This window comes from Archocentrus centrarchus, chromosome 11, assembly GCF_007364275.1.
Source record: "Archocentrus centrarchus isolate MPI-CPG fArcCen1 chromosome 11, fArcCen1, whole genome shotgun sequence".
NCBI lineage: Eukaryota > Metazoa > Chordata > Actinopteri > Cichliformes > Cichlidae > Archocentrus > Archocentrus centrarchus.
The window spans coordinates 33,398,446-33,648,790 of NC_044356.1; the positions used below are offsets into that span (position 1 = coordinate 33,398,446).

At 41.7% G+C, this 250,345-nt stretch overlaps 9 protein-coding genes, 1 long non-coding RNA gene, 1 pseudogene and 1 gene segment (V, D, J or C); 5 read left to right on the forward strand and 7 right to left on the reverse strand.

Annotated features, from left to right (window-relative positions):
* The first annotated feature begins 9,272 nt into the window (after positions 1-9,272).
* On the forward strand, positions 9,273-23,043 carry LOC115788825 (immunoglobulin kappa light chain-like; annotated as a pseudogene).
* Positions 11,317-20,406, reverse strand: LOC115788791 (Ig kappa chain V-III region MOPC 63-like). The segment is given in 4 exon segments: positions 11,317-11,890; positions 12,949-12,986; positions 19,938-20,247; positions 20,355-20,406. Coding segments are annotated over 4 exon segments (729 nt in total).
* Positions 23,044-27,999: 4,956 nt separating the features above from the next.
* jtb (jumping translocation breakpoint) lies at positions 28,000-33,987 on the reverse strand. Of its 2 annotated transcripts, none has more exons than XM_030741990.1 (6): positions 33,770-33,987; positions 32,821-33,076; positions 32,689-32,741; positions 30,177-30,262; positions 29,346-29,425; positions 28,000-28,765 (listed from the first exon to the last, which is right to left on the reverse strand). In XM_030741990.1, the coding sequence occupies exons 2-6, from the start codon at positions 32,907-32,909 to the stop codon at positions 28,609-28,611; spliced, it is 465 nt and encodes a 154-aa protein (XP_030597850.1). In that variant the 5' UTR covers positions 32,910-33,076; positions 33,770-33,987; the 3' UTR covers positions 28,000-28,608. The 2 variants fall into 2 exon arrangements, with proteins under 2 accessions (XP_030597850.1, XP_030597849.1); XM_030741989.1 differs by lacking the exon at positions 33,770-33,987 and adding an exon at positions 33,422-33,628.
* Positions 33,988-42,625: 8,638 nt separating this feature from the next.
* LOC115788786 (gastrula zinc finger protein XlCGF7.1-like) lies at positions 42,626-47,001 on the reverse strand. Of its 2 annotated transcripts, XM_030741974.1 has the most exons (3): positions 46,838-47,000; positions 45,355-45,428; positions 42,626-43,930 (listed from the first exon to the last, which is right to left on the reverse strand). In XM_030741974.1, the coding sequence occupies exons 2-3, from the start codon at positions 45,383-45,385 to the stop codon at positions 42,963-42,965; spliced, it is 999 nt and encodes a 332-aa protein (XP_030597834.1). In that variant the 5' UTR covers positions 45,386-45,428; positions 46,838-47,000; the 3' UTR covers positions 42,626-42,962. The 2 variants fall into 2 exon arrangements, with proteins under 2 accessions (XP_030597834.1, XP_030597835.1); XM_030741975.1 differs by lacking the exon at positions 45,355-45,428 and having other exon boundaries at positions 46,838-47,001.
* An 8,050-nt stretch (positions 47,002-55,051) lies between these two features.
* On the forward strand, positions 55,052-121,851 carry LOC115788754 (regulating synaptic membrane exocytosis protein 2-like). Its single transcript, XM_030741916.1, has 42 exons — positions 55,052-55,232; positions 55,523-55,686; positions 60,861-60,893; positions 61,035-61,136; positions 61,392-61,602; positions 77,227-77,396; positions 79,424-79,604; positions 79,926-80,160; positions 80,239-80,508; positions 89,248-89,312; positions 89,467-89,586; positions 89,723-89,822; positions 90,856-90,979; positions 91,082-91,128; positions 91,242-91,330; positions 91,415-91,450; positions 92,497-92,627; positions 92,783-92,954; positions 93,928-94,087; positions 97,625-97,648; positions 99,538-99,606; positions 99,871-100,006; positions 102,649-102,756; positions 103,338-103,388; positions 103,491-103,556; positions 103,653-103,712; positions 107,406-107,555; positions 108,440-108,549; positions 111,254-111,283; positions 112,753-113,442; positions 113,638-113,679; positions 115,142-115,180; positions 115,401-115,427; positions 115,633-115,655; positions 115,742-115,839; positions 117,041-117,190; positions 117,413-117,594; positions 118,248-118,383; positions 119,150-119,262; positions 119,514-119,615; positions 120,474-120,613; positions 121,066-121,851. The coding sequence occupies exons 2-42, from the start codon at positions 55,538-55,540 to the stop codon at positions 121,252-121,254; spliced, it is 5,130 nt and encodes a 1,709-aa protein (XP_030597776.1). The 5' UTR covers positions 55,052-55,232; positions 55,523-55,537; the 3' UTR covers positions 121,255-121,851.
* An 11,558-nt stretch (positions 121,852-133,409) lies between these two features.
* Positions 133,410-144,455, reverse strand: lrp12 (low density lipoprotein receptor-related protein 12). 5 transcript variants are annotated; one of them, XM_030741926.1, is made up of 14 exons: positions 144,281-144,455; positions 143,877-144,164; positions 143,038-143,311; positions 141,128-141,274; positions 140,709-140,765; positions 140,431-140,566; positions 140,089-140,291; positions 138,583-138,830; positions 137,730-137,879; positions 137,430-137,651; positions 137,067-137,333; positions 136,236-136,438; positions 136,020-136,152; positions 133,410-135,503 (listed from the first exon to the last, which is right to left on the reverse strand). In XM_030741926.1, the coding sequence occupies exons 3-14, from the start codon at positions 143,150-143,152 to the stop codon at positions 134,568-134,570; spliced, it is 2,817 nt and encodes a 938-aa protein (XP_030597786.1). In that variant the 5' UTR covers positions 143,153-143,311; positions 143,877-144,164; positions 144,281-144,455; the 3' UTR covers positions 133,410-134,567. The 5 variants fall into 5 exon arrangements, with proteins under 5 accessions (XP_030597786.1, XP_030597787.1, XP_030597785.1 ...); XM_030741927.1 differs by having other exon boundaries at positions 141,200-141,274; positions 143,877-144,455; XM_030741925.1 differs by having other exon boundaries at positions 143,877-144,455.
* Positions 144,456-148,569: 4,114 nt separating this feature from the next.
* On the forward strand, positions 148,570-159,568 carry bop1 (BOP1 ribosomal biogenesis factor). Its single transcript, XM_030741934.1, has 16 exons — positions 148,570-148,710; positions 149,736-149,930; positions 150,035-150,118; positions 151,678-151,832; positions 151,913-152,030; positions 152,196-152,297; positions 152,375-152,587; positions 152,695-152,856; positions 152,947-153,027; positions 153,176-153,245; positions 153,656-153,788; positions 154,472-154,655; positions 154,734-155,025; positions 156,638-156,722; positions 158,102-158,209; positions 158,322-159,568. Exons 1-16 carry the CDS (start codon positions 148,603-148,605, stop codon positions 158,473-158,475), a joined length of 2,244 nt encoding a protein of 747 aa, XP_030597794.1. The 5' UTR covers positions 148,570-148,602; the 3' UTR covers positions 158,476-159,568.
* A 2,559-nt stretch (positions 159,569-162,127) lies between these two features.
* Positions 162,128-165,745, forward strand: ntaq1 (N-terminal glutamine amidase 1). Its single transcript, XM_030741986.1, has 7 exons — positions 162,128-162,235; positions 163,976-164,075; positions 164,258-164,308; positions 164,398-164,543; positions 164,634-164,758; positions 164,847-164,988; positions 165,586-165,745. Exons 1-7 carry the CDS (start codon positions 162,174-162,176, stop codon positions 165,599-165,601), a joined length of 642 nt encoding a protein of 213 aa, XP_030597846.1. The 5' UTR covers positions 162,128-162,173; the 3' UTR covers positions 165,602-165,745.
* Positions 165,746-168,335: 2,590 nt separating this feature from the next.
* hsf1 (heat shock transcription factor 1) lies at positions 168,336-178,171 on the forward strand. Of its 2 annotated transcripts, XM_030741949.1 has the most exons (15): positions 168,336-168,726; positions 171,155-171,263; positions 171,924-172,060; positions 172,332-172,456; positions 172,530-172,605; positions 172,837-172,898; positions 173,205-173,277; positions 173,498-173,616; positions 173,701-173,885; positions 173,963-174,116; positions 175,235-175,306; positions 175,855-175,960; positions 176,043-176,096; positions 176,219-176,264; positions 176,348-176,529. In XM_030741949.1, the coding sequence occupies exons 1-15, from the start codon at positions 168,607-168,609 to the stop codon at positions 176,527-176,529; spliced, it is 1,620 nt and encodes a 539-aa protein (XP_030597809.1). In that variant the 5' UTR covers positions 168,336-168,606. The 2 variants fall into 2 exon arrangements, with proteins under 2 accessions (XP_030597809.1, XP_030597810.1); XM_030741950.1 differs by lacking the exon at positions 175,235-175,306 and having other exon boundaries at positions 176,348-178,171.
* Positions 178,172-181,497: 3,326 nt separating this feature from the next.
* Positions 181,498-199,962, reverse strand: LOC115788777 (mucin-19). 4 transcript variants are annotated; one of them, XM_030741959.1, is made up of 27 exons: positions 199,902-199,962; positions 199,011-199,075; positions 198,871-198,936; positions 197,351-197,386; positions 196,981-197,046; positions 196,136-196,165; positions 195,440-195,499; positions 190,818-190,964; positions 190,214-190,255; positions 190,027-190,056; positions 189,846-189,902; positions 189,713-189,760; positions 189,529-189,573; positions 188,781-188,816; positions 188,643-188,705; positions 187,794-187,907; positions 187,637-187,687; positions 187,392-187,430; positions 186,262-186,309; positions 185,731-185,772; positions 185,613-185,645; positions 185,467-185,526; positions 185,161-185,226; positions 185,045-185,080; positions 183,835-183,870; positions 183,439-183,483; positions 181,498-181,845 (listed from the first exon to the last, which is right to left on the reverse strand). In XM_030741959.1, exons 1-27 carry the CDS (start codon positions 199,910-199,912, stop codon positions 181,811-181,813), a joined length of 1,407 nt encoding a protein of 468 aa, XP_030597819.1. In that variant the 5' UTR covers positions 199,913-199,962; the 3' UTR covers positions 181,498-181,810. The 4 variants fall into 4 exon arrangements, with proteins under 4 accessions (XP_030597819.1, XP_030597818.1, XP_030597820.1 ...); XM_030741958.1 differs by having other exon boundaries at positions 186,262-186,312; XM_030741960.1 differs by lacking the exon at positions 188,643-188,705 and having other exon boundaries at positions 186,262-186,312.
* Positions 199,963-206,376: 6,414 nt separating this feature from the next.
* On the reverse strand, positions 206,377-208,918 carry LOC115788826 (uncharacterized). Its single transcript, XR_004020625.1, has 4 exons — positions 208,733-208,918; positions 208,352-208,408; positions 208,149-208,198; positions 206,377-206,736 (listed from the first exon to the last, which is right to left on the reverse strand). It is a non-coding gene; the product is annotated as an uncharacterized LOC115788826 (long non-coding RNA).
* A 245-nt stretch (positions 208,919-209,163) lies between these two features.
* Positions 209,164-218,142, reverse strand: stm (starmaker). Its single transcript, XM_030740500.1, has 12 exons — positions 218,061-218,142; positions 217,198-217,256; positions 216,902-216,916; positions 216,631-216,666; positions 216,406-216,435; positions 216,231-216,281; positions 213,048-213,077; positions 212,737-212,922; positions 212,208-212,228; positions 212,040-212,069; positions 209,293-209,710; positions 209,164-209,167 (listed from the first exon to the last, which is right to left on the reverse strand). Exons 1-12 carry the CDS (start codon positions 218,069-218,071, stop codon positions 209,164-209,166), a joined length of 891 nt encoding a protein of 296 aa, XP_030596360.1. The 5' UTR covers positions 218,072-218,142.
* Positions 218,143-250,345: the final 32,203 nt, after the last annotated feature.

Consider the following 250,345-nt stretch of genomic DNA (forward strand, 5'->3'; position numbering starts at 1 on the left):
TTAGGGCATGGCTCCAAGAGGATTTTTTGTGCGCCTGGACATGATATACATGTGTATGAAGTTTCATTCATGTACGTGAAACACAGCGGTGGGGCTCCAGTTTAGGGGGCGCTAGCGAGCCATTTGGGCGCGCCCTTGCCCGAGCCCATTAAAATACTTAAATTTTCACCAGGTGTGACGCATGTGCAAAGTTTCATGAGTTTTTGAATATGATAAAGCCCCCAAAAAGCCAATTCATTTGCCTGAATAATAATAAAAAAAAAAAAAAAAAAATAATAATAATAAACGGAGCAATTACAATAGGGCCTTCGCACAGTTCGTGCTCGGGCCCTAATAATAAACGAAGCAATTACAATAGGGCCTTCGCACAGTTCGTGCTCGGGCCCTAATAATAAGTTTCATTGTGGTTCACGTACTTTTTAGATTAACTGACTTTAAATATCAGATCCAGTCTAAATGTAAACAAATAATTCCAGTAAAATAAAGTTATAAATGTATTTATTGTGGATAAAATGTCAATTTGTTCCAGTTTGGTGGAAATGATGGAAAACATTTTAATCTAAAAGTAAACTTTGAGACGTGATGATGTATATGCTGTATAACACTTAAAGCTCTGCTCAGTTTTTCATGTAAGTTTCATTTAGAATTCATGATTTAATTAAATCATTTATTAAACTGCAGCTGTAATGAGAACATCTGAACTCATCAACTACATTTCTTTTGTTGTAACTAAACAGAACAAAGTGCTTGATTTGAAAAAGAAACTTTTATTGTCTTAAAGCATGAACAATATCAGCAACAGTGGAGCTGAATAATGAGACAGAGAAACACAGAGTACAGAGTAAACCAGGATCAGAGGCCCAGTGGGTCAGGTCAGGACTGGGAACACTGGTCTCTCCTCAGTGATGCTGAGACTGGAGTCTGGGAGCCCTGGGTGGCCTCACAGGTCACAGAGCCCACCTTCTCCCACTGCTCTGCAGGGAGCCTCAGGGTGCTGCTCCAGCTGTAGTGGCCATCATTCTGCAGCACCCCGGGGCTCCTGCTCTCCTCCCCTCTGATGCTGCTGCTTCCATCCACCTTCCAGGACAGACTCCAGCCTGAGGGGTAGCCCTTGTTGGCCAGACACATGACCGTAGCCTTCCCCTGCTGCAGCTCCTCCTCACTGGAGGTGGCCAGCACCGGCAGGGGGGGGGGGACTCGACCCACTGCAGAGAGAAAGAATTTAGAGAAACTGGGAGTTTGAATGAATCTGCTCTCCAGATGTTTCACTTCCCTCTCTGAGCTCTGTAACCATGACAACAGACAGGCATCACTGCTCAACCGCAGCAACAGACGAGTTTCAGGACTAAAGATAAAAATGTTAAAGAGACATTTTGTTCTTTTCATGCATTCATTTAATCTGCAAACGACTGATTCTTAGTTTAAGAGAGAAAAACATGTTTTTAATGATGAAACTTTTTCTGTTTATCAGGTCGTCTTTCTGACGCGTCTGTTTGTTTCATTCATTCTTAATTTTAAATCTGGAAACATTAAAAATGATGAAAATTGTAGATTCATGTCAGTTTTCAGTCAATTAAACATTTACAACTCAGTTACATATTCAGACATTCATGTTTGAAACACAAAATCTAAATGAAAATTAATTTGAACAGAAGTTAAAAATATTTTCAGACACAAAAACTTTACTTTAAATGAAATTTGAGACTCAGAAAAGTTAAAGTTTGTTTTTCAGAGACGAAATGCTGCCAAAGACTTCAGTCTCTCTGACACACAACATAACCTACTGAGGAATCACTGCACCTGTATTAAATAAGGAATTTCACATAAAAATATAATGTCTAATGTTAAACAATATTAGAAAATAAAAAGAGAATTCTGACATCTAAATGAGTCAAATGTACTTACAGTTAACATCCAGTCTGGTTCCTCCACCAAACGTCCACCACAGTGATACAAACTCATTGAGCCGCCGTACAAAAACCTCTGACTGCACAGAGACACGGCTCTCTGACTCTGAGACAAACAAACTGCTCAAAATCATTCACTGTTTGTTCACTTTGTTAACAGCTGATGTAAAAAACAAGTTTAAAGAACAAATTTAAAGAATTTATGTATTTAATTTTTGTTCTTGGAGTTATTTTATATCTTTATTTCCATATGAACACAGATACACATAAAGCTAGAACTGTATATTTATAGGACAGATATATTCCCGTGTAATCTTCTGAGAAAGTATGATGCAGACAAACTATCAAAAAGTTTTATTTTGTAAGATGATATCAGAATGTCTGACCAACACAGTGGCATCAATGAGTTAAAATATTACTTTTTACATGTAATTTCAAAATAATTTGTTATTTCATGAACAATATATTTATTTTTTCAGACTTCATGTGGTAAATGGACTAGTTTTTATAGCGCTTTTCTACACTAACTGAGCACTCAAAGCGCTTATACAACATGTTTGCATTCACCCATTGATACAAGCACTTCCGTCTATATCTAAGTTAAGTGCTTACTGTCTAACACTCACATCCAACGCTTACGTCGGAGAGCAACTTCGGGTTGAGTATCTTGCCCAAGGACACTTTAGCACGCAGCCTGGAGCAGCCAGGAATCGAACCGCCAACCTTCAGATTAGTATGTGATCTGATCTACCTCCTGAGCTACACACACGATAGCTGGTGTTGGGGTTTATTTTTTACGCAATTATTAAAATGACAAATGTCTAAAAGTACACTCCAGTAAATAAACAGTGACTGAAGCAAATAATAGACAATTAAATAATACATCAGAGAGCGACAGATAGATAGTGCCAGACTAACTTCAGGCCTTTTGGGAGATATATTTATCTTATTTATGACCTTCTCGGTCTCAGAGAAGAATATCATTAAAGATTTTGCCAAAACATGTACATGTCATGGAACGGCTGTGTGGCAGGCAGGAAAAGGACCCCAACACAGGATACGCCAGACAGGAGTAAAATTTAAACTCAGCTTTATTTACGGGAGCTGAACAGAAAGCCAGACTAGGCAGAGCTAGTGGAAAAACACAGAGCAAAATATACTAGACTTGATTCTGAGGCAGAACAGTACACACACAGCAGGAGAACAGACGACAACAACAGGCTCTGAAAACACAGGACTTAAATACACAGGAGCATAACGAGGGAAGTGGGAACAGCTGGGAACAGCTGGGAACACAGGTGACTCTGATTACCTTGATGAGACCAGGGGACGTAAAACTGAACACAACAGACAGGGACCAGATGACTATCAAAATAAAACAGGAAGACAGAAGGGGGAACCCCACAATCAAAACCCAAAACAGAACAGACAAAATCAAGCAAGCAAAAACACGGGGTCCAGTGGACCCCGGACCATGACACTATATCTGTATCTATAAATAAAACTGCAAAGTCATGATTAGGAATATGTAGTGGAAGCAGAGTCTGGAGACGAGGGGGAAGACTCACCCATCACTGGGGGTGAGGTCACTGAGGTAGTTAAGCAACTCCTAGGTGGCAGAGTCCCTGGGGTGCTCACACTCAGCTGGGAACCGTTCCAGTGTGAGCTGGAGGCCACCACCTGATGAAGCCAACAGAAACACATCATCAGCCAACGTCAGAGATGAGATTCTGAGGCCCCCAAGGCAGAAGGCTTCCAGCACTTGGCTATACCTACAAATTCTATCCATAAAATTTATGAACAGAATCAGTGACAAAGAGCAGCCCTGGTGGAGTCCAACACCCACAACAGACCAGACACCCCATACTCCCGCAGAACCTCCCATGGGATACACCGAGGGAAGTGACTGAATGCTTTCTCCAAGTCAACAAAACACATATAGACTGGATGCACAAACTCCCACACACACTCAAATATCCTCTAGAGCAGGGATACTCAACTTGATCTAGCCAAGGGCCACATTTGGAAAATGAGACGTGGCCGAGGGCCAGCCATTAAACTACATTCATATAAAATGAGCAAACTTTAAAAAAGACTGATAGCTTGTGCTCATATTTTGATGCATTTTATTAGCTCCACTGCAATTCAGCAAGATATATTTTGAACCATCTTGAACAGCATAGCTGGAACGTTTCCTATTATGCAGGCAAATATTGGACAAATTCAAAAATGAAAATGATTATTAACAGTTCTTAGGCATAGAATGAACATATTTCAGCTCTTTTGGTGTGAAAGCTGTTTATAAAATATATTAAACACATAACTGCACAGTGCAAGCCACCAAATGTTGGAATAGTTCAGAAATACAATTTAAAAAAAAAAAAACTGCTTTACTATATTTCAGTTATTTTAAAGTTTGGAACAGACAGCACAGGTATGTAATCAGATGTTTATGTTTTAACCTCTTCATGCATCACATACTATTAGTTACTGACTACATGCTTAATGTGAGGTAACACATCTCATTTCCTTTGAGAGCTTACTGAAGTTTGGTTTCTGAGAGGTCAAGGCAATATGCAAGCACTGGTTGAGATGTGAGTCGGTGAGTCTATTGCGCTTTTTGTCCTTAATTAGATTCATCACTGAAAACCCCGACTCGCATATGTAAGTGGATCCGAACATTGTCAAAATGTATATAGCGAGTCTTTTAGAGTTCGGATACTGATGAACAGAGTGTGCCCAAAATTCACACAGTCTCTCCTCTCTGAACTTGGCTTTTAGGACATCATTAGCCTGCATCTGGACCAGTTCCAGCTGGAAAGCGCCCTCACTGATAGCAGGCACAGCGTTTTTTGCCTCTGCTGGGCAGCTCCCGGTGACAGCAACGGCGAACGGGTTGCGCACAAACAGTAGCAGTTGCTGTGGGATTTTGAAGTTGTGAAACCGCGATCTGAAGTTCTCTGACAGATTTTTTAACAGTGCTACCATTCGTGACAGCACAATCCCATTTGTAGGAACATCACGCAGGGTAGGGAAGTGAAGTTTTTTCCCCTCTATGTCCGTCACGAATACGCCCAAGGTTGTCTGAAAAGCGCTCACTTTTTCAAAGAGCTCTCCCACATCCGAATCCCCACCTTGGAGCTGCAGGTTAAGATGGTTCAAGTGATTAGTGATATCACACAGAAATGCAACCAGAGCCACAGATTCCTGATCTTGCATAAACTGAGAGAACTCATCTGCTTTCTTTGTTTTTTGACCGGAAAGAAATTCTGTGATTTCTTTGCGCAGTGCAAAGAAGCGCTGTAGGACTCGCCCCCTGCTCCGCCATCTGACATCATTGTGCTGTAGTAGGTCTGAATATTGAGTTTCTTGCTCCTGTAGTAGCATTTTGAAAAGCCGGTGCTGTAAACTTGAAGTTGAGCGAATGTGATTTACAATTTTGATCACTGTGTCCATCACTCCTTTCATTTCACCAGACAGTTTGGCACACAACACCGTCTGGTGAATGATGCAGTGTAGTGAACTAACTGTGGGGTGGTCCGCTATGAGACGTGATGCTAAGCCCCTCTCTCGTCCTATCATAGATGGCCCACTGTCAGTTACAAGGAGGTTGATTTTATCCAGCTCCAGAGAATTCTTATCAAAGAAACTTTTCATAGAATTGTACATGGCCTCACCTGTTGCATTGCTCTTGATGGGCAAAAGGCACAGCAGCTCCTCTTTGAAAAGCTCCCCGTTAAAATATCTCACAAACACGGACAGCTGTGCAGTGTCTGTTGCATCTGTAGACTCGTCCATAGCTATTGACATGTAATCCACACACTTCAGTTCAGCAAGTAAAGTAGAAAAACTGTCCTCATACAAAGTTTCTAGTCTCCGTGCCGCCGTTGAATCCGAAAGCTGAACCTGCTTCACGCGGTTAACGATGTCATCTTTGTGTTTGTCACCGGCAAACAACTCCTCCACGATTCCCAAAGTGCACACTTTCACAAGCTCAGCGTCCACAAATGGCTTGCCCTTTTTAGCCAGCTCCCAGGTTACACGCAGTGAAGCAGCGGTGGCTTTTTCAGCAGCAGTAGTGGAAGTCGGCAAGATTGTTGATGTGGTAGCATAAGACAACTTTAAGGCCTCAGTCTTGTCTTTTCGTGCAATGCTACCAACCGGGAAAGCTGCACTGAAGCTAGCATGTTTTGACTCGTAATGCCGCTTAATGTTAGCAACTTTGCATACAGCAACTGTCTTTTGGCAAATTAAACACAACGGTTTTGCGTTGGCATGAGGTGGCAAAATGAATGCAAAATCATCTGTCCATTTGTTATTAAACTGTCTGTTTTCGACGTCAACTTTTCTCCGCTTACTAACCTCACTCATTTTTTGCCAAGATATTCATTTAAGGACACGTCTTTTCCTCGCAGATCAGCAGTGATTCTTGACCTGCGCAAACTGTTCACTACCTTAAAGGCCCAAATCATTAGGACCTAAAGGGCCGTGTACAAACTAATGATTCTGTCTTACAGACAGTTCACTTTGTGAACACAAGGGGGAATTATTCAGCATTTGTTACACAATAAAAGGGAAAATTATTTTAATTTTGAGCAATTACAAGAAATGGCCGCGGGCCGGTCACCAGCCAATCACGGGCCGGATTTGGCCCGCGGGCCGTGAGATGAGTATGACTGCTCTAGAGGATAAAGAGCTGGCCTGGTGTTCTTCTACCAGGATGAAAACCACAGTGTTCCTCTTGGATCTGAGGTTCGACTAATGGACACATGTTAAACTTCATGACTACAATTAGAAAAAGACTGAACAAGTATGGCTTGTTTGGTTCATAGGAGAAAGCCTCTTCTCTCTAAAAGAACATGACAGCACAGCTTAGGTTTGCAAAACTGCACCTGAAAAAAAAGGGAGACTTCTGGAACAATGTCCTTTGGACAAATGAGACTAAAGAGGATCACAGCAGTGCTCTTGAAGAAAATCAAACTCAGCATATCAGCACAAACACCTCATACCAGCTGTCAGCACGATGGTGGAAGGAAATAATCTGGATTTGTTTCACAGCTACAGGAGCTGCACACTTGCAGTCACTGCTACAAGAAGAGTGGCCAAAATTTCTCCACAGCAATGTGAGTAACGGATAAAGTTATACTGAAAACAATTACTTCACATTGTTGCTGCTAAATGTGGTTCTGTGAGTTGCTGAATCATGAAGTATATTTAATCTTTAATATGCTTTTGAATAATGACAGTGTAATGTTGTGTGTTTGATCATCTGAGGTTGGATTTGCCTCATTTTAAAGACATGCAAAGGACTAGATGTTTTTTTTATTATTATTATATCCTGATACACAAAATGTTAAAACTGAAAGAGGGTGTTCTTTCTTTTTACCTTACTGTAAATAAATAAATATTGGAAAATGAATACAGACATATTTCTAAGAAATTGTGTTGAGCCACCACTGAACATAAGAGCTTCAGTGCTCGTTGGCACTGATTCTCCAATTCTGTGAGCTCTGCTGGAGGGAAGAAGAAATATGTCCCATCATTTGGTGTTCATGATGGTGACCAGAGGTGGCAAACATACAGACATTCTGTGCTTAAGTAGAAGTACAAATAATTGTGTTAAAAATACTCTAGTAAAAGTTGAAATACTGATTCAACTTCTTTACTCAAGTAAAAGTAAAGTACAGGCTCTAAAATCTACTCACAGTAAGAAAGTAAAAGTAGCTCTTTGGAGGATGTTTCTACCAGCTATTTTTGTGCAGAGCTAAATGAACCTTCTGCTATATTAATGTCATAATAAAAAAACATTATTTCATGAGAATACAAACTTAATTTCAATTCTAATTCTAATGAATGCACTCAGCTTGAATACTTTTATGTAGAACATGAGCAGAGAAAAAGAAAGAGAAAAAAATATATATTTGTTGTTACCTGCATTGTAGAGGGTGACTCTGCCTCATCATCTAAACAGAAAAATGAGTCAGGTTGAAGTGGGATTCAGCAGGTGGGGGAACACTAAGCTCTGTTGTAGTGGCTCAGCGTGGGGAAAAGAGTCCCAGCTCACAGTAATTTCTATTGTGAGCTCCAGCAGATTTTCTTTGTGTGCAGGCTGTGATCGGCTGCTGCTCTGAGGTTTACTGCTCTGTGTGGATTTACATGACAGTTCAACAAGATATTTCATGACCCATCTTCCATCCCCTACACTGAGAGTATGGAGTTGGTATAAAAGGCTGAATTCAGTGAATGAATCTAAGCTTCATCAGCTTAAATTCAGACTCATCTCTGCTGTGCACCACTCCAACACAGAGCTTTACTGTAAATTCACTACAGTACAGTAATCTAACCTGTTTATCCTAAACTAAACTGCAGTATTTTGAATAACACAAAGTTAGAACACCTCAGTTTCTTTGCAAGACATCTCACAGTATGAAAAACCACAACTTTACATCATATACAGATTCATTTGAAATGACCTGCAAAACATTACTCCATTTATTTTGCTCTTCTTCTGTAGCACTAGCTAGATGCTGAAGTACTGCGACCACAACTTATGGACATCTGTACTCATTCTGGCCCACTGTCAGCCCTGAGTACAGCAGTATAAATGATGCATAAATTATATGGTTTTGCCTCTTTCATGTCTATTTATGCGATAAGCTCTGGGGACGGATACACCGATACAATTGTCCCTTATCTTATTCCCCCATTTAGGCTCAGATCAGTTTGATGTTTGAAGGTGCGTAGTGACCGGAAATGAAAACTTCTCTCAGATGTTAAACCTAAAGTAACGAATCTGTTTTGAAAATGTAAGAAGTAGAAAGTACAGATACTTGTGTAAAACTGTAGGGAGAAAAAGTAAAAAGTTGTCAGAAAAATAAATACTCAAGTAAAGTACAGATACCTGAAAAATCTACTTAAGTACAGAAACAAAGTATTTCTACTTCATTCCTTCTCACCTCTGATGGTGACAGAGAGCTCTAAACACATCTGTGCAGAATCACCTAAATGTTCTTGATGGCCTTGAAGGACACAGCATGTGATTAATGTATGAAGTATTCAGTGATCAGACATTTTTATCATAGAAGACACCACTGCATCAGGATAGAAATGGATGAAGGAGATTACATTTTGAAATATTTTGGATTAAACATTCTGAGAAAATGACTGATTCATTTATAAATATCATCAACTGTTTGACGCAGGACACTATCAGAGTCAGAGCATTTCCATAGAGAGCCACTTTGCATCAGCAGCACCATGCTCCAGTGCTCTGGGAGACTTTATAGTCCTGAGAGTTGAACACTGGATGACTGACTGCTGTCCTTCATCACAACAGAAGCCACAGAAATCGTCCTCATCAAAAACATGACTTTGATCTGCATCCTCATCTGGACTCTCCTCTGCTGCTGCTTCACAGGTAAAGTCCAGAGAATCAAACTCCTCTCCTCTATCAACATCTGTCCCTCTGAAATGAAGCTGACAAAACCATCAAGCTGCTTTATGTTTGTGTCTCTGTATCCTCAGAGTCCAGAGGACAGATCACAGTGACTCAGCCTGGAGCAGTGAGCTCTGCTGTGGGAGGATCTGTGACCATCAACTGTAGGACCAGTCAGGATGTTTATAACTCCAACTTTTTAGCCTGGTACCAACAGAAAGATGGAGGCATCCCCAAACTTCTCATTTATGCTGCTAGCAACCGATATTCAGGGATTCCAGCTCGTTTTACAGGCAGTGGATCAAATTCTGACTTCACTCTGACCATCAGTGGAGTCCAGGCTGAAGATGCAGCAGTTTATTACTGTCAGAGTTATCACTATCCTAACAGTCAGTATGTGTTCACACAGTGAAAAACAGTCGTACAAAAACCTCCCTCAGTCAGACTGAACAGAAAGTGAACTGACTGCTGATAGGTTCAGATCATTTTAAAAACTCAGAGAACAAACACACAACACTTTTGAACTTGCACAAGGAGGAGAGATCCGTTCCTTGAACTCAGCTCGCGGCTGAGCGGAAGTTATCTGTCCCGGGGAACTGCTTTCTGCGCAGCGCTTTTATTCGGATTTTCACAATAAGATCACGTGGGTTACATCAAACACAGTTTACAGCATGTAATAAACAACATTCTTGGCTTTTTCCTTACCATATATGGTCGTAAGCATACTGTGACATGTGCGCATGTAACATGGCGTATACGAAACACGTATCCTATATGTGTTCTCTGCAGGCCGAGAGCAGCCTGCAGGTAACTACAACTTCCTTTGTAAGAAATACCACCACGTGTTCCCATTTCAAACATAAAAACAACAGTATCATATGTACATAGAACAACTTATAGAAAATATACAAACAGAAGATATGATAAGTTATAATAAACAGAATGGAATTTATACCATAACTCCAACAACTGCTGCAGCTGGAAGATACTGCAGAGACTGATACAGTTCACTGAGGACACACACACACACACACACACACACGAATGAACATTTATCAAGATGAGCTTATTACGTGAAAAAAATGACTGACTGTCAGAGATCATGATCCTGTTCATTTTTGCTTTTTATTGCTTTGCCAAAAAAATTAAGACAAGTTTCATGACATTTGTATTAGAAAATGCTTAGTCATGACCTTTGACCTCAGGTTCACAGTGGATAATCTTGTAAGTTTGAATTATTGTTAAACTCTTTATACTCTGTATATTTAACATTTCAGTCCATCTTTGCAACATTACACGTCAGCATTGATAAATCTCTGAAAGCATCACTTCCACTGTCAGGATCAATTCTGTCATCATTACTTGAGTCCAATCATCTTCTTGCCCTCCTTCTGAGAGCCAATCAGCTTCTGTTCTGTGTGCTTTAAATCTCAGCGCTCTTCTTTCATTCTGCCTTTCAAACTCTCATTGGTGCGACCCGCCTCCTCCCCATCTCCACCTCATCCTGGACAATCAGAGATCCTCATTCAAGTCTCCACCTGCTTCATCTCTGCCAACACCAGTGTTTAAACTCCAGCCTGCTGTGAGGCTCCATCAGAGTTTAATCATTTATTGCCAATAATTGATTAATCAGACTTTGATCAATCATCTTAACTTGTTTTAAATGATCTCTCCTTAAAGATAGGGATGACTCTCTGCTCTTTAATCTTTATTATAGATTGTTTCACATGGTCAGAATAAAATGCAGGTCAAAGAACTGCTTCAAGACTAGAAATTATGAAGAGATTAGAGTTAATCTGCCACTGACATGGCCTCAGCATCTATCAAATATATTAAATGTGGATATAAGAATGAATTCAACCATTTTACACAACATTACACTCAATGTGTTCTGCTGCCATTTTTCTTTTGGTCGGCTTAATAAATCTTACAAAATGTTTGATATTTGTTAAACTCAGGGAGTCAAAGAACATGTTTACTCAGTACATTTTTATTCTTTTGAAAAGTTCAAATATCAGTTTTACAGCAGACAATCACAAAAGGATCAAACTAGAGGAGATTGTTTTTAGCATTTTTTTATCCTTATGAGATGGAAAATATTATGATTTGATTTTTTTCTTTTAATGTGAGAAGAAAAAGAAAGAAAGAGACAGAGAGAGTTGGAGCACACAGAGAGCAGTAGCTGAAGAAAAGCAGGATCAGAGTCCCAGTGAGTCACATCAGGACTGGGAACACTGGTCTCTCCTCAGTGTCTCTGAGACCAGAGCCTGGGAGCCCTGGGTGGCCTCACAGCTCACAGAGCCCACCTTCCCCCACTGGTCTGCAGTGAGTGTCAGGGTGCTGCTCCAGCTGTAGCGGCCGTCATTGTGCAGCACTGCGGGAGTCCTGCTCTCCTCCCCTCTGATGCTGCCACTGCTGCCGTCCATCTTCCAGGACAGCCTCCAGTCTGAGGGGAAGCCCTTGTTGGCCAGACACATGAGCGTGGCCTTCCCCTGCTGCAGCTCCTCACTGGAGGGACCCAGCACCTTCAGGGCGGGGAGCACATCACCTAGGAGACACCAATCAGCTTAGAGCACAGGAACCACAACTTGATGTTCTCCTTGAAGAAGTTTCTGCCAGATGTTTTTCTGCTCCATCACTCACTCACTCACACATTGTTTCACTTCCTTTAAGAAAGCTCTCATGCACATCAGCACAGAGAGAATCATCACAGTTTGACCAATATTTAAACAACCAGAGAGCTTCACAGGCAGCAAAAATAACACACATTAAAAAACAAAACACATTTATCTGCAATTAAAGGCCTGAGAGTAGAAATGAGTCTTGAGCAAAGACTTAAAGGTAGAAACTGTTCGGGCAGCTCTAATATGAAATGGTAAGGCGTTCCAGAGACTCGGGGCAACGACTGGAAAAGCTCGGTCAGCTCTATGTTTAAGTCTAAATCTTGGAATATTGAGGATGATCTGATTAGCAGACCTCAGCGCTCTGACAGGAGTGAGAACATGAAAAAGGTGCCAGCACATTTCAGAGCTTAAAAACCATCAATAAAATCTTCAAATGAATCCTAATATTGACAGCAAGCCAGTGAAGAGAAGCTAAAACTGGAGTAATATGCTCACTGACTGAAGGAATTAGTGGAAACAAGAACAACTACTCATCAGCATCAAATGTTCTTCATAGAGGTTTCAAATGTTACTGAACAGTTCACATAATTCCAAACTAACTTTGAAACATCTGACACGATAAAAACATCAGAGTTTAAACTTGAAACTTCACAGTTTCAGTGAAACAAAGCAAACATGACGAGTCTGACAACAAATGATTATTATAGAAAGAAAGAAAGAAAGAAAGAAAGAAAGAAAGAAAGAAAGAAAGAAAGAAAGAAAGAAAGAAAGAAAGAAAGAAAGAAAGAAAGAAAGAAAGAAAGAAAGAAAGAAAGAAAGAAAGTTTTGAATCTACATTTCCAAAGCTGACTTAGTTTCTCAGAGCAAAAATGTTTCTAAAATAATGAATCATGAACATGAAAAGTTTCCTACATGCTGAATATTAAAGGAAATGAAAGGAATGAAAAGAAGAAGAAATCAAAGAGTTCTAAGACTGACTTACTTCCAACATCCAGTCTGGTTCCTCCACCAAACGTCCACCACAGTGATACAAACTCACTGAGCCGCCGTACAAAAACCTCTGACTGCACAGAGACACGGCTCTCTGACTCTGAGACAAACAAACTCAACAAAATCATTCACTGTTTGTACAGTTTTGTCAGCTGATGTGAAAGCTGAAAATATTTCAGTGAAGAATATATAGATTTGGAATGTGTGACTTTGGACTTTTGTTGTTTTGGGGCTTTCTTCTGATATCAAACACTCACAATAACACAGTGGCACCAATTCATAGAATGTTCACTGGATTTAAAAGGTATCCATGTAAATTAAGACCTGCTTGATTCCCCAACAGTGATGGTATAGTTACCTTGAAAAAGTAGTCTGACTACTGATTACTGATTACACCTTTAAAAAGTAACTTAGTTACTTTACTGATTACTTAATTTTAGAAGTAACTAAGTTAGATTACAAGTTACTTTATTAGTTACTTTCAACAGTTGTTGTGCCAAAAAGTGATCGTCTGTCATAAAGTGATTCAGATGTTTCTGTGTGTTTTTATGTGTAATGTCTTTGCTTATATTGGTAAACAGTGCAGTCAACATGATTTATGAAGGGCTTATATGTAAAATGCAGAAATAACTTGTTGTTCAACAATCTTTAGGAGTCTGTGTTATTATACCTACATTATAATTAATCCTGTGCTTTTTGGCCACTTCAAATATCTTTATAGATCTTTGATGTTATATTTATTGTGATTTCTGCAGCCTTCTTTGCCAGATTTCTGTTTAAAAAAACATTTTTAATGTCAGACAGTTTTTACCTTGAAAAAAAAACGAATATATAAAAGTCACTTTGCCAAAAACTGAGTGCAGCTTCTACCTTGTGATAGAAATGCTGTTTCTCATTCAAAAGGACCTGATATCATTCATGAGAGATATGTTTGATATATGCTTCACAGATATAGTTCAACAAGTCATTTACAGACATTTAAATAAAGGGAATGATTTTTTTGGCAACTACCGAAAATTGCTGTTTGGCAGACGATCACTTTTTGGCACAATACCAGCCTCTACTACATACTATCGTAGAGGGCTTTTCAACTTTTTCAGCTCTCTCCCCACTTATTGGCTTGTACCAGAAGTCCAGCTTCTGTTGTTTGGGTCCTGGGGGCCTCCTGCATGAGCTCTGCTTCGCTCCACCTGTTGCGACTCGCTCTGTAAGTTTGACTGCGGCAGATGTTTCCTCATATTTGACGTGGTGTTTTTGGAGCTAGATAGCACTTTGTTGGCAGCACAGAGTGCACAACTAACTTTGATGTTGTCATCTTTAGCTGACACAAACTCACAATACTGCCTGTATTTCAGCTAGAAAACGCGCATCTCTCTCCTCCCTCCATTGGTTACAGTTGTTTCGCTGTGCTGTTGTTGTCCTCATGTTGAAAAACGGGACTTAACTGTCGCATCTGCCAGACGTCACTCCCCGAGACGCAAGAAGAAAACAAAAATGTATCTTTGTACTGAGGAAAATGACAAAAAATAGTAACGCACAGTGACTTTGATAAGGAACTTTAATCTGATTACTGGACTGCAAATATTAACCTGTTAGAGAAAAAAGTAGTCAGATTAGAGTGACATCACTGTTCCCCAAGATCATTTTTTGTATAAAATATCTACATTTTTATTTTCAGAGACCACAGGTTAATTGTAATATATCTGTAAAAATTGAAAAATAAGACACGTTTCCATTTGATCCTCTGATAAACTGGCTGATCCCCTCCATAGAAAGATGCATATGTATTGACAAAGGACACAAAAACATGTAAATACTTCAGTGCTGAGCCGCCACTGAGACTCCAAGACTCTGAACTCTGCTGGAGGGATGAAGGCCATCCTCCCAAAACATGCAGATGGAGAGCTCTGTCCAACACATCGCTCCAAAATCTCCCAGAGTTCAACTGTGTCGAGCTTTCATAATAATACAAAAGAAAAACAACACTTTGGGCTCTTTATTAAACTTTTTGAACACATTCACCACAATGATGTTCTGCTCTGATGGAGAAACAGTGAAACCAGCAGCATTGACCTTCTTCCATCTGTTCTCCATGTTAAAGAAATGATCCTCTTCTGTTTGGATGTTGATCATCTTTCTCCAAGCTGGATTGGTCTCAATAACTCTTCTCCTCTTTCTCATGTTTCCAGGTTCATCAGGAGAAATCATCCTGACTCAGACTCCTGAAGCTCAGTCTGTTGTTCCAGGACAGAGTGTCTCTATCAGGTGTAAATCCAGCACACTGATAGGTGATGACATAAACTGGTACCTGGTGCTTCTGACTTCTTCTTGAGTTTTGATTGTTGATATTTGCACACCTGGCGACCTGTGCAGGGTGTACCCTCAGAATCAGAATCAGAAGACTTTATTGTCATTATATGTCAAACATACAACAAAATTACATTCCAGAACACCCATCAAAGAAAAGACCAACAAATCAAGCAAACAGGGGGGGGGGGGTCTGCGGCCTTGCAGCCATCAAAGGCGCTGCTGTTTTAAAAAAAGATGGAAACATAGCGAACACAATGGGGTAAGTGAGAAGAAAATAGCATCTCATACTTTGCCCCATACCAGGGCAATATATGAGGTTAGAAAAACCTCTGCATAGCGTAATGTGAGCACATATACTGTATGGGAGTGCTAGGGTGGGGAGGAGTGGGGAAGGAAGGGAGCCAGTGGAGGCGAGTGGGTTCGGGTTACTGTGGAGCTGACCCAGCTCCCCCCTCCAGCAGAACCAGGCTCAGGGGGGGGCAGTCATCTGCCGCGACCGGTTGGGCTGAGGGAAAAGACATGCTGTGGAAGGGAGCCAGAGATTAATATCAATTAATGATTAAATGCAGAGTGGAGTATAAACAAAGTAAATAAGGTGAATGAGAAACAGTGCATTATGTGAACCCCCAGCAGACTAGGCCTATAGCAGCATAACTAAGGGGTGGTTCAGGGTCACCTGATCCAGCCCTAACTATAAGCTTGATCATAAAGGAAAGTTTTAAGCCTAATCTTAAAAATAGAGAGGGTGTCTGTCTCCTGAATCCAAGCTGGAAGCTGGTTCCACAGAAGAGGCACCTGAAAGATGAAGGCTCTGCCTCCCATTCTACTCTTAAGTATCCTAGGAACCACAAGTAAGCCAGCAGTCTGAGAGCGAAGTGCTCTGTTGGGGTGATATGGTACTATGAGGTCTTTGAGATAAGATGGTGCCTGATTATTCAAGACCTTGTATGTGAGGAGAAGGATTTTAAATTCTATTCTAGATTTAACAGGGAGCCAATGAAGAGAAGCCAATATGGGAGAAATCTGCTCTCTCTTTCTAGTCCCTGTCAGTACTCTAGCTGCAGCATTTTGGATCAGCTGAAGGCTTTTCAGGGAGCTTTTAGGACAGCCTGATAATAATGAATTACAATAGTCCACCCTAGAAGTAATAAATGCATGAATGAGCTTTTCAGCATCACTCTGAGAAAGGATGTTTCTAATTTTAGAAATATTGCGCAAATGCAAAAAAGCGGTCCTACATATTTGTTTAATATGTGCATTGAAGGACATATCCTGGTCAAAAATGACTCCAAGATTTCTCACAGTGTTACTGGAGGCCAAAGTAATGCCATCCAGAGTAAGTATCTGGTTAGACACCATGTTTCTAAGATTTGTGGGGCCGAGAACAAGAATTTCAGTTTGATCTGAATTTAGAAGCAGGAAATTAGAGGTCATCCAGGCCTTAATATCTTTAAGACATTCCTGCAGTTTAACTAATTGATGTGTGTCATCTGGCTTCATTGATAGGTAAAGCTGAGTATCATCTGCATAACAATGAAAATTGATGCAGTGCTTTCTAATAATACTGCCTAAGGGAAGCATGTATAATGTAAATAAAATTGGTCCTAGCACAGAACCCTGTGGAACTCCATAATTAACCTTAGTGTGTGAAGAAGACTCCCCATTTACATGAACAAATTGGAGTCTATGAGATAAATATGATTCAAACCACTGCAGTGCAGTACCTTTAATACCTATAGCAAGCTCTAATCTCTGTAATAAAATGTTATGGTCAACAGTATCAAAGCTGCACTGAGGTCCAACAGGACAAGAACAGAGATGAGTCCACTGTCAGAGGCTGTGAGAAGATCATTTGTAACCTTCACTAATGCTGTTTCTGTACTGTGATGAATTCTGAAACCTGACTGAAACTCTTCAAATAAACCGTTCCTCTGCAGATGATCAGTTAGCTGTTTTACAACTACTCTTTCAAGAGTCTGTGAGAGAAAAGGAAGGTTGGAGATTGGCCTATAATTAGCTAAGACAGCTGGGTCAAGTGATGGCTTTTTAAGTAGAGGTTTAATTACAGCCACCTTGAAGGTCTGTGGTACATAGCCAACTAATAAAGACTGACTATCATTTTTAAGATAGAAGCATCAATAATTGGAAAGACTTCTTTGAACAGTCTAGTAGGAATGGGATCTAACAAACATGTTGCTGGTTTGGAGGAAGTAACTATTGAAGTTAACTCTGAAAGATCAACTGGAGCAAAAGAGTCTAAACAAATACCAGCAGTGCTGAAAGCAGCCGAACATGAAGAATAATCTTTGAGATGGTTATGAATAATTTTTTCTCTAATGTCTAAAATTTTATATGTAAAGAAATCCATGAAGTCACTACTAGTTAAAGTGAAAGGAATACTCGGCTCTACAGAGCTCTGACTCTTTGTCAGCCTGGCTACAGTGCTGAAAAGAAACCTGGGGTTGTTCTTATTTCCTTCAATTAATGATGAATAGTAAGATGTCCTAGCTTTACGGAGGGCTTTTTTATAGAGCAACAAACTCTTTTTCCAGGCTAAATGAGCATCTTCTAATTTAGTGAGACGCCATTCCCTCTCCAGCTTTCGGGTTATCTGCTTTAAGCTGTGTGTTTGTGAAGTATACCACGGAGTCAGGCACTTCTGATTTGAAGCTTTCCTTTTCAGAGGAGCCACAGTATCCAAAGTTATACGCAGTGAGGATGTAAAACTATTGACGAGATAATCGACCTCACTGGGAGCAGAGTTTAGGTAGCTGCTCTGGACTGTGTTGGCACTGAAGAGCATAACAATGAAGGAATTAGATCCTTAAACTTAGTTACAGCACTTTCAGAAAGACTTCTACTGTAATAAAACTATCACTAAGCTTTTGCTGATTTTTGTTTTGTTTTTGGTGGTCTTGGACCAAACCACCTCTATGGGGATGGGGTTTTGGGGGATGACAGGAAGAAGAGAAGCTGCAGAGGGGCATGTAAGACTGCAACTCAGCTTCCTGGTCTCAACGCTGGGTAGTCAATGTCTCAGCTTTCATAGAATTTAAATATTTCAGTACACTTTTGGGAGGATGAGTCATTTTAATTAAAGAATGCAGATTGTGTCCGGAAAATGAATCCATTATGAACAGATCTGGACTGGATGAGCTGGGAAATGACTGTAGCCGGTGTGAATCCGTGATCCTGGTCCGTTTGGATCCTCCTGCTGTGCAAGCGGACATGGTTTCTGATCCATTATAGAGCCTATGATCACCGATTTAGGTTATTTTTTTTTTGTCATGAACACCTGCGTGGGATGTTGAGAATGGACCCACAATGCAATACTCAGAAGTCGAGATGAACTGAAGATCATCTTTATTGCTAAGATCTGAAAAAACAGACTAAATTAAAGCAGTTACAGAAGGTCAAACCATGAATACACATGTCCACACACGAGGCAACACAGCCATGAGGGAGCACATAACCAAGAATGGAGGGAAAACTGAAGAATAAATACACACAAGACAATGAGGAAACAAGCAACAGGTGCAAAAGCCAACTGAAACTAATTACAGGAACTGAGGCAAGAGGAAGCAAAACTGGGCAAAACACACACGGAACATCAATCATTGATCAGTGTGTTCTGTGTCTAAAGCTTCATACAGATCAGTGTGATGTAACAGTGATGCTGCAGTAACTACAGTAAATGTTTCAGAGGGACTGACAGTCTGACAGCTGCAACTGGGCTCATTATAAATCTGTGACATCATCGCCGTCTCCGTCCTTACAGCCTGTTGACGAGTAAACGACTGTAAAAGCTTCATGTTACGTACAAAAATAACAAACTAACGTCTAACTGGGATTTCAGTGCTTGTAGAAACACAAACATCTGCAGATGAATTCGCTCCTCTGATGATCTGACAGCTACTTTATGAAGGAGGAAATGAATGGGAGTGTCAGACAGGTGGCTCAAGTGCAGCAGGAGGGGCGGAGTCAGAGAGACACTCAGAGTTTGTTTGACCAGGTTAGGTTCACAGTCTGTTACCATGATAACAGAGGTCAAAGTTCATGACAACGTTTTCTCAATAACTGTTCCACTTTGGCTCCTCTTTACATATTTATTTTAAAATAAAAAAAAAATTTATATTTGTGTCTTTTTTTTTAAATGAGACACTAAAAAAGTCTCATATAAACATCAATTAGGTTAGCATAACTTTACACTTTAAATTTTTCAAATCCTGTAACTGTGAGGAAAGTTCTATCCATCCATTTTATTCTGCTTATCCAAAGTTCAGTGATGGCAGAAGCAGGAAGCAGGTGAAACAGCTTCCTGCTTTTCCTGTTTTATTCTGTATAAATTGATGAATTGTAACAAAGTCATCACACATTCTGTGATTTTCTCTTTGTTTGTGTCTTCAATTGTGTCTCTGTTCTATGTGTTTGAGTTTAACTTTTAACACGTGTGTGTGTGTGTGTGTGTGTGTGTGTGTGTGTGTGTGTGTGTGTGTGTGTGTGTGTGTGTGTGTGTGTGTGTGTGTGTGTGTGTGTGTGTGTGTGTGTGTGTGTGTGTCCTCAGTGAACTGTATCAGTCTCTGCAGTAGCTTCCAGCTGCAGCAGTCAGTTCACTTTCTGTTCAGTCTGACTGAGGGAGGTTTTTGTACGACTGTTTTTCACTGTGTGAACACATGCTGACTGTTGATATAGTGCAAACTCTGACAGTAATAAACTGCTGCATCTTCAGCCTGGACTCCACTGATGGTCAGAGTGAAGTCAGAGTTTGATCCACTGCCTGTAAAACGAGCTGGAATCCCTGATTCTCTGCTGCTAGCATAATAAATGAGCAGTTTGGGTGGTTTTCCATCTTTCTGTTGGTACCAGGCTAAACGGTCAGAGCCATAAACATTCTGACTGGTTCTGCAGTTGATGTTCACAGATCGTCCCACAGCAGAGCTCACTGCTCCAGGCTGAGTCACTGTGTATTGTCCTCTGGACTCTGAGGATACAGAGACACAAACATAAAGCAGCTTGATGGTTTTGTCAGCTTCATTTCAGAGGGACAGATGTTGATAGAGGAGAGGAGTTTGATTCTCTGGACTTTACCTGTGAAGCAGCAGCAGAGGAGAGTCCAGATGAGGACGCAGATCAAAGTCATGTTTTTGATGAGGACGATTTCTGTGGCTTCTGTTGTGATGAAGGACAGCTGTCAGTCATCCAGTGTTCAACTCTCAGGACTATAAACTCTCCCAGAGCACTGGAGCATGGTGCTGCTGATGCAAAGTGGCTCTCTATGGAAATGCTCTCACTGACTCACACAGGGATCAATATGATGATGCTGTTTATAAATGAATCATTCATTTTTAACCCTCCACTCTTTAACAGCCTCACTCTGTAGCTTCATCATAATGTGTTCACTTACTTTCATCAAGCTGATGTGTTCAAGATTTTCAAATGATGATGTCAGTCTGGGTGGTTACCTGAACACAGGTGCAGAGCACAGTAATCAGGTTAAGAACAGGAAGTTTCTTTAACAGGTTAGACAGCAGTTTGTTCTTTTCTTTCAGGTGTGTGATCAGCAGGGTGGAGACCTCAGACACACTCCACCCCTGGAACACAAAAACACACTCACACAAAAACACACTCACACAAAAACACACTCACACAAAAACACACTCACATCAACAGGAGAGAGAGAGAGAGGGCAAGTCAGCCCAAGAGAGTCACTGACCATGACAAAAAAAAAAAATATCTTTCATATATTTATTGACATTTATTGTATTTTAATTCACATTAAGAACATTACATTAGTTAAATAAGTACTGAAAAAGGAATATTTTAGTCTGTAATCACAGGTCATTTTAATGTTCATGGTTATTGTGTATGAATGTGTAACTTTTGATTTGATGCAAAAATGCAAACTGCAGATAAAAGTTACTGCTGATGACTTTGTGAAAATTAAAAAAGCTTTATATTTGGATTTCAACTAAATTTTTCTGTATTAAATGACTAAATAAATGAATGAATACAATTTCATTTTGTAGAGACAGTATTTCATAGTAATGCACGACAAAACTCAGGAAGGAAGTTAACATTGAAATGACCTTGGAAATATCCGTCCATTTATTCTCTTCCGCTTATCCTGGAGCCTATCCCAGCTGTCATAGGGCGAGAGGCAGGGTGCTGTAAGGCTGTCAGCAAATTAATCAGTTAGGACAGCCTGTACCAAAACAATTGTAGTATCTGAAATTTGGCTCCGTGACCGGCCTTGAATTCACGGTATTTGGAAATGTAGATTCAAAACTTTCTTTCTTTCTTTCTTTCTTTTTTTCTTTCTTTCTTTCTTTCTTTCTTTCTTTCTTTCTTTCTTTCTTTCTTTCTTTCTTTCTTTCTTTCTTTCTTTCTTTCTTTCTTTCTTTCTTTCTTTCTTTCTTTCTATAATAATCATTTGTTGTCAGACTCGTCATGTTTGCTTTGTTTCACTGAAACTGTGAACTTTGAAGTTTAAACTCTGATGTTTTTATCGTGTCAGATGTTTCAAAGTTAGTTTGGAATTATGTGAACTGTTCAGTAACATTTGAAACCTCTATGAAGAACATTTGATGCTGATGAGTAGTTGTTCTTGTTTCCACTCATTCCTTCAGTCAGTGAGCATATTACTCCAGTTTTAGCTTCTCTTCACTGGCTTGCTGTCAATATTAGGATTCATTTGAAGATTTTATTGATGGTTTTTAAGCTCTGAAATGTGCTGGCACCTTTTTCATGTTCTCACTCCTGTCAGAGCGCTGAGGTCTGCTAATCAGATCATCCTCAATATTCCAAGATTTAGACTTAAACATAGAGCTGACCGAGCTTTTCCAGTCGTTGCCCCGAGTCTCTGGAATGCCTTACCATTTCATATTAGAGCTGCCCGAACAGTTTCTTCCTTTAAGTCTTTGCTCAAGACTCATTTCTACTCTCAGGCCTTTAATTGCAGATAAAAGTGTTTTGTTTTTAAATGTGTGTTATTTGTGCTGCCTGTGAAGCTCTCTGGTTGTTTAAATGTTGGTCAAACTGTGATGATTCTCTCTGTGCTGATGTGCATGAGAGCTTTCTTAAAGGAAGTGAAACAATGTGTGAGTGAGTGAGTGATGGAGCAGAAAAACATCTGGCAGAAACTTCTTCAAGGAGAACATCAAGTTGTGGTTCCTGTGCTCTAAGCTGATTGGTGTCTCCTAGGTGATGTGCTCCCCGCCCTGAAGGTGCTGGATCCCTCCAGTGAGGAGCTGCAGCAGGGGAAGGCCACACTCATGTGTCTGGCCAACAAGGGCTTCCCCTCAGACTGGAGGCTGTCCTGGAAGATGGACGGCAGCAGTGGCAGCATCAGAGGGGAGGAGAGCAGGACTCCCGCAGTGCTGCACAATGACGGCCGCTACAGCTGGAGCAGCACCCTGACACTCACTGCAGACCAGTGGGGAAGGTGGGCTCTGTGACCTGTGAGGCCACCCAGGGCTCCCAGGCTCTGGTCTCAGAGACACTGAGGAGAGACCAGTGTTCCCAGTCCTGATGTGACTCACTGGGACTCTGATCCTGCTTTTCTTCAGCTACTGCTCTCTGTGTGCTCCAACTCTCTCTGTCTCTTTCTTTCTTTTTCTTCTCACATTAAAAGAAAAAAATCAAATCATAATATTTTCCATCTCATAAGGATAAAAATGCTAAAAACAATCTCCTCTAGTTTGATCCTTTTGTGATTGTTGTAAAACTGATATTTGAACTTTTCAAAAGAATAAAAATGTACTGAGTAAACATGTTCTTTGACTCCCTGAGTTTAACAAATATCAAACATTTTGTAAGATTTATTAAGACGACCAAAAGAAAAATGGCAGCAGAACACATTGAGTGTAATGTTGTGTAAAATGGTTGAATTCATTCTTATATCCACATTTAATCATGGAGTTACACAAGGTTCTGTGCTAGGACCAATTTTATTATTATTATCATTTTATTATTATTATTATACATGCTCCCCTTAGGCGGTATTATTAGAAAGCATTGCATCAATTTTCCTTGTTATGCAGATGATACTCAGCTTTCCAACTGAATCAGCAGGAACAATAACTTATAATAATCAGCCTGGAATTTTATTAGGCTGGTAACCTTTAGCTTCAATATGTAAAATCATGCTGCTGTGAAATGATCAACTAAAGCTATAGAAGAGTTGAGAGTCATTTAATTAAATCTGCTTTTAACAACCTTCTACTTTGCACTACTCTGTCTCTCCTCTTCTGATTTGACTTCCTCTTGTGCAAGGTCAGGCTTTTATCATGCTGCTCAGTGCATAATTCAGTAGGTTGTTGTTTTAAGAGCTTTTCACTAAAATCATTCCTGTGCTTAAAGCTTTGTCCCACTCTGAAGAACAACATTAGCTTCTCATAGTGTCAGCACATCATCATGATAAACTAGAAGTGTCTCAGCACATGTTAATGTGTAACCCAATGCTGCCATCTAGTCATGTTAAACAGAGACAGCAGAAACACAGGTGATGGGTAAAATCACAAGTTCTTTGGATCATTGTTCACTCATTTTGTACTGCTTGTACAAAAACCAGAAAGCACACTGATGTGCTTTTTCTATGGTTTTTCACTCACTTAGCTTGAGCAACATGATAATGGTCTTTACAGTCTGAACAGCAGTGAGTATGAACAAATGAGAGCACAACCACAACAAACATTCAGTCCAACAGGAACAGTAATCTCATCAAATGTACAAATAATGCAGCATTAAATATATTTCAATAAGCATCAGTACAGGTCTGGTGCTCATCTTTTGGGCCAAGGAGTTAAGTAAGTACATTTTATTTAGCCGTACATTTTCTTCTACTTTTCCAGTTCAGGGGGCTGGAGCCTATCAGAGCTGCCATAGAGTGAGCTGCGGGGTACACCCTGGGCAGGTCACCAGTCTGTCATAGGGCTAATCCATCCATCCATCCATTTTATTTATATAACATATTTAAAACCAAAGGGATTTACATGAAATAAAAGGAAGGTGATGTTTGTTTGTCCTGTACTCTTGTCCTCCTTCAGCTGTGCATATTTGGTAAAATCGGTCCGGTTCAACTTGTCTGATGACTACTGCTGGTTTCCAGTGGTTCATGCTCTTGGAGACAAATGCTGTTGATGTTGGTGGTAACCTCTCCTAGTGTGAACATCTCTGTGACTGGCAACTTTTGGCTCAAGTTGCTGGTGAGTGTTTAGTATGACTGAGTGCAAACTGATGAACAGCTGAGCTGGTGATCTAAAGCTGGCAACAGGAGACTCGGGCAGGGTTCCCTCTGATTGGCTCTGGCCTTTTCTATCAGTGATTTGGCACTCTGCACAGATTTCTCTCTCTGGGGATGATGTGAAGTGGTGGTTATGTGAGTAAAAGCTGCATTTCAGCTGTGACACTGGCATGGGTAAATGGTCTAGTTCTTATGTAGCGGTTTTCTACTTTTCTTGAGCACTCAAAGGACTTTATACAACGAGTGCAGTACACTTTGGAAAACAGGCTGGAATCAAACCACCAACCGAGTTTTCTTTTGGTTCATCTCATTTCCTCTCTGTACCCAGCTATATTTTGATTTTGTCTGCTTTCTTTAATTCCCTCATTTCTGTCTTTCAATATTCTCTTGTCCTTAATTTTTAACAGTGTCTCTTTCAATGACTGACCCCTGACCTTTAACAGTAACTCAGTGAAACATCTCTGCTGCGGCCATCATTTATCAGTGAAGCTGATCTTAGATCAGATGAGAAACAGTTAAACTGGGAACAGGCTGTACATGCAGAGCCACACAACACTGAATGATTTTCAGAGAAAATAAATTAGTTCTCATTCTCTCATCAAAAGATCTAATTGTTGCTTTGTTTTCCTTTTTTCTTTTCTTTTTAACTTTTTAGTATGGAAAGAAATTGTACCAAACTTTAGGTCAAATTATCTCAGGATATTAAGATCTCAAGGGGTTAAGAAAAGATATCACAATACAAACCACCACACAGTGTGAAGGTAACTGACTCTCAGTCCAGTCTCAAACATGAACTGTTTCAATTGGCCAAAAGCTTAAATGTCCTTTACTGGGGCCAGATGCAGAGGTGGTTGTTGTAGAAGCCGCTGTTTACCAGCTCAAAGGTTAAATTTAGGCTATCTTCACACCTGCTGAACAGACGGTGACATTTTCTTAATGAAACTCACTGATCCTCCAAAAACTCAGCAACCTTAGGAAACACTTCAAGAGTAGTGAAACACAGGAAAGAAAACTACCACCACTACATTCTCACTCCTACAGCTTTATCTCCTGTATGTATGTACAGGTGATAAAGCTGTAGGAACCAGACCCATCTCAACAAAGTCTGGTAGCTCTGATCTTTGCTCAGCTTTACTTTAATTTTGCTGTATTTTTAAAGATTTTTTTTGACAAATACTGATGGATACTTCTGTGGGGAGAAGAGTTTACTCATGAGAGGAGTTTTTTCATTGAAATGGTGCAAACCTGGAAGGTATCACCCTATTCCAGCTTAGATAAAGAGGTGGTTGCCGTGCTGGTTCAAAGGTGAAGGCTTGCAAGTGCCAGCAGTCATCATGAGAAATGTCAACTCTGCCCATCAAAAGTGATGAGCTGGAGATATTGGTGAAGACTCAGGAAGTATACTGTGAATGCAGTCTCATGTGTTTTGCTGAAACATGGTTGAATCAAAACATCTTAGACTCTAATGTGGATCTACCTGGTTTCACCCTCATACAGTCAGGCAGAGATGCCTGACCAATATTTCTTGCATCAACTTGCAACTAAAATGGGACGCCTACCTGAGGAGCAACATGAACAGGGGATAAACTGAGCTGGTGTTTCACTATCTCAATAGCTGCCTGTTACCATGCTGCCCACACATACTTTAACTTGGGTAAGTATGTCAAAGGTGCTATTACTGAAGAAAGGTTTGGGACAGAAGCATCTATAATAACCAGCTGGACCAAGAAACCTCGTAAGCTCTGCTTCAGTAGCCTGAGCTGGATAAGCCTGAACGGTGGGAACCTTGGTTTCAACCAGCTGCATCTGTCCTTGCCCCACCACTTTACTCAAGCATGTGACAGTGGCTCTATCAAACTCACATCCTCCAATAAAGGAATGTTTCATCATAAAAAGACAAGCTCAAGTCTTTTTTGCCAACCAGATGAAAATTGTGCTCTGAAGTAGTTTCAGTCTGTTGATTGCTTTTAAATGCATTTCACTGAAAAGACGCACCACTTTAAAACCCAGTAAATATGAATTCATTTGTCATTTAAAAAAGTCATAATCCTACTCTTTGATTTTGACACACACCCGATGGCGACGTTGAGCATAGTCAGATGGTGCGTGGGAATTGAGGGGACCCAAATTTTCAGTGATAATCTTCCAGACACTGTCCCAGCTCATTTGCGATCAGTTGTACAGTCAACCGTCGCTCCCCACGCTCAGTATTGGACTCGGTCCTGCTTGTTGAAGGCCTTCCCCCCTTGGGGTTGTCTTTCACATCCTCGCGTGCCTCTTTGAACCTCTTGTACCTATCAACAACATGTAAGCGTGACAGTCTCATCTCCATACACTTGCTGCTGTATTCCTAATGTACTCTGCAGTATTCTGACAGATTTTCTGAACCAAACCAGAAATTTCAGGTTGGTTTGTTACTGTGAGGTTGGTTCGTTGCTATAATGATGTTGATCCACTGACGCCTCATCAGGAATGGTCTCAGAGGAAGGGTGGCAGTCAAGAAGATGTTCTTAAGGTAGGGAAACAAAGAGAAAGGACTGAGTTCTGCCAGATTACACAAGAACTGGACTGAAAATCAGTGGCAGCAAGTCTTCTGGTGTGATGAATCCAAATTAGAAATTTTTAGTTCACATCATTGTCAATATGTACAGAGCAGGTAGGAGAGAGGTAAAACTGAGTTTCTACAGCCATCTGTAAGGCACAGTGGAGTCTCTCTCATGGTTTGGGGCTGCACTTCAGCCAGTGGTTTCAGGTATCTTGTGGAAACTGATGGAATTATGAACATAGAAAAGTACAGTTAGATTTTAATCCACCATGCAATACCATCTGGAAAGCATCTGATTGGCAGCTGCTTCATTTAGACACCGCCAATGCAGGAAAAACACACCTGGACAGAAACACTGTAAGGATTGGCCTCATCAGAGCCCGGACCTCAGTGTTGGTGAACTGTGGGATCATCTTGACAGAGAAAAGAACAAAATACAGCAACATCCAAAGAAGCGCTTTGAATGTCCTTTAAGAAGCCTGGAGAACTGTTCCTGAAGACTACTTACAGAAAGCAGAGAACGCTGCCTCGGAGAGTTCAGGCTGTGATGGAGAATGAAGGTGGTCACACCAAATATTGGTGTTCAAGCTCGCTAGAATTCTGCAAACTGTTGTTGCCTTATATACTTATATATGTGTGTTTGCACTTATTTCCCATCTTCATAGTAAAATATAAAGAAATAAGGAGTGGTTCAAGACTTTTGCACAGTACTGTATATACATTTATGAATTTCAGATTATAAAAATTATTTTAAAAGGGTCAGACAAATCCCTTCCTGCCTGGACCACAGCCATGTGGTCCTGGCACCCTAAAAAATAAATATTTTTAAAATGACAAAGCTATCAGCTGTTTGGGTTGATGATGAGGCAATGACCCTCCTCACATTAACGAGCTTCAGAGAAACAAAGAGCAAAAACTCTAAAAGGACTAATCAAAAGAAAAATTTGTTTGTTTAGAGCAGGAAACCTCATTTTATTATTTATTATACCTCATCTTATATATCTTTGTAACATCTGTCGCTCAATAATCAATACTCCTCATTCATGTTAAAGGCCCACAGTGCTGCACAGGAGCAGGAGGTTCACAGAAGGAACCAGAACTCTGCTGCAATAAATCTGATAAATATTGAACAACTTTATTGATCCACAAGTTTTAACACTGAACAAAATAAAGGTTGGAGCAGCTGGTTACCGTGGCAATGGAAATAGGAAGCAAAAACATCATCCACCATTTTTACTGGTGAGATATTTAACCCTAATGATGTCACTGACATGACTCCAACCCCAGGCGCTGACGATGACTCTTGTTTTCCATGTCAGCCATCTTTATTTCTGCACTGAGCTTTCCCGTTTCCACTCAGAGGAAGGAGCAGCGTCGGTGTGTGATGTCACAGAATGTCCAAACACTTCCTGGTTTCACTTCCTGTCTTTAAAATGTCTGTTTGACTCAAACAGGAGACGAAGAGAATGAACCGTCCCCTTGTCATGTTTTAAATGAAGTTCAGTTTGGAAACAGTTTCTGCAGTCCTAGTTAAACACCAATACAGTCCAGGTCTCCTAGATGGACTCGATCTGGCGGCGGACCTTCTCGGAGGCAAGGCGGTCAAGCCGCCGCTGACGGACCACAACGAGGATGGCGAAGAAGGCCATCAGAGCCAACATGGCCGCCTCGAACTTCCAGAACAGATGCTCCTCCATGAGAGTGGAGCGGCAACTGAGGAGGAAGAGGAGAATAATATAACTTCATCTGAATGTCACTTCCTGTATGCTGACTGAGTGGATTATTGACTATTAATCAGTGACTGAAGTGCACGCTCATCAGCCACCCACAAAGGGTTAAAAATGTTCTGATCTGAGGTGAAAGTCGCTCATGAACCACAGTTTTATGAATCCATGCCCACCCTGTTATAATACTGCTGTGTGAGACGATGATGTCATTAATATACTCTAAAAAGCTGGCCGGCGTTTCTACTACTGTGTGTACTGTGTGTACATACTATAGTTTAACATTTTAATAATATCAACACTTAGCAATAAATCAGGGGGAAAAAATAGATATATGTCAATTAAATATTTTGCAGTATTTTATGTTTTCGGCCCCGGGTGTGAAGCGTCCTCACTTGTTTACCCTTGAGGAGGTTGTATAACTTTGCCAAAGGAGACTTGTTTTGCCTGTGTTAGTGGCTGTTTCTGGAACCCTGACCCTTTGAAGTGGAGCTCGAATAAACTGCAGGTGCCACATGTCTGTTCATTGATCAGCTGAACCAGGACCTGGTCTCAGAGGCTGAACTCACCTCTTGTACTCCTCTTTGCTGGACCGGCTGCAGTTCACTCGCTCCACATATCCCGTCTGTCTGCAAGCTAACTGCGACTTCTGAAACACACACACACACACACACACACACACACACACACACACACACACACACACACACACACAGTTTCAGAGAACAGAGAAATTTGAGCTGTGTTTATGGTAAATGGCGCTTTATACAACATGCCTCAGTCACCCATTCATACAAGCACTTTTTTCTATGCCTCAGTGCTTTATTCTGCTTTTTCTGTATATAAGATATAGTTATTTATATATTTTTTCTTCCGTTATTAATTTCTTGTTATCTCTTATTTTTTTTTATTGTTAGATTTTCATTTATTTTTTACTATTCCTATTTATAGTGCCATTCCTATATAGTCTTTAGCATCATCTCTATTTCTGTAAATTGCTTAAAATACCCTGCTGCTCGGCAAGTTAATTTCCCCCTAGTAGGATCAATAAGGCTGGCTGACGGTTTGTCTTTCTATCGAACCACCAAGCTTCTGATTAGTAGATGGCCTGCTCTACCTCCTTACCTTCAGCCATTTATGTATTGAAAGTTGTATTTTTAAAGTGATGAAACACTCGGATGGAGGTTAGTTGACATCACCTGAAGTGATGTCAACTAAAGTAATTTCACTTGATTTTATTCTCCTCTGACATTTACTTTTATCCTCTGTGTTTTAATTCACCTCAATGTAACCCTTAAATAAATCATGTGACCATATCTGAGATGCCTTCACTGTTTGATGGCCAGATCAGCTGATCTCTGAGTCATGGTGCTCTGAGCGTGGACGCTGAAGTTACTCACGGCATTGAAGTCGTTGCAGCGCACACACTCCTCCGTCACCACAAACTCCTCCAGCAGCCAGCAGGGGACGACCTCGGGCTTCACTTCTGCCACAACAACAAAAACATGTTACTGACTGTTTGTACTTCCTGTGTGTAGCTGGAGGTGACCAATCCAAACAGGAAACCTGATTTGTTCTGTGTGAAGTGAACTTTCTGCAGTTGGATTAAAATGGATGAACAGCTCTGACCTGTCCTCTGACATCACTTCCTGTTTCCACACTTGTCTGATCCCATCTTACAAGTTGGCTTCTGCTGCTGGTGCTGTAACTTACTCTCCTCTCTGTATTTTTGTTCTTTTTTTTAAAGGAAACCTTACAGTGAGGACACACCTCATGCTGTTAATAGGGACAAATCTTTGAACAGAGCTAAACTGATGAGCCTGTCAGCGCCACTGCAAATATATTTACAGCAGCACTAAACCAACAGTTACACGTTACTATAAATTAGAAAAATATAACTAGTAAAAATTTAAGATTCTATTTTATTCCTGGAATCTGCCGTGAATTTTTTTTTCTGTGAGGTGGCGTGCTGGTTAGCACTGTTGCCTCACAGCTAGAAGGTCTGGGTTCGAATCCACCTTGGCCCGGGCCTGTCTGTGTGGGCTTTGCACGTTCTCCCCATGTTTGCTTGGTTATTCTCAGAGCTAAACTCCCACATATGCAGTTAACTGGTGATTCTAAATTGCCCACAGACATGAGTGTGAATGCTTGTCTGTCTCTCTGTGTTAGCCCTGCAATAGGCTGGCAACCTGTGCAGGGTGTACCCTGCCTCTCGCCCTATGACAGCTGGGATAGGCCCCCGCGACTCTGAACAGGATAAGAGGATGGATCGATGTTACATTTAGTTTTCATCCAGGGCTTTTACTGTGAAAGGGGCAGGAAAAAAACCACAGTGTTTCAGGATAATAATACAGGAAAATGCTGGAAAGAATATATAAAAAATAAAAATGAAAATCAGGCAGTCAGAAGTGAGAAGAGTTTTACTCCATATATTTTTACACAAATATCTGTTCTTTCTACCCTTCACATTTTCAAAGCAGGCTCGTTACTTTAGGTTTAACACGTCTGAAGGAAGTTTTCATTTCCGGTCACTGAACCTTCAAACATCAAACTGATCTGAGCCAAAATGGAGGAACAATAACATATTAAAGGACAACTGTACTGGTGTATCCATCACCAGGGCTTACTGCATAAGAACAGATGAAAAAGGCAAAACCATACAATTTTTGTCAATTTATAGCGCTGTACCCAAGGGTTAAAGTGGGCTGGAACAATCCAGAACATCAGCATCTAGCTAGCGCTACAAATGAATGGACAGGAGAGGTAGAAGAGAGGCGAGATATAAAGGTATGACTGCTCAGTGACATCTGATAACCTGGACATTTAAAGTTCACATTTTAAAATCTGATATTGGATCTGTATACGATGTGAAGTTGTGTCTTGCAAAACAAACTGAGGTAGGCAAACTTTGTGTTATTCAAAGGTTCCATGAAAATACTGCATTTCAGTGCAGGATAAACAGGTCAGCTTGCTGTACTGTGGTAAGCTTACAGTAAAGCTTTGTGGTGGACTGGTGCACAGCAGCTGTGCTGTTCATACTCATAGTTGGGTTAAATTGATTGTAGCAGAGATGAGTCTGAATTTGAGTTGATGATACTTCGATTCATTCACTGAATTTCACCTTTATACTAACAGCATGCTGTCAGTTTAAAGACAGAATAAACAGCATACTGTCAGTGTAGGGGATGGAAATCAGCTAAGATAGCTCTGAAAGACTGGGTTGCATCTTGATGAATTCATTTGTGTAAATCCACAGAGAGCAGTAAACCTCAGAGGAGCAGCAGCTGATCACAGCCGGCACACAAAGAAAATCTAATGGAGCTCACAATAGAAATTATTGTGAGTTGTGATTCTTTTCTCCACACTGAGCCACTACAACTGATCTTAAGGTTCCCCCACCTGCTGAATCCCGCTTTAACCCCGGACTGTACTCATGTTTCTGTTTAGGTGATGAAGCTGAGTCATCCTCTACAATGTAGGTAACAGCAAATGGAGCTTTTAAAAATCTTTTTCTATGCTCATGTTCTACATAACAGTGTCCAAGTTGAGTACATTCATTAAATTACAATTTAGATTTAAATAAAGTTTGCATTCTCATGTACTAATATTGTTTTATTATTGCATTAATATAGTACAAGGTTTGGTTAGCTTTGCACAAGAACAGCTGGCAGAAACGTCCTCAAAAGACCTACTTTTACTTTCTTACTTTGAGTACATTTCAGAGCCTGTACTTTTTCACTTTTACTTGAGTAAAGAAGTAGAATCAGTAATTCAGTTTTTACCACAGTATTTTTTAACACAAGTATCTATAATACTACTATTACTACTGCTGCTGCTACTACTTAAGTACAGTGCATGTGAGGTATTAGAGGCTTGTTTACCTCCTGTGGGTAACAGGTGTTTGACACGTACCTGTATCTGTTCCTGTAGATTTCTCCTCGCTTAGCAGCGCCGCGCCAAACACCCTGAAACACAAAAACACGGTTAAAGGTCATGAGATTTTACCGCAGTGCTGCCTGCACGTTTGAATGCCCTGTGACTGACCTAAGCGACACAAGGCCCCAGAACAGAGCATGCAGCATGAGGACGCGAGGGCGGCAGCAGGCGACGGGGATCCGACAGTCGCCCTCCATCAGTGTGCTGCCCCAGGACCGCAACGCCGACGCCACACTGACCGCCTCCTGACCGGTTATAGATCAGTTATTGATTCGTGGCCGTGTGCAGTGAGTCTGAGCTGCTGTCAGTCTTTCACCATGATGCTCGCACTGATCAAAGGTTTAAGGCTCCACGCTCCTGAGAGCTGAAAAATAAATGATCAGTCACTTATTAATCGATAATCACAGCCCAAACAAAGTGCAGATGATTAATGTTCGTTTTGTTTCTTATAAAAATCGCACAGGCAGATTTATTATTAATAATTAAACAACAAACGTGAATAATACAGTAGTGATCGGCAGATTCATCAACACAGAAACTGACCAACAATTTCTGGTTCTGTTTCACTGATCGATCAGCTGATTATCATCGATAATCCTGTAACTATAAACAAAGCGCTGGTTGTGTGTTATTATTATTGATCAGCTGACTGAGCTCTGCTAATGCTAATACGTGCTAACATGTTAACATTAGCATTAGCTCCACTAACCGTGATCCCCTGAAACAGCCGCCATGTTGGACTCAAGAAGAGCGGAACCTGAACAAAACGATCAGAACCACTAAGAATACGACCCCGCCGGTACCGAAAGCGAAGAAAGCGGAGAATGACCGCGAAGCAGCTGAAATCCACCGACTGTTGTTAGCGAACCTGCGCGCGGACTATACCGACAGGTTAACCATGAAACACCCAGGTAGCACTTCCGCCACGGCGTCTTCACAATATATGCGCCACCCATTAAGGGTCTCGGGAAAAGCGGCTGTTTATATTTATACATTGTTTATATACCTACACATCGAGTAAAACTGCTATTAAAAACACATATGTAATTACACTTACCTGGCCTCCTGATGAGTATGGCTGTAGATTTCGAATTATTAGATTTAAAAATGCAGAAACACATTTTCAAAGTTGAGCGCTCGGTTTTTAATATAGTTTATGGATTATTAAAATTATAATCAAACGTCATTTTAACTGATCATAAAGTCTGTCTAGGTTTCCTTGAACGTTTATTTTGAAGGCCACAGCGCAGGCGGAGTCTCATCCTGTTGTGCTGGAAACGTAAACGTTGGCTGGACTGGACGTCATCACTCCAGACATAGCCATTTACGTACATAGCATTGAGTGGGTCGGCCCGTTGCTGTGATATTATCAGCGTGTCTGCCATATTGGATGTGGCTATGGAAGCTTGTTTCCGCTGCTAAAATTAAAAAAAATCGTCAAAAAATTTTCTCGAAATTTCGAGTTAATAACTCGAAATAACTCGAAATTTTGAGTTACGGGTGGCGATTTTTTTTTTTTTTTTAGTGGCGGAAACGAGCTTCCATATTAGGGTGCAGGCATTAAACCAGGCGTGTGTATTTTTACAGCTACCGATGATCGTAACGCGGTTCCTGTGATGATAAATGTCTACAATAACCAGATCCTGACATGTAGATATAACATCTGAATTTAAAAAAATAATAATATTCAGCGTTTTTTTTTTATTAAACTGAGTCAGAGACAGGAAAGCGACATGACGCCTAACTTTCGTCTCTTGCTACGGATCTTCTGATCCTAAACTGTACACACAGAAACACTTAAAGTATGAATCCACAGAAAAAATTCTCCCTTAACACCAAACATTTAAATAAACACATTTTAAATATTTTCTACAGGAAAGGATTCACGTGATTCCACACAGACAGCAGCTGACGTCTGGAGTCATAGACATTATGTCCATATATATATATATATATATATATATATACATACATACATACATACTTACATACAATGAATTCCATGGTGAAACAGCCACCAGCCAATGACAAAGTCAAGCTTACTTAACTAAATTACCTCAAACTAATTACTCTGATTGTTGTGCTTGGCTAGTTTTTTTGATACTATGTAGGTTTCCCAAAGATAAAGGGCTGTGAAAGCAGTGGAAAGCAGCTCTCAGAAGGAAAGCAGTTCCTCTAGCCATCGTCCATGCTCTGCAGTGAGCATTTCAGACCTGAGGACTTTAACAGAGGAGGTCAGTCAGGATCACAGATGGAGCTGTTCCTTCAGGCCTCTGTTTCCCAGCTCATCTTCAAAGGGCAGGTTTATCACAAGGCTGCAAACATAAGTCAGTGCCACACTCTGCTGAAAATATTATTTACTTTCTGAATGTGAAGGAATCAATTTTATATTACATTGTCAGATAATGTCAATATTTTACCCAAAAATTTAGGCCGTGGCTAACAGGACATCTATAGTATGCTGTGATTTGTTGCCAGCAGAGGAGACAGTGGGCCACCTTTTATGAAAGGAGAAAAGAGAACTCCATCCCATAACTCATAGCAACACACCATCAGAATGTCACACTGCTGGAATGACATCTGATTCCTGTCAAATTGCTGCCGTGCATGAAGAACAGGTTTATAAACTCCAGATTATGAGCTATATAAACTGATCAAAGTATGTTTACAGGTTCACTGTAGTTCACTTTGCATCAGTAATGTCTGTTGTATAGCAACCTTTAGGATTATCATATATGAATTTTTGCTTTGGGTCAGTTGGAATAAGAGATGAATGGAGGGGATTTTACTTTGTTTTACTATTTTTTCTCATTTATCTGACCACCTTAAAACACAGTAAGAACACAGTGTGTGGAGTAATTTGTAATTTCCCCATTGTGGGATCAATAAAGTATCATCAATCAAGACGTAAGCCATCTTCTGGATGCTGCAGTTTCAGCAGCGCAGGAGTTTCACTGTGACCACCACACGTCTCGTTTTCTTCTTTATAAATTCTCCTTCACACTCTTCTCATATTTTCCACCAAGGCCAAGGGAAAGTGGTCAGGAAACGAGGCATTTTTATAAAAAAAATATTCAAAGTACCTTCAAATTTAACCTTGACTGACTGTTAAAGATGCTTCAGTCTGCACTGCACTGAGCGTGTGTAGATCAGTCTGTGTGTGAATTTGTTTTCTGGGTCTCAGCTTTAGTTTTCAGATTTTCATCTCTCTGTCATTCTGTTTCTGACTGACTAATAAAGTTTAAAAGAAGTTGCCACTAACAACTGAAATAGACCACAGCTTTGTGTTAAAAAATTGAAAACATCTGAACAAAAAAAAAAGAAACAGAAACATCAAAAAACTTTTTTACAGAAAACTTTCTCATATTTATTAAAAGCTTTGTCACTTAGAGGCTGTGGACGAAGAAATGTGAACACCTGGAACCCCGCGGGCACTGGCACACCTGACCTGAATGACTTGTCTGACTCCGCCCCCAACAGAACTTCTCCAGGTTACACTGAAAATAAATCAGAGCACACTTAGGTGTGGTGCTTTTATTTTGAAAGGACACAATGGGCTCTTTCCTTAGGTATCAGATTGTTTTTACCAGGATGGTGATTCTGCGTCTCCTCAGACGCCGACAAAGTCCAGGAAGTCGTCTGGAGATGTTTTTCTTCTCTGGTGAGGTGATGTTTGAAGCTTCTACCTGAAAGATGGCAAACAGCTCAAAGGTGACTTATTCTGCTCTATGTTTCTAGCTTTTATTCTGAGCCACTGCCAGAGTAGTTTGACAAAAATAACCTTAGTGCAGCCCTTGTTTTAGCCCCTCCCCCGCCAATCCAATCCAACTTTATTTATAAAGCACATTTAAAAACAACAGAGGTGACCAAAGTGCTGTACATAAAATAGGAGAGTTCACAATGAGAATATAATAAAAAATAAAATAAAAATCCACTTTATACACACACACACACACACACACACACACACACACACACACACACACACACACACACACAAGTGTAAATTAGCAGAAAAGCAAAAAACAGCCAAATTATACATACAGTTCTCACTCTGGGTTAAAAGCAAGAGTAAAAGTAAAGACAACTTTCTCCTGATTGGAGAACTTCAGAAAGCCTGCAGAGGGGCTGCCAATTGGTGTATGATTTTATGAGATGACCATATAAGGAAATGCGCTTATGTCAACATGCATTTAAAGATTACAAATATCTGGATTAAAATGATAATTTTACTCCCTACATTATTATACAAATATCTGTACTTTCTAGTCTATTCTACTATTTTGAAGACAGTCTCCTTACTTTAGGTTTAACACATATGAGGGACGTTCATATCTCCCGTCACTGAACCTTTATATGTTAAAGCACTCTGAGCCTAAATGGAGGAACAATAAGACATCAAAGGCAATCCTGTTGGAGTATGCATCACCGGGGCTTAATCCATACAGAGAGATAAAAGAGGCAAAAAACATAATTTATGTATGATATCTAGCTCTGTACTCAGAGGTTAAAATGAGCTGGAATGTCAGCATGTAACTAAAACTACAGTTTGTCACACAGTGTGTCTGCGAGCTGAAGGTCCAGCTGCTGTAGTTCCCAGAATGAGAGAGAAGTTCACTCAGAGATGGAGAAAGATGGAAGAAAGAGGAGAGGAAGCAGAGAGGTTAGATTCAAAGGTAAGGACTGCTCAGGGACGTCTGATAAACTGGAAATTTAAAGCATTTTTAAATCAGATACTGGATCTGTGTATGATGTGAAGCTATGCTTTTTATATTGTGAATAACTGTGTTATTCAGTGGTTGCATTAAAATACTGCAATTCAGTGCAGGATAAACAGGTTAGCTTGCTGTACTGTGGTGAATTTACAGTACATTTACTGTATACTGTGTAGTATAAACACAGTATAAACAGTATACTGTAAATGTAGGGGATGGAAATCAGCCAAGATAGCTTGTGAAACATTGGTTTATATTGTTGAATTCAGTTGTGTAAATCCACAAACAGCAGCAGCAGCAGGTCAGCTGATCACAGCCTGCACACAAAGAAAATCTTACTGGAGTGCACAGCAGAAACTGTTGTAAGCTGTGATTCTTTTTCCTATGCTGAGCCACTACAGCCAGTCTTAGAGTTCTGAACATGTTACACATGTGTTTAAAGTTAACATCTCAGCTGATTTATGAATGAACACTGATGTTTGAGGGTTGCAGCTGATCAGCTCGGGGTCAGGGTTATTGGTGTGTGCATTGTTTGTCCTACCTGCAGAAAGGGAGTTGCGGGGCTGAAGTTGGGCAGATGGCTGTCAACACTCTGCAGAGAGATGTGGACCAGCAGCAGAAACACTGAGTACTCACTTAGCTTCATCTGCTAATCAATCAGGTGATCAATACATCTGTCGCCCGCTCACAGATGTTTTTCTTCGGCGAAAACAAACAGCTGAAGCAGACGATGACTGAGGAGAGACTCAGTAATCCTCTTAGCCTGCTTTAGGAATCACATGACCAGAGGATGACCTCACACTGAGGCCTCCAGTCACTGATTAACACATCACTGTAACTTTGTCACATTCACTGATGACCTCTGACCCACTTATTGATCAGTAAGCTACAGAACATTTGTTTGAAAAAGCTTTATTTAAGGAACAGGCTTCATATGAGATTACACAAAGTTCCTTTTTTTCCAAAATGAAATACAGGTGTGTTTCTACACAGAATCACACACCTGTGTGCACCTGAGTGTACACGTGGGTGCCTGAGTGGTCTTTTAAAACTATTTTTCCTTATTTGTTTTCTAAATTGTTTTAAATGTATTCAGTTTAACTAACCTGCTTTTTAATTGCTTGCTTTGCAGTACTTTGGTCCAGGTCTGCATCAAATAAAATGTGTAAATTTTTTTTAAACTAAAAAAATGTAGCTAGATTTAGACGTTTTCAATAGAGTAAAACATTTGATTTTTCTTGAGCAGGAGCTGGTAGCCACCGTAACAGCGAGCTCGTTGTAGCAGTCCTGAAGGAGTCTTTATAAGATATTATAAGATTTGGGCCGCCGCTGTGTCAGGGAGTGAATAGTGAGTGTTGGTCATCAGCAGCCATGACTCCACCCACCTGGAGCCAGTTTGGACTCGGACTACCACACGGGTAATAGCCTGCCTGAGAATTTTCTCTCACTGACTGGACTTCTGTTCTGCTCTTAAAACACTGGATGTTTCAGGACTCAAAGCAGCTCTGAAAATAGTGACTACAGACTACACTTAATGTTTAGTCATTTCAGGTGACATAATAATAATAATAATACAACCTCATCACTCTTGAGGCTTGAGAAAGTGGGGGTGTTTGTAGATAGTGAGGATGGTCTCAGCTCCTTTTATGACAGTCATGTGCAGCTCTGATCTACTGGCTGCTCCTACATGGAGAAACTCCTCCTGTCCTGTCTCTGGTCAAATGATGGTGAGATCCACACGCCTTAAAGGTGTCATATCAATGAGAAAAGACAACCCCAACTCCAAAAATGTTGGGAAGCTTAATAAAATATAATTAAAAACAGAATTATTTACAAATTTCATAAACCCATATTTCCACAGTAGAGTACAGACATTATTCTTTGTACACTGCTCAAAAAAATTAAAGAAACACTTTGAAAATGCATCATGTCTCAGTGGGAAACAATCATGCTGGATATCTATACTTATATGGACTGGTTAATGTGTTAGGAACAAAAGGATGCCACATCGTTTGATGGAAAGGAAAATTTTCAACCTACAGAGGGCTGAATTCAAAGATAGAAAAATGATGCAGAAGGTTAGATAGTAGCCAAAAACCCACCAAAGGCAGACTGCAGGTGTACAACAGGAGGAGTGACACACCCTGGAAGTGTCAGGCCTGTTATGGGCCCCTCTGTCTTGTGGTGGACAGGAAATGTTTGTGGGGTGGCACACATAAGCTGTGTGGTATCTTACTGTGACACCTGATTGTTCTGTAAATAAACCTGAGGCATAGCCTGCATTTTAATGTAAATAGTTGTATATAACTTTGTTGTTTGTGAAGTACATACATTTTTGAAATATAAAATTTGTATTTTAAGTTATTAAAATTGGGCAGCACAGTGGTGTGGTGGTTAGTACTGCTGCCTCACAGTTTGAATACCATCTGGGTTCGATTCCACCTTGGCCCAGGCCTCTCTCTCTGTGTGGAGCTTGCATGTTCTCCCCGTGCTGTGTGGGTTTCCTCCCACAGTCCAAAGACATGCACTTACTGGAGTTAGGTTAATTGGCTACTCTAAATTGCCCATAGGTATGAATGTGAGTGTGATTGGTTGTCTGTCTCTCTGTGTTGGCCCTGCAATAGGCTGGCAACCTGTACAGGGTGTACCCTGCCTCTCGCCCTATGTCAGCTGGGATAGGCTCCAGTGCCCCCCCGTGACCCTGCACAGGATAAGCAGAAGAGAATGGATGGATGGATGGAAGTTATTAAAATTGCTTGTTTAACATGATTGTGGTTGTCACAGTAAAAAATCTAACTTTCTTCTACTCAGATTTTATATTTTTTTGTGTGTGATTTTAGGTCCAATGCATTAATATAGTAGGTCAAAATGAAAAAAACTGCACAATCACATGTGAGCTTGTGCTAAAAAAAAAAATGATACCAAACAAGACAAGGTAAAGTTTTCAAGTCAAATCTAAAAGGTAAAAAAATCAAAAGTAGTCAAAAACAGCCAATCATACCCTAGACTCTACAGAGTTAACATTTTATTTATATTTTATATTAATCTAACTCTGCAAAATAAAGTTTCTAAAGCCTTGAAATAAATATGGTGTAGTACACCCCCGCTTAGAGTCATTCCTGTGTCATAGGGGTGTAGAATTATGTAGGGACAGTAGGGACGTGGCCCTACTGATATCCAATGATGGCTGTCACTACCAATATTTCTGACTGACATATCAGACTCTGTGCTCCGCAGCTGTAATTAGCACTGCACCGACAGCCTTCAGCAAGCTGCCATTGTATCAAACCAAGTTAACAGTTCTGCATATTTTATAGCTTTTGTAGCTTTACTGTTGAGTTTCACTGTGTAAAACAAACAGCGGTGGATAGGAGCAGCTACAATGTTCACTTTTCTTCACATTGGCACCTGCTGAACACGTGGATTGATGGATTCCCACCAGCTGTTTCCAAGTAAAGTTTGTGATGGTGATTACAGTGACAAGAGCTACTATTTTAGACACTAGAAAAACATTTTCTTTCACTCCACCTGAGCTCTCCGTCTTTGTAATGGCTCCACCTCTTCATATGTCACCATGAGTGCATAGAAAGACTCTGGTGCCATGTGCTACAGCATCATCTTCACTGCTACTGCTATCAGTCTTTTTGTTGGGGCCTACACGAGCTTAATGTTGTAAAACTTTTTATGCACACGTACGTTTCTATTGCAGGTCTAGTTTTAGACACAAATGTGGATGAAACGCTTGCACTTGCATGCTGACAACTAAGCACTACAGATTTGATTTAACTGAAGCAAAACAAATTGTGCTGAGGATTTTTTTATAATTAAGTTATTCGAGTTACTCATTGAATCGCTGCAGCCCTACCTGTTTGCCAGAATCACTTTAATCCACTGGGGTCTGGGGTAAATTTGCCATTTTTGACTACTTTTGATTTTACCTTTATAGCTCACTTTAAAAACTGTTTACCTTGCCTCGTTTGGCATTATTTTCAGCACAATCTCATGTGTGACTATGCAGTTATTCTTTCATTTTGACATACTGTATTAACATATTGGACCTAAAATCACACAAAAACATAAAAACCAAGTAGAAAAAAACTACTATAAACTATTTTTACAACTTAAAAAACAAATATGTTTTAAATGCTTAAATCTTGTGTACAAATATAGCAAACAAAGTTATATAGAACTATTTACATTAAAATGGAGGCAATGCCTCAGCCGTTTGTGTACAGCTACTTACAGAATAATCAGGTGTCACAATAAGATGCCACATAAATTATTTGTGCCACTCCAAAAAACACTTCCTGTCCACCGCAAGACTGAGGGGCCCATCACAGGCAAAAACTTTCCATCGATATTGTCTTTCACCACCTTTTCACCCACTCCTCAGCAACCAAATTTCACATGTTGCCATATAATTTTCTGATGATGTAAATTTTGTTTTTTTTTTATCGCAAGCGCTACCTGCTACCGAAGATCTGTTTCTTCCTGCATGAAACATGCATCGAACGTGAGGACAATATACAGGAAAAAGCATGGCATAAATTAATTCAATTTTATTTGTATAGCGCCAAATCACAAGTTGCCTCAAGGCACTTTATATTGTAAAGACCCTACAATAATAGGATTTTTACCTATTATTGTATAACTTTACCAGTTATGATCAGGGTTGATCATAACTCTGCTTTTACTTGACCTATCAACACAATTTAAAAACTGGTATGTACTTTGAAGTCTGCACTTTTGGCTCATGTTGAAAGAAGACTCAGCAAGTCAGCATCCTGCTGCTATGCCATTTTAAGTTGCTGATGTCATTTGGATGCGCCGGCACATCCGTCAACCCCAGAGGGTTAAGGCTGACCAAAAGTTTTGTTCCATGGCCTCACAACTCCAACACCCAACACTGCTTCACAGCTGACAACACAGCCACACACCAATTGGCTCACCAATACCTGTTAGGATAACAGCTCCCTTCACCTCTGGTAACCACCATTAGGTACTGGGGGCTGCTGTCATGACAGGGCCGAGGCACCTTACTGCTGCAGCTACATACTACTGCTTCAGCAGTCTACTAAGCTTTTCCCACCAAATCAAAAAAAAAAAAAAAAGCAGTTCATGTTTCTGCTCAAATTGTACAAAAGAAAATGCTCTAATAAAATTGACAAGAGTGGTGTTGCAGTTATTCTTTATTCATCAAATACATTCAATCAGAGACCAGTTTGTTCTGATAGCTTGAATATGTCACTGTTCATTGTCCACAATTGTGATGAGAAACATAAAATTTTTAAATTATCATGTGAAGCCAGAATAAACACAACTCCAGCAAAACTAATAAATATAGATTTAAAGTTTCACCACATCAGCTCAAACTACAGAATCCAAAATCTAAAACTTCCAAGATCAAATTTGGTGGATTTCTCTTAAAATCCACCAGAAGCCACAGTGTGACCTTTTAAAAATGGAAGTCTGGCTGGGGCACCTGGGTGGCTTAGTGGTGAAGCCGGAGACCACATACACACGCCGCGTTGTCCATCACTCAGAGCTACTTTTAGGAAGAGAAGTTGGGTACACAAGCACTACCAATCCGGTGCTAAGAGGGCGAGGCATCAGAATTTGGTTTCTGGATGGTCTACGGTTTGCAGCACGACAGACACGCTGATGGTCTTGCATGTGATGTTTTCGAGTAAATGTTTTGTGACAGAAGTTGCAGCTGAAACTTTTCTCACCGGTGTGGATCTTCATGTGAGTCTTCAGGTTCGTCTTACGGCTAAAAGTTTTAGTGCACTCAGGGCAGCTGTAGGGTTTCTCTCCCGTGTGAATACTCAGGTGCTGTTTCAGACTCCCGCTGTGTGTGAATGTTTTACCACAAAATGGACAGCCGAATGGTTTCTCTCCTGTGTGAGTCCTCAGGTGGTTCATTAGAGTTGTCTTGTCTTTAAAGCCTCTGCCACACTCAGAGCAGCTGAACGGTTTCTTTTCTGTGTGAATCCCCACATGTCTGTGCAGGTTTCCACTGTCAACAAATCTTTTCCCACACTGAGAGCAGCTAAAGGGTTTCTCTCCAGTGTGGGTTCTCAGGTGTCGGTTCAGATTTCTGCGATGACCAAATTTTCTCCCACACACAAAGCAGTTGAACGGTTTCTCAACGTCGTCATATGACGTCTGAGGCTGTGCAGGTTCACTGCTCTGCTCACAGTCAGCATCACTGACATCTGTGCCTGAAGAGTCTAAAGTCTTTTCATCAGGCTGCATGTCTGGATCAGGTTCTGACAATCCAACGGAATCCCCAATCTCTTCGGTCTGGCTGTGATGAAGCTGTGAAAATCCAGATTTCTCTTCATCTCCTTCACTCTTCACAGAGACAGGACTAAAGGTGAACTGGTTGATATCAACTTCCTCCTGTTCCTCTTTAATGCCTGGGTCCTCCCGGTCCATACTGAACCTCCATTCTTGCGCTTCTTCTTCACCAACTATCACTTTTCGGACACCTGGAGGTAAACCTGAAACACAGAGATTGATATTGGGCACATTTTGTCTTGAAACCAGAAATTTTTTCATATATTGAAAATATTTATTGCGGGTTATTGGAATTGGACTCTGTGGAGTTGTAATAAAGAGCTGATGAACATTTCTTTATACTCTCCTCCAAAAGTACTGGAATAGTGAGGCTAATCTCTTTATTTTTTGCTGTAGACTAAAAACATTTGGGTTTGACATTAAAAGATGAATAAGAGACAAAAGATCAACATCTCAGCTTTTATTTCCAAGTATTTTCTTCTGGATCTGATACACAGCTCAGAAGGTAGCACCTTTTGTCTGAAGCCACCCATTTTTCTTGTGAGCAAAAGTATTGGAACAGGCACGTTTTGTTGCCCAGTTGTGTTCTGTTACATTGATTATTCAAACAATAAAGAGTGCTGAATGTCTACACTCAGTTTCAGATTTGGGTTTTGCCTGTACAGACTGTGCACGGGTAAATAAAGAGTAGAGCCTCCATTTTAATCCAATGGATGGAGGATCGCAGGTGTCAGTGTGGAGCATGACGAGTCACTTTAATAAGCCTGATCCACTCTGTCATCATCAAAGACAGAATAAAAGTTTGTTATTAAATATATAATTTCTTTTATAATTTTTACTGTCATCATTTCCATAATTTGAATCTTCATCAGATGAAGCTGAATCCTAATTTCACATTTGATTTATAAAATCTAATAATTCAGCCTGACGGACAAACTGCAGGAGACAGAAATTGAAAATAAAAATGTGGAGAAACAGCTCAGACTGAGTTTACTGACCAACCTGTGTGTTAGTGACTGAGACAGCAGCAGACCCTGGGGCAGAGCTGTCATTAGGTCAGTTTTTATTTAATAAAAACTGTTTTGCTGCAGTTTATGACAATTTGTTTAAATAATTATTCAGTTAAAAATGGAATCTATTGGTGGAATAGCAGCCTCACTTAATTAATTTTTTTAAATTGAGAATTTCGTTATTTCTGCCATTACTGCTTAAAAATTATTTACAGAAAATCTGCTGTAATGTTTCTGTTTTAAGCATTTCTAATCCAATCTAAGATCAGCTTCACTTATAAATGACAGCCACAGCAGAGATGTTTCACTGAGTTACTGGGGTGGCTGTAGCTCAGTAGGTAGAGCAGGTCACCTACTGATCGGAAGGTCAGGGGTTCGATTCCTGGCTACTCCAGGCTACATGCCAATGTATCCTTGGGCAAGGTACTTAACCCAAGTTGCTCTCCGACGCAACCGTCGGACTATGAATGTGTGTGAATGTTAGATAATTAAAGCACTTAGCTTAGTTAATATGGAAGTGCTTGTGTGCGTGGGTAAATGTAAAAAAACGTGTTGTATAAGCGCTTTGAGTGCTCTGACTGAGTAGAAAAGCGCTATATAAGAACTAGTCCATTTACCATTTACTCTCACAGGTCCGAGTTCAGTCATAGTTTCATATTAAGCTGGAAACATTCAGGGCAGCTTTCCAAGTCTGTAATGAATGTAAAGGCAAAAAATCAATAAAGGCAAAAAAGATTATAATGAATGTCTCAGCTTTATAGGTTTTTAATATTCCAGTACAGTTTTGGGAGGATGAGCCTTTTTAATTATAGAGTGCAGATCATGTCGGGAAAATGAATCCATTATGTACAGGCAGGATGAGATGGAAAATGGCTGGAGCCTAAATTGGATCTGGATCTGGTCAGAACCCGTGATCCTGATTCGTTTGGATCCTCCTGCTGTGCAGGTGCAGGTGGACTCTGACACGGTTTGCGGATCTGTTATAGAGCCTATGATCACCGATTTAGGTGATTTTCAGTGGAAAATATGTCAGGATTCATGCTCTGAATTTCAGACACCAGAACTTTCAAAATGCTGACATTTAAGTCACTTTAAATCCATTTAGTTCAATTTTCAAGTCTTAGAATCACTTCAGTTCATCTCTAACATTCACATCTTCTCCAAGTTCCAGATATTTTTTCCATCAGTGAGCTTTTACAACACAATCAATGATCAATCATTGATTAGTGTGTTACCCCGGTAACTGACTCAGTGTTGGAGTTAGCTCTCTTTCTGGAACTGAAAAACTGAGTTTCCCTCATTTTAGGGTTAACAAACCCAGAGTTGTTAGCTAAACCTGCTTCCTGGAATAGGCCTCAGATATGATCAGCTATGAGGATTACCTCAGCATCATCCTGAGTCAGAAAAAACACCAGCTTATTACAAACGTTAGTACTAATCCAGAATGAATTTTCAGGACACAGACTGTCTGCAGTTGCTTTTAAAAAGTCACTTTTTTCAGTTTTTAAAGTTTCAGCCTCATCATGACACATTCACATCATCTCCAAGATCCAACTGCTATCAACAGTTTTCCATCAGTGTGACTGATGATTGATTATTGATCAGTGTGTTCAGTGTCAAAAGGTTTATATCAGTTTGATCAAACAGTGATCGTACACTTTCTGTACAATCTGACAGCTGCTTTACTGTCCACAGAGTTACAAAGATGGAGACTAGAGATTTGATTCTAAGCTGCTAATAAATCATGTCTCTGTCCTTAGACTAACAGCTGACTGATTATAACAGCACTCACGATAAATACAAAAAATAGTGAACTGATGTCTATGTGGGATTTCAGTGTCGTAAATCTTCTGAGGATGAACTGACAGCAACTTTATGAATGAGGAAATGAATCTGAACATCAGTCAGCTGGTTCAGGTGCAGAAGCAGCAGGGGTGGAGTCAGACAGTAAGCAGGTTCAGACCACAGAGTCTGTTATCATGATAACTCACGTCGGAGGTGACGTACAATGAAGGAAAACAGAAGCTGCAGTTAGCAAGATGCTAACGTTAGCTTAGCATCAGCAGTGAGCCTGTTTCCAGCAGCAGGAAGTAAACTAACCTTCTCTTCTCGGCTCCATTTCCGCTGCTAAATCCGCATCCGTCGGATCGCAGTGTCGATTCGCCTCTGCTTCGTCCACAGAACCGGACTGTGGAGCACTTTCTAGATCCTGCTGCAGTTCAAACTGCTAACCCAGCTCAGCGTCAAGTTCGCTGAAGTGACTGCTACTTCCGAGACACGTTCCAAAAATAAAACTACAGCAGCGCAAAAGAACAAAACTTAATTTCCGGTGTAATCAAAATAAAAGGTTTTAGTTTAGAGGTTTTTTCCTACAACCAAAGTACTTTTACTAGGGCGAGATGATAAGATAATAAAGGTAATTATTTCTCATTCGGAAAAAAAAAATCCCTGTGGATTAATTGTGTATTTCTGATTCTGCCACTGAACTAACTTTTCCTTGATAGAAATATGACACATGGTCCATATTAAGTTGGTAGGAGTCATTCCATCCATGCTTTGACAGACAACACAAAAGGTCAGTCATACAGACAACTGCACCACACTGAACCGATCGAGTCAGTGGACTAGAATTAAGCTGTGTCCAAATTCATGGGCTGCATCCTTCAAAGGCTGCATTTGTAGACCCATTACATCCCAGTGAGGCGACAAAAGCTGTCCAAGTTCAGACTCCTCAAAATGCGGCCAACAAATGTGTCCTTTTGACCAGATTGTTTAACACAATCTTAGAGAGTGAGAGGATGCCTGAGGAATGGAGAAGTGTACTGGGACTGATCTTGAAGAACAAGGGTGATGTGCAGAGCTGTAGTAACAACAGAGGACTAAAGCTGATAAGCCACACCATGAAGATATGGGAAAGAGTTCCTGAAACTAGGCTGAGAAGACGAGTGATGATCAGTGAGCAGCAGTATGGCTTCATGCTGAGAAAGAGCACTACAGATGTCACATTTACTTTGAGTGTTGAAGGAAAAGTATAGATGGTCAGAGGGAACTTCACTGTGTCTTTGTGGATCTAGAGAAAGTATATGATAGGGTGCCAAGAGAGGAAGTTTGGTACCACATGAGGAAGTCAGGAGTGGCAGAGAAATATCTGAGGGTGGTGCAGGACATGTACAACATGACAGTGGTGATTGGTTCAAGGTAGGGGTCCCCCATCGGTGTCGAAGCAAGGTCCGGGGGGGGATGGGGGGGGGGTGCTCTTGCCAAAGCAAGGTCCAGGCGATGCCAAAGTGTGTGAAGGGACACAGTATGATGGCTGTATGTACACAAAACAGTGACAGGGGAGAATTTCAGGTTTCCAGCCTTTCTCCAAAACTCTCCAAAAGTCACAGACGTCGCCGGAAAAAGTTGCTAAATTTGTCACTAGTCCCTTTTTGGAAAAAAAAGTTACTAGGGGGTTCTGAAGCTGGTCCTTAAATACTCCAGAACCAGATGTGCAGGCTAAAGAGTGGAAACAATGAACCCAAACCCCTAGATGGAGTCTAAGAGACCAAGTCTCTTGTTCTTAAAAGAGAATGTGCAGTTAAGACACAGACAACTATAGATGGCTCATAAACAGAAAAGTTAAAATTGCCATTTAGATTTTCTGCAAAAAAAAACAAAAAAAAAAAACCTTAATGTAACCAGGCCCAGGAGGAGACTCAACTGAATATTCAGTCTTATTTTCAGTAGCACAATACTCAACCATTTTATGAACACAAAATCACTGGAAGACCAGTGTTGACACACACAGTCTGAAAATCAGTCTCAGGCTTTGGGTGTGGTGCGCTGACAGTGGGAGTATGGGGTGCAGCAATGGTTGGCTCCTTATCCTTGGCCAACATTGAAGCTGGCGAGGAGCAGACTAGAGTGCCGGGCAGCTGGACTTCGGATGTCCTGGGCTGGAAGCAGCTCTGGCGGGGGGGTAAACCCAACAAAATGGAAACCTGTTGTGCAACACGATAAAATCTTTGGGCTGAGTTTCCTCTGCTGAGAGTCATACTTCCCTACCTTAAAGGTTGGGAGGCAGGTGAGAAGCCTGCAGACTGCGGAAATGAAGAGTGGGTAGCCAATGAAAAATGCAGTCAGCCCGCCCGATCAGACGAAGGAGCGCCAGCTGCAGAACAGAGAGATGAGGGTTGGTCGCTGAGCTGCAGCTGTTGGGGCAGTGAGGAGCTGGCTGAAGGTGGAGCTACTGCATTGATGTGGAGGAGCTGGTGAGTGACAGAGCCAACTCTTGGGCCGATCTGCTCTCTCATAGTGGCTAAGGAGCTGTGTAAACTGGAAATGTTGGGTAACTGGAGGAGTAATGGTAAATGGACTAGTTCTTATATAGCGCTTTTCTTCTCTAGCTGAGCAAGTGCTTTATACAGCACATGTGCATTTACCCATTCATACAAGCACTTCCTTCTGCAGCTAAGTGCTTACTATCTAACATTCACACACATTTATACTCTGACGGTTACATCGCTGGGGCAGTCAGGAATTGAACCACCAACCTTCCAATTAGTAGATAACCTGCTGATTATGCTGTCTGTGGCAATTAATCCAACTGATATGGTCTTTATATCAGTGGATTTATGGATGCAAGCGGAAATCTTGGCTAGTCTGTTCAATTCTTCATGGTAGTCCAACATTATTGAATCCACTGGGTCCATACTTTGTTGAGTCGTTATGTCATAAACCAGATGAGTGACAGGCAGATTGTGGGCCCAAATGCAGGACTAGGAGGGCAAGGTGAAAACTCAAATATGCAGCTTTAATGCTGACTGCTCACCAGGGTACATGGTCCAACGCAATAGCAGAGGAGGAAGATCTAAACAGCAAAAAAAACTCAGAGTATACAGGAACACACAGAGCAAGGGAGCACACAGCTAAGTGGGATGACTCAACAAAGGACAAAGGGAGACTGAGACAATTTATACACACACAAGATAATGTGGGAATGGCAGCAGGTCTGAACACAGCTGGGGATGGTTAACATAGTGACTCTGGGGGAAGTTAAACTAACCACAAGAGACAGAGAACATCACCCACCAAATCAAACCAGGAAGAAAGACAACAAAACTGGGAAACATGACCAACTTGACAAAAAAAAAAAAAGACATAGAGACAAAGACTAAGTCAGACACGGAAACACAAGGGAGGCAAGAATAAACAGGGACTCGAGGAATAAAACACAAACCAAACTGAAACCAAGAGCAGAACTAAATGTTAAACGAAAACCTGAAAATGTAAAAAACAAACCAGGAAAAGCTGCTACAAGAAAATACAAAACTCAAAGCAAAGGACCCAGGGACCATGGTAAAAACCTTTTTTGGCTCTTGAAGATGTTTAGATTTAAGTTCTTTATGTTTTAGGTGGATATAGTGCCTCCAGTGGTGCAGTGGTCAATATATTTGCTTGGCAAGGAAAAAAGTTGCTATAGTTTGATTATAGCCAGAGACACAAATCTCCTTTGGGGTTGTGTCAGGAAGGGCATTCAGCATAAAAATTCTGCCAAATCAAACATGTGGCGCTACTTGCTGTGGCAAACCCTTGCAGCAAGTGAGCAAGTAGCTTTTATTTATTTATTTTTTTGGCTGGATGTGATCAGTGGTGACACCGAGGACATGTTCTCTTCCTCCTAAAGTCAGGGGCTGGAGGATTTTATGGTGGCATCCATGCTGTATCTGATAGATTGATGGGTGGGAGAAGAGGGATAATGAACAGACAAAGGCCAAAGGAGTTTTAGTACATTTATACATTAACAGAGGTAATGCTCTGCCAGGAGCTGAATGTGAGCTGCTGGTTTGGTGTTTAGCCAGCATTTGAGTTTTTGGACTTCTGGTTTATTTACTTATTGTGATCCTTAGTTTAATGTTTATATGTACAGTTGTGTTCAAAATAATAGCAGTACACTCAAAAACATGATTAAAGCTCAGAATCCTTATAATAGTGTTTATTTCCAGGCACTGGGAACACTGCACATTATATTATAAATCAAAACATTGAAGAAAAATGTATAAATTTTCCAATTATTTTACAGGAAATGAAGAAAAATGAATGTTGGGCTGTTCAAAAAAATAGCTGGTCTGCATTTTTCTTTATAAGGTCAAATATTCACTTTATGAACTGAAAAATCTTTACCAATTAGCATTCCTGTAACTCGCTAAACTAATATTTCGTTGGATAACCACTGTTTCTGAGAACTGCTTCACATCTGTGTTGCATGGAGTCAACCAACTTCTAACACCTGTGAACAGGTGTTCCAGGATGATTTGACAGTTTTCCACAATTCCTCTGCATTTCTTGGTTTTGCCTCAGAAACAGCATTTTTAATGTCACTCCACAAGTTTTCCTTTGGATTAAGGTCCGAGGGGGTGGTCTGACCACTCCATAAATTTAATTTTGTTGGTCTGGAACCAAGATGCTGCTCTCTTACTGGTGTGGTTGGGGTTGTTGTCTTGTTGAAACACCCATTTCAAGGGCATTTCCTCTTCAGCATAAGGCAACATGACCTCTTCAAGGATTTTGATATATGCAAACTGATCCATAATGCCTGGTATGCAATAAATAGGCCCGACACCATAGTAAGAGAAACATCCCCATATCATGATGCTGGCACCACCAAGCTTCACTGTGTACTGTGGCTTGAATTCAGTGCTTGGAGGTCATCTGACAAACTGTCTGTGGTTCTTGGACCCAAAAAGAACAATCTTACTTTCATCAGTCCATAAAATGTTTCTACATTTCTCTGCAGGTCAGTCAATGTGTTCTTTGGCAAATTGCCACCTCTTCAGCACATGCCTTTTTCTTTTCCCACAGTGGGACTTTATGGGGGCTTCTTGCTGACAGATTAGCTTCACACAGGTGTCTTCTAATTGTCACAGTACTCACAGGTAACGTCAGACTGTCTCTGATCACCCTGGAGCTGATTATTGGCTGAGTCTTTGCCATCCTGGCTATTCTTCGATCCATTTCAATGGTAGTCTTCCGTTTTCGTCCACGTCTCTCTGCTTTCCATTTTAGAGCACTGGAGATCATTTTAGCTGAGCAGCCTGTCGTTTTCTGCACTTCTTTATACGTTTTCTCCTTTTCAATCAACATTTTAATCAAAGAATGCTGTTCTTTTGAACAATGTCTGGAACGGCCCATTTTTCTCAGGTTTTCAGTGAGAAATGCATGTACAACATGTTTTGACTGACTTGATTGACTCTACACTGCTATTATTTTGAACACGATCCTTTCAATTAATTATTCAATTACACAGACTCAGGAGCATGCATATCATGAATGTTGAATCTGTTGGTTTTCTATGACTCTACTACACCTACTGGTAAATTGTTTGCCATGTAGTAATATGATTTCTACCAAAAAGATTGATTGATCTGGTTGGACTGCTGTTATTTTGAACACAGCTGTACTTCAGGTATTCAGGTAATTACCTGTGTGTAGATATAAACTATGTCCAAATTCAGGGCTGTGTTATTTGGAGGCTGTGAAGACCATGAAGCCCAGAAGAGAGTGGCTGTGAAATGGAACGGTCAAGCCTTCATATCTGCATCATATCTTCATATCTCCCTTACCTCAGCGTGGTTTCTGTCACTGACTGTCACAGAAAAAAAGCACAGCTGGGGAAAAGAAACTGTTAAAATGGAGCCCAAACCTTTGCTTGTTTTTTTTTGTTTGTTTGTTTGTTTTTTAATCCTTGAGAAATTGAAGTGGTTGCATCGTAGTACAGTACAGTACAGTACAGTACATCAAGGAATAAAGATGAGTAAATGATTAATTTCAAAATATACTGACAGCTCTCTAGAAAGACATTAAAGTTAAATAAAACAATCACGTTATGAAGCTTAACTCGAATCTCAGCCAAACCCACTTGCTCAGGAACAAATGCAACATAATAGAATGAACATCTCCAAAAACATCAGAGCATGTTTACAATTAAACAATATCTTAATAAATTGAGCGGATATTTGACGTTTATGCACCTGCATTCTCACCTAAAAACATAAAAGTTTATTTTGTGTCACAGAAACAGTAATATTTAAAAATTTATTGGCCACTTTCCTTTTGTTTGAAAAATGCCTGCATCTGCTTCAGTCCCATGAATCTTGGGATGGGGTAGAATACTAGGGATACACCTGATGTGTCTTTCAAATCCAGGCCAAAGGAAGACACATTTTTCGGCCATATTTGGAGGAGCCTGGACAGTCTTTGTCGCCTCCACTGTGACATAATCGGCAATCCTACACTCCACTCAGTCAGTATCCTCCACTGACCTTGATAACTATATAAATGTGTGTTAAAATAATCCAATTCTATTTTATATAGCACCAAATATAGCACCAAATTTACTTCAAGGTGCTTTATATTCTAAGGTAAAGACACTACAATAATACAGAGAAAACCCCGATAATCAGACAATTCCCTTTAACGAACCCTTTTTAACTGTGGGAAGGAAAAACTCCCTTTTAACAGGAAGAAACCTCCAGGAGAACAAGGCTCAGGAAGCATCAGCCATCTGCTGTGATCAGTTAGGGGTGAGGGGAGGGAGAAAGGCACAAAAGGTACACTGTGGAAGAGAGCCAGAGTTTAAAAATAACTAATGATTTAAAAAAGAAAAAAAAAGCAGTTGTGGAGAGTTGTGAGCGGCTGTGTCTGTGTGTGTTATGTGTGCCATCTGATGAGCTATCTTTTTATACATTTGATGTATGACTTTATTTATTACAAGTGATTTTATTTATTTGAGTGATTTTATTTATTGTGCGTTTCTACTGCACATATATGGACAGCTCTGCAATTTTGTTGCACTATTATACATGTATGACAGTGCAGTGACAATAAAGATTGATCTTATCTTAAATGCAGACTGCTGTATAAACACACAGCAAGTGAACAAGTTATGTGAAGAAGAAATGCTCAGAGCATCATAGAAAGCTTCTACCAGTCTGAGCCTATAGCAGCATAGCTAAGAGAGGGTTCAGGGTCACCTGATCCAGCTCTAACTATCAGCTTGATCATAAAGGAAAGTTTTAAGCCTAAACTTAAAAATAAAGAGGGTGTGTGTCTCCCCAATCCAAACTGGGGGCTGATTCCAAAGAAGAGGGGCCTGAAAGCTGAAGGCTCTGCCTCCCATTCTAACTTTACATGGTCTGCCACTTTGTGGCTGAGCTGCTGTGGTTCCTAAATGAGTCCACCCTGCAGCAACAATGTTTACAGCTGACATGGAATATCTAGGAGGGAAGAAATTTCACAAATTGACTGGTGTCTATAATGGCGTCCTACTACAGTACCACACTCAAACTCAGTGAGCTCTCCAGTGATCATTCTTTCCCAAATGTTCGTAAAGGCTGACTGCATGGCCAGATGCTTGATTTTATTCACCTTTGCCAAAGGGACTGAAAACATCTGAATTTAAAGGTATGGCCCAGTACTTTGTCTATAGCGTACTCTGAAGCCCGACAGATGATATTTCTCTCAGTGTAGGTGTTAAAATAATTGCGAATTACAGAATAATTAGGAATATTATGAACTTAAACAGCAGAGTTTATCTTTTTACACAGCTGCACCATCAATTCACCATGAAAGAACCAGCAGCAACTCACCTCTTTTGGGAATTCTCATGTCAGTGATCAGGCAAGTGGTTGACACACAGCATTGAGTATTTGAACTGTTCGTCTTTTATTTAGTTAACATAGTTTTCAGTCTTAAAAAGCTTTTAAGCGTAATGAAAAGCTCGAACGGAAGGGATCCTGATCTCTCCCAGCGCTGAAAGTGAAAGTCAGGCAGTGATTTGACTCCTGTTTGAGCTGCAGACTGTTTCGGATGCAGTGTTACAAATGTGGAGGCTAAATAATGTGTTGCACTATATTCGTCATCATTTGCGTAATATTATACCATAATATTTTTATTATATTACGTTGTGTTATAATTTATAATTTGTTCACTTAAAACGTAATGACTTTTTTAATTCATTGTGTTTTATTTTGAAATGAAAAGTCTTTAATTTTGAAGGGGTGTGCTTTTAATCTCTTTTTAATGCTTTAAAAGGTGCTCATATTTAATTTATTTGGTGGAATAATGTCTGTAACACCAGCTTTTTACCGATCCCTGAGCTCACTGACTGACTGATTGATTGATGACGCGTCTGTTCGTATATTTATCTGCAGCTCTATCTTTAGCTCCCCCCACCCCCTCGAGACCAGCTGATCTTTGTTGTAGCCTACGTCACGCAGTGCCCCCGCCCACTTCCCCATGAAGATTTATTTATTTTATCCTCCGTCTCCTCCGTCGTCGCGGCTCCATCTGTCATCGCCGAGAAGCACCGAAGAACCACAGCGGGACTCGGCGACCACAGTAGGCCGAGGAGGACGGCCGCAGCGCCGGGGGCAGAGGGCGGAGCCGCCGTTGAACCCGGAGGAGACGACATGACTGCGGAGTAGCGAACAGGAGGACGCCGCTTCGCCTGTTGGTGAGCCGGAGGAGGAGGAGGAGGAGGATGATGATGATGGTGAACGGTGGATGGTCTGATGGAGGTGAAACTGCAGGTGGAGCGGCTCTGCGCTCCTCTGTCCGCTCCTCGAGCCTTCGCCGCGGCCATAAAGCTGCGCGCCGAGCCGCTGAACGCACCTGGAGCAGAGCAAAATAATGTGAACACCCTGCAGCTCCGTGGCCTTCGTCATCATCATCATCATTTATGATTATTGATGACGGGCTCCGGTCGTGTGGCTTTGGCCTGACCGACGCGTCCTTCTCTTCCAGCGGCCCACAGGCAGCATGTCCGGGCCGGCCGGACCGGCACCGGTCGCGGGGCCTGGGCCGGAGCTGCCGGACCTGAGCCACCTGACGGAGGAGGAGCGGAGCATCATCCTGTCGGTGATGGAGAGGCAAAAGAAGGAGGAGGAGAAGGAACAGAGCATGCTCAAGTAAGATTATTGATTATGGAATCAGCTGGTGATCAGAGAAAATAAAAGCATGTAATCCAGTAACAGTGAGAATTTCAAAATAAAAGCATTCGCGCCAGCAGCAGGAAGGTTTAACGTGATAGAGACAGGAAGGTGACCTCTGACCTCCAGATCTTCATCAGTGAAAGGAGCAGACAGCAGGTCTGAAAGATGAATGTTTACATGCTGAACGTGCACATCTGCTCAGAAGTTTGGGGTTTGCTTAACTGACCAGAAACACTGAAATGAGAATTACTGCCTAACCCTTAAACACCTGAGCCTCAAAATGTCTGGCTGGACTTTTTTTTTTTTTGCTAAAGTGACCTATAAGAGGGCCTGAAAATGTCCTGTGAGTAAGTGCTTTTGCCCATTTTTCCAGAACAGATAATTTACTGCATGTTAATGGAATAATGAATTATTTAATCCACAGTTGTACAAAGGCCTGCCATGCATCAGGTTAGGTTGATTGATCGTTAGAAAAAAATACAACTGGCAACTGTTTCATTGATAAAAGATCAATCTATCTGATGTGTAGTACCAATGGTATTAATTATACATGTTATATAATAATAATATAACACGTATAATATAATATGTCACTACGCTTTCTATGGAGGAGCAGTAAACGGTCACCAGCAGCTTCTGACCCAGGTTGTTTTATCTGAGCACTCTGAGGAAGTGAAGTCACTCTCGGGCCTTTCTGGTGACCGCTGAGGTGTTTCAGAATGACATTAAACTTCTTTACACTATAATAAATGGGAACAGTGTGAAGGTGTTTTTAAACTGGCCTCTTGATTAAATGTATTTTGCAGCATTTCTAATTATTCTATTAGATCTATTAGAAGAAAACAATAAGAGCATTTCTTTCAAAAATAAGAGCATTTCTAATGAACCCAGAGTGTGTCTCCTGATTCAGGATTATAACATTTTTCTCTGAGAGCTGATGTATATACAATAAATGTTTCTACATTTGTTCCAAAGGGTCACCAGATAAATGTGAGGAGCCATCTGATAATAGATGGAAGAAGAGAAAATTTATTTTTATTCAGATTTTTGTGTCATGCTAAAATGTTCAGAAACCATTGATGGAATCCTTCATGGCATGTTTTTAATGTGAAATCTTAAAAATGAACTGCAGCTCTCTGAATGTGGCTCATCCTGTCTGAGGAGGTCTTGATGAGACAGTACGGTACAGGTCCTCATGAGGTCCAGAGAGAACCCGGTCCCTGTGAGGACAGAACGAGGATCTTTCTCAGCTATGTTCAGAAGATGCTTTTGAATGACGCTCAGTTTGAATGTGCAGGGTGCAGATGGAACTGTTTTTCAGTGCTTCCTGTGTAGCACTTGTGCGCCAGTAGGATAAGTAAAATCTGGCAGGATGTTACCCAGAATGCCTCCTGGTTGTCCTGGTTGATGTTGGTGATTTTACAGACTGGCTGGTTCCTTTATGAGTTTTACTGGAACTGCAGACTAAATCCAGTTATCCCATTAGTGGGGGTGTTGCTGGGTGGATGAGGGGGGTCGTGGTTTAATGGGGATCAGAGCGTCTGGTGATTTCGGGCTGTTTGAGGACTGCAGCTACTGTCTGTGTCTGAGCTGCTGTTACCACCTGTGGTCTCCAGATGTCACTGCAGAGTCTTTGAGGTCAGAGGGTGTCAAGCAGCCTCTGAAACCCTTATATTTAAAATGTATGGAACACGTGACCCCTTTCATCAGTGACATAAAACTGAGTCTTTCTATTCTCACTGTGTTGTTTGTTTGTTTTCTGTTTTAGAGGCCCTCCACTGCCTGAGCCCGCACTGTTTCACTGCAGTTTCTTCTTGCAACATGTGTTTTGAAACAGCGCTAATGGCTTTGAGAACAGTTTTCGGTGGTATGGCGTGTGTATTGTCACACGTGTGAGCCGATCAGCAGCGACTTCTATATAAACATTGCCATGTTAAAGTGACAGCACACACTGTGGACCAGCTGCCAATGGTGCAAGCCTTCAGCAGCGTGACGGGCGTCAGACGTGGAAACGTTTTCACGTTTTTATCACTGATGTGTGAACAGACCGTAAATCGCAAACCTGAGACCTCCCCAACTTTCAGCCTGTCAACTCAATGGAAGTAACGTTTATGGAACAAAAACACCTGGTGTGGCATCACTGTGGGGGTGTGGCCAGGCATGCATCGCGACTGTTGACCACGTGACATGTGTGTGCTTTTAGTTTGAATTGTTTCCTGCCTGTCTTGTTTTTTTTTTTTGTTGTGCCTTTTTGCCATTTATATTTGATTTTCAAATAAGAGCTGCTGAAGTCACAGGAAGATGAATGAAATCAGTTAAAAGAATCAATTGTTTGTTTACTCAGTTTATTTACCTTTGTGGTCAAACAAACAAACGGGGCCCTGCGAGTTCCTCATACCCAGAGTATCTTTCTGTTAGGTAGAATTTCTGACCCTAACACTGGCAATCAGGATAAACGGTCACACGGAGCTGGTTCTCAGCTCATTAAGTTAACCCGGGGTTTCCCCTGCATGCCCACACGACAAGGGCGGTGTTGGCAGCATCTGATCAGTCTAAAAGGGGTGTTTCACCGGTCATATGACTTTTCCTCCACAAGCTTACTGTCCCAGAGCGTGAAAAAGGAGACATGGAAATCGCTTCAATTTGTCACAGATCACAGTGAAAATGATGTGATTGATTGAACAGGTGTATTTAGTGTGTGCCGTGTTTACAACACTGTCAAAGAGACTCAGCAACAAGAACATTTTTACATTTTCTGCATCACCAAATGAATCCAAACAAATTAATACATCCCTGTGACAATGCAATGCACAGATTGTGCTTCATTCAGGGATTTTAGTAAATTAATACAGCTGCACATACAGGTGCTGGTCATAAAATTAGAATATCATGAAAAAGTTGATTTATTTGTAATTCCATTCAAAAAGGGAAACTTGTATATTATATTCATTCATTACACACAGACTGATATATTTCAAATGTCTGTTTCTTTTAATTTTGATGATCATAACTGACAACTAATGAAAACCCCAAATTCAGTATCTCAGAAAATTAGAATATTGTGAAAAGGTTCAATATTGAAGACACCTGGTGCCACACTCTAATCAGCTAATTAACTCCAAACACCTGCAAAGGCCTTTAAATGCTCTCTCAGTCTAGTTCTGTAGGCTACACAATCTTGGGGAAGACTGCTGACTTGACAGTTGTCCAAAAGGTGACCTTTAACACTTTGCCTAAGGAGGGCAACACACAAAAGGTCATTGCTAAAGAGGCTGGCTGTTCACAGAGCTCTGTGTCCAAGCACATTAACAGAGAGGCGAAGGGAAGGAAAAGATGTGGCAGAAAAAAGTGTACAAGCAATAGTGATAACCACACCTTGGAGAGGACTGTGAAACAAAACCCATTCAAAAATGTGGGGGAGATTCCCAAAGAGTGGACTGCAGCTGGAGTCAGTGCTTCAAGAACCACCAGCACAGACGTATGCAGACATGGTTTCAGCTGTCACAGTCCTCGTGTCGAGCCGCTCTTGGACAAGAGACGGCGTCAGAAGCGTCTCGCCTGGGCTAAAAGGACTGGACTGCTGCTGAGTGCTCCAAAGTTATGTTCTCTGATCAAAGTCAATGTTGCATTTCCTTTGGAAATCAAGGTCCCAGAGTCTGGAGGAAGAGAGGAGAGGCACAGAGTCCACGCTGGCTGAGGTCCAGTGTGAAGTTTCCACAGTCAGTGATGGTTTGGGGTGCCATGTCATCTGCTGGTGTTGGTCCACTGTGTTTTCTGAGGTCCAAGGTCAACGCAGCCATCAAGTTTTAGAGCACTTCATGCTTCCTGCTGCTGACCAACTTTATGGAGATGCAGGTTTCATTTTTAAACAGGACTTGGCACCTGCACACAGTGCCAAAGCTACCAGTACCTGCTTTAAGGACCATGGTATCCCTGTTCTTAATTGGCAAACTCGCCTGACCTTTAACCCCATAGAAAATCTATGAGGTATTGTGAAGAGGAAGATGTGATACGCCAGACCCAACAATTCAGAAGAGCTGAAGGCCACTATCAGAGCAACCTGGGCTCTCATAACACCTGAGCATGTTTCATGGTCATACTTTTCACTTGGCCAACATTTCTAACAATCCTTTTTTGTATTGGTCTAAAGTAATATTCTAATTTTCTGAGATACTGAATTTGGGGTTTTCATTAGCTGTCAGTTATAATCATCAAAATTAAAAGGAACAAACATTTGAAATATATCAGTCTGTGTGTAATGAATGAATATAATATACAAGTTTCACTTTTTGAATGGAATTACTGAAATAAATCAACTTTTTCATGATATTCTAATTTTATGACCAGCACCTGTATAAAACGTAGTCCCTCAACAGAGACTCTTCATCGTGCTTAAAACATGATGTGAATAAAAGAATCAGTGAAAATGTGGCACTTCCAGCTGAATTTAAATGAAAACTCTGATATAACCTGCTCCCCACAGTTTTAGTTTTTAGTCTCTCAGCTGCAGACTTGGGGCTTCTTTAAGGGTTTGAGAGCAAAGATTAAGAATAAAAACTGAATTCAAACATAGACTTAGTCTACATACAAATTTGATATGAGTTCAGCAAGTACAGTGTAGATGTCCTTTTTTAGGATCACATATTAGGACACTACAGCAAACTTCAGACCCTCGTACTCTCCCTTCAGAGGTCCACGGGATCTTCCAGGAATGGATGATCTCTCATCTAACCAGCTCTGGCACACATTAGGATCACAGGTAACTCACAGCATGAGTTACCATGGCGATTTGCCCCATTGAGAAGTGAATCATTTTTGTGGTACTGAAACCCAGTTAACCCTGAAGGTACCTGGATGCACCAAAATCCTGCTTCAGTATAGGCCTCAGCTACAGCTGTGTGTTCGCCTTCATCGGCGTGCTGCGGATCAGTGGTGGCGTTCGGACCCTCTCGGTGGTGACAGAGGAGAAATGAATTAAACGTGCTTCAGCAGCTCAATGTCTCTTTGTGTTTCTGATAATTCAAAGCTTTAGTTTCAGTTTGTTTCTGTTCTGACTTTGTTTTTATTTTATTTCATCGACATCTTCATCATCACCATCTTCATCGCCATCATCATCATCATCATTCTCATCGCCATGTTTGTGTCGGCAGGGAGCAGGAGGAACTGAAACCTCCCTCGTCCTTGTAAGTACCTCATCCCCCAGAGTGCACCTCCCTTGGCCATGCCTCTTTTTTCTCAATAAGCTACTTCTTGTTTCCCACACTGCCCCACCCCCCCCCACTGATGTGCTTCCTGTCAGCTGACTGTCTGTGTTACCTGGACAGGTGGAATCCGTTCTCAGGGTTCAGTCAGTTGGTCAATAACGTTGCCACCAACGTGTCCGAAGTTCTGCAGGTTAAAAGTCCGACAGACAACGAGCTGCAGACGTGAGTAAACCCATAGGCTTACCTGAGCACAGGTGTGTGTCTTACCTGAGCTTCAATTCAGGTAGACACCTGATGCAGTGTTTTTTCATCGTGTCGCAGTCTGACACTGAAGGTCAGATTCCAGTCGTACACATCTGTCTCCGCCTCTTTAATGAACCGAAGAAGAACTGGCTCACTGGTCGTTCAGACTTCAGTACAGGTGGACAAATGTCATCCTCTGATGTCTCCTTTCTCTGCCCTCCCTCCTCCTCACAGGAAGTTGCATCAGCAGTTTGAGATGTATAAAGACCAGGTGAAGAAGCTGGGTGAGGAGCCTCTGGCGGCTCAGACAGCGAGGGCAGAGTCTCCAACCTGCGGTATCTGTCGCAAAACCAAGTTCGCCGACGGCTGTGGCCGAGCATGCTGCTACTGTCAGAGCCTCTTCTGCGCCCGCTGCGGGGGGCGTGTCCCCTTGAGAGCCAATAAGGTCGGTCTGTGAGTGCGTGGATTTCTACATTTTTATTTTGGACATTTTCTTCACACTGCTTAATGTCCAAGATCAATTTCAGTTTAATGGTTTGGTTAGTGACACAGTTTAATAACTCTGAAATGAAACAATTAAAGGTCAGACTTTGAGCTTTCATTTGACTGTTGATATATAACTGTAGATAAAATGTCTGTAATTCATAAATGGTTAATGAAATGTTTTTGTTCAGTTAAACCTGAAAGTCTGAACTGTTTCATTTCCAATCTGTTGCTATGTTATACGTGGACAAAATGAAGAAAGCTGAACAGTGGCCAAACATTTCTGGACATTGGAGTTTTCTTCTTAGATTTAATAAACATGATGTCAGGTTTGCAAAAATGAGACACTGACAGTGGGAAGTTCTACAAGTGGTATACTTTACAAGGCACAAACTACACAGACGCAGCAAATTAATTTCAGTAACACAATCTACAAACAGCTGCACAAATGAGCCGGTCAAAAAAAAAAGTGTGAAAACCACCAACAAAAATAATAGAGTGTAAATACAGGTTTTAAATGCATGCTTCTCTCCAAAAACAGTCATTCTTGTCGATGGCAGATGGAGAATTACTATGTTCTGAGTTATGAGGGTGTACTTTTCTGTTAGCAACTGATGGAGGCTGTGAGGGGTCCTGTAAACCTGAAATCTGTAGAACAGCTGAGTGGTAGGATGTGCAGATCATCTGTGTGTTAATGGAGGTATTTACTAAAGTCAACTCTGAGTCAGTTACTGTTATCAGACTGGCGGGTGTTCTCCCTGACTCCTCCCTTCCTGCTGCACCTGAACCAGCTGACTGGCACGCTGTGTCATTCCCTCATTCATAAAGTTGCTGTCAAAGATCAGAGTGGAGCAGAACTTCAGAAATGCAGCTCAGTTCAGGTGCATGAAGAACAGAGAATTATTTAGATTCTCTAAATCCAGATTAAGAGCTATGTTAATACTAGCTTTGATATTAGACTTCTCAGTGCGCTGCTAGAATGAAGACATTGTTCTCACAATTCTGAATATAATCTTTGAATACTGGCTTTGAGCTTAGAATTCTCAATGTGTTGGTAGAATTCTTCCTTTGTTGTGACAATTCTTAGAAGCTTAGAATTCTCAATGTGTTGGTAGAATTCTTCCTTTTTTCTGACAATTCTTAGAATTCTTAGAAGCTTAGAATTCTCAATGTGTTGGTAGAATTCTTCCTTTGTTGTAACAATTCTTAGAAGCTTAGAATTCTCAATGTGTTGGTAGAATTCTTCCTTTGTTCTGAGAATTCTTAGAAGCTTAGAATTCTCAATGTGTTGGTAGAATTCTTCCTTTGTTGTGACAATTCTTAATTTGATCTTTCTTTAATACTAGCTTTGATATTAGAATTCTCAGTGCGCTGCTAGAATTAAGACATTGTTCTCACAATTCTGAATATAATCTTTGAATACTGGCTTTGAGCTTAGAATTCTCAATGTGTTGGTAGAATTCTTCCTTTGTTGTGACAATTCTTAGAATTCTTAGAAGCTTAGAATTCTCAATGTGTTGGTAGAATTCTTCCTTTGTTGTGACAATTCTTAGAATTCTTAGACGCTTAGAATTCTCAATGTGTTGGTAGAATTCTTCCTTTTTTCTGACAATTCTTAGAATTCTTAGAAGCTTAGAATTCTCAATGTGTTGGTAGAATTCTTCCTTTGTTGTGAATTCTTAGAATTCTTAGACGCTTAGAATTCTCAATGTGTTGGTAGAATTCTTAATTTGATCTTTCTTTAATACTAGCTTTGATATTAGAATTCTCAGTGCGCTGCTAGAATTAAGACATTGTTCTCATAATTCTGAATATGATCTTTGAATACTGGCTTTGAGCTTAGAATTCTCAATGTGTTGGTAGAATTCTTCCTTTGTTGTGACAATTCTTAGAATTCTTAGAAGCTTATAATTCTTAATGTGTTGGTAGAATTCTTCCTTTGTTGTGACAATTCTTAGAATTCTTAGAATTCTTAGAAGCTTAGAATTCTTAATGTGTTGGTAGAATTCTTCCTTTGTTGTGACAATTCTTAGAATTCTTAGAAGCTTAGAATTCTCAATGTGTTGGTAGAATTCTTCCTCTGTTGTGACAATTCTTAGAATTCTTAGAAGCTTAGAATTCTCAATGTGTTGGTAGAATTCTTCCTTTGTTGTGACAATTCTTAGAATTCTTAGAAGCTTAGAATTCTTCATGTGTTGGTAGAATTCTTCCTTTGTTGTGACAATTATTAGAATTCTTAGAATTCTTAGAAGCTTAGAATTCTTAATGTGTTGGTAGAATTCTTCCTTTGTTGTGACAATTCTTAGAATTCTTAGAAGCTTAGAATTCTCAATGTGTTGGTAGAATTCTTCCTTTGTTGTGACAATTCTTAGAATTCTTAGAAGCTTAGAATTCTCAATGTGTTGGTAGAATTCTTACTTTGTTGTGACAATTCTTAGAATTCTTAGAATTCTTAGAAGCTTAGAATTCTCAATGTGTTGGTAGAATTCTTCCTTTGTTGTGAATTCTTAGAATTCTTAGACGCTTAGAATTCTCAATGTGTTGGTAGAATTCTTAATTTGATCTTTCTTTAATACTAGCTTTGATATTAGAATTCTCAGTGCGCTGCTAGAATTAAGACATTGTTCTCATAATTCTGAATATGATCTTTGAATACTGGCTTTGAGCTTAGAATTCTCAATGTGTTGGTAGAATTCTTCCTTTGTTGTGACAATTCTTAGAATTCTTAGAAGCTTATAATTCTTAATGTGTTGGTAGAATTCTTCCTTTGTTGTGACAATTCTTAGAATTCTTAGAATTCTTAGAAGCTTAGAATTCTTAATGTGTTGGTAGAATTCTTCCTTTGTTGTGACAATTCTTATAATTCTTAGAAGCTTAGAATTCTCAATGTGTTGGTAGAATTCTTCCTCTGTTGTGACAATTCTTAGAATTCTTAGAAGCTTAGAATTCTCAATGTGTTGGTAGAATTCTTCCTTTGTTGTGACAATTCTTAGAATTCTTAGAAGCTTAGAATTCTTCATGTGTTGGTAGAATTCTTCCTTTGTTGTGACAATTCTTAGAATTCTTAGAATTCTTAGAAGCTTAGAATTCTTAATGTGTTGGTAGAATTATTCCTTTGTTGTGACAATTCTTAGAATTCTTAGAAGCTTAGAATTCTCAATGTGTTGGTAGAATTCTTCCTTTGTTGTGACAATTCTTAGAATTCTTAGAAGCTTAGAATTCTCAATGTGTTGGTAGAATTCTTACTTTGTTGTGACAATTCTTAGAATTCTTAGAATTCTTAGAAGCTTAGAATTCTTAATGTGTTGGTAGAATTCTTCCTTTGTTCTGACAATTCTTAATTTGATCTTTCTTTAATACTAGCTTTGATATTAGAATTCTCAGTGCGCTGCTAGAATTAAGACATTGTTCTCACAATTCTGAATATAGTCTTTGAATACTGGCTTTGAGCTTAGAATTCTCAGTGTGTTGGTAGAATTCTTCCTTTGTTGTGACAATTCTTAGAATTCTTAGAAGCTTAGAATTCTCAATGTGTTGGTAGAATTCTTCCTTTGTTGTGACAATTCTTAGAATTCTTAGAAGCTTAGAATTCTCAATGTGTTGGTAGAATTCTTCCTTTGTTGTGACAATTCTTAGAATTCTTAGAAGCTTAGAATTCTTAATGTGTTGGTAGAATTCTTCCTTTGTTGTGACAATTCTTAGAATTCTTAGAAGCTTAGAATTCTTAATGTGTTGGTAGAATTCTTCCTTTGTTGTGACAATTCTTAGAATTCTTAGAAGCTTAGAATTCTCAATGTGTTGGTAGAATTCTTCCTTTGTTGTGACAATTCTTAGAATTCTTAGAAGCTTAGAATTCTTAATGTGTTGGTAGAATTCTTCCTTTGTTGTGACAATTCTTAGAATTCTTAGAAGCTTAGAATTCTTAATGTGTTGGTAGAATTCTTCCTTTGTTGTGACAATTCTTAGAATTCTTAGAAGCTTAGAATTCTCAATGTGTTGGTAGAATTCTTCCTTTGTTGTGACAATTCTTAATTTGATCTTTCTTTAATACTAGCTTTGATATTAGAATTCTCAGTGCGCTGCTAGAATTAAGACATTGTTCTCACAATTCTGAATATAATCTTTGAATACTGGCTTTGAGCTTAGAATTCTCAATGTGTTGGTAGAATTCTTCCTTTGTTGTGACAATTCTTAGAATTCTTAGAAGCTTAGAATTCTCAATGTGTTGGTAGAATTCTTCCTTTGTTGTGACAATTCTTAGAATTCTTAGACGCTTAGAATTCTCAATGTGTTGGTAGAATTCTTCCTTTTTTCTGACAATTCTTAGAATTCTTAGAAGCTTAGAATTCTCAATGTGTTGGTAGAATTCTTCCTTTGTTCTGACAATTCTTAGAATTCTTAGAAGCTTAGAATTCTCAATGTGTTGGTAGAATTCTTAATTTGATCTTTCTTTAATACTAGCTTTGATATTAGAATTCTCAGTGCGCTGCTAGAATTAAGACATTGTTCTCATAATTCTGAATATGATCTTTGAATACTGGCTTTGAGCTTAGAATTCTCAATGTGTTGGTAGAATTCTTCCTTTGTTGTGACAATTCTTAGAATTCTTAGAAGCTTAGAATTCTCAATGTGTTGGTAGAATTCTTCCTTTGTTGTGACAATTCTTAGAATTCTTAGAAGCTTAGAATTCTTAATGTGTTGGTAGAATTCTTCCTTTGTTGTGACAATTCTTAGAATTCTTAGAAGCTTAGAATTCTAAATGTGTTGGTAGAATTCTTCCTTTGTTGTGACAATTCTTAGAATTCTTAGAATCTTAGAATTCTCAATGTGTTGGTAGAATTATTCCTTTGTTGTGACAATTCTTAGAATTCTTAGAAGCTTAGAATTCTCAATGTGTTGGTAGAATTATTCCTCTGTTGTGACAATTCTTAGAATTCTTAGAAGCTTAGAATTCTTAATGTGTTGGTAGAATTCTTCCTTTGTTGTGACAATTCTTAGAATTCTTAGAATTCTTAGAAGCTTAGAATTCTTAATGTGTTGGTAGAATTCTTCCTTTGTTGTGACAATTCTTAGAATTCTTAGAAGCTTAGAATTCTCAATGTGTTGGTAGAATTCTTCCTTTGTTGTGACAATTCTTAGAATTCTTAGAATTCTTAGAAGCTTAGAATTCTTAATGTGTTGGTAGAATTCTTCCTTTGTTGTGACAATTCTTAGAATTCTTAGAATTCTTAGAAGCTTAGAATTCTTAATGTGTTGGTAGAATTCTTCCTTTGTTGTGACAATTCTTAGAATTCTTAGAATTCTTAGAAGCTTAGAATTCTTAATGTGTTGGTAGAATTCTTCCTTTGTTGTGACAATTCTTAGAATTCTTAGAAGCTTAGAATTCTCAATGTGTTGGTAGAATTCTTCCTTTGTTGTGACAATTCTTAGAATTCTTAGAAGCTTAGAATTCTTCATGTGTTGGTAGAATTCTTCCTTTGTTGTGACAATTCTTAGAATTCTTAGAATTCTTAGAAGCTTAGAATTCTCAATGTGTTGGTAGAATTCTTCCTTTGTTGTGACAATTCTTAGAATTCTTAGAAGCTTAGAATTCTCAATGTGTTGGTAGAATTCTTCCTTTGTTGTGACAATTATTAGAATTCTTAGAAGCTTAGAATTCTCAATGTGTTGGTAGAATTCTTACTTTGTTGTGACAATTCTTAGAATTCTTAGAATTCTTAGAAGCTTAGAATTCTTAATGTGTTGGTAGAATTCTTCCTTTGTTCTGACAATTCTTAATTTGATCTTTCTTTAATACTAGCTTTGATATTAGAATTCTCAGTGCGCTGCTAGAATTAAGACATTGTTCTCACAATTCTGAATATGATCTTTGAATACTGGCTTTGAGCTTAGAATTCTCAGTGTGTTGGTAGAATTCTTCCTTTGTTGTGACAATTCTTAGAATTCTTAGAAGCTTATAATTCTCAATGTGTTGGTAGAATTCTTCATGTGTTTTGACAATTATTAGAATTCTTAGAAGCTTAGAATTCTTAATGTGTTGGTAGAATTCTTCCTTTGTTGTGACAATTCTTAGAATTCTTAGAAGCTTAGAATTCTTAATGTGTTGGTAGAATTCTTCCTTTGTTGTGACAATTCTTAGAATTCTTAGAAGCTTAGAATTCTTAATGTGTTGGTAGAATTCTTCCTTTGTTGTGACAATTCTTAGAATTCTTAGAAGCTTAGAATTCTCAATGTGTTGGTAGAATTCTTCCTTTGTTGTGACAATTCTTAGAATTCTTAGAAGCTTAGAATTCTTAATGTGTTGGTAGAATTCTTCCTTTGTTGTGACAATTCTTAGAATTCTTAGAAGCTTAGAATTCTTAATGTGTTGGTAGAATTCTTCCTTTGTTGTGACAATTCTTAGAATTCTTAGAATTCTTAGAAGCTTAGAATTCTCAATGTGTTGGTAGAATTCTTCCTTTGTTGTGACAATTCTTAATTTGATCTTTCTTTAATACTAGCTTTGATATTAGAATTCTCAGTGCGCTGCTAGAATTAAGACATTGTTCTCACAATTCTGAATATAATCTTTGAATACTGGCTTTGAGCTTAGAATTCTCAATGTGTTGGTAGAATTCTTCCTTTGTTGTGACAATTCTTAGAATTCTTAGAAGCTTAGAATTCTTAATGTGTTGGTAGAATTCTTCCTTTGTTGTGACAATTCTTAGAATTCTTAGACGCTTAGAATTCTCAATGTGTTGGTAGAATTCTTCCTTTTTTCTGACAATTCTTAGAATTCTTAGAAGCTTAGAATTCTCAATGTGTTGGTAGAATTCTTCCTTTGTTGTGACAATTCTTAGAATTCTTAGAAGCTTAGAATTCTCAATGTGTTGGTAGAATTCTTCCTTTTTTCTGACAATTCTTAGAATTCTTAGAAGCTTAGAATTCTCAATGTGTTGGTAGAATTCTTCCTTTGTTGTGACAATTCTTAGAATTCTTAGACGCTTAGAATTCTCAATGTGTTGGTAGAATTCTTAATTTGATCTTTCTTTAATACTAGCTTTGATATTAGAATTCTCAGTGCGCTGCTAGAATTAAGACATTGTTCTCATAATTCTGAATATGATCTTTGAATACTGGCTTTGAGCTTAGAATTCTCAATGTGTTGGTAGAATTCTTCCTTTGTTGTGACAATTCTTAGAATTCTTAGAAGCTTAGAATTCTCAATGTGTTGGTAGAATTCTTCCTTTGTTGTGACAATTCTTAGAATTCTTAGAAGCTTAGAATTCTTAATGTGTTGGTAGAATTCTTCCTTTGTTGTGACAATTCTTAGAATTCTTAGAAGCTTAGAATTCTTAATGTGTTTGTAGAATTCTTCCTCTGTTGTGACAATTCTTAGAATTCTTAGAAGCTTAGAATTCTCAATGTGTTGGTAGAATTATTCCTCTGTTGTGACAATTCTTAGAATTCTTAGAAGCTTAGAATTCTCAATGTGTTGGTAGAATTATTCCTCTGTTGTGACAATTCTTAGAATTCTTAGAAGCTTATAATTCTTAATGTGTTGGTAGAATTCTTCCTTTGTTGTGACAATTCTTAGAATTCTTAGAATTCTTAGAAGCTTAGAATTCTTAATGTGTTGGTAGAATTCTTCCTTTGTTGTGACAATTCTTAGAATTCTTAGAAGCTTAGAATTCTCAATGTGTTGGTAGAATTCTTCCTTTGTTGTGACAATTCTTAGAATTCTTAGAATTCTTAGAAGCTTAGAATTCTTAATGTGTTGGTAGAATTCTTCCTTTGTTGTGACAATTCTTAGAATTCTTAGAATTCTTAGAAGCTTAGAATTCTTAATGTGTTGGTAGAATTCTTCCTTTGTTGTGACAATTCTTAGAATTCTTAGAATTCTTAGAAGCTTAGAATTCTTAATGTGTTGGTAGAATTCTTCCTTTGTTGTGACAATTCTTAGAATTCTTAGAAGCTTAGAATTCTCAATGTGTTGGTAGAATTATTCCTTTGTTGTGACAATTCTTAGAATTCTTAGAAGCTTAGAATTCTTCATGTGTTGGTAGAATTCTTCCTTTGTTGTGACAATTCTTAGAATTCTTAGAATTCTTAGAAGCTTAGAATTCTCAATGTGTTGGTAGAATTCTTCCTTTGTTGTGACAATTCTTAGAATTCTTAGAAGCTTAGAATTCTCAATGTGTTGGTAGAATTCTTCCTTTGTTGTGACAATTCTTAGAATTCTTAGAAGCTTAGAATTCTCAATGTGTTGGTAGAATTCTTACTTTGTTGTGACAATTCTTAGAATTCTTAGAATTCTTAGAATCTTAGAATTCTTAATGTGTTGGTAGAATTCTTCCTTTGTTCTGACAATTCTTAATTTGATCTTTCTTTAATACTAGCTTTGATATTAGAATTCTCAGTGCGCTGCTAGAATTAAGACATTGTTCTCACAATTCTGAATATAGTCTTTGAATACTGGCTTTGAGCTTAGAATTCTCAGTGTGTTGGTAGAATTCTTCCTTTGTTGTGACAATTCTTAGAATTCTTAGAAGCTTAGAATTCTCAATGTGTTGGTAGAATTCTTCCTTTGTTGTGACAATTCTTAGAATTCTTAGAAGCTTAGAATTCTTAATGTGTTGGTAGAATTCTTCCTTTGTTGTGACAATTCTTAGAATTCTTAGAAGATTAGAATTCTTAATGTGTTGGTAGAATTCTTCCTTTGTTGTGACAATTCTTAGAATTCTTAGAAGCTTAGAATTCTTAATGTGTTGGTAGAATTCTTCCTTTGTTGTGACAATTCTTAGAATTCTTAGAAGCTTAGAATTCTCAATGTGTTGGTAGAATTCTTCCTTTGTTGTGACAATTCTTAGAATTCTTAGAAGCTTAGAATTCTTAATGTGTTGGTAGAATTCTTCCTTTGTTGTGACAATTCTTAGAATTCTTAGAAGCTTAGAATTCTTAATGTGTTGGTAGAATTCTTCCTTTGTTGTGACAATTCTTAGAATTCTTAGAATTCTTAGAAGCTTAGAATTCTCAATGTGTTGGTAGAATTCTTCCTTTGTTGTGACAATTCTTAATTTGATCTTTCTTTAATACTAGCTTTGATATTAGAATTCTCAGTGCGCTGCTAGAATTAAGACATTGTTCTCACAATTCTGAATATAATCTTTGAATACTGGCTTTGAGCTTAGAATTCTCAATGTGTTGGTAGAATTCTTCCTTTGTTGTGACAATTCTTAGAATTCTTAGAAGCTTAGAATTCTCAATGTGTTGGTAGAATTCTTCCTTTGTTGTGACAATTCTTAGAATTCTTAGACGCTTAGAATTCTCAATGTGTTGGTAGAATTCTTAATTTGATCTTTCTTTAATACTAGCTTTGATATTAGAATTCTCAGTGCGCTGCTAGAATTAAGACATTGTTCTCATAATTCTGAATATGATCTTTGAATACTGGCTTTGAGCTTAGAATTCTCAATGTGTTGGTAGAATTCTTCCTTTGTTGTGACAATTCTTAGAATTCTTAGAAGCTTAGAATTCTCAATGTGTTGGTAGAATTCTTCCTTTGTTGTGACAATTCTTAGAATTCTTAGAAGCTTAGATTTCTTAATGTGTTGGTAGAATTCTTCCTTTGTTGTGACAATTCTTAGAATTCTTAGAAGCTTAGAATTCTTAATGTGTTGGTAGAATTCTTCCTTTGTTGTGACAATTCTTAGAATTCTTAGAAGCTTAGAATTCTCAATGTGTTGGTAGAATTATTCCTCTGTTGTGACAATTCTTAGAATTCTTAGAAGCTTAGAATTCTCAATGTGTTGGTAGAATTATTCCTGTGTTGTGACAATTCTTAGAATTCTTAGAAGCTTAGAATTCTAAATGTGTTGGTAGAATTCTTCCTTTGTTGTGACAATTCTTAGAATTCTTAGAATTCTTAGAAGCTTAGAATTCTTAATGTGTTGGTAGAATTCTTCCTTTGTTGTGACAATTCTTAGAATTCTTAGAAGCTTAGAATTCTCAATGTGTTGGTAGAATTCTTCCTTTGTTGTGAAAATTCTTAGAATTCTTAGAATTCTTAGAAGCTTAGAATTCTTAATGTGTTGGTAGAATTCTTCCTTTGTTGTGACAATTCTTAGAATTCTTAGAATTATTAGAAGCTTAGAATTCTTAATGTGTTGGTAGAATTCTTCCTTTGTTGTGACAATTCTTAGAATTCTTAGAAGCTTAGAATTCTCAATGTGTTGGTAGAATTCTTCCTTTGTTGTGACAATTCTTAGAATTCTTAGAAGCTTAGAATTCTCAATGTGTTGGTAGAATTCTTACTTTGTTGTGACAATTCTTAGAATTCTTAGAATTCTTAGAAGCTTAGAATTCTTAATGTGTTGGTAGAATTCTTCCTTTGTTCTGACAATTCTTAATTTGATCTTTCTTTAATACTAGCTTTGATATTAGAATTCTCAGTGCGCTGCTAGAATTAAGACATTGTTCTCACAATTCTGAATATAATCTTTGAATACTGGCTTTGAGCTTAGAATTCTCAGTGTGTTGGTAGAATTCTTCCTTTGTTGTGAGAATTCTTAGAATTCTTAGAAGCTTAGAATTCTCAATGTGTTGGTAGAATTCTTCCTTTGTTGTGACAATTCTTAGAATTCTTAGAAGCTTAGAATTCTTAATGTGTTGGTAGAATTCTTCCTTTGTTGTGACAATTCTCAGAATTCTTAGAAGCTTAGAATTCTTAATGTGTTGGTAGAATTCTTCCTTTGTTGTGACAATTCTTAGAATTCTTAGAATTCTTAGAAGCTTAGAATTCTTAATGTGTTGGTAGAATTTTTTCTTTGTTGTGACAATTCTTAGAATTCTTAGAAGCTTAGAATTCTCAATGTGTTGGTAGAATTCTTCCTCTGTTGTGACAATTCTTAGAATTCTTAGAAGCTTAGAATTCTCAATGTGTTGGTAGAATTCTTCCTTTGTTGTGACAATTCTAAGAATTCTTAGAAGCTTAGAATTCTCAATGTGTTGGTAGAATTCTTCCTTTGTTGTGACAATTCTTATAATTCTTAGAAGCTTAGAATTCTTAATGTGTTGGTAGAATTCTTTCTTTGTTGTGACAATTCTTAGAATTCTTAGAAGCTTAGAATTCTTAATGTGTTGGTAGAATTCTTCCTTTGTTGTGACAATTCTTAGAATTCTTAGAAGCTTAGAATTCTCAATGTGTTGGTAGAATTCTTCCTTTGTTGTGACAATTCTTAGAATTCTTAGAAGCTTATAATTCTTAATGTGTTGGTAGAATTCTTCCTTTGTTGTGACAATTCTTAGAATTCTTAGAATTCTTAGAAGCTTAGAATTCTCAATGTGTTGGTAGAATTCTTCCTTTGTTGTGACAATTCTTAATTTGATCTTTCTTTAATACTAGCTTTGATATTAGAATTCTCAGCGCACTGCTAGAATTAAGACATTGTTCTCACAATTCTGAATATGATCTTTGAATACTGGCTTTGAGCTTAGAATTCTCAGTGTGTTGGTAGAATTCTTCCTTTGTTGTGACAATTCTTAGAATTCTTAGACGCTTAGAATTCTCAATGTGTTGGTAGAATTCTTCCTTTGTTGTGACAATTCTTAATTTGATCTTTCTTTAATACTAGCTTTGATATTAGAATTCTCAGTGCGCTGCTAGAATTAAGACATTGTTCTCATAATTCTGAATATGATCTTTGAATACTGGCTTTGAGCTTAGAATTCTCAATGTGTTGGTAGAATTCTTCCTTTGTTGTGACAATTCTTAGAATTCTTAGAAGCTTAGAATTCTCAATGTGTTGGTAGAATTCTTCCTTTGTTGTGACAATTCTTAGAATTCTTAGAAGCTTAGAATTCTCAATGTGTTGGTAGAATTCTTCCTTTGTTGTGACAATTCTTAGAATTCTTAGAAGCTTAGAATTCTTAATGTGTTGGTAGAATTCTTCCTTTGTTGTGACAATTCTTAGAATTCTTAGAAGCTTAGAATTCTTAATGTGTTGGTAGAATTCTTCCTTTGTTGTGACAATTCTTAGAATTCTTAGAATTCTTAGAAGCTTAGAATTCTCAATGTGTTGGTAGAATTCTTCCTTTGTTGTGACAATTCTTAATTTGATCTTTCTTTAATACTAGCTTTGATATTAGAATTCTCAGCGCACTGCTAGAATTAAGACATTGTTCTCACAATTCTGAATATGATCTTTGAATACTGGCTTTGAGCTTAGAATTCTCAGTGTGTTGGTAGAATTCTTCCTTTGTTGTGACAATTCTTAGAATTCTTAGACGCTTAGAATTCTCAATGTCTTGGTAGAATTCTTCCTTTTTTCTGACAATTCTTAGAATTCTTAGAAGCTTAGAATTCTCAATGTGTTGGTAGAATTCTTCCTTTGTTGTGACAATTCTTAGAATTCTTAGACGCTTAGAATTCTCAATGTGTTGGTAGAATTCTTCCTTTGTTGTGACAATTCTTAATTTGATCTTTCTTTAATACTAGCTTTGATATTAGAATTCTCAGTGCGCTGCTAGAATTAAGACATTGTTCTCATAATTCTGAATATGATCTTTGAATACTGGCTTTGAGCTTAGAATTCTCAATGTGTTGGTAGAATTCTTCCTTTGTTGTGACAATTCTTAGAATTCTTAGAAGCTTAGAATTCTTAATGTGTTGGTAGAATTCTTCCTTTGTTGTGACAATTCTTAGAATTCTTAGAAGCTTAGAATTCTCAATGTGTTGGTAGAATTATTCCTCTGTTGTGACAATTCTTAGAATTCTTAGAAGCTTAGAATTCTCAATGTGTTGGTAGAATTATTCCTCTGTTGTGACAATTCTTAGAATTCTTAGAAGCTTAGAATTCTTAATGTGTTGGTAGAATTCTTCCTTTGTTGTGACAATTCTTAGAATTCTTAGAATTCTTAGAAGCTTAGAATTCTTAATGTGTTGGTAGAATTCTTCATTTGTTGTGACAATTCTTAGAATTCTTAGAAGCTTAGAATTCTCAATGTGTTGGTAGAATTCTTCCTTTGTTGTGACAATTCTTAGAATTCTTAGAAGCTTAGAATTCTTAATGTGTTGGTAGAATTCTTCCTTTGTTGTGACAATTCTTAGAATTCTTAGAAGCTTAGAATTCTCAATGTGTTGGTAGAATTCTTCCTTTGTTGTGACAATTCTTAGAATTCTTAGAAGCTTAGAATTCTCAATGTGTTGGTAGAATTCTTCCTTTGTTGTGACAATTCTTAGAATTCTTAGAAGCTTAGAATTCTCAATGTGTTGGTAGAATTCTTCCTTTGTTGTGACAATTCTTAGAATTCTTAGAAGCTTAGAATTCTTAATGTGTTGGTAGAATTCTTCCTTTGTTGTGACAATTCTTAGAATTCTTAGAATTCTTAGAAGCTTAGAATTCTCAATGTGTTGGTAGAATTATTCCTTTGTTGTGACAATTCTTAATTTGATCTTTCTTTAATACTAGCTTTGATATTAGAATTCTCAGCGCACTGCTAGAATTAAGACATTGTTCTCACAATTCTGAATATGATCTTTGAATACTGGCTTTGAGCTTAGAATTCTCAGTGTGCATGGGAAGCATGGGAAGGAAGCAGTGCACTGTCTGCAAGAGAAGCACTCCTTGGAAGTGTCAACAGTGCAGTGTAGGCCTCTGCTTACAGCTTCAGAGGAACTGTTTTTTGGAGTTACACCAGGGGCCAAAAACGCCTGGGCATCATTAGAAAAAGAGAGCTCTAAAAAATTAACTATAGGGCCAGATTGTACATACTTGCTGTTTTTCAGTGTTTCATATTTCAGAGTTCAAATTTAATATTCAAATTTTTTTATCTGTGCACATTCTTAGTGTTTTATTCAATTAAAAACCTATGAAATTTCAATTTTGTTTTTTTATTTTTCTGTTTTTAATCCCTTCTTACACACTTATAGCATGCACTAAAGAAAAACAACTACCAGATCTTGAAAGAAGTAGTAGTTCTGAAAAAAAGGACACAAGCACAGACTCCCAGCAGATGTTATGACACTTTTACAGCTAAAACAACAAAATAACTCCAAGCGGCCTTTAAACATTATAAGGATATAAAAGGGTTAACTGATCAAAGTGCATTCAAGGTTCTGTATAATTCGGGTAGTAAGGTATGTTGTCGTTTTGCAGCTTTAAGGATTATCATGAATCCTTTTTACTTTGGGTCAGCTGGGATAAGTGATGGATGAAGGAGTTTTATTTCAGTCATAAAATCCTGAACAAGAAAGGAGTTAGACTGGATGATTAAACAGCAGGTAAATATAATAAAATAAGATGTATTTAATTTTATAGGCTATGGAACAGATTTTTTTTAAGTGGGGCAAATTATTGTGAAGCTGCAAGCACAGGGTGATCTGTTAACAGTGTATAATTTATATGCAAAGACCCAGTCAGTTCACTTCTGTATTTAGTAACCAGCATTCTGCCAAGAGCAGCGCAAATTAGCAGCTCCAAAACCAGCAGACCTGAGGAAGGAGCTGAGGGAGAGAGTGGAAGGACTACGAACCAAAATCATTAAGCTCAAGTTTCATGCATGTGTTTCCCTCTGAAAACAGCGAAGCAGTGCAGCTCAATAAGAGGAGGCTGAAGGAGAATCAATATGTTTTTGATTTAAGGGATAACTCTTCTGATAGTAATCGCTGGGGACTGTGCAAAGGGTTCTGAGAATTAAACAGAGCAGGGTTTATCCGGAGGAGCGCTGCATTCTTACAAACTGAAATCTGTGTGAAACAACTGACATTATTTACGGTCTGATCACGAGCCGTCCCTGTGTTAATGAGGGAACTGTGACTGCCATGTGCATTATTGCATCCATCTGTGATTTTTTTTGTTTTTTTTTTGTCAGCAATTCACGTATTTTTCACATTCAGACATTAATCTAATGGACACAGTTACTTTTACCTTTTTTCATTTTGGTTCATTACAGATTTAAAAGAGAAAAGGTCACTCACTGCTGAGAAAAAGAAAACTTAGTTCAGTCAGTTTCTGCTCTGTTTCAATAAGATGCCAGTATTACTGAGGAGCAGGGCCTTGGCTCTCAAAACTCAATGTGAGGACTGAGTGAAAAGTTTTAGAGTCAAAGTGTAAGCGCTGTGCCTACAGCTTTGAGACATCCACCCAAAGTGATAATTAGTGACTCATTCTCCTGCTCTCATTCAAAATAAATAAACATTCCTACTAGCAACTATCACAACATCATGCGTAAGATGTGCTTCTTTAGTGCAATTTGCAGTAAACTGTGTGCCACAAACTTTGCGAATCAGGTTTCTGTGATTCATTGAAAAGGGAATACCCCATCCTTTCAGTCTCAAAGCTGACAGTCCAGGAAATCCAGCAGCTTTTTCACATCAAAAGAAGAGGTGTGAAGCTTTATGTCTGTGGTTGTTATGTTAGGACACCAGGGGGCGCCACATGATCTGTGAAACATCCCAACAATCTCATCTGAAGGGAAACCAGCCTATCAGGCAACAGCAGTCTCTTACATGTGTTTGTAATAAACAAACTGTGTGTGTGTGTGTGTGTGTGTGTGTGTGTGTGTGTGTGTGTGTGTGTGTGTGTGTGTGTGTGTGTGTGCGTTCCAGGTGATGTGGGTGTGTAACGTGTGCAGGAAGCAGCAGGAGTTTCTCACTCGGCTGGGGGACTTTTGTCCTGAAACGCTGTCCATCAACCACAGCTCTCACGGGGCTCCTCACCCGCCAAGACAAGGGCCACTGGGTGCCACAGGACCCCTGAGCAACGGTGCCACAGAGTGGTGAGTATTATTAGGGTCCAAGGACTAAAAGTGAAAAGGCCCTATTGTATCAACTCCATTTATTATTATTCAGGCAAAGGAATTGCCTTTGTGAAGTACTAACCATGCTCAAAAACATGAAATTTTTCATATGCATCAGATCTGATGAAGATTTACTTATTTTATTGGTTCGGGCATTCCAAAATGGCATTATAACACCACCTATAAATTGTAAAAGATGAGCCCCACCACTGTGTTCCACTTAAATATATGAAATTTACAAATATGTAAGTTGTCAGGACACATAAAAAATCCACTTGGAGCGATGCCCTACACCCAACAGGAAGTCAGCCATTTTGATTTTAAAGAGATTTTGGCAGCATTTTTTGCCATTTACCACAAACAGTTCTTCCAGATTTTATCACCTCAACATGATCTTTGGTGAGTTGAATCTAAAGACTTTGGTGGTGCTAAATTGTGAAGCTTTTCAGTTTTCATCAAAGGGCATGTTTGTGTCAGAACGCCAGATTTCCATCATTCGCCACAGGACATGACACTGTATATCTGAAGCATAGATGGTCAAAGCTGTCCCAAACTTCACATGCTTGATGAGAGTCTATGTATAGAGACATCTATATGTTAATATAAGATCACACTCATAGCGCTATCTAGTGGCAACAGGAAATCAGCAGTATGTTGATAATCATGATCCCATGAGCGTGAAATTTCCAGTGGTGGGTCCACATATTCTATACAGCAGCATGACATGTAATTAGTGGGCATTCACCATCGCCACATAGTGGGCATATGAGGCATTCAGTAGCTAAATGGCACACCTGAGCAGCCTCCCAGGCTCAAACATCCACGTGACTGTGTGACACTTCTCACCTTGAGCACGCACAAACCATAGCCCGTCTCGACCGCGGCACACCTCAAAGTGCACCAAGGTACAAAGGCCCTCTCATTGCTGCTTGCAGCTTTAATTTATATTATTTATCTTCAGTAAACAAAAACACAGTTCAATCAGCTGCTTCCCAGATCATTTAACCCTCAGCTGTGTCTGCAGGCTGCTCATCAAACTTATACTTTGAGTGCTCAAGTAAAGTAGAAAAGCACTATATAAGAACCAGTCCACTTAAACTCTAAACATTTAATTAGTTTGTTGTTAATTAGAGAGGACCCCACATCCCTCCTAAACACACATACACACACACCCTGTAATCAGATTAACAGATTAATCATCCTGCATCTTGCAGAGGATTACTGCTGCTGCTAAATACAGGCTGCAGGCTAGCAGCAGTGATGTCATTTCCTGTGTAGGTGGAGTCAGGGAGTGGGAGGAGCTTCCGGTGTGCTCCATGTCAGTCATAAACCTGCTGAGTGTGTCAATGTGTCGGTGGACATGAAGCTTCAAACCTCCGACGGCTAGAAAACCTTTATTTAAAATATGTGTGTACAATTGCACTCAGACTGACTGCATGTGAGTACACATCTGAGTTTCTTTACGTTCCCTATGCACATAGTTAAAGCTTTGAGTACTGATTCAAACTTTTTTTGATCATAAATCAGCTTCACTTTCACCATTAATCAGTTTAACCAGTGCTTTGATATTTTGATGCTTGTAAATGTTGAGTCTGTTGTGTTTCAATGTTTTGATGTTGGCTGTATGTCTGCTGGTGGTTTTGGTTCTGATGGATCAGGATTTAACTCACAGACTCACAGAGGTCAGTTTATGGTGATAAACACAGAGCATGAGTCAAAGTTCTTAAATTATGTATTTCTTATTACTATTAACAGTTTTTTTTAAAAGTTGACAGCTGGTTTAAAAAAAAAGCTGTGAAACAGGCTGATTAAAAAGGAGGTCTGAACATGAAGAACTTCATAAACTACTCATAGTGCTACTGCTAATAATAATAATGATAGATCTCCACAGACTTATTGGGTTCTTCAGGCTCTGGTTCTGTGTAGAACCTGGTTACCATTTGTGTCAGCTGGCTGACAGACTCCTCCTACTCCTCTCTCATTGGACCACTCTCTGTGACTGACAGGAGGCAGAGCTCCTCTGGATCATATTACAATGGTGGGGGGAGCAGAATGTCTCGTTCACCCTCGGACCTTGCCGTGGACCACCGTGCTCGATCCCCACACCGCTGCCGTGGTAACAGGGAGGAGGAGCTACAGGCCCGCAGGAAACCAATAAGAGATGGACGAGGTCGCTGGCACTCACAGGTGAGTTTGATGACAGGTGGAATTCATTTATTTACTTGTGTTTCTTGTAAATACAGTTTAGTACTTTATTTTTTTAATAACATAAAAATAAAATGCAACAAAAAACTGTTTAAAACACAAGTTAAATAATACATTAAATACGTTTTTCAATTTTTATTTGTTTTATATTTTCATTAATGATTTAATTAGAGCTTATTTATGACTGACTTGTGTTATAAAGTGATAATAATGGCTGTTGAGCTGTAATAAACATTGCAGCCTTCAGGGGGCACCAGCAAAACTGATAATGATGATGGTCCCCTTCCTCGTCCCTCTGGTCAGGATTACCCTCTAGACCAGGTTCAGGATGAGCGCGAGCTGCTGCGGCAGCAGGAGGTGGAATTTCAGGCTCGGTACCGTAGTGACCCAAACCTTGCCCGTTACCCAGTAAAACCGCAGCCAAGCGAGGAGACCATGAGGATGTTAGCTCAGGTCGGCAGGGTCCGCCACCAGCGCCGCCACAGTGACGTCTCCCTAGCAACCGCAGAACCCGACCACCTGACCATGAGGCGTTCGGGTAAGAACATGGCCACCCATGTGCTCACACCTTATTATATTATCAGGTGGTGTTCGGTTTGATTCGTTTCCCTCTCAGCACTCCGTCAGGGATTGGTTGAATCTGGAGGTCAGAGGTCATACTCTGTGGACCGTGCAGCCAATCACATCAGCCCAACATATTCCCGCTGCAGCCCATTATCACAACAACTACTGGACCCAAGCTCTGCCCTAAAGAGGATGCCGGGCAGTGAGAGTGCAGCACAGAGGGGACGGCGTGTAGGGAAGATGCATGTGATTGGTAGCTTCAGCAGCTCAGAGGAGGATCTTGTTACCACACCTGAATACACCAGCGCTGACGAGCCTGACAGTAAGTGGCTATATGCTAAATCACTCGGCCAACACTGTCACTCAGTGCGCACATTCCTTGAGAGTTGTCCACCACATTGGATGTGATATGGTGAATTCAGTTGTATAAATCCACAAAGAGCAGTAAACCTCAGAACAGCAGCAGCTGAGTTGTGATTCTTTTTCCTACACTGAGCCCCTACAACCGATCTTGGGGTTCCTCCACCTGATGAATCCCACTGTAACCCCTGATTATACTAATTTTTCTGTTTAGGGAAGGCAGAGTCATCCATCTGTAATACAGGTAACAGCAAATAGAGCTTTTAAAAACATAATTTTTTTTTCCACTCATGATCTATATAACAATGTTCAAGCTCAGCGCATTCATTAGAATTAGAATTTAGATTGAAATAAAGTTTGTATTCTCATGTAATAATATTGTTTTATTATTACATTAATATAGCATAAGGTTTCATTTAGCTTTGCGCAAAAATAGCTGGAAGAAACGTCCTCAAAGAGCTACTTTTACTTTCTTACTTTGAGTACATTTCAGAGCCTGTACTTTTTCAGTTTTACTTGAGTAAAGCAGTTGAATCAGTACTTCAACTTTTAGAAGAATATTTAACACAATTATCTGTACTTCTACTAAAGTATAGAATGTCTCTATTTTTGCCACCTCTGGAGATCAGTGGTTGTTCATAGACCTGTGTGAGTCTTTTTCATTTAACTCTACAGCATCCCACATTCAAAATGGCAGACAAGTTAATGTTACATGTTTAGTGGTCATGTGACTGCAAAACCCAAATAAAATCTAGGTGGCTACATATTAACAGTTAGCTGCATGAGGCTAGATGGCTACATGCTAAAAGCATTGAATCAGAACAGAGGATTTCCCTGAAATAACCTGCGAATCAGAGCAAAGGGCTAAATGGATAAATCAAAGTATCATCTGCATATTGTCGGTAGAAACAATCATAGTTTTGAATCTATAATTATTCACTTTAGTAATTGTAGATCAGACATGAGTGATTTATGGTCAGTTATCTTGGTAAGATATTAAATGGGCTTCAAAGTCAGGGATCAACAGGTTTAGTTGTCCTTGAGGCATTTTCCCCCCCCAAATATTTCTCAGTCCTCTCTCACTGGCAAATATTTAGTTCCTTTAATTTTAAAGAAAAATCTAAAAAAGTCCAACCTGACATCAAGATAACATTCAAGAGCACATCCAGCTGATGTCTGCATAACGTTTACTTTGCATATATTTTCAACCAAGAATAGCCATCACAAAAATACTTTCACCCGACATCAGAATGTTTGCTGGGCTGGACTGCATCCACACATGAAGTTCAAACTCTACCACGCAAAGAACAGAGAAACAAGCTCCAAAAGCATCTCCACCTTCATTTAAAATGCTCATTTAACATGGAAAACTGTTTTGTGGTCTGAACAGAAGCTGTATGTGGGGCATACCATCAGTGGCAGGGGTAACTTGACATGTGTGAAGGCCCCATTAATGCTTGAACCATATCTCCAAATGTAGGAACAACATCTGCTGCCACCCAGAAAACGTGGGTTTCATGGAAGCTCTTTCTTATTCCAGCAGACAATGAACAAACCACACTGTGCTTGTATCCCAGCAGCATGACTCCACAGAAAGACTCCAGCTCCTAAGCTGACCTGAATACAGTCCAGAGCTTCATGAAACTAGACACACCACAAAGAAACAGCTGAGATTTTCAACAAGAACAGAAACATTTGGCTTTACACTGCAGCAGTTGTTCTCCTCAGTCCTCACTGGTTAGCACTGTTGCCTCACAGCAAGAAGGTCCTGGGTCCACGGAATCTACATTGATATGTCAGTCGTGTATGAGCTTTAAATGATTTTCAGATCACTGGATTCTGTTTTTACTTATATTTACAGAGTCCTAACTTTTCTGGAAACTGGGTGGTACAATTCACTGTGTGTTATTTCAGTTACTTAAATCATGATAAATATGAAGGTAGTTGAATAATTCGCTGCTGTAAAGTTAGTAGCTAAACAACTAGTTTAATAACATGTAAATCACTGCTTTAAAACTGCAAAAAACATGTAAGCACAAGGGAAAAAAAATCCAAAGTGAAGCAAAGGCGGCGCTTCAAGGTCTTTTCAGAATAAAAGTAATACAAATCATCAGGTTATTTAATCTTTGTAAATAAATAAACATTTGTGTGGAAATAAAATTTCTTTACAACACAGATGTGGACCTCTTTGAGGGCTCTTCTGCCTCCTAGTGGACAGACACAGTATTTGAGCTTCATATTGCCTGATGTAGTAACGTGACCTGTGCTGCAGGAACATGTCACGTCCAGTGTGATATGAGGTTTTCAGGCTGTGAGTTGCAAGAGAGAGCGAGGCCATGACTCTATGTTTGCTCTCTCTCTCTGGCTGTAATTAGCTCAGTGTGATAATCTCCTTACAGCTGAATCTACCTTTACCTCCAACCAAATTCACCTGCACTACCTCTACCTGACATCAGAGGGTTCTTCTGAGAACCTCTGAGGGTTGACAGTAAAACAATTTCTGTAGCTCTGAAGAATTCTTTGTGGTTTTTGCTGTAGTTTTACTTTGCTCTTCACATTGGTGCCACGTTGATATTTTTTAGGATTAGTCTTGTGTTCTGGTTCTGAGGAGATTCTACAAGGAGCTCTGTTGCTCTGTTACTAAGGCTGGAAGAGTTGCAGTAAATCAGACAAGTTAATCTGTTGCCTTTGTGTCATTGGGCCACAAATCACCTGGTCAGAGATCATATGCTCTGATTGGCTCAGAGGACTTTTGGCTCCTCCCATTAAATCTTGAGTCAACTGAGCAGCTCAGAGTCTCTGCAACTGTCACTCTGAGAACACCCAGACCAAAACAAGAACTAGCACAACTTCCACCAAACCTGATGGGACCAAACCTGAAAGATCCTGGAGAACTCATCAGATCGTCTGATCGAGATTAGAGCACGGACACCAGAGGCTGCTGTGCTGGTGCTGCTGGGTGCCCGAATCACCGTCCCTGCTGTACTTTAATTGGATTAAAAGAGGAGAGTGTGGATTATCAAGAATCACTGCAGAGACACAAGAATAGAAACTCATATTGTAGGAGACGACGCCACCATAGATCAACCTCCCCACGTGTGCCGTGGAACCCCCTTGTGCAGAGGGATGCTTAAGCAGGCTGTGTCTCCTTGCTGAGCTGGACTTCTGGTGATCGGCTGCCAAATTTTTGGATTGGATTTTTTTGGTGATCTTTTTCCACTTCTCTGGTCTGGTGGAAAGGTGTGAGAAAGGGGGTGGAGTTAATGCTGCATTGTTGCTCCAAACCCAGGCACCTCCATCAACTTCAGGTTTTGCTATCCAACCAACCACACCAAACTAACTGTAGATTCTAACAATGCTAAGAAGCTAACACTGAAGGCATAAATATGCACTTGGCGTTTGGACTCCAGTAATCTCATTACTAACCGGCATGAACTGCAACCTGCAGGCAGAGCTCGGTGCAAACTGCACACAAAGACCCAATAAGGAGGAGACAGAGACTGCAGGTTTACTTCTTCCTCATCCTCCTCTTGCTCACCTGAAGCCTCCTTCTTGTCCTTTATGACGGCCAAACAGACCTGTAAGTGCAGCATTTAAAAGCTGTTTGACTGGATGAGCTGATGGATTCAGACCACTTTAATGTGTTTTAACATTTTGTTTGTGATAAACATGTTTCAATGATGTGGTGTTATTGGACTTGTCCTGTTCTGACTGGTTGGAGGTTTGTCGGGTGTCTTCAGGAAAAAAACTGCAGGTGTTGCACAATAACGATATAATTTGGGAATGTTGTAAGATGTCCCTGTGTGACCTGCAGCGGGTAAATGAAACCGTAAGTTTTTATGTTTTGTCTGAATACTGCGCCAAAATACATGTGACATGAAACAATGAAGACTCAATGCAAGTCCAGACTTTGAGGTTTAATTTAATCATGTCTGAACAAAAAAATTTTCATCAACATTTCATCAGTTGCGGAATTTCAGCCATTTTTATCCATAGACCTATTTTCAATGGCTCAAATGTAACTGGTGTTTTATGAAGAGCTGTAGGTTATTCCTTTGTTTCCAGTGTTTCATTTGCATTTGAAGCTGTCTGAAACTGCAGTGAAAAGTGTTCTGAAAGAAATGGGCTACCCAGAAAACGCCAAAGGTCAGAGAAAAAGGGTGAACATTAGAAAAGGTACAACAGTTTGGTCCATTCAGAGAAACAAAAAACATAAAACAATCTGAACATCCAGAGGAGACAACAGAGGGGAATGATCTCAGGATCCTGTTCTTCATCACAAGCAGCATCCAGCAAAGTGAAGAAGACTCTCCAGGTGAAAAATGTCTTATTATCCAAGTGTAACATAAAGAAGAATTGCAGAGCAAATCGAGAAGGTTCAGACCAGCCTCAGGAACAGATAAATTAGATATTCTTCTGTCTGATCATTCCTCATTAACCTTTAAATTTACAATACAGTAGAAGGCTTTCTGGAACTGCTGTAACTAAGTTTAAGGATATAATTCCTCTACTGTTATCTTCAGTGCCATTTACTAACACAGTGCAGAGCAGCTACCCAAACTCTACTCCCACAGAGGTTGAGTAACTCATTAAGAGTGTTACATCCTCAATGCTTATGACTTTGCATACTGTGGCTCCTCTGAAAAGGAAAGCCTCAAATCTGAAGTGCTTGACTCCCTAATTCACAAATGTGCACCTTAAAGCAGATCACCCGTAAGCTGGAGAGGATATGGTGTCTCTCTAAATTAGATTAGATTAGATTCAACTTTATTATCATTGTACACAAGTATACAACGAAAAGTACGTTCCAGAACGCCCATCCAAGACAGGTGTCTGCGGTCATGCAGCCGTTACACAGGCGCTACCATAAACTAGAAGATCTTCATTTAACCTGGAAAAAAAGTTTGTTGCTCTATAAAAAAAAAAGCCCTCCATAAAGCTAGGACATGACTTGATGAAGTTCTTCACAAAATAAATGTAACCATTAGTGAAAAGGTTATTCAGAACCATCTCACAGACATATCCTTACGTACAGCTACTTTCAGTACAGCTGATATTTAGATTCTTTCTCTCTGATTGATCTTTCTGTGTTATCTTCAGTAGTTACTGCCTCCAAACCATCAACATGCCTATTAGATCCCACTAATACAAGACTGCTCAAAGAAGTTCTACCATTATTTAATGCTTACATCTTAAATACACTGCTCAGAGCAATTGAAGGAACATTTTTTAATCAGAGTAGAGCATCAAGTCAGTTAAACGTCTGGGATATTGATTTGATCAGTTAAATAGCAGATAACAGGCGCACTAGAGGGGCAACAATGAGACAAGCCCCAAAACCGGAATAGGTTTTACAGGCAGAAGCTGTTAAATTCAGTTTTATTTATATAGTGCAAAATCACAAATAGTCCCCTCAGTGCGTTTTGTATTGTGAGGTAAAGGCCCTACAATAATACAGAGAAAACTCAACAATCAAAACAACTCCTATGAGAAAGCACTTGGTGACAGAGGGAAAGGAAAAACTCCCTTTTAACAGGAAGGGAGACGGGACAAAGAGATTAATAATAACTAATGATTAAATGTGTGATTAAATGCAGAGTGGCATATAAACGCCAGAAACACATCCAGAGGGTAATGGGTCAAACGAGTGATGGGTTGGATGTGTGGGGTCTCCTGTGATTGGGCTGGTTCTCTTAAGGCAGCAGCCTCTGGATATGTCCTCCGTGGAGGGCCGAGGGTAGCCGATGATCTTTTGGGCGATGTTGATAACCCTCTGCGCTGCCTTCCTGTTCTCAGCTTTGGGGCTTATGTACCATATACTTTCTACAGAGGTGTGATAGAAGGCCAACAGCAGCTTTTTGTCTAGATATTTTTTTTCTGAGGACACAGTGAAAGTGAAGCTGCTGCTGAGCCTGTTTCACTAGGGCTTCGGTGTTTTGAGTTCAGGGATATATTAACCCATCAGCAGGGGAATGGCTTACAGAAACAGGATTTGTGAATGTTGTGAATTATCTTCTTATGGCCTCTGACAGTGGACTCATCTCTGTGCTTGTCCTTCTAGACCTCAGTGCAGTATTCAGTACTGTTGACCATAATATTTTATTACAGAGATTAGACCCGGAGTGTCAAACTCAGTCACAGGAGGGGCCAAAATTGAAGACACAGTCTGAGTTGCGAGCCGAACAGGATTAAAAACAATTATTTTAATCAGTAATCATATGAATTTGAATGGCCAGAATACAGCAACTTTTTTCCTCAACACATTAAATAATATATAAAATTATATTTTTCTTCAAAAATAACACAGGCAAAATGAATATATTTCAAACTGATAAAAATTTGCTAATTTTTCAGGTAAAAACTGTAATGTGATTTTCAGATTTCAGATTTCAGTCAGAAAACGCTGCGTAAACTGTGCAGCGTGTCCAGTTTTTCAGCAAAAAGCGCAGCCGAAGCTGCAGGGACTTATTAAGATGCTTCATGAGAAAAGCCGACTCACACAGCCACTTTTCATCCCGGAGCCCTGCTGGGTCTTATAATTTACTCTTCATGAACATGACAGATTTCCTCAGGTAGCTCATCTCACCTGTGTGATCAGGCACGTCACCAAATTCAGAAGCTATTTCCTCCAGAAAAGACTGAAACTGCCGGCGATTTAAACCTTTGCCTCTTATAAAGTTCAGTGTCTGTGTTACGGTGCTTATGATGCATTCTGTCTTCAGGACTTTGCTGCGCAGTGTTTCCTGGTGTGTGACGCAGTAACGCACTGTCAGCTCACCTGTGCAGGTCTCCCTCTCCATCTTCTCCCGTATCTGTCCCACCAAGCCGCACATCGCTGGCGAGGGAAAAAGACACACGGGTTTACCTCCGAAGTGAGCTATCAGGTCCTTTGCCTAGCCTGTTTGGAAAATCCCTGCTTTCCACTTTTCCTCTGGTCATTTCTGAGGGTCAGGCAGCTTAAATGTCGCTGTAAAAAAAGTGCTGACCGATGCTTTTATCCACTGATCACTGTCATTGGCAACACAGAAAACGGGTTAGCACACAGGTCTTGGCCTGTATGGCAGCTGTTGCATTGCATTGTGAGATTTGTAGTATAAGTGGTGGGAGCGCCATTTACATAATAGATATATGAAAACATCTCACGGGCCGGATGTGGCCCGCAGGCCTTGAGTCTGACATATGTGGATTAGAGCATGCTGTAGGTATTAAAGGTACTGCGCTGCAGTGATCTGAATCATATCTATGTAATAGACTACAGTTTGTTCACGTAAATGTGGAGTCTTCTTTACACATTAAAGTTAATTATGTAGTTCCACAGGGTTCTGTGCTAGGACCAATTCTATTTACACTATGCATGCCTCCTCTAGGCAGTATTATTAAAAGGCATAGCATACATTTTCATTGCTATGCAGATTATATACAGCTTTATCCATGAAGCTAGATGACACACACCAATTAGTTAAACTACAGGAATGTTTTAAGGACATAAAGGCCTGGATGACCTCTAATTTCCTGCGTTTTCCTGCAGATCTGAGGTTAATATACTCAGTCCTACAAATTTTCAAAACTTAGCATCTAACCAGATACTTACTCTGGATGGCATTACCTTGGCCTCCAGTAACACTGAGGAATCTTGGAGTCATTTCTGACCAGGTTGTGTCTTTCAGTGCACGTATTAAATATGTAGGACTGCTTTTTTGCTAGTTCAAAGTCACATTTGTCCTTTTTACAGGCAAGAACCTGTGAATTGTGATGGATGGTGAGCCAGGTGAGCTACTCTGACATTCTGGTTACCATAAAAGCTTACTGTAAAGATTTGCTGCTTTAATGACTCCATTTTTTAGTTATTTTGAGGGATGGGCTTCACATTCATGTTGTGACTCAGTTCTTCTCAGCCTGGCGTACACCAGAACCGAGAGCTGATGTATATATGTTAGTAAAATGTGGTTCTCCTGAGAAACAGCAAGTTAATAGTTGTTCATCTTCTTTCTCTTGATATTCCTTCATTGCTGCCAACAACTTTCAGTTTATTGAGCAGCTGATTGATAACATCACTCTCCGATTCTCATGTTAATGTTACCATAACAGAGAGAATGATTGCATCTTCTGTGGCAAATCCTGTTTTCCAAAATAAAGTCAACAGCACAGTGGTGCAGTGGTTAGAACAGCAAGGTTCTGGATTCAAATCTGGTTCTTCTTGTATGGAGTTTGTGTGTTCTCCCTAGGGACTCCAAAAACATATTTGCCAGATTAGCCATAGTTGTGTATGTGAGCATGAATGATTTGATAATGTCTCTTTGGCAACCTGTCCAACATGTAGTCCACCTTTCACCCATTGACAGCTGGGGTCGACTCCACTCCCCATGGCCCTGAAATGGATAAGAGCTCAAGAAAATGGCTGGCTGGAAGTTGAAGTCAACATGCCAGGTCATGTTTGTAAATGAGAACTGGTTCTCAAACGTTTTACCTGATAAAATAAAGGTTTGAAAAAAAACATACGCTTGCTGTCAACTGTTGAACATTCCTCAGATGTTCCTCTGCAGCTTTCTATAAAGTGGATCTACCTGGATTTGTACCCTGAGGCGTCATGTTATTAATCCTGACTCTGATTTACTTAAAATCACAAATCAGATTTAGATTAAAGGTTAAAACAAAGTTGTTGTTTTTTAAGACTTGAACTGTGACCTCTTCTGGTTACTAGGAGACATGGACAGTCAATGGTGGGATCATGGTTCCTGGCATGGCGAGCCTGCACCCATGTCTATGGTAGGTCTAAACCCTACCCCTCAAGTAAACGATCAAATAAACCCTGCCCTCCATGTTGATCAATAACTTAATGGTATTTTATCTTTCACTGGTGTGAACTGCTGTTATTTGGTGCTTTTGCTAAGTAACCATGTTTCCCATTGTGAATCATCAGCAGCCGGTGACATGGCAACCGTCCAAGGATGGAGAGCGTCTGATTGGTCGAATTCTGCTGAACAAGAGGATGAAAGATGGAACTGTTCCTGTGGACACAGGAGCACTGCTGGGACTCAAGGTGACCTCCTCCTGCTTCTTCTGCTTTCTTCTACTTTTTCTGCTCTGTTCTTTTTACTTTTTCCTCTTTTCTTGCTCCTCATCCTCATCCTTTCTTGAAGAGTTTGGTGCCTCGCTCACGGTCCATGTATTTGCAGGTTGTCGGGGGGAAAATGACAGACTCTGGTCGTCTCTGTGCTTTCATCACTAAGGTGAAAAAAGGTAGTCTGGCTGACACTGTGGGACACCTGAGACCAGGTAAACACACTGACTGATTGAGGCAGATATAGAATAACAGTGGTGTCTGATTGGCTGTGACTGATTACAGTTAATGATTGATTACTGTGATTGAGTCATGGCAGGGCTTACTTTGTTCACTGCGTCAGAGGTTGCTGAAATATGTCTCCTAGCAACCAGAAGAGATTACAGTTCAAAATTAGATGGATTAGACCATATTTTTTCAAGTCAAGTCAAGTTTATTTATAAAGCACATTTAAAACAACGACGTTGACCAAAGTGCTGTAACAAGATCTGTAACCCCAAGGACTATACTAAATAAAAATAAAAATATATAAATAAATAAATAAAATAATAAAATAAAAATAAATAAATAAAAACATTAAGAACAATAAATAACATAAGAAAATTAAAAATTAAAACGTTTAAAACAAGTACCATAAAATACCATAAAACAATCATCTAAAAGGAGGTAGCACTGCAGCCAAATGCCAAGGAAAAGAAATGTGTTTTTAATAGAGATTTAAATGTGTGTATCGTCTGAGCTGTGCGGATATGGAGAGGTAGATCGTTCCATAGCTTCGGTGCTGCTGCTGCAAAAGCTCGATCACCTCTCTGTTTTAGTCTAGTTTTAGGCCTCTGTAAGAGCAGCTGGTTCGATGACCTCAGAGCTCTTACAGGGGTGTGACAGTGAAGCAGCTCAGACAGATACAAAGGTGCCAGTCCGTTTAAGGCTTTAAAAGTAAGCAATAAAATCTTAAAATCGATTCTAAAACGGACAGGGAGCCAGTGAAGGGATGACAGGACTGGGGTAATGTGTTCATGCTTTTTTAAACCGGTTAAAAGACGAGCTGCCGCATTCTGGACTACCTGCAGGCGGCACAGATGATTGATCTATGCCAAAATACAGAGAATTACAGTAGTCCAGGCGGGAAGTAATAAAAGCATGAATAACTTTTTCCAGGTCCTGCTGCGGGAGATAAGGTTTTACACTGTGGGACACCTGAGACCAGGTAAACACACTGACTGACTTTTGTCCTCTCCTATGCTTTAGGAGATCAGGTTCTTGAGTGGAATGGTCGGGTTCTTCAGGGAGCCACATTCAATGAGGTCTACAACATCATCCTGGAATCTAAACAAGAACCACAGGTGGAGCTGGTGGTGTGTCGACCAATAGGGTGGGTCTCTGATCAAGCTGAGAGGCAGAAAATGCTTCTGAGGTTGTTCTGTTCTCTTGGAAAATCATAGTAACAGATTGTTGTTCATTCCGTATTCTTCAGAGATGTTTCCAGATCAGCAGACAGCACCCATGTCCAGTTGGACTCCAGTGAGTTTATAAAAAAAACAAATACTGCATCTGTTCTGTTTATTAAGAACCTCCATAGAACAAATGGTAAATGAGGTTCCTGCTGACTCTAAATTTGTCTTTTCAATTTTAAGGTTCCAGTTCCTTCGACTCTCAGAAAGTTGGCCCATCCATCTCTGTCACATCTCCAATGAGCCCCAGTGTTCTGTCTGGACAGGTCTCAGTAAGTTTACTCAGCATGCACTGCAACACAGCCACAGCCACCCAGCTGTCACTTAACAGCATTTCCATGGTGGTGTGTTTTCAGACTGTCAACAGGCGTCCTCTGGTTCCCCGGATTCAGGTAAACTGTAGAACAGGGCGAGGTGTGCGTGTTTTATCTATCTTTCCTCTGTAGTTTAGACTTTTAGGTTGTAGATACGTGTAGAACAGAAGAAATAGAACCAAGCTGTCCTCCAAGGTTCTCAGTCTAATAAATCCAATACAATTCCAACAGAACTGCTATTTATTTTTTTATTCTTGTCCTCTGTGCTGTAGGATTTTAAATAGTTCTTACTCTGTTCTGAAGAGTTCCTCTGCTTGTTTTCTCAGGTTCTGCTTTATGGGTTCTGAGAGTATCCATTGCTGTATTAAATGATTGGGCTCATGCTCCATGTAGCTTAGAGACAATTCTAAAATGTGACTTGTAGTTAAAGTGTTAAAGTGCACCAGTGCTCCAGTCTAAAGGGTTTCTTTGCCATTCCAAAGGGTTCTGCCTGTTTTTAAATGGATGTTCAACTGGGTTCCATAACTTCAATATTTTTCCATTCTTATTAATAAACTTCTGTTATCTGCTAGAGTTCCCCTGCGTTAAACTGTAGTTCTAGGATTCTGCTATATAAGGCTTATGTGGGTTCAGGGGGTTTGCAGAACCTTCCTTGTGTTCTAAAAGTTCTGGTCTCTAAGATTCCTTTGTTTATTTCAGGGGTCTTGACTCTGTATTAGAGTCCTACGTGTTCACTGCGGCTCTTTCTGCTGTTCCTTGGGGTTCCATTAGAATTACAGGTTCTTACAATTTTCACATTCCGCATTGGTTATCACCTCACTGGGTTCTTTCTGTTTTCTTTAGCAGTCTCCTGGTGTTTTACAGGGCTCACTTGATTCTCTGTGGCCTTGTTTTGGCTTCTGTGGCTGTTTTTTGAGGTGGTAATTGGTTCTGTTGTGTGTTTGCATTTGTAGCTGGGTTTATTCTGTAGCCTCTGCTGTACTAACATCACTGTTCTGCAGGTTATCTCATCCTGATGACTGGAGCTCCTTTTCTTTGGGCTTTCTTTGTAATTTGTTTGTTGTTGTCTAGGCTTCATTTGTATCAATATAGGGTTCTCATGATGGTGTTGTGTTACTCTACAGGTGAAGCTATGGTATGATAAAGTTGGCCACCAGCTGATCGTCACTGTTCTCGGAGCCAAAGAACTTCCTGCTCGGGATGACGGCCGACCCCGTAACCCATACGTCAAGATTTATTTCCTGCCAGACAGAAGGTGAAAAAAACAATCAGAAACCAGAGTTTTATGGATGGATTTATAGGTTCCTTGTCAGGTGGTCCTTCTGTAGAACTGTAAAACTACTGGCATCCTCTATAGTAGTGGATCCTGCTCTGTGATTGGGTGTTGATTGTTCCTTCCTCTTCTAATAGTGATAAGAGTAAGCGGCGGACAAAGACAGTGAAGAAGTCACTGGAACCTCGGTGGAACCAGACCTTCATGTACTCTCCGGTTCATCGGCGTGAGTTCAGAGAGCGAATGCTGGAGTTGACGATCTGGGACCAGGCTCGAGTCCGAGAGGAGGAGAGCCAGTTTCTGGGAGAGGTGAGAACATGTGAACAACTCATGGAGAACATATGGAGAAAACAAAGAACCTTTAATGCTTCAGTTGTGTTAACACTAGAAATGCCGGGGGGGTAGTAAGATTTGAAAAAATAAGAATTTAAGATTAGGTTTTAGGAGTTTAATTTTAAAACTGACCTCACAGTCAGCTACAACAAAATAAACACATTTTAATAAATTCATTAGTGTAAAAGTACAATAGTGAAAGTTATCACCATCCACTACTGCCTCCACTTCACCACACCTGCAGCTTCTCACTCTGCTCCACCTCAGTGTGCAGCTTTAGCTCCTCAGCTCTGCTGCTTAGGCCTGAAACTCGTCCAGTTTTGCTGCTCTGCTCTGGATTTCACTCTTTATTTGCTTGGATTAGTTCTCCACACTCTGGAGTCTCTGCTCATTTTAGCTATGTTTCCCCTGCAGCTCTGCACAGCCAGCGACTCACCTGGTTCTCCACGTGCCTCGTCACACACCATCCTACTCTGACCCCATTCTGATCCACTCTGATAGATAGCTATATTATTGCAGCCTTCATGTCAAAATGTGTATAAAAATACATGTTGCTGGGCAAGCAGGCATGCAGCAATTGTTGTTTTATATTTTGTACAGGGTTAGTATGACATCCTTGGTGGTTCTAGGTACAAGTAGTTGTAATTTTTTTCTTCTTCTTGTCCCAGACATCCCAAAACTCACAGACGAATAAGCCCATTTTAGGAAGAACCACGAAGTATGAAATGTTGGAGTTTTATTTTAACCGAATTTTTAAATGTCAAGGGGATCGCAGTGCCCCCTCTGTGGTTCTAGTATTAAAGGACCACTGAAAATCTTAAAACATGTGCATGTGTTTGCTTCCGGTTCTCTATACATTCTCTCTATGCCTTCACCTCATACTCTGTATATTAGTGTTCTCTGTACATTCTCTGCATGTTCTGCATGTGTTCTCCTGTCCTCTTCTCAGGTGCTGATAGAGATGGAGTCAGCTTTGCTGGACGATCAGCCTCACTGGTATAAACTGCAGCTTCATGATGTTTCCTCTCTGCCGCTGCCCAATGCCTCCCCCTACCTGCAGAGGAGAGGACTGCAGGCTGAGCCCACACACAGCAGCAGGAGGCTGCAGAGTGAGACATGCACACTGACACACACAATCAACCTTACAACCTCACATAATGCACCACAGATTTTCTTAAGGTGTCTGTTAGATGGATCAACCAAAGGAATGCTCTTTTCTGCTGGGATTGGTTGTTTCACTTTCAGGTGACAGTTGCCTGACCTCACAAATACACTTCAGAAGGAATGTCAAAAGTTCCCATAAACACACTCCAATACCTTGTGGAAAGCCTTCCTTGTTGAGTTAACAGCTTCAACTCAACAGCTGTGTTTTAATTATTGTACAGCGCTTTGTGACTTTTTGTCTGTGAAAAGCGCTGTATAAATAACTTAAATAACTAAAAAACTTAACTTGCTTACTTATTTACTAAGGAAGGATAGCTGCAAAGGTTGGGCCAACATCATATTAAACCCTATAGATTAAGAATGGAATATCACTCAAGTTCAAATGTGTGTCTGAAGGCAGATTAGTGAATACTTTTGGCAGTATGGTGTAAGACAATATAACATGTTGATCAGGGATGAATTTATGGCCATAAATCTCAGTATCTCAGGTGTAACTGAAAGTACAGTACCAGTCAAGAGTTTGGACATACTTACCCATTCATATGAATGGGTAAGGACCACCACTCTGTATCTTGTCTTGATTCTTCAAAGCAGCCAAGTTTGTTGAAGTTTCATTGTCCCGTGCAAAATATGCATCCCTGGACTCTGTAGTCCAGCAAGTTTGACTGAAGCGTTTAGTAGTTCCATAGTGGACCATGGCATTGGTTAGGGACCACTACCATTGTGGTACAGGATGACTAGCAGATGGCTGTCATTACATCAATAATCTTAATCATCAGGCAAAGGCAAAAAATCCATTTTTCATATCCAGGTTGTTTCTTCGGCTCTTCTCCCCACTCCTCAAACTTGACTCTATCTTCTATAGGCATTTTAATCCTTGGATGGTTATATTTATTTGACCAGGATATGTCCAGGATATTAAACAAATATGTAGGACTGGTTTTTTGCTTTTGCACAATATTTCTAAAATTAGAAACATCCTGTCTCTCAGTGATGCTGAAATTTGTGCATTTACCAGGCTGTCCTAAAAGCTCCCTGAAAAGCCTTCAGCTGATCCAAAATGCTGCAGCTAGAGTACTGACAGGGAAAAGAAAGAGAGAGCAGATTTCTCCCATATTGGCTTCTCTTCATTGACTCCCTGTTAAATACAGGATAGAATTTAAAATTCTTCTTCTCACATACACGATCTTGAATAATCAGGCCCCATCTTATCTTAAAGGTGCCTGGCTACAGTGCTGAAAAGAAACCTTGGGTTGTTCTTATTTTCTTCAGTTAATGATGAGTAGTAAGATGTTCTAGCTTTACGGAGGGCTTTTTTTATAGGACAACAAACTCTTTTTCCAGGCTAAATGAGCATCTTCTAAATTAGTGAGACACCATTCCCTCTCCAGCTTTCGGGTTATCTGCTTTAAATTGCTCGTTTGTAAGTTAAAGCAGGGAGTCAGGAGCTTCTGATTTGAAGCTTTCCTTTTCAGCATTGACAGTTGAGGCCATTTCACACGGATGTGTTGTGTAAAAATGACACGAAATGCCGAATCTTTCGGATGCAAACTTGTCATGTAACCTACATACACACCAGACGCATTGCATTTTTGCAAATAAAGCGTCCTCATATAATGCACTGTGAAAAAAATGAAGCTGACATCAAGCAATGATGCAATGAGGTCCTGATGTTTCTAAACAAGAGAAAGAAGAAACAGAGATTCTAGCTTCATCCAACGTTTCATGGTTTGATCCCAGAGTTGAAGCTGCATCACAGCCACTTTCGCGCATATTTCAGGATGTTAGTGGGACGGTTTGAGCTCTCGCTGGCAGAGTTTGAGATCACATGTGAGAAGGAAGAGAATAATTTTAGAGAGCCGAGTGACCTGGAGCAGCGTGCAGCTGAGTGTCTGAGGTAAAATAGTATGATTCTGCTGTTTCCACATCACTGTATATTCACTGTATCGGTGCGTGTTTGATCTGTGAGCTCACATGTTGCTAAATGCAGCGCTCTGATTGGTCGGAACTCTTTGGTCGCTTGTATTCCTTTACCACGGAGATAGAGAACATACTCACTCACCTTCTCATCTTCCCCAGGATTTTTTGCTCTTCATCATCCTCAACCTGTTCTTCTTCATGTATGCCCATAGCTGGGATGTTTTTTAGGGTCCTTTTACTGTTGCCAGATTTTAATATTTTTCTTTCATCCTGCTGGTTCAACTGGCCATGCTCAAAACAATCCAAACAGGGAAGTGACGAGCCAGTAAAAGATCCTTCAACTCCTCTCAGGTTAACTTCAACGTGGCAAAACTGAGTAGAGAAAAAACAAAACAAAAATCATAATCCCAATTCATAAATCCACAGTTGTTGGTCAGTCGTTATTCCTCTTGCATTTTTTACCGAAGCTTCACACTGTGAACCACAAATTCCAAATCTGCACACTGGTAAGACACAGAAGCAAATAACACCACGATTCTCTTCACACTGCAGTTTTATATCCCCTTTGTGAGCATTCAGCACAGCCTATGCCCATTGACTCACTTCATTTCACACATACATTTCATTATTTTAAGTAAATTGATTGCATTTTCTTTATTTGGTTTAACATAACCTTATTTCAATATTATTTACTATTAGCATAATAATATAAGAATATACTTTTCTGTAGAACTTGCTGACATATAGAAGATGTTGAGCCAAGGGATCTCACTCCCATTTGATGCTTCCAATTAATTTGACCTTCTCCACCTCCTGAGCTACAGCCCCAAGGATAGAAAGGAGGATAAAGGATAAACCATTAGATTCAGATGGAGTTTTGGTCAGTGCATTCTTCACTCTTGAGATTTGCTCAAAACCATAACAGAGAGTCAAGTGAGTGAAAGAGTCCAAACCATCAGAAATTTCTATGTATGAAGTCCATATTTAAAGTGATTAACTTTACATGGATCTTTTTGTAACTTCAATGGACACTCCAGACTCTGATTGCCTAGATAACCCTATAATACTACTATAGTACTCGCTTCAATGGATAGTAAAAAAGAAAGAAACTACAACAATTCAAGATGCACTTTTGCTTCACTAGCACTTATTTTCCCAAATTTCCCCTCTGTGGGACAATAAAGGCTGTTTCTTCTTCTTCTATTTCACGTTCACTACAAGATGCTGGATTTGATTAACAATGGTTTCGCCACATTGCTGCTGGTGTCTTCCTGTGTGGACACCCCTGAACTTTAGAAAAGCTTGCAATGGAAGCATGTCGGGTAGGGCTTGTTCCAGTGTGATTAGTTGTAACAACCCAAAACCAATCACAGCAGAACCACCCTCTGGCTGATCCAGTCCAACACCATCCATCTGACAGTTCGAGTGTTCTGAACTTCTCTTTTTAAAGTCTTCTCGTTTGTTTGTCTTTAGTTTGTCATGTTTTGTTGTTAACATGTTTTTTTTGTTTGTTTGTTTCCTTTGTTTTACCTTACTTTTAATCACCCATGATGCTTTGCTAGACAAAGGTCCTTATTATAACTCAGGTAAAAACACGTATGTGAGTGTGTGTGTGTGTGTGTGTGTGTGTGTGTGTGTGTGTGTGTGTGTGTGTGTGTGTGTGTGTGTGTGTGTGTGTGTGTGTGTGTGTGTTGGCTTCTGACCCTCTGTTGCTAATGCTGACTCCTATGGCATTTCCCTGTGTGATGCTAAGCTAACTGCTTCCTATGCTGTTTGGTATTTACAACGTAACAACTTCATTCATTCATTCTGTGAAAATGGATATGTGATATAGCCCTGTTTGATGATGTCATCATATAAGTTACCAGGCAGGAATCTCTAATGAAGAGATTATTTAGCTGAATCAAATGTAGGACTCAGAGAATCTGTACCTCAGCTGCTTATAGCTGGATGGTTTAGCATTTAATCTTTGAGGGACTACAATAGAACCAGCTGCCCAGATCCCTGAGTCTTTGAGCAGAGTACATCAAGACAGTTGTTGGGTTCTATATAATAGTTGTCAAACTGTGCCTGAAGAGGTTCTGGATTTCCTTAGAATGTTCCATGGGTTCTTGATAAAGGTGCTACAGTTTCTCAAGGGAGTTCCAGAACTTCTTGCAGGGCTCTGGAGATTTTTGATGGTGTACCAGGAGGAGTTAGCTTGAGGTTCTAGCAGTAGCAAAGTTTTGTGCTGATGGTGCTCAATAGTTCTTTCAAGGATTCCTGAAGTGGGAATTTAAGGAAATTCCAATTTTAGAGACTCTTTACAGCACCGTGGTGCTTTTTAAGGACCACCTAGAGTCCTCCAGAAATCTGTATATACAGAGCACACCTGGTCAGCCCATTTAGATCCAAATCACAACTTCTTAAAAGGAAATCAAAACATAAAAACAGGACACAGTTTTATGGTTGGGGATCTTAAGGTTAATGAAAACAATGAAAACCTATGCAGTGGTGCATATCAGACAGCTGATCAAGATGTTGGCTAGTTTAAATGGTGCATTTTTTATGTCAGTGATATTTTCATTGTAACCTGTAACTGGATATTTGAAATGAAACACAGTGTGTGAGTCTTTATTTATTTGATCTTAATCCATATGGTCCTATGGAACAAAATAAAATAACCCCTGATGTGGAGCGCACAACAGAAAAATAAATAGGAGAATAAACGTGTTCGCTGTCACTGTATCTCCTTAAAGTAACTGCATCACATAACAGTTATGTCCAGTTTCTTCAGCATGGAAGAGATCACCGCTGCACAGATTTCTACAGATACTGCTTTTTGCATTATTTTTCCAGCTGATCTTTGTTGGAAGGGTTGTATTGTGCTGCCTTTCTCTTTAAAACACCCTGAAGATGAGGTCAGGCGACATGTTCATCACATCTTTCGATACTCTTGTGTGTTGGCAGCCTAGTTCTGATGTTGTCATGCTGGAATAGTCTGCAGACTGGGAGTTATCCTGTCAGACTGATTGTGTTTTGGTACATTCAGACGCTTTCATCTATATTCTCTTTTAGCTTACATGCAGCCGTGAATCATTAAACTCCCACTTCTGTGCAGCACTTTCAGGACCCATTGCATTGATCCTGGTCAGGTTTAAAATGCTGCACTCTGCGTGACCAACAAATTTATCTTTGACCAGACAATGTATTTCAGTATCCAGTCACATTATACAGTAACTATCACAGTGCTGCTAAATTTCACACGTCCTTTAAAGCCTTCAGAATTGGATGAAAGGGTTCTGGTCCAGGATCTGTGAAAGTTTCAGGGAGTCTGGGGGTTAACATCACATGAATCTGTCTTTTATTGCTCCTGTGTAAACTGATTTGTCCTCTTGCTGTTCATTCTGGGACGGTTAGATTTGTTGACCTTCCTGTAGAGGATTAAAGATGAGCTGCTTACAGGCTTAAATGTCCTCCCTCTCTCCCTCTGCAGGGTCTCAGAGGATCAGTGACAGCGAGTTTTCAGATTACGACTGTGAAGATGGCATTGGGGTGATATCAGGTGAACTCCATATCCCATCATGCACTGCAGCTCCATGGTAAAGCATGCAGGCGAAAATATGCTCTGGCTAAAATGAAGACCGTTAAAAACATGTTGCTGTGACACACAAGGCTTGAATAATTTCATAAGCTCTTCAATCTGTTAAAGAGAAACATTTGAGAAGCTCCGAGCTTTATGATATGAATGAATTGGTGCTGCATAATGCATTATAAAAGGACTCACTCAGGGTTGATGACTGAACTCCTGCTGTTTCTCTGTGTGCAGACTACAGACAGAATGGACGGGACTTCCACAGCTCCACCCTCTCAGTGCCAGAGCAGGTGATTTCTCCCAGTCACTGCTCCCGATCCGACATAGTCAGAATGAGGTCACGGTCACCGAGCCAGCCGCCTCCTCACAGGTAACCAGCTGTGTGTGTGTTGGAGTTTCAGAGCAGTTTGACTGAGAAACTGAAAACCTTTCAAAATCATGCCCACAGAATAAAAGATGAGAAACCGGTAATACAGGCAGCACGGTAGCGTGGTGGTTAGCACTGCTGCCTCACAGCTAGAATGACACCTAGAAGGTCTAGAAGGTCTGGGTTCGATTCCACCTTGGCCCGGACCTCTCGCTGTGTGGAGTTTGCATGTTCTCCCCGTGTCTGCGTGGGTTTCCTCCCGCAGTCCAAAGACATGCAGTTACAGGGGTTAGGTTAATTGGTCACTCTAAATTGCCCACGGGTGTGAATGGTTAACTGTCTCTCTGTGTTGGCCCTGTGACAGGCTGGCGATCTGTACAGGGTGTACCCTGCCTCTCGCCAAGATGTGATGTGAGGGTAGACAGAGAAAACAGCGAGAGGTGGGTTAGTTGTCTCATTCTACAGCATGAAGTTAATGCTTGACTCTGCAATAAAACTACACTATTTGTCAAAGTATTTCAGAGCACTCATGGCTGTGAGAGCTTGTAGGAGATCATTTTTTTTTCTGTGAGGTTGTTGGTCTTTCCCCATAAACATACATCTTTCTCTATCCTTATCGAGCTTATACAAAAGAGTGACTATACACTCCTAATCTTAGCCTAATCTTAAAAATAGAGAGGGTGAGCTGAATCGATAGACGAGGGGCCTGAAAGCTGAAGGCTCTGCCCCCCCGTCTATGTAACCTATGAACCACATACCAAACCAGACAAACATACCAAAACACATTTTGGTTGTTATTTTGGTTGTCTGGGAGCAGACACAGTCTCTATGGGGTTTTGGGGGGTAGCAGGAAGAGAGAAGCTGCAGAGAGGATGTAAGGCTGCATCTCTGCTTCCTTCACTTTTTTGGGTGGGTTGATAAGTTCAGCCAGATTTCTAGAAATGAGAGCTGCTCCATCTGAAGAGGGATGGATGCCATCTCTTCTAACAAGACCAGGTTTCCCTCAGAAAGTTTCCTTTGACATTGTTTTGACAAAGTTACACACTGATTTAATATTAATTTTGTGACCTCCGATTCATGTAACCGGGTGCCCCTGGAAGACAATCAACAATGGCTGCTAGTGTCTGTAGCTTCATGTTTCTCAAAACAGAGTGACCAATAACCAGAGTTTGTTCCTTGGCAGGTGTGTCACAAGTATGGAAAAAGAATCAGAGATGTGAATGGGTTGGTGGTGTACTGGGGGCTCCTGTTTAGGGCTACACTTCCTCCTCTCAGTCACCCAGCTGGCCTGATTTCCCGGCTGCTTGGAATCTGCTGGGGGAGAGATAACAGTGGCTAAGCTACTACAGGGGCCTGGCTAGCTACAGGATTTTCCAGGGTGCTGAGATGGGTCTCCACTTCACTGAGCCTGGCCTCCAAAGCTACAAATAGGCTACATTTATTACAAGTACTGTTATTACTAAAGGAGGTAATAACTAAACATTGCCCACACAGAGAAGGAAAGTGCTGGAGGGGCAGGAGAAGAAGCCTGCTGTTAGTGACTTGGCAGAGAGCTAAGCTAATAATTATCGTGTGGCTGTGTCCCCATGCTTTTCACGTGGTGCCAGCCAACAAAATAAAATGCTGGGACTTTTTTCTCTCCTGGGTCCTTGCTCTTTGTTGTGGTCATTTTTTTTCAGGTGCAAACATGTACGTCCCTCGAGTTTTTATACACTTCTTCACATCCATTCTGATAGTTTCGTCAATTTGCTGACATTTCTGAGTCCTTATATTGTTGCTAAGAATGTTATTCCTTATATTGAGATGATGATTATTATTCTCACTGATGAATTTAAAAACCTCGGGACAAAGTATGCACGGGAGGTATCAACAGTGCTGAACAGGCTAATCACAATTGTCGTGTGTTGCATAAACCTGACGTGTAGTTACTTTTCTCAAGAGAGGCATATCAGGTTATTTTGTAGGTTACTGCATAGGTTTCAGAAGGGTTTCCGGTTACGTATGTAGGCTGGGCAAAGACCCAACGCACAAGTCTAATTCAGGCCTTACTCTGAGAAAACCACATTATATCAAGGAGGTGTCTGTTCCTCCAGAATTTCTGACGACATAAAACCAGCTTGATCAGAATGATTTATACTTGTGATAATTTTAGCTGTCATAGATCAGTCACCATCTTCTAAAAATCCAGATGGTCCTCGATATCGTTCAGACTCACTTCAGTGACTTTGACCATCCATGTGTTCTGTTGATGTCATTTTTTTTGCTTCCCTGTTGTTCAGATGCTTTCTGAACAAGTTAATAAATCTTGGCAATATCCCCAGCTGTGTCACTCGTTAGAGCACCATAGCACCATCCAAATTCACTCTGATGTCTACATTAGCAGAGCTAACGTTGGTCTGCAATCCTGGCAGGTATAGAACTGACATTAGTTGTTCTCTTCCCTTTCCTGACAGTTCTTTTCTTTGCCATGCATTTTGTCACTGTGGCAACTTTAAAATTGTAATAATGAGTGTTCAAGAGTTTTATCTAAACTTTTATCTATCCTTTGGAGCCCAGACAGCCAGTGGTCTTCCTAAAGGGTTTACCTTAATTTTATTCAGACTGTTCTGTTCATGCAACTCTGACCTTTGACATCTGGTTGCCAGCGGTAACCCTCTGTACCCATTATATCGTGAGGATGCGGTGCGGTTGCTGCAGGGCTCCAAACTGAACCGAGCATACTCTGACGCCACCCAATACAGCAGTCTGGACAGGTAATTAACACATAGGAGATGTGACAATGTGACTGGACGCCAGCTACTCAGCATGCATCCTGTATCATTTAATATTGTTAGAAATCTGCAAACTGATCAATGAATAATGAGTAAATATGCTGTCAGACTGCAGCAGGTGGGTCAGGGTCAGGTAAACCCCACCCTTCTGCTGCCTATGAACAGGTCTGAATCAGGAAACAGGTTGCATACTTAATTGTAGATCTGATCAAAGGTTTTAGAAGCTGATTTAGTTCTCTTTATTACTGTTTAAGTATTAGTCGTTCTGCTTCTGGCTGTAGAACTGGCTACTTTATTAATTTACTGGATGTTGTACTGGGTTGCAGGGTTGTGGTGCACCTTTTAGTTCTGCTTCTTCACTGGTTCTGCCACTGCAGCTCTGAGTTGTAGTACTGTTTATACTGCTGGCTTGATTAGTGAATGTAGTACTGGTTATAGTCCAAGTTGTAATCAGTGTGTAGCTGTAGTGCCCCTGTAGAGCAGTTAGTGGTACAGTTTGTAGTACTGGTTGTAACCCAACAGTTGTACTGGTCTGACTGGTCTACTTCTCACTGTGTATTCAGAAGGCCACTGAGGAGGATGTCTCTTGCCAACTCTCTTGATTCCTATGACAGGTACTTCTCTATTAGAATTACAGTAGTCGTAGTACCAGCAGTAACAGTAGTGGTTTCTGAGGAAGGAGTTTTCATCACCTGTGTGTGTTTTCTGTGTGCAAGATATTTTAATGGCCCAAACCACAATTGGACAAACCACATGATCAATGGGAGCTGTGATGACTACAGGTGAGCCCTGGGAATTATAAGTGATGTAGTTTTAGAGGTTGATGGCAGGTTCAGACTCATCTTGTTTTGCAGTTCTGACGTCTTTCTGTTCTTCAGTCAGGACTTCATCCCCGATTTCCCCTGTGAGCCCGACGCCTACGATGAGGAACTGCTGAGGTAAACAGATGGATACATGGACAGTTTGATTTTCAGACAGGTGGACATTCAGACAGACCAATAAGTGTGGCGGTAAAGAACAGGTGTGTTCAATTCAGTTCAATTTTCTTTTATGCACATGTTATCAGCCAGCTGATGTCACTTTATACCGTAAGGTAAGGACTCTACAAGAGATAGCCACTATTTGTGGCAGATGACGACCCCTCCTGACCCTGGTTCTGCCAGAGGTTTCTTCCTGTTAAAAGGGAGTTTTTCTTTCCTACTGTCTCCAAGTGCTGCTCTTAGGGCGTCGCCTGATTGTTTCGCTCTAATATTGTAGGGACATTGCCTTACAATAAAAAGCGCCTTGATGCAACTGTTGTGAATTGCCATGAAAAAGTATTTTCTCCCTTCTTAATTATAGTTTTTTTGCATCTTTGTTACTCTTGTATGTTTCAGATCATCAGACAAATTTAAATTTAATTAGACAAAGATAACTTGAGTTTGCATTTTTTAAATAACAATTTAATTTATCTAGGGAAAATAAATTATCCAAACCTACTTGGTCACATGTTGAAAGTCGTTGCCCCTAAACCTAATAACTAGTTGTGCCACCCTTGGCAGCAAGAGCTGCAATCAAGTGTTTGTGATAACTGGCAATGAGTCTTTCCCATCAATGTGAAAGACACCCTTCTTTGCAGAATTGTTTTATTTCAGCCACAGTGGAGCACTTTAAAGCCACATGAACAGCACTTTAAGAGTCATTCCAAAGCATCTCAATTAGATTTAAGTCCGGACTCCAAAGCCTTCATTTTGTTTTTTGAGCCATTGAGAGGTGGACTCTGGTGTCTTCTGGTTCACTGTCCTGTTGCGTAACTAAAGTGCACTTGAGCTTCAGGCACAAACTGATACCCCGACACTCTCCTTCAGGATTCTCTGGTACAGAGAATTTATGGTTCCGTCACTTACGGCAAGTCGTCCAATTGCTGAAGCATCAAAGCAGCCTCAGACCATCATACTACATCCACCATGTTTGACTGTTTGTATGATGTTCTTTGTAAATGTGGGTATTGACACTGATATATATATTTATGTATATAGTGCTTATGTATATGTGTATAGATTTTTGCTATTTTATTTTATTCTATTCTATTTTAGTTTTTAGTTTAGTTACTTGTTCTTACTCATCCTTTTCATTTTTTCTCTGTATTGGGCTGCTGTAATGCACAAATTTCCCCGTCGTGGGATCATTAAAGTTTTATCTTATCTTATCTTAGCTTTTGAAGAAATGCTGTTAGTTTTATGCCAGATGTAACGGGATTCAAACCTTCTAAAAAGTTCAGTTTTTGTCTCATCAGTCTACAGAATATTTTCCCCAAACTCTTGGAGATTATCAAGATGTTTTTTTTGGCAAATGTGAGACAAGCCTTCGTATTATCCTTGGAGCTCTCCCATGGATGCCCTTTTTTTTCAGTGTCTTTCTTGTTGTTGAATCATGAATTCTGACCTTCACTGAGGCAAGTGATGCCTGTAGTTCTTTAGACGTTGTTTTGGTTCTTCTGTGACCTCCTGGTTGTTGATGTGCTCTTGGAGTAATTTGGGTAAGCCGGCCAGTCCTGCAGAGGTTCACCACTGTTTCAAGTTTTCTCCCGGTGTGGATAATGGCTTTCACTGTGCTTTGTTGGAGTCTCAAAGCCTTAAAAATGGCTTTGTCACCCTTTTCTAAAGTCATAGATGTCAATGACTTTATCAGTGGTTTCTTTAGATCATGGCAGGATGTGTGGCTTTTTGATCTTTTAGCCCATTTCACTTTGTCAGACAGGTTCTTGGTTCAGCAGCTCTGGCAATAATAAGGCCTGGGTGTGTCTAGTGAAACTGAATGCAGCTTTCCAAAAAAGTGTGGTGATTCAGTTAATTCATGATTTAATAATTACTTTTTCACACAGGGTCAGGTAGGTGTGGATAGCTTTTAAAAAATATTTTGTGTTTACTTGGGTTATCTTTGTCTAATATTAAATATTTGATTTGAAACATTTAAGTGTGACAAATATGTTTAAAAAGAGAGAGAGAGAGAAATCAGAACGGGATAAATACTTTTTCACTGCACTGTAAATAAAATAAAATTGAATTGAACTGAACTGAAGATTCTGCCTCCGATTCCACTTTTGAAAACTCTAGGTGCAGTGGGTAGGCGCTCACCTTGCAGCTGGAAGGTTGCAGGTTCGAACCCCTGTCCCTGCGCTGTGTTGTGTCCTTGGGCAAGACACTTAAACCACATTGCCTAACGGTAGTGCTGGTCTCTGGCTGCATGACCGCAGATGCCCGTCTCTGGATGAGTGATCTGGAACGATGTCTAACAGAGCAATGTTCTCTGTTAGAATAATATGCTACCTTTATGATATGATGGGGCCCAATTATTTAAAACTTTAAATGTCAGGAGAAGTGCTGTTTGTACAATTAACCACACAGCAGCCACAGTCGCCTGTGTCGCCATCCACCTATCAGTCAAAGAGGCCACACTCAAACAATACAAACTTTAAGCCTTAATACAATTTAAACAAATTAATTATGTGTTATAAGAGAGGATTTAAAGGCAGAAAGTGAGTCGGCCTGCCTGATGTACAACGTGAGATCATTCCACAGTTTTGGGGCAGCAACTGAAAAAGCCTGAGTACGTCTCAGCTTCCTCTTTGTCTTTGGGATGGCCAACAGTGACCGATCACCTGACCTGAGCCACCTTATTAAGAAAAAAAACTCATGTTCTCCCAAACTTTAGTTAAGCTCTCCAGGCAAGTCAATTTGGTGGCATTAAGAGCAGAATTTACCACTTTAAAAAGAACACAATATCTCAGATCAGAAAACTGCTTCGTTTTAGCAGCTTTTACAGTTTTCTGATTAAAAACGCCAGCTGTCCCTTAAAACTGGAACAACACCTGTAACTTGTCTTTCTTCCACTTTTACTCAGCTCTCCTGCACTTGCAACTGGCAGCGCGCATAGCTTCATCCAGGGCTCTGGTTGCAGTTTGGAAAGTCTCGTTTTTAGCAGAGCCACAGTTGTTATGAAGGGGGAAGTTAGTTATAGAGGCAAAAACAGCTTTTGTATCAGGCTGTAAACATTTTTATTTCTGCTGTCAAGTTGGATATTTTAACATGGGTGTCTGTGGAGACTGACTCACAGCTAGAACCTCTGGTGGCCATTTAGGAACTGCTTGTTTTGTTTTTTTACTTCCCACATTTCATTTTTCATTACTTTTTCAGAGGTTGGTGCTTGGTTGAAACTGTTATTCTCACCCTCAATAATGATTTTATCTGAATGACTGACCCTCGCTAATTCATATAAAAACTGAATAAAGGGCAGTCAGAAGATAAATGGCAAATAAAACCATTTTTATATTTTCTAGTTCAGGTGTAGGAGACTTAGTGGTGATTAATAAGCTTGACTGAATGATTGCTGCCATTGTGTAGTAGAGGACAGGTGTAGGGGACAGCTTTTTTCTGCTGTCTCACTAAAGCCTTCTGGGAAATTCAGTGCCAAATAAAAGCATGCTCTTCTTTGGAGGTGTTTGATCAGCCTTCAGTGTCTTGTACTTCCTGACTCCCAGTCCCCCACAGGTGACGAAGGCCTGGTCGCCAAAGCGATGTGACTGACTAACCTGTCCTGCAGCTGCAGTGGTTGTCATAGTAATAGGTGACAGTTGCCATGGTGATGTGCAGGTACAGTCGGGGGATGGACCGGAGGGATTACTACAGTCGATCTCGCTCGGCCGACCGACCCATCTACACGCGCTCACACTCCACCGATCGATCTGACTCCACCCACATGAGGTCTGGACGGTCTGCCCCCCCCTCACCTGCCTTGATCAGGTGACCCTCAGACAACCAATCAGAAAGCAGCTCTGTCACCTGATGTTTGCTGCATGTTTTTGCATGATTTGGGTTTTTTTTTTTTTTTTAAGTTAGAGAAGCATGAATTCTGACTCAGCATTGACCATGCCATTTTTATTTTTCACTTCTATTGTAGCCCCACACTGTGTCCCAATGACATCACCAGCACCTGGACATTTCATATCTGACCAAGCTTTTTATGTTCTGATTGGGGTTTTTTTCTTTTTGTTTTTTGGTGGTTGGGGGGATGTGTCATCGTTGGTCATTGCTGTTTGTTTGCTGGTTGTGTTGCATGTGCTCCTGAAGAACTTTTGGTTGCTTTCTGACACCTGACTGTTGGATGTTCAGCGGAGGTTTCTGGTTGCAGTCACAGCGCTGCCTCCATCACAGCTCTGAACACACCCAGTGGATTCTTTCACTCTCCAGTGTGGATTTTTTCTTTTTCATGTTGTTAAACTTTCCTAACAGTCAGAGAGGAACTTGGCTAATTACCCTCCAGAGGTATCCAGTCCCACCTGGCTGCTGCGATGTGCAGGTGTTCTTCAGGTCTCTGTGACATCACCGCTGCATGTGGTTGCATGTGCAGTATTCAGAAGAGTGCTCTTCACTCTTACTTTGGGTTTTAGTGCTTCTGGAGAGGAAACATCTGGAGGGACTGCAGCCACTTCATCAGTTGACTGAATACAGTTCCAATCCGACAGACTCTTTATGCCAAACTACCTGCTGACCAAACTCAGTCGAATCAGTCAGTCTCTGTGACCATGGAGGCAGCCTCAAACTGACTGTGATCCCTGACCTGTGACCTGACTTCCCTCCTGTCGGGTTGGTAGTTTGATTCCTTATTTTATTTTTTCTCCTATTAGGGGAAACGCTCGAGGTGGTTCCACCCTGACGAGTCCAACAGGAACGCCTATTTTTGGCCGCCAAGGACGCCAGCTACCCGCTGTCCCTTCCAAAGGAGCTCCGGACAGAAGTGCGTATATTAGAGATATTAGTCAACTGACACCTCAGATGAACCAATCAGCTGATGGCAGCATCCACCTACAACAAACATGTCACACCTATATTTTGCACAAAAGCCAATCTGCATATTTTTATCTCAATTGAATAGGTTTATAAAAAAATATCGTTTTCTAGTAATTTGAACATGAGGTCAAATAATTCAAAATTAACATCTGACCACTGAGACACAGTCCAGAGGGGTGTGACTATAAAGTTAAACACAGCCAGGCTGTCTTTGCTTTAGCTGGCTCATCAAAACCTAAAACCCCAGTTGGAGATGACGGGTATAACAACAGTACTTATCAGCTTTCTCTGTTAAGCCAGGCTTTCTGCTTCAGACTCTGAGCACACTCACATAAAAAGGGGTGGTTCACAGGTCATGTGACTCTTCTACACAAAGATAAGATAAGATAAGATAAGATAGTGTTTATTTGTCACATGCACAGTTATACACAGTACAATGCACAGTGAAATGTATTTTGTACCTGCAACCATATATACACACACATATAAATAAGAAGAATAAAAAAAAAAAAAAAAAAAGTAATTCACACTATACACTATACTCTATATACTATACACTATACTATACAAAATGATCACTGTCAGTGCTACCTACTCCAGTCAGAGAATTATTAGGTAATAATGCTAAAATGGTGATAAAAGCTATGAAAAACATAAAATACACAGTACCAGTGTGTCCAAACTTTTGACTGGTACTGTATAACAGTAAAATGCAACACTATTGCAAATAAAACGAGATGAATGCTGCAGAAACAGGTCAATCTGGTGATTAGAGAGAGCAGTAACAAACATAAAGTGAGAGTTTTATTGCTGAGTGTGCTCTCAGTGCTGCTGTTTATTTCTAGGATGACGGCTGCATACTAGAGCTCTGAAACTTTAAACTGGATCCATTTAAACACTAAAGCTTCCTGTCCCACAGCCTGATAAAGGAGATGTGGAAATCGCTTCTGTTTTGTTGGAGTTTAAAGTGAAATGAATGGGACTGATTGAACAGGTATTCTTGGTGTGTGATCTGTGTTTCCAGCAGTGTAAAAAAAAACCAAAAAAAAAAAACACTCAGCAGCTGATTAGAATCAAGTAGAGCAACATTTATATGTTTTCTGCATCACCAAATGAATCCATGAACATTCCTGTGACCACTTGATTCAGTGGTTAGTAAGGTCCAGCTTAACAAGCTGTACAAATAAAATGTATTCTCCCAGCAGATAATCTATATCATCTATAATGTGGCGCTTTCACCTGATCTTAAAGTGAAATTCGGAACATAACCTGCTCCCGACCAGGTGATGAGTATGCTGAACACATCACCTGTTACCATGGTGATTTAGCCAGGTAAGAATAGAGCCTCTTTTGTGACACAGAAAACTCTGACTTTAAACTCAACACAGCTCACTAAGCCAATAATCTGTCTTTGTAGTTCACCCCTCTGTTCGTGAAGAATAAAGCTTGATGAGTGCAAAGTCCAAATTTTAAAGGTGAATCATGTGACCACTTTTGTTGTTGTTGTTGTTGTTGTTGTTGTTTGCTGTCTGGCTGCTACTTTCAGGACTTGGCTGTCTTTTCGTGACATACTAGTGAAACATAAAACGTTCGTTAGCTCCTGTGTGAATGCAATGTGATGATTTACACAGGCTCTCAGTCACACTCGTCATCATGCTGGTCATTTCTCATAAGCACGGCATTCAGACAAATTGTCAGCATGTGAGGATAGGTAAAATTGAAATGTGTACTCTACAACTGATTTACAGTACCATTCAAAGGCTTGGTCACACTTACCCATTCACATGAATGAGTAAGTGGAATGTTGGTGGTTCAATCTCTGACTGCTCCAGTCTACATGCCAAAGTATCCTTGAGCCCGATGCTGAACCCTGAGTTGGTCCTGATGTGTTCATTGGACTGTGAATGTTAGATAGAATGCACTTACGTGTAGAAAAAAAGTACTTGTATGAATGGGTGAAAGAGGCATGTTGTATAAAGTGCTTTGTGTGCTCAAGTAAAGCAGAAAAGTGCATTATAAGAACCAGTCCATTTACCATTTACCATTTAGTGCACCATCCCCAAACCCCTTGAATTAAATGTGAAAGTCTGCACTGTGGTGGTATACAGAGGCAAATACTACAAAAATGGTTCCAACAAATTAAGGTTCTAATTATGTGTCATAGGTAGGTGCTGTAACTACAGCATGCCAGAATCTCTATTCAGGATTTGACAGAATGCTGATTGCAACTGTTTGTTGCAGTCTCTTCTCTGACTTCATTAAATACCTGCACCAGGATCCTTCCATGAGCATCTCTTAACTGAGTTTAGCACATTCACAACATAGAACAGCGGTCACTTAATTAACGCATTAGTTGTTCCTTAAAAATGTAGTGAACTGATTCAAAAGATTTTCAGTTCTGTGTCACAGAAATGTTAAAGCATGAGATGCTGCTAGCACAGAACATCTGACATGTTTAATGAAAAATTATTTTAAAAATATTTTGTGAATATGACAGTTGTTTTGTTTATGTCAATTAGTTAATTGAATAAATTCATTAACATTTTATAGAGTGTTCACTGATTTCTGGAAAAAATAAGTTCGGCATCAGTAGGGCACCCACAGTGACCCCTGGGGGTCAGAGTTGTCTAACACTGAGTTGTGTGTTTCAGATGGAGAACCTCCTGACTTTGTGCAGACAGGTACTGAACTATGTGTCCTTTAACACCTGAACACCTTCCCTGCTTAGAGTAATACCCTTTAAAAATGAACACCATGTAGTTTTTGTAGTGGTAGTACTTTACTGATTTAGTAACACTGCTGATAAAAAGTACACCTAGCTCTTCACATTGTGGTTCCACAGTCAGCAAAGGTTCATTGCACCATACTCCAAAGCTGATATTTCAAAAAGTGATGACAGGTTCAAGTCATTTTAGTGTAAAGAATGACAACTTTAATCAATTTTAAGGTTGATGGCAGATGCTCGATGGAGGGGGGGGGGGGGCAGTTTTTAAAATGGTGGCTGCACAATACTCATCCAGTAAATGGTATATAGCAGTGCAACCCCCAACCAAAAGTTTCTGACCGTTCAAAACATCATTGCTTGGGAAGTAAAAATTGTCCTGTGACCTTTGTTCTGACCCAGGCTCCTCTAATGGAGATGCAGGTGCAGGAACTGAATTCCTCAAAGGTTCCTGGCAGAACCTTCCTGGTGGAAGCCTGTACTGGGAGACATAGTCCCTCCAGCAGGTCCAGATCCCTGTGCCAGAATTGGCTCAGGTCTTGGCCTGCATCATACTGTTAAATTATGTAAACTACTATTGGGATCTTCATCCATTCAGGATGTTTTCCTAGGACTGCTGGTGAGCAAGCTCAGCAGCACATCATCCATAACCAAATCCTTCTGCTTTCTAAGGAGAGTTTCACTCCCTCCAGGAAATACACAATACCACGATTCTGCAGTTACTGATGGATTTATTCTCTCAAAAGCGCTTTAAAACAAGTGCTTAAACTTTAGCGGACTTTAGACTTCTCCTGTGCTTCATTGTTTTGTGTTTTTTTAGCAGAGATGGAAGTGCAACAACTAAACATGTACCCCGAGGAACACAAAATGTAAACATACTTCCTAAGTTCCCATGTAGTGTTGACACAAACAAATTAATATTCATAAAAAATAACTTGCATAAAAATGAATGTAAACAAAGGCCATCAAATAATGACAATAATTATGGCAGTTAAAGGGAGTTCCTGTAACAACCACCACTTTAATGTGGTTGTTGTCAGAACAGTCCCGGCCCTTCTGGACACAGGTGTGTAATGGGTTCACCTGAAAACAATCCTTCGTGTCATAAACCTGCACGTCTTTAGACTTGAAGCAGTTGTAAGTTGTCATTTTGTCTGTTTGGAGAAGCACTTTGGTTCTGGTGGTCCAGGTTGTTCCGTCACGCTTCCTGCTGATTGGCAGAAGTCTGAATCATGGGACAAGGCATGAACCACCTTTAACTGAGCTACCTGCTTGACTTGCTGTCAGTATTCTTGTTATATCCCAGAATTCCCCTTGGGTAAAGCTCCTCCTGTGATTTCTGGAAAAAGGTCATGTGCTCATTCATCATGTCATTTCATTCATCTCACAGCTTCTTTTTTTCTTTTTTCCTCCTTTGTTGTCCATCAGCTTTGGCCACACCTCCCACTGCAGCAGCGCCAACAGCAACTATAGCCCCTCCACATCATCAGGCCCCTGTCCACGTCAATAAACAAGTCGCTCCCTCTGTCAGTCATCAACCTCCTCTTATAAGGGTCCAAGCCCCGCCTCCTCCACTTACCCAACCTCAACCACCTCCTGCATCTGTACCCGCACCGGTACCCCCACCTGTACGTGCAGCAGCACCACCTCCTGTACCCACGTCCACATGTGTACCTGTCCCTGTACGCACATCCACATATGTACCTGTGCCTGTACCCATGTCCACGTATGTACCTGTGCCTGTACCCACAAATGCACCCACAACGGCACCCACAACAGCACCCACAACTGCACCCACAACGGCGCCCACAACTGCGCCCACAACTGCACCCACACCTGCACCCACAACGGCACCCACAACTGCGCCCACAACTGCACCCACACCTGCACCCACAACGGCACGCACAACTGTACCCACAACAGCACCCACACCTGCACTTGTAGCTTCTCCTGCCCCAGCTCCACGCCCTACTCCTGCTCTAGTCCAGCCCCCACCTCCTGTCATTCAGGCACCTCCTGAACCTACCCTACCGCCTCCACCTGCTCCAACACCTACCCCGTCCCCCTCGCCTGCCCCCTCACCTGCCCCCTCACCAGTCCCACCCCCACAGACTCCAGGTGTGTAAATCAAGTTTAAAATGTCTGTCCATTCAAATTAGGTTCAGTAGAACCTGGAGAATAATTGTGTGATTCTTGTAGTCAGATGTGTGTCAGATATTCCTCATCACTCATTAATTATCATCACTTATTCATTCATGTGTTCATGCTGGTTACATCCTGCCAATGTCACCACATCACACCTGTCCTTGTCAGAAATGGATAGACGCTCAGCAACACCAGGAGGGACCAGAAAAGGCAAGTCCAGTCACAGGTGCATCAGATGAAGTGTTCAGGTGATCGTGGAAACTCAGGGGTTTAAGAAAAGAGATGAGAGTTTTCCTGCTAAAGGTAGTGCCGGTAAAATGGCTGCATGACCTCAGACACCTGTCCCCCCCTGTTTGTGTTTGTCTCTATGTTTGTATTTCTTGGATGGGTGTTCTGTTAACTGTAATTTCCCCATTGTGGGACTAATAAAGGTATTCATATTTGTAGTAGAGATGAGAGATTTGGTGATGAAAGCTGGAATACATCAGCTATCATCTGATGACCATTCAGCTCTTTTATTATCATCCCACACAAAATAAAGTGGGAAGATATTATTGTTATATCATTCGTCCGTCCATCCATCCAGCTCTGTCCGTGATGTCTTTTCTTTCTATAGAGTCCGAAACAACAAGGAGTCGAGCCGTGAAATTCAGCATATGTGTTGTTTACTCTTTAAAGTTGTGCAACACTACATTCATATTCCTGGATGTTTAGTACCCTTTGTACACTATGGTTGTATTTACACTAAACTGCCAAAAGTATTTTGCTCATCTGTCTTTACACTCATATGAATGTGAGTAACATCCCATTCTTAATCCATAGGGTTTAACATGATGTTGGCCCACCCTTTGCAGCTGTAACAGCTTCAACTCTTCTGGAAAGGCTTTCCACAAGGTTTAGGAGTGTTTTTATGGGAATATTTGACCATTCTTCCAGAAGCACATTTGTGGGGTCAGACACAGATGAGAAGGCCTGGCTCACAGTCTCCTTCACTTCACTGAGGTCCTGAGAGCGACCCATTCTTTCACAAATGGTTGTAGAGGCAGTCTGCATGCCTAGGTCCTTGGTTTTATACACCTGTGGCCATGGAAGTGATTGGAACACCTGAATTCAATGATTTGGATATGTGAGTGAATACTTTTGGCAATATAATGTATGTGAAGAAGTTACCTCACCCCAACAAATCTCATTGTACATCCTGTATAATGACAATAAAGGCATTCTATTCTATTCTATTCTGATTATACCTTTACTAACCCAGGGTTGGATAAAAGTTTAGGGCAATAGCTTTGTAGATGGTAATAAGATGTCTGTTGAAGTGTTTTCTATTATGAAATGGGGTTTAATGTTATCCAGACTTCTAAATTGACATTTTGATTAAATACAGGAGAATTTCCCCATCGGTGATGGATCTTGTTAACATTTATCTGCATTCAGAATCGATGCCTAGTGTGTGGGACATCAAGTCTTGACCTAGATTTTCTTGGTTATTGCTCCCAGAGGTTCATTAAGAAGAACAGCCAGTGGGTTTCAGATTGGTAGCTAGGTGTTGCTGTTCGGGTGTGTTGATAACAAACACTGGAGTTTGTTGCTGGTTTGGATGGATCACCTGAATAGAGTCTGAGTGTTGATGCAGTCTGACCAGTCACCTCTTTTTGTCTGCATGATGCAGAGGTCACATGGGAGGACCAACAGAAGAAAACACCCAATGGTATTGTACCAACCTTTAACCACACCTATCTGGAGAAATGTAGTATTTAGATCATGTGACCTGTTAGTCAGATTAGTCTGTTTAGAGGAAGTGGATTTAGTTTGGTTTCCAGTCTAATCCATCACTCCATCATCAATCATCCATTCATCCGTCTCTTTGTGTGGTTTGAGGAGTTTGTGGTTTCTTGTTGATGTTCTTCTGTTTCCATCCTTGTTTGAAGGGGAGGTGTTACCGGCCAGCAGAGAAGGTACACACAGTTTCTGTCTGCTTTTTCTTTTCTCTCTGAGCTGCTGTGAGTTGAAAATAGTTTCTCTGCTGTTAGTATTCAGCAGCTTGAAGCTGTATGAATAGAGAGAAAAGTGAAATCTGATGTATCACTTCCCGCATTTACACGTCAACAACCTAAACTGGTGTTGTAATACTAAACTAATGCTACTCTTGTATCTCTACAGGTGTGCTGAAGGACCCCTTAAAGGTGAAGAAACATTACATCACTATATGCATATACATTATGTGTGATATCACCACTTGCTTACCTGCTCACCTGCTCTCTGTCTCTAGATGAAGGACAGCCTATCCTTCAAGTCATCAGACAGTGACGTCAGTGACGTGTCAGCCATGTCCAACGCCTCTGACACCCAATCTGCCCACAAGACCAGGTGAGGACAGGAACCAATCGCAAACTTGCTGAATTACAAAGTAGCAATAATTCCAAAACCCATTTTAAAAACATGTTTTTTCCATTCCTGCTTTAAGTTTTTGCCTTCTACACATTTGTCAGTACATCTGTGGGTTTTTGTGCTGCAAATAAAGTTCCAGCAGCTTGTTTCCCTCTGAGCTGCATCAGTTCCTCTTTAAGTCTGCAAGTGTTTGAACTGACGAGACCAACTGCTGCAGTTTCAAAGCCAAATGCTTTCATTCTTGTGTGACAGCAGAGGACACAGCATCCACGATTTTCTCACAGAATCTCAGCTTCTGATTGGTCAGAGCACAGGACAGTTTTCCATCTTAAATAGGCTCGGCCCCACACTTCCTGTGGATGCAGTGATGAACTGTGTTCACAACTGATGGTTTTCAGATGTGTTGTTGAGCTCATGCATGTGTGTGTTTAAATTCTGCAAATTTTTTTTTTTTTAAATCAGGTTTCCTGGTTTAAAATTTTGACTGTCCACTGATCAGAGGGTTGGCAGTTAGGGTTGCCAATTTCTTCCACTTTGCATGTAACACACTGCACAATGTGTTACCTGCAGCAGGTGACACTAGGCCACACCCCTAAGTCAACACACAAACTAACCGCTGTGTATGAATTTTACACACCAGAAAGAATCCGCATGTTTAAGTGAACACTATATTTAGACTATATTTAGAACATTTTCACCTCTTTACCTGCCGTCAGACAAGAAGTGAAGCTGTTACTGTACTGTCCACCAGACTGCATTCACAAAAACAGGAAGTTTACCTCACAGGACACGCGAGCTGCTTGTCTACTGCTGCCTCTGCTGGTTAGTCAGATTGTGTTAATGTGTGAAGTTGATGTGTTAACGAGTCGGTTTGGATCAGCGCATGTTTTTAAAACACAAATTTCATACAAATTGATAAACCATTTGGTCTCATCCTGCGTTAAAACATGGATTGGACGTGCACTGTTTTAGTGTGGCAGCAGCACGACTCTCAGCTCACGCTCATCAGCATGTACCCTGTGAATCACCCTGCATGTTTGACTGCTTGTTTTAAACGTGTGGCGCATGTTACTGTGTAAAAAGACAAAGCTCAGTTGTGTTTATGTTAGCATGAGTTGCTTTCATCATCATTCTGCATGTTTCTGTCTGCATGCTGTTCTTCTCTGATTGGCTGAAACAGTCAGATTGAATGTCTGGAGGGACAATCAGCGGAGCTGGGGGAGGGATCGCAGGGAACACAGGAAATAGTGGGGGGAACAGAAAGCAGTGCCATGCTGCAGAAGAGCGCCTCAGTGGAGGATGGGGAGGAGGAGGAGCCTGAGCCTTCAAAGTAAGAGACTAACAAATGACCTCCAATTGCACCTGATCATCATAGCAACAGTTGTGACACTGTTACTATGACAACCAACAGTACAAAGAGGAAAAGGACACCCACTGCGTTTTCCTCTCTGTACTATTGTGATGTGTTTATGCTCCACCCCTGAAGGTACAGGTGTTTGGGACTTCCCCCTCAGATGACTTATACGTGTGGCTGTTCTTCCTTCTCCTGCAGGGCGTCTACAGCCGGAGCTCCTCTCACCAAGTCATCAAGTGTCGGTGGTGAGATTTGCTCACTGGGGAGAAACGATGACGACGACGATGACAAAAAGCGGCGCTCAAGCTTCGGAGCAAGGATGATGGGAATGGTTGGACTGGGAAAAAAGAGTCAGAGTGCCTCCCAGCTCAACCCAGAGGGTCAGTCCCATTTTAACAAGTAAAAGCATCAGTTCCATCTCCTGCTGTCTTTATATTTCATGCACTCTCCCATAAACTGACCAATCTCAGTTTATGGAAGAGTGCATGGGAAGAGGATTCAGTTACTGTAACCTCAAGTTACAGTAACTGAATCCTCAGTCCTACAGACCTGTTTTAATCAAACTGATGGTGGGACTCTAACACTCAGCATTACAGAGTGTGTCTGCAAAAATACCTCACTGTAAGAATAAAAAAATCCAAAACGGAAAATTTGGGGTGGCCGTAACACAGGAGGTAGAGCAGGTCATCTACTTATTGGAAGGTTGGTGTTTTGATCCCTGGTTCCTCCGATCTGCATGCCGAAGTATCCTTGGGCAAGATACTGAACCCAAAGTTGCTCCCAATGCATCCCTTGGAGTGCAAATATGTGTGAGTGTTAGATAGACATAGACATAGAAAAAAGTGCTTGTATGAATGGATAAATGAAGACATGTATAAAATGCTTTGAGTGCTCCAGTAGAGTGGAAAAGTGCTATATAAGAACCAGTACATTTGCAAAAGTGGAACACAAGAGCATAGGTGAGAAATGTGGTTTCTGTCCTGAGCTCTGATTGATTTCTGACTGTTTCTGTACTCCTCTTCCATCCTTCCAGAGGAAGAGAAGAAGAAAAAGGTGGTGAGACTTCCTGTCCAGAGGAGTGTAGAGACCGGTTTGGCCATCGACTTTAAATCTCGATTCACCCGACAGCCGAGTCGAGACCCGGATGCCGAGGACCCCAAACCTGGAGCGTATGAATCACTCCTCTTCCTACTATTTTTTTAATCTCATTTTCTCTGTTCAGGTAATGTTTACTTATGTAGTGCAAATTTATAACAATCAGATGACCCCCTATGAGCAAGCACTTGGTGACAGTGGAAAAACTCTTCAGGATGAAACTTCAAACAGAACCAGACACAACGAGGGGCAGCCATCTTCCACAATTGGCAGCTATCAGGTCCCTCTCCTGTGGAACTGTCTCCCAGTTTGGATTCAGGACATAGACACCCCTTTACTTTAAGATCAGATTTAAAACTTTCCTTTTTGATAAAGCTCATAATTAGGGCTGGATCAGGTGACCCTGAAGATGGCTGCCCTTCTCTGAGCCTGGTTCTTTGGAGGTCTCTTCCTGTTAGAAAGAAGTTATTCATTCTCTACTGTTGCCAAGTGCTGCTTATAGTGGATCATCTGATTGTTGGGTTTCAGTCTCTTGAAATGTGTCTGTAATGTTCTCCTGACTTCTACATTTATATTTTCATCAATCGTGGGAGGACCCCATCTGTGATGTTTTATTTTTATATTTACTGTCACTCCTTTTTTAATGTCTTATTTTGTCACCCCCCCTTTTATTAGTTACCTAGTCTGCCCCTTCACCTTTGTCTTTTTTTTTTACCCTTCAGTCTGTCAGTCCCATTTGATAAGTATTTATCCTCCTTTTGAACTGTAACAACCCCACTCCCCATCTCCCTTCGTGTGTGATATGCTGAATGTTTTCTTTGTTTCTCTCCATCTGGTTAGGCTCATATTTCCAGGTGTGAAGCTGGCATCAGACAAACAGTTCACTGGCTTTCTGGAGGGATTAGGCCCCGCCCAGCTGGCTGGACGGCAGACATTGGCCACACCCCCAATGGGTTAGTACGAATAAAAACTTATGTATTTTAATATAACTACACATATTAATGTTGCTGTAATCATTGATTACATGAATATATAAATTCATATGTATTCAGATATTTGTCATGTTCACGTGCATAAATACACATTAGTAGATGTTTGTAGTTACAGCAGCACATTCACATTATAACCCCTCTGTGCTTGTACTTGATGATTCATGCTTGTGCTTTAGTAAAATCTCTCCTCTGATTGGCTCTCTGTTGGTCAGGTGACATCCAGATCGGAATGGTGTACAGGAAGGAGCGTCTGGACGTGGAGGTGATCCGAGCCCGGGGGCTTGTGGGTAAACAGGGCAACAAGAACACTCCAGGTGACACAACTACACACAAATATACAGTTTACTACAGCTACACACAACCACACACTTTACTGTACATAACTACATGCTTTACTACAACTACACACAACTAAATGTTTTACTGTACACAACTTTATTGTACTACAACTACACATACACTTTAGAAGGGTTGGATGTCAGGAGGTAGAGCAGGTCATCTACCAATCAGAAGGTTGGTAGTATAAAAAATATATTTTTCCCTCTAGTTTTTCCACTTCTTTGTTCATTCCCTCACATCCATTCCGATAGTTTCAGCAATCACTCTACAGGAATTTGTTGACATTTGTGAGTCCTTTATATAGATGCTATGATTATTGTTCTGTATATTGAGATGCTGATTGTTATTCTCTTGCTGATAAATTTTTAAAAAACTGCACCATAAAATAGCTGGAAACACACGGGAGGATTCGATGGTGCTGGACAGGTCAATCACGATCGTTGCAGGTTGCATCGCCCCGTAGTTGCATTTCTCGGGAGATGGACGTCAAGTTACAATATAGATTTCTGCATTGGTAATTAACACATAATAATGCATCTGCATAAGTGCCAGCAATGTCACTGGCTATTTACATAGTTTACATCGTAGTCCATGCAAAGACAAGGCTGCAGCATAAATGAGGGCTAAGAGTACACAGAGCTTAATGTGACAAAATCATTTTAATACTAATTGTTTTTTTGGGCAAGATGCTGAACCCCAAGTTGCTCAGGTTGCATTCAGTGGTGTGTGTGTGTGTGTGTGTGTGTGTGTGTGTGTGTGTGTGTGTGTGTGTGTGTGTGTGTGTGTGTGTGTGTGTGTTACATGTTACTGATACAGGTGTGTGTGTTTTGCAGCCCCTTATGTGAAGGTGTATTTGATGGATAATGGAAAGTGTGTGTTGAAGAGAAGAACACGACTGGCAAGAAAAACCCTTGACCCTCTTTATCAGCAACAGCTACAGTTTGAAGAAAACCCTGAGGGCAAAGTTCTACAGGTAAATATACACCTTTACCTGTCAGACAAACTTCAGGGCAAAGTTCTACAGGTAAATATACACCTTTACCTGTCAGACAAACTTCAGGGCAAAGTTCTACAGGTAAATATACACCTTTACCTGTCAGACAAACTTCAGGGCAAAGTTCTACAGGTAAATATACACCTTTACCTGTCAGACAAACTTCAGGGCAAAGTTCTACAGGTAAATATACACCTTTACCTGTCAACAAACTTCAGGGCAAAGTTCTACAGGTAAATATACACCTTTACCTGTCAGACAAACTTCAGGGCAAAGTTCTACATGTGACAAATACTGAATTTACTGTACTGCATTAGCATAAAGAATAAAAATATAAATGGTGCAATCATACAAACTTCAGAATAATGTCTACAGTGTGTGTGTGATGTCATTCAGATATCACTAAGATGTGTGTGTCTGTTTCTTTGTAGATCATTGTCTGGGGTGACTACGGTCGGATGGACCATAAATCATTCATGGGTGCTGCCCAGATTCTATTGGATGATCTGGACCTGTCCAACATGGTGATTGGCTGGTTCAAACTCTTTCCTGCCACCTCATTGGTAGACCCTGCCTTGGCTCCACTAACCAATAAGGAGACAGAGGGTAGCAAATCTTAGCATCAAGAGGTGTGACTGACCGGTCATAGACGTGTTACAGGGTGGGGCCTAAAAAAAAAAGTCCCACAGTCCTCCTCTGCTGCTGCATGCTGCATGATGACATCACAGTGATGACACAACAGTTTCATGATGATGTCACTTGGAGGAAGAAGAGGAGGAGGAGGAGGAAGGTGCCATCCCCTGTTCCGCCCACTGAGGGCAGAGACACACAACAAAGGATTCTGGGGAAAGAAAGGAGTGGCCATATGACCTCAAGGTGCCAGCCAATCACAGCAGCTCCTCAGGAGTCATATGATTGTTAGAGGCATGTCAGGAACCCATAGACTCAATTACCTGATAGTATTCATGGAGACGCAGGAACATAGAGGGGGCTTCTTTATGTTTATGCATGGAATGATGAAGACATTAGAACATAAACACCATCAAAGCAAAAACAACACAAGAACCATGAAAATCATGAAAACACATGAGAACAAAAGAACATGAGAACAAAGAAAACAAGAACATGTGAGAGCATGGAAAATATGTGAGATCGTGGCAGACTGTGAGAACGTGAGAATGTTGTCTAAAACCTAAAATAAAAGATTCTCAAACATCCTCTGTGGCTCTGTTTGGGCAACCGTGATAAAGTTAGGTACATAAGTCCAGTTTAACAAGGTTCTGCTGATTTTACTGAGTCGACTGGTTCTGCAAGGTTCTGTGTTTTTTTTTTACTAACTTGACTGGATCTCTGAGGTTCTACTGATTGAAATGTTTCTGGTTCTTTAAAGTTGTTTAAAGGTTCTCATATTACCAGCAAATCACTGATTTGCTATGACTTGTGTGTGTGACACAACACAGAGTCCATTTAGTTCTACGGATTTAGACTCTAGTTTGTTCATGTAAATGGAAAGTCTCCTTTACACACTGAGGTTAATTATGGAGTTCCACAGGGTTCTGTGCTGGGACCAATTCTATTTACACTATACATGCTTTCCATAGGCAGTATTATTAGAAGGCATAGCATACATTTTCACTACTATGCAGATGATACCCAGCTTTATCCATGAAGCCAGATGACACACATCAATTAGTTAAACTGCAGAAATGTCTTAAAGACATAAAGGCCTGGATGACCTCTAATTTTCTGTTTCTAAATTCAGATAAAACTGAGGTTATTGTACTTGATCCTACAAACCTTAGAAAAATGGTGTCTAACCAGGCACTTACTGGATGGCATTATCTTGGCCTCCAGTAACATTGTTTGAACAGGATATGTCCTTCAATGCACTATTGAAGTTAACTCAGAAAGATCAACCGGAGAGAAAGAGTCTAAATATAGATCAATAGTACTGAGAGTAGCTGAACATAAAGTTATGTCTGTGAGATGGTTATGAATCATTTTTTTCTCTAGTGGTTAAAATTTTATTTCTGAAGAAATTCATGATGTCATTACTAGTTGAGGTTAAAGGAATACTCGGCTCTACAGAGCTCTGACTCTTTGTCAGCCTGGCTACAGTGATGAAAACAAACCCATGCTGTCTTCAATTAATGATGAGTAGTAAGATGTCCTAGCTTTACGGAGGGCTTTTTTTATAGAGCACTGAACTCGTTTTCCAGGCTAAATGATGATCTAAATAAGTGAGACACCATTTCCTCTCCAGCTTACGGGTTATCTGCTTTAAACTGCTCGTTTGTGAACTATAGCAGGTCATGTCTGGTAGATCTTGCAAGCAGAACTGTGATCTGAATGCGTTGTTGTGCCAAACATATTTGCTATTTCAAGATGAGCTCTATAGGTTCTCAATAGGCTCTTCTTGTTGATGTTTTAACCCTTTATTTATCTGAGTTATTTTTAACATACAATGGTACAGCCAGAGCTGACAGGCTGAAGAAAAGGAAAATAAAGAATAGAAAAAGGGAGAGAGAAAGAGAGCAAAAAAAGGAGAATAGAAAGAAAAAAAAAAAGAGGAAAGAGCACAAGTAAATTAATCAAATAGTTCATCACTTTAACATTAAAAAATACTATCAATACTTGCAAAAATAAATTTGTATGTGAAAAACAAAACTAACAAAGCATGTTACGTACACCAACAATTTTGTTGAGTTGTGATTGAGTGGGTGTTTGTGTCTGTGTCATGTTTGTGTCTGTGTCATGGAACGTACTTACCAATGAGGGCAAAACGCTGCAGCTCCACCCATCAGAAGCTAGAGGCAGGCAGGGAAAGCCCCCGGAAACCCAGGCCACCAGCAGCCCACCAAGAGCCAGGAAGACCCATGGCTACTCAGTCCAAAGACAACCGCACACCTACCCCAGCAGACGGGAGAGGGTGGTCTCAGACGGAGCCCCCCCAGTCGAGGAGCAAGGGCTCCAGGGAACCCAAGGCGATGAGAAGCCAGTCTCCCCCAGCGGCCAGCCCCCTGCACTGGCCAGCGGCAGGGCCCCCGGGCCCACGGCACCCAAGGACCGCCCAACCCTCCACAGAGCCCCCCCCCACGCTGAAGAAGCCAACGCAGCCCCGCACCGCACCCCCAAGGGGGGCAGGCCAGCACCCACGCCAGAACGTCCAGCCCCACCCAGGAGCCCTGAGGCACCCCCACCCCAGGGGGGCAGGAGGTAACCAGCAAGGAGCGGCCAGGAGGCAAGGCACAAGGCCCAGACCCAGGTCCAGCCATACATACAAACACACCCACACACCCGTGTACACATTTATGCACAGATACTCATACATGCCCATACATACTTACCCACACACAGATATGCCATACATACACATTCACTCACCCACCCATACTCACGGAGACGGTGACAAATACACAAAGACACACATTCATCCATAGCTACCCACCCTCTGAAGACGGGGCAAGTGGAAACCACCCCAGGGCCAACAGCGACCCCAGGAGGCCACCAGCCCGGTCCCCAAGGAACCACCCGACCCCCACCCCGGGCGAGGTGTAAGAAATCGGGGTGTGAGATAACCCATCCACCCCTCCTCCTCCCCAACTTGTAAGTGTATGTGTTAATGTGTGTGAGTGAATGAGGTGTATAGGGTGCAGTTAAAATTGAGGGGACAGTTATGCCACAAGCGCCAACTGTTGGTCGTCAGTGCTTGCCCACACTGTCCCCCCAAAACCCTCCATGTCTAAAGTGCAAATAAAATTTGGGGACAGACAATGACGAGGATCCGAGTGGGGCCACCTCAGCGGCCCCACCTCATCAACCTCTGAGTAACATGCCTGCCCCAAAGGTCCTATGTGTATCAGGTTGTAAGTGTGTATGTGTTGTGAGCAGTGATGGTATAGTTACCTTGAAAAAGTAGTCCGACTACTGATTACTGATTACTCCTTTAAAAAGTAACTTAGTTACTTTACTGATTACTTAATTTTAGAAGTAACTAAGTTAGATTACTAACTTAGATTAGTTACTTTCAACAGCGTGCCAAAAGTGATCGTCTGTCATAAAGTTATTCAGATGTTTCTATGTGCTTTTATGTGTAATGTCTTTGCTTATATTGCTAAACTGAGTGCAGTCAACATGATTTATGAGTGGCTTGGCCACTTCAAATATCTTTATATAACTGTGATGTTATATTTGTTGTGATTTCTGCAGCCTCTGAGCCAGATTTCTGTTTAAAAAGATATTTTTAATATCAGACAGTTTTTATATGGAAAAAAAACAAAACAAATATATACAAATCACTTTGCCAAAAACTGAGTCGAGCATCTACCACTCAGTTTGAGTGGTCATGAATCACCTGATATCATTCATGAGATATATACTTCACATGGGGGTGGCTGTAGCTCAGTAGGTAGAGCAGGTCACCTACTGATCGGAAGGTCAGCGGTTCGAATCCTGGCTACTCCAGGCTACATGCCAATGTATCCTTGGGCAAGATACCTAACCCTAAGTTGCTCTCTGACCGTTCTGTCGGAGTGTGAATGCTAGTTAATTAAAAAAGCACTTAGCTTAATTAATGATGGAAGTGCTTGTATGAATGGGAGTGCATGGGTGAATGCAAACAGGTTGTATAAGTGCTTTAAGTGCTCTGATTGAGTAGAAAAGTGCTATATAAGAACTAGTCCATTTACCATTATAGGTCAACAAGTCATTTACAGCCGTTTAAATACAGACAATGATTTTTATTTATTTATTTTTTTGGCAAATACCGAAAATTGCTGTTTGGCAGACGATCACTTTTTGGCACAATACCAGCCTCTACTACATACTATAGTAGAGGGCTTTTCAACTTCTTCAGCTCTCCCCCACTTGGGTGCTGGGGGGCTCCTGCATTAGCCGCAGCTCTGCTTCGCCACTGTTGTGACTCGCTCTGTAAGTTTGACTGCGCCGTGACTCCAGATGTTACTTCATGTCTGACGTAGTCTTTTTGAAGCTAGATAGCACTTTGTCGCCAGCACAAAGTGCACAGCTAACCTTGATGTTGTCATCTTTAGCTGACACAGACTCACTATAGTGTCTGTATTTCAGCTGGAAAACGCGCATCACTCTCCTCCCTCCACTGTTTACGTTTGTGTCGCTGTGCTGTTATTGTCCTCATGCTGAAAATGGGATTTAACTGTCGCATCTGCCAGACGTCACTACCCGAGATGCAAGAAGAAAACAAAATATATCTTTGTACTGAGGAAAATGCAAAAAAGTAACGCACAGTGACTTGGATAAGTAACTTTAATCTGATTACTGGACTGCAAATAGTAACGCTGTAGGAGTCGGTGGAAGGAGACACGAGCAGGTATGTAGTCTCAGCTTTATTGGCGGTAAAACTCACAACAAGCTAGAACTCAAAATATAACTGCCTGCAAAAGGAGGAGTCAAGCCCTTTTATTCCAGGCCTCTCTCTCCCGCCTTTTCCAGATCTATTCCGGTCTCTCTCTTCGCAATAAGAGCTTGGGGCATTCTGGTGTGAAATGTGCATATATGTGGCCACCACACAGGCCCCCCCTGAACACACAGAATGGCAAACAATACAATAATAAAAACAGCAACCATTTTCAACTCAACATAGCAAAAATAAAATACCACATCAAGAGTATCTCCTAGGGGGTTTAACAAGGCGGCCGCTACGGCTGTGCTTGGCGACCGCAGGTGGTGAAAACGAGGGAGGGGCATAGCCCCGACTACGGCGAGACTGCCCCCTCGCAGGGGAAAAAACAGCAGCTGGGGGCAGGTCCTCCGAGTGAGGCATAGAAACGGGAGGACGACCGCGGTGCGGAGGTTGGGCCAACTCAATAGGACCATCCGGAAACATGTGAGCAGGCTTAAGGCGATCCACCGAAACCCGCTCCTGACTACCTCCCAGCTCAACCAAAAAATCCTTAGGTCCCACCTCTAGCACACGGAATGGACCATCATAAGGAGGTCGAAGTGGAGAACGGTGCGCGTCATGGCGGATAAAAATGTACTTGGCAGACATCAGGTCCTTTGGCACATATGACTGTGGAAGGCAGTGATGCGCCGCTACTGGGGCCAAAAACCTATCATTCCCCGGGAAAACCGGCCTGCTCCTTTTGTCGGCCCCCGAAGCAGATGCACCAGGAAGGAATTCCCCTGGAACCCTCAAAGGCTGGCCCAGGACCAGCTCAGCTGAAGAAGACTGCAGGTCCTCCTTAGGTGTCGCACGCAGGCCCAGCAGGACCCAAGGAAGGCGGTCAACCCAGCTGCTGTCCACCAGCGCAGCCCGTAAGGCAGCCTTCATGGTACGGTGGAACCTCTCGCAAAGGCCATTGGCCTGCGGGTGGTACGCGGTAGTGCGATGGAGTCTGACGCCAAGGTTCTCCGCCACTGCAGTCCACAGCTCAGACGTGAACTGAGGACCCCTGTCAGATGTCAAGTCAAGCGGTACGCCAAACCGAGATACCCAGGAGGAGACGAACGCACGAGCAACATCTGCTGAGGTGGTTGACGCCAAAGGAACTGCTTCAGGCCACCGAGTCGTCCTGTCCACCATTGTCAGGAGATGGGTGAAACCCCGGGAAGGGGGAAATGGACCTACCAGGTCTACATGGACATGTTCGAACCTTCTCTGGGGTATGGGAAAGTGCTCCAGAGGGGATTTGGTGTGTCGTTGCACTTTGGCGGGCTGACAAGCAACACATGAGGAAGCCCACGCCCTGACCTCTTTCCGGAGGCCGGGCCACACAAACTTGGCCCCTACCAACTTAACTGAGGCTTTAACTCCTGGGTGCGAAAGAGAATGAACTGCCTCAAAAACCCGCCGACGCCAGCAAGCAGGAACCAAGGGGCGAGGCCTGCCCAATGAGACGTCGCAAAGTAGGGTTACGCCACTATCCTGAAATGAGACATCTTCCAAACGCAAACTGGACTCGGCCACCTTAAAAGCCTGAATCTCCGTATCCGTAAGTTGGTCGGCAGCCATGGCAGAGTAGTCCACTCCCAAATGCACAGAGCTAACCTGCGCCCTGGACAGACAGTCAGCCACCCGATTATACTTGCCGGCGATGTGCTGAATGTCAGTGGTAAACTCTGAAATAGCAGAAAGCTGCCGTTGCTGCCGTGCAGTCCATGGTTCTGAAACCTTTGCCATGGCAAATGTGAGAGGTTTGTGGTCTACAAAAGCGGTAAAGTCACGGCCCTCAAGCAGGAACCGGAAATGACGCGTCGCGAGAAAAAGGGCAAGGAGCTCCCTGTCAAACGTACTGTACTTTCTCTCCGCATCCCGAAGCTTCCTGCTAAAAAAGGCGAGGGGCTGCCAAGCACCACCCACCCATTGTTCGCACACGGCCCCGACTGCAAAATCGGAGGCATCGGTAGTAAGGGCAACAGGCGCCTCGGGAGACGGGTGGGCCAGCAGGGCAGTGTTGGCAAGAGCAGCTTTGGCACTGTCAAATGCCTGCACCCGCTCAGGTGTCCACTCTATCTCTTGGTTGCCTTTCTTGCCCTTAAGTGCATTGTACAGAGGGTGCATGAGGTGAGCAGCCCGGGGGATGAAACGGTTATAAAAGTTCACCATCCCCAAAAACTCCTGCAGGGGCTTCATTGAGGAAGGGCGCGGAAAAGCAGAAACCGCCTCTACCTTAGCGGGCAGGGGAAACGCCCCTTGGGGCGAAACGAGGTGTCCCAAAAACTCTATGGCCGGCAGACCGAACTGGCATTTAGCTGGATTCACAATCAAACCGTGCTCACTGAGACGCTCAAACAACTGGCGGAGGTGCACTGAATGCTCCGCGGCGGAAGGGCTGGCAACCAGTATGTCATCCAGATAGACGAACAAAAATGGCATACCACGCAAAACGGAGTCCATGAGGCGCTGAAACGTCTGTGCCGCGCCCTTCAGACCGAAGGGCATTCGCAAAAACTCGAAAAGGCCAAAAGGAGTGATAACCGCGGTCTTGGGCACATCACGCGGATGGACAGGAACCTGATGGTATCCCCTCACCAAATCCACCTTTGAAAAAATAGTTGCCCCCGCAAGATGAACCGAAAAATCTTGAATGTGGGGAACCGGGTACCTGTCATTAGTCGTCGCATTATTAAGGCGCCTAAAATCCCCACGAGGGCGCCACCCACCGTCAGCTTTAGGGACCATGTGCAACGGGGACGCCCACGGGCTGTTTGAGCGGCGCACAATACCAAGGCGCTCCATGTTTGCAAACTCCTCCCTGGCTATCGCTAACTTCGCGGCATCGAGACGGCGTGCACGCGCAAAAACCGGCGGACCCACAGTGGTAATGTAATGCTCCACACCATGTTTAGCTACGGCTGCAGAGAAGGTGGGAACCGTGAGGGTGGGAAACTCGGCAAGCAAACGCTGGTACTCATCACCTGTGGCAAGCATGTTAGCGAGGGGCAGGGGGCCAGGACTACCAAGTGTACAGGGGTAGGTATCAAAAGACACAGCATCTATCAAGCACCTATTCGCTACATCGACCAACAACCTGAAAGCACACAAGAAATCAGCGCCGAGTATAGGTACTGACACAGACGCTATCACAAAGTCCCAGTTAAACTGACGTCCCTTGAAACACACAGTCACCAACCTCATTCCATATGTGCGAATGGGGGTACCGTTCGCCGCGTCCAGCAGGGGTCCGTGACATTGTCCCAAGGCGTCCGCAGCTGAAGCCGGCATGATGCTACGCTGAGCACCTGAGTCCACAAGCAGACGGCGTCCCGAAGCAGTGTCCTCAATGAAGAGCAGCTTGTCCGAGCTGCCAGCGCACACAGCTGCTAGTGAGCACTGGCCCTCTCGTTTCCCTGGTGCTGGAAGGTACACGGCGGAATGCAGCGCTTCGCCTTCACTCCGAACCGGCGATGATAGAAGCAGAGCACGCTCTCCTTCCTCCGGCGCTCTGCGACGGCGGCCACAGCACCAGCTTCTCTAGTCTCCGTCCCTTGTAGAGCCGCACTCGGTAAAAGTGCATGCACACCGGAATGCCTGGATGCCAGCAAAATCTTGTCCGCCTCTTCAGCTAGCCCGCGGTAATCCTTGGCCCGTATCAGAGCGGAGCTGGCTAGCGCGGTGCGTACGGGAGGGGGGAGCTGGCGCAGGAACAGATGCGTAAAGAGAAACGAAGCGTCGCCCGGGCCGAGCAGAGCCAGCATGTGCTCCATCAGCTCGGAGGGTTTACCATCTCCCAAGCCATTCAGGGACAACAGGCGATCAGCCCGCTCTTCGTCTGAAAGCTGATAAATCCGCAGCAGGTTCTCCTTCAGCGCTCCATACTTGTTAGCAGGCGGCGGGTTCCGGAGCAGTCCCATCAGCCGGCGGGTAGAAGCAGAGTCCAGCGCCGCGACGACATGGTAATACTTGGTGTCGTCTGAGGTGATCCCACGGAGGTGAAACTGGGCCTCCACATGCTGGAACCAAGGCTCTGGATCGTGCTGCCAGAACTCCGGGAGCTTGACCGTGGCCGCAAAAATAGCGGGAGAAACGGCGGCGGCTGGTGAGGAAACAGCGGCCGCGGCCGTTGAGCTGTCGTCAGCAGACATGTTCTTTAGTCGGGGTCACCAATGTAGGAGTCGGTGGAAGGAGACACGAGCAGGTATGTAGTCTCAGCTTTATTGGCGGTAAAACTCACAACAAGCTAGAACTCAAAAAATAACTGCCTGCAAAAGGAGGAGTCAAGCCCTTTTATTCCAGGCCTCTCTCTCCCGCCTTTTCCAGATCTATTCCGGTCTCTCTCTTCGCAATAAGAGCTTGGGGCATTCTGGTGTGAAATGTGCATATATGTGGCCACCACAACGCGTTAGATTACTCGTTACCGAGAAAAAGTAGTCAGATTAGAGTAACGCGTTACTAAGTAGCGCGTTACTGACATCACTGGTTGTGAGTTATAATGACTAAAGTGCAATTAAAACGGAGAGGCAAGTGGTGGTGCAGCTCTCCACGTAGCCTCTCCATCCTACATCTGTGAGTGATGTGTATTCTGTGTGAGTGTGTGCGTGTTTGTGTATGGGGAGGGGGAGGGGGAGGGGGAGGGGGAGGGGGAGGGGGGGCATATGACCAGGAAGAATCCTGGAAGAAGAGAGCCAGCTGTCCGCCGGCTCAATAGGCACCCCGACCCCCCACACCTCAGCACAGGGCAGGGGGAGGTGAGCCCGGGGCTGTGGTGACAGCATCCCGGAGCACTGCAGCACCCGAGGTTGGCGCCCCCGCCCCCACTGCAGAGGGCGGCCCGCTCCCCCTAGATGCCCATTCACTCAACAATAGACACAAACAGGCGACAGGACAGGCACTTCTGATTTGAAGCTTTCCTTTTCAGAGGACCCACAGTATCCAAAGTTATACAGTGAGGATGTAAAATTACTGATGAGATAATCGACCTCTCCTTAAACTTAGTTACAGCATTTACAGAAAGACTTCTACTGTAATAAATCTTATTCCCCACTGCTGTGTAATCCATTCATGTAAATCTAAATTGTTGTCACCAATTTTAATGTGTATTATATTGTCTGGTAAGGTCTAGACGTTTATGTAATAGTGTCACTTGGGAACTAGGGGGCACGGGCTTTAGATTGGTTGGTTTTCTCTTTTTAAGGAAGGCCTTAAGGGCACAGGTGTAGGGAATTACAGCAAATAAGACAAAATAAGGAGTTACCCCAATTGCAAAGTCAAATTGCTGCTCATACTGCAAGAGTTACTGTGCTTAAGTACAGAGGTTCTGATGTACAAGAGTTCAAGAGCTTATTCAGATGGTATAAATTCATGTTTGGAAAATGCAAGACATAAACCTCTTCTCAGTTCCTATGCCACTGAATCTGTTCCACAATGCTCAAGGCAGCAGTTTGATTGTCCATCTAACGGAGGCAATAAAGCTGCAGTGTCAATGGAAATACAATTTAAGGATTCACGGCCTCTGTTCAGTCATCAAGCTATAGGAAGAGACTGCACTGCAGTGCCAATGGAAGTACATCCTAAAGAAATGTAGCCTAAAGCTCATGCTCTGAATATCAGACCAAGTATGTTTCAAGGATTTCAGCCAATAATTCATATCACACATCACAACCAGGAGTCCACTAGGCATTTCATACAAGATCTGATATGATGCAACAAAATGTTCAAAGTAATTTTCTGGACATCATGAAACTTCTACCCATTTTGAGAACATGTCAACAATCACCAAGCACTACCTCCACAATGTATTAGTTCAGTGAAATCAATTTGTAGATGAGCAAAAGGCTTATCCAGGTGTGGCTGGGCTGCTTGTAGAGTTTGAATACCTTTATCTAGACTGTTAGTTACACAAACCACACAAGAATTGCAAAAAATTTGAAAATAAGTTTGGAATCTCTTTGTAAACCAGTGTTGCTTTTTTTTTTATTGTGCCATCCCTCCTTTGACACATGGTCCTTGTGTGTCAAAGGCTGTCAAGCACTCGTCTCAGTAATTTACTAGGTAAGTGCTCTTTCAGACTCATTGAGTCTACCTGCAGATTTTTCTGGATCAACATGAAAGCAGGAAAGAAATCACTTGAGAAATCTCATCCTCGTCACCAAGACTGTGGTGGAAAAAATAAGCTGAGCTCTGAAACCAAACTGATTTCCTGATATTTATTGAAAGAAATCTTTGCAAAGGAATCAATACAGCACGAACAGTCACCAGCATTAATACTGTAAAGGAAAAATAACACCATTTATATTCATGTGGATACAATCTTTGTTCTGGCTGTGTGGAGTTTTCTTCCCACCATCATGTTGGCACCTGCCTGGTAACAGTGACGCTCACAGTATCTCATGACCTTGAACACAGCTTACAGTTAGTTGCTATCATCGCACACACTCTTTTCACACAAAGTAGTAACTTTAATTAGGCTGGACTAGGTACCACTAGTAGAGCAACGTTCCTGGGTCCGCTTGATGGAAACATCTGTCTTTTAAAGTTTGGGCCCACTCGGCTAAACAGCAAACAGGTGAGCATAATAATGAGGATCAGGTGAGTAATAAGAGAGAGAGAGCAAGTACATGTATATTTACATGTATTTTAAAGCACTGTCGCATCTAAAAAACTGCAGTAAGGTATTAAGACTATTTATCTTGAATAATAATAAGATAAATAGCAGAGCAGAGCATACAGTTGTATCCCATTAAGCAATTCTTTTCATTTGTATTTCCTTTCATATAAAACACTGTATGTCTTATTTCCCTGATTGTATATGTTTATATTATGTTATACATATGTTCATGTTGTTTACATAAAGTATTGTAAAAGCCAATAATATAAAGTTCTAAATAATAATTTTAAAAAGTAAACAAAGACATCTAAGCAGATGCACAGCATTTCCTGCAGACTAATACAGCTAACGTGCTATTTCCTGCATCAACATGTGTGATGCATCTCTCAACTCACTGTGCATGGTAACCAATCAGATGTCAGGGTCCTTTAATGAGTGCAGTGGCAGTTCAAATTATTCCCTGCAGCACAGGAACCATGAAATAAATAGGGAAATAATTTAATATGTTTTTAAACCAAATGAATCGATATTTTAAGTAATTACCTAATTAATATGCATTTCATTTTGGCACTCCATTAACACAGATATAGATATTTTTTTCTTCCACTAGCAGCTCAAAGGAGCTGAACAGACTGAATTACCTGCTCGGTCCTCACCTGCGTGCTATCCCAGAGCTAATAGGTTTAAGGTGCGATGAAATAGCTCGTGTGGAAAAGCTGAGGAAAATCAAAATAAAAGAATACCGGAGATGCTGGAGGTGAACTTTTAATCTTTAGTGCAGTTTAACAGGTTTTAACTTTACAAAGAAAAACACCAAACAGCTGGATTCATGCAGGTCAGAAAACAGCAAACCACCAAAATCACCACAACAACATGAATAAGAACAATAATAACAATAATAATAATAACCACATCATGAATAATAATAATAAATATACAAAGTCACACGCACACGAGGTCAGCTGATTACCAAAAACTGTAACAAACATCAGAAATGGCTTCAGTCTGGGAGGAGCAGCGGCGAGGGGGCGGGGCTACAAAACCTTTGTAATTCAGGTAAGTCTGACTCGGGTTCCGATCCTCCGCTGTACCAAAACCTTTCGGTCCAATGTGAGCTATAAACACTGACCTTTGACCTTCTGTGTCTCTGAACTCCGGCAGGGAACCTGACTGCACTGGACGTGAGGGTCACATGACTGGGGGAGAAAGCCAGCTACTGGTCCAGTTCTAAATTTAAACTATAAGCTACTGAGAACGCATTTGTGATGTTGTGCTTCACCATCAATAGCCAATTAACGCTCTCCTAATCAATACACTGAATATTTGACCTAATCAGTTCCAGCGTCTCTTGGCACCACCATCACATAACTGCAGGTGACGGGAGAATCTGGTGACCTCAGCTCTTCCTCTGTGTGTGGTACCAAGAGGAAGTAACCTGAATTCTAAGGTCAGCGACTTAAGTGAGGCCCAATGGGAGTGCAGGAAATGCCAACGGACCTATGGGGGTGGGTGAGGTGGGGTGGTGTTATTTGTGGGCTGGACCTTTGGCTGCCTCCAATGACCCTCTTTCCTGCTGGGGAACTCGACACAGACGTTCAGTCTGTTCAGTGGTACCATAAGGAGGGGGAGTGTTCTAACAGACAGACCGGGCATCAGAGGGACTGTTTTTAAAGTCGTACCAACAAGGATTCAATCAGTGACATCACTCCGTCTGTTTAACTTTGACATCACAGATCCAGCTAGCGTGCTAATACAGGCTAACAGGTATCTGACCTCTGAGTGTCTGAGGGGTGGGGTCACTGTGTAGCGTTGTGCAGCACTGCTGACAGGCTAGCATGCTAACAGCTACAGTTAGTGTGTTACAACACTGAAGGTGTAGGGTTAGCATTAGCTTGTCAGTTAGCCTGTTAGCACAGCAGCAGCAGCTCATCGTCGCTGCTCTCCAATTTGCCAGTTGCCTCCAGGCAGGCATCAGGGATCTGAGCTGTGTGGACCATCCCACAGTGTTCGCAGGGGCCATCCCGCCCTCCTCGACCACCATTCCCGTGGTGATGGCGGGGAGCGTGGCTCACAGTGGAGGTGGGGTGTGACTCCAGCAGAGGTTGCCGGACGTCACTGACAATTAAAGATGAGGAGGAGGAGTCTGAGTCAGAGACAGGGATCAGGAGCTCCACATCTTCCTCTTCCTCTCCACTACCCCGTCGCTCAGATGCTTCAACCCCGCCTCTTCCTGTCTCTAGCTGGCGCAGGGGGCTGTGATTGGTCCAGGTCTGGTTCTGGTTTGTTCTGGTCAGGTTCCTGGCCAAGCGGTGCAGGTTCTGGGCCAAGCGCTGCAGCGCAGAGGCTGCTGGGGCCTGGAGGTCAGAGGCGTCACTGTGACATTCAGGATCTGGATTGGAGGTTACAACGGTGACAGGGCTAGACGGGGGCGGGGCCTCTCTAGACCTTTCACGGTCTCGACCGGGTGTCAGGGTCACGGCGGTCACAGACTGTGTCACTGACAGGGCGGCCTCCACTGCAGAGGGAGGCGGGGTTTTCTGAGGAAGGGGTGCAACAGGCCCACCCACTGCGCCCATGCCTCGCTCTCGCCCTCGCTCACCCTCTGTGTCTGTGTCGTCCGAGTCTGGAGACAACAGGTCTGAGCCAGAGCTTCCAGTGCTGCCAGTGCCAGCGCTGTCCTCCAGGTCTGCAGAGACCAGAGCCAAAGAGCCTGACCGTCGCGACCGTGAGAAAGTGAAGAGGCGGCGCCAGAGGTTGCTACGACGACCAGAGGACGGCAGTCTGAGGGATGTGAAGCCGAGCTGAGAGCGGACAGCCAGACGAAGGTTTTCCAGGACCGAAGCCTGAGGACAGAGACAAGAGAAATCATCAGATCCTCCTCAAGTCCACGAGGACTACAAAGACTCACCCTACATGTGTCTCACCTCTGAATGTCTGATGTCTGAGCTCCATATGTGTGTTTGACCTCTGACTTAACATTTTATGTTCTTTACCTCCACCAAGGTGGTTGTGTTTTTGGTAGTGTTTGTATGCATGCGTGTCATTCTGTCTGTAAATGTGAGCTCAAACCGTTTCAATGAGTCCTGATAAAACTTTGTAGGGGTGTAGAGGTCAGAGGTCCATTAAAATTTGGCTCACAGCAACCAAGATCTTCAGTGTCAATGATTTTTTTTGGTCCAAAACTGACAAAAAGCCTTAGAAATTAGAAGCTATGATTCTTACAAGAGTGGGCTGTACTGTCAACATATAGAAAGTACCATATAAAGATTTAAAATATAATGTTATATTTGACCGCTGTCCTCCTGCTGCAAGGTCAATAGATTGATTGTCTGTATTGCTGACTGAGATAAGAACTGTACCTGGCTCCCCGAGCACACTGGGAAATCCTCCACAGGTGGGATCAGTCCCTGCGCAATCAGCTGACCGTAAGAGGGTGGGGCTTCCCTCCTCAGCAGCTCTGCCTCCACTCTGGACAGCTGGGTCTCAAATGACCTGCAACAACCAATCACAAGCCTTGAATCACACTGAGATTGGTTGGAGTCGTGAGGTGAGCAGGAATGCGTCGGCATTCTCACCTGCGTTCGAACATGCGCAGCGAGTAAAGCTTGCACGTGCAGCCAAGGGCGATGACCAATAGGAGGCCACAGATGAGGCTGCCGATGACAGCGGCTGTGATGACTCGCGTGGGAACGATGACAGGACAACTCTCCTCATCGCTGCCATCGCCACAGTCATCCTGCGCGTCGCAAACCCACGACTCAAACACACAGCGGTTATTCTGCAAAGGTCAGACACAAAGGGATTAGACAGAGTTCAGACACATAGGGGTCAGAGGTCAGACATACAGGTCACAGAGATATCAGACACAGAGTTCAAACACACAAACTACTGAGGTCAGCAACTCAGGTCAGAGGTCACATAGGGGTCAGAGCGTTGCAGTGCCCTGTAACTGGACGTTTAGCATTACGTCTGTGTTAGAGACAGACTGGCAGACACAGACAGACAGACAGATGGACTCAGGTGGACAGACAGAGTTTTGTGTCCCATGGGGATCTTTGACTTTACAGCTGCAGACCTACATTGTATCTCATTGTACATACTGTATAATGACAATAAAGGCATTCTATTCTATTTCTACTATTTAGGGTGAAGGTGTTTTTTTGTTTTTTTTAATATATGGCAGCTGACTGAGATATGAGATGTTTAGGGGGCATCTGTAAACTGCAGTTACAGATAATAACTGTCAGTTCAGTGGTTTAAACTTGAATATTCACCTCCTGTTTGTTGTGTGAGTGAAAACACATTTCTCTGATTGCAAACAGGAACTCCTCTGAACTGAAACCTTTAAATAAAGAAATCTTTGGCCTCTGAAGTCAGAACAAGTCTGTTGACTCTGAGCGTTGTACCTTGCAGTGAAAGTTTCCTGGTTGGCAGAAGAAACAGTTCTTCTCATCAGAACCGTTGGGACAGCGGTTCTGGTAGTTGCAGCGGTCCGATCGAGGATAACAGGCTCCATTTCTGGAGCAGGGGAACTCGTCCTCCTGACACGAAGAGCAGTTGAGTTCATCTCGACCGTTGGGGCAGTGCCAGTACCCATCGCAGCGCTGCTGCTCAGTGTAACATCCCCAGTTTCCCCCACATGGAACCTCCCAGGGCAGGCAGAACCCGTCCACCTAAAAACAGAATCACAGAGACCATTTCATGAAGAACCACAGAACAGGTAGAACAGAATGAGCCCGCCTGCACAAAACCTCAGAAATCAAACACACCTGGTAGGTGACATTGAAGCCTCTGGCCGCATTGATCTTGTCGGCGTAGAAGTGAATTCGAAGCTGACCAGATGATGAAACCACGGCGACTGGCGCTCTCGAGTCAAAGGCAGTTAGCACTCTAAGGAGTCGGCGGGGGTTCTCCTCCAGCCCATCATAGACCTTGACATAGTCGCCGTAGCCGGTCCCATCAAGTTTAAAGTCTGTGAACCTGAGGATGACCTGCAGGAGGAAATGGAAATAAGATCAGGAATGTAGAGGTTTTCTGCCAGCCCAACATGCTCAGAGATGAGAGGATACCTTCCGGTGGTCTCCAGTGTCAATCAGCCAAGTGCAGTTACTTCCTGGAGGGTAGAAGTCAGGATAGTTTGGAGAGCTGAAAGAACCATAGAAGTTCCTCAACCACTCGCCACAGGTGGGAACGTCACAGTCGATCTCATCACCGAGGTCCTGAAAAAGACAGCACGAGACCCCAAGTTTAGGACATGGTCAGCAATCCAGCCAAAGGAACCCCTGAAATGGACTGAGGCCAGGCTGAGGTGCAGCACACAAGGAGACAGGTACCCCTTACCTGAGCTTGATTTAAAGTACTGCATTAAATCACCATAAGTTGCTCCTTCCCATTAAAGTAACCACTGGTTGGCAATATGCCATGTAAATACAGCGTACTAACTGGTACAAGGATAATACCTCATGAAATGTACATGGCTACAATTATATCAAACCTGCTTATAATCTTAATGCTGTAGCTCACATTCTGCAGAGATGACATTTTCAGCTCTGACATGATGTCTACATCATAATAGAGATAGTTTTATCAGCGCCAGTGGGATCAGCTTAGTTTCACTCGTGATGGCAGATCAATGCAGACAAGCAGACACACATCATCATTACAGGAGACTCAGTGCACAACTATAAATCTGCCTGAGTCAGCAGGGCTCTGGCGCACCTGCTGGTGATTAGGCCAGCCCACGTGTGCCCTGAGCAGGGAACCCAAGGGCGTACATCAGGCTTACAGCGGGAGGTATCGTTCAGTACTCGGGCTACCTGGTTACTGTCTGACACATTATTGCAAGTCAGATATTGTTTGAATTTCACAAGCAGTGAAGCAGCGTTTGAGCTGTTGCGATGGGTCGCCTGAGGGGTATGTTACCTGGCAGTCGATGCTGCCATCGCAGCGCAAGCTGTGGGGCAGGCAGGTGTAGATGCGGGTGTAGCGTGACAGGCAGGGGAACTGGTTCAGGCTGCAGGGCTGGAAGGAGAATGGCGAGTCCACGCACAGGTCCTCGTCTGAATTGTCTCCGCACTCGTCCATGGAGTTACAGCGCCACCAGTCTGGGATGCACTTCCCATTGGAGCAGTGGAACTGGTCCACGTCACAGCTGGATGCCTCTGGCTTACCTGCAAACACAACAAAGTCTTACTGGTCCTCCCGCTGCCCCTATGCAGAGGATTAGACGCTAAGGCTTCTCTAATTGTCTCCTTCCTTCACCCCTAACCGGTTGTGGCAGATGGCTGCACCTCCTTAAAGCTGGTACTGTAAGAGGTTTCTTCCTGTTAAAAGGGAGTTTTTCCTTTCCACTGTCACCAAGTTGCTTGCTCATAGGGGGCCATTTAATTATCTAAGTTTTACTTGTATTGCTACAGGCTCTATATAAAGCACCTTGAGGTGACTGTTGTGATTTGGTGTTGTATAAAAAAAATACTGCCAGCCTCCAGTGATCCCCCTCAGTCTCCTGGCAGCAGAATCTTTAGGTGGCACAAATGCCCTGCAAGCACAAGTTCTACAACACATAAGTACCAGGTCTCAGTAGATCTTAATGGGCTGCATATGAGCCTTAGTGACTTGCAAATGGCTAAGGAAGAACCAGGACTAAGAAATGCTAAAATCATAATAAATGCTAGAAGCACTCAGAGAGCGCAAACCTCCGCCAAGGCCACAGGGTCACTGACTCTGTAATACGTGTATCTAAATACTGTGAAATAATCTTTCATCTTTCCCAGACAACAATAACCCCCTATCCCGCAATAGTGAAGAATCATTAAAAAAATTCCTGGATCCAGATCGTGATCCGGATCACTGCCAAAATTTAATTACTTCTTCCTCTTATCATTTCCAACCACTCCACAAAATTTAATCAAAATCTGTTCAGAACTTTTGGAGTAATCCTGCTGACAAACAAACAAACAGACAAACAAACAAACAAACCAACGCGACCAAAAACATAACCTCCTTGGCGGAGGTAATAAGCCACAGAATACGGTCACTTTCTGTATTTGGCATTATTATGGTAAGAATGATCTCATCCAAGATTTGTAGTAGATGCATATACAGTATCAATTTGAAAAGGTCACATTGTTATGGAGTTAATGCTTTCAAGATTTTCAGAAAATGTTACCTCTGACCTTTACCTGGAGGTTAAGGTTGCTGAGATTCAAACTCATCCGAGATTTTTAGTAGATGCATCTCTGGTATAAATTTGAACAGGGTGAGATGATTCTCGAGTTATTGCATTCACAAAGTTTAAAGTTGGCCATCAGGGTGACAATACTCTGTAATACTACAATAAATTATTAATATTACTGATGGGTAATAAGTTAATAAATCCAGCTACATCTCCAATGCCACAAAAGGACATGTGAATACTGCACTCCTCACCGCTGATGTATGACAGTCTGAAGCCTTTTCCGGTCAGGCTATCATCAGAATGGAAGTGGATCCACACATGGTCCTGTGAAGAAATGTAGGGTGGTGGCAAAGAGGAGCCACAGACCCGGAGTCCATCCAGGCTCCTGTAGCTGCTGATGGACATCCAGTCAGAGGTGCAGCGGTGGGAACCCTGCAGGTCAAAGTCCTGGAAGCTGCAATGTCAGACAGAGGATGGAATCAGGATGTTGTCAGAACAAAGACGGGGTTACAATGAGGATGGAGATGTTTTGTTTACGCTGTGCCTTGATGTGAGTAAAGCAGCTGTAACCATGGAGACAGAACATGGGGTACCTGATGGTGATGGCATCTCCAGGTCGCGCCCTGATGTTCCAGCTGCAGTTCAGTCGGGCTGGATACTGGAAGGGCCATCCGGGGCTGGTGATGACGCCGCTGGATGCTCGCAGGAGCTCTGCCACATCACCACAGGCTAAAGAGAGGGGAAGGAGCAAGGATGGACCGTTAATGTGACCCTGTCTGTGTGTGTGTGTGTGTGTGTGTGTGTGTGTGTGTGTGTGTGTGTGTGTTGCTTGGTGTATGAGTTGATGTTATAAGTATAACTGTGACCTCACCGTTAGAAATCCCTGACACATAGACATTGTCATTCCTCTGAGAGGCAGCAATGCATCCTGAGGCAAAAAACAAAACAAACAAACAAAATAAAAAACTGGGTTAGCAGGTGATCAGTGATGTCATCTTATTGATGACAGGCTGATGTGCAGCTGATGAACAGCTGGATTAATCTGTTTACACCTCAAAGAGAAGCTAAAGGAGCTCAGCAGGGGGCAGTGATTCATACTGGAGATCAATCGCCAAAAGAAGAAGAAAACAGAAGCGCAGTATTAATCTGAATCATGTGAAACCGGACACAAACTCATCTGTGATCAGCTGATTGGGCTGATTCATGAGCATTAAACAGTATGTTTAGATCACACTCAAATTTTTACTACGGTAAATCGTTACGGTAACTTATTCTGTGAATCGAACCTACTCGAGCAGAACTCAAGATCAGGTATGAATTCACCACCTCCTGACCAATCAGTTCTCCAGAAAATAGTGTCACCATTCCTGGAAGATCCCTCAGACGTCTGCAGGGAGAGCAGGAGGGTCTGAAGCTTTTCAGCAGCATCTAAAGTCTCTTTCAATGATGAGAATCAGGAATCAGCAACTTTATTTCTTGATTTTTTTTTTTCTGTTGGCAGCAAAAAAATTACAACAGTTTTACTGTTCTATAAGTGTTAAAATATGATCCTAAAACAGGTCGCCTACACTGTACTCACTGACCCCAGATCAAATTTGTACACAGACTGAGCCTATGTTTGAATTCTGGTTTTTAATCTTTACTCTCAAACCCTTAAACAGCACACAAAGAATAAAAGCTAAAGCTGTGAGCAGCAGGTTATGTTTATCAGCTGGAAGCGCTGCGTTTTTCAGTAAACCTTTATTTACAGCATGTTTTCAGTGTGATACTCTCTGCTGATGTTTTACATGTGCAGTTTGTTAGGCCGTACCACTGAATGACGCACAACTGTGTGTCGCACTGTCGTGAGAATCTACGTGTATTCATTTGATGATTTAGAAAATGTATAAATCGTTGTTCTACTTGATTCTAACCAGCTGCTGAATCTCTTTCACATTGCTGGAAACAGGAAACACACTGAGAACACCTGTTCAATGAAGCACATTCATTTCACTCTGACCTCTGATTTTCCACGTCTCCTGGGTTAACTTAGCGAGCTGATAACCAGCTTCGTGTGACTGTTTATTCTGATCGATTATGTTAGGGTCAGAGATTCCAGATAACAGAAAGATACCCTGGGTATGATGAACTTGCACCCAAGAGGCGGATCTTACTGTGAAACTGCGCCATCATTGGCTAATGACCACAGTCGTTAGTCAATGATCATATCCTGGGTAATTCAGACTTCATGTTTGATGCAGTCCAACAAGTGACAAGCCCCTAAACGTTTTAGTAAAGTTTTTACAGAGGTCAGAGGTCAGGTTGCCCACAGATAAGAGTCATTTCCAGCTGTTGGTGGCCTTTAGAAAGAAGAATGCAGGTTTAAGTGCCTTGAGGTGACTGTTTGTTGTGATCTGGCGCAATATAAATAAAATTGTACTGAAGTGAATTGAATTAAGGCTTCACTTTTCAGATTCAGGAGCTCCGTCCATCTTTTATCCTGTCGTCCAAACTTGCCTCTGTGCAACAAGTTCTTGTCATACGTTGCACATAAAGCTAAAGAGGTTGGCTAAAAATACTGATGAAATATAGCAAGTGATACTTATATCACAGGAGGCTTTTCTTTTGAAATTTTGGCAAATTCCTATAAGTAGCTAAACGCTTTTTTTAAATTTTGAAAATCTCAGATGTTTCTAAACATTTTGTTAATTTTTTAAAAATTATCAGAACGTGTCAACATAATTTCCAGTTTGACCACTGGGGGCGGCTTCACTAGTTTTAGTCATCTCTGCAGTAAGAATAAAGCAGATCGAGGCCGGGGTGCTGCAGCAGTTAGAGCTGTTACAGGAAGAAGGATCAAACTTTCTGTCCTTTGGTGATTCTAACTGGCTGTAGGCGAGTCTCTGTGCCACCTCTGTGACAGCTGGGATGTGCTCCAACCCAAAGTGCGTAAGAAAACGTGGTGTTTGATCCCTGTTACGATATCTGTGAAGCACTGATCACTGAGACTGTTTTATTTTTATTATTATTGTTATTATTAAAGATTAGATTAAACTTTATTCATCCCTTTGGGAAGATTCCATCAGGGAAATTATTACTGTTGTTATTGTTACTATTACAGTAAATACACCCAAAAGTTTCAACCTTTAATATAAACTTGTTGATATCAGCCAGCTCTTACTGTTTGTTACACACAAGACAATAAGAATAAACATAATCACCTGAAACCACTTCACCTGTCCAGGTGACACCTGTCCCCTGATCACAGCAGGCTGAATCATCACCACAGTATGTGAATGAATGTGTGACTCTGGCTGGCTTACACCTTCCCTTCATGCTGGAAATAAACTCCACAGTGTTTATATGGAAAAGGACAGCAGAACCCTTCACCTGCTCACTTAATCTGCCTCTTCTTTGTACTTCCTCTTCCTGCGCTATTGGACTCAGAGCAGACTGGATGCAGAAGTAACTCAGTGCACCTCCGTGTGGTCCAGACTGCAATTACACAGAGATCTGTACTCTGACAGGATTCTCAAATTCAGATCTTGATGTTTGGGATATAACATCTGAGTGTAGTTAAAGGCTATTAATTTACACTAAAAACTGTTCCTGTCACATGTTCATGTGAAAATGTTTAACATGAACATGTGACAGGAACATTAACAGGGACATTAAGATGTACATGTCAGTAAAGTTGGCCCTGAATTTTAATAATGACATCACTGGTAATGCGCACCAGCGCTCAAAACATGTAAGCAATCTCTCCATTGTTGCTAAGAACATCCCATGAACCCAGAAGAAACTGTAATACAGTTATTTGCCTAAGTATGTCTAAGAAAGCCCCTGCGACTTCTGAATCCTTTTGCTAGATCCGGTGACATATGTACATATGCCAGTGTACAGCTCTGCCCCTCTGCAGGCTTCCAGAATCGGTCCAATCAGGAGAAAGCAGGATTAGGGGAGGGGAAGTCTTAAAGAGACAGGAACTAGTATCATTAGAACAAATAAATCATGTAAAACACAGGTACACATCCCTGAGCACAGGTCGAGCTACACTCACCTGTCAAGAGCAACAGGCAGACCATAGCCTGCCTGCAGTCCTCTCTGAGGGCCATCGTAACCCCAGTGTTAACCCTGATGCTCTGATGAAGATGATGAAGAGGAGTCCAAGGTCACAGAGCTGAGCGCTGCATGTCAGCTGTTAGCAGACCTGAGCACCGAACTGAGCGGCTACCGGAGCTACCGGAGCTCATCGACACACCGGACCGTCAGCTAACAGACACGCGAACCGCTGAGCGGAGCCTCCAGTGTGGAAACGAGCTGTGCGGGGGGTCCGCAGCGGGACATCCTGCGGAGAACCTCGGTTAGCTCGGAAACAAAGAGGCGCTAGCTGGCGGCTAACAGGCTAACACTAAGAACACCGGCCCGTTAACGCCAACATGCTAACAGGGCAGAGCGGCCTACCGGCACGGAGCAAGGCAAGCGATCCGGGTCAAGCTGGGCTCATAGAACCGGGACCGAGTCAGCAGCGCAAGTGTCGCTCTGCTTGTCGGTATGAGCGCATCTCCGCGCGAACCCGTTGGCCGTTAGCTGTTAGCTTCCGTCGAGCTGAACAGCCACAGACCGCAGCGAGAAGCCCCGCCCACCACACATGACGTCGCCAGCACTGCCCAAACACAACAATTTTTGCGTGTAACGTGAGTGCTGTTATTATCGATCAGCTGATTCCACCCGTGATTTATTATCAGCTCTGAATCAAATCTCTGCAACTCTGCAGGCGATAATGCAGCTGTCAGTTCCTCTGAAATACTTATTGTACAATCACTGTTTGATCCCACTGATCTGTGTAAAGCTTTAGACACAGAATACACTGATCAGTAATCATCGGTAACACTGATGGAAAAATATCTGTCACAGGTGGATCTTGGAGATGATGAGGCTGAAATGACTTTAAGACTAAAACTGAACTAAATGGATTCAAAGTGAGTTTTTAAAGGCAGCAGCAGACAGTCTGTTTGTAATTTGATTATCCTGGCATCAGAGTTCCACTGATGAATTGGCCATAATGCAAGCTCTTCCAATTTTTCAAATAAAGGAGCTTCAGTAATTCCCTTATTGCCTCCTCTTCCCTTAGGCAGTTTTATTATAAAGCATTGCATACATTTTCATTGTTATGCAGATCATACTCAGCTTTATCCATGGAGCCAGATGGCACACATCAATTAGTTAAACTGCAGAAATGTCTTAAAGACATAAAGAACTGGATGACCTCTAATTTCTTGTTTCTAAATACAGATTGAAAAATCGGGTATTGCAGCATATTTAAGGGAGGGTTCAGAGTCACCTGATCCAGCCCTAACTATAAGCTTTATCATAAAGGAAAGTTTTAAGCCTAATCTTAAAAATAGAGAGGGTGTCTGTCTCCTGAATCCAAGCTGGGAGCTGGTTCCACAGAAGAGGCGCCTGAAAGCTGAAGGCTCTGCCTCCCATTCTACTCTTAAGTATCCTAGGAACCACAAGTAAGCCAGCAGTCTGAGAGAGAAGTGCTCTGTTGGGGTGATATGGTACTATGAGGTCTTTAAGATAAGCTGGGGCCTGATTATTCAAGACCTTGTATGTGAGGAGAAGAATTTAAAATTCTATTCTGGATTTAACAGGGAGCCAATGAAGAGAAGCCAATATGGGAGAAATCTGCTCTCTCTTTCTAGTCCCTGTCAGTACTCTAGCTGCAGCATTTTGGATCAGCTGAAGGCTTTTCAGGGAGCTTTTAGGACAGCCTGATAATAAAGAATTACAATAGTCCAGCCTAGAAGTAATAAATGCATAAATGAACTTTTCAGCATCTCTCTGACACTCAGCGTTAGGACAGAGAATTTTGGCACTGCGCTCACAACTTTGTGCCGTCCGTGCAGTGGATGCTGATTGTGCACTCGTTCTGAAAACATCTCCCCCCTCCTATAAATAAACACTCCTAGTAGCAACTATCACAACCAAAACAGATATAAATAGATTTTGTGCAATTTTCAGTAAATTGTGTGCCATGACTTTGTAAATCACATTTGTGTGACTCATTAAAATATACTCCCCTTGAAAGGGAAACTGTTACCATAAGGCCAGCTGCAAAAATACTACTGTTAACAACTTTTAGTCACAAACTGACACTGAGCCCTTTTTATTAAATCCAGCAGCTTTTTAAAGTCAAAGGCTTTGCACCGCTGTAGACACCAGACAGCTGGAAATAACTGTTATGTTAACGTTAGAACATTAAACCTGGCTCTAAATGTTCCTCTTTCTTTAAAATTACAACCTTATTTTTCATAGGCTGTTCTTGTTGAAATGATCTGCATAAAAACAACAGAGTAAGAACACATTGTAGTTTCAACAGGGCGGACATCCAGCATCACACTATTAAGGAGAGTAGTGTAGGGTCATTCGGATTCTCAGCGCACTGCTCTTCTCTTTTCTAAATCCTTATCAATTTTCCTACCCACCTTTCCTGGATCTCGATGAAAACATCAGAGATAAGGAGAAGAAGATAGGAGGGAATTTTGGAACACATCACCAGAGTTGCCAGTTTCAGAGTTAATCAGCGCTGAATGTATTTTTAAATTCAGAGCCTTGAACCTGCTTCCTGGAATAGGATCCCCATTACTATCAATAAATAAAGTCGATCTGGAAACAGTTTCTAATGTTTGTGCGTTTTTCTGTGAGGAGTGTTTAATAAGAGGAGCAGAAGTTTGTCTGGATTTCTTTAGAAATGGCTGGAGATTATTCCAGCTGTCATAGGGTGAGAGGCAGGGTACACCCTGTACAGGTCGCCAGCCTGTCGCAGGGCCAACACAGAGAAACAGATAACCATTCACACCTTTGGGCAATTTAGAGTGCCCAATTAAGCTAACCCCACTAACTGCATGTCTTTGAACTGTGGGAGGAACCCGCAGACATGGGGAGTACATGCAAACTCCACACAGAGAGGCCCGGGCAACAACTTCTGAGACATTTTGCAATCGTACCCAAAGTATATTCATGTTGGTGTTTGTGGGATAAATATGATTTCATATTTTCATACTGACAGACAGACGTATGGACACACACACACACATGCACGCACGCCAGTGAATGCAACCTGAGCAACTTGGGGTTCAGCATCTTGCCCACGGATACTTTGTAGGCTGTGCAATTAATCAAATCTTGATTTTGATTTCAGCTCCAAATGATCTCAAGAACAATGTAATTGACAAAAAAACAATTAATATTAAAATGATTTTGTCACATTACGCTCTTTAAAAACAGAGCCATCCTCAGGGTGGATTTGAACCTTGTCTTATTTCAGGCTGTTGCTTCAAATTCCAACTGTGGGAGGGCAGAGGGATTCCCATGATTTTCAAAATAAGGTGGCACAGGGGTATGAAGGACCAGGAGAGTCATAAATTTGGTCTTAAATATATCTAAATGAACTATTAATCCATTAATAAATACTTCAAATGGAAAAAGTGAAAACATACAACTTCTGGAATGTATTCAGAGTAAGAAAGTAAAAAATAAATAGGAGAATGCTTCTAGCAGCTACTTTGGTGCAAAGCTAACTGAAGCTTGTGCAATGTAATAATAAAATAATATTATTACATGAGAATACAAACTTTATTTCAATCTAAATCCTCATTCTAATAAAGCTTGAACACTGTTACGTAGAACATGAGCAGAGAAAAAGAAAGCAAATTTATTTAAATAGCTTCATAGTACAAAGTTTGTATAATCAAAATATTTTGAAAGTACCTCAAATCAAATTATTTATGTGAAAAGACACTTTTCAGAGTAATATACACGAACTATTTTTAGACCATAATTATTGATTGATTTACACTCCTGATGCAGCCAGGACTCCAGGATGCGGATCTGAGAGGATTCGCTCTGCCTGATTCAGTCAAACTTCTCGAAAACTGTTCTCCTGCTTTCCATCAATAATTTTCATCGCAGACTGAACTGAAGTTTTAACTCTGATTTCAGTGACACAGGAAGGCCCCTGCACCCCTCAGGTATCCCAGGTATTACCTGGCTACACTCTCTAACACAGCCTGATAAAACACAACTCGTCAGCTCCGTATAGACACAGTAAGTATTCCAGTGCAGGAGAACAAAGATGCTGATGATGTGCACACAGAGATATTTAGACTGAACTTTTATAATCTAATTATGAATATATTCAGGACTGTGATCATGAATATTTTTTGATCAGGTACGTTTGACTCAGTAAAAATAAACCGATCTCCAAACAAAAAGTTTCTCATAAAATCATCTTTGTCATATGAAGGACATGTTTGTGTCTGTGACGTCCTCTAACAGTGCACTCTGTGTGGAACTTGTTATTACTCATTTAATCTTACATTAATATTCAGTAATGTAGACATGAAGAAAAGTTTTGTCTGATTACATTTTTTGTTTTCAATGGTTTGACTTGTTTAACATATTTGTTTGTTTTAGCTGGATAACATGAAGCTTTTATTAGCATAATTTTCACTGGTGGCTGATCAGTCACTGAGTTTCATTATTTTTCACTTCAGACTTTAAAAAGAAATTCAGTTTCTTTTTACCTTTATTCATTTCTGCCTCAGTGTTTGTTTGTTTTGTTTTTTTGATCCGGTTCATAGTAAACGTGATTTTTATTTATTTGTTTCATTTTCAGGCCTGTACTTATGATGTTTGGCCATAAGGTGGCGGTAGCAGCAAACCCCGCCCTCAGGCTGTGACGCGTGACCTCTGAACCCCCGGGTTCCCACGTGGTTAGAATGGAGGAGCAGAGAAACGTGCGGAGCGAGAAGAGAGGAGAAATGAAGAAAGCAGTTAAGAAAACAGCGAAGAAGAGGAGTAAAGAGGAGGAAGAGGAGCAGATCCAGGTGAGATACAGGAAGGCGACGAGCAAGAGTAAATCATAAGGAGCTGGCGGCTAACTTGTTAGCTTGTAAACATGGAGAAGGCTGCCACTCAGCCCTCGAAGCAGAAAAGGAGTTAAAACATGAGCGGAGCTGCAGTCGAGGAGCTCAGAGCGGAACCGAACCGGGCCCTGTTCTCGGGGAGCTGCGTGGGGCTGCAGACACGCGCCGCTGCTTAAAATGGTCAAAATCTGCACGGAGTTTTGAATGGTGACCGATCTCAGGTCGGTGCTGATGGTGGTCTGACGCTGCTTCTAAAACAGAGCCGGCCTCAGTGGGCATGTGTGATGTCAGCCTTGGTTTCGGGGTTCGGGGTGCGCTCCCATATGACTCCAGGAGCCCGAGTTAACGAGCCAAGATGGAGACAAGTTTTTTTTTAACTTGCACTGCCACTGTTGTGTGTCCGTGGATAAATCAGTCACAGACACACACACTGACCAAGCTGTATATGTGAACTTTGCAGTATGTTTAAGTGTAAAAAGAACAAGCAGTGATGCATGAATGGCTCCACCTGACAGGAGGGAAAACGTTCTGTTTTCCTTTTTTTCAAATGATTCAAAAAGCTTTATTGTCATTCTTCTCACGCAAAACATGACAGGGACGAGATTCAGAATCTGAGGTCCGTCCAGTGCAAGTTGCAAAAGTAACTATGTACAGTTTACATTTGCAAATAAACAATAATTTAAAGACAGTAGATTATAATAACTAACTAACTTTAAAGAAAGAAAAGTGGTCTGGTAATAAAGAAATGCTGCAGGCTGTTGTTTTGCTGCAGAAGTTCTTTAAGTTGTTCTTGATTTTACTTGCTTTGGTTTTAGTTCCTTGTCAGCTTTAAACTCGTTTATATCAGCATGTGCTCACTCTGCAGGGTTACCTCTGCTAAATAATGCTGGTTACATTTTTTCTGATCTCAGATCATCAGATCATATTAGCCGGTTTCTGAATGGACTCGTGCGAGACCTGCAGTAATTCAGGGTTTTCTTCCTTAGATCTTCAACTTTAACAAGACACCCGCTGAGGAAGAGGAGGACGATGATCTGTCAGACAGTGAGGACAGCGTCTACTCAGGACTGGAGGATTCTGGGAGTGACTCTGAGGACAAAGAGGATAAGGAGGAAGATGGAGCAGATGACGACGACGACGATGATGATGATGAAGAAGAAGAAGAGGGACCGAGTCAGCAGGTACGTTTTAACCTATGTGTCGGTCTGACTGCTGATTGGCTGCTGCTGAATGTGTTCTCAGTGTTTTCCTGCAGTACGTCACTTTAGTCCTGTTCTACCTGCAGACAGAGAAGACAACAAAGGCGGGAGGGGTGAGTGAAGGAGAGAAGAAGGAAGATGAGTACGAGCGCGACTCTTCAGACGAGGAGGTGAGATGAGCTCATTTTCAGGTTCTCCTGGGTTGCGGCTGATTTTAGCTGTGTGGTTCTCCGACGGTGTTGTCGTCATTCACGGTTGTGTGTGGTGTTAATTACGTGTAGCCTGTCCCAGTGTTTTATATGCAGTGCCAGCCACAAAAGGAACAAATAAAATGCTGGGAATTTTTTTTTTCCCCTCCCAGGTCCCCACTCTTTGTCATTTTTTTGTTCCGCCATCTTGTGGCAGAGTTAAATGTCGCTGTTCCGCCTAATCGCATTTTATATGTGTCGCTAGAGACCGGCCGCAGACGTCATGCACTAAATAGAGTTTGCTGTTATTGAAAAGGGCATGTTGCTGTTTGACCTTGATGACGCTCCACCTCACCTGCAGCTGGAGTCGACTGAGCCGACACCTGCGTCCCTCTTGCACCTTTTCGCCAGTGTCGTGCCAAAAAGTGATTTTGCCCCCCCCCCCCCCCAAAAAAAAAAGGGATTTGCTGTATTTAACCTGGTGTAAATGACTTTTTGCCCTGGGGGGGCAGCAGAAGTTACAACAAGTGTAACATTACAGTTTTATAAAGATAGTTGATGTGGCCCAAAAGGACCAGGTTGGTTATAATGTAGATACAGTAACACAGTTATAAAGATACTCGCAAAACAGGTCATTTATTTCATTTATAAGCCCTTCATAAATCCTGTTGACTGCACTCTACTTACCAATGTAAACAGAGACATTATACACCAAAAACACATAAAAACATCAGAAATCACTTTTTTTTTTTTTTGGTTTGGTTTTTGTTTTTATAAATCACTTTTTGGCAAAACACCTGCAGCTGGATAAGATCAAGTTTCCAGAGATGAACATTTGCAAAGAAAATGTTCATCGTGTTTGGCTCCACATGTTTGTGTGTGCAGATGTTCTCTGTTCTGAACTTAAACAAGAACTGCTGGAGATCAAAACTAAGCGACTCCCACCTATGTGACATTTTTTGCATGTTTACCACTGCTCTGGAGTCAGACTGTGTGACTGTGTGCCATTCACATTAGTGTCAGTAGTTTACCTGTTGCTGTTATCAGAATTACACAACAGTATTTCACAGTTTTTATAAATTTCAGTTGGAGAGTCAGAGAACCTTCATGCTCAGCATTTGGTTATTTTATGTTTGCTGCATGGAAATGAAAGTAATCTATAAAAATATTTATATGCTTCTTTTATTCTTTAAAATATCATCAGGGACTGTTAGCCCTCGGGCACTTTAATATTGTCAAATCTGGCCCTCCTTGAAAAACGTCCTGCTCTGGACCCTCATCAGGGCTAACGGGGGGGATGAACGATGCAGTGTTGCTATGCTTTTTTTTTTTTTTTTAATTCTTCAGCACCTTGAAGCTAAGCCCCTTATCCCCGTGTTCTGTTCCTTGATTTTTGTTTAGCATTTAACACCATTATTTCTGTCAGGTTATAGGTGTTTAATGCGTTATGTTCTCTCTGGTGTTTCGTGGATGTTCTCCTCACCACCATGTTCTCCATTTTCTGGGGGCTTTTCATGTTTTGTGACATTCTCATCCTTCAGGACATCAGGAACACGGTGGGGAATATTCCTATGGAGTGGTACAAAGATTTCCCTCACATTGGCTACGATCTGGATGGGAAGAAGATCTATAAGCCAATCAGGAACAAGGATGAACTTGATGAATTCCTGGATAAAATGGAGAACCCGGACTACTGGTGAGCTGCTAGCATGATGCTAACTCCTCCATCGTTTTTAACAGGGAATGATAACAATGCTAACAGTTTCCTGTCTGCAGGAGAACGGTGCATGACAAGCAGACAGGAAGTGACATCGTGCTGTCTGAAGATCAGGTGGAGCTGGTGAATCGTCTGCAGAGAGGACAGTTCGGAGATGTCAACTTCAACGAGTATCAGGTATGCTCAGACAGTGGCACAGAGGCTCCTCCCACCCTCCTACAGTTAACATGTTTACCTGCTCACTCCATCCTCTAAATACCACATGTTCCAGACCAGCTAGCATGAATTACACATGTAGAAAATAGCTGCTACCTGTCTGTGACCTTTGCCCCTCCTCCTCAGCCGACGGTGGAATTCTTCAGCAGCGACGTGATGATTCATCCTGTCACCAACAGACCTGCCGACAAACGCAGCTTCATCCCCTCGCTCACAGAGAAGGAGAAGGTAACACACCTGTCTACAACTCACCTGGCTGAAATTGACCTGGCTTAGATTCACCCAATTGACTCACCTGTCTGCAGGTGTCCAGAATGGTCCATGCTATAAAGATGGGTTGGATCAAACCTCGGCGGGTGGAGGATGATAGCAGGGGGCGGTACTACGACCTGTGGGCCAGCGAGGACTCATCTATTCTGGCCAGGCACAGGATGCACCTGCCTGCCCCCAAAATTCCTTTACCTGGTCACCACGAGTCCTACAATCCCCCACCTGAGTACCTGTTCACTGACGAGGAGGTTTGTCACTGTGTCACCTCACCTGGTTTCTCTTTAGAAAACTGAACTCTGAGTTTAAACACACTTTCTTGCTCCCCCTCCGTCTGTCTGTTCCCACCTGCGTGCAGAAAGCTGTGTGGGAGCAGCAGGATCCAACAGACAGGAAGTTGGCATTCGTTCCCAGGAAGTACTCAAGCCTCCGTCAGGTTCCCGCATTTCCTCGTTTCATCCATGAGAGGTTTGAGCGCTGCCTTGACCTTTACCTGTGCCCGCGGCAGAGGAAGATGAGGGTAACCTTTATCAGTCAGTCCTCCTACTTACAGGTGGAGCTGCCCTGTAGGTGTGCTGTTACATGATTTCCTGTTTGTCTGTGTTTGCAGGTGAATGTGGATCCAGAGGATCTGATTCCCAAACTTCCCAAACCAAAAGACCTGCAGCCATTTCCCACCACACAGTCCCTGGTAAACAACGCAGGCGAACTCACACACACCTGAATACACCAGAACACAAACACACCTAAACACGCACAAACACAGCTGAAGGTACACACATCTGAACACACACAGTGTTCAGGTGACCCCTCTCTCACATTCTTACCGATGTGTTCAGGTCTATCGAGGTCACAGCGGTCTGGTTCGCTCCATCAGCGTCTCTACATCAGGGCAGTGGCTCGCCTCAGGTAACCCCACCACCACCACCACACACACACACACACACACACACACACACACACACGTAATGAGAAAAAAGGTGGCATGGTGACTGAGTGGTTTATGAAGTCCCATTTTGAAGTCATGAAATGAGCTTTTTGCTGTTGCCATCTTAGTGTTTTTAAACCAGATGTGATGAGAGAGTTCACTAACGACTTGTCAAGTCGTTAGTCACTTTGCCACAGATAATTAAACTTTGATTCAGGCCTCCGTGTTTTTTTGTTTTTTAAAGCCTTTACTGCCTTCTTTTCTTGGATTCTTCTGTCTTGTGGTCGGTCAGAGCGCTTTATAAATCCTGTTTGAAGGTCACATTAAATAAACACATCCAAGGTTCACTTTGTGTGGGTGAGGCTGTAATCTGTCTGCTTCCTGTTCACAGGTAGTGACGATGGCTCTGTCAGATTCTGGGAGGTGTGTTCGTCTCGCTGTATGAAGACAGTTCAGGTGGGCGGAGCTGTGAAGAGCGTCGCCTGGAACCCAAACCCGTCCGTCTGTTTGCTGGCTGTCGCCCTGTGAGCATCTCTCTGACATCATTGTCCTCTTAAATCATCAGGCTCTGTCTGTCTGTCTCTCTGACATTCAAGTCAGTTTATTTTATTACTTTATAGCACTATTTCACAGCAGTCGCTTCAAGGCAGTTTGTATTGTAAAGACCTTAACACTATTAGAGAAAACCCCAACAATCAGACCATTCCTGGAGCAGGGATCCTCAAATCCAGGCCTCGAGGGCAGGTGTCCTGCAGGTTTTAGATGTGTCTCTGCTTCAACACACCTGAGTCAAATATAGAAGTCATTAGCAGGACTCTGGAGAACTTGACCGCATACTGAGGAGGTAATTCAGCCATTTGACTCAGGTGTGTTGGATCAGGGACACATCTATAACCTGCAGGACACCAGACCTCGAGGCCTGGATTTGAGGATCCCTGTCCTAGAGGGCGACAGATGCCCAATGGGAAAGAGAGTGTCTTAATAATTTAATGATTGTTAATGTTGGTTCAACCTCCTTAATGCAGTAGTGGTGTATAAAAGCATGGAAAGTGAAAGGAAATGAGTGGAGAGGAAGTACTGAGTCTATCATGGGAAGAAGAAACTAGCCAGCAGCCTGAGAGCAAAGTGGTCTGTTAGGATAATATGGTAGCGTGAGGTCTCCTGCTGACATCATCCTGACTCTCTCTCTCTCTCTCTCTGGTTTCAGGGACTCCGTGGTCTTGATCCTGTCTCCCTCTCTAGGAGATAAACAGGTCACCGTGCTGTCAGAGAGACTCCTCAGTGGCCAGCAGGAGGAGGCACCAGCAGAAGGGATGGGGCCTGTTGTCTGGAGTGAGGCTGAGGAGGAGGAGCTAAACCAGGGGATCCGCCTCAAAATCCAACATCCCAAAGTGAGAAAACCATCTTATTGGTTGATTTCAAGTCTCTTATGCACACCTGACCTAACTGATCACTAATGATCTTCACAGGCTGTCCACCAGGTGGCGTGGCACGCTAAAGGAGACTACCTGGCATCGGTGATGCCAGATAACACAAGCCACCTGCAGGTGTGCATCCACCAGTTAAGCCGGCGGCGGAGCCAGAACCCCTTCAGCAGGAACAAAGGTCTGGTCCAGTGTGTATCCTTCCACCCAATCAGGCCCTACTTCTTTGTGGCCACACAGCGCTCAGTCCGGATCTACAACCTTGTCAAACAGGAAATGACCAAAAAACTACAAGCCAACTCCAAGTGGATCTCCAGCATGGCCGTCCATCCAGGAGGTAACTGCACCCCCAATCCACCCACATAAGCATCTGTCCTTGTTGAGTTAGGAAAGCCATTCATAGACACACTCTGACCATGTACCGTATTTTTCGGACTATACGTCGCTCCGGAGTATAGGTCGCACCAGCCAAAAAATGCATAATAAAGAAGAAAAAAACATATATAGGTCGCACTGGACTATAAGTCGCACTTTTTGGGGGGGGGGGGTTGATAGAATCCGAGACTCAGAGCACAAATTCCATCCTGAACGGCAATTTAAAATAATAATGGATTAAAGAACAGGACGAACACGGTTACACCTACGTTATGCTAACGTAGCACATTCAGCTACATGATGCACAACGAACACGTGTTCGGTATTGTAACGTTGTAAACACACTTCCAAAGTCCGCGATATTCACAACAAAGGTCGTCTTTATTAACAGAAAAACGGCTGCTGTAGGCCACAGCCACGCCAACCACAACTACAACAGCGGAACAGCAACACACACACAGGCAAGCTCTCGGTCTTTTTCTCTCTCTCCATGCTGCCTTCACGAACCTCCCGAACAGTCCGAAATCCCACAACATCAACACGCTCTCTAACTAAGAGAATCGCTACAGTATGTTAACGTAACATTAAGTTATTCAGATAACCATAGCATAAAGAACATACTAACAAGTTAACCAAACCATCAATCCATTGAATTCTTCATCCTCGGTGTCACTTCTAAACAATTCCGTACACTCCGTAGACGAAGCGCCGCTTCCTCTTCTGTGTCGCGTTAGTCAGACTTGTCGTCAGCTGCAGTTCCAATTATTCCAGCCTTTCTGAATCCCAACAGGATGGTTTGTCACTGAAGCCCATGTTTTCTTGATCCATCCAATGACTTCCAGGAAAGTTGGGTGGCGCATTCTCCCAGTTGCCGTTAAGCTGTGCTCTCCATCCATCATCCACTGCGCCCACAGGTTACGCAAGACTGCCTTAAAGCTGCAGTTCACGGAGATGTCAAGTGGCTGGAGTATTTTGGTTCATGTGTTATAAATGTCACATATACGTCGCTCCGGAGTATAGGTCGCACCCCCAGCCAAACTATGAAAAAAAGTGCGACTTATACTCCGGAAAATACGGTATGACAAATCTGTTGCCTGGTATTGTATGTTACTGTAGAAGAAGCGGAGTGAAAATCGCACTCAGCTGTTCAGGTAATTTCTGAGCTAGCATTCTACCCTGGAGCCCATGCTAGGTGAGTTAGCTGCTTGTTGGTTCTTTTTACCCCACCTGGTTGTTCAGGTAGAGTCTGAAAAGTATCTGCTTCAAGGAGGATCCTCAGCTCGCTGTTCAGTCCAGTTAAAACCAAAATTACCCCAAAGAAGTGACTTTTAAAATCTTTCTATTAACAAAGAGAGCGAGGGTGTCTGAGGGGCAGGTTTATGATGCGCTCCACCTTGAATACATCAGTGGTTGTTCTGGCGCACATTGCTTTTATCATCTCACGTGACCTGAACTCGTACTTGCAAAACAACCTCATAACACACACACACACACACACACGAGCTTCTGAGTTTGAACTTTTCTGTCTGGAGCTCTGTCTCACCTGTCTGTCTGCATCGCCGGTGTGTCTGCAGGTGATCATGTGATCTGTGGGAGTTATGACTGTAAGCTGAGCTGGTTTGACCTTGATCTCTCAACCAAACCCTACAAGATTCTCCGGTATGTACCAATAGCTCTAATCATCTGAGTTTCCCTTTCAAACACAAGATACCAGCTGAACTCGGGGTTTCTTCACATGGCGGCTGTATTTAGTTACTCTGATGGTTACGGATACTGCAGGTAATCATCCCTGATTATAGAGACCCTCGCTGATAGTGGTGGTGTTAGAGTGGGTGGAGCTTCTGTCATAAGTTATAAAGCAAGGAGTGTCAACACACTGCTGCCTCAGTGCTGAGTGAGGGAGAAGGACAGGTGGGTTAGAATGAATGAATCTTAGTACGATGAATTACAGACTTGGAGGGTGGCAGCAGAGCTGAGGCTCTCTGAACATGAAACCTCACTTAAGTTTTTTGCTTCTATCTTCTAATTTACTTTATTCTCCATTGAAGGCTTTAATTTCTGTTTAATTTTATTCCAACTAAAAATGAGATAAGAGATGAGTTCAAGGTCAGAACAGGAAGAATAACAGGATGTAATCTCTGATTGGTTCAGTTTCTTTTTAAATGTCTTCCTTCTATTCTTCATCTTTCTCCTGAACTTTCTCACTGCTCTTTCCATTGTCTCTACCTCATACTCTTCCTCCTCACCTCAAGTCTCATCTCCTGAACTGAAGTCAGGGCTCAAATAAGTGAAAATGTGCATAAACATGCTCATTTATTTCCGATATTGTCGCATTTACTGATTTTCAGACCTGCAACCCGACTGTCTCTGGACAGCTGAGAGGAGCTGGCTAATCAACAGTAGCTGGTTATAAGCGAACACTATGCCTGCTAATGTTAGGCTTTAAAAATCACACTTTCCTCTGATAAAGTTTGATTACATTCTCACATCGTATGAGGGTTTATTCACTAAGTGTCAAAGTCCAACAAAGTGACATCCCCTTCACAGATGGTTAAACAGCAGCTGTTACCAGGAGAAAAGCTCAGTATCACTGTCATCAGGCAGAGCTGAGCTTCCCCGACTCATCAACTCGTATCGGACTTCTTTCAAAAAGTTTCACAGCCTCCTGCAGAGTAAATAGCTGTGGATGCTCCACACCTGCACTCACTATATGACTGCTGGCCAGAGCATTTGAGGTGACTCTGGGGTAAAAGTGCAACATATCGCATAATATTTAATTGTCACACAAAGTGCTTTATACAACATGTCTCATACACACATTCATACGAGCACTTTTTTCTATGCCTGAGTGTTTTCTAACTTGGGGTTCAGACTGGGGCATCCAGGGATCAAAGCACTGACATTCAGATCAGTGGATGGCCTGCTCTATCTCTCCTGAGCTTATGTTATTACATTATTGATCTTTCATTGATTATAGTGTATTGAAGTTTTGATCTTGTGTGTTTTATCGTGTCGTATTGATGATTTTCTCTCTGCAGGCACCATAAGAAGGCAGTGAGGGGCGTGGCCTATCACAGGGTGTACCCACTGTTTGCCTCAGCGTCTGATGATGGCTCAGTCATCGTCTGTCATGGGACAGTTTACAAGTAATGCATGCGCGCACACACACACATACACACATACACACACACACACACACACACACGGAAACATATTTATCCTCCTCTCTAACCCCACTCCCCTTGCCTACACCTACAGTGACCTGCTGCAGAACCCACTCATCGTTCCAGTGAAAGTCCTCAGAGGTCATGAGATGACTCACGACCTTGGTGTTCTGGATGTAACTTTTCACCCCTCGCAGCCCTGGGTCTTCTCCTCTGGCGCCGATGCCACCATCCGCCTCTTCACCTAGCAACCACAAATGCAATTTTTCTAATATTTTTACTTTTAGATGCAATGACATGACACCATACGAGGCCTCACCCACTGGTAGTCTGGTTGTGATGTCATTTCCTGTTTGAATAAACTGAACTTTTCTGAGTTTTTGTGTTTGAGAGCAGCGCCCTCTATTGTTAGTCTGTGTAAAGGAGCTGATGCCTTTGATCAGCTGTGAGGCAGTTAAAGGTTGTTAAAAACACATATTGAGTGATCACCCAGAAACAGCCAGTCAGAGTCTGAGATGTTAAACAGCAAATCGTGACATCATGGTGGCCATCTTTACACATAATCAGCTGAGCGGCCTGGACCTCCCGTGAGCAATCATCTTATGAGCACAGTTATTCTAGTGTTATATTTGCTAATTAATTTGTATGTAGCTTTGAGTTTAGTTTTCCTGAGTGTTTGTGCTGTTTTTAGGTTTTTGTTTTTTTGTTCTGAGCAGTGCGGTGGTTAGCATTCACAACAAGAAGGTCCTGGGTTTGAATCCACCATCTGGCCGGGACCTTTCTGTGTGGAGTTTGTATGTTGTCTGCGTGGATTCTCTCCGGGTACTCCGGCTTCCTCTGTTGCGACAGGCTGGCGACCTGGCCAGAATGTACCGTTCCTCTCACCTTATGACAGCTGGGATAGGGGCCCTGCAACCCTGAATTGGATAAGCAGCTGGATGGCCTGATGATTCAGAACAAATTTATGCAATAAATCCATGAAATGTAAATGTATGATGAGAACATCGTCTGCTGACCTGTTTGACTGGCCAGCAAACTGCAGGACGTCTAGCATGGGGCTTGTCATGTCCTGCAGGTAGGTCACCACCAATCTCAAAGCGTTTCATGACTGCAGATGTCAGGGCGACAGGTCTGTACATTAAAATATGATTTAAAGCGCTGCCTTCAATTTTTAAGTTGAGTTTTTTTGTAACACAGCCGAATATTCTGTTGATGAAAACTCACATTGTCTGAACTCGTCTCAGTTTAGTTGACTTGGTTTTGCCATTGAATTCAACCATCAGTCATTTTGTACTTTGTAAACAATTTCAGCTCAATTAAAACTATCTGTTTAAGCTCTTAGTTTAGTTGACTTAAGTTTGTTGGTTAATTCTAATGCTTTACTAGTTATTCTAACTTAGGAATCTATTTCAGCTTAATTAGAACATTACAAACTTTATAAACCTTTGTCTTCGTTTAGTCGATTAAGATTTTTGTTGATTACCTGAGCCACTGAAGGTAGCTGTGTGAACTTGTAAATCAGTTTTATTTTAATTACAAAGATTGATTGGCTTGATCTACATTTTGCATTTTCTTTGAGCTAAACATCATCCATGTCAACAAAACGACCTGTTGGCTTTATCTTAGATCTTACATTTAAATTTGTACATTCATTTAAATTAATTTGGTTGGCTTCAGATTTTTTTTTTAAGTTTGTGATAATTATAAAGAAAGTTAGTTTCAAGGACATGATTATGCATGAGCAACATCAAACATTTATTGCTCCATCTTATTGACCTGAGAGACAAAAAAAAAAGTAGCTCATCTGGCTCACAGTCTATCATAATTCACAGGTTACTGCCTGAGAAACAATAAATGTGATCACGTCTTTGAGCACAGTTTGGGTGAAGACGATCATTTTGTACAAGTTTGATTAAATTCTGTCCAGTTAAGGAGGAGTATTGATTCTTGTGAACTGTGGACAGCTGGACGTCAGACGCGTCACCGTGGCACGAGAAAAAAAATTCACAACGTAAAGGCCGCATTAATGCATCAGTGAGACAGCTGCTATTTTAGAAAAATTATTGTCTTTACATTTGCAGAATTATTGAACTTCACATGTGCTCAGTAACACCTGTTAGCATCAAACTTAAAATACTAGAATAGCCAAAAACCTTGACTGTTAACAGCCAGTGTGTGAATATAAACCATAAAAACCCCTCAGACTCTAATATTTGTCTTCATTTACAACCTCAACAAATTCCACAGAACCAACAGCTCTGAAAATGAGTGATTTATGCTTCTGAAACATTTTCATCTCAGAAAAATGTGGACCTTCAAACACAGCTTCAGTCTGCCCAACTGTAAAACTACAAACTTACATCATTATGTTGTTGTTCACAGAAGTCCGTTTGTTTAATCTGAATGATGAAGTGTATAATCTGGAGTCTACAGTCTGGTCATTTAGTGACATACAAGGTGAAGCATGAGAACTTTTTTTTCCATAATATTTGCAAGCAGTAACATAGAAACTTAAAAATCATAAAACACTTTGAACCTCAGGCAGTTGTATGCAATGAGAATACAGTTAGTCTGTGTTGAGGGCAAAAAGAAGACCCATCTGCATGGCAATGCACTCGGGACACCCGAGGATTACTCCCTCTTTAAGAACAACCAACACAACAGTGATGTCTTCTTCTTTCACCATCAATGCCAACTTTCATCCTGTGGTGAAAATGTCTTCATTATCTGTGGACCATAAAAGGGTTCAAAGATTTTTTTTTTAAAAGCACTTGCTCTTAAATGGTGGCATCTATAAGGTGACCCTGAGCCTTTTAAAAAAGACTTTCCTGTAAATTCAAATTATTCTGTGTGATGAATATTTAGAAGGTTTCTTTCCTTTATTTTATTAGGGCCCGAGCACATAATGTACAACGCCCCTATTGTATCTGCTCCGTATCTTCTTATTTTTTGCACAAATCAAAAAGGGTGAGCGAGAGTTAAACAGGAGAACTAGTTGAGGCTACAACTGACTGAAAAACAGCTTTTACCCCAGCGCTGTACGGGAATTGAATACGGCAGACACACACATGAATTTTTATTTTATTTATTTAAGTATTGCTCTGTGCAATAATCTGCAGTTTATTGAATGTTCTTAGAGTTATTGAATGTTTTTATTGTGGTTAGGCAACTTAAGGATTGCTGCTCAATTTCGTTGCACTCTAGTACAATGACAATAAAGCTATCTATATACAACTGAAGTGTGTGACTGAACAACCCTTAGTTTCAGTGAATGGAACTCTTAATGCTTCAGCATACCAAGACATCCTTGACAATTTCATGCTCCCAACTTTGTGGGAACAGTTTGGGGATGGTCCCCTCCTGTTCCTGGAGACTGTGAACCAGCCACGCAGCCAGGATATTAATTATTCATGTTCTTTCTGTGAAAATATTTTTCAACACTTTCATCAGTGCATGTATGCCAGAAAGTTCTAGACTGATGTACAACATTACTTTAGGCAGAAAACTGGACAAATGGTTCATCTTAAAGAGAAGGACATTATAGTGTTTGACTTCAGCTTCTGCTGCTTTCATATCCATAAATCCAAATGGACAGACTCCAACCAAATATTGATCACTTCTGTCTGTCAACACAGCATCATATCTAAAGTACTTGAAATTAAAAAGGCAATTAAAACGAATTATATTTTGGAAAAATTTCATGTAAAATAGTGACTGTATTATATTTATTTCATATGGATATTCTGTTATTATTGTTCTTTTTGTATTCCTCTTGCATTTTCTATTTTGTAACGCTGTTCTGTTTATACTTGTTAACTGTTAAAGTTTGTTAAAATAATAAATTCCCACAGGTCTCTGCCGATACTTTTAACTTGAAAGTCTCCCTTAACGGATGTGGCGTCATGGACGCGCTACCGGTGGAGCTCTTTCAGCGTAACAGCCGAGCATGCAGGGGGGAGAGAGAATCGTACCGATCCGTGAGGACTGCGTGTACACGAGCTGCTACTGGTGAGTCCGATATACCTGCTGCAGGTTACAGCTGGGCACGCGCCCTCACTGTAAGGCTGCGAGTTTTTAGCAGCTGCAGGTGACAATCACTGCGAAGCAGGGACGTTTAACTGCAGTACAGCAGCGATGCATTGTGGGTTGAATCGCCATTTTGGGTGTGGACAGCAGTAAGCAGCATAGGTGTGCCATACTGCAAATTCTGGTATCGATCCTATACCGAGTAAATACAGGGTTAGTACTGCCGATACCAGTACCGATACTTTGAACTTACAAAGGCGGCTTATGGAGGGGGCAGCAGTTGGTCCTGGTTTATGATTTGAATCATCATTAGTTTGCCAAACCTGAACACACTTTAATGAGCACTAAATTGTGATTTTAGTTTCCACAAAACTTTTTTTGCTTTTTTGGAGATGTGGAATGTGAACGCTCCAGTCTGTAAAGCTGCTGCTGCTGTTTGAAAGTGCTGTATGCAGAAAAAGAGTTATTATATACTTTTCATAGTTCATGTTTGAGGTATATTTTTTCCCTTTTTCAATAAAATAATTTAACATAATTCAGTGGGCTAAATGTAATGCCAACACGAGTGATGATTGAAGTATCACCTTCTACACTCTCTGAGCTGCCTGCTTATTTTTTTTACGGTGACCTCTGACCTCTGTGCTGAGTGTTGCACCCTCCTGCTCATCCTGGGACAAAGTTTTCTTTTACATGCTTGTTCATGTCTTTAAATAAGTTGGTGGTGTTGCCACAGCAGAGAGTTTCCTTCCAGCAGCATCGCTGTTTGTGGTCGTAGAGCATCGCAGAGCTATACTGTCCAGAGGCATTTACCCACTGGTAGTGTCTCCCAAGGCAAATTGGTCCTGGACGAGGGGCCAGACAAAGAGCGATTCAAGCAACTCTTATGAAAAAAGACCAAGGGACCAAGGGTCTTAGCCTGTGAGGCCCAGCTGGGTGCAGCCTGAAAAGGAGACATGGGCCCACACTCGTGTAGGACCACAGGAGGTGTAATAGGGGGCAGCTGCAGTGTGTGTTGGGTTGGATTGACTTATGAAGATTAATAAAAGTTTTATTTTGAATAATATGGCGAAGATGTGTAATTCCTTTGTTTTTCCAAGACGTGAAGTTAATTGTTTTGTTATTGATTGTGAATTCTAGATTGCTCTAAAGCAGTGGTTCCCAAAGTCAAGAGTCCGGTGACCATCTTTAAAAACCATAAAATCCCATGGGACCCCCTCTGCTAACACCTCCCACCAATTTTTGTAATATTGAAGGTTTTATGTGGGGAGTTTTAGTTTTCCAATAAAATTTTGACAGTAATGATGTAAGTGTTAGGAAGTATAGGGATCATTGAGAATAGATAATTGATTTTAGTAAGGACTGACATTTTAATAAAATCTTAACAGGAGCCACTGCCATAAACATGATTCTTCCATGCGAAGGTGAAGAAGCCATAATGTTGGATAGGATTATCACTCTGTGCCCTGACAAACCATTGCCCAACTGTAGTTTAGAAACATGGATGATAAACCGAGATATGATGATTTGAGGTTTTCTTTTCCTTTTACTTTCCATACTGTTTTTACAGCCTAAGAAGACTGACTGGAGTATTTTTGTCACCCCACTGGGTGGGCAGACGGCCAACTTTCAGCTCTGTGAATGCGATAACCACAGTGTTCCTTCAGGATTTTCAGGAAGTTCTGAACGCTGACTGTGGTTCTGCTTTCCATTCTTGTTCTGCAGTGAAGAAAATATCTGGAAGCTCTGTGACTATGTCAGAACATGGAGAACCGCACCGCTCGAACATCTGCTCGTGGTCTTCATCTCCAATGAGAAGAGAATGGTGAGCGCACGCAGGAGAACAAAATCCCACTAGAACGTCAGATTGAAAATGAGTGGTTCTACAAAACATCTGTTGGGTTCTGAAAGCGTGTTGGGTTCTGTAAAACACCTGTTACGCTCTTTAAAACAGCCACTAGGTTTTTTAAGTTGAGCTTATGCTCTGATACATTTGTTCTCCTTCAGGTTCCTCTGTGGAAGCAGAAATCCGGACGTGGAGATCTGCCGGTGATCTGGGTCTGTGATGTCACTATTACTGTGAGATCACGGTTAGTGAACACAAATGATGTCATAATGACATCATTAATGGTGTCACTGTGTTTCAGGACTATCACGTGATCCTGCTTCATGCGGGTCAGTCGGACCCCATGGTCTACGATCTGGACTCGGAGCTCTCGTTTCCTTGCAGCTTGAAGCTCTACGCTGCCCAGGCGTTCCGCTCAGACAGTGATATCAGGCCCGAGTACCACAGGTAACACACACCTGAGTGGCATCGCAGGTAACAACACACCTGCTTGGCTTTGCAGGTAATGTTTCCCCATGTCTCCCCATCTGTCTGCAGGAAGTTGCGTGTGGTTCCAGCTGACAGCTTCCTGTTGAACTTTGCATCCGATCGATCTCACATGAGAAACACGGATGGATCGTGGAAGATGCCACCCCCACTGTACCCCCCTATATGCACTGCAGGTCACATTCCCAAGTTATTAGCATTTGTGATCACGTGTACTATGCCCGTGTAGCTGTGATGTCATCGTGCTGGGATGTCTTTCCTCAGACTGCCAGATGAACCTGGACGACTTCATCGGCATGGACCCTGCTGTCGGCTGGGGGATGGTCTTCAATATCGACCACTTCCTGCAGAGATACTTGGGAAGCCCTTCATCCTCGTCCTCTTCCTCATCAGCAGCGAAACCACGGTAGCAGTGGTTTTAAGGGTTTTTTGGTTTTTAAGCTCCAGATGTTTGAAGGTCCTCGGGCAGATTGTTGACGCCTCCTGCTGGTCGCTGTCGACGTGAACCTGTCATGCCAACATGTTTCTGAAATGTAATTGGTGCATGGAACTGTGACACATCACCTTTGTCCCACCCCCTTGTAACTGAGTGTGATGCCAGCCAGAACGTGTTGATCGTTTGGTTACTGATCAGTGAGCTTTTTGATCAGAAGAGTGTTTTCACCTGATTGATTATTGATCAATAAAACTCTTCATGGCCTCTTTGAGCATCCTCACTTCACTGTTAGAATTAAAATATGATTAAGCAAAAATGAGCAGTTGTAAGTTTCCTTTTCCTGAGACACTTAAGGTATAAACAAAGACTCAGTGAAACCTGGTCCAGCTAAGAACCCCACCTGTGGGCATCAGCCTGTGATTGGTCCACAGGTTGGGCATCAGCTTTGGTTTTACATCATCATCAGTTTCCAGAAAGAACATCAGAGGCACTGATCAGACTGTCGACTTACAAGAAGCAGAACAGGAGAACCAGGTAACGATTCTGTTCTTGTGTTCATTTTTACAGGTGTGTTGAAGTGTAGCTTCAGATGAGCTGAACAGCAAGAGGAGTTGAGGCCTTCCTGTACCTGTTCTGACCATCATCATCATTAGTTAATGAGAGTGCTGTTAAGCATTCACATTATTGTTATCCTTATCCATGATTTTGTGCTACAGAAACTGTTCTGATATCTTCCTGATATTTTTCTGGAGAATTATACAATTCTCTTTTTTTGTAACTTATGATTTTTAAAGTAAATAAAAAAAAACAAACATGAATTTTATTTTTGCTGTTTGAAATGAATCAAGAAAGTTTGAAATCCTCTTCAAACCCACCCTAATTTGACAGTTAACTAGTTCAGTTTACTTTGAGCTAAAGAAAAATTTCTAAATTGAAACGGGTCCTGAGGACTTGAACTATTCGGTTATTATTCGATTTGTTGATACATTTTTATGGTTTTCGAATGCTGACAGTTTAAGTTTTTTTTGAAATTTTCAGACTTTTCAGTGCGTGTCTATGCAGGCTCTTCAGAGTGGCGACATCATCACCCACTGAAGAATTTCAGCTCTTTTTACTCCCACAACTTTTGGTCTACCCACACACTTTATACTTCAAATTGTAGTTATGGTTGTGCTCTATAAGAAAATGACCTTTCCAAAACTTTGACATTTACAGAATTTAAACTAGAAGCACGAGAGTTTCAGGAGTACCCTCCACATCTGCTGTTCAAACTTTTCTCCTCTCTTTGGGGCAAAAACTAAAACAGAGGCACTTTTTAAACTGCCATTTCTCCCTCAGTTTTAAAGGCGTGAAGATAAACATGTCCTGCTTCAGTAAGATCTCCTTGTGCTCACGGTGTGAAAAGTTTGTGACTGGGAACTACAGTTTTTGTGTGGCAAGCTGTTGTTTAGGTCAGCAGGATTTTCTGCTGTTCCAGGTATTCACCCAGTTCAATCTATATTGAACTGTATATCTATATTATGTTGACCACATGGCACATGTTTGATACCGGACTGACTTTACCTCTCTCAGTTAAGCCTTAGTCTCATAACCTGAAGGTCATAGGTTCAGTTCTTAGCCTTGGCCAGAATTTTCCTCATATATCTCATCATTTACATTTGCCATAGAAACACAGATACACACTCACCCAGGGTCACTCCCTTGTGTGTGTGTGTGTGTGTTTGGGGCAGAGGGTTTTTTTAATAACATTAAGTTGTTAAATTGTGGATTCAAACAGCTTGTTTCAGCTCAGTTTTCCTTTTACAGCATTTGTTTCAGTTCTTCATACACGAGTTTAGCAAGTTCGCTCCTACAAATGTTGGTCTACCCACACATTTTATGCTTCAAGGATTCGAGGATTTTTCTTGTTTGTTTGTTTTTGTATTTAGTGATGAAGATAGTTTGAGATTATCTGAGTTTACGTATCCTGTAAAAATACTTGAGTATTAAACTTTGATCCTCTTACTTTACCCAAGTGTTTCTACATCCTGTTACAGATTCATTCATACAAGCACAACTGATAAATAGCGTGATTTTAAACTGCCAACAAGCAGAACATGGTGTGGTCAAAATCAGCTTCACCGGATGCATCACTGATTACAGTAAACGTATTAAGGGTATGAGTATGAATCAAGCCATGTGATGCATTACCTGTCGCTTTTGTTATTTCCTACAATTCTCTGCAGGACATCTTTCTCTTTGTGTGAGATCAGAAAGTGTGTCTGCAGCAATCATGACTAATAACATGAACACTGATAAGGATGGAGGAGGAGGAGGATGTCCGGGAGGAGCTGGTGTTGCTGTGGCTGCTCTCTGTAAGTAACATCCTGATCCTGCAGCATTTTTGGGCCAGATCCTGAAACGGGGTCAGGCCGACGATCAGTTTGTGTTTAAACATAACATTAATTCTCTTGTTCAGAAACATGATTGTCATCAGAATCCAGAACTTTGATGGTGACCTGTTCTGTTCATTTCCATCATTTTTGTTCTTTAGGTCTGCCCCTTCTAAGATAGCTTTCTTCTGATTGGCTGACCCTCGTTTGGTTTTGCAAACAGATGATTGTTAACTATACTTCTTCTCCAACCAATCAGTGTCACTGCCTCTTCTTCATAAACACAAAGAAACAAAGTTCTTACAGTCAGAACCATTTTCTGCAAACATCCCCCTCAAGTCCAGACTAAACCAAAGAGAGCTGCTCATATGACAGACTGTGAGGAGGAGGGGTCCTTCAGAGGATGAAGACTCAGAGAAAAAGTGTGAGTGGCCGATGGAGACATAATGACAGACTCAAGCTGCCCTCACTGAATCAGCAGCTGCTTGTTTGGGCCTTAGCTGCAATTTTTGCTGCCTCAGTAGGACATGAAAACATCAGAATGGATCATACAGCGGCTCAGAGTTTAAATGCAGTGTCTGGAAAAACTACTTTCCCAGTTCTTTAAATATTTCTGTCATCTGTCACATTTTTGTGTCCGAGCATTTTCAGGCCATCACACTCCATCCAGCATCAGCAGACATGATGGAACTCAGCTCTGCACATGTCTAGTATTTTTAACCCCACCATCAAGCGGTGAAGACAACAGACTAATGAAAGCAACATCTATTGTTTTCCACCTTTTAATTTTTTATTTTGCTTTATTGTTGCTGTTTGTCCTGGCGGAGTGCTCGCGCTCAGCTTTGTTGATTTTCCGGTTTATTCTGACGTTTGGTTGTTTTTACAAAAAATGAAAATAATCCGGATTACACCTGATGACGTCACAGCTCAATAGGACGTTGGGGTTACGTTAGGCGCTGACGCCATCAGACCGCGCCGGGCAGCTGTCTGCGCAGTTGTGTTTTATCGGATTTGCGGAGTTCTCGTGGCTCTGAACGGAATAAAGTTCTTCGGCTCCGTCTGCGGCCCGCGGGAACCCCGGAATTCAGCAGCGGCATCGAGTCCTGGCGCTCCGGCTCAGGCCGCTGGTTCCGATCCTCTTCTCGTTGTTTTCTTTCTGACGCAGTTAGCTGTTAGCGCCGTTAGCTCAGGTGTGTGCTCGATTTTCGCCTCTCAGATGGAGTATCCCGGAGGAGGAGGGGCGGTGCTGAGCGGCGGAAACGTCCCGGCCTTCCTGACTAAGCTGTGGACCCTGGTGGAGGACCCTGACACCGACCCGCTCATCTGCTGGAGCCCGGTACGCCCGCGCCCAGCTAACGGCTAACTGCTAACGACCAGCAGAGGAGTTTAACTTTATTTACACAGCTGAACCACACACAACTTTATTTAAACCACACACAGACACACACAACTTTATTTAACCCACACACAGGTTACTCATAACTTTATTTAAACACTGACAGGCGCATACGCAACTTTATTGAAACCGCACACAGGCACACGCAACTTTGTTTAAATCGCACACAGGCACACGCAGCTTTATTGAAACCGCATACAGGCACACGCAACTTTATTGAAACCGCACACAGGCACACGCAACTTTGTTTAAATCGCACACAGGCACACGCAGCTTTATTGAAACCGCATACAGGCACACGCAACTTTATTGAACCGCACACAGGCACACGCAACTTTAATTAAAACACACAGGCGAAAAGAGGGCAGTTAGCTTAGCTTCACTGAATTAAAAGACTAACAGATCTCAGGAAACTGCTGATCTCGGATCAATTGATATCGGTTGTTTTTGTGACATAAACTGATCCCCTCAGCTGCTCTAAAAGCCTGAAACTAGACCAACAGATGGCAGCCTGTGATGTCACTGTGACATCATTGCACCCTCTACAGCTGCAGGCTGAAACCTGGAATCTCACAGAAATCAGACATTAACTGATCGATAGAGCTCAGTTCAAACGTCTTGCTGTGAAGTCGGATATTTGTGTGTTCGCGGTTTTTACTGCAGAACCGTTAGGCTCCGCCCACTGTTAAAGTTCATGTGACAGTGTGACTTGTAAACGTGTGGCTGGAGCAGGAATTGGCAGTTTTAATAAAGAGTTACCTCTCAGGTAAACACAAGTGCATCTGCAGTATCCTCTGTTTAAATAAGAGAACCAATCAGTACATCAGTGCTGGATGTACAGTGGTAAAAAGAATGAGTGTTGGTGCAAAATGATCAATAAACTGAGCTGGTGTGAACCAGTCTGCACAGAGAAAAGGGTAAGAAGCGTCAGGCTTAAAGTCACAAAGTGTTACCTTTCACCTGGCTAAATTGCCATGGTAACCGATGGCCTTGAGACTTGTAGCTGACAGGTGAAACTTCTGAGATGTTGTCCCCCTTCCCCCCCAACATCATGTGAGACATTGAGGTCACCTGAGGCATGGAATAGTGGGGTTTGGGGGGCTTGAAATGCCTGGGAAGGGATCTCAGGACTGTGTTGTAGGTTGCTGATAGTTGGTGTTGTAAGCCGTCACCTCGATGGTGGTTCAGTGGACATAGACGGCCTTCTTACTCTACTCAACCCATCTGTCTTGGTCCCAAATGTGAAAACTGGGATTCTCGAGAGTGACCTTTGACCTTTAAATGCAGGTGTATAGCTGAGCGGTACTGTTAAGGTGGCTCTCCTGTGTTGTGCCATTAGTTTCTGGCTGTTCCACACACAGGAAGAAATCAAGACATCTGTTTAAACAGAGATTTGGCTAAAAAAAAATGGCTTCATTTCAATAAGGTCCAAAAAGCATGGTAGAATTATCATCTCGATTATGTTCACTCTTCCAGCTTGAGAGGCAGTAAGGACAAGTAAGCCAGTTCTTGTTTTATGGATCCTAACGGGGTTTTGAAATTATGTTTATAAAAGCATGTGATTTGGTTCTCAAATAGGTGAATTCTGTGGCCTGTCTGAGAGCAAAAGTACAAACTGCCAACTAGCTGACATGAAAAATAGTACTTATGGAGACTTTCACTTTGTAGGCCAATATTTTACTATAAGAATGTAATGTGTTGTGTGAATATGTGTATATATTAAAGTGCCTTAAGGCAACTATATAAATAAAATTCAATTGAATGAAATATGTCAGCAAGGGCTGCAAGGGATTCCAAAGGATTTATGATTTTCTGTTAAGTTTTCATGTTCTTTATACAACTCTAATTCCAAAACAGTTGGGACACTTTGCATTCTGTCTTTATTTACATTTGGCAACAATTTGAAATCTCAAGTTACACAGTTCCCTAAGTTTTTTGGAACTGGATTAGTATGTTTTTATCACCATTTTATCATCATCATCATCTGAAAACATCTCTGGTTGGCATAGACAGAGCACTCAGTTTTGTATGAAAGTAGAGTCACATGACGTGTGAAATGTCCCTGTGTGCTCAGAGCCTGAAGCAGAGCCTGGCTTGTTACCACTGACTGGGGTTTTAGGTTTTGTCCAGCCAGCCTGGCTCTGTTTAACTTCCTTCAGTCAACCCCTTAAACCCCTCAGGTTCAGCATCAGTTACCATGGTGACTTAACAGCTAAACAGGGAGAGACTTTCATAACCCTGAAAACAGAAATAAACCTGCAGTTTCCAGGATACCACTGCTTCACTGCTGAGGACAGATGTCCAAAGTCTGTATGTGGACCTGATATCAGACGTGTGAGCCTGAGTGTGTTTCTGATCTCTGTGTCAGAGTGGTACCAGCTTCCACGTGTTTGACCAGGGACGGTTTTCCAAGGAGGTTCTGCCAAAGTTCTTCAAGCACAACAACATGGCCTCCTTCATCCGTCAGCTCAACATGTGTGAGTATCAATAATCAATAACCAGTCAGTAAATTTTAGTGTCTTTTACCCACCCTCAATGGCTCAGTGGTGGGGGTAACACCACTTCAACAGTGTAACAGGAAGTTGGATGTTTTTTACTATTACTCATTGTTGGGCATGATTCACATATAGACGTGTCTTCAGCGGATGACGGTAGGCACGTATGATGATTGGCAGGTTATGTTTACTGTTGTGCTCATCTTAGCAGCAACAACCAATCATCACAAGGCAAGCTACCGTGATTATTAGTTAATGAGCTAAGCTAACTGTGTACATCAGGCTGATCATTCGTCACAACAATGCACTTTTCATGCATTAGCAGCTGCCTGCTGTCTCTGTGTCATTGCAGTGTATCATTGGCTAACAGCTGCACTCATAATAATATTTCATTGGCTCAAGAGTTTGAGTTGATAGGTTCAAATTTTCAGCATACCATTCTCAACATTCAGCCAAAGGTGAATGGAGGAGACAAAAAAAAAGGAACATGCAGAACAGAGACTGTGCATGCTCAGGCAGGTGGACAATGGAGGAGCCAGAAGCAGGCGCTCTGATGTTAGAGAGTGTGGCAGTTTATTGATTACATCATTGCGTCCATCCTCAGAGGCTTTATTGATCGTGGTGTTGTGGTGTTTCTCCCAGATGGTTTCCGTAAGGTTGTGCACATCGAGCAGGGTGGTCTGGTGAAACCGGAGAGAGATGACACAGAGTTCCAGCACCCGTTCTTCATCCGAGGACAGGAACATCTACTGGAGAACATCAAACGCAAAGTCACCAATGTATGTACTGCCTCACACACTTGAGAATAGCTGAGAACACAGGCAGGTGATAGATTAAAGAAAGACTCTGCAGGACTTCCTCTGATATTTGGTAATGAAGAGTGCTGTGTGACATCACAGGATACAGCTGATCAGTTATTTTTTATTGACCCCTCACTGTGCGGTCAGAGGCCCAAGTTTCCTTTAGTCTGTCACTGTGCGTGTGGCACTATGAACCCGACCTGTCCTGTCTGTGTGTCCCCACTGTAACATTGTTTTTGTAATTGTGCAGGTGTCATCAGTGCGCCAGGATGATGCGAAAATCTGTACGGAGGAAGTCAACAAGATCCTGAACGACGTCCAGCTGATGAAGGGAAAACAGGAAACCATCGATTCCAGGATTGTCGCCATGAAACAGTAAGAACTGGACCCAGAACCAGAGCTAAAACCCACCCAGCAGTGTTGACTGAAGCCTGGTTGTGTGTTTCAGTGAGAACGAGGCTCTGTGGAGGGAGGTGGCCAGTCTGAGACAGAAACACGCTCAGCAGCAGAAAGTTGTCAACAAGGTACCTGCTCTCACCTGTCCACACCTGCGAACACTGTATTTAAGTCACATGGTGTCCTCATGTGACCTCTCCCTTTGTGTACATGAAGACCTTAGTGGAGGGTGGTGTCGCAGTCATCAGCCAAAAGAGATCTGTTAACATCTCTCTCTCTCTCTCTCTCTCTCTGTCTCTCTCTCTGTCTCTCTCTCTGTCTCTCTCTCTCTCTCTCTCTCTCTCTCTCTCTCTCTCCAGCTCATACAGTTCCTGGTGTCTCTCATCCAGTCCAACAGACTGCTGGGAGTCAAGAGGAAGATGCAAGTTTACTCCTGATACTACAAATACTACACTGTACCATAAATACAGATGCTAAAAAATTTTTTTGACTTTGACTCTAAAAAAAAGTTCCGTGCAGATTGGATGCTGAGAGATTTTCTCTGCTAAGAACATTAGAAACCAGATGTTCCCAGCTGATCATAGGAGGATCCATGTGCTCAAATTTCAGAATACTGTATTTATTTTGAAGTATTGTTTCCACTTCCCTTTCCTACCTGAGCTTCAGATTGAGTTTTTGATGTGTACTTTTCACATTTTCATTCCATGTTTCTTCTCTCTACCTGCAGTCCTCTGATGCTCAATGACTCTGGCTCCACCCACTCCATGCCCAAATACAACCGTACCTTCTCACTGGAGCAGGTAACCTGTCTCTGACTCATCTGTCTCACTCAGACCTGCACAGGCAGCAGGGATTATCATTCATAGTGAGAGCACTATGTGGATTCAGCTGATTGGCCCTGTTAGCTTCGAAAACTAGACTCTTTACGTATAGCTGTGCAGGTGTTTGTTCTGCATTGACCTGCAGATGTTGGAGTCACAATGTATTTGTTGATTGTCACTCATTCGTTTGTCCCTTCAGGCTGCAGCCAATCTCTTCTCAGCCGACACCTCTTTGACTTCAGGACCCATCATCTCTGACATCACAGACATGGCCACACCCACTGCAGATGAAGTGGTTAGTGATTGGACAGACCAAGGGTGAGGACCAATCAGATCAATCTCCTTTAGTCAGTAAGTGATTGATCTGTCAGAGGTTGCTAAGGGTACCTGACCTCCCTGCAGAGAGAGCCCATCAGTTGACATCAAAGAGGAGCCGTCCAGTCCGGAGGTGGAGGTGTGTCCTGTCTTGGAGGAAGTGGCTGCACCCGTGGACACGCCCCTCTCTCCTACCACCTTCATCAACTCCATCCTAGAGGAGAATGAGGCGCAGCCAACCCCAGTAACCTCCACCAGCACTGCTCCCACAGGTAGACATTAAGTTTTTTTTATCAGTAGTTGATTTGTGTTCAGAGCATTGCTGGTAAATGAAAACCATATCTCTTAGCAGCCAGTCCCATTGTGGTGATGAGCCCTGCTTCCACTGGTCCTCGCTCTTCTGCCCCATCAAGCCAGTCACTTGCCTCTGTTACGACAGCACAAACAGCCCCCAGCCCAACCACACCTCAGCAGAAATGTCAAGCCATCGCCTGTATTGACAAGTAAGTGAACCCCTAAGCACATCAGTGTGCAGATGTGAAGCAGTCAGGGAGACTACGAGAATCATTAATACCACTTGCTATGAACTACTGCGAGCATTTACTAAGAGTCTCCCTAAGTGTGTCCTTAACAACTGTCCTGCAAACTGTCTGAATAACTGACCTTTAAACTACCGTAAATCCACTCTAAAGACTGCCCATTGCTGACAGCTTGGCAGGATCTCTCCAGAAACTACCTCACCTGCATCAACATTTGGCCTAACAACCAACTACAACTCCCCCATAACAACTAGCCAAGAACTGTCCAGACGACTAACCCAAAACCTGTCCCGATACCAACAACCAAATACAGCTCCTGATAACTCCCAACAGTCAATTACAACTTCCCTTAACAACTGTCCAGGTGACTGCCCAACAACTGTCCTGATACATGCCCCAACACTCCTCTGAACAATTGCACTAGCAACTGTCTCAAAGCCTGCCCTGATTTTTGTCCCAATACCTGCCTTAACAACCAACTACAACTTCCCTTAACAACTGTCCAGACAATTGGCTGGACACCTGCTCCAACAGCCAAATACAGCTCCCCTGAACAGCTGCCTTAATGACTGTCCTGACACCTGCCTCACCTACCTGCACGTGTCCTCATTGCTCCTTAGCTGTGTACGTCTTCCTTGGACTTGAGGTGTCTTTGTGTAAAGTGGCTTTCAGACAGGAAGCTAAAAAGGCTTGTGCTGTGCTCAGATTACCTGATTTCTATTGGTTTTCTCTTTCAGGGGCTTGTCGTACATCAGGGTCAGAGTTACTGTTAGTAGTGAATTTCATTGTGGCGTGCCGTGACAAACACCAAATGAGGCCTCCACAAAAATCAAAATAGAGGAAAAGTTGATTTTTGTTGTCTGAGTTCTATGAGTTAAACATCAGTCATAAGTTTGTGTTTGAATTAAGACGTTCAACACAAAATATTCTGTTGCTGCTGTCGCACTAGGAGTTTTGAAAGGTGAGCACAGCTCTGCTTGTCTGAAATCTTCTTAACTAACTATTAGACGGTTTAGGCTTGTCTTACATTTCAGGTGATGAGCAGCGCAAGTGTGTGATTAAAACCCCTGTGCTTCCTTCAGACCCCGCCCCCTTCCCTCTGCAGGTGGACTCTCACCTGACGTTTGGCGGTTCCTCTCAGCACAACCTGACAAGTGAATCACTGACTCTACAATCAATTATAATTATGAATGTTTTGATGTTCTCTGGTGACATTCTACATTTTTCTTATTGTCAAACGATGTGTGAGGTCCAGACCTCAATCTTTAGCTGAGTATCAGGGGTCAGAGGTCATGATTTGGTGTACCGATTATATTGTGTGGTGGATATTCACTGCAGCAGGTACCAAAAAGCTTGGAGAAAGACAGAAGATGTTTTCACATGCCGGGAGAATCATGGTCACTGACAGCAGGAAATGTTTCAGATGTATTCTCACTACAGGAAATACTGTGTGGCTAGGAACGGGGGTGGAGCCTGGGCACAGGACGATGACCTGCTCTGTTTCCAGACTGTAGCAGAGAGCTGGCAGGTTCAGACTGAGCTCACCTGTAGGCCCCACTGTATGGAATAGTTCAGCCGTAGATCATGTGTGGAAACATACGTCTTGCTGGTTTGGATCTCTGCAGACAAAAAGGAAAATGTAGAATAATGCCAGACACGAGACTTGATGTCAGACCTGTCTCCCCTCCCCTGTGTGCCTCAGGTGTGAGCTGTCAGATCACGTCGGTAGTATCGACAACGGCCTGGAGAACCTGCAGAACCTCCTGAACACACAGACGTTCACCTTCGACACAACTCCACTTATCGAGGTTAGTCCAACTTCCTGTTTGTGCCTCATGTTTGTTACTTGGGTATGTGCGTCATTAACTCTGTGTGTGTTTGTGTGTTTAGTTTTTCAGTTCGTCTGGCCCGTCTGCAGACTTTGACCTTGACAGTTTGGACAACGTGAGTTCCAAATTTCAGACCTATTTTTTCTAAACTTCTTTTTTCCACTATTTCAAAATCAGAGCTCTGTGTTGCTGCTGATGTCACACCTGTCTCACTGTACTGTCACTGTTTCCTGTCAGCTGCTGTCTGATGAAGCTCCTAAGGGAAGTGAAGAAAGCGGCACAGGTAAGTCACGACTTCAGTCAGGTGCTGCTGCATCCACCTGTCTGCTGTCATGGTGACACTGTGCTGCTCTCTGATTGGTGCAGGGAAGCAGCTGGTGCAGTACACACCTGTCCAAACGTCTGAACCAGTCAGCCTGGTGGAGGGTGGAGCCGACCTGCCATCACTGTTGGAGCTGGAAGCAGAGCCTTTCCTCAGCTCTGACCTTAGCACTGAGGACCCAGCAACCGCCCTGCTGAGCCACGCCAATCTGGACTCCGACCTCTGATCTCTCAAATAACCATAGCAACAGGACACCTGAATGCTGACAGCAGCAGCAATAGATGAGAACAGTCATTAGGTCAAAGGTTGTGTTTTTATTATGCAGATGTTATTGATATTAACTCGTCTTCTTCAACTCTTGTTCTTTTCTTCTTTGTTGAAGCTTATATGGAACCCTTTGTTGCAGTTGAATGCGTTCTGCATGTTGAAGTCAGATTTTATGGTTGTCTTTATTTTCTCATGTAAAATAGAACAAAGAGAATCTGAATATTTTTGGAGTTTTATCATTGAGTGCTGCGGCGACTCGTGGCACCGCCTGACTGACTGCCCCGCCCATGACAGAAAAGAGCTCCGTGGATCAGTATTATTTCTGATCAGTCAGATGTGACTGATCTATCTATGTTAGTTTGTTTCCATCAGTTTCTAATGATTCAATTCGTTCCAGAAATGCTGAGGAACATCAAAGCACTGACCGCAGTCCCAGTACTTCAAAAACAGATACTGCAGAGAAATGTCTGAGAGGCTGAGACAGAGATACTGTACTTTGGATCAGCTTTGAGTTTCTTGTCTGCAGAAGCCTCATGGATGAAATCTATTACGGTCACCAGGCGTCACTTTCCTGATCTGATGGTAGTGTGAAGTCGTGAATTTGAAATGAAGGGAAACTGTGAGCTGGAGCTGAAATCCTGTCATATCTGACGCTGATGGATGAAAACAGCTCTGTATCTCAGGTGAGGCTGGACTGATGGCACAGGTGTTTCAGGGTGAAAACCCCTGCAGCTTATCAGAAATGATGAGAGATATGATCAGAAGTGAAATGTGTCACCTGAGTAAATCACTTGACTGAAATAAAATTGACAGAAACCAAATGATTGTGCACACAGTGATATCACTGTGACAGCAGACATGGGCTTCATAACACAGGTTTACTTTAACTTTCTTCACGGCTTGGAGAGGTAAAGAGCGCTGTAGTGCATTGACTGAAGTTTAAGTGGAGGCTTAGCACTCGCTGCCCCATATCAGAATTAGTACTATGATTGGATCGTGATCAGGTTTTAATCTTTTGAAGAGTTTGTAATAAAATGTGGTGTCTGAAACTCATAGTGTTCAGCTGTGTCGGCGTACAGAGATGTAATTCTGGCAAGTCTGTCCACATGGTGACATTAACCTGAACACTGCAGGGTTCCTGTTCAGACACAAAGCAACGTGCTGCCATCTGATTAAAAGAAAGGAAGGCCTGTGTGACGGGGCTTATCTGTGATGTCATCAGTCTTACAGAGCAGGTTTTGACACCTGTGGCACACCTGAACCACGTGTTCCAAAGTCTCTGGTTCAGGTGATGACTGAACAGGACTGCTAAGTGACATCTGATGTGCTGAGGATATTTTATTGGTCACATGATCAGAGCTGTACAAACAGGAAGCTCCTTTCAGTATAAACGCCTCTGTTAATATATTGACATTTATATTTAAGATTTTTAATTTAAGGCGTGTGTTAAATCAAGCTGAGTCCTCCAGGCTAACCTGACGGTGTTCCACCTGCAGAGAGAGGATCATTATGGGAAACAAAGACGGGGTCAAAGGGCAGATGAAATGTTGACGTATTCTTGCTGTTAAATTTTGATTCAATAAAACATTTTTAAATAGCTGCATGTGAGTGATTGGTTGATTTATATCCAACTATTATGTCATCAGTTCAATAATACACATTTTTTTTCTTGTTTTTGTTTTGAATTAGAAACAACAAACTTCTCCAGTTGCTCACAGAAGGCCCTGCATGGTTACAACAATCATTCTGACTAAAATTCAGATCAGTGTTTCAGAAACGTTTCCCTGATCTGTTTTCAGTCTCTGATCTGATCTCTGCTGTAACCAAGAAGCCAAATTAATGTGTTAATATGTCTGTCAACTTTTTTGCTAAACTTGCCTTTTTGGGTAAGGCTCTACAGGGGAGAGAGATTTTTGACTTTTTTAATGTATTTTTTACCTTTGAGAAATACTGTACATTTATGGTTGCCTTTAATCCCTACTCCTCCCTTATTCCTTGGCAGACTCTTTTGTGACTTGGTGAATGTATTCAGTGTGTGAAGCGCTGCAAAATGCTTAAAATTTTTACTTTTCAAATTTTTTACAAATTTTTTTTGTAATTTTTGTTGATAAACTATATCTTTGTATATTCAGTGACTACTTCCTTATTTATTGGCTGAATTGCTTGAAACTTGCTACAAGGTTTCATTGGGCAAATCTATGCAAAATGGTACAAATGAATTTCTGATTTTTTTTTTTAATTTTTTTTTTTTACAAATTTTTAAAAAATTGTAAATATTGTAGACTGATGTTCAAATTCAGTCTCTACTCCTTTCTTATGTTGTTTGCCAATTCTTCTGAAACTTGGTATCAGGGTTCATTGAGCAAAGGTCTACAGAATTTTGCAGATATATTTTCAATTTGCTATTTTTTCCAAATGTTTGCAAAATGTAAAACTCAGATTAGTTATTTTCAAATATATCATAAATTGTGCAAGTAAGACATTTGACAGCAGAGCTCTGTAGGCCAACATGTCTCTTGTTTTACTTGGATAAATCACCATGGTAAATGATGCTTAACACATAACCGGGTTGGGAGTTTTTCGCTGACTGCTTTATTTACAACATGTCAGTGTGATACAGATTACCTGCTTGGGGAAAATGTTTTATATGTGCAAGTTGATGGTGTAGCTTGCTGTCATCACAAATGAAGCCCAGCTGTAAAATTATAGCAGCTCAGACTGTATCGCGTTGTTACACATCTGGACCTGCAGCTACTAGAACACAGGACACACATCAATACCATTCCAGTCAATAAAATTAGCTTGATATACAAACAACCTAAAGTGATATTCAGTTCTCCTTTTTTAGGCTGTGGAACAGTAAGGTTTAATGTTTAAATGGACTGAGATACAAGTGTTGGAGCTCTGTTGTGCAGCCATCACCTTAGGAATAAACAGCAGCAGTGAGTGAAAAGGATGGAAATGGTTGTGGTGAACAAAATTCAAGAAGAGGGAGGAACACAAGGTGAAGAGTGGAGGAAGGTGCACACAGGTCGACTACATCTTTTTCAGATAGCACCTTCTGCATGAGGTAGGAGACTGCAAGGTGTCAGGCATGAATGAAGCTAAGCAGCATTGGATGGTAGTCTGTGGCAAGGCTTTGGTAATTAAAAAGAGTAAAAGCAGAGACAAGGACTAAATGGTGGAAGTCGAAGAAGAAAGAATGTTGCTCAGAGTTCAGGGAGGAGGTGAGACAGGCTCTGGGTGGTAGGGAAGAGTTACAAGATTAATGGGAAAGAACAGCTGAAGTGGTGAGAGAAACTGCCAAGAAGGTGTTTGGTGTATCCTCTGGACAGAGGAAAGAGGACCAGGAGATTTGTTGGTGGAATGAAGAAGTACAGGAAAGTATTCAAAGGAAGAGGCAGGCAAAGAAAAAGTGGAAAAGTCAGGAAGATGAAAGTAGACAGGAGTACTGGGAGGTTAGGCATACAGCAAAAGAGAGAGGTAGCAAAGGAGAAGGCTTATAGTGAGTTGTATTTGAGGCTGGATAAAAGGACTTGTATCGATTGGCTAGTCAGAGAGATCAAGCTAGAAAGGATGTGCAGCAGGTTAGGCTGATTAAGGATAGAGATGGAAATGTGCTAACAAGTGAAGGGAGATTCAATTCAATCTTATTTATATGGCACCAAATCACAACAGCAGTCACCTCAAGGTGCTTCATATTGTAAGGCAAAGACCATTCAAAAATAAGACAAAATCCCAACAATCAAACAACCCCCTAGGAGAAATCCCTTGGTGACAGTGGGAAGGAAAAACACCCTCCAGCAGGTCCAGGCTCAGGGAGGGACAGCCATTTGTTGCAACTGGTTGGAGCTAAGGGGAGGGAAGCAGGACAAAAGACACACTGTGGAAGAGAGCCAGAGATTAATAATAACTAATGAATAAGTGCAGAGTGGTGTATAAACTGAGTGAAAAGAAGTGGGAACCCTCCAGCAGCCTAGGCCGATGGCAGCGTAACTAAGAGAGGGTTCAGGGTCACCTGATCCAGCCCTAACTATAAGCTTTATCTAAAAAGAAAGCTTAATCTTAAAAATAGAGAGGGTGTCTGTCTCCCGAATCCAAGCTGGGAGCCGGTCCCACAGAAGAGGGGCCTGAAAGCTGAAGGCTCTGCCTCCCATTCTACTCTTAAGTACTCTAGGAACCAAAGTAAGCCAGCAGCCTGAAAGCTCTGTTGGGGTGATACGGTACTATAAGGTCTTTAAGATAAGATGCAGCCAGATTACCTTGTCCAGCCTTCTAGTTCAGCCTAGAAGTAATAAATGTATGAATTAAGTTTTCAGTATCTTTCTGAGACAGGTTGTTTCTGATTTTAGAAATATTGCACAAATGCAAGAAAGCACTCCTACATATTTGTTTACTATGTGCATTAAAGGACATATCCTGGTCAAAAATGACTTCAAGATTCCTCACAGTGTCATTGGAGGCCAAAGTAATGCCATCCAGAGTAAGTATCTGCTTAGACACCATGTTTCTAAGATTTGTAGAATTTGAGAATACCTATCAAATATCAGTGCATCCAGCTGTCATAACCCATGTCTGTTATTTAAAACTATTGACTCCATCCTGAATGCTTCACAGTCTACCTGTTTTGAAACCTCCTCTGATATGTGTAAAAAGTATGTAATTTTTTCCTCTAATCGTTAAAAGTTTATTTGTAAAAAAAAAATGTATGAAGTCATTACTAATTAAGGTTAAAGGAAATGACTAAAATGACTTTCAGAAAGACTTATACTGTAATGATATTTATTCCCCCCAAATCAATGCTTCTTAAAATCTGAAGTTCATATTATTCATTTTATTATACTGCACTTTACTGCCGTTCATTTAGTCAGAGCTCACAAAATCCAAGAGGACAGTTTCTCAGTCTGATGTTCAAAAAAAACTCCCAAAACATTTATTGCAGAAAAGTAAAACCACATTTTACAATGAAGATGTCACTTCCTGTTTGATGTCATCAGGTCAAAACTGATTCACCACATGGTCAAGACAATTGTTTTACTTCCCCTCCATGATTCTCTAAGACAAAATAAATGTTTATAAACAACATTTTTAAATATTTTTAAAAAACACCAATGAGCTGCTGCCATTCAGTGGGAGGGGCCTACAGCTAGTGGGAGGGGTCAGATGTCCTGGGCTCTGCTGATTGGTCGGTACACTGGAATCGATAGCGCAGGAATCGAACACGCGGCTTGATGTGGAAGTCAGCAGGTATCCTCCAGTTCCACATTTTCTGCACCTGAGAGACAAACGGAGGTTCAGAGAAGAGTTTCACGTGATAACATTAAACATGTTCCATTTGGAACATCATCAGAAGCATTCATTAAAACTTTTGCCAGCAGGAAACAGGTCTGAAAACCTGAGCCGGGAATGGCAGCATGCCACATTTTTACTGCTGCCACACCTGTAAAACCCAGGCAAGGTTCTTCATTTCAGATCAGTTTTACAGCAAACAATGTCGGACCAGTAGGGACATGTTTAGCCGAAAGCTCTCCTGAAACGGCTGTCCGAGTGGTGGAAAACTTTCTGGGGGAAACCTGGTCTTGTTAGGAGAGATGGCATACCTCCCACTTTGGATTTGGATCACCTCTAGTAATCTAGCCAAATTTATTAACCCCCCCTAAAATGTGACTATCAAGAGCTGAGACCAGGAAGCAGAGCTGCAGTCTTACACGCCTGGTGCAGCTTGTCTCCTCCTGTCATGTACCCAAAACTCCATCCCCATAGAAACTATGTCTGTTCCCTGACCACCACAAAACAAACCAAAACATTTTATTTAAGCATAAAAATTCACAAAAAAGAACAATATAGCATCCTCAACTACACCAAAGAGTAAAACAGTTAAATGTGAATTATTAAACATTAGGTCTCTCTCTTCTAAGTCCCTGTTAGTAAATGATTTAATAATTGATCAACATATTGATTCATTCTGCCTTACAGAGACTTAGTTACAGCAGGATGAATATGTTAGTTTATATGAATCGACACCCCTGAGTCACAGTAACTGTCAGAATGCTTGAAGCACAGGTCAAGTCAGGTCAGAGTGATGCTGAAAAGCTAATTCATGCATTTATTACTTCTAGGCTATTGTAATTCGTTATTATCAGGCTGCCCTAAAAGCTCCCTGAAAAGCCTTCAGCTGATCCAAAATGCTGCAGCTAGAGTACTGACAGGGACTAGAAAGAGAGAGCAGATTTCTCCCATACTGGTTTCTCTTCATTGGCTTCCTGTTAACTTGAATAATCAGGCCCCATTTTATCTTAAAGACCATATCACCGCAATAGAGCACTTCACTCTCAGACTGATGATTGGATTCAGGAGACAGGCACCCTCTCTATTTTTAAGATTAGGCTTAAAACCTTCTTTTTTTATTCATGTTATAGTGGATCAGGTGACCCTGAACCATCCCTTAGTTATACTGCAATAGGCCTAGGCTGCTTGGGGGCGTTCCCATGGGTCTTTCTTCTTTACTCACCTCTTTTCACTCTGTTTATACACTACTTTGCATTTAATTATTAGTTACTATTAACCTTTGGCTCTCTTCCACAGTGTGTCTTTTTTTCTGGAGGGGCAGATCTAAAAACAGAGCCAGCAGTGAAGCTGCAGAGTTTCAGTGAATCTGAAAGTAGTTTACACTGAAAATAAACATCAGATTCGTGCTGTGATAAAAGTTAAAGTTCAGGTCACAAAGACAGTGTAAAATAAACAGGAACCATCAGACTGCAGGGTTCTCTGGAGGACTGTCTCTGATTAGTGGACACATTTAGTGACAGAGAAAATACACACTAACAGGCCATATAAAAGTATGTGTCAGAATGAGATGATCACGAACCTTCAGGACCCTGACCAGATGGGTTGTACTGTTCAGTGACTGAACCTGCAGAGAACAAGCAGAACCAAGAAAGGAGAAAGAACAAGCCTTCAACACCTGATCTGAGATCAGATACTAACAGTAAACATCTTTTAACCAAAAAACTGAACCCCAAACCACATCCACCACACCTCCGAACCTAAAGTCACCAAACCCTGCAGTTCCTGTAATGTCCACTAGAGGCTCCAGCAGTAAGCCAGTCCCGATAGACTCCCATGTTAAATGTTCAACTTTACAGCAGAAATAAATGTTTTGTATCTGTATCTAATTTACATTCATAACAGCTTCTAAACATCTGTCTGTCTTTCAGGTATGTGCTCTAAACTTTTTAGTGCTGTAAACATCTGTAAAACTTACCAGCCATCTGTGTGTGATCTGTCGCAGCTGGAAGGCCTGCAAAGAAAAACACACACTGTATATTCAGTTTGTGTTAACAAACACACACACACACCTCCAGGAGAAGAAGTGACAGACTCTGACACTTCAGTCCAATCCCAGTCTGCACCTGTGGCGCAAGCATTAAACTTCACAAGTTAAATATAATCTGTGTGAATAGGTGTAGTGTTTGAGGATGAGGTCATGGTAAACGGGCTGATTCTGGTATAGCACTTTTCTACTCTAACTGAGCACTCAAAGCACTTTATACAACATGGCTCATTCACCCATTCATACACCTTAGTTGCTTTCTAACATTCAAACTCTGATGCAACTTGGGGTTCAGTTTCTTGGCATACAGACTGCAGCAAGGATTGAACCACCAACCTTCCCACTAGTAGATAACCTGCTCTACCTCCTGAGCTACAGCCACCCATGTTCATGTACAGCAGAGGTGGGAAGAAAACAGAGCTGTTTTTAAATTCTCTTTCACTGCTTGTGTCCTAGCTGAGTACATTCATTAGAGTCAGAATTTAGTCTGGAATAACATCTGTGCTCCCATGTAGAAATATTATTTTCTTATTATATTAATATGGTTAACATGGTTCAGTTAAAGGAACATCAAAGCAAAAAATAGAAAGGAATGTCCTCCAAAGAGCTATTTTTACTTTCTTACTTTGAGTACAGAGCCTGTACTTTTTCACTTTTACTTGAGTAAAGAACTTGATTCAGTACTTCAGCTTTTACTGGAGCATTTTTTTAAGTATCAGTATTTCTGCTTAAGTCTGTACTTTTGCCACCTCTGTAACAGGAATGATACAACATGACCATGATGTACACGTTTCTCTCTTGTTAGTTTATGTTCCTTTGAACTTAAACTGCCTGATTTGTAAATCTTGCACACACCCACCTTCACAGGTGAGAGAAGACGTCATCTTGTTTTTGCTTGTTTTTGTTAAACAACATCAATAAGCAAAAAAATCAAAGAAATATTGATCAAACTCTGTGTTGTAAAGTTTTCTTTTAATTGTTTGTGAATTGTGGGTAATTTGATTAAGCACAGACTTCCTATAAGTGTGTATAAAGAGCACATTGTATAACTGGCTGTGGGAGTGGCCCTCGTAGTGAGTTGGTGCAGGTGGACGCTGGGATTGGACTGTTTTCTCAGGTGTGAATAATGAACAGAACTTACTGGAGCCAAGAGGACTTCCTGTTGGATCTTCTGCAACTAAAACACACAGAACACATGTCTGACCTTTGAACTCTCACCTCTGTGCTCCTTAACATGTTGAAGGGGGGTGGGCTTACCTGTATATGTCCCAGAAAAGTATGCTGTCATGGTAACCAGGTCTGTGTGAGGCTGAACACCTGAAACTGAATAAGCCTAATGAGCATCAGACAGACAGGTGTACAGAGACTGTGTGTGTGTGTGTGTGTGTGTGTGTGTGTGTGTGTGTGTGTGTGTGTGTGTGTGTGTGTGTGTGTGTGTGTGTGTGTGTCTTGTAGTGAAAAGCTCAGTTACAGTAAAAAAAAAAAAAAAAAAAAAAATATATATATATATATATATATATATATATATATATATATATTACCAGTTACCACAGACAGGTGTACCTGGGTTCAGTGTGTGTGTGACATCCACAGACTCAGTGTGAAGCATAATGGATGGAGTCTCTGTAACACATGGTCATGTGACAGGAAATGAATGAATAAAAACTTGTTTCTGGGTAATTAGTGGTAGTCATAGCAACAAGTCCTACCTGTGACCTCTCGCCTGAATCCAAGACCTGAGTCTGGAGCCAACAGAACACAGGGTTTCATCACTCACAAACACTGTTAATCAATAAACTGATTCACTGATCTGTTGGTCCAGCTCACCTGTGAGGTCAGCATGAAGACTGGTTACTGACTCTGTGCCACCTGGTGACATCATCAAGACAGTTTTATTTATCATGTTATTGCACTGATCATTTAAAATACAATCCTGAGCCCAGGTTGAGTCCTGGACCAGGTGACTCAGGTGTGGGTAGAAAAACACCCCTTTTGTGTTTCCTGTTATTCTGCACTTTAGCTGTTTATGAAACACATGAAATGTAGCTGCAGCTGAGATCAACAGCCTGTATTTAACTGGAAGAAGACCTGCAGGATATTATTCATGAAGAGGAGGCTGTTTTTGTAATATGTGAAGTGTTCAAGCAGTTTAAAGAGCTCCATGTTTGGGGGTGCAGTTCCTGATGAAATAAATGTTACAGACTCCAGGATCATGACTTTTAGCTTCCTGCTGTATGAGACTGTCTCTTTATCTCATGGTAGAAACAGTTTAGCCTAATGAGGAACAATGGAGCCACTGAACTCTAAGAAATATAAATCTCCAGTCTCATATAAATCAATGGTTTGAGTAAACTGTACCTGTGAGATCAGTGTGAAGATTGCTGAAGGAAACCAGTCTTCCCGTCACTGCTGCAGAAACAAACCAGCAAAGTTAAATGGCAGAAACAAACACTGGTACTGAGGGAGCCAGTTTGTACCAAGACTCACTCTGAACCCACAACTCTGAGTCTTATCAATAGAAATCTTCTGTGTATTCAGGTGTGTTCATATGAAGAATCACCACATTAATAAAGTGTTTGTGTGCACACAGGATCATGGATGGAGCCCCCTCTTGTTCCTTTGTTATGTTACTTCCTGTTTTATTTTGGTAGTCTTTTGTCTCGTGTGCATTGCATTTAATTTTACATCCTCTGTCTCATTCTCAGGTGCCTCAACTCTGTCCCAGTCACTGTTCTGTCTGTATTTAATTTCTGCATTTGAGCCTATATGCATACTTTTGACCCAGGGTGGATTAGAGAAAATCCAAAATAAATTCAAACTCTCTTCAGCTATTAAATATTATTCCTGTACAGTCAGTCCACCTGTGAAAAAGAATAGTTTAAAGATATCATTAAAAGCCCCAAATTACAATAAGATTCATGCCCACGATGAGTGGATGGAAACTTTGGACCTGTATGTCCTACTAATTGTTCAATAATTGTTTCCACTGTCAAATCATGCAGGTCTTTCTAGTATTGTTCTTTCTTTTTGTTCCTTTCACATGTTACCTGGTGGATTTTTTTTTCTTCCAGATTTTGCCTTTTGCATGTCTGGATTTGTTTGCTTTGTTGTCCACCTCACATGTATGACATTACCTGTTTCTGAATAACAGCCTGGACTTTGGATTTTACTCCTTATTTTTACTCTTTCACTCCTCCTTCCCATGATTTTTATTTATTTATTTACAAATTCAGAGCCTCCTGGAAAAGCTCTTATATCTCCTGTCCTGGGAAAGACTGAATTCTCAGGGAAGGTATTGGAAAATAGTGCTGAGGAGGACAGTGTCTGGAATACGGTGGTGATGGATGGATGGATGGATGGATGGATGGATGGATGGATGGATGGATGGATGGATGGATGGATGGATGGATAGATGGATGGATGCTCAGGTGTGTTCTGTTGCAGATCTTATAGAACTGGATGAAGATGCAGAATAGGTGAAAGTTTACCTGCATTTGTGTCTGTCAACAGGGTCTGTCGACCATTTCCTAAACAACACAAAGTAAATTCAGAAATTTAAACGACAGATAAATTGTTACAGGTATTTTTATATGCAGTAAATTTAAGAGTACAGGTCTGAGGAGTTGTGATTAGTATCTGTGAGGACAGATTCAGCACCAAAACTAGAAAACTAAATGGATTGTTGTTGAAGAACTGATGTATGACAGTGATTCATGCTGCAGTGTGAGCTCACCTGTCTGTTCTCTGAGAGCTTCACTGTGTGATGATGATGAAGCCGCTGCCCCTGATGAGGAAAAAAAGCTTTTATTTTTTTACTTTTCTTGAGATGAAGGTAAACTTCAGAGTAAAAGTTGCTGGCTTTTCAGAGCAGAAGTCTTTCCTCTATCAACCTGCAGAGTGGGAGAAGCCAGAGAGAGAGCTGAGCAGTGATTGGTCAGGTCCTGAGCTCAGGGAGGTGCGATCTGGTCCTGGCTGATCAATGGCAGTATCAAAGGTAACAGGATCTTCAGTACAAGGAAAAAGGAAGAAGGAGAGATTAATGAGTGATGAAGAGAAACAGCAGAGACACAAACATGAACTCAGTGGCTGTGTTTAAATTGTCTCTACTTCATGGTGGACTCATTACAGAGCAGGGCCAAAAAGCTGACATATTTCAGTCACAACCTGGAAGTAATACTGCTACATGATTCTCCTGGCAGCATGTGAAATGGTCATGAAAAAAAACAATACTTGGAAAAACTCAAACAAGGAGTTTTTTTGTGCCTCAGTGTAACTCATTTTATTGGTTCATTTTAGTCATTTTGGTCCACTGTCATCATCACAGACACAATAAAAGTTTGATTTAAAATATATAATTTTTATTTTGTATGTGACGACATGTAAGAGACAGAAGGTGAAGATAAGAGAGAAACAGATCAAAGTTTTTGCAGCAATTTCATTTTTCAGTAATTGTTCACTAAAAGTTTGATGTACTGATGAATTGTTTAAATAGGGAGTTTAAAAAGAAATAAGACAAACTTCTGCTTTAATGTTTCCAGTATGACCATTTTGAATTCAGCTCAACTATAAATTGTGGTTCCTGTGTTTTGTTTTTTGTTTTGTTTTGTTTTGTTTTGTTTTGTTTGTTAATTAACTGCATCGTAGATGAGCGGACGGTTCAAAACCATCCTGTGGTTCATCTTGCAGAAATTCAAATCAGAGGTACAGTGGGATGACAACTGTGGGGGCGGAGTCACTACCTGCAGGTGAGTCCAGCATGTTCTGATCTGCAAGTGGAATTGATGTCACACCTGAACCAATTGCTGAAAGGCAAATATCGACTTGCGTGATTTGTCCAGATTTCACATTTTAAGCACTAAATGAGTAGGAAGTCATACCTGAAGAGTCCAGGTGAACGGGCAGTGTTGTGTTATCTGTCAGAATTGAAAAAGTGTCAGAACAATAATTAAATAATTGATTGATCCCTTAACGAGCTGTGTCGAGCCTAAAGTCAGAGTTTTCTGTGTCACAAAAGTGGTTCTGTCTTTACCTGGCTAGGTCACCATGATAACATCATAACACATCATCTGGTTGGGAGCAGGTTATGTTCCGAGTTTTGATTTAGTGGTAGTCATAATCTGCTGCTGAATTGCAGCTACTAGAACACACACCGAGAACAGCTGTTCAACCAGTAAACTAAATTTCACTGCCACAGCCTAAAGGGACTTCCATGTTTCCTTTTAGGCTGTGGGACAGTAACATTTAGATAATATTTTTTATGCTCTTTATTGATTTTTCATCACCATTTTATCATCATCATCATCATCATTGTCATCTGATAATATCTCTGATTGGAGCAGGCGGCAGTCACAGGAATGTTTTTGTGCAGAAGAATCACATGACCTCTGAAAACCCCCTTTTTTTGTGAGGGTCCTCAGAGCCTGATGGTGATAACCACCATCGTGATATACATCATCTCCAAATGGAGATTTAGGTTTTGTTGAGTCAGCTAATGTAGAGAAAGCCTGTCTGTATTGAAATTTGCTTGCAGTCACACCCCTCTGCACGAATACGTGAATCATAGCTGGAGCAGGTTCAGCCTTAAGAAAACGGTTTGTAAAATGTCACCCGTGCAGGTGAACTTACCCATCAGACCGAACAGGAAGTCGTGGCGGGATGGCTCAATGGATCCTGAAGAAGAAGAAGTCAAAGATGGCCACTGACAGACTCTTCTTTAAAAACACAGGAAGTGTTTTTTGTGTTTTCAGCACTTAAACATGTGACTTGGATCTGATGAAGAATGCCACACACACGTCACTTGGACACTCACCTGTATAATCCACATGAGAAACTTCACCCCCAAAGGATCCCACATCACCTGGAAGAGTGAGAGACGAGAGGTCTCTGAGCTTCGTTTAAACGCATGTTTCACCTGTCTCCTCCTGTAGCTTCATGCACCGTACCTGTCTGACTGTCAGCTCCACCCCCTCCCCCTCCATTCAGGAGCTTCTGTCCATTACCTGGAAAAAAACAAGAATAAGTCTTTTTTTTTTTTTTGAAAGAGTTTAAAGGTTCCAACTCATTCATTTTTAATCATTGAGCTATTTATTGATGTGTATTAGCTGAGATTTTAAAGGTATTTACTGCTGGACTCTGAATCAGCTCCATCCGAACCTGCAGACAAACAGGGATTACATGTCAGAAGCTTTTCTACAATGAAGTCAAATGATTTATTCATCGGATCATCCAGCTGTTGATTTGGGGCTCAACCTAATAAGTGATTCACAATGATTCTCTACACGTGAACATGTTAGCAAAATCAGACTTTTACCGTTTGTTTCTGTGTGAGATGAAGCTGCCGGATGCTCAGCCCCTTAAAACACAAACAAATTCACTGAAAAATAAGTTAATTCACTTATGTATAAATATGATTTATATTTGGCTGCTTCAACATTAGGGTGTTTAGTTTTCATGAGTTAAAATTGGGAATGACATTTAATTCAAAACTGTCCTTTTTGATCAAGCTTATAGTTAGAGATCAGGTGATCAGGTGACCCTGAACCCTGCTTTTGTTATGCTGTGTTAAGCCTAGACTGCTGGGGGGTACCCATGATGCAGTGTTTCTTCTTCACTCACCTCTTTTCACTCTGTGTTTATACACCACTCTGCATTTAATCATTAGTTATTATTATTAATAACCTCTGGCTTTCCGCCACAGTGTGTCTTTTGTCCTGTTTCCCTCCCCTCACCCCCAGCCAGTCGGGGCAGATGGCATTGCAGTTCAGTGTGATAAGTTGCACAAAGTACCCTGTTTGTCATTCAAAATGCAGTGAGCCACTTTTTGGCCACAACCTACCAGGTGTTCCTACTTCCTTTCTATTTCTATAGTTAAGATGTATTGTTACACAGCAATTGTCTAAAAGAAAGACGTTTACCTGCAGGGTGAATCAGACCTGTGGAGACATCAGAGATCTCAAGTGCTGCAGAACCCGAAACACCTGCAGAACCACCAATAGAACCTGCGGCACCAGAAGAACCTGCAGAACTTGCTGCAGAACTTGCTGCAGAACTTGCTGCAGAACCTGTGAGGACAGGAGCAGAATTTTGACTCTGAAGGATAGAATGTAGCTTCTGAATACAAAACCACACAGTGATGAAAAGAGTTTCAATTCAATTTCTTTATACAGCGTTAAATCACAGCAAACAGTCGCCTCAAGTAAAATGGTCAAAAGTTCAAAGTCCTTACAGACAGGTCTCACCACTCAGCTGCCATCTTTGTAAAACTACAGGACACCTAACTATTAATTCTGGTACATGTGCTTCATCAATGCTGCAAAATGACTGGTTGGTTTAGCTGTTGTAAAGAATTCAGTTTCAATTTTATTTTTTTTATCCATCCATCCATTTTCTTCCGCTTATCCGGGGCCGGGTCGCGGGGGCAGAAGCCTAAGCAGAGAAGCCCAAGCTTCCCTCTCTCCAGCCACCTCCTCCAGCCCATCCGGAGGGACCCCAAGGCGTTCCCAGGCCAGCCGAGATACACAATCTCTCCAGCGTGTCCTGGGTCTACCACGGGGCCTCCTCCCGGTGGGACATGCCCGGAACACCTCACCCAGGAGGCGGCCAGGAGGCATCCTAATCAGATGCCCGAGCCACCTCAACTGGCTCCTTTCGATGTGGAGGAGCAGCGGCTCTACTCTGAGCCCCTCCCGGATGGCCGCACTCCTCACCTTATCTCTAAGGGAGAGGCCAGCCACCCTTCGAAGGAAACTCATTTCTGCCGCTTGTATTCGCGATCTTATTCTTTCGGTCACTACCCAAAGCTCGTGACCATAGGTGAGGGTAGGAACGTAGATCGACCGGTAAATCAGGAGCCTCGCTTTTACGCTAAGCTCCCTCTTCACCACGACGGACCGGTGCAGCGTCCGCATCACTGCAGAAGCAGCCCCGATCCGCCTGTCGATCTCCCGTTCCCTTCTCCCATCACTCGTGAACAAGACCCCGAGATACTTAAACTCCTCCACTTGAGGCAAGAACTCGTTCCTGAGCCGGAGATGGCACTCCACCCTTTTCCGGCTGAGGACCATGGCCTCAGACTTAGAGGTGCTGATTCTCATGCCAGCCGCTTCACACTCGGCTGCGAACCGTTCCACTGCGAGCTGGAGGCCCCCCCCGATGAAGCCAACAGAACCGCATCATCTGCAAAAAGCAGAGATGAGACTCTGAGGCCACCAAGGAAGAAGCCTTCCGCCACCTGGCTACGCCTAGAAATTCTGTCCATAAAAATTATGAACAGAATCGGTGACAAAGGGCAGCCCTGACGGAGTCCAACACCCACAGGAAACAAATCCGACTTATTACCGGCTATACGGACCAAGCTCTCACTGTGGTTGTACAAGGACTGAATGGCCCGCAACAATGGGCCAGACACCCCATACTCCCACAGAACCTCCCAAAGAACACCCCGAGGAACACGGTCGAATGCCTTCTCCAAGTCCACAAAGCACATGTAGACTGGTTGGGCAAACTCCCACGCACACTCGAATATCCTTGAGAGGATAAAGAGCTGGTCCAGCGTTCCACGACCAGGACGAAAACCGCATTGTTCCTCCTGAATCCGAGGTTCGACTAACGGACGCACCCTCCTTTCCAGCACCCTGGCATAGACCTTACCGGGGAGGCTGAGGAGTGTGATCCCCCGAAAGTTGGAGCACACCCTCCGGTCTCCCTTCTTAAAGATGGGGACCACCACCCCGGTCTGCCAATCCAATGGCACTGCCCCAGATCTCCACGCGATGTTGCAGAGGCGTGTCAACCAAGACAGCCCTACAACATCCAGAGCCTTCAGGAACTCAGGGCGAATCTCGTCCACCCCAGGGGCTCTGCCACCATGGAGTTGTTTAACTACCTCAGTGACCTCACCCCCAGTGATGGTCAAGTCATCCCCCTCATCCCCAGACTCTGCTTCCACTACAGAAGGCGTGTCCGTGGGATTCAGAAGGTCCTCGAAGTATTCCTTCCACCGTCCGACTATAGCCTCAGTTGAAGTCAGCAGCACCCCCCCGCACTATAAACAGTGTGAGTGAAGCACTGCTTTCCCCTCCTGAGTCGCCTGACGGTTTGCCAGAATCGCTTCGATGCCGTCCGAAAGTCTTTTTCCATAGCCTCACCGAACTCCTCCCACACCCGAGTTTTTGCTTTGGCCACTACCCGAGCTGCATTCCGCTTGGCCTGTCGATACCTGTCAGCTGCCTCCGGAGTCCCACAGGCTAACCAAGCCCGATAGGACTCTTTCTTCAGCTTGATGGCTCCCTTCACCTCCGGTGACCACCATCTGGTTCGGGGGTTACCACCACGACAGGCACCAACCACCTTGCAGCCACAGCTCTGAGCAGCCGCCTCAACAATGGAGGTGCGGAACATGGTCCATTCGGACTCAATGTCCTCAGCCTCCCTCGGAATGCTGTCGAAGTTCTGCCGGAGGTGGGAGTTGAAGATCTCCCGGACTGGGGCTTCTGCCAGGCGTTCCCAGCGCACCCTCACAATACGTTTAGGTGTGCCAGGTCTGTCCAGCATCTTCCCCCGCCACCTGATCCAACTCACCACCAGGTGGTGATCAGTTGACAGCTCAGCTCCTCTCTTCACCCGAGTGTCCAGAACATACGGCCGCAGATCTGATGATACGATTACAAAATCGATCATCGACCTGCGACCTAGGGTGTCCTGGTGCCATGTGCACTTATGGACATCCTTGTGTTCGAACACGGTGTTTGTTATGGACAAACTGTGGTTTGCACAGAAGTCCAATAACAAAACACCATTCGGGTTCAGATCGGGCAGGCCGTTCCTCCCAATCACGCCCCTCCAGGTCTCACTGTCATTGCCCACGTGAGCGTTGAAGTCTCCCAGCAAGACTATGGAGTCACCAGATGGAGCACTCTCCAGCACCCCACCCAGCAACTCCAAAAAGGGTGGGTACCCTGAACTGTCATTCGGCGCATAAGCGCAAACAACAGTCAGGACCCGTTCCCCAGCCCGAAGGCGCAGGGAAACTACCCTCTCGTCCACCGGTGAAAACTCCGACGTACAGGCAGCAAGCCGGGGGGATACAAGAATACCCACCCCAGCTCGCCGCCTCTCACCGAGGGCAACTCTAGACTGGAACAGAGTCCAGCCCTTCTCCAGGAGACTGGTTCCAGAGCCCAGGCCATGCGTTGAGGTGAGCCCAACTATATCTAGCTGGTATCTCTCAACCTCACGCACTAGCTCAGGCTCCTTCCCCACCAGAGAGGTGACATTCCACGTCCCAACAGCCAGTTTCGATAGCCGGGGATCGGTCCGCCAGGGCCTCCGCCCTCGGCCACCGCCCGACACACATTGCACCCGACCCCTACGACACCTCCTGCGGGTGGTGGGCCTGCAGGAGGTGCAGTGGTATCGAATCACTTCCTGTTCCTGTCACAGAGCACAGTGGTGTGCTTTTTTTTATATAGCACCAAATCAGTTACCTTGAGGGGCTTTTATACTGTAAGGTAAAGACCCCACGATAATACAGAACGAAACCAATCAAAACAACCAAGCACTTGGGGACAGTGGGAAGGAAAAACTCCCTTTCAACAGGAAGAGACCTCTGTCAAAACCAGGCTTAAGGAGGGGCAGTCATTTGCCACTACTGGTTGAGGGTGAGGGGAGGGAGACAGGACAAAAGACATAGCCAGAGACTGATAATATCTAATAATTAAATGCAGAGTGGTGTATAAACAGAGTGGGTTGGGTTTTAGGAGTACGCTTCCTCGTCACCCAGCCATCCTAGTTTCCCGGCTGCTTGGGATCTGCTGGGGGAAAGCTCACAGTGGCAAAACTACCTTGGTCCACACTGACTACAGGGGCCTGGCTAGTTACTAGATTTTCCAGGGTGCTGAGCTGGATCTCCAGTTCACTGAGCCTGGCCTCCAAGGCTACAAACAGGCTGCAATTATTACAAGTACCTTTACTGCTAAAGGAGGCCGAGGAGTAACTAAATGTCTGACACTAAGAGCAGATATTTACTATTCACTAGCAATTCACTAAGCTAGTGAATTGCTAAAAACACAATAAGTGTATAATGTGAATATACTTTACAAGTGATTCAGCAGAGTGTGCTCTGGATAAAGTACATGAAAATGACACTATAAAATAAGTCATTATGTAGAGATTTATAATTTATCGAGCTACACAAAAACACCACTGTGCTCTGTGACAGGAACAGGAAGTGATTCGATACCACAGTGAGAGCCAACACCAAGTGAGAGAAGATGACTGGCTTTTAGGAGGCTAGGGTGGGATGTGTCTCTTAAACTATTGTCCTGTAGATTTCTGTGTTAATGTTAAGTAGCGAGTGCTTCCTTAATAACCCCTCCAGTTACTCGGAGCAGAGATCATTTGCTTTCCATTGACGAGATTGTAAACTGATGATAATCAGTGTGATCAGAGCAGAATGACTGAAATCTGCTTACCATCCAAATCAAATATTTTAGTTTACGGCGATGTTTCTCTCTGGATGATGTTTAGACCAGTTTACCTGCAGAGCTTCCTGCTGTTCCTTCATGTGTTCCTTCCCCGGCTGACTGACCACTGGGAGCTGGAAACAAAGTTCATCTTTAAACAAGTGAAGTAACATTATCTCAATAGAGCACTTTGCTCTCAGACTGCAGGCTCACTTGTGGTTCCTAGGCTATGTAAAAGTAGAACGGGAGGCAGAGCCTTCAGCTTTCAGGCCCCTCTTCTGTGGAACCTGCTCCCAGTTTGGATCTGGGAGACAGACGCCCTCTCTACTTTTAAGAATAGACTTAAAACTTTCCTTTTTGATCAAACACATAGATAGAGCTATGCTGTATTTTTATATTGCTGGAGTTTGTTGTTGAAAGTTGAAAGTCCTTTAATTTTTCCTAATCATGATAATTGCAGATGCATACAGTGGCATCCAAAGTCTGAAAGCAATAGTAAACTTTTTAACTCATATTAAATTGAACCCATCATGTTTTGTGACAGCTGAATGTCAGAGTCACTCTGTGTTTGTTTGATTTTTTCTGTTCAGACCATCTCATCCCAGACTGACCACACAATGTCCCAAAGGCTTTTTACAGCCACTGATCTGTTTCCCTCTGATGACTTCTGTCCCTAAAAGCTGGCATAAACTTTGATAAATGGTCAGGGTCCTGCAGTTTCCTTTGAACAGCTTTAACAAGCTTCATGTGGCATATTTAGTTTAACTCACCACTCTGATGCTGAATATTAGAGGAGACACCTGCAGAGAGAATACACCTGAGTCAAACCACGGAGCCTCCCTAGAACATCCTGTGACCAAAAACTCACCTTCATGTTTTCCTGCTAAAAGAAACCTTTACATTTTTTTTTCTATCATTATTCTCCAAAAAAAAAAAAAAAAACATGCTGAAGTGGATCATCAAACATTTAAGTTTTGTTATCAATATTTTCTTACCAATGTGAGATACAAAAACTGAACATTATTTTTAGTGCTGTTTGATTTAATATTACTGTTAAAAATGAACAGCCAGTAGGTTTATACAGTGAGCTAAAACTAAACCTGTGATGCACAAATATGGGAAACACAGAGACATTAATTTTAGTTTTAGTCTTGCAAAGATGTTTGTGGTGTTGTATTATTTTACTGCTCTGAGTGAATAGCCACCAACCAAACCAAGAACCAAACCAAACAAATCATATTCCCAAGTAAAAACTAAGCTGAAGACAAATGTTTAAAAATATATATAAAATCATGTATAATACAAATTATAATTTTGTGAATGTGAAAGATTTCAGATTTGTTTTTGTTTGTTTTTTTGAACCAACCAACCCTGTTTATATTTGCTCTTCTCTATTTCTGTCCAGTCACTACTTGTGCTTTCAGAGTTTGTCCTGCAGGTGGCGCTGTAGTTCTGGACCTCCTGCAGTAACCTGAGAGACTGCATGAGCTCAGGATGGGGACTAGACAAAATCAGGTTAATCCTGGTCTGAAAATCAGTTAATCTGGATTAAACCTGAGACCAGCAGGAACAAACAAACTGTTCAGGAGGGAAACATCTGATCAGGTCGACTCACCTGAACCTCCGGCCACCTCCACCACCACCACCGCTGCCGGGGTGGTCCGCTGCCCACCGAGTGCTCCTGCAGGAGGGGGAGGAGCAGAATATCAGGTGTTCAGTATGAATGAAGCTTCTGTTTCCAGAGATTATTAAAAACCTGAAGGCATCGTGTTTGCTGTGGCACATTTAGTTCAAACTGATTTTCCAGGAATGAAAAAGATAAACTACACACGGATTTTTAAAGAGATGCTTTATGATTTTATCACCTCACGTTTATCTAAAACAATAGTCTGATGTTTGGCTCAAACTCTTCATTTCTTTGTGTTTATGCAGGTTTATGAGATAAAGCTACAGGTCAAAGGTCACAGTGTGTTTTAGCCTCTCACCCTCAAAGTTAGCTTGACTCTTGGAGTCATCATCATCTGGAAAGAAAAGACATCCAACATTTATGTCTAATTAAAAAAGCTTTTAACAGATGTCACACTTGCGTCTTCTCTGTTTATTGTCTGTTTATTTCTGCTCTGACCTCCGACCGCTCTGACTATTCACACTCATTTCATCCTGTTTCTTCCACTTTTTCATCTTTCTTTGGCTTCCTGAATTTTCCCACATACATGAGCACAAATACACGTGTGTCACGCAGCTCAGCAGGAACATAATAAACTTTGTCCTCTTATTTTGGCCTCTTCTGTCACAGTTCCCTACAGCGATAAAAATGAGTGAGGACCCGATGGTTTGACCGTGCGCATGTGCTGAACTCACTGCTTTACTGAGATCAGATTTATGATTTTGTTTACTGCATAGAGGCCACACACGCTGCAGGTGTTACAGTTAAATAAAATTCAGCCAATCAAATGCAAGCTGAAAACTCCTGCAGTGCAGAGACTAAACCAGAGACAGTTAATGTGTTTATTTTAAGACTTAAAATGTTTTAATGTCTTAGTTTCTGTTTACAGACTTTTTATATTAAATTAGATTCAATTCATTGTCATTGTGCGCACAAGGCACACAACAAAATGACCGTTCCAGATCACTCATCCAGAGACCGGCGCTACCGTTAGGCAATGTGGTTTATGTGTCTTGCCCAAGGACACAACACAGCAGGGACAGGGGCTCAAACCTGCAACCTTTCAGCTGCAAGGCGAGCACCTACCCACTGCGCCACTGCCCCTTTTTGTCACAAAACTTATATATCTGCTGCTCTGAGTGGTCAGTAAGACTAGAAAGGTGCCAAATTTTTAAATTTCTCCTTTCTACAGACCAACCACAGCCTCCTCCAAACCTGTCGCCCCCACACCCCGAGACCAGAGAGCTGCAGTATCAACAGGCACCTGAAGGGGGTGCTGTGGTCAGAAATCACTGAGACTTCTTGACTTGGATTAAAAGATCTTCCACACATTTTCTGACTCGCGCACACACACACACACACACACACACACACACACACACGCACACACACTCTGATCACCCGATGTTGTCTTGGTTACAGATGTAAGAGCAGTGCTGGTCACGTGTATAGATGAAAGGTCAGGGCTGCGGGTCATCACGGTTACAGGTGCGTGTTGGTCATAGTGTTTCATTAATGAAGAAACTCGTTCCCTGAAGTGTTATTTTAAAAACTCTGTGACTGAAATGTGTTTCTGTCTTTGTGTTTTATCATAAAGTGAAACATCGCAGATGTTTTGTTCACAGCTTCGCTCTGACCACAGTTGCCTTTTTAAATGATTACTTCATTTAAAACATTTCACAAAGTATAAAAACCTTTGGGTCACATCTTCAGTTTCATTCGCGTGGCCTCAGTTTGGTTTGAGAGTATAAAATCTAATTTTATGCTTCGTGAACAATTTTACAGGAAGCTGCTTTTAAACAGCAAAAGCTGGCTTCTCTCTCACACACACAGGCCTACCCTCCTCCTCTTCAGACACCTCCTCCTCCTCTGTGGCCTCAACCTCCACCTCCTCCGGCTCCTTCTCTGAAAGACACACAAAAACTCTAATCTCCAAACACAAATATTAAATGAAAATATAAAAGCAACTTTATTTTTACCCTCCACAGGAGCCATAGAAACGGTTGACGTCAAAAAGATGACCATGGACACGATGAGTAGGTTTCTGTTGTGACAGAGCAGATTAATCAATACAGATTAATCACCACCATTGGCCAGTCAGCATCAAGCTTTTCCTTCATACCAAGAAACACTAATCAATAACATTTGAAAACACCAATAAAGCACCAATAAAACTTCATCAGTGGTCATCAGCAACCAGCACATTTCTGTAGAAACCAATCAATACACAAACTAATTGTTAATATTTATCAATGCTACCGACATGCAGAATGATGTAAGCTGAACTCTGATACAAACAATAAACCTTTACAGTGATCTGATTGGACAAATGAGCTGTCAATCAAAAACAGTCAATAATAACCAGAATTCAGTCAGAATGAAGTAATTCAAATTATTTCAATTATATAAAGCACAACAGTACTGCAAATACTATAGTATTACAGCACTGATATGCAGTAGTTTTATGGTCGTACTAGTTTGAACAGTATGAAGTCATAGTAGGTTAGCAGTAGTAGTAGTATTATTAGTTTAAGAGTATAAAATGCAATCACTATTATTAGTAGTTGTGGAAGCAGTATAAAATGCAGTATTATTAATAGTGTTAGCAGTATAAACATAGTAGTAGCAGTATAAGGAGTTTAAAATGCAGTATCAGTAGTAGTTCTTGTAGTATAAAATGCATTATTATTATCAGTCGTAGTATCAGGATTATAAAGTGCAGTAGTGGCAGTTTTATCAATACAAAGTAGTAGACAGTAGTATTAGCAATATAATTCAAATGTAGCATTAGCTATAGCAGTACTCACAGTGGCAGCTTTAGATTTATATAGATTTATATTGGTAGTATTGGTAGTATTACAAGTACTCACGCTGGCAGCATGCTGCTGTCTGAAAGGTGTGTGCTGATCTAAAGAGATGCACCTGAAGAGCTGCAGCTCCTCCTTCAAACACTTCTATTTATACTCAGACAGGGAGGGAGGGGCTGCTCATATTATCTATGAAAATACTGCAAACACCACTGAGACTAAAACTACTATGTCACATACTAATACACTTATAAGAGTGTTAATTCAGTCCCTCACTGGTCCTGAAATCCATTCTCTCCTGCAATGTAGTGGGGGTTCACCTGGGCAGGTGACCCATCATAACAGGTGATGTTCAGGTAAGCTCCTGAAGGTAAACCTAGATCAGACCTGTAGAGTTTGTTGCTAACTTACAATCAAATATCTCTAAAACACACTTCTTCACAGGTGGAACACGTGACTTCCCGTCCATCTGCTGTTCACCTGTTACCTGCAGACCCCACCTTCAAATCATTCCTACATCTCAGGTTTGTGCAGCTACTCGTTGAGCTCTGTGTATGTGTTAACTGGCAGCTATGGTGAGCCAATCAAAACTTTGTAGGTGGGGGTTAAGAGTGGTGATGTCATCACCCAGGGACAGAGGCATGGTCTGGGAGGAATTGATGACCAAACGTTAGATTTCTGACTCAGTCATGATTAGCTCTGACATCACAGAGGCATAAAAAGCTTAATGGCTCAACTGTGTCAACTTTTTAAATGGTGAGATATAGGACATTTTCTGCTCAAATCTTTGACATTGATCCATTGTTCGAATGTCTTTATTCCGACCTCATTGTGACATCACATTGAAATAACATATTCTATAAATTAAGTATTGATACTGAAGGTGCTTCCATCCTGTCAGCACATCACAGAGACGGTGGGGGTTCTTATCAGCCTGAAACCTGAAAGTCCATATTACGTCCCCTCCTCAGGTTTCAGCTCTAACTAATTTCTTGGTGAAAAACAGACTTGTATTGTTGGGCTGAAAGATGAGAGTCTGTCTATCTGCTGCCAAACTCATGAAACTCTGAGACCCCGACAGACCTGCAGTCTTATAGTTTTCACCATTGCTGAGATTGTTGATTGCTGGCTTTTCTCTGTGATTATTGTAGGGTCTTTACCCTACAATATAAAGCACCTTGAGGTGACTGTATGTTGTTATATGGACAATATAAATTAAACTAAACTGAATTGATGATACATTTCTTGAAACCTTCTGCTCTGTTTCCTAAACTAAACACAGAGATATAAAAAAATGTTTTAATGTTCATGTTAACAGACCAGTACAGTGTCCACATCCCTGCAGATGCCACACCAATCTGCCAATCTCCCATCCATGAAATATTTAAAGTCCTCCACTTGGGGCAGCAACTCATGCCTGACACAGAGAGGGCACTCCACCCTTTTCCTGCTGAGAACCGCGGCCTCAGACTTGGAGGTGCTAATTTTGATCCTAGCCACTGAACAGTCAGCTGCAAACAGCCCCAGTGCTAGCTGGAGGTCATTACTTGATGATGTAGGATCACTGAAAACAGAACTTTACCCTGTATTTTGTCCCTGTGTTTGGTCCATTTTTAGGTATAGTGGTTCACCATGTGTACATGGATTTTCTAATATTTGCTGTCCTGATGCACACCTATGTCCAGACCAACTGCTGCACAATGAAACCACTGAAAGGTTCATCTTGTAAACGATAAATGGACTAGCACTACATGAGCACTCAAAGCACTTTATACAGCCTGTCTCACTCACTCATTCATACAAACACTTTCTACATCTAAGTGCTTTTTAGCATTCACACACATTCACTCATTCAGTATCTCACCCAAGGACACTTTGGCATGTAGACTGGAGCAGGATCAAATCACCAACCTTCCAATTAGTAGATGACCTGCTCTCCCTTCTCACCCACAGCCACCCCACTCCTGGGTACTTGTGATGAAGAGTACCTAGGAGCTAAATAAGACCCCACAAACAGTTTGGTAGTTCCTACAGTGCAGACACACAAAAAGGGGGGACTTCCTCAAGGTGTTAGAAGGACTCTGAAAAAGTTCATCCTATCCAGTCATGCCTTTATAAATAGACTACAAGTTCTCCATTCTACTGCAGGGCCAGAGGAGAGCACTGATCTGCTCTTTGAGGCTTCCTCAAAGGGACCTCTGTAGACCTGCTCACATGATATATCAGAGGAGAAGGGATGGTGGAAATTATTTATAAGGTCCATATGAATACTGAGAGCCTCTCATTGCTGGGAGAACTCAGGAGTTACCCATCCTCCTTACTGAATCTCCTGCATGGCAGCCACAGAGACTCTGCTGCCCTCTGACCTGCTTCCATGATGAATCTTAGTCATCGCAGCAACTCAAATTTCATCAGAAACTAAAACATCAGCCTAGCAGTGTTTATATCGTCTTTGTCATCCTTCACTTATTGGAGCCAGATAGAATCACAGCACCTGCTCTATGGCCCATTACTGTTCTTGATCTTCTCAGCTTTCCTTGGAGATGGCTGCAGCTCAGGAGGTAGAGCAGGTCATCTACTGATCAATAGGTTGGTGATTCAATTCCTGTCTGCTCCAGTCTGCATGCGAAAGTATCCTTGGGAAAGATATTGAACCCCAAGCTGCTCTCTGATGCTTTTGTTGAAATGTGAAAGAAAGCATTTAAATGTAGAAAAAAAGTGCTCATGCGAATGAGGCATGTTGTGCAGAGTAGAAAAGCTCTATGTAAAGACCAGCCATCTACGACTTTCTGCCCATCCTGTGGCTTTTTGACTTGGATGACAGTGAATAAAAAAATAAAATAAATAAATGTAAGATTTTGAGGTTCTGAAGCCGGTTTAGCTGTAGCACACATGTACTTCAAGTAACGTTTAACACGACGGCCAAATTGGGCTGAAAGTCACCAAATTATGAGATTAAACGTCCTGATAGTCAAATTGTGAATCATGTGTTGAATGATGAGAACTGGACAGATTCCTGTCTGAAATGCGGTGACTGGTTTTCATGAAAAAAGAGAGTGCTTTGTTTTTTTTCATCTTCACAGTCTGAACTCTGTTCCTGTGTTCAGGCTCAGAGGATGTATAGAAAGGAGGCTTTATTAAAGCGATACAGAGCTGCAGAGAAAAACGCTGCCAACATTCCTTTGAACCACATCTGTGACGTCCGCTCCTCCTCCTGTCTCTCCTCTGAAACGACTTCCATTCATTCATTTTGTTCTGTGCAGGAACACAACACGACAACACAAACACCTTCAGCAGCAACAACAAACCCCGTACATGTTGCAGGAAACAGCCATCATCCTTATTCTGAACTTTCTTTAACGATATAAAACCATTAAAGACATGAACACTGTAACCCGCTCCTACCTTGCAGACAAAAATTTCTGGGCACAGATGACTTGGTTCACACTCTGTCAGTCCAAATTCAGGAGAGTGAAAGATAAATATATTTATGATTAAACAGTGAGAAAGAATTCCATTTTAATTTGTGTAGATTTTTGGGTATTTTGCTTCTGTGTGTCAAAGCATTTTGTACTCACTGATTTTAGAGGTTCATCCATTTTCTTAACTGCATACCCAGTTTAGGGTCACGGTGAGTGGAGCCTGTCTCTGCTGTGGGGGGCACACCTGGACAGGTCACCAGTCTATCTCAGAGCTCTCTGTGAAGATCTTTATTATTGTGATTATTATTAATATTTTTCCTGGGATTAAAATGAAACAGGTCAGTATTTAAACCACTCTGCAACATGCACAGCCAACATGATGCCTGTGAGTGTCTCACTCACTCATCCAAACAGTCCAAACAAAATCTAAACAGTCTCATCTAAATTCTGTCAGTGCAGATTAATCCATATTTATGTAATTGTTTTAACAATTTCAGCATATTTACCGATGCACTAGATTCTTCATGTCTTCATGTTTCATTAACCACACATGCAAGTTCATAAATCCCCACAGAGCTTTGCTTCCTGTCTGCTCTGAAGCTCAGCAGCTTTAAACTCATATTAGAGGTAAAAACTCAGTATGTGTAACTACAACACAATTAATATTTATTATAACCAGCATAATAAACACAGAATTATGTGTTTACCGCGTTCTTTAACACACGTCATAATAATCAACTTTAGTGACAATGTGCTCCACAGAAATGACAAAAAATAGAATAATTAAACTAAAACACTGTGGACCCTGTAAGAGCAGCTGATTCCCTGGTCTGAAGTATCTGGATGCAGAAGATGGGGTTAAACGTTCTGTCAGTGTGTGATGCTTCATATCAGAGCTGGTATGGTTACAGTAATGTGACAGAGCTGTAGTTTATTTTCTGAGTCACACTGAAATGGATCACAGAGGGAAATGAAGGCTTTCAGTGTGGCAGAACCCACTGACCTTCTGTGCTTTTATTCTGAAGTGAGCTTCCTGCTGTCTGTGGGAATCAGGGCAGAACATGAGTTTGCATCCATCTGCTGCAGGACGTCCTGAAACCAGAACCGAGCTGGAGCTGGGCTGGATTCTGGGATCATGTCCAGAAGAGGAATTAGGGGCACTTTGAGCTATAGTCTGGGTCCAGCTTGGTTCCGAATGACTGAACATCACCTGCACCTTTGATCCTGATGTCTGACTGAAACTAAGAGCTGTGGGACCGTCAGGCGACAGGAAGCCAGTGAGACCCCAGAAACGCCACAACCAGAGTTTACATGTGTCACTAACAATGATGGTGTGTGTGTGTGTGTGTGTGTGTGTGTGTGTGTGTGTGTGTGTGTGTGTGTGTGTGTGTGTGTATATATATATATATATATATATATATATATATATATATATATATATATATATATATATATATATTTTTTTTTTTTTTTTTTTTTTTTTTTTTTCCTCGTATCTGATCTGTAGCACACATACTCATCATCAGGGTACGCTGAAACCCTCCTCCACCAGCTGTGTGTCTCAAGTTAAGGGAAATTCTCACAGATATCAACCTATGAGCTGCTCCCACGTGAAACTCACCTCACTTCACCTCACACACACACACACACACACACACACACACACACACACACACACACACACACACACACACACACACACAGAAAAACACACACACACAGCATGTCAGGCTCCACTGAGTTGCCTCCTACTGTTGGCCTCCGTCGTGATCCCATTAACCAATCACAAATCTTTTTTGAAACAAACACCCTTTATCTGGCAGGAAGTCCCCCCCTTCTCCCTCTGTTCTTCTTTGGTGTGTGATTCAGTTAACCTGTGAGGACCTGCAGGTCAGTTTTCATTCATCGTTTCAGAGAAACTTCATCTCAAGAATCAGTCTTCCACACGAGCAACCTGTGCCACCAGGAAACACAACTTCTCCCTCCCACACACCTGCCCTGACTATCTTAAAAGGTCAATGTCTACAGTCTTCACTGCTACAACAGGAAATACACAATACAAGGTGAAACAGATGCAGTTGAAAGTGATGAGTGAACGAAGGCTGACACAGCAAAACAGTATGAAGTGACTGACCCACACTATCTATCTGTTATCTATACGTGGATTCATTTAACCTAACATCAGCAACAAGAATAAGCTGTGTCATGCTGCTGTCTTGACATGATAAGAGGTACTGTTGGCAGTATTGGAGCAATAAAAATTATGGATAATTATGTCACAATTATGGCAGCAGAGCAGCTGATTTTACAAAGGAAGACTGAACCATAGTACTGGACAAATATGAAGAATAAACCCATAATAAGGACTGAAAGTAACCCAGCTTCTGCAGACAAAGCACTCTTCAGTAGTACACTGTACAGTAAGCTGTACTAAGCAATTTTGGTCAATAAGACCGGAAAAGATCTAATATATATATATATATATATATATATATATATATATATATATATATATATATATATATATATATATATATATATATATATTTCCTTCTCGTCTCTGCACTCTGAGCTCTGTGGGATCTTCCAGGAATGGTGACTTTTGTTTTCTGGAGACCCGATTGGTGATTTCATACCTGTTGATCTCTTAATCTCTAATCTGAAAGCTGAGAGGGAACCACAAAGTGAGATTAATGTGTAACTGCAGTTTTATCTGAATTTAAAAGCAGGATTAAACAACCTGCTCCACCACCTGAGTCACAACATCCCATAATGCTGCTCGTTCACAGGCAGGCTGCTCTGTGAACAGACGGCATCGATGAAAGTGTGACTCTAATAATGTAAAACATGGAAGCTTTGAACAACAAGTTGGTTTTCATATACATGAAAAGAGGAGTCTCTTGTAGGTCTTTCCTGTGAAGCTGAACCCAGACCATAAGTTCAACACTGAATTCTGTTTTGCCACTCTGAAAAATAAAAATCATATTACATCAGATCAGTGACTGAAATCAAGTCATTGCTGGTTCAGTAACACATGCTGATTGTTGAAAGAAAGAGTCAATGGGTTTTTGACAATTCAAACTTTATTAGCAGTTCCTCTGCATACACCACTGACTGGTCCCTCACCTCCTTTAAAAACATTATCTGTAAATTAAACGATGGACTGTATGTACATGTTAATGTGTGAAATCAGACACACAAAACAGATCTGAGCTCAGCAGCTGGTTTAATGTTTCTGCAGACGGGAAGGCAGAAAGTGAGACAGGTTAAAGGACACATGGCAGAAAGGAAGACAGTCAGCAGGTGGAAGACATTTCTTTTTATCTGAGGAAAACTAAAGCAGCCAGAGTTTAAAACGGACACCACCAGAAAAAAAGGGGAGAGGAAACAAACAGTTGGCTGAAGGTTGAAATTCATGCAGTTAACTTGTTGAAGTCATGGCAGCAGTTTCCACTGTGGAGGCTGTGGGCGTGGCTCTGTCAGGAAACAACACAAAAACCCTCAGTTCACTTCATACTGCTTCACTGCTTACTGACTCCATGAATCATAACCATCTCAGATGGACTCTTTTTCAACAGTAACAATTATTATTTATGGCATGCAAACACTCCCTTTTTCCTTTTTCTTTCAGTTGTGCCATTTAATGGTCACCACAGCAGATCATCTGCCTCCATCTCTCCCTATCCCAGCATCCTCCTCTGACACACCAATCCTCTGTCACTACATCCACAAACCTCCTCTGAGGTCTTCCTCTCTTCCTCCTGCCTGGCAGCTCCATCTTCATTATATCCCTTCACTCCACCCTGCCTGCACTCTATTCTTCACTGTGTGTTGCTTTGGATGATTGGCCCCAGGTATTTAAACTCATCTACCTTCACTACCTCTGATCCTTGCTTGCTCACCATTCTACCTTTCTCCCTCTCATTCGCACACATGTATTCTTTCTTGCTTTTAGCTTGATCCTTTCAGTGCAAATATGAAACAATTGTGCAGTACTGCTTTCTTGCATTTGCACAATAACTCTGCTGTCTTACTTGATGGTTCCTAGGGCATTTAAGAGTAGAATGGGAGGCAGAGCCTTCAGCTTTCAGGGCCCTCTTCTGTGGAACCAGCTCCCAGTTTGGATTCAGGAGACAGACACCCTCTCTATTTTTAAGATTAGGCTTAAAACTTTCCTTTTTGGTCAAGTTTATAATTAGGGCTGCATCAGGTAACCCTCAATCCTTCCTTAGTTATGCTGCACTAGGCCTAGGTTGCTGGTGGGTTTCCATGATGCACTGTTTCTTCTTCATTCACCTCTTTTCACGCTGTGTTTATACATCACTCTGCATTTAATCATTAGTTATTATTAATCTAAGTTTAACTAATTAATGTGTGTCATGGATTGATAAAGCAATCAAAATGTATGCAGTGCTTTCTAATAATACTGCCTAAGGGGAATATGCATAATGTATAAAATAAAACCAGCCCTAGGAATTCTGTGCTGCTTCCAAAGGAAGTCAAATTTGAGTGCTTAGTTTAAAAAATACTCTACTACTTAGATTTTAACGAACATTTAATAACTTTAGATTGACTGAATGAAAAAACTGGCAGATTATTGTTGAAATTGAATTTTGTTTTTAATACATGGTTCTCTTAACATCAACATGTTCAGGGTCTACGCCTATGTTCTAAAATAAAAGAAAACACTGGAGGTTGGGGAGGAGGGTGGAGGAAGAGGGTGGGGGGGTAAATAGGTCCCATGAACACCCCACTAAAGAGTTTGTATGCTATAACACCTCTGATTCTTTTAAATAAGATTGTGTTGTGCTTTGATTAGACACCAGCAGGATCTGTGATTAGGGTTCAGAGGTTAGTCTCCATCAGTACTGACAGTGTGTGATGGTACCTCCAGCCGGTGAGCGCCCACGGCTCAGAAGGGGAGCATCTAACTCATAACTACAAGAAAACACAGATATTAAGTTTTATTTCAACAAACTGTAAAACTCTTAATGACTGTCTTTGTGCTTCTCAAAGTAGAAATAACTCTGTTACTCAATCTGAAATGGGATTGTCTGTCGATGTGATGTCAGGCTCAGATGTGAACTTTACCCTCTGTGGTGGTGGGAGCGGCATCATCTGACTGGTCCGTTTTATCAGCAGGTGTTGCTGCAACAAATAAAAGAATAAGGGTCAAGCCTGGATTTTTCTGACGGATAATTTTGAACTCTTAACACCAACTTACTCTAATTCCATCTGAAATTTTCAAATTAGACTCAGCTGGCATTTACATGATTTTCACTGGTTGCTTTATTCATCATTAATTATCTTTCAAATTTTAAAACTTTGCTCTAAATTATTTCAGTGTCTTTAAGTTGGTCTTTCTTGATGCGTTTTCCGTGTCCGCCTCTGATTTTTCAGGCTGAATTATTGTTCCTGAACACATGAAACTCTGCATGAACCGTTATCATGATCTCAGGATTCTCTGTTTACCTTCAGTGTGTTCCAGATCGTCTGCTTCATCAGGTTCTTCAGTATCAGCATGTTCAGCGTCGCCCTCCTTTTTCTCCTCCTCCTCTTTCAACTCCTTCTCCTCCTTCTCCTTCTCTTCCTTCTCTTCCTCCTTTACCACCACCTCCTCTGCTTTTGTCTCATTCTTCTCTTCCTCCTCCTCTTCCTCCTCATTCTTGTTCTCTTCCTCTTTCTCCTCTTTTTCTTTCTCTAGCTCCTTCTCCTCTTTCTCATTCTTCTCTTCCTCATCCTCATCCTTATCCTTATCCTCATCCTCATCCTCATCCTTATTCTTATCCTTATCCTTATCCTTATCCTTATCCTTATCCTTATCATCATCCTCATCCTCATCCTTATGCTTATCCTCATCCTCATCTTCATCCTCATCCTCATCCTTATGCTTATCCTCATCCTCATCTTCATCCTCATCCTCATCCTTATGCTTATCCTCATCCTCATCCTCATCTTCATCCTCATCCTTATCCTTATCCTCATCCTCATCCTCATCCTCATCCTCCTCTTTCTCTTTTTCCTTTTTGAGCTCCTCCTTTTCCCCCTTCTCTTTCTCTTCTTTTTCCACCTCTACCTCTTCCTCCTCCTCCTCCTCTTTCATCTCCTTCTTTTTCTCCTCTTCTTCTTTCTCCTCTTCTGTCTCCTCCTCCTGAACATCTTTCTCCTCCTCCGTGTCTTTGGGCTCACTATCATTCATCTCATGGTCTTCTTCAACTGGTGATACTCTTTCCTCTTTGCTATTCTTTTCTGTGCTGTGCACCTCCTCCTCCTCACTGTCTTCTCTTTCACTGATTTCATCTCCCCCGCCCTTCACCTCCTGCCCTTCATCACTCTCTGCCTCCCCCCCATCTTTTTTGTCACCATTAGTTGCTGGTTCAGTCTCTATGTCAGAGTCAGTGTCGGTAGCAGCGCTGTCTTCTGTGTCTTCATGTGCAGATTCATCAGTCTCTGTGGATTGAGATAATCATCATGTCTCTGAGGAACATGAGGAATCAGCTTTTGTAGCTGTTTTTACACTGGAAAAAACACTGTGCAGTAAAAACAACTTTGTTGGGAATCTTTGATATGAGCTTTAACACTCTTTGTCCTTTGAGAGCTTCCTGAAGACTTCGACTAAAATCTTGAAGGAGGATGCAAAAACTGAACTGCTTTTTCTTCACTCTACACTCCCTCCTCTCTTTCTTAATGATTGGCTGACCTCTCTCTTTACTGAGGTCACTGGTTCTCACTGCTTGATGTGTGCCACCACTAACTGAGCTCATCACAGCTCATATTCACACAACGGAAGACATCCCACCAGGTAATGTTTGACAAAGCTCACCTGGTCCCTGGAAGCTGTTCTGTCTTTTAACAGAGTGCAGTCAGAGGCTACTGTGAGGAAACTAAATCTGTGGACACCTTTCTGTAGCCTACATGTTTTTATAGTGCAGAAAACACTTAAACGACTGGTGTGTTCAAACGTTTGTCCAATACTGTAGCTCTGAAGTATTAATTAAAAAATATACATGTCATATTGATTAAGTAGCTGAGCTTTTAATTGTTGAGGTGCTATATAAGTTTAAGTTATTATTATTAATATTATTAAAATGAACCTGGCTGCAAAATCATTTGGATTTGAAGTGGCGTGAACCTTGACATGCACCTTTACATTTCTGTGGCTTACACAGCCGTGACTTCACACAGAGCAGGACCGGTACAGATTTTCTGCATATTTACTGCTCTTCCACATGTTAGTTAATCACTAACCACAGCAGCACTAGTAGAAGTACTGCGTGTTTACAGAGTTCTGTAGCTTTAATTCTTTGAGTGCTTCAGAGGAAACAAATCAAAGACACATAAACCAAGAAGGACACCCGATGCTGACAACAGAACAATAGAACTGTGGAGGCTTTACAACAGTATAAGCAGACACATTAGCAGTATTCCTACAGTTACAGCAGCAGTGGTTTTTCTGCAATAATACTTTACACAATAGTATACACTATATTGTCAAACTCCTCTGCCTTCACAAGCATGTGAACTTGAGTGACATCCCATTCTTAATCTATATTGTTTAATATGATGTTGGTCCACCCTTGGCAGTTATAACAGCTTCAACTCTTCTGGGAAGTCTTTCCACAAGGTTTAAGAGTGTTTATGGGAATTTTTGACCATTTTTACAGAAGCGCATTTGTGTGACAAGAAAGCCTGGCTCACAGTCTTCACTCTAATTCATCCAAAGGTGTTTGGTTGGGTTGGGGTCAGGACTCTGTGCAGGCCAGTCAAGTTCTCCTAACCAAACTCCCTCATCCATGTCTTTATGGACCTGCATGTGCAGTCATGTTGGAACAGGAAGGGGCCATCCCCAAACTGTTCCTACAAAGTTGGGAGCATGAAATTGTCCAAACTGTATTGGCATGCTGAAGCATTAAGAGTTCTTTTCACTGGAACTAAGGGGCTGAGCCCAACTCTGGAAAAACAACCCCACACCATAATCCCTTCTCCACCAAACTTTATGCTTGGCACAGTGCAGTCAGACAAGTACCGTTCTCCTGGCAACCACCAAACCCAGACTCATCCATCAAACTGCCAGCCAGGGAAGCATGATTCCTCACTCCAGAGAAGACAGCTCGACTGCTCTAGAGTCCAGTGGCTTTGCATTGTGTTTGGTGATATAAGGCTTGGATGCAGCTGCTCAGCCATGGAAACCCATTCATGAAGCTCTCTACACACTGTTACTGAGCTAATCTGAAGACCACATGAAGGTTTGAGGTCTGTAGAGATTGACTCTGCAGAAAGTTGGTGACCTCTGTGGATTATATGCCTCAGAGCCCACTCTGTGATTTCACTTCATGGCTGAGTTACTGTCAGTTTTTTCCACTTTGTTATAATATCACAAAAAATATTTGGTAACAAGGAAAGTTCTCAACTGCACTTGCTGCACAGGTGGCATCCTATCACGGTACCACGCTGGAATTCACTGAGCTCCTGGAGCGACCCATTCTTTCACAAATGTTTGTAGAAGCAGTCTGCATGCCTGGGTGCTTGGTTTTATACACCTGTATAAAACCAAGGTTTTAGTGATTTGAACACCTGAAATCAGTGATTTGGATGGGTGAGTGAATGCTTTTGACAATATAGTGTATATAGTTATGATACAGTAGTTGCTTCAACAAGGCCTGAAAATAAAATAGAGGAACAGCAGGAAGAGTTAAAGGAAGTAACACAGATATGTGCCGAGCAGCTGATGTAAAAAATTTCACGTGTGTTCTCCTTAAAAATAAAACCACACACTCACCTTGTGTTTCAGTTATCTCCTCTGAAGAATCTGAAACAAAGGAGAAAGATGTCTTTCTTTGTATGTTTTTGGAGAATTTAACTTTGTTGTTCTCTCCATAGCTTTCAGCTTGTTTAATCTCAGTCCATCAATTTCAAGAAAACTAAAGACACGTAAGAGAAATTTTACCTTCAGACTGTCCTGCAGCATCTGTGGAGACAAACACTTTGTATAAAGATCATCATCACAGATGTGAGATATGCCAGCCTCATGTCATTGGATTTATACATGGATAAGAAGCTGCCTGTTCTGTGACAGTTCAAAGAACATTTCAAACTAACAACTGGATGTGTGAGTCCTGCCTGCATAGCTTTGGTTAAGATTATGTCTCTATCTTAAACAAAACACAGCTAGCTTGGCTCCTGTGACTTAGCATGCTATGTATATACGTGTGTAAAGGGATCATATTCTGACATGAGGACTAAAACCTTTTATGTAAAAGGACACGATGAGGTTTTCAGGCTTTACTGGGTTGAAGACAGGTGGACACACAGGTGAGAAGATTGCCTGGAATTTCTACAGGAGAATATTCAATCTAAATTGAACTGAAAGTGAATTTTGTCTCATTGATGCTTTTGTGTCTATCATTTTGTGTCTTGAACGGAGATGCTCAGTGATTCTTCTGCATCTGACAATAAAACAATAAACTTCACCTCACCTTCATCGCTGTCCTTCATGCCATCACCTTCATCGCTGTCCTTCACGCCAACACCTTCACTGCTGTCCTTCAAACCATCACCTTCACTGCTGTCCTTCAAACCATCACCTTCACTGCTGTCCTTCAAACCATCACCTTCACTGCTGTCCTTCAAACCATCACCTTCACTGCTGTGGTCTAAACCAGCTTACAAACCAAAAATAACAGAGAAACTGAATCAGAACAATAATGTAATGATTAAACTAATTCAGAGCTCAACGTGTATTTTAAATTAAAAACTGCTTATTTATTAAACTTCAGGCTCCACTGACCTGGTGACTCAGTGGCGTGAACTGAAGGAACTGAAACACACAAAAAAGAGAGCGTAGTGAGCACACATACAGGTGAGTGTTCACTGTGTTTAGGAGAATCTTGAACATGAACTAATTCATTAATTAAACTACTTCAATTTAGACAATGTTTTGTTTATTATTTTACATTTAAAAATTTCAAGCACACCCACACATACAGATATGCATACACTGATCAGGTTTAACATTATGACCACCTGCCTAATATTGTGTTGGTCCCCCTTTTGCTGCCAAATCAATCCCGACCCATCAGGGTACAGACTCCATTAGACCCCTGAATGTTTGCTGTAGGATCAACACCAAGATGTTAGCAACAGCTCCATTAAGTCCTGTTGGTTGAGAGATGGCGGCCTCCAAGGACTGGGCTTGTTTGTCCATCCCACATCCCTCAGATGCTCAACTGGATTGAGATCTGGGGACTTTGGAGGCCAAGTCAACACCTCAAACTCATTGTTGGGCTCCTCAAACCATTAATGAACCATTTTTACTCTGTGCAGGGTGCATTAGCCTGCTAAAAGAGGCCACAGTCATCAGGGAATACAGTGAAAGGGCATATATGGTTAGCAACAATGCTTAGGTAGGTGGTATGTGTCAAAGCAGCATCCACATGAATGGCAGGACCCAAGGTTTCCCAGCAGAACATTGTCCAAACATTATTCTACCTCCACTGTCTTGCCTTATTCCCATAGTGCATCCTTGAGCCAGGTGTTCCCCAGGTAAGCGACACATATGCACCTGACCATCCACATAATGTAAAAGAAAACCTGATTCATCAGACCAGGCCACCTTCTTCTATTGCTCCATGGTCCAGTTCTGAAGCTCACATGCCCGTTTTTGGCACTTTTGGTGGGTGACAAGGGTCAGTACAGGCACCCTGCCTGTTCTGGAGCGATGCAACCCCATATACAACAAACTGTGATGCATTGTGTTTTCTGACACCTTTCTATCAGAACCAGCCTTGGGCCTTGGCCACCTATGGCCCTGTTACTGGTTCATTTCTTTGACAACTTTTGATAGTTACTGAAAACTGCACACCGGGAAAACCCCACAAGAGCTGCAGTTTTGGAGATGCTCTGACACAGTTGTGTAGCCATCACAATTTTTCCCCTGACAAACTCACTCAAATCCTTAAAATTTTCACCCATTTTACAGCTTCAAATTAATCAACTCTGAGGACAAAATGTTTACTTGCTTCCTAATGTTTCCCACATAATGTAACCCCATATGATGAAGAGATAATCAGTGTTATTCACTTCAACTGTCAGTGGTCATAATGTTAATCTTGATCAGTGTATATGTCCACAGGTAGAATGGGAGGCAGAGCCTTCAGCTTTCAGGCTCCATTATTCCTGCAATAATTTCTTCTTTACTCACCTCTTCTCTTTTTTCCATACACCACTTTGTATTTGATCATGAGTTAGAACACAATTTCTTTTCCTTCCAGCTGTCACATAGGCATTAGCAGTTGTGTAAAATTAAACTTGATTTCTTTTTTTGCATTAAATCTACACCATAGGTGCATGTCAAAGTCTGGTGTGTCAAAGTCTATTTTATTTTGTTTTAATTTAACTTTCCTTGTTGATAAAGGTTACAGTTAGGGTTGGATCAGGTGACCAGGAACCCTCCATTAGTTATGCTGCAATAGGCCTAGGCTGTTGGGGGGACTGTTTCTTTTCATTCACCTCTTTTTACTCTGTTTATACACCCCACTCTGCAATCATTACTCTCTGGCTCTCTTCCACAGCATGCCTTTTGTCTCTCTCCCTTCACCATCAACCAGTCGCGGCAGATGACCCCCCCTCCCTGAGCCTGGTTCTGCTGGAGGTTTCTTCCTGTTAAAGAGAGTTTTTCCTTCCCACTGTTGCCAAATGCTGCTCATAGGGGGTCGTTTTGACTGTTGGGTTTTCTCTGTAATTATTGAAGGTGTTTACCTTGCAATATAAAGCTCTTTGAGGGGACTGTTGTGATTTTGGGCTATATGAATAAAATTGAATTGAATAGTCCAGCCTAGAAGTAATAAATGCATGAATTAGCTTTTCAGCATCAGTCTGAGACAGAATGCTTCTAATTGTAGGCTTATTGCACAAATGCAAGAAAGCTGTCTTACAAGGTAATGCTATCCAGAGTAAGTATCTGTTAGACACTGTGTTTCTAAGATTTGTAGGATCAGGTACTGTACAGTGATTTCAGTTTTATCTGAATTTAGAAGGAGGAAATTAGAGGTCAACCTGGTCTTTATGTTTTTAAAACATTCCTGCAATTTAACTAATAGGTGTGTGTCATCTGGCTCCATGGATAGATAAAGCTCAGTATCATCTGCATAGCAATGAAAAGGTATGCAATGCATTCTAATAATACTGCCTAAGGGAAACATGAATAAAGTAAATATCTCTGGTCCCAGCACAGAACCCTGTGGAACTCCATAAATTAATCTTAGTGTGTGAAGAAGATGTCCAGTCACATGAACAAACCTCAGCCTTTTAGATGTGTTCAAATCAACATAGTCAACAGTTCTGAATGCTGCACTGAGGTCAAGCAGGATGAGCACAGAGTCATCTCTGTGCTCATCTTTTAGATATATTCATTTGTAACCTTCACTAATGCTGTTTCTGTACTGTGATGAATTCTGTAAAGCTTCAGATGAACCATTCCTGTTGTAGCCGTATGCTATCCCATCCTCTGATCACCCAAGGCGTCTGCATTCTTTCAATAATTTATGAGAGAAAAGGGAGTTTGGATATTGGCCTATAATTAGCTAAGACAGCTGGGTCAAGTGATGGCTTTTTAAGTAACGGTTTAATTACTGGCACCTTAAAGGCCTGTGGCACATAGCCAATTAATAGATAGACTGTTCATAATTAAGACTGGAGAATTAAGATTAAACTACTGAATGAACAGTCTCGTTGGAATGGGGTCTAACAGATATACTGATGGTTCAGAGGAAGTAACTACTGAAGTAAACTCACAAATATTAGTTGAGAGAAAGAGTCTAAAACATGAGAACTTTTCTGTTATTAAAAAACACAATTTTAATGGTTTAATTATTACTTTGTTACTTTGGTCTATGTGAAATGTTTGTCACTAAGACTGTAAAACTTGCAGCTTCACCCTCCTTTCATTCACATTTTCAAACCTTCTTCTTACCTTCATCACTCTCAGTCATGGCATCACCTTCACTGCTGAGGTCTGAACCAGCTTACAGACAAAACATGGCAGGGTTTGATTTAATTATGATGCGAATTTCAAACACAGACAATCAGAATCTGAACTAGATTCATTCAGAGGTTAAAATGGATTTTAAGCTTTAGACTCCTCTGACCTGGTGACTCAGTGGCATCAACTGAAGGAGCTGAAACACAGAGAGAGAGAGACAGGTGAGCACACAGACAGGTAAACAGACAGGTGAGGAGACAGGTTACCTTCAGTCTGTTCTCCACTTTTGTGAACATCTGAGGAAACAAACAAATAATTGTCTGTGTGTGTGTGTGTGTGCGTGTGTGTTTATTGTATAGAGTGTGTGCGGTGTGTATTATTGTGCTGTTACCTGGCTCTGCTGTTACAGGGTCACCTGTTCTGCCTCCTAAAAACAAAAGCAACAGAATAAACAGCATGTTTGTTCAGGTGTTCCAGCAGAGGTGCACGCCTCTCTGGAACAGAAAACAAACAAGCACAGAGAAAAGCACTCGTGTTTTGACCTCTGTTGCCTGTAGGTGGCGCTCACTGCTCTCCACAGCAGTGTTGCAGCCTGATTGTTTCTGGCTCATGGTAGAAGGTGAAAGCTGTAACTGAAATAAGTAAAATTAAGTGATATTTACCCTCATCTGATTTTTCTGGAAGGAAAAGAAAAGAAACACAACATCAGACTCACAGACCTCATATTTCATATCAAATATACAACATGACATTTTTTTTATTTTTGTATAAAATCATCAAATTAACCATAAGCTGTCATTAGGTCACTACAATAAATAGAAACTCTAAAACTAATTTTTAAATACACTACTAATTCAATTATTGAATTGTTAACTAATCACCAGTTCATGAATTAATACAAATAATCAATACTAAATCAAAAGAATTGACACTAAAACATGATGATGTCATAGCTTACTCTGGACTGGAGCTGCAAGTGAAACAGCAAAGAAAGCAAAGAGCAGCAACACAACAGACCTGTAAAACACACACACACACACACACACACACACACTTTTCAATGCAAAGTGATTGTGTGATTTGACTGCAGCCTGTTTGCATGTTTTTTCCTTCTTGGTGAAAACATGACATGACAAAAACTTCCCCTTGAATCAGTCACTGTGGTTACTGCGTGTTTTCATATGTTAAAAAATAAAAGTATCTCAGAAATCTGAATATATAAACAGCAACAGATTTATCAGGAAAGCTGATCTATTAGAGCTAAATAGGGTAAGCATGAGCAGTGACTTCAGGGTTTCTCTCTCAACATGACTGCAGTAAAGAAACTAAAGAAGTTGATGAATGCCAGGTGATCAATCTCAGGTGTAACCAGGCATCAGGTTAAATGACTGCGCTCCATTGTGACTCCTCCTCAGAAAAATACAAAGCATCTATTCTTTCCCAACATATAGCGAGCCGGCATGGAGATTCTTTAAGGATCGCTGTGGGAGTGTCGGTGAGAGGAAGCAGGATTTATTCAAACGGCCAACAAATAACCCAAACAGACCCTGAATTCAGACAGCAGCACAAAGAAACAGAACCACACAGAGCCAGACCCAAAGTACAGGCACTCTGAAAATATTTTAGCAGTTTGTGTGTTACTGTGCAAAGGGAACCAGATTCAAGTTTGAATAGGAGCTCATTAAAAGAAGAGCAGGGAGCCTCTCGGAGCCTCGTGAAATCAGTGAGAGCTGTGACTGAGAGCTAAAGGTTACAGACAGAAATGAAACCTGAGCTGACACGACCCAGCAGGCTGATTTGTAAGGTGAAGAATGAACTCACCGCCGCAGCATGTTGATATTCCACAGGTCGATGGAAGCTCTGATGAGGAGAAAATAAAGTGTTCCTAAAGTCTGCTGAAAGAGAGCAGCAGCTTTTTATACTCCTCCTCCTCCCCCTCCTCCGATCACCTGGGCGTCTGCACAGACTCACTTTGAGTTCCTTTAAAAGTGTCCTGTTTACATTCAGAGCACAACGTTCAATCCAGATTATTCTAAACCCTGTGCTGGGTTCAGCCTGAGGTTGGATCAGCGTGAAAAGCACAGAGTTGCAGGAATGAACGCACACAGCCATCACACCATAAGAAAAAGTGCTTCAGCCTTCTGGGTGGATATGAATACAAAGCTTGACCTTTGCATTCAGTTAGTCTTTATGTTCATTTAATCCAGAGTCACAGACTTAGAGCTGCTGCTGCTTCGTGTGTGTTTTGCTTTAAAGTGGACATGAAACACTACATGTATAAAAGCTAATGTACAGCATTAAAAGATTCACTTAAGAGCTGCTTAAGAGAAAGAAAGGGGAGAGAATATCTTTGGTTCGAACATAAACTCATTGCTGCGGCTGGGGGCAGCACAGTGACTCCCTTAGACTGCTCTGTAGTTTTAGTTTGCTTGTTTTCCACTGAGTTATCAGTTCTGTCACTAGTTAGGTAACATAAACTAATGTAAGTCTGTCAGCGGCAACCAACCAACCAACCCAGTGACATCACGTTCTGTACCAGCACTGTACACATGCGCTTAAAACTTGAAACACTTATTTCTTAAATCCAGCTCCACAGACGGAGTTTAATCACAGCAGTTTTTAGAGCAGGGCTCTGAAATCAGCCTTTATACATGTAGTGTTTCATTCCTAATTTAAAAGAACTTTGACCCTCGACTTAGACCCTCACCTCACTGTGAACTGCTGATTATCGTTATGATTCATTTGAACTTTGGTTTATAACACATTTAAGTCATTTATTCTTACAGAATGTGTCTCCATGTTTGCCAAATCCACCTTCAGCTCCTCACAGTTTGGTTTGCTTCAATGGAGATTAATCATCAGAGATCAATCATTAGGAGCTGATTATTAATGCAGCATAAATTTTTGAAAGTGGAATTTAACCACACAATAGAATGTTCATCTGTCCATTCACTGCCAGGAAAATGTTTCTTTTTCAAATATGTTAAGAAAGAAGGAGAAGGAGACTTTGAATATTCAAATAAAGCACAAATATCACTGACATGGCAGAAGCATGAAAATCCTTTTAACACACACACACACACACACACACACACACACACACACACACACACACACACACACACACACACACACACACACACACACACACACACACACTAAAGGCCAGAAAACGGAGAAATCAGTGCTGAGGTTCAATAACTTTAGAGCATGAACAGATTTAAAATGACATCAAACTCTGAACTCTGAAGCAAACTACCCAACTGACTATAAACCTTTCTGCCAGGAAATGTAGACATAAACTTTGTGTGCAGGCGTGTGTGCATGCTAACAGCTCATGCTATGAGCTCTGTGTTCACCTGAACAGCAGCAGAAACCATTTTATACCAAGCTCTTTATATTAAGTTCAAATAATCTTTTGATTTCGTTTGTAGCTGCCAGTGGACAAAAAACAAACATGGCACAACTTGCAATACAAAAATGAAACAAGAATGTAAAAAAAACAGGAAATCATGTGTGTCCTGCTGGCCGGCTCATTGACACACTCACATAAATGAAACATGTTTTCTTCACTATTAACACTGTCTCTGGAAAGAAGCCGTCTTCAGACGTAAACTGTTTGGGCCATAACTAAAACGTCATGTTATAAACATTTATTGTTAGATTTTTTTATATAAATGTGTGTGTAACCTGTATTTTTTTTAATCTTTTTAATGTTTTGAGCTCTGAATTGCTTGTTTCTTCAGTGTTTAACTGAAGAAACTGAAAGAATAAAGTGATTTGTTTTAGTAATATGACAGAACACAGAGAAGGTCAGTGTGTATAACATGTGCATGTACAGTATAAGCGAGTTTGGAGCTCACAGTGTGGACAAACAAACTTCATTACCCTGCAGTGAATGGGAAATGGACTTGTTCTTATACAGCCGTTTTCTACTTGAGCACTCAAAGCACTTTGCTGAGCACTGAAACATGACATATCAGATCTGTTAGACACTGCATTGTGGGCAGGGTGTCGTGTAACCCCAATGCAGGATAAACCAGACAGAAGTAAAATTTAACTCAGCTTTATTTGGAAGTGCTGAACAGGTAGGCAGAAAACATAATCCAGAGCAGATGGCATAAACCCAGAACAAAAATAAACTAGACTAAAACCAGGCAGCACACAGCAGGAGAACAACGAGGCCACAACAGCAGACAGAGAAAACACAGAACGTAATACACAAGAGAGCTGATGAGGGGAGTGGAAACAGGTGAGGAACACAGCTGAGCATAATTACACTGCGGAAGCAAAACTGAACACAACACACAGGGACCAGATGACTATCAAAATAAAACAGGAAGTGAGACAAAGGTACAAAGACATGAACTAGACACATAACACCTGGAAACACAAGGAACTAGAAATCAAACATAACTAGACCCCACAACAAAAGAAACCCAGAGCAGACACAAAAAAAAACACTGGGTGAAAAGGACCACAGACAATGACACTGTGAATTCACACTTAGACTCAGACCTTATGGGAAACATTCAGGTTTCTGAAAGCTGAGAAATTATGCTTCACACTCAACATAGGGTTGTTACAGTAATTGTTGCCAGAAAACAGCCAAAGCAAACCAAAATTACAATAGTCCAGCCTAGAAGTAATAAATGCATGAATGAGCTTTTCAGCATCACTCTGAGAAAGGATGTTTCTAATTTTAGAAATATTGCACAAATGCAAGAAAGCGGTCCTACATATTTGTTTAATATGTGCATTGAAGGACATATCCTGGTCAAAAATGACTCCAAGATTTCTCACAGTGTTACTGGAGGCCAAAGTAATGCCATCCAGAGTAAGTATCTGGTTTGACATCATGTTTCTAAGATTTGTGGGGCCGAGAACAAGAATTTCAGTTTTATCTGAATTTAGAAGCAGGAAATTAGAGGTCATCCAGGCCTTTATGTGTCTTTATGTCTGCAGTTTAACTAATTGGTGTGTGTCATCTGGCTTCATTTTATAGGTAAAGTTGGGTATCATCTGCATAACAATGAAAATATATACTATACTTTCAAATGATACTGCCTAGGGGAAGCATGCATAGTGTAAATAGAATTGGTCCTAGCACAGAACCCTGTGGAACTCAATAAATTAACCTTAGTGTGTGAAGAAGACTCCCCATTTAGATGAACAAACTGGAGTCTCTTAGATAAATATGATTCAAACCACTGCAGTGCAGCACCTTTAATACACATGGCAATGCTCTAATCTCTGTAATAAGATTTTATAGTCCACAGTGTTGAATGCGGCACTGAGGTCTTGCAGGAGGAGCACAGAGGTGAGTCCACTGTCAGAGGCCATGAGAAGATCATTGGTAACCTTCACTGATGCTGTTTCTGTACTGTGAATTCTGACAGTGAAATTTCATATTTGTGGAAGTTCAATGTGTGTTGGTGTAAGTCACTGCTCTAATTCTAAATCTGTAATTTACAAAGCTTAAAGTCTGATTTGGACATAGAGTTCTTTATTCAAATTAAAGAGTGAAAGAGGGGGGAGAGTTTTTTTGTTTCTTTGAGGTTCATCTTTTGTTCAGTGGACATGAGCTTTGTGTTTCAAATAAAAGACAAGTCCATGAACAGGCTAAATTAAAATATGTGAGCAATTCTTTAAATATTCATGAATGTTGTTTGTGTGGTTTTAGTCTTTGGTCTAAAAATTAAAACAAAACCAAAAATGTGGTTTTGCAGAATCAGCCAAGAGTTCGACTGAGGACAAAAACAGTGAAAAACAAAGACGGACATAAATCTGTCGCCATAGACTCTGTGTGTGTGTGTGTGTGTGTGTGTGTGTGTGTGTGTGTGTGTGTGTGTGTGTGTGTGTGTGTGTGTGTGTGTGTGTGTGTGTGTGTGTGTGCATGCATGCTAGCTAACAGCCTCTAATGAGCTCTGTGTTCACTTTGATAACTCAGCTGAACAGCAGCAGAAACAGTTTTATACCAAACACCTCATATAAAGCTCAAATAATCTTTTAGTTTGTAGCTGCCAATGGACAACAAGCAAACTTGATACAACTGGTAAAACAAAAATGAAAAAAGAATGTGATAAAACCAGATTAATTGTAAATAAATCAATGTGTCTTTTGTTTGTATCAGATCATGTGTGTCCTGCTGGTCTGCTCACTGACACACTCAGATAAATGAAACCTTTATTTTCTTCAGTATTAACACTGTGCCTGTGAACTGATTACTCAGAGCTGCACATGTTCATTGTCATCCAAAAAACTGTCAGCACATGAGCACATGTTTTGGTATTGACTTCTGACCATGTCCAGGTCACTAGTGACCCAGTTAGTTGGGTATGTTCATGTTTTAGAAATATGACAGTGATGCCACGTTCATAAACTGGAAGGTGTTATTTTGATGGCGAAGTCTGTGTGTCATGAACTCTTCCTGCCTGGCACATTAAAGGATGTTTAATGAACCCTATACCAAAAAAGGTGGATATAAACATGTTAATGGAAGGTATCCAAATCCAAAGATGAGTAAAGAAAGCACTGACAGGCAGGTGGAACTCAGCCATCTGTTTAGATTTCAGCTAATGTGCCCTTTTATAGAACCACTGCTATGTTGTTATTTATGAGGTTATTCTTCCATCTTATTTACTGTGCCACATCCATAAAAAAAGGAAAAAATCTTATGTCATCTTCGGTCCAAAGACTTGTTCCTTCTGTCAGTCCCCAAAGCTCAGACTTATCTGGAAAAAAGGCTTTAAATATAAATTTATTTATTTTAATGATTTGGGGGCTGCAGACAGTACACCTGAGCACTACAGAATGCCTTAAATTTCCTTCACTTTGATGTTTTCATATTTATTTTTTTTTTTTACTCTTGATTTAAGGTATATGTGTACACTTATTTTGTGCAGTTTGCTATATGTACTTGTGCATATTATTAGGCTGTGTACCAACTGCTGATTGTGCTGCTGTGTACACTATATTGCCAACAGTATTCACTCACCAATCCAAATCATTGAATTCAGGTGTTCCAATCGCTTCCATGACCACAGGTGTATAAAATCGAGCACGTAGATGTACAGACTGCTTCTGCAAACATATTCTCTTGGATCGGTGTTCTGGAACGCAAATTTCGTTATATGTTTACATATAATGACAATAAAGTCTTCTTGAATCTAGAAAGAATGTGTCGCTCTCAGGAACTCAGTGAATTCCAGTGCGGTACCATGATAGGAAATTTCCTCGCTACTAAATATTCCACAGTCAACAGTTAGTGGTATTATATCAAAGTGGAAGCAACTGGGAGTGCCAGCAACTCAGCCACAAAGTGGTAGGTCACTAACTTTCTGCAAAGTTATTTACTACAGACCTCAAAGCTTCATGTGGCCTTCAGTAAGTAGAGAGCTTCATGGAATGGGTTTCCATGCTCGAGCAGCTACATCCAAGCCTTACATCACCAAGTGCAATGCAATGCATTGGATGCAGTGGTGTAAAGCACGCTCGCACTGGACTCTAGAGCAGTGGAGACGTGTTCTCTGGAGTGGCAAATCACGCTTCTCCATCTGGCAATCTGTTTGGATGAGTCTGGTTTAGCTGTTGCCAGGAGAACAGTACTTGTCTGAATGCATTGTGCCAAGTGTAAAGTTTGGTGGAGGGGGGAATTATGGTGTGGGGTTGGTTTTCAGGAGTTGGGCTCAGCCCCTTAGTTCCAGTGAAAGGAAATAAGGTGCCGCATACCAGCATACCAAGACATTTTGGACAATTTCATGTTCCCAACTTTGTGGGAACAGTTTGGGGATGGTCCTTTTCTTGTTCCAATATGACTGCACAGCAGTGCACAAAGCAGGTCCATAAATACATGGATGAGTGAGTTTGGTGTTGAAGAACTTGACTGGCCTGCACAGAGTCCTGACCTCAACCCTGATAGAAGGCCTTTGGGATGAATTAGAACAGACTGTGAGCCAGGCCTTCTCATCCAACATCAGTATCTGACCTCATAATTGTGCTCCTGAAGAATGCTCAAAAATTTTCATGAACACTCCTAAACCTTGTGGAAAGCCTTCCCAGAAGAACTGAAGCTGTTATAGCTGCAAAGGGTGGGCCGACATCATATTAAACCCTATGGATTAAGAATGGGATGTCAAATTCATATGCATGTGAAGGCAGACAAGCAAATACTTTTGGCAATATAGTGTATCTTGTCCAGGAACCCCTCATAAAGAAATTTTTAATCTCCAGAATCATATTTCCCTCATTCTGGCAACTTAGATGCAGCCTGAGCATGCTGTGAACAGCCTGTAGATCTGAAATGATCTGATGTTAGAGGCTCGGATCGTGGCCAGACTCTCCCCGTGATTTCCCCATCTGTTGCTACCTTCACTGATAACACACTGCAAGCATGTGGAGAGGCTATTGATTCGTTTCTGCAGCAACAACCATCAACCAAACAAGCATGTTTAAAACCACACACACAGACACACACACTATAAACCCCCTTCCTCCCAGTCTATCACTTCAGACTCCCTGAATCCTTCCATTTTCATTTTTTCTCCTCTGGGAGGCGCTGCAGGTTGTCTCAGGGACTTTGTGAAAGAGGCGATATCTCGTGATAATTGTAGTATCTTTACCTTACAGTATAAAGCACCTTAAAGTGACTGTTATTTTTTGTTGCTATATAAATAAAACTGAATTGGACTGAATTGTTAGACAACCTGTGAGTACAAACCATTAACATCTCATATAACTGCAGCACATACCACACCTGAATTATTTTCCACTTCCTTGTGTTTCTGGGGAAAATAACTCCTCCTGCCATGAGCTCCTTTGTTTTCTTGTTAGCTCTGCCTCTAGTAACAGGACTTTTCATGTCCTGTAACTCACACATGAAACAAATATGTAGAACTGCTTCCTTTTGTTTGACCACTAATCGAAACATTCTGTCTCAGAGAGATGCTGAAAAACTAGTTCACACATATATTATTATGCATTGACCAGTTTATGTTATTTCTTTTAATGCAGTCAAGTCCTCATGTGTCTTTAATGAGCTTTGCAGAGCCAAAAAGGAATACAAAGGAAAGAAAAAGGTTTTTGTGACATAAGTAGGGTCCCTGCTGCAGACTGTTATGAGGAAGCTGATGTCACCACCAGGATGCATTTGACTCAGGAGTATAAAACGTAACTCAGTTCTGTTTTATTTATAAAGTGTCCATTTACAACAGTTGACTCAAGGCACTTTATATTGTAAGGTAAAGACTACACTAACAGATAGAAAACCCCAGCAATCAGACGACCCCATATGAGCAAGCACTTGGCAACAGTGGGAAGGCAAAATTCCCTTTTAACAGGAAGAAACCTCCAGCAGAGGTTCAGGGAGGGTCAGCCATCTGCCACAATCAGCTGGGGGTGAGGGGCAAAACAAGAGAAACTATGGAAGAAAGAAGACAGTAGTGCTGTATAAATACAGAGAGTGAAAAGACGTGAATGAAGAAGAACCACTCAGTTCATCGTGGGATCCCCCAGCAACTTAGGCCTATTGCAGCATAACTATGGGAGGGTTCAGGGTCACCTGATCCAGCCCTAATTATAATCTTAAAAACAGAGAGAGGGTGTCTGTCTCCCAAATCCAAATAGGATGTCATGGTCCCTGGGTCTTTGTCCCAGGTTTTAGAATTTTGGGGCTTTTCTGGTTTTGTATCTTTGATCATCTTGGTGTTTCAGTTCTATATTCTTTATTATTATTTCTGATTGTGGTGTTATGTTTATGTTCCTGTAGTCTGTGCTTTTAGTTCCCTGACTACTTTAGTCAACAGGTCATCCCTCCCTTGGGTGTTACCATTCTGTGCCTCCAAGCATGTCTCCATGTTAGTTTATTTTATTAGTCTTACTGTATATCTTAGTCCTGTTTCAGTGTTAGTTATTTCCTGTCTTGATTTTGAAAGTCTTCTATCGTATGTGCTTTAGGTTCAATTCTACTTCCTCTGTCTTGTCATCTGTAATTGGTCTCAGCTGTGTTCCCATCTGTTTGCCCATTCCCTCATTAACTCATATTTTTGCCTTGCTTGTTTTCCCTTGTGCTTTGCTGAGTTCTCCCTCTTGGTTCTGTGTTCCTTTGTTCCACGTTTGCTTGGGGATTCTTGTTTTTTTTTTTTTTTTTGGATGATTTGCTCTTGTTCTGCTTCTCTGAGTATTTTTGTATTTTGTGAATGAACTCATGGAGCCAATGAAGAGAAGCCAATATTGAGAAATCTGCTCTCTCTTTCTAGTCCCTGTCAGTATTCTAGCTGCAGCATTTTGGATCAGCTGAAGGCTTTTCAGGGAATTTTTAGGACAATCTGATAGTAATAAATTACAATAGTCCAGCCTAGAAGTAATAAATGCATGGATTAGTGTTGCGACCTTGAAATATCCCTTTTAATCTTATTTGTATTTTCAATTATTTAGTTGGCAGTAATAGATTTAAACAATAGGTAAATATTTTATGTTTCTATTTTATTTTGATGTCATGCCAAATATTACTGTGATTAATGTTGTTACTATGGGGTCAGAGTTCAGGATGTGATGTCATCAACTATCGCGAGGTTGGTGAGCGGTGCGACCTCTGGTGAATGGTTTGTTACTTTCTCTCGTTCATCTGTGCTCATGTTTGTGCCTGCTTTGTGGAATCATTCAGAGAATCGGGAATAACAAAGTTGCTGAACTGAAGATGGAATCCTGTCTTTTTAAGAGGGCAACATAAACTTGGTGTTTCCGCCCGGTTGAAGTTTTTTCTTCACCGCGAAGCAAGACGAGAGAGAGCGACAGATGCGGACTTGGTGCGAGCTAGCACTAGCTGCTAACCAAGGCTACAGACTCCAAGAGCCCCGAGGAAGAAGGTAAAACGTTTTGATCATGGCCGAAGTGCAACAGATGTCATCTGACTGGGAAAGCCTGGTGGCTGAGATAGAAGAAAAGCTGTTGAGTCTGAAAGCACAGGACCTGAAGGATGTGTGTACAGCCCTCAGCCTTACTGTAGATGAACGTGACAGTGACGAAACACGCAAGTTGAGAAGGTGTATTCTTCAGTATATAGAGGGAGAAGATATTACCTCAAGAGAAGATGAAGGAATGTCTGTTTTGCTGAAACTCAATGACTAAACCGACGAATTAAAAGAGAAATGTGAGTACAGTGAAGTACCCTTGCCTCAAAATGTCATCCAGAAGCGCCACCCTGCGGCCGAAAATGAAATTGCACCCAGTGATGTAGAGGGACAAAGGGAGAGTGACTTGACCATGAATGCAACAGCTGCTATAGCTAGCCAAAATGTCTCTTTTGTCCACCCGCTGTATATAAGAGAGTTAAAAATAACTGGACAGATTGGGGAACCAAATCAAAGGGACAAATTAACATACTCGAGTCTGGAAAGACAGATTCAAAAGGCACTGAGAAAAGGATATGATGAGGGAGAAGTTGTCGAAGCTGTTATTCAAGCAATAGCTCCTGGAACAAAACTAAAAAGTTATTTAGAGAGTAGGATAGACCTGACGCTGCAAGCCCTCAGACAAATCCTGCGGACCCACTACATTGAAAAAGATTCCACTGAGCTGTATCATTCCCTCACACGTGCAGTTCAGGAATCTAAAGAGACGCTCATACAGTTTCTGATGCGAGCCATGGACATGAGACAACAAACTGTCCTGGCCTCAGAAAGAGTCAAGTCTGGCCTGAAGTACAGTGCAGAACTAATTCAAAACCAGTTCCTTCAAACAGTGATGACTGGTCTTCGTGATGACACCATTCGAACAGACATGAAACCACACTTACAAACCCCCAAAGTGACTGATGAAGTTCTTCTGGAGCAAATGACTGCTGCATACAGTCTGGAAATGGAAAGGAGAAACAAGCTGTTAACCGCACCAAAAACCAAAGTGATCAGCGTGGCAGCAATTAATGAGGAAAATGAAGGAGCTGAATGCGAACATGTGTCTAAACCCAACAAGAGCAAAGGTGGGGAGGCAAATAAACGTGATACACTCATGGACAAAGTTGATGAAGGTAACAGAGCCATATGTGAAGCTATTCAGTCCCTCACAACACACATTGCAACCCTTCAGCAGAGCCCGCAGTCTCAACAAAGAGCGAATGGAGAGCCAAACGGAAAATACAGAACCCAACCTAAGACTGGGAACAGCCGAAAATGTCAAAAATGTCAACAGTCCAATCCTGATGGAAGGTGTGCTCATTGCTACAAGTGCGGCAGTACTGAGCACTAGCAGCAGGTTGCCGAATGAAAAACGTAAGAGCCAGCACAAGTAAAATTGAAATCCTGCACTGTCCCACTGAAAGCGCAGAGAAAGCAGATCTTCTCAGTCTAGGAGCACCTCTCACTGGTAAACAATTGCAAACTGCAAAACTGGTGGGGAAGAGGTGTCTATTTCGAGCCTCCCTAGGAGGAGTGGACACTACAATACTGTGGGACACAGGCTCACAGGTATCAGTAGTGGGAATGGGCTGGAAAAGAAAACATCTGCCAGATGTGGAAGTCAGACCGGTGACTGAGCTGCTTGAAGATGGATCATTAGAGCTTTCAGCAGCAAATGGAACTGACATCCCATATCAGGGATGGATGGGGATTGAAGTGACTTTGGCTAAAGATGCTGTAGCTGGAATGAGCGACAAACGTGTCCTGGTCCCCATCCTGGTGGCAAGCCATGATATTGAACGCCCAATAATCGGCTTTAATGTGATTGAGGAATTAGCCCTGACCAATGACACACATGAAGACTGTATGCGATCTGGTCATATGGTTAAGAGACTTTGCTCAGCACTGGAGGTAGGTCACAGAACTGCAAAGGCTATTTTATCTGTTTTGAAAAAGCCAAAGCCTGAAAATCAGCCCCATGTAGCCAGAGTGGGTAGACAACCAGTGACCATCCCCCGTAACAAAGTGATGGGGGTGCAGTGTGGCCGACTAAACAAGAGTATGGTGGATGCGTCACATGTAGTGCTAGAGCCAAACCTTGAAGCACCCTGGCCATGTGGTCTTGCCATTAGAGCACAGCTGATTAAGCTCCCCCCAGGGGATCATGAAAACATTGAAGTGACTGTTGAGAATGTGACTGATAATGACATTGTGCTACACAGTCGCACCACACTTGGCCTGTTGTACAGTGTGGATGCCATCTACCCATTGCAGACAAAACTGGCTGATGAACAGACTTCGCAGACACCACACAGCTATGCTGCTCCACCCACACAGCAGTCAAGTGGAGAGCTACGAGGTGAGCCATGGGACCCACCTGTGGACCTGAGCCATCTATCGGAGGACCAACGACAGCAGGTACAGCAGATGCTCAGGGAAGAGTGTGATGTTTTTGCTAAGGATGACTGGGATACAGGGTGCATTAAAGATTTGGAGATGGAGATACAGCTTAAAGACAATGTGCCTGTCCAAAGAACATATAATGCGATCCCCAGACATCTCTATCAGGAAGTTAAAGCGCACATACAGGACCTACTCCACCGAGGCTGGATCCAGAAAACCTGTTCTTCATACTCTTCACATGTGGTATGTGTCAGGAAGAAGGATGGGAGTCTGCGGCTGTGTATAGACTACAGGCTCCTGAATGGGAAAACACTGCCTGACCGTCATCCCATCCCGAGGATACAAGAGATTCTGGAAAACCTGGGAGGCAACTCCTGGTTCACGGAGCTGGACCAGGGAAAAGCATACCATCAGGGCTTCATGAGTGAGAAAAGCAGACCCTGCACTGCATTCATAACACCATGGGGACTCTACGAGTGGGTGAGGATCCCATTTGGGCTTACGAATGCCCCTGCCTGTTTCCAACGCTACATGGAAGGATGCTTGGGAGACCTCAGAGATGAAGTGTGCGTCCCGTATTTGGATGATGTATTGGTCTTTAGTCCTGACTTTGATCAACACATCCGAAATGTAACACATGTGCTCAGAAGGCAGCGAGAATGTGGCATAAAGCTGAGACCAAAAAAATGTGACTTTTTCAAAAGTGAGGTCTGTTATGTGGGTCGTGTGATTTCTGCAGAGGGATACAGGATGAATCCTAAGGAAACAGAAGCAGTTCAAGCACTGAAGCACGAGACACCAACCACTGTGCGAGAGGTGAGAAAACTAATGGGATTCCTTAGCTATTATAGATCCTACATCCCAGATTTCTCCAGGACAGCCAAGCCCCTTTATGAACTGTTAGCCAAGCCAAAATCTGAGGCGAAGCAAAACCAAAAGAAAAGGAGGTGTAGCCGCAAATCAGCCCAGTTACCACCTTCCCATCCAGTTCAGTGGACCTCCTTCCACAAAGAGATACTGAACCGAATTGTGGATCAGCTGACTAACCCACCTGTTATGGCATACCCAGATTTGGAGAAGCCCTTTGTGCATCACGTAGATGCTTCTGAAGATGGCTTAGGTGCAGTTTTGTACCAACGTCAAGAGGGGGTACTCAGAGTGATAGCATATGGATCAAGAACCTTAACAGCAGCAGAAAGAAATTACAAGCTACATTCTGGTAAACTGGAATTCCTCGCGCTGAAATGGGCTATCACAGAACGGTTCCGTGACTACCTCTTCCACGCACCTCACTACACAGTCTACAGTGACAATAACCCCCTGACCTATGTCACCAAGTCAGCAAAACTTAACGCAGCAGGACATCGCTGGGTTGCAGAGTTGGCAGACTATAGATTCACATTGAAATACAGGCCTGGAACAGCAAATAGAGATGCAGACTTCTTGTCACGCAGACCAAAGCCCATCGAGGAGCTCATTCAAGAATGTACGGAGGAATGCCCACAGGAAGCCGCTGAATGCATCACGAAAGCCCTGCACCTGGACAAAATAGGTGAGGTGAATTGGATATCAGCTGTTACCTGTAATGAAGATGTGCTGTCAGAAGGGTGCAGCATCACTGAGCCACTTCAGCCTCTTGCAACAGAGGACATGAGAACAGCTCAAAACACAGACCTCATCATAAATAGAGTGGTGGCCTTAAAAAAGACACATGCCCACCTGAAACATAAAGACAAACTGGCAGAGACTGAAGGTGTCAGACAGCTTCTCAGAGAGTGGGCCCGTCTACACATGGATGGTGATGGCATACTCAGAAGGGAGATGGCGACACGAAAACAGCAAGTTGTTCCTGATTGTCTGAAGCCAGTTGTGTACAAACTCCTGCATGAGGAGACGGGACACTTAGGTGCAGATAAAATGGTGGTACTGGCAAGAGAACGCTTCTTCTGGCCTAAGATGAGACAGGAGATGGAGCACTATGTCACAAATGTGTGTTGCTGCATAAAGAGAAAGAAGCCTCACAGAATAACCAGAACAGCTATACAGAGTATAGAGACCTCCGCACCGTTTGAGATGATCTGCATCGACTACTTACATCTGGACAAGTGTAAGGGAGGTGAGGAATACATACTGGTGGTTGTTGATCATTTTACAAAATATGCACAGGCATATGCAACGAGAGACAAGTCTGGGAAGACTGCAGCCAAAAAGCTTTTTGATGACTTTATCATGCGTTTTGGTTCCCCATCCAAGATACACCACGACCAGGGAAAAGAGTTTGAAAACACTCTCTTTCACAAACTCCAAAGCTACTGTGGTATCCGCCACTCCCGCACTCCTCCATATCACCCCCAGGCTAATCCTGCAGAGCGCTTCAATAGGACGCTGCTGGGAATACTGCGCACACTGGAAGAGTCTCAGAAGGCAAGGTGGAAGGAGCACCTGAACAAAGTGGTTCATGCTTATAACTCAACTGTGCATGAGGCAACAGGGTTTTCTCCATTCTTTCTTCTCTTTGGTCATGAACCAACACTACCAGAGGACCTGATGTTCCCCAGGAAGGGAAGGGAAAGAAACCAGTCACAGACTGGCTATGCGGAGAAGTGGAGATAAGCCATGCAGGAGGCTTATGCAACTGCGATGCAGAATATGAAAAAAAATGCACGAAACGGACAGAAAACGTACAATCAGAGTGCATGGAGTTCTACCCTGGGGTCAGGTGACCATGTCCTGGTGAGAAACCTGACGCCTAGAGGTGGCACTGGAAAACTACGCAGCTACTGGGAAGACCTGATTTATGTTGTCAAGGGAAGGAAAGGACCTGATAGTCCTGTGTATGTAGTTGAGCCATTGCAAGGAACAGGGAGATAACGGGTGTTACACCGAAACCTACTCCTGCCGTGTCCTTACCTGGTTGATGAGCAAGAGGAGCCCAGCCTGAAAGAGAAAAGCAGTGGAGACAAAACAAAACAGAGAAGAAGAAGACAGCATAAAGCCAAGCACACTTACCCCACTGATGCAAGCAGTTCCAGTGATGAGGAAAATCTCATGTGGGCAGCAGTGAGGCAGGCAAATCCACCCCTCAATATAGAAGCAAAAGAGTTTTGCCCCAGGAGTGAAATGCCCAGGGGTGAACCTGAGGAGGTGTTCATACCTGAGGAGCACTGTGAAGAGGAACATGTGGAGGAACAAAATGAAGCGCCATCTATGGAACTTGAGGATGAACAGAGTGATGCTGAAACAGGGAGAGAAAGGCCTAAAAGAGTCATAGGTGTGTCTACACCTATGACCAGCTGGGGCAGCCGACCCTTCAGCTGCTGGAAACCTGCCCTGTTAGTATGAGGGAGCCATGTATCCTTTTTACATTGAATAGAGGTTCACACACACATATACAAGACAACTACAAGTTAGTTTATTTCTGATTTGTTATACAGTTATAGTTCACGGAGATGTGGTAATTCAAACGCATCACAGAATATAAAAACAGGTTTTCTGAACATTTATTTCAGTAATAAGTACAGAAAATGGGGGTACTAAGCTAACATGTTGGAATTAAGGCAGTAGTGTGGTACATACTGTAAAGGGAGAATTAGTAATGTGTACACTTACTGATAGGCATGCAGAACACATGGCTATGAAATGTGTGAATACACAGTTCTGGGTGTAAATGGTAATTTCCTTGTCCCATTTGTGAAGATTTGGAGGGCCCACCAATGCTTCTATGGACTATACACCTTACAATACTTACAGACTGTAGACATTTGATCCTGTATTGTGGCCATGAGAGACCATTAGAAAGAATAAAAAAATGAAGAATGGACTATAAAGATAGCACAGCCTCATCATCCTGTAAAAGAGAAAAAAATATGATGTGTATGATACTCACCTGTTTATGTACCTTTGCATCAAATGTTCAGTTAAGAAATTAAGAAAATGTTCTGCAACATTTTTTTTAGTGGGGGAGGGTGTCGCGACCTTGAAATATCCCTTTTAATCTTATTTGTATTTTCAATTATGTAGTTGGCAGTAATAGATTTAAACAATAAGACAGTAAATATTTTATGTTTCTATTTTATTTTGATGTCATGCCAAATATTACTGTGATTAATGTTGTTACTACGGGGTCAGAGTTCAGGATGCGATGTCATCAGCTATCGCGAGGTTGGTGAGCGGCGCGACCTCTGGTGAATGGTTTGTTAGTTTTTCTCGTGCGTCTGTGCTCATGTTTGTGCCTGCTTTGTGGAATCATTCAGAGAATCGGGAATAACAAAGTTGCTGAACTGAAGACGGAATCCTGTCTTTTTAAGAGGGCAACATAAGCTTTTCAGCTTCACTCTGAGACAGGATGTGTCTAATTTTAGAGATCTTACGCCAATGCAGGAAAGCAGTCCTGCACATTGGTTTAATATGTGCCATGAAGGATATATCCTGGTCAAAAATGACCCCAAGATTTCTCACAGTGTTACTGGAGGCCAAGGTAATGCCATCCAGATTAGGTATTTGGTTAGACACCATGTTTCTAAATTTGTAGGGCCAAGTTCAATAACAGTTTAATTTGAATGTTGAAGCAGGAAATTAGAGGTCACCCAGGCCTTTTTGACTTTAGGACATTCCTGCAGTTTAATTAATTGATGTGTGTTATCTGGCTTCATGGATAAATAAAGCTGGGTATCATCTGCATAACAGTGAAAATGTGTTCAATACTTTCAAATAATACTGCCTGTAAATAGAATTGGTTCTAGCACAGAACCCTGTGGAACTGCACAAAGGTCAAATAGGACAAGCATAGAAATGAGTCCACAGTCAGAGGTGACCTTCATTAGTGCTGTTTCTGTACTGTGATACACTCTAAATCATGAGTGAAACTCTTTAAATAGACAGTTCCTCTGCAGATGGCCATATAGCTGTTTCACAACTGAGCGGCAGGTGTCCAACAGCAGATTGCTAAAGTCCACGCAGCCTCCGTAGTCTGAGTATCATGGAATCAGTGTGGGTAACATAAACACACAGAGGATCCGGAACCATCCAGGTACCATTAAAAACTATGTGCAGTTTTCAAGGATCAAAGCTGCTCTCACCAAATCTTGATTTGCTGCCCTCCACTGTTCACTGATCAATAAAACTACATCATGGCTTTATTTAGAAAGCATTCAAAACATTTGCAAAGGACTAAACACATCTGCAGGAGGACTCCTGATGAGGTCAGGTGGAGTTTATTTTTAGTTTAACTTTATTAAAATATGATAAATGAAACAATCAGAAGAAATTAACATCACAAATGTTTAAATGTTTCAGGTACAAGTGTATAAAAAGAAAGAAAATATAAACCAGAAAACTGATCAACTGAGCAGATTTAATACTCTGAGGTCTGCTGGATCCAGGGGCTAAAAATAATGAAATACATTAGGGACCAGAAATAATCAGACATATCTGGTGATATAATCTTTGGTACGACCGGCTGAAGTCTTTATATGCATGATAAATATATCGGGGGCCAGGGTGGCTCCTAAAGGGTGAAACTTGCTGATTATAATTAAAATCTTAGATTACACAAACAGTGACTCTTTCCAGGTTTCACAGCTGTGATTAAAACACATACACTATGTAGACAAAAGTCCTGGGGCACCTACAGGATCTCCACTGCCATAGAAACACATGTCTCGAAGCTCTTGGTGCACGGTTTTTGTGCCGATGTTAAAGTAAGACGAGGTTTGGAGCTCTGCAGTTACTGAGTCAGCGGAGCGCTGGTAACTTTTACATCTCTGTAACGTTACGTGGTCTACCACTTCATGACTGAGCTGCTGTGGTTCCTAAAGGCTTCCACTTTGCAATAATAGCACTTACAGCTCCTAGAACATCTAGGAGGGAAGGCATTTCATGAACTGACCTGTTGCAACAGTGGCATCCTATAATAGTACCACACCACTCTTTAGAATTACCCATTCTTTCACAAATGTAAAGGCAGACTGCATGGCTAAGTGTCCGATTTTTCTACACTGAACACACCTGAATCCAAAGATTAAGAGATTGTGTGGACCAATACTTTTGTCCATTTAGTGTATCTGGTGTATGTCTGTGCAAACATGCTGTACAAATAAAGTTGCCTTGACAATGACCCCTGGATCCTGGATAGTAATTTCACCCGACCAGGGGAGTAATCAGATGGCTTGGTGAGTCTGCAGAGTTGAATTTGTTTTTAGTTTTAGAGACTGGAAGTCAATGTAAACCTCCTATGAGTGTGCAGGTGAGTTTATGTGATGTGAGAGTTATTCATCTTCTTACTGACAGATCAATGTGTTTCCATGTGTTTTGGGCTTTTATTTAGTTTATCGTTATGTTCAAACTGTGAGTGCTGATGATCTATATCTGGCGGCGGTTGGTCCTGGATCGTCTCTTGGGCATTCGGCTCCTCACCAAAGTTTTGGGCTGAGGGATGATTGGCTGCGGTGGGAGGGCGGGGCTTTCAATGGCATGAACGGCACTTGGGTGGTTGAGAGCGGGGCTCTGAGGTTTAGCCAAGCGAGAGTTGAACTTTTTCTTTCCTACTTCTTCAGAGTCGGCACTCTCATCTTCTGTTAAAAAAAAAGTTTAAAACAAAAGCTGAAACTGTTCAAACAAGAACAAAGTACACTTCACTGGGAAAATATTCAAAGGAATTCAAGCTAAAAACTAAAAGCTACTGTTATACAGCTGAAACTAATAAACCAGCCAGAGAGAAAATAAAGTTTATTTCTGAAAAACGTTTTTAGTGTTTCAAAAATCACAAAGTTTTCAGCTCCACTTGACTCTGTTTGCTGGGTCAAGAAGTGACTGATTATTAATTTGTTTAGTGACTTGTTGGTGGTTAAACATTCACATAATGAAAACAGTTTATGGTTCAAGGAGTATCAGAGTATTTTTGTCTCACCATCTTCTTCCTCCACACTGTTTGCAGCAGCAGCAACAGGTTCTGAAATCAATCAATCAATCAATCACTATATGGACAAATGTATTGGGCCACACAATCTGTTAATCTTTGAATGTAGAGCTCCAAACCTCCTCTACACTGGGAGTTTCATTGCATGGGCTTCTATGGCCAAGCAGCTCCCATTGATGGAATGTAAAAGTGGCCCAGTATTTATGTCCATATAATTATGGTATGGTCTTTACCTTACAGTACAAAGCACCTTGAGGCAACTGCTGGTTGTGATTTGGCACTATATAAATAAAATTTACTTGAAATGAATTGAATATATATGAACATACCCGGTGCTGTTATGTGATTGGTTGCTGAAGCTGAAAAAAAAAATGAAAATCAAATGAATGATAGATGGGTGAGAGCATTTGTTGATGTTTGAACTCAAGATCAAATTAGAATTTTTCATTGTTCATCATAATCTATTTATGTAATATTAATTTTCTTTTTTATGATATAATTTAAAAAATGATTATATACAGATAAAGAAATTATACATTTATGTGTGCTCAGACCAGAGAGGTATGGGTTAGGGTAACTACACGAGGGAGAGGATTATTTTTCTTACATTAACAGCAGGACAACAAATCATCTCAGAAACTGTACCAAAACTGTAGATACAGTAATTACGTTTAATCTGGCTGCTTACTTAAGTTTAATCAAACACAGAGAAAACAGTTATTTAGTATTTGGTCTTTGCCTCAAACAGAAAACTGTTCATGTTCGATATAGTTTTAGTCTATAGGACGAACCCTCCCTCTGCTGCATTAGCTAGTTGGGGATGATTTCTCCCTGAGAAGTGAATGGCAGTTAAAAACTCAATGTTGGACCTTCCGAGCCTGCTGTGATCCTTCAACATTCTCTCATCCTGCCACCAGGTGGAGCTGTGTTCCCTGGACTGTGAATAATTAATATTGCTGTAGATCACCTCGGTGCTCTGATTGACCAGAGGCCTTCAGATTTATGTTTCTTTTAAAACTAACAGAAACACCTCGACCTCTCATCTGGACTGAGTGGAGGTAAGAATTGTTCTCACTGTCTGCTGCCTCTGAACTGGAGCTGCTGGCATCTGAAACACATCAGCACACAGGAAGACTGTTAAACAGGTAAACAGGTGAGATTCAGCATCAGATCTGACCAATCAGCTTACAGTAATGCTGTCACGTGAAAAACTATGTGAGCAGATGATGTTTCTGTTGGCAGGGTTCACATGGTGATTGTCACCAGACCGACATAATCATCATCATCATCATCATCATTAAATTAGATTAGATTTGATTCGATTTATTGTCATTGCATATGTCACAAGTACAGTGCAACGAAATGCAGACTGCATCTACCAGAAGTGCTTGACGGTGATATAAAAAAGAGCATATGATCATCATCATGTTCCTACCTGAAGGTCCTCCTCCATAATACTGCGATTCATCTGGAATCAGAACCAATTTTTTTGATGCATTAGACACATTCTTGTCCTGATTTAAAGTCAGCCTGTTATTTTCAGTCATATTTCTGGTTCCACTGCTGGACGTTCAGATTAAACATATTTCAAACAATGAGGTTGGTGTGTGTATGATTTGTCCCCTTCTGTTCTTGGATGTGTGCGATGTCAGAGAGAAGCTCTGCCCACCTCCTGTTCAGACTTTCTGATTGTGAGGGACAGCAAATCAGAAGGAAGTTGTCTCGAAGGGAGAGGGGCTGAAACAGCTTGTTTCAGACAAAGGGGAAAATGATGAACTTGGGATTTACTGCGACATGTTACTGTGATCATTTTTAGAAACACCTGAGATCTACCTGCTGAAACAATCTGAAACTATTGATCAGGTCAGCCATTAAATGTCAGAGAAACACAAGACAATTAAGCTCAGGCAGAGAAAACCCGATGTCACTAAGATTCCTTTCAGATCACTCAGTGATACTGCTCTGTGTGTGTGTGTGTGTGTGTGTGTGTGTGTGTGTGTGTGTGTGTGTGTGTGTGTGTGTGTGTGTGTGTGTGTGTGTGTGTGTGTGTGTGTGTGTGAGAGAGAGATGAGCTGCTGAAGCTTCTGGTTTTTGGTGAGTTATTCTGTATTTCATTAACGCTTCACTGTGTCAGTTTCTCTCGATCTTAAAATTTGAGGATCTTCGTCTTTAGTTTTCCTTTATTTAGGTAGCGCTTAGAATCTTTCCTGACTCTAACTAGTCACACTGAATATTTTGTCTGTTTATTTTTAGAAAAATTAAAGTAGTAAAAATAATAAATTTGCTAAACAGTTCAAATTTCAGCAGATGGGTTCTTCTTGTTAAAAGGGAGTTTTTCCTTCCCACTGGTGCCAACCATACACCGTAATCTGTCCAGCAGTTTGACTCTGGCTGCGTCTGTGTTTCCTGTTGCATATGGAAGGTTTTACAGCTAAACTCTGAGAACAGATGAAAATGAAGCTCTAACAGATTGAAATCATCTGTAGATTCATCTCTAAATTTGGACTCTTCTATCTCAGAGTGGTACGATCCATCACTGCAGTGAGTTCATGAAGGTGATATTCAGAGGTTTCATTGTTCCACTGATAAATTCCTGCTTCCCTTTATACAACATGGTTCATTAACCCATCCACACACAAGCACTTTTTTCCACACCTATGTGCTTTATATCTAACATTCAAGCAACTCAGGGTTCAGTATCTTACCCAAGGATTCTTTGGCATGCAAACTGGAGCAGCCAGGGATTGAACCACCAACCTTCCAATTAGTAGATAACCTGCTCTACCTCCTGAGCCAAAGCCACCCCATTCAACCTAGCATTTTCATTTTTAATTCATTAAAAATAAAATAAAATTGATCTTTACTTTAGTAGGTTCAAAAATAATCTCCATTTTACTAACTCACCTGCAAACCTGTAAGGGATCACCAAGCGGCTTAAACTGAGTAAAAGTGACTTTTTTAAAACTGAATACATGTTTGTGTGTGATTAGAGGAAGCTGCTGTTGATCATTTCTGATCTCACAGAGGATTTATCACTCCATATTCTTGTACAACAAACTTACAGATGTTTTCCAGCTGTGTCTGAGTTCGAACTAACAGAGCTTCTTACCGGGCTGATCAGGAGAGATGGCATTCATGCTCTCTGAAACAAGAACAAAGAAAATCTTTAACAGAACTGATGAGACAGACCTGCAGGGGGCGCCAATCCCACCAACATGTTGGTATGTCTGTTTCAGGAGTCTGCTCCACACGGGGACAGACATAACTCAAGGTTTCACTTAGCAGGTTTAACAGAACAGTTTCTAATTATCCAGGGTTAGGGGTCCTGTTTGCACACATGTTCATTCTACAACACTTTAATTAATAGATATTCTTATAAAAATAATTTATAAAATAATTTCATTTGAATAATTAGTCACACATGGATCCCACCCACACACCTCAGAGTCTAAGACAGAACGTTTGGGACTCACCTGTTGGTACTTCATCAGATGTAGAATCTTTGTCTGACAGAGACAAGTGATAGAACACAGGTTAATTCAATTCAGTTCAGTTCAGTTCACCTAAATGTAAAGACCATAATTATAGAGAAAATAATTACAGAGAAAACCCAACAATCAAAATGACCCCCTATGAGTAATCACTTGGTGACAGTGGGAAGGAAAAACTCCCTTTTAACAGGAAGAAACCTCCAGCAGAACCAGGCTCAGGGAGGGGGGGTCATCTGCCACGACCGGTTGGGGGGATGAGGGGAGGGAGACAGGACAAAAGATATACTGTGAAAGAGAGCCAGAGATTAATAATGACTAATGACTAAATGCAGAGTGGTGTAACTATAGGCATAACTAAGGTTTGGGATCACCTGATCCAGCCCTAATTATAAGTTATAAACTATAAAGGAAGGTCTTAGCCTAATCTTAAAACTAGAGAGGGTGTCTGTCCCCCACATCCAAACTGGGAGCTGGTTCCACGGAAGAGAAACTAATATGGGAGAAATACTGTTGTAATTTGGCTCTAAATAAATAAAACTGAATTGAATTGAATTGAAAACTATTGACAGGATAATCAGTTTCTATGCCACATGTCAGGAAAAGATCCAGAGTGTGATTAAAGTGGTGGATGGGTGCCTTTACATTTGGAGAGGAGCCAGTTGAGTCTAATGCAGTGTTGAGGCTGTCATTTTTAGCATCTACATGGATGTTACAGTCACCCCCTATAATTATTTTATCTGAACTGAGCACTAAATCAGATAAAAAGTCTGAGAAATCAGACAGAAACTCTGAGTAAGGACCAGGTGGATGATAGATAATAACAAATAAAACTGGTTTTTGAGTTTTCCAGTTAGGATGGACAAGACTAAGAGTCAGGCTTTCAAATGAATTAAAACTCTGTCTGGGTCTTTGGTTAATAACAAGCTGGAGTGGAAGATTGCTGCTAATCCTGTGACTCAGGGGTGCTGATTCATTTAAACTAACATATTCATCCTGCTGTACCCAGGTTTCTGTAAGACAGAATAAATTAATATGTTGATCAATGAACACTGATCAACCTTGTCAACAGGTTAATCAGAAACAGGTGAGAAAGAAACAGGACCAATATATTGTATGTGCCAGAAGAGAAGGGCAGGTGTTTACCTGTTGATGTGGTGTGTATTTGAACATCTGTAAAGATGAAGCAATTTCAGGAAGACAGATGGATTCAACAGTGACATTTTAATCAGAGCACTCAGAACAGATATTGATCAGGTGAATTTTAACCCTACCATTGGAGTCAAGGTCTCCCTCCACCAGCAGGACAAACACAGAAAACAGAAGAACAACGTTCCTGCAACACAAACACAACGTTCAGTCTGAGCGCCTCTGTGGCCTCACGGGGCTGAGGTACAGAGGTCAGACTTCTGTTATAGGCAGCGCTCTGATCGTTGCAGCAATGAGACATCACACAAAAACCAGCAGGCTGAAGCATCACCAGACAGACTGAAACACTGAAGTCTGTGTTCGAGTTCAGGAGCACAGACACAGGCAGAAGTTCAGCTTCCAAGAGTAAAAGGCATTTAAGGCTTATTTGGGACAAAATTAAAAACTTTTACATCTGTTTGTATCTGTGATGAGTCTGTATGTGCAGGTTTCATGTCCCTGTGATCTCAGAAAATTTATTTAATGCTTCAAGATAACTGCCCTAATACCTGCTTTGAGGTGCTGTTTCTTGAAGGAATCTGGAAAATCTTATAACATGTAAAGTTTTTTCTGAAGGTGGCGCGGTCACACCAATAAATTCATGCTGTAAGGTTTCAATCAGCTGTCAGACCGTGATGACACACTGGTATTGATTTACTTTGTATATACCAACAAAGAGTAATATAAAATTTATTGTAAAAACCTGCTGCATTTCTTTTCTTTTATATTTATAGGAACAATAAACTGTTATTTAAAGAATTTACATGCTTACATTATTCTACCCTATAATTCACAACAGCATTGAAAACCAAAAATTTAAAAAACATTATATCACATTATATCAAATCTATTTCAACAATTAAAATAAAAATCTATAAATTTATTTAAACAAAAACTGATATATTTATTTTATTTTTATATTATATAACAGGAACAAACAAAATGGTTAATTTAAATTAAACATTTAATGTGATATTTGGGAACATACTTTACCTTCAAACCTGAGAACAAACTTTAACACAGAGTAACTGAAGCGCTGAAACATGCAGGAAGCTTAAAGAATAAACACATCTCGTTGATTTAATGTCTCGCTCTGCAGAGCAAACAATGTAAACACACTCAGAGGAGAGGATGGACATACCTGGGGAGCATGATGCTGTGAGGTCAGACAGGTGATCAGTACAGGTAGGCACAGAGGTGACTGTTACAGTACTTCACTGTTTCCCTGCAGGAATCTTCAGGCTCCGAGCATCTGTGGCACTTTATATATCGACCTAAATGTCAAAGTGGGTGTGCGTGAGTTTCAGGTTTCTGGGTTAATGACAGGAAGAGGATGAATCCCACACAGGTGAGTTTTCCTGATTCTGTGAGGACCACAAGGCTCACACCAGAGACCATAACCCTGTAAATGTTGATCTGACTGAAATCTGACAATCATCATTAATTTACATTAAAAGATTAAAAGATACATTAAAAGATTCCTGTGTAAGAAAGAGCGGCTGTGTTTCAAACGTTACATCAAACTAAACAAAAACCAGAGAGAAAAACTTTCAAAATAAGAGTTTTTAAAAGGTTAAAAAGTCTTGAATTTAAAAAAAAAAAAAAAACATGAACATAATAAATATACACACACACACACACACACACACACACACACACACACACACACACACACACACACACACACACACACACACACACACACACAGAGTCCAGCCATTGGGGAATTTCCTGAAACATGTGTGTGCTGGGAGTCAGAGAGGGAAATCCCCCAGCACACACACACACACACACACACACACACACACACACAAATACGCACGGCTGGTCACATTTCACTCAGACACTGACATCATACGCTGGAACCTGAAGAACAGTAAGAACAGAGCAATAACGGTTCACCTGAAACCCGAACCACACAGACCAGGACCCCCTCAGACCTGATCCCCCACAGATTAGGATCCCCTGACAAAGTGATCACCCACAAACTGATTCCCCACAGACACGGACCTCTCATACCTGATTCCCTTCCTGCCAGGAGCTCATCAGACCTGACCTTTAATGACATCAAAAACATGTTGAGGCTGCCTCCCTCCTATATACACTATGAATACTAATATAACGTTTTGGCCATGTATGAAGCACCTGGTTACAAAATTAGCCCTATAATTGTTGTGTAGGTATACAGTGATCCAGATCCTGGTAGGCTTGATGAGGGAAAGTCCCACATACTTCAGCTCTAGTGAAGCGATAGAGTCACATGGGTTAAGGTGTGAGTGGGAGTTAAATCTTCTGGGTAACCCTCTTATTTATCCACCACCCCCTCATGTGTCAATTAGCCATTGGTAGTCAGTAAATTTGCAGTCACTACAGTGGTCATTGCTGCAAGTTGCTGAGTTACACTGACATTTGATAGTCTCTGGTCACGCTGTTAATCTCATATCCCTTAACTGTAATCACTCACAATTCACTTGTCCAGACAACTGACAGGTGTGTCCTCACTTTTAGGCCTTCAGCCGGTCTTCCTGTTTTGACCTCTGATTGATAATGTTTCGTTAATCATAAATACTGAATCAGTAATGACGAGATTCTTGTTGTTGTGGTAAGTAGCAGTTAAGTGACTTTTACTGTCTTCATTATCAGATGCCATCCAGCCAATCAGAGAGCAGAGTTTCCCCTGATGTGTTACACTGTTACACTTCATACAGAGACAGTTTGAGGCACAGACCGAGTTTCAGAATTAAAGTCAGAATCAGGAGAAATGTATAAAGTCAGTCAGTCCTCACAAGGAGAGCTACAGGATGGTGTGTGTGTGTGAGAGAGAGATATAAGGTAAAAGCAGGTAAAATGACTTCTCTCCCAGGAGAACCCCAGCCCCTCCTCCCACCACCAAATTGACACACAGATAAAGGTAGTTACAGGTGTGTGTGTGTGTGTGTGTGTGTGTGTGCGTGTGTGTGTGTGTGTGTGTGTGTGTGTGTGTGTGTGTGGTATTTGGCTATCAAAGCTTCTTCTGTCTAAAAACGTGTTTCTGTGTAAGCAGAGACTTGACTGAACGGCTGAAGAAGCTTTTTAAAGTAGCACTGCTTCTTTCAGCCTCTGCTGCAGCTTTGAAACACTGTAAGGTCAGATTTACATGTTTATAGAGCCTCCATCCATTAATCAGTCCATCTGTTCTTTCATCCATCCATCCCTTCATCCTCTGTCTGTCTGAGGGTGTCCCACAGGAGAGAGGACGACCTGAAAAAGAAAGGAGCTGTAGGAAGCACATTGTACTCTAAACACAGGCCTATATCTGAGAATTGCTGTGAGCCACTTTAACACAGTGTTTGGGCAGTAAGACCACTAGAAACCAGCAGAGAGAGACAATGACTGAAACTGTAGCTAAAAGCCTCAAACCAGCACTAAACCTTCACAGACATTACCTCACATTCAGTTATTCAAGGCATTTTAAATTATAAGGAAATTCACGATTAAAGAGAAGAGGAACCCCAATGGTCCAATAATTCTATTTGACCAGTTGGCAAAAATGGGAAGGACAAAATCCCTTTTAACAAGAAGAGACCTCCAACAGAACCAGGCTTGGGGGGGGGGGGGGGGGGGGGGGGGCACAATCTGTCATTGATCAGCCATTGACTGGCTGGGGTGGGAGAGGAAATAGAAAAGAAAACAGCACAGAGTACAAAGAGATAAGAACAAATCATAAAGTACAGGAGAGAGAAGACAATGACATGCGACCAAACCAATTGATTTGGTATGGTGGCTTTTTACATGTATGTAAAGAGTTTTCTTTACATGTGTGTGAAGAAAGCATGTGGTTATCCCAACTGGGCTTTCATCAAATCAGCAAAGATGCACAGGAAAGAAGGTCATATACCAAATAGGGAGAAAGAGAATGACAAACAGATCAATATCGTCATCCCTTATGAAGCAGGTTTGTCAGAGAAACTCAGGAGAATTCGGTCCAAACATGACATCCTTCTGTACTTCAGACCCGGCAATGTCCTAAGACAAAAGCTGGTTGTGTTACTGTCACATGAAATCTGTGGAGGCTGTGGTATGTTTAAGTCCAGGCCCAGGTGACCAATTGTTTTCCCTTCTGGGAACAGAGTCTGGGTTTCAACGTGCTACCGATCTCAACTGTTTCTCATTGACGTCGTCAAGAAGCAGTTAAAGAACCAGCACAGACACCCAACCTTCACCAGATAATCATCTCATTCAGAGTGGTAAACTGGCTCACACCTTAATTCCTTGTAATTGCTGCTTCCAGAATATTTAATGTTTTTTTCCCTGTTGTCTCCAGCAATGCTTCTCCCATAGTGGACTTCCAGAATATTTCCCAGCCACTCACCTGTTTCCTTGGACTCAATACACTCCACCATTTGCCTGCTCTCTGACTACACCTCCTGGGAAAAAAAAAGAAACTTCTCCACTGAATTCCTGGACCTTCTTCCCCCTCCACCAAGAACTCATTCATCGTTCCAAGTAAGCCAGAAGTATAAATCTCCTCCCGTCAAATTTGCCACCTGAACTTACCCAGTCTCCTCTTTCCAAGCAGATTTCATCACTGACAGTAGCCCCGATTCCCAAGCTTTTCCACTGAGAAAAGTCTTAGTTTAGTTTCTCTCTGCACTGTAAATAAAATCCTGAAATTGTTTGAGTGTTGTCTGCATTTGAGTTCTCTTTATTTTGGTGTCCACTGCCATAACAGTACTATCTGGGCATAGTATGGACTCAACAGACCCTATTCGAACTGCTCTGGCAAAACGGGGCGCTGCCCCTGAGAATCCTGAATGAACAGTCGCAAGTCACTAAAAAACATTTTGATGAATTATCCCTCAGTATAAAATCCATTCATGCTCCCCGATTTGGCACAGAGCCAGGCCTTAGGGGTGAACACACATCCTCCAGTGAAGCCTCCGGACCCAGTCGCTGTGGCTCCCATCTTCCAAGACTCCATTTCCCTGTCTCTGGAACCTTTGTGATTTGGGACATTGTGGGGACATTGCAATGTTCAATCGCTATTGCTTGGTCGCCACATTCTGTTCCTGATGGCACCACCAAGCTCGTTTTGTGGTGAGTTTGTTGTAGGGAAAAGCTTGGCTTGGCTTGGGCCAAGGCTTTTTTCTTATTCAATCCCATCGTGACTTACCCTTATGACAGTTCCATTGAGGAATTCAGAAAGATGTTCAACCCCACGTTTTCTGAAGGTAGCACCACTAAAAAATTCTTAGACCTCTGTCAGGGAAACAGAAGTGTGGAGGTCTGAAGGAACAGCAGAAATACAGAGGCTGGGGTGTGCCTATATTTTGGTCAGCCTGGTCACTTTATTAGCAGTTGCCTGATTTGCCTAGAAGAGTCTGCCCAATCTGCCCATCCCCGCTTAATCTTGCATGCTGTCATTTGCCACAGTCAGGAGATTTTTTTGCTCCAGGCCCTTGTAGATTCAGGGGCAGAGGAGAATTTGTTCGATAGAGAGTTAGCTAACCAATTAAACTTGCCTCTACAGCCCTTAATGTCACCCATTCCTCCCTCTGCTTTAAATGGCTAGTTTCTTGCCTCCATCCCTCATAAGACTCACCCCATTCACATAGCGGTATTCTGAAATCATCACAAGCATGTGTTTTTTTATTTTTTCGCCACACCTGTTATTCTTGGTTACCCATGGCTGGAGAGGCACAACCTGTATATAAATTGGACGGAAAAGTGTATTAAGAGTTGGAGTTTGTTTTGTTTGTCTTACTGCCTCCAATCTGCTGTCCCTCAGTCTGACTCTAACTCCCCAGCATCGGCTTCTCACCTCTGACTTAACATCTGTGGTCTGCAACAGGTTTTCAGTAAAGAGTGAGCACTGTCTCTTTCCCCTGCTCCACTGACCTTCTTCCTGAAGCGCCGTTACCTACCGGTCACCTCATTCTGAGGGAGGCTGAGGACGTTGAGTCCAAATGGACCATGTTCTACACCTCCATTGTTGAGGCTGCTGCATTGAGCTGCAACTACAAGGTGGTTGGTGCCTGTCATGGTGATAATCCCCAAACCAGATGGTGGTCACCAGAAGTGAAGGGAGCCATCAAGCTGAAGGAGTCTTGTCAGGCTTGGTTAGTCTGTGGGATTTTGGAGCCAGCTGATAAGTACCGGAAGGCCAAACGGAACATGGCTCGGGCAGTGGCTGAAGCAAAAATTCGGGTGTGGGAGGAGTTTGGTGAGGCCATGGAAAAAAGACTTTTGGACTGCCTCGAAGCGATTCTGGCAAACCGTCAGGCAACTCCGAAGGGGAAAGTGGTGCTCTACTCACATGGTGTATAGTGCGGGTGGGGCACTGCTGACGTCAACTGAGGATATAGTTGGGTGGTGGAAAGAACACTTTGAGGATGTCCTTAATCCCACAGACTTGTCTTCCGTAGAGGAAGCAGAGTCTGGGGAGAGAGGGATGACTCACCCATCACTGGGGGTAAGATCACTGAGTCAAACCTCAAGAGGAACAAAGCAGTTTTCATCCTGGTGGTGGAACACTGGACCAGCTCTTTGTCCTCTCAAGGATATTCGAGTGTGTGTGGGAGTTTGCTCATCCAGTATAAATGTGTCTTGTGGACCTGGAGAAGGCCTTTGACCATGTCCCTCAAACAGACACTCCATACTGAGGAAGTATGGGGTGTCTGGCCCATTGTTATGAGCCATTCAGCCCCTGTATAACTGCAGAGAGCTTAGTCCACATTGCCAGCAATAAGTGGGACTTGTTTCTAGTGGGTGTTGGACTCTGCCAGGGTCAGGGCTCTGCTGTTTATGGATGATGTCATCCTGTTGGCTTCATCAGGTGGTGTCCTCCAGCTCACACTGAAAAGGTTTGTAGCCAAGTATGAAGTGGTGGAGATGAGAACTAACACCACAAGTCTGAGGCCATGGTCCTCAGCAGGAAATGTGTGGAGTGCCCACTCGGGGTCAGGGACGAGTTGCTGCCCCAAGTGGAGGAGTTTAAGTATCTCAGGGCCTTGTTCACAAGTGAGGGGAGTGGGAGACTGACAGACGGATTGGAGCTGCAGGTACTCCTCCACATTGAAAGGAGCCAGTTGAGGTGGTTTGGGCATTTGACTAGGATGCCTCTTAGGAGAGATGTTCCAGGTGTGTCCTACCAGAGGAGGCTCCACTTTAGACATTCAGTGACTTAACATAGCTATTAGCATAGCTACTAATTGAAACACCAGCAGCAACTGTCTCACAGGCACTTTCCTGCTCAGTTTGTCAAATGTTTAGTTAGTCCTCAGCCTCTTTGACATGGAGGGAGAACTAGGAACATAGAACACAAATGACAGAAGAATATAAAAAACATCATAACCTCAAGGTCACACAAGAATAATACAATAAACAAAACCACAGAAACCTAAATTCAAAACACTGGGCAACAAGCCCAGGACCATGACAATAATGGGTTAATTTGTTTCTTCTAAAATATCATCAGAGTGCACACAATTCTCTCCTGTAGAATGATGGAGTAACTGACTTTGTAAATAAATCAATGTAATAACCTGAGATCATTCAATCATGAGATTCAAGAAGGTTTTATAATGCAGACACAGGGTCCCCCTGTAACCATGGTTCATCACTGTCACCTGTACCTGTGTACACAGTTTGAGAGGAGAAAAGGAGAGTGACCACAAACGTGACATTACTCGGAGTAGTAATTTCATATTTACAACATCATGGATCTGTGATTACTTCTCGCGGTCCTGCTGATGTTCTTAATAACTTGAGTCATGAATTTGTCAATTAGGCCCACATGAAAAAATGGACATGCGACAGAGTGTGAGAACTGTGTGAATCTGTCACGGTCCAGGGGTGCAGGCTGTGTGGCAAGGGAAGGTGGAAAGGACTACAACAAACTGAGAAACTAAGAAACACAACCAGAAGATACAACAAAACAGAACATCACTAAAAGAACTCAAACACAGGGCCACCAGCCCAGGATCGTGACAGAATCTCAGTGTCAGAGATGGCAGCTCTAATTTGTAACAATAAGCATTCTGGAAGTACTAAGAGCCTCAGGCCTCAGTTTTTATCTGAGATAGTGGCCATTTCCTGAGAGTTTAAAGAACTGGTCCCATATTCTATGACCAGGATCAAAACTGTATTGTTTCTCCTTAATCCAAAGTTCAACTAACAGACAGAACCTCCTCTCCTGGCATAGATTTTCCCAAGGAGGCATATGGATCATGGAATGTGATACCCCTGAAGTTACCTCTGGTATCCACCACCTGCTTTAGAGATAACCCCCAGTAACTAACCTTAAGTCCACAGCTCTATGCATCTGCAGCAGATCATGATCAGTTCAGTCCAATAACAGAACACCAGTCAAGTTCACATCAGGCAGGCTGGTGTGAACTTGACTGAAGTTTCCCAGCAGAATGGTTGGGGTCCTTAGATGGAATGCCTTCTAGCACCCCGCCTCATGTCTCCAAGAAGGGTTGTGAACTTGTGTTCAGTGCATAAGAACAAATAAGTCAGGACCAGATCCTCAACACACGGCTTCTCCCCTGGGGGGAAACTCCAATGTGTGAACCAGAGGGATACAAGTATACCCACCCCTGCTCACCACATCTTACTGAGGGAAACTCCAGAGTGGAATAGGGGCATTAAGCCAGTTTGGGCAACCAGGAATTGGAGTGCTAAAATGCCTCCCTTTACCTGCCACTCAATCTACAATGCACGGGACACCTATGGTTCTTGCTGCAAATGGTTGGCTCACGGTAGGGTAGATCCCTGTGGCTGATTTCACTTCAGCCAGGCTGCCAGGTGCTTCCCTTCGACCAGGCCCAGCTCAGGGACAGGTCCTTAAAATGCCCCCTTGGTGTAGACAGCTCTTAGTCTGGCCTCTCACCCAAGATGAACTTGCTCCTGGAATCACAGGGTCTGCAGACCCCTCCAGCATGATGAGGTGGAGATTTTCTGGGGTCCATCCATCCAATTTCTTCTGCTTATCTTTTTCAGGGTCACAGAGCGGCTCTATCCCAGATGTCACAGGGCGAGATGCAGGGTAAACCCTGGGCAGGTTGCCAGCCTGTTACAGGGCTAACACAGACCTATGGGCAATTTAGAATCTCCAATTAACCTAACCCCCCCACTAGTGGGGAGGGGGGTCTGGGGTTTCTTTCTAATTTTGTAGGGTCTATATCTTTTCCCTTGCAAATACAAAGTGCCTTGAGGATACTGTTTTTGTGAATTGCT

Excerpts from the sequence above, each read along its gene's own strand:
- hsf1 (XM_030741949.1), top strand. The coding sequence starts at position 168,607 with ATGGAGTATCCCGGAGGAGGAGGGGCGGTGCTGAGCGGCGGAAACGTC. Across the intron at positions 172,899-173,204 it reads CTGGGAGTCAAGAGGAAGAT|TCCTCTGATGCTCAATGACT; the intron begins GCAAGTTTACTC and ends CTCTACCTGCAG. Across the intron at positions 175,307-175,854 it reads CTCTCAGCACAACCTGACAA|GTGTGAGCTGTCAGATCACG; the intron begins GTGAATCACTGA and ends TGTGTGCCTCAG.
- stm (XM_030740500.1), bottom strand. Across the intron at positions 212,923-213,047 it reads TCACGCCACTGAGTCACCAG|CTGGTTTAGACCACAGCAGT; the intron begins GTCAGTGGAGCC and ends TTGGTTTGTAAG. Across the intron at positions 209,711-212,039 it reads GGAGATAACTGAAACACAAG|AGACTGATGAATCTGCACAT; the intron begins GTGAGTGTGTGG and ends CTCAATCCACAG.
- lrp12 (XM_030741926.1), bottom strand. The coding sequence starts at position 143,152 with ATGAAGGGAAGGTGTAAGCCAGCCAGAGTCACACATTCATTCACATAC. Across the intron at positions 141,275-143,037 it reads GACAGGTGAAGTGGTTTCAG|AGACTTTAGATGCTGCTGAA; the intron begins GTGATTATGTTT and ends CATCATTGAAAG. Across the intron at positions 138,831-140,088 it reads CAGACTGTCATACATCAGCG|GTAAGCCAGAGGCATCCAGC; the intron begins GTGAGGAGTGCA and ends TTGTGTTTGCAG.
- ntaq1 (XM_030741986.1), top strand. The coding sequence starts at position 162,174 with ATGCAGGGGGGAGAGAGAATCGTACCGATCCGTGAGGACTGCGTGTAC. Across the intron at positions 164,076-164,257 it reads TCTCCAATGAGAAGAGAATG|GTTCCTCTGTGGAAGCAGAA; the intron begins GTGAGCGCACGC and ends GTTCTCCTTCAG. Across the intron at positions 164,759-164,846 it reads CCCCCCTATATGCACTGCAG|ACTGCCAGATGAACCTGGAC; the intron begins GTCACATTCCCA and ends GTCTTTCCTCAG.
- LOC115788777 (XM_030741958.1), bottom strand. Across the intron at positions 190,057-190,213 it reads ATCTCACACAGAAACAAACG|GTTCGGATGGAGCTGATTCA; the intron begins GTAAAAGTCTGA and ends GTTTGTCTGCAG. Across the intron at positions 183,871-185,044 it reads AGGAAGTCCTCTTGGCTCCA|GCCTTCCAGCTGCGACAGAT; the intron begins GTAAGTTCTGTT and ends TTTTCTTTGCAG.
- bop1 (XM_030741934.1), top strand. The coding sequence starts at position 148,603 with ATGGAGGAGCAGAGAAACGTGCGGAGCGAGAAGAGAGGAGAAATGAAG. Across the intron at positions 153,789-154,471 it reads TGTTTGCTGGCTGTCGCCCT|GGACTCCGTGGTCTTGATCC; the intron begins GTGAGCATCTCT and ends CTCTGGTTTCAG. Across the intron at positions 158,210-158,321 it reads TGTCATGGGACAGTTTACAA|TGACCTGCTGCAGAACCCAC; the intron begins GTAATGCATGCG and ends CTACACCTACAG.
- LOC115788786 (XM_030741974.1), bottom strand. The coding sequence starts at position 45,385 with ATGACTGAACTCGGACCTGTGAGAGTAAATG. Across the intron at positions 43,931-45,354 it reads CGGACCTGTGAGAGTAAATG|GTTTACCTCCAGGTGTCCGA; the intron begins GTAAATGGACTA and ends TCTGTGTTTCAG.
- jtb (XM_030741990.1), bottom strand. The coding sequence starts at position 32,909 with ATGGAGGGCGACTGTCGGATCCCCGTCGCCTGCTGCCGCCCTCGCGTC. Across the intron at positions 30,263-32,688 it reads ATCTACAGGAACAGATACAG|AAGTGAAGCCCGAGGTCGTC; the intron begins GTACGTGTCAAA and ends TTGTTGTGGCAG. Across the intron at positions 28,766-29,345 it reads AGCAAAGAGGAGTACAAGAG|TTGCCGCTCCACTCTCATGG; the intron begins GTGAGTTCAGCC and ends CTTCCTCCTCAG.
- LOC115788754 (XM_030741916.1), top strand. The coding sequence starts at position 55,538 with ATGTCCGGGCCGGCCGGACCGGCACCGGTCGCGGGGCCTGGGCCGGAG. Across the intron at positions 60,894-61,034 it reads CTGAAACCTCCCTCGTCCTT|GTGGAATCCGTTCTCAGGGT; the intron begins GTAAGTACCTCA and ends TTACCTGGACAG. Across the intron at positions 115,656-115,741 it reads TGCTGAAGGACCCCTTAAAG|ATGAAGGACAGCCTATCCTT; the intron begins GTGAAGAAACAT and ends CTCTGTCTCTAG.